The sequence below is a fragment of the Thunnus maccoyii genome, chromosome 8, assembly GCF_910596095.1.
Source record: "Thunnus maccoyii chromosome 8, fThuMac1.1, whole genome shotgun sequence".
Lineage (NCBI taxonomy): Eukaryota > Metazoa > Chordata > Actinopteri > Scombriformes > Scombridae > Thunnus > Thunnus maccoyii.
The window spans coordinates 26,782,912-27,071,269 of record NC_056540.1 but is presented as its reverse complement, the minus strand read 5'-3'; the positions used below and the strand labels follow the sequence as shown (position 1 = coordinate 27,071,269).

Sequence of the window (288,358 nt, the reverse complement as noted above, 5' to 3'; positions counted from 1 at the left end):
TAAGGTGTGGAATTTCCAACAACAGAAAGGGGTCTATTGGACAGATAGGAGCGTAATAAGTTGAGAACAGACCCTTTTAGACCAACCCAAATTTCATTTTACGCTTTAGGAGAATGGGGTGGTCAATTGTATCAAAGGCCGCACTCAGGTCTAGCAGGACCAGGATGGAGCTTTCACCTTTATCTGCAGCAGGGAGTTAGTCACTTGTCACCTTAACTAAAGTAGTCTCAATAGTGTGTAGAGCTCAAAAACCAGACTGATCAAAAATGCTGTTAACATTCATACAGTATAAGCAATCAGTTGAGAGGCAATAACTGTCTCCAACACCTTAGATAAGAAAGATATTTTACAAATAGTTCGATAATTGCTCAGGGTGAGCAGGTCAAGATCAGGTTTCTTTAACATGGGCTGCACAATTGCATGTTTAAAATAAGAAGCAAAAATACCAGTGGCCAAGGAGCAATTAATAATTGATAAAATGCAGGGACTGACAGTGGACAAAATGTCTTTTAAAAGTTAGAGGGTATAATATCAAGCTGAGAAGATGATTTAATATGAGAGACAGTGGTTTCTAGGACTGAGAGGGAAATTGGTTGAAACTGGGTCAGCACTGCACAGTTTGAGGGGGCTGGACAGATTGGACACGCGTGTCTGAAATGATCCTAATATTCTCTACCTTTTTAACAAAATAAGTCAGAAATTCATCCCCTAATTCAGGGCTAAGCTCAGTATTAGAGGTGGAAGAACCTCTCACAACAGAATCAATAACCTTAAATAAAACTTTGGAGTTATGGGAGTTTCTGGAAATCAAACAGGAGAAATACGCTGATCAGCAGTCTGATAGTTGACCATGTGACTTCTTAGGATGTCAAGGGAGACTTGTAACCTATTAGCCTTCCATATATGTTCAGGTTTTTTGCATTGTCTCTTGGGGGCCTGAGTGTGCTCATTGAGCCATGGAGAAGGATTATGCTTTCTCTTTCTGATTTTAAGGGGAGCGATATGATCAAGGATAGAGAGGCAGATAGTGGTGAAAGAATTTGCCAGAGCATCTTGGCATTGTTGCTGCATAAAAGAGCTTGAGGTTAAGGTATTGAAAACAGCTTCACAGAACTTACTGGCAGAATCAAAACACATGACAAGACAGTGACACAAGGCTTACCAGAGGGAGGAGATAAGGGAACATTAAAAACAATGGCTTTATGATCTGAGACATAAAAGTCAACAAGGTTCACATTTATGCGAAGAAAACCAGATCTAAAGTAGGGCACCTTTAACAATTTGGTTTAAATTAAAAGACTCAGTAAGATCCAGGAAATCACAAGAAAGAGGGTTAGTAAGCCAACATATATGGATATTGAAGTCACCAAGGATGAGTACTCTATCATTTTTGAGTATAACAAGACAGAGGAGCTCAGAAAATCCAATTAGCTTTGGAGGTCTATATAAAAGTATACAAAGCAGAGGAACTGGCAATTAGGCAGGCAATTAGCAGTTATAAAATCATGTATAATCATGTGTAAATAAAGGACTAATTGGAAAGGGATCGGGCATTTAACAGGCATCATTTTAGAGGGGCAGGTGACAGAAAAGGGAGTTGGGAAGCAGGCCAACACTTAACATAGTGCAGTGATCTCTTATTATGACCACCCCCTAGACTGGCGAGTTGAAACTGACAAACTGGATCTGGAGTTACAGATAACAGGGATATGAGAAACTGGAGACCAACAGGGGGAATATCATACAATACAGTGGGTGGAAAAGTCTGGTTTCTAGCCTGAGTATGATTCTTATTTATTATGATAGTGGACCGGTAGGGGGAGCTGGAGTAAGGTACAGTGCCTGTGCTGATTGCAAAGTCATGTATTGTATTACTTTTTCAATATCATGTGCAATATTACCTTTCAATATTATATGCAATATTACTTTTATGTTTTACTTTTTAAATTGAGTTCATTTATTTTTACTAAATTTATCATAAATTTAGTAAATTTAGTAAAATAAGTGAACTAACAGAAAAGTAAAATAGAAAAGTAATATTGCACATGATATTGAAAGGTAATTCAATAGGCTGATAACAGCCAAATCGGGTGGTTTATCTTACTTCTATTGTTATCCTATTATATACTATACTTTTATTGTTATTCTATTATATCTGTTATCCTTTAATTGTTATTCTATTAGGCACTGGTGTTAGCATTTACTCTTTATGTACTATACATTTTTTACTATGTTGTTTTTAATCTTATGTTGTTGTAAATTTTGAGCAATCTCTTGCACAAGAATTTCTTCGAGATTCATAAAGCTCTATCTTATTGTATTGTGAGCAAAGAAGAGATTATGACTGGTGTACTAGAGTATGATGACAGTCACACAGCTGGGTTAATCAGAGTGTTGTGAAGAATATTGGCAGACAGCATGCAAGAAGCCAGTCAGTTTGGATGTAAACCATCCCTTTTAAAAAGTGAAGCTCGCTTCCAGAACAAACTAAAATTGTCAATTAACCAGCGTTCTGCACCCTGCAGTGAAGTTGGAGCCAAGAATGGAGCGTAAGGAGTCTGGTGAAACAACCTACTCTGCTGCCCAGAGAGGGGATAGGGCCGGGGAAGAACACGTCTTTCCCATTGAGTTCAAGGAGCTTAGAAAATCTGATGAAGTCTTGTTTGAGCACTTCAGATTGCTGCCGGGGAGTATCATTAGTGCCAATGTGTATGACTATCTTATTTATATCTGAATATTGTGAGAGTAGGTGGGGGATTTTGACCATTAAATCTGGGACCATAGCAACTGGGAAGGAAGGAGTCTTTGCCAACTTGAGTGTGACATCTCTGATAACGGAGTCACTGATTATCAGCATCTTAAGTGAAGGACATGCACCCCCGAAGCTGGACCATGGGCCATGATTGGGGTGAAAGAGGCAGTGTGCACCATCTTGTGGCTAAGGGCAGCAAAGAGCAGGAGGCAGAGCTGCACCCCACCCTTGGTGGATGGCCTGAGAGCAGCCCGGCATTGGGTGTTGAGGCAACAGAGAGAAGCCGGCATGGGCTGCCTGGGTGCAAGAAACTGACAGGCCAATAGGGTGAAATCTTGTAAATCTAGGATGTTGAATTGAGGTTGTCCTTCTGACTGAGTTCAGCCTCCAGACGAGTGAAATTGTTCTTCAACTTCAAGAAGGCAAGATGGCAAGACTCACTCACAGTCATCATGTTAGCAGTTAATGTTCCCTTACTCTCAGTCACTTCAGTGGAGAGTAAGACCAGTCCAGAGTGTTATATGTAGTTAAAAGGTAACCACCAGGAATAAAAGCAGCCTAGCCCAACCAGCATTAGAGGGCTGATCAGACGCCAAAGTCAGAGCGGCCAGTCAACATGCACTCTGATAGCTAAAAAGTCTCCAGCAAGTGAAATGTGGGAATTAAAAATGACAATAAACAGACTGAGTAAAAGTAGGCACAAATAATAATAAAACAAAGCAGTCTTACCGCAAAAACTGACACATTCAAATCTTGGTACATATGTGCTTACAGCCTTAAGGTGGAAAACAAACCAGTGTCAGATTCAACTGGACTAAAAAGCACAGGTCTGAAAACACCCTTAGGCTGAAGGTAAAGCCAACCAAGAAGTAGATTCCTCTCTGTAGTGCTGCTGCTGACATCAATAGCTAATACTAATTGACATGTAGTTGTTCACTAATAAGTGGCTAACTAATAACTTAAGTCTCAGGAGCTTTTGCCTTATGTCAGTTTTGGCTTTTTAATGAAACAGGGTTTCCAGGACTGAACAGTATCACCACATTCAAGGCTGTACTTGCTGAAATTTCCTGACTGTCTTAATTAAGGCTTGTGAGGTTCCTTGACATCTGTCTTTGAGGGATTTTCTGCTCAAACTGCCCACGGGGCCAAAACACATTTAAGGCAAACATGCATGTAATAAGTTTGATGAGAGGACCTTCATGAAACCCAATGACTCTTGGGCCGTGGTTACACTTGTGAATAATAATATCTTCTCAATAATTTATAAGAACACATACAACTGAGGCATGTAACAACCTGCTATTTTTTAGCTGAAATAGATTGTAGGTTTCCATGATTCTTTTCAAGGGAGTAACTATTGATCTGTACATTCATCCATCCATCAAGCACACTATGGGCCCTATTTTAACGATCTAAAGCGCACGGTCTGAAACGCATGGCACAGGTGCATTTAGGCTGTGTCCAAATCCACTTTTGCTATTTTAACGGCGGAAAAAATAGTCGATGCACCAGGTGCATGGTTCATAGGGGTTGTCAATAGTCTCCTAACTAATCATGGGTGTGTTTTCGGCATAACATGCAATAAACAAATTTGAGTGTCATCTCCCATTCCTTTCAAGAGCCAGGTGTGCTTTCACCTTGGCGGATTGCTATTATGATGGCGCATTTGCCAAGAAGTAAGAAGGAGCACTTCTCTGCTGAGGATACAGATCTGCAAAGTTAGAGCACACGATCCATAACGAGCACACTAGCCCCTGATGCTCCTGAACCCTCCTGTGGCGCCAGACCACTAGTTTAAGATCCTGTTCATTAATTTGTTGTGAATATATTTTCATTTGGTTTTTGAAAAGGTTTATTTTTTTAATTACAGCTTTGGTTTCTTGAAAATCGTTTTGTTCAGTCATGGAGTAACAGGTCAAATCAATGGGGTTTTAATTGCTGAAAGTATGGAAACCTGATCACTGTACTGTCAAAAATGTTAAAGAATATTTTTCAAAAATGAAATCATTAATTTTAATCATGTAAAAAATCATCATACACAGTTGTCAGGACCTGATCAGCTCTCCAAGGTTCTGATCCTGCTGCTGGCAGCAGCCAGGGGCTGTCCAGAGTTATTTCCTTCTTTAGTTTAATCATTGTTATCACCTCATTTATTTCCTCATGTGTTCCTCATGTCATCATGTATTGGTGCTGCAGGAAAATCGATCTGTGTTTGATCCGTTGTTGTCCGTCTGTCTACGTGTATTGCCATGATTTGGTCAAATAATTAGATGATTTTATCCGTCATTACTGCGATTAGTGAATTCTGGTAAATATTATGACTAAGCATTATGACATGTATTTTTTAAAATATGTTAATGTACACAAAATAATCTTTCATATTGTAATCCTTTTATTTGTAATCTTTTGAATGTATATATGTAGCAGCATATTACTATCTGGACGGGAGAATGACAACTGCGTCAGTCTTAAACTAACAAAGACACTTGCATCGCACTTGGCACCACTTTGTGCTGGGCGTAAGATAGAGCCCATTATCTAACACCACTGATCAGATTTTGACCAAACTATGTGGTATAAATGGATCCTTTCCAGTATTTTTAAGGTTCCTTGAATAAAACAAAAACAATTTTAGGGGAATATCATTCAATTTTGATTAAATACCATGATGGTTTTACAAGGGGTGCTATGATTGTTTCATTGTTACCAATTGGTTCAAGGAGTATCTTGGTCAGACAGAGGGGATGAGATGTTTACTGTAACCTTGTTTGTGTGGGAGAATATTGGTATTTATGTCCACTATTGGTCCATGTATCTGCAGTAGGAAGTCTTCATATTACTAAACTACTGAACTGTCTGCCAGCCTAAAATACTAACAAGAAAGATCTAACGGGGGAGTTTTTATAAAACTGAATGTGTGATTTTTGCATGTCTGATGATGAGCATCGAACAAGCTGCCAATTAGTATTTAGGTATGAATACATTCATGAAGGAGACACTGTGTCCCTGTGTCTTTGCCCTCTGATTGGCTGGCATAAGTTTTACATGTCATATTACTGGTGCATCTGGGGAACTAGCAGCGCCAGGACACTGCCAACAAATTATCGTAAACAGATCTCTGAGCCAGAATGAGACAACTGCATACAACACGCAGATCGGTTTATTTTTTGTGGATCAATAAGGATCAATGGGCATTAAAAACACAGACCATACATGTGTGTATGCAGACACTCACCCAGTAAGTATGATTTTTCATATTTTGAAACAAGTAAATGGGATCATGAATCTTGTCAGGATATCCTTTTTTAGAAGGAAAAACAAATAAACATTGATGCCACGGGGTAAAAGTTTTACTTAATTATGTTAGGGTTGGGGTTAGAGTTAGGGTTAGAGTTAGGGTAAGTGTAATATGTCAAATTTCCAAACAAGTAAATGGGATCATGAATTTTGTCAGGATATCCTTTTTTAGAAGGAACAAATAAACATTGATGCCAGGGGGTATAAGTTTTACTTAATTATATTAGGGTCCATTTTCATTTTTGTTTATCTTCTGAAATGTGTAGGAGTTGATAAGTGCAGTTGTCTGAAAGAGGACAGCATATATAAATTGCTATTACAAACAGGGTGGGGGGTGAGGGATGGGGTGCTGGGTGCTTAAAATAAAAGAATGTTACACTTTGCCTAAAAAAGGAGAGCTAAAATGATTAATTGGTTTATTTGAAAAACGAATCCTTCATTTTAATAAGCGATTAATCTTTTAACTCATTTATCAAGGAAATCACCAATTCCAGCCTAAAGGTGAGGATTTGCTGCTGCTTTTCTTTGTTTTATATCATTGTAATTTGTATATTTTGGGGTTTCTGACTGTTGGTTGGCAAGAGAAGCAAATTCAAGACATCCTCCTGGGCTCTGGGAACATGTGACAGGTTCAATTAATAGTTATGTTTTTTTTACAGATTTATTGATGACGAAAATTATCATCAATTACAGCCCTAAAACAGAGTATTTACTAGTTTAGTGTATTTTACCATCTAATCTGACCACTGACCACCAATCTGTTTTAGCGGTGTTGAGAGAATAATAGCTATGCGAGCACTCAGTAATAGATGTTTTCACAAGTTCAAAAGTTGGGGCCTGATCCAAAATAGACCTGTTGAAAAACTAACACCAACCTGATGTGCATAAAGTAAATTTGGTCTGAAAGAGAACAGAGGACAGTCAACCTGAACAGACAAAAACAGAGAGAGAACTCAAACACCGACAGCAGTATAATGTGCTACCTATTAGCCAGCAGCAGTGGCAGAAACAACTAGCAGTACATGTCATTTTCTTGCACCTCAGAGTTCATGTTATCAGAACTGACAGGGAGTCCAATCAAATTGGGTATAACACACACTGACACATGAACCTGAGACTGGCAGCAGTTACAACCATTAGATTAGGCTACTCAATTAGACAGAGTATTTTTTGGTCTATGTCCCGCTTGGGTCCCAGGTTGGGTCTCAGATACAACAAGCCGACTCTACCTGAAAGGAATCTTCAGGAGTGTTGACACTTTCCAAAGTAGAGAAACATCAAAAATAAATGGCTTGTGGGAAGGAGGAAAACAAAATCTTAATCATAAACTGAGCAGATGACAACAGGGATCGTCTAATTTGGAAGAAAATCCCTCCTAACCTTTTTTGCTAGTGCATACTACTGGCTTAGCAGGAATGTACAGCGGGCATATCCTGTAGGGATTAGGTCCATGTTAAGTGGGTCCCCAGGAGCCTTGGAAAGTCCCCGGGCAGTGATTGCTTCAGTTAGACAGTGGAATGAGTTACAGCTTCCACTGACCAGAGGCGACAGCAAAAATCATCACAACTGCAGCTGGACTGTGACTCTTTTTGATGACAATCACCCCAAACCCTTCATCACGCACTCCCACACATGCACACACCTACACACCACACCATTTACCTTCCAGCTCTTGGCTGTTTAGACAGCGGACCGGTGGTTCCTGAATCTTATTACCTGAGAGGAGAACTGAGCAGCTGGCAGCGTCTCGAATTCATAAAATCTCAATATCTGTTGTTTTTTTGTCTGTGACACAGGGCAGCGATGGCTTGGATATTAGCCACAGTTGAATATATAATAACAGCTTGGACAATAAAAAACATAAATACTCCTTTGTTATTATACAGCTAGTTATGCAGTACATGACACATATTTTTACTCTTCTCTGTTGCTAATTATATATTATTTTATGTGACTAAATAATTGTTTTTCCACAAAGAAACACATTTTTTGTGGCATTTTTTGCCTTTATTTGACAGTCGAAAGTGTAGTGAAAGTGTAGTGTTGTGCTTAAGTGGTGTGAGTCTTAACCTGAGGCTTATGGCAGCACCCCTGTGGTTTCACATTTTAACACATACCACTCTACACCTCCCAGACAAAATGTTTTTCCACAGTACATAAACTGGCAAGTCGTTTTCATCATGAACCATTGTGATTAGTCCAGCTTTTTTCCAAGTTATGAGATGTGAGACAATTACTCACACCCTCCTCATTTCAGGATATTACACTTTGCCCAACTGCAAACTGCATACCAATCAGCATACCTGCAGGCTACTTACACTTTTAAGGGTGAAAATATAGAAATGTATGGACATGTTTACATACATACATACAGCACCCTGCACTGGTCGTGTACACACTCTACCCAGGTGATTAGTTAATAGAGACCAGTCGGGGTTGGTGAATTCATCCTATAAATATAACTGTGAGAGGTACAGATCATGTTGCCATATTCACAATTAATGTGTTTATGAATTAAAAATGAAAGCGAATAGAAGGATCCTAATGAACAACAACTGAAGAGTTTGTGAGCTTAAATGTGGTAATGAAATTGAGGTCAAAGAAGAGCCAATTAGTCAATTAATCGATTAGTTGATCAACAGAAAATGAATCAGCAACTATTTTGATAATCAAATCATTATTAGTCATTTTTTAATCAAAGACACATAGACACATTTCGTTTGTGGTTAAGTAATGGAGAGGTGTGCAAACCTCATTCTGTTGTTTGTTTTGTTTTTTTTTTAATTTCTGTTTTGTTTTAATTGGTAAAGTGAGAAAATCTCTCAAAAACTAGAAATGCAGTCCAATTTGAGACAACACCTATTTAAAAGCTCAATGTAATTTAATTTTTGAAAAACATGAATCTACTTCACCAACAGACACTTCTCAAACTATAATTTGGTAAAGTAACAAACACCTCAAAGACTTTGAAGCTTGTTTTGGAAAATAGGGAATAATGATGTGTCTTACATTTCTTAGTTTTTTGGTGATGTATTCTTATTTCTGTTGTTAATTAGCCAAATTTAGACAATATGATATGATACATCACAACCACAAAAATCATATAGCAAAGGGAACTTTTTTTTATTTTTGTGCCACCAATAAGCATCATACAGGGACAAATTCATCATAGGACATTTTTCCACCAACAGTAGCTTCAGTGGACCAGAATGTAATAAGGTCATGATGTATTTCACGAGAGAAATGTCAATACCACTTTTTTTTCTGACCAGGAAACCTGTCTCTTGTTCTTGTCTATGCTGTGGATAAGTGACTTGCTTTCTCCAGCTACATGATTAAGCTGAATGCAGCAGCTTCAGGTTTGCACTCTGGTTTGCCTTAGAACCTTTTAGGCCATACAAGAAGTCACTAAATGAAATATGTTGTGGTAAAATGATCATTTGATCATCATCATCAAAAAAAAGAATGCACTTAACAACACACATTGATAATATGTCTTGTGTGAATATCAGAGGATGACATTGTCCTTTAAGGCTGAACACAATGCTACGATCAGCTTTGTGTTTTGGCTGACTAATGGTTCATTTTCTACCCAGCATCGCTGGCTGCTGCCCAAGATAATGACAAGAATGTTTTGATGTTGCTTCTTCTTCTTCTTTCTAAGATTAGATTTTCTACTCACAGTGAAAAAACATGTTTGTCACACAGCATAGAGAAGGGACGTATCTGTCATGTCACTGACAAGATCACAGACCTCTTCATTTGTCCAAGCGCGAGTCTCTTACTGCCTGAACCCTGTGTATGAAGAGTTTTGTTCCAAACGAGATATACACCATTTACCAAAAATTGCACCAACTGTTATTTCTGTGATTAAATTGAGGCAGAAAATGTGAATTTTTGGATTGAAACCCTTACCTTCTGATTAAAACCGCCTGTCTAAACAAAGATAAGGTGCAAAAGGGTCATACTGATTGTAATGATGCTTGACCTTAATACCCTGAATTTCCGCACATTGTTTGAGTGTGCTTCCAATTGTTTAGTCTACAATCCTGACTGTGCTCTAGTTGCTACTTAGTCAGAAATAAGCTAGAAAAAAACACTCATGTAGTTGAAGCTGAAAAAAAAAAAAGCTTTAAACCTCTAATGGCTAGTGTGATGAATCTCACAGTCATCACTAACTGTGTTGCTTGAAAATGAGACAGCGAGGCTTTAATTCTGTGAAGTGAAGGGAAAATTATGACATGCCTCATGAAATGAGGGATGGTGTTTTTAAGAAAGCTGTACACTTGCTTTAGTTCATCTTAGTGAACAGTGAAAGAGAGACTGTGTGTGTGTGTGTGTGAGTAACTAATGGGGTGGATTTGAGCTATTGGTGTGCACAGTATTGGTATGCAAAAAAATTAACCAACAAGGCCTAATTAACAGTCCTTGGCCTTTGTCATGGCCCTTCAGGTTTTTTTGTATCCACTAGTATGTGTTGACATTCATTCAGTCCAGAAAGAGCACTGTGCCAAGTGCTTGTGTATGGAAGCCCAGTTCTGTCGCTAAACTATCACCTGTTCTTAATTAAAAAGTGTTTTTTTTTCTTACAGTGTTCTTATGTAAAAAAGTCTGAGAGCTATAAACCCTAATTACAATAAAGGCCACAAAGTTGAGCTGGGATTATTGACTTTCAGGGGACTCATATTGCAATGACATGAAAATTATTATTGTTTTAGGTTGGTGAATAGTTGTGTCTCATCCAATACATAACAGTGGGACGTAGTTCATTGCATTATACATTGATTCCATTATTTTAAGTGACGTTGCATAGATTTCTGTAATATATACTGTTATTGGAAAAGTGTTCTTTTTTAAGTGTTTTTTTGGCCCTTTTATACCTCTCTTAGATAATCGACAACAGGGAGAGACAGGAAATGAGGGAGAGAGAGATGGGGAAAGACATCCAAGAACATAACTGGGGACGTTACGATTCAGGGTCAGCGCCTTAAAACCCCAGGCTACCAGGGTCCTGTGGAAAAATACAATTTTAACATTGTGATATTGGTATTAATAGTGTGATATTTCTACCTACCATATTCCAATCAGCCCTAAAACAAAGTGGCAATTTTGAGATTTCAGGTCAGCATTGACATTGTCTAATATCTCATAATAATAATTTTGAGAAACTCACCATTTTCGTCTCCTAATTATGAAAAAATTATAAGTTTGAATGTCTCAAACTTGAGACATCTCATAATTATGAGAAACCTCATTATTAATGACTTAGTATCTCATAACTATGGCTTATCTCATAATTTTGAGAATCATAATAAAGATGACTTATCTCATTCATAATGTTGACATTACTCAACTTCCTTCTCCACAGCATTGCTTGTTTTGTCCCTATTGTGCCCACCGTCTCTAGACAATGTGCCCTTCAGCAATGCACATGACTCCAAAACTATTACCACAGCCTTTCTCACATCAGTTTTCCAATGGAAAATAAGAAATGTGTGTACTAATAAGCACTTAATTCCTCAAATGGAAGCTTAGTCATAAAACAAGAAGCACTACTCATATCACCAAAATTATCTAAATTTGAAAAGCAACATATTTAATCCATCAAATCAATGACCGGAAGCATGAGAGGTGCTAAAAGGTCTGAGATCATTACATTTTCATTTCATTTCATTTTTATTTCTCCAGGATAACCAACTTGTAAAGTAATGATACTGCTTCCCAGGTAGCACAAGGAAAATGTATGAAAACAAAAAGAGACATAATAAAAATAAATGGAAATGTGCAAGTTTAGATTGTTCTGTCAGATTTTAAACAGTAATTCAAAAATACCAAAAAACCTTATACCAAAAACTACAGCATTTTTGACAGAAATTTCCAGAAAACCTCTAATAAACCTAATTCAAAATGGAAATCTGCCATTATTTTACAGATATAATTTTCTTTTTGTCAGCAAAAAGAAAACTAACCTGTGTGTAGGTGGGTTTCTATCCACCCTTTTTAATGTGCTTTTTCAATTTATGTATAAAAAACGTGATTGGAAACGGTGGAAATTTGAACAAAGTTGAATATTGAAATTTTTAAGCTTGGATGAGGTGGAAAAGTTGATGTATCGATAAAAATAAAATGCAACAAAGTGCAATAGAAACAGATTTAGCAAATAAATCATGAAGTACAGGATGCATGTGACTTAAATGTCCCTGCAGCTTCTGCCCCGCCAGAGAGATGAAAAATGGCTGCAGACATTTTCCACTGTAAACTCTCTTCTTTGTCTCTGGGCAGCGTTCAAATATGTGTATATACAACTGATACAGTGCTATTATCAAAATGCTTTCAATAGCAAGAAACTGTGATGTTAACTGTTCTCTCCATTTCCGCTGTCCATTATGTTCTCCATCACCAGGATTTGTATTAAGTTTTAAATCACTTCAGCTTTGACTGTCGCTCTTTTAATTATGTCATGGTGTTGAGCCATCTTCTTCTTTTTGTGGTTACTGCACTCGATAGGAGAATCAGCGGCACCAACTGTCTACTTTGATGTGCTCAACTAATAATATTTGCAAAACAGTAGTGGATGGAAACGTACATTAATTTGCATTTTCTTTTATCAATTTTCTGAAATTTTGGTTAAAATTTGCCTAACTTCTGTCACAAGGCCATTTGTTCCTTGCATAATGTAATTCATTGTTTAAATTTGAACAAAAGTAATTAATCAAAGTAAAAAGTGCAGCTATTAGGGACTATTTTCCATTGCAGATTAACACACATTTGGTGTGCTAGCAGGTTTTTACTGCAGCAGGACAATATATGTGGGATTGACTCAACACTAACTCCAGTGCCCGTGTTCATTATAATGATGCAATATGTCACCCAGTGCAATGGTCGATGCACAATGACAGAATTCAAAGGATTAAGATATTTTTTGGCTACACAGAAAATGCTTGAAAGTAATATCAGTTCATTGCTGGTTTTGGTCTTTTCATGATTTGTTGATGATAAGAGGAATACAAAAAATAAACAGCCTTGTTCTTTAAGGTTGAGGTTGAGTATCAAAAACAGGAGCACTGGATGCTGACATTGAATGTCTGGTAATCTTTTGTACTTCATTGATCAGATAGCACCAACTCTTGATTTTTTTTTTTTTTGCAAGGTTCTTGCATTGTCGCTTGCTTTTTTACAACATTTAATGTTTTATAACTTTGTTATCTTTAGAAAAAGCAGTTTGTAGAGAAATTCCTGCTCATAATTCTCAAAGTAAGACTTCAAAAATAGTATTGATCTGGTATAGATAATGAAACTAGCTTGTCATTTCAGCCCTACTGTATTATTGTTACAGTATTATTGTCATATATAGTATTGTTATTTGTATGCCATTTTGTATTCTCTCATTGATTTCTTACAGGTTAAATGCAGGGTAAACACAGTCAGTTCATATTTTATAAATTACATAAACAAAGAAATGTTCTATGAATTGTTAGTGGTACCGAACACACCTCACATTATAACACAATCCAATACAATAACACTATAAATCTGGACTTAAACATTATCATATGAGTTAAATCAACATCAACATCTACATCACTGATGTCGTCTCAACAAAAATATCGCATTTCACAAAGGTATTATTTATTTCAAGGACACTGTATGGGATTGCAATTCAATGTACAGGTGTTTTTATTGTGTCCACTCTCAATATATTTTATACAGTATATTCTTTATCCAGTTAAAGCCCCCAAGGGCAAGCTGAAAATGTAATCTGTGTGCAGCACCCTAAACAAAATTGTATTAAAGTATGCAGTATTTGATGGAAATGCTGTAGAAAAAAAGACAATAGAAGCAGCTGAAAAGGACAAAGAAGCAAAAGGTTTTGAATAAACTCATCTGCAAGGCCCATCCCAAATCCTCAGTGCGTACAGTGAATAGGCCAAGTATGAATAGGAAAAGCAAAAGCAAGCATATCTTAATCTGCATAGATGCTATGAGACTTTTCAATCTGATGCAAGCTCACAATGAGTGCAGTCTTTTCTGAAGTATGGTGATGTGTGGCAGAAAGATTGAATGCAAAAGATTGAGACAGTAAGTAACCGTAAATGGCGTGTTTAAGTTGCAGGTAAAGATAATTATTTGTGGTTACTGAGGTGACACTTGTAACTGAATTATCTTGACTGGGTTAACAGACATCTTGAGAAATAATTCTAACATACTACAACTTAAATCTAAATCATTTTCATGATAATTAAATATGTCCTTTTGTACTTATTTCTTATTTCTCCAGTGACCACAATACTGTAAGGAAGTAATTACATTTATTCTCCAGCTGTTAAAAACCGTTTAATCTCACCACTAAATCTGTGCATGGTTCCATCATTTTCTTCTTTTTGTTCATAAAGCAAAACTATTTTGTTATCTTCTCTCTTTTGTTGTGATCAAATCATGTAATATTTTCTCTACTAGATTAGGTTTCTGGCAACATTAGCAAACCTCACTGCCATTTTAAACACTTTCTGTCTTAACAGTACAGTGTTACCACTTCCATCACATTAAAATACAAATTACCGTGATGCACATTCAGGTAGTCACAAGCACTTATCAATAGCAGTTTAACCCATCAATATTGCTCCTCACCGTAGCCAAATTAACAGAGAGGAGAATGAAACTGGAGCTCCTGCTGTGACAATGCCATTGGAGTGATGGAACGGACTGCTGGTAAACAGTAATAAATCAGGCAATATTATACACAGCACTGAAAATTCAGGCGTAGTGGACCGCCATGAGTGAAAGAATATAGCAGAAATACTGAACTAGTTAAGGCCTGCACAGAGAAATCAAGTTCTGCATTGCTATGAATCAGGGATTGTTGAATGGGTCAGCAGGACATCAGTTGAGCAGTCTGTCCTTAACGACAACCAATGCTCAAGCCTTGTGCAGACTACATGACTTATGCCTGTCCCAGAAAATGTTTTAAGATTTGAGACAAAAACTCTCTAAGTCTACATGGAATCCGTGGTGGTGCCCATTACAATGGGTCATCATCGCCTTGTGAGCAGTCCCATGAGCTACAACTCTTCAAATATGGTTGATTTCATAGTAACCGAAAACAAGATGCAGTTGTAGTTGGAGAGTCTTAGAAATGAGTCTGAGACAGGAGATGGGCAGTATTCAGTGGTGGAGAAAAAAGGAATCAATTAGTCGATCATCAGAAAAGTAATCGTCAGCTTTTGGTAATCAATTTATTGTTTCAAGTGATTTTTTTAAGTAACAATGCCAAAAATCTCTGGTTCTAGCTTCTTAAATATGAAATATTTTCTGGTTTCTTTACCTCTCAGTGACTACATTTATATGCACAAAATATTCCTGTTTTTGCCCTTATTCCAAAAAAGACAATATTCCAGCTAAGCTGTTTACATGGCTAATGAATATGAATATTCCACTAATATTCCCATTTACATGCAGAGGATTTTCAGGGTTCCCCTCTGCTCCAGTGGGAATGAGAACCACAAGATTTCCTCTGGCAGTGAAGTAAACCAGTGAGGTGAAAAACATTAGTGAGCTGCTGCCTGGTATTTATAAGTGATATTGATATGACTGATTATAAATTTATAGTCACAGGCACATCCGGTACCTCGGTTGTCCCATGATGTTTACTTCACTGCTGAGTGTTTTTGGCGCATCAAACCAAGTCATCACCATCAGTCCATGGCTGCATGTCAGGATAATAACCAATCCCCTCCATTCCCATCGTGGAGAAGGCGCACTCTGCTTTTCCACCCTGAACAGGTCTCCACTCTTCTCTCATTCCTCTCCTCTGTCTGCCTTCCTGCTCCAGTATATGTCATTTTGCCTATGCAGGCAAGAAGCCATGTGTTGCAAACTGCGTATTACGAATGCACTGTATACATGTCCAACAATGCTCCTAAAACCCAAATAATACCGGCATATCCCACATGTATTAATTGGAAAATGCTACATTTGGAATAAGGCCCAATTCGGAATATCCAAATGGAATATGCTGTTTACATGACCCGTATCAACTATGAATATTGTCATAGTCAGAATAATAGTGGAATATTAGTATGCATGTAAACATAGTCAATGGTAGTAAACTGAATGTCTTTGGGTTGTGGACTGGTCATCTTAGGTTGCTTAGGTTGGGCTTTGGGAAACAGTGATCAACATTTATCACTATTTTCTGACATTCTATAGACCACACTAATCAATTAATCAAGAAAATAATCTACAGATTAATCAATAAGAAAAAGAATCGTTAATTGGAGCCCTATTGCATACAATGACTTCTTGTGTGTTTTTGTTGATTATTGCAAACATTCAAACCAATCATGCATCTCCACAACTGGAATCATGTAGTCTTAAAATAAGTGCACCTTTTCTGAGCTCAGTTGTGTAGGTTGTGCATCCCCAATTATTATTTTCTCAATTAATCAACCTTTTTGTCTAATGAATGTAATGTAAAAAAAATAGTGAAGAACCGTCAACCTTCACAGTTTCTTAGAGCCCAAGGTGATATCTTCTTCTTATTTGTCTGACGGACAATCCAAAGCCCAACAATAACCAATTTACAGTGACAGTAAAAGCAGCAAATCTTCATATTGAAGAAGCTGGGACAGGCAAATGTTTGGCATTTTTCCTTAAAAAATACAGATTAAAATATAACAAAACAACGGGGTAATGCAATGCAGGAGTGAATTTTGCTGCACTGCAAACTAATGCTTTTGAAAGCATTTAGTTTTTATACCACTATCATTATGCAAACTGTTCTGATTTATTATAATTTTTCTTTATGCACTCATACAATTGACCTTGAAGGCATTAGCATAAGTTAATATGGTACCCAGAACATTTCTAGGCTTTAAAAATGTCTGAAAAAGTATGAAGGAACAAGGAAGTGTCTTCTATCACAATTTGTTCAGCTTTAGCCTGAGTTAACCGATATGTAAATAAATCTCACTGTACAAAGTATGTAAATATTTCCTGCCCTTACAGCTTTAAAGGTCTGAGCTTGTGCTGAAAACTAAGTGTTTATTTCCAATCTTCCAACTTTTACAAGAATTTGTTGTTACTTATGGAACAGCATGTAAAATTAATTATGAATTTGACCTCTTTCATAATTTTTATTGTAACCACACTGACAGTTTCACATTAAGTTATTTGTGAGAGCATACTGAGGAGGAATTTCAAAAATGTTTGAAAGTGGTCAATGACTTTCTGACCACCAGTCAGTACAGTATGTCCAGTGGGTAAAAATGACAATCTCGCCCAAATTGTTATGTAGTGATTTAACAGGAATCTAGGTGCAAGGAATGAGTTGTGCTGATAGCAGTAAGCTAGGTGAGGTGTAGGTGTTTGGAAGATGGGAATGTAAACCCAGTGGCCCAGGGACCTGATGGTGGTTCTACAGTTTATTGACTATATTCCTGCTCTGGTTTAAAATACCCACAGAGATCTGCTGGGCAGGGGGACCAGGAAGGAACTAATCTGAAAGTTAAAGGTGTTGCAGTGGTTGAGGGGTGCTCATAAAACAATAGATGGAGCCTCTTTTAGGGTGTTAAGACTAAAAAATTTGGATAATGGGTTCCTGAATTATAACTGATTGTGGGCATTAGGCTCTTATTCAATGCACAATTTAGAGAGGTCTCCTACAACTTGAAGGGGATAAAGGGGGTGCTTCCTGCACATTATCCCACTTGTAAATAGTTCTTTTCAAGTATTAAATATCCACTGTTAGTGTGTTAATATGACACAATAAGGTTCTATTTTTATATAATTGATATATGATATATAATATATAATTAAATATGCCTGACAGCAGCAATTTTAATAATTGATCAATTCTTTAAGTCACTTCAGTATTAAGAAAATAAGAAGAGTGTACAGCCACACTAGCAGCTCTGTGAACTTAAGCAGAGTGATGCTTTGAGCTAAATGCCAACAATGATGGTGTTAACATGCTAATTTTAGCAAGCATATTTTTTACTAGTTTTACCATCTAGTTCAGAGTGTTAGAATGCTAACATTTAGCACAGATAAGTCTGATGTGAATTAGTTTTGCATATATTTGGTCATAAACCGCATTAGCAGGCAGATTAAAATAATGACCTGAAGATGGCGCTAGACGAAAAGTCCGGCGATCACCAAAGTAATTAAAATTCATCATGACGGGGACATGAGTGTACCATATACCATGGCAATCCACCTAATTGTTGTCAAGTGATTTTACTGAAAACCACATGCCAATCTGACCCTTGAAGAAAAGTGAGAGAATTGACAAAGTCAGTAGCACAGCTCATAAAAAGACACTTTGATGATGCAAAAAGAGGATTCCCTGCTTTTCAGTGTAATATGATTTTTAATTGAATATCTTTTGAACTGCTTGTCAGAAGAAAACAAGCAATTTGAAGACCTTGTGCTGTAGGAAACTGTCAAGGACAATTTCACCTATTTTCTGCCACTTTCTAGACTAAACAATGAATGGAGGTAGAAGAAAAGTCATTCTGCTCAACCAAAGACAAAAAAGAGAGCTAGGGTGCACGTAACCACAGTCAGAATCCAAAAAACATCAGATCGTTCCAGTTATTCAGTTCTCAATGTCAAAATTCAGCACAGGAAAATATTTTGGATGTATCTATGTATGCTATGCTCTCTATAGTGTGCAATATTCCTTCAGCAATTAATGGATACATCAGAAAAAAAGATGGATTAATAAAATAAACACACACAGACAGTTATACAAAAGGAAACTCTGTAGCTGTAAGTCTCATTTCCTGCAGGTGGCGCAATTTTTTTGCCGCAGCTACTTCTTTGTCTGTAGGTGCTAATATCAACATATCAGTATCAGCATGTCAATATCAACATCTGCAGGTGTAGACCACTGCTGCTTTTACTTGTACTTTGTGCAACTTGTCTAAAAATGAATGCACAGCTCCCTTAAGTGGGGAATCTGCAGCCTTCTACATGTGAATTTGTGAGTTTGTGAATCTGTGAGAGAGTTACACACCAGTTCCATGAGCATATTTATATTCAAGTCCTTAGCTGGTGGTCTCGCTTATCTCCCATGCTGGTGTAAGCAAATTTCACACCGTGCCATTTCAAATTCATCATGCAAAGTTGAGTTTCCTCACTTTAACTAGATTGCATCCACAAATTAGCTCTGTAATTGGATTATTAGCTTACATTTGTTAGGGCACAGAGAGGCAAAGGGAGACATGCAATTCATTGTAGTCTTTGGTTCCTTTGTGGAAGGTGGCAGGTGGTGAACAACAGCTGGGTTCCCAGGCTGCTCTGCTCCGGTCAGATCTGTCCTGATCCAAAAACTCCCAGCTGCCCTGTCGGTCTGTCCAGCCACCAGTCTTTCCTCCCTGCATCTCTCTATCTCTCTGTTTCCCCAACACAAACTAACTCTGCATTTGCCTTGTTGTTGATTTTTTTTCTCTCAGTCCCTTTCGCTCTCTCTATTTCTTTTCCTTAACACGTGCATACAAAACACCTTTGACATAACATTAGAGAAAGAAAGAGAATGCGGGTGTGTGGGCTGTACAATAACCATCAACTCTAGAGTTTATTAAGTGCTGTAAATTGTATAGTTTCAATGTCAGCCCCTCCATTGTTAAAATATCAGAGCCCTGACAGAGTGAGATCAATACATTCAAGTCCCTGGTCTCAAATCACATCTCCAGCTAGACACAGCCTCCGCCAAAAGCAAACAAAATACAAGCAGAATTCAAAAATCTAATAGGTCACTGGGATTGTTGTAATGCCTCCATTCAGTCTGGCTATTCTGACATCATTAAAGTACTTCCTGTTGACATACTTAGTTGATATTCCACACACCACGGAGCAGCCAAATGAAGCTGGGACAGAATGTGCGAAAGCCTGAATGGATTGATCAGTTGCTCATTACACAGACGGGGGCTGTGTCCACGGCTGTAGGTAATGTTTTTGCTGGGAGAGTGCTTTAGTCAGTGGCAGTCCCGGCATTTTCTGCACCCCAGGCAGCATCATATGTAGACATCCCTTGAAGGCATCCTCCAAGGCAATTTCAAAGTGAATCTAATTCCCGGTTTATTACAGCCACACGCAGGATCACTAAAGATCTGACTCCAGGTCCTCTACCCAGCTGTATATAATCTCACCTCACCTGTCTGACAGACCTCCTCGACTGTGGCTGCCTGTAAAAATATTCCCCTTTTTCACCTTTCTAGCAGGGCACCTAGTTAATGCTATGATCTGTTCATCTGTTGTGGCAGAGCATAGAGGAGCTGGGGAGCAGTCATGTCTGCTCCCTGGAATTATTTTGAACTGAAGGCTGAAAGTGCTTAAACGTTTTAATTGTCACTCATATTCAAGATAATTTGTTTATACAGCCTTTCATCACAGGCATGTATCAAAAGGCTTTAAAGACAAAGCTCACCAAGATCAAGAATAATTGGATAAATTGACATAATACATCGTGAATAGGGCTGGGTGATCACTGTTATTGTCTTTTAACTTGCAGGGAAATCTTATCATTTTGTATTATTGTTTTACAAAGTCTGAAAATACTGTATTATTCCAAGCAAACTGAAGACCAACAAATTGAGTAGAAGGAACCGTAACCTAGAGTTTGACAAGAACATTTAATGTTTTCAATGTGTGTCACAAAGTGGAAGCATCTGGAAGTTACTGCACCACTGCTAATTTCATCATGCACTTTACAAAACACCTTTGAAAGAATGAAACAAATCCTCAAGTGAAAGCTTAGAAAACGTCTGCATCTTTGCGGCAGACTTGAAATTTGGACCCAGTCTGAAACAGACCAGCGGAAAACATACCCAAAAACCAGTGTGCGTTCATTAAAAAAAGAGAACTCATCATACTAGATCAGAGGATAATTAGACTGGATCCAAAATGAAGTTGACCCGAGCTGGCCCAAATAGACAGAAAACACCCTGCAGTTTACAGTTCACACACTCAAAAAACAAATTTTTCTCCTGTGACAATTAAAAGGCACCATGTGATCAGAACTGATAGCAAGTCCTCTCAGATTCATTTGGATATTCGACTAGTTCAGTATCTGTACAAATGAATATTTAACACAGAATCTTCAAAGTGAACTGACTTGACTGAATCACCATTGTCACAAACCAAAGCAGTTGCTTTTATAGCCGTGGAGTTCTCCTCACTGTCTGTGACTGAGAGCACTGTTGTCAGCTCAGCTGTGATACACAGTACATTACAAGCCGTAGACATGATTATGATTTGATAACTTGGTTGCAAATAGGTGGCTGCTCTAATCTTGAACTAGACTGAACATGACAGCTTGAAGAGGCAACATACTGAACATAGTGGAAACAGTCAGAATCAGCACTGAACGTCACAGCGATATGACCAATGATGCGTTCACTTACTGATGTACATACTGAATGATGGTGCGATCTCTGCAATTCAGTGACTATGAATCTCTGAAGTGAACTGAATGAAACTGTTCGAGTCAGCAAAGTGATTTGTAATTTTCTCCGATATATTTGACATATTGACACACACACACCTGAGACTCACGACAGTACAACAGGACCTTACTCGACCCACTCAGACTGATTATAATTTGGATTCCACCCAAGTCAGGTCTCAGGATTCCTGGGACCAAGTGGACCCCTGTAGACCTCCACAACAAACATTAGAGCAATTTATACAATAATAAAATACCAGATTGGTTGTTTTACATCCGACAAAATTCAAGCTTTAATAACCTCAATTGTTTTTAGTGAATAGACTGAGACATGTCTGCCCATGACCATATATGATCCAGCCATAAAAACATGACTTGTTTTCTGTAACCTTGGCTATCAGTATCATGAGATGGATCATAGTCCTTGTGTTGGACTGGCATGTTTGGGTGCTGAATTGGTATTCAAGCTTTGCTTCAAACCAGACAAAAACAACATAGCTTCATGAGCCATGGGCCACCTCAGCCCTCCTCAATAAATCAGCTTCTTTTCACCAGTTAAAGCTACATATAAACTGATGTTAGCCAGTATTTTTGTCACTCTGAAAATGAGTGTGTACCGTCCTTGTTGTTTTAGAGTCAAGTTAAGATGATGGAGCAGTCCCGCTTCCTGCAATTGAGACACATAAAAAATCAATCAGTTTTTATACACTTCAGATGCAGAGAAGAGAGGAAGAATTTTATTTAACCTTGTTTGGGCCACTGTGACTTCCTCTATGGCAGTGTTAGTTTCTTTCACTACAGAGTCTATAATGCTGATTTCAATGTGTGTCTGTAAAACTTACTTCTAGTTCACTGGCTGTTCTGAAAAGACTTTATTAGCAGTGTAAACAAGATCAGCTGAGACCCTGAAGTTGATTAATCTCTCAATACCAGAGTATTCAACCAAACCAAGTTAATTATCTTTACTTTGTTTTGCTACTGTAGTATTTTCTGCACTGTGTCAAGGTCGGACACTACTATCATCTGGTTAGTCTATCCCCACAGAGTCCAGTGCAGAGAATATAAATGAATACAATTATGATCACGATGAGATGAATATTGATACTAATTTTCATGCACTATTAAACCAAGAGATGATACAGTCCACTTGCTAACAAAAATGTCAGACACAACAAATGCCTTGATCATTTGACTTCTGGTGGCAGCAATTTCCTGGGAACATAAACATTTCCCAAGTATTACAGCTATTTAATACGTTTAAAGTCACATTATGTTTTGCAAAAATGTCTGTAGCAGGTCCACAATGAAATAAGTGCAAGGTTTAATATAGTAGTGGCACTTCATACAGCCTGATATGTAAATAAAGAAAACCAATTTGTTGTCACATTTCATCTCCAATTTGAATTTATTGCAATATTCAAACAAAACAATATTTGCAAGTTGCGTAACTACTGAAACATTCAAAGTGTCTCAATCACGATGAGAGCATCTTAAGTTTCTTCTAAAAGCCCTCCAACGTATCCTCTTCAAACTGTCTGTATCAGAAGCCAGAGTGTGGTCAGCTGGGTGTCCATGCCTTCAATTGCACCACTCATCGATTATAGAAGGTCGCTTCACTAATGAGCGAAGGTCAGCCCCTCTCTTCATCCATCACTGTCTTCCTCTCCATCCTTTCTTTCCTCTCAGTTTCTATTCCTCTCTGCTCCCCTCCCATTGTCTGGCATGCAGCAGAATGTGGTGCGAGAGGAGGACATGTCAATGTTATCAGCATGCAACAGACGACAGCTTTGAGGGAGACCATGACTTTCAGCTGTTGCCCCAGTGGCTAATTACCCACACTCCTCATCGGGTGGACCCCTGCACGCCACTTTGCAAAAACAAACCACCAGGCTATGGACGGCCATTTTGCATGCTGGAGTCAACACCTATACTAGCTTTTTTGTGACACTCTTAATGTTGGACATTACTAATGCCAGGGAGCTCACTAGCAGTGGTTCACAGAAGATGCCCCCATTTAGACCACATGGACAAAAAGCCCACTTTCATTTCTTACTTCCAAATAAAATTACCATGTGTTGTATGAAGTCTTTTGTTGTTTTGTTTCAAACTATTGTGAAACATTTCTTTAGCATCTCTGTCCTGTAATTTCTTGTTATTTATATATTGGAAACTAATATCGGCCGATGTGTTGCTCTAGTTCTAATAGTTACAACTTCAAATTGTATACAACAACAGAAAATATACTTGAAATGTATGTAAACAAACTAGTCATTCATTAGTTGAACAATTTTTGATATTCGCGACTGATTATTCCTTTAACTCTTTTCAGCAAATTGCCAAAAATTCGGTTTCCATCTTCTTAAATTTAAATATTTTCGTTTTTCTACATTTTCTAGGACAAAAGGCAAATATTTATAGATTTAATATTGGTTTTTGGGCTGACTAGCAAACAGCAGATTTAAAGAGTTACCTTGTCTCTCTCCCGAAAACATACACAATAATTTAAATGTATAGCTGAAAGCATAAAAAATTACCAAAAAAAAGAGTCATAGAAAAAAATATAAATTCGCACCAAAAGAACCAAGTGAATCGAATATGATATGGTTTGATTATGCACTGTATTGTTTTATTTTAATAACAACATTAAACATAACATTAAATAGATTATTATAAACAAATAGACACAGGAAATGCACACTTCTATTGTAGTTCTGACTAAAAACCATTGGAATTCAATACATATTTTATTCAATTTTGGGCATTTAAAGTCTCAAATGAACAGATTTTCATTCCATTTTTTCCAATGGGCAATAAGTTATTTATTGCACAAACTATACCTGCAGGGGGGCTGCTGATCAATACTAATAATTCTCACTTTACCAGGTGAGATTTCACTTCCTGACCCAGGTGGCTTTTTTCAAAACAAAAACTCCCCGTTCACTGGAATATTAAACTAATCCTTTGCAATTATTGTCAGTTACAGGCCATAATAATGCATAAAAAGACAATGAGTGGAGACATTTTGTCAATTCTGTGATTCCTGGTTGGTAAAAGAAGTTGATTACAATCATATATCACCTAATGCCTGTTTGAAAATGTAGTGCAGTATATTTAGTGTTCCTTTTCAAATGAAAATTAAACAGCATACACTAACACAAGCTAATAAAACTTAATAACCGCATAAAACTGAAATTCCACAGATGTTTAATTTGAAGAAACAACCCTTGACATTGATTTTGTTGCTCATTTAACAGCCACTTCAGACCGACCTTGACTTGTATCTAAAACTACAGCTTTCAGTTAGCTGTCCTCAACTGAGATCTGCACACAGCTTGAAACTCCATTAATTGACAACTGATACTGATGAACATCAATCCAAAGGCACATCTCAGATTTCTATGGATGTCTTTGTGGTCTTTTAGGGCAGTTGCTTTGTAAAATGGAAGAAAGAGTCTGGATCAATTGCAATTTAATCTATATGGGGACAACAAATGGGTTTGCTCTAGAACTGATGTGGCAGTAAAGTTTTATTCTATAGTTATTGTTTAAAGCAGCAACATGGTGGAGTTATTTCTAACCTTGATTAGCAAATGATTTTTTGTGCCACAAACCATAACCGTAAACCTGTGTTTTATAAAATGGTCTACAGGTAAAGTCAAACAGAACATCTACTGAGCTATAGCATCAAAAACTTTCAAAAAGACTTTCAGGTTAAATGCTTGTTTGTCTGATATTTGAATGCAAGCCTAATTTATGTGGGAATACTACTGTAAGTATGGTGCACCAGCCCGTTCTCGCTCCCAACTCGTCACATACCGAAGCTTGGTCAGGACCCCGTGGCGTCACTTTTTAACGCACTGGATACCCCTTCAGCGTCATTTTTCAACGTGCAGGGTAGTCCAATAGACTTCTGTTGAACTCCCACAACGTCTGAAATAGACGCCATGAGATCGATGACGTCTATATAAGGTGACAAATTTCAACCTGGTCACCAGAATGAAATGTTGGCATAGTACGTTTCTGCAAACCACAGATACGTTGAATATCTACATTTCAACACCTGTAATACGGAGCATATCAACATTTAAACAATACATATCATATCAACATTTCCGAAGTGACGTACTTCACATGACATCTATATAAGCTGACTTTATTATTAGGAGGTGAAGGGGTTGGTGGATGGTTTAGGGTTATGGTTAGCTTGCAACATTGTTGGAGAGAAAGTTGGAAATCAGCACAGAGCATGGTTCGAGACCGCCTCTGCGTTTTTATTTTATTTCTTATTTTAACCCAAACCATGATCTTTCCCTACCCCTAACCAAGTGTTTTTTCTGCCTAAACCTAACCAGACCTTAACCATCACATTGTCACACCATAAAATATAATTAACAGTGACTGCCATGATACTGCACATTGAAAAATGACCATTGTGTCAGCGTTGACACAAAATGATGATGATTCATAAGTGACCATGATCTCAGTTTATCGCTCACTATAGAGTGAAATGTTCCATGTCTATTGTATATGTATATATAATAGAGAATGAGTGACTGAGGAAGGGATTTCAGATATAATTAGTGTATTTTCCAAAGTACCTTCTTCATCACCTTTTGCAACTAAATGGTTGTGCAATCATGTGATATGTGCAGACTCTGTGAATGCTTCTGAAAAGTTTTATCTGGGAGTTAGGTTTCACTGTAAGCCTTAAATAGGCTAAAGGGGCAACACACACCAACCTATTACATGTGTCAAAAAAACCTGTACTTGTTGGTTTCTATGCAAGCTCATACACTGCAAGTGTCTTGATGCACATTATTGTGAGTTGATGATACGCCACATACAGTCTCATTTCCCAGCAGCAACTCTCTAGAAAAGCAGCAATGTAATACAAACGTGCTCCCCAGAATGGCAGATCCAGTCTACTGTACCTTGACTACTGTCATACTCGCATCAGTTGATGCACGTCAAATTACATGAAGCTACGCTACACAGCCGATGATGCTGCCAATATTTCAGTTACAGTCAGTAGAGACACTAAATGGCAAAAATTCATTAGGCGTGCAGTGTGCGAGTTGCTTGTTTTAATCAAAATATACAGTAGTGAACTATGATACAGTACATGACTCAAAATGAGAAATTTTGTCAATTCTCACATAGAATTGCATCTTTAAATTTCCTGTTTTCTTAAATAACATGTCTTAACTCAAGGAAGTTTATATATTTGTATAAACTGCATGTTAGAGCTGCAACGATTAGTCTATAAATTGATTATACGACTGACAGAAAATTAATCAATTTTGAACTATTTTGATAATCTACTAATCATTTTGAGTCATTTTTAAGAACAAACTCTCTGGTTCCAGCTTCTTAAATATGAATATTTCTGGTTTCTTTAGTCTTCTATGATAGTAAACTGAATATCTTTGATTTGTGGACTGTCGGTTGGGACAAAACAAGACATTTTAGGTTGCATTTTAACTTTTGTGAAACAGTGATTGACATTTTTCACCATATTCTGTCATTTTATAGACCAAACAGCTAACTGATTAATCAGGAAAACAACAGATTAATAACAGATAACAGATTAATCAATAATAAAAAAAAATATTGTTAGTTGCACCCATACTGCACATGGAAAGCTATCATTGTGTATCTAGGTTAGTGTCATAAGCACTCAGTGCACAGTGTGTACAATAACAGTCAACCTCTTAAAACGGAAAAAGCTGATGATTTGCATTGTTTTCAGCTTTTTGGGCTGCTCTCAGCTACAATGGCAGCACTTTGAATGGACTATGAAGTATGGTGAGAAAGGAACCTGCCATGGGAGTTCTCTTGGCATTCCACTAATGAAGCATGAGTCTTCTCCTGTATCCAGAAAAACAAACAAACTGGAGGAAAACATGCAAGCTATAGCCACGGGGAGCTGTCAGATGGTCAGACTGAGGTAAATGCAAAGAAAACACTTTATAAGAACTAATGGGCTCTTTTACACACTTTCCCTCACTGTGTAATTTACCCCCCCTATAATGGTCACAGCTGACAGCAGCAGTAAAGATTAGATATGCTCTTTTCCACATGCCTGCACCCACACTGGCAGTATGGTGTGTTCTTCTATTGTACATTGTTAGGCTCAGCAGGGGTACAGAATCTGAATTATGCTGGAAAGGCACCAAATCATATTTAGGATTACCTGTCTTTCCAAGGGTGGTTGCTGGATTACATGCTGGCTTCTACATGCTACTGTCTCAAACAAACAGGACCACACTCTGTTGCTATTATGGTACAAGCACAAAGGGTTCTAATCCTGGAAACACTATAATAAATTAGGCTTTGCAAATTCCAGTTGCACTTAATTTCCTCATGAGCCCAAAATGAAAATATTCACATTTAAGAAGCTTTTTTTTTTCTTTTTTTCTTAAAAAAATGACTCTAAATGATGAATCAATTATCAAAATACTTGGTAATTAATGTAATAGTATGCAACGCATCAATTAAACGTTGCAGCTCCACTGCCGATACAGAGTCTGATCCAATACTTATAATTAAATTGCAGCAGATAATATAAATTTTGATTAAATATGCATCTAACACACTGAAATAACAGCTGTAGACCACAAAATCTGTCACACCCTAAATTTCATCAGCTGCTTAATCCAAATACTGAACATCCTGGTTCCAAACTATTAAATTGATCAGCCTAAATTATTGATATTATGAAAGTTTAACTGACAGAATGTGACTCCTGAGCTTGGTGTGATGTGATTTGTTAGATCGTTTTACTAGAGAAGACTTCTCACTCTGCTGCAGTTGTTGGAACAACAGAAACACAGTCCACTTGCGATTTCTTACATAGTAGAGTTTCTTCCCTCACAAATATTCTTTGCCCGAGTACAGACACTGGCTTGCAGAGGGCACACAAACCCAACAACAGCGGAAATCAGTTTTTTACTGTCATCAAGTTAATTGACGTTAACTAGCAATTACTGATATAACATGCCATGAGTGAATATTGGACATTCATCAAGCAGACCAAAATTTGAGCTCAAATGAATGCTAATGTTGCCCCACATCTGTTAGATATTTAATAGTATAGCAACCATAATTTAAAGAAGCGATAATGTGTCAAGACTTTGTGTTTGTCAGATTGTTGCAGAGTTTTCTGCTCCGTGGTGTCTATGTCAAATCAATTTAGCCATTTAAGGTTTTAGTGATATTGCCCACTCTTTGATCAGTTAAAGGTCAAAAACAACACAAATCAACCACATCTACAGTATTTATTTCATTTCAGAGAGGCAAGTTGTAGATTTAGAAACCCAATCAGCTTTTCACAGGCACTGTAGTGCGGAGGAGCTGACCTCCAAAATGCCTGCCAGACAGCTGACTCACAGCGTCTCCTTTGCCCATAAACCCATGACAGTTAGCCGCAAGCAATTCAGGCAAATATTAAGCTACTTAGGGGCCAGTAGCCTTAGGGGGCCGTGACTTCATGAATCAAAAACTGGAAATTATAATACCAGTCATAATACCTGAACCTAAAACAATAATTATGCTATCACCTCTTTTTATGATCACAGCAATAGTTTTTTACTCTTCAAACCATTTTTAATCTATGGATGGAGCAAAGGTCGTACATTTTAATTTGAGCTGCATAACTGTGGTGCGTTAGATCTCTGACTAGTGGCATTGAGTTGGGGTTTATAGAAGCAGCAGACGGTGGTACTGGTAATTTAGACTTTGATTAGGGGCACACAAAAAACTGCATGCTGAGCATTGAAACTTAATATTAGGTCAGTCAAGGACCTATGCTCTTTCAAAGGCCCCCTACCGATAGGAGTTACAAAATCAAAATTCATTTAATGTTCACAAACTGACCTTGAGTTGCAGAAACCAACAGATGCCAAATATTATTCATATTAAAGTTGTAGTTTGAAGAAAAAAAACGACTGGCAAGTCAAGGTCCCCTGGAAACAGTGGTCTGGATTGGTCATGTTCACAGCACTGTTTTCCTCAGAGTAGAGCATCAATCATCCATACAACACTAAAATGATTTCACGTCAGACTGGACTGGGCTTCAGACATGTTTCATCACTCCATTGTTTTTGTTTTTTTTAATCCATTCCATTATTTGATAAGGAATTGAGGAGTCACATCACTTCTGCCAATACAGCCTATTTAAACAGCTGCATCCTTTTGACCATTAATGAGTGAGGCTGGAGAAAAAACATGCTCCTCGCTTCAGTGGATTTATTGATACAGTAAAGAGGCATATGAGAACATTTCAAGGAGAGTTATTTGCTTTTCCTGCAGTTATATATACAGTAAATACTTGATGTATAAGTCTTTACCACAGGTAAAGGGCCTGTTTGGGGTGTCGTTTCATCTGACGCTGTGAATCTTAAACATCCAAAATGTTACATTTGTGTTTAGCCTAGCTGTCGTGCCTTTTTAGCTTATTCAGATAGTTTAAAAACAAGGGTAACAAGGCTTTTATGGTAGCGACAATCACACCAGATTATTCCAGTGTCTACAAACTGACAAAAGCTGACATAACCACCATCTATAGAATCAATCCACTCACCAAAGAGTATGCTGATAATTGACAAGAATGAAGAAATGACGACGAAATCTGCAAGAATTACAATCAGTAATTTTTCTGAAAATTCAATGGCAGTGTTTTTTAATGAATTATTCCTATAAAATACAGTAAGTATTACAGTAAGGTAATGGTATGGTAAAGACAAACTTAAACCATTTGATTAAAGGCCCTTTTACGCTGTGCAATTTTGGGCAATCTGAGACAAAAGTTGACAATCATGTCAAAAATGTGGTTGTGGAAATCTTTGGTTGCCAACCTAAAGCTGTTCTCCTAGTTCGCATTGTGAGAAACGTCCACTGACAGCTGATTTGGAGCTTTGGCAACAGAAGACAGCCTCTGGCAAAATTCTTACAGTGTGACTGCTGGTACCACCCATAACTACAAACAAACCAAACCAATCAGAATATAACATTAAATGACAATAAACTAGCCCCGGGGAAAAACATGTTCTTCATACATGCATACATGGCACACGCAAACCAAAACGATGATGTGCCTCAGCTTTCATATACTTTTTTATATTTACATGGTAGCAATTTGCCCACCAAGCATTCATCATACAGTCTGACACAGACTGCAACCAAGATGTTAAAAAAATGTTTGCTGTTGGTTTGAGAAGGAACGCAAACCCTGATATCTGGTGTTAAGATGCTACATAATCTACACAATCAAAAATCACGTACAGCAGAATTATGAATTACCTTGTGAGGCAGCTGGATTCACGACATCACGACATCACGAGATGACATGAGAATCAGCGTCACAAATCCAGCTGCCTCACAAGGTAAGACGGTGATAGACAGATGGTGCATTAAATCACCTGCCAAGTATTATTTTGAAAGTGCCTGCCCTTTTCCAAACAGTTTCCATGGATGACTTCTCAGATGGTTCTGTGTAACAAACCATCTGGCGCATCAGGTTAGAATATGAATGCAATTCTAATGGAAACTGCTGAGAGTATGATGAGAGAAGAGGGACATTTTTCAGTGATTATGGAGAAATGTGGCATGACTAACATGAACTGACCTCACACTTCAAACTTACCCAAAACATTAAGAACTGCCACGTCCTAACTTGGTATTAGTATGAAGTTTTGTCAGTTGTCTAACTAATCTTTTAATGTTGAATAATTGAACAATCGCTAATTTTTCTACTTTGCATCTTTGCAAAGTGGAAAAATTAGCACCAGCATAATTTGTCCTGAGGATATTTAATCATTGTGTGCTATTTTGCAAGTATTAATATACAATGTTAGACTGAAAAACACTGCAGCTCCATAAACAATTGCGTTGTGTTAAATAATGTTTTCCTCATTATGCTAAGAGCTGCAGGGCGCTCACTGCATCAACAACTAATATAATGCCATTTTGCCTTCCAAATGTTTTGTTTGTTGGGGTTTTTTTTTTTTTTTTTTCTAATTTCTGAGAGCTCTCAGTAGAAGGACTAGTGAAAGAGAGTCACTGAAGTTTCACCTGTTATTGGTTATGATTGCAGCATAACATCGTGGGGTGCTCCAAAAACCTGTATTTTGCCGTGAGGGTGCTCTCACAATGAAACAATAACCACCTCACTCTTCGATTTATCCCCCTGAACAGTCTAAAACATAAAACAGTGTGTTGTGCACAAAACCAAGCATGCTGATTCTTTTCTCTTTCCTATTAAGCATCAAATTTCCAATTTGAGTGACAAAACTTTTCATGTAAAATACTTTTGTTCTGATCTCTTTGTCAGACTCAGAGGTGCTTCAATTATATTTGGATGTAGCGATAAGTGGGAACTGTATGTAGGTACTTAATTTATTTTTGCTAGGGGACATACAGTACATATATTTTATCTCTTCTGTCTCCTCTATTTCGGTCTTCCTTTCTCCTTATCTTAATACATTATCTAATGAGTTTGGGAATAAGTAAAAGTAATGGCAGTATTCTTACAGTCCAAGTTAAACTCCCATTAAACACCTCAGAATCTCACATCAGAAAATCAAACGTAACTAATTCAGATGATCATGCTGTGAATGTGATATTTTCTGAATTTGGCTTAATGTTGTGTGAAAGCGGCAGTCTAGACTCTAATGGCTCAAGATAACTCAAGTGGACACCATTTAAATGCACATGTCGACTCAGATATTTGGTGAGCAGCTGGTGAAAATAACACAAGGCAGGATACAGGAATACTAATATCATGGAGCTGATTGGCTGTTCTCCAGAGACAGCGGAGGGGAAATGGTTGGGTTGTATTCTGGACGCTGTCATCAGCCTTCCACTTCCCCCTGCTGTATGAGAGGTCACATGACATCTGTGTGGGAGTCCCTGTAATTCCGACAAGAGTGCCTGCAGCTATAGATGGCATAGTTGTTTGGGAAATCTGTGAAGTGTGCTCAGACACATATGGAAGCATGAGTAACAGTAACCATACTATTACAGCCAGTACAATAAGACAGCAACATGTGATAATGGTTTGTTCAACACAATATGATTCCTACTAGGTTGTTGAAGCTGTAAAGAGCGAAAGGACACAGCATAGAAAAGTATAGAACAGATGTAGTGCAATATCATCAGAGGACACTATGGATTCAAGTGGAAAGAAATGACTTTGTAGGGCATGCTTAAGAAGCAACAGTAGAAGAGAGACCTACTAAAAAAAATTGTAGTGTGTAAAGTAGGGACTACACAAAACTGATTTAAAAATAGCATAAAAGCATACAACATATATCCTCTCAGCAAATATTATAACAGTATTTCATAGGTTTAGATTTTTATATTTGCATCACTGGCTGTCCAGCATTTGTAAAGCTACTGTAGATTAAATATACTACGTCATGCTGTTTTCATTATCACTTCTGTCATCAGAACATATCTGACTTTAGATTATTCTGTATGCATGACCTCATTTGCTCAGGGGATTTTACAATCAGTACAGCATACTACATCCTCTATCCTCAGACCTTTGATTCAAATAAGGAAACCCCCCACCCCCCCAAAAAAAAACCTTAACAGGGACAAAAAATGGAAGAAACCTCAGGAAGAGCAACAGAGGAGCGATCCCTCTTCCAGGACAGACAGACATATAATAGACATGCACATGTAATCATGTGCATACAAGACTTAAAAACATTTTACACAGAAGTTGAAGGAGAGGAACGCGTATAGGAGAAAGCCATTTCAATGAAAAAAGGTAACGCCTGCATACTACCTCCAAGCCACAAATATTTAATCTGGACAATGTTTCGGTCCTACTTGTCAGGTCAGAATGTTTGTAAAAATGGAAAACACACCCTTATTTATACATCATGCACACCAATAGGCTGACAAGCTCTGTGATGACAGATGTGGTTAACCATCCAACCTGCTCAGGGTGATAAACATCTCAAAGCAATTAATAATTCAATAAAGTACATAGAAGGAAGAAGGAATACAAAGGCCATACTTTAAAGACAATACATCAAAAATATCACAAAGGTTAAAACATACAGTTACATATTACATCACATTCATCATTATGCATATCTGAATCAACAACACATATATTCAAAAAAATATTATAGTATGCTATAAAAAAGGAACCTTAAATTCTTGTATCAAGATCTTAACACCTTTTTATAAAATATACATAAAAACCAGGTGATTTAAGTTAATAAAATATGAATTATTGTCATTGATTACGCTGACCAACAGTATTGTATACAGCAACAGTATTATTATATAAGTGTGATATCTACTACTTAAAAACATGAAATTCACTGTCCCACTCATTTCATTCAGCCACCTCACATAAAACAGATTTATCTGTATGAATTCATATCTCCAGTGTTGATCTTTAGGCTCTGACCTCATCACTCCCCTCACCTGCATAGACAAAGCTCAGCACAGCAGTGACTAGGCAGTCGAGTCCACTATGTGTGAGCATTCCCCTACAAAGCACCTCGCAAAGATGGGAATTATATTAGCTAATAAATCAAGATGGATTAATCTAAACCCAGCAGTCCACCTGATATGCAGCAGGATAAGACACATCAGTTATGCAGAAAATAATATTAATTTCTGCATATAAAATAATCAGAAATACCCATGGCTTTAAAATGTTGTGTAACACGATAAGCAGATGACCATCAGAACTTGATAATGAGTGCAGCAGCAGTTGGAAACTCAGTATTTTAGATGTAATTAAGATATGCAGAATAGTAAAGCAGGTTGCTTTGAGTTGATTTTTTTCAGTAATTTTGAGTTAAATATGAAGCAGTTGGAGAAAATGTGAATATGACTATATGCTATGTATGACAGAGACAGTTTTGGAGACATGTATTAAGCTGATATCACAAAGGAATAATTATGTGAGTGGGCGGTTAGCAAGAAAACCATTTACATCCCAAAAGCCAATATACACCACACCATTATACCAATCCCAGTTTGCAGTAAGTGAACAGCCAACCTCTCAAAACCCCGAAGGCAATAGGCAAAGTCAACTGTGCCCATAACACTCAAATATGAGCATTCATATTTTACTACTATATAAACAAGCAGCTTGAAAGCATCATAATGAACCTGCCAACAGCCACCAGTGAACAACGAGCTTAGCCACAACAGCAAAGTGGGTAATTTATAATTAATACCAATGCAAACATGCATAAGTAACAAAAGCAACACCAGCCAAAGAGCAATTAACACCAAGACTATGACAACAAGAAAATCTGCAGGAAGCACTTAAACAGCACACAGACACAACTGAATAGTGCCAAGACATCAACTGACAATAGCTTGCAAAAACTGCAATGAAGTGAAGCAGTGTTTCCTGGTGTCTCAACAGGAAAGTTGTGGTTTGAAATTGCTGTTGGCAGGACATGAAACTCCAGCTTCCAGCTTTAGGTGAGTCTTTGAGGAACTTTGGCAGTGAAACGCCCTCTTTTATCAGGAGGGAATGCAGCTCAAACACATCCAGAGGTCACATGATTTGACTGTTGACAGGTGGCTGCAGTTGGTTTATCAAATGCTACATGAGCTAGCACACAGTCACAGGCATAGCTAAAGTTCAAATTAAAAGACAATTTACTGTTCTTGAAACGGTTCCATTTTCAGAAAATGGAAATGAGTCCCCCCCTTCCCCAATGCAAACAGGGAAAAAACAAATTTATTCATTATTTTACCTGTTATTGGCAGTGGGTTGCGTTTATAGAGGTTACTAAGTAGCTAAATTTACAATTTACTCAAGTACTAATGTCCTCCTCCACTCACTCTTGTTCCTTTAGTTGGATGTTTGAGCTTCACAGAATGATGTACGTGCAGAGTTTGACACTTGAAGGCTGTTCTTTCTTCTTCTTCTACTTTCATCTGCTGAAACTGGAAAGTTTCTCTGTTCTCACCTTAAATCTGAGTTTACGGGGCGTACCTACACATTTGATTTGTGACATCACACCTAGTTTGGAGCCAATCCAGGGCCAGTATACAATTTACACAAGTGTGTTGTGGAAACCTGAAGCTTCTAGAGCATATGCACTGAGAATGGACTTTACAGTGAAGTAGGAGACATCTTGTGTCCAGCAGTTAAACTTTTGAAATTAAACTTATTTGCATATTCATAGATTCTTGATTTTTAATGATGTAGAAAAAGAAGATGCCATTTTAATGATTTTTAACATGGTAACTGAACATTTTTTGTGAAAAAAAATGTCAGATACAATTTATTATTACAAGCAGAGGATTTTTATTTGTCCTAAAAGATGTCTGTAGTGGATCTGCATGCACATTTTTGAGGTATTTTACTTGATGTCCATTTTATGCTACTTTATACTTCCGTTCCACTACCTTCCACAGGGAAATATTATATTTTCTATTTCACTACATTTATTTGACAGCTTTAGTTTCTTTTCAGCTGAAGATTTAACACAATGGATAATATAACAACCTTTTAAAACACAATGCATGTGGCTTCCAATCTTTTTGGCTTTTGACATCTTACAAAAAGCAGTGTGTAGTCAGGGTCACATTTCAGACGTCTATGAGTTGTTAACAGCTCCACCAAATAGTGATTGTTCCCGCTAGACTTCTCAAATGGTTTAATTTCAATAAATGTTCAAATGATCTAATATTTCACCAGGCCCGACCCCTAGGTTGGGAACCACTGGACTAAACTAGTTAACTATACATAAAGTAGTTCAAACCAGCTCCACCTCCAGCAGCTACAACAGTAACATGCTGCTTACATACTGATGCTTCAGTATTAATCATCTAATGATGTCATATATATAATAATATATCAGTCAGAAGGATCAAACCACTACTTTTACTGCAATACTTTAACTACATTTTGCTGCTAATACTTGTGTACTTTTATTGAAGTAGGATTTTTCGTGCAGGACTTTTACTTGTAATGGAGTATTTTTATATTGTTATATTGTACTTTTATTTAAGTAAAGCATCTGAATACTTCTTCCACAACCAAACTAAACTATCGAACCAGTGGACTTGATGTAGGCTAGGTTGTAGCCTACTGTATGAAAACAAGAAGAGAAAAATGCAGCGTCTCAATCTGTGAAAATAAATTTGTTTGTTTTGCCAACATGTTATCATTACATTTGAAAATCATGAAAATACCTTGCAAGATTAAACCCACTGGATAACAGGTAAAAAATAATGTTTAATTTCCTGCACACACATCCTAGATTTTCTTTTATTATCATTTAGTCTATCCAATGTCAAAAATTTATTAAAAATGCTCATTACAAGTTCATTAATCCATCCAAATAGTTCAAAATCTAAAAATATTCTATTAAAAAAAAAACAGAAAAAACAGAAAAACTAGAAAAGATGAACCCAGCTAATTTTTGGCATTTTTGCTCGATAAATAACTTGAAGGAATACTTACACATTACACATTTGTAAATATTCTTATTCGCTTTCATGCAGAGAGTTGGACAAGAAGACTGATACCGCTCTCATGTTGTACGATAAATGTGAAGCTACAGCCAGTTAAAGCCTGGAAAGAGGTGAGAAAGATAGTCTGGCTCTGTCCAAAAGTAACAACACCTCTAAAAAAATTAACAATATAGTTATATCTGGTTTGTTTAATCTGTACAAGATACAAATGATGTGTTGAATATATCTTGGCCAGGCAAGACAAGACTCCAATCTTTGTGCTCAGCTAACTCTCAACCAAATAAGCAAAATTTCCCAAAATGTTGAACTATTCCCTTTAAAAAACAAAGAATTAGTTCAGCACTTGCCTTTATTTAACTCCCTTCTTTTATGTCGAGGCTGCATGTGGCCTTTTCAGCAGGAACCACAATCCAGTAACAGTTTGGTTTTTATTACACAAGACCAGTTATAGCACTCTGTCTTAGATTTTGTAATGCTGAAGCAGAGGCTGGAGATGGTCTGTGGCTCTCAGCCCACCACAGAGGGGGTGGGAGATGTTGCTTAAGATGGAGTTCAGTTTAGTCCTCCCCTCTGCTGCTGCCTCCAGGCTGTCCAGAGCTTTTTTACACCGGTTTGTTTATCCTGCCTGCCTCCCCCGCTGTGGCGCTGCCTCCCCAACACAACACTGTACACAACAGACAGCGGCTGGTGCATACCGCAAAGAGAGGATTGAGAACGTCAGTCAAACTGAAGAAAGAGATGTATGAATGACGTTCTTAACCTAATTATCACTCCACATGATGCACGTAAGCATCATAGTCTTTTGGATTTTGTAGAAGTTTGTCACGACAGAGATGTAGAAACAACTTCTGGTTTGGGTAGAACATGTATGCACATCCTGATACACAGGTTGATACTAATTGCTTAAATTGCCAGCAGGCAGTGTAAGATGTTCAGTCAACCATATATGCTGCTCTCCAGGTGTACTGCAACACAAAAAAAAGTCTTTTAACATTCACCTCGCTATGCATACCAAACCAGATGAAGCCCTCTGACCTTTTAAGCAAACTTTTACCCTGTTTATTGTGCAACGAGTCTGCACTTTTTAAAATTTATGTGCATTATATAAATTTGATAAGTATATGAAATTCAGATGTGCTCTGTCACCGCTCACACTGCTAATGATGAATTATTGACCATCTGTATGAGGAGCTTTTGAAGTATAAAATTGGTGTATGATGAGAATTTGGTTCAGAGGCAGTTTCAGCTCCACCTCACCCTTACATGATTACATGTTGAATATTGATTATGCAAAGCCTTTTAAATGACATAACAGATTAAATCTGTTTGCTTTTGCAAAAAAAATAAAGCTTAACCTAGACTTGTCTGTTCCGCTCATTGACACAAAGTTGTTCTGCCATTTTTACTGTGCGGTTTAAATGTTTTCATGAGTTTCATGAATTAAAAAAACAGATGTCGCATTTGAAATCACTTTAACTTTAATTCTGCTGCAAGTGACTTTACTAGAAGAATGTTACTAGAACAGCATCACCAAAGTATTAGGCAGAAATATCTTTAAAAGTAGGTCATACATTTTTAATTATCAAACCATCGACGGGTTAAACATATTTTATGTGAAGTGATTCATAATTTCACTCATTAGTTGGTACATTTATTTGTCCCCAACCTACTATTTTTCACCTCAAAGGACTACTCAGATAATAAGGCTGTAATTAAACCTGGCTGCAATGGTTTTTAGTGTCCACAGAGAGGAACAGAAATAGTAGCAGAACTAATGCCAGTTTTATGTTGCGCAGAAAGAACCCCAGATTAATACGGTTGGTTGTAAGAAGCAGTGACAGCCGAGCCTCAGTAATGTCCCTCTTTGTGGACCAATCTCTCTTTCTAAGCACTGGTGGACATGAAAGAGCCGTCTGATGTTCTGACCTCTGAGTTTACCTTTTGTTCATCCTGAACTTTGTGCTTGTGTGCGGCGCATCCTGCATTTTAGATCTGGGCTTTCAGTGAATCCGACCATGAAAAACTACTCCATCACCATCTAGCCATCGTTTGATTTCCTCTTGTTTTGATCTATATTTGTAACCTTTGTTTTCTATGAGACACCGAGCGAAAACCTGTTTATTTAAAGTGCTTAAGAAATAAATGTGATTTGACAGCAACCACACACCAGCCACCATATTATCATACATGCCTGTAGCATCATATATTGAAACACTTGTGTGTCAGTGTCAATGCAATAATATAAAGTTCTGGTTAATTAATCTAATTAAATTATTAATTAATCTGTCCATTATTTTTTAGATTCACTGATTATTCATTTAGTCACAATTGGAAATCACAGTTTCCAAGGTGACATTTTCTAATTCCTTGTTTTATCTGATCAACAGTTCAAAACCCAAACTTATTTAGTTTACAAAGATATAAAACAAAAAAAAGTAGCAAATCCTCAACATTTTCGATGCTTTAACGAGGAAATGTTTGGCATTTTTTGCTTGATGAACAACTGAAACAATTAATTGATCAACACGTTTGTTGATTCATTTTCTATTGACTCACAAATCCACTGGTCACTTTGTCACTTTAGTCTTAACTTTACATACAGTGCAGCCACAGAGAAACAGAAAAACATAAACACACCAGAGGTTTGACAGGTTTTCCCACTTATCCTCAAATGATTTGTGTTCCCAATATTGACCAGCCCTGAGTGACCCCTCTTATGTGGCCACTTGCCCGAACAGCATGACACCGTGGAGGTGAGCCGACCTATCAGAGGTCAGACGTGATGTGAGAAGGAAATGTCTGTGGCCCTTCAAACCCAGTTAAGCCTAATAGCCAATTAGTGGTTCAGAAGGGAGGTGAATGTCAGCTCATGGTTTTGATGACTGTCACACCAGCTGGCTAATACAGTATCCTCGCCTGGGGGACGAGCACTGAATTCTTCCTCTCAGATACAGTATCACATCAGGCACCAATGCTAACTGACTGATATTGATCACTCTTTCTTAAAAATTTCATTGTAAAAAAAAAAAAAGGACTATAAAATAGCATCAAGCCCCGCACTGACTTGAGATGGCGCTGTTGACCGAGATGTAAAAATGTTTGAGTGTGTCGTTTCATCTTTATCTTTGAAATCTTTGTAAATTGCTCCATAGCCATTCGGATAGGGCTGCAACTAACAATTAATTTCATGATCGATGAATCTACAGATTATTTTCTCAATTAATCAATATATAAAACATCAGAAAACAGTCAAAAATGTGTCATAGCACAAAGTGATGTGTTCAAACGTCTTATTTTATCTGACATGCTATCCAAACCCCAGAAATATTCAGTGAAAAGAGTTTATTTCAGTGAAAGCTGAAAATTGATGAGCAGTTGCAGCAGTGTTAAGCTAAAATGAAAAACCTGCTTACTTTAAGGTCATACACATAAATCACATCTTCTTTACTGCCAAACACTTTCCCAAAGCATTGCTGTAACTGATGATTATTTTCATTATAACTTAACTGTCCGATTATTTTCTAGACTAATCATTATTTGTCTGTCTATAAACATTTGTAAAATGGAGAAAAGTGCCCGTTATTATTCCTTAGAGCCCAAAGTAACTTTACAAATAAATCTGGAACCATCAAATGTCTGGCACTTTAACTTAAAATGGCTTAAAGTTGCAGATTAATTTTCTTTTGATTGACTAATCAATTAATCAACCAATAATTGCAGCTGTACATTATGAATTTTAACAGAAAAAATATTAAATCACCCACGCCACAGCTGTCTAAAGCGAATGTGTTGCTAATACACCATTCTAAGTCTTGTGTATATGTTTAGTAGAAATTAGCGTGTTGTACCTCCTATGGGGAATGAAAGGAATAGTTCAACATTTTGGAAATACTCTTGTGCCAAGAGTTAGATGAGAATATGTTTGGCTGTTAAACGTAACGCTACAGCCAGCAGCTGGTTAGCTTAGCTTAACATAATGACTGGAACCAAGAGGAAAAGTCTATCCTGGTTCTGTCCAAAGATAACAGAATCTGCCTACAAGCACCTCTAAAACTCACAGTTTAACGTGTTTTATCTTGTTTGTTTAATCCTTAATCCTTAACTAAAAGTTAATTATTGATGAATCTGGCTTTCTTTCTCTATTAATCAATTAATCGTTAGGTCTGTAGAATGTCAGAAAATAGTGAAAGATGCCCGTTATCAAGAGCTTGTGTTGACATCTTCAGATCAAAAGATATTCAGTTCCGATCATGTATGACACGGAAAATCCTCATATTTAAGAAGCTGCAACCAGCAATTTTTCAGCATTATAGTTAAAAAACAATAAAACAATTACTAAAACAATTATTCAGTTATTAAAATAGTTTCCTATTAATTTTCTGTTGATCGACTAATCGATTAATCGACTAACTGTTGCAGACTCCTTATGGGTTGTACAAGGGTTATGTACTAAGCTAACCAGCTGCTGGCACTAGCTTTGTGTTTAATCTAACTGTACAGACATGTGAGTGGTATCATCTTCTCATGTGGCTAAATCTCCATTTCCCAAAATGTCAAACTATTACTTTAATATTGATCTCTCACTGGTGATTGTCTGTTTGTCACTAGCATGAGGGACAATGTAAGTAAACTGACTACTAGTCTATAATTTAATTTTCTAGTTACAGCTAATAAATATTTTGAAATACCTTTTGGTCTAACTCTACATACTCTACTATAGTATCTCAACTTTTTCAGATTTTCTATAATCACTATTGTTAAATTTGTTGTCCAATAGTGTTTCAAAGGCCAACAGCTGTCTTCATCTGTGTGTTTAGCTGCGTAGCATGTACACCTACACAGATAGTTAATAAGAAGTAATATTAGTATGTAGCAGTATAGAGGAATCCCAATATGGAAAATATCAGGTTAGTATTAAATATTGTGAGAAATTTCCATTAAAACGTTAAAGGAAGCAAGCAGTGATTGAGATTGATTGCGGTTAGCCAATTCTTGTTTTAAATTAATATGGACCCTTTGATGTCCACCAAGTAGTTTAGTTTTAGTTTCTAGTGCTCAACAATCACCTGTAATGAATCAGGCTGCTCAGGGGTCATTAATTTAATAATAGGAACATTATTTATGAACTGCTACTCAGATTAGCATAACCGTGGACAATGGCGGTGCAGCTAGGAATATATTTCATTAACATATTTTATACGAATCCAGTTCAGAGCAAATAAAAAGACCTGAATGTCATTATTTGTGATTAAGTGAAACATTGAATTGCTGGCACATAAAAAAAAAAAACAATAGTTTCATACATTCACAACACACAGCATTTCAGTAAAATGTCAGACAGCATAACCCAATATAAAATCTGCCAAATTTTGTTTTCCATAAACCTCACCTTTTTGAAATGGCTCCCTGATGTAAATGTCACCATGGATTATCATTGACCATATTAATAAATTAAAGATCGTTGCTTACACTGCAGTAACATTATACGAGCAGATTAATACAACTTTAATGATCCCTGTGAAGAAATTAGATATTATGACATTAACAGTTTTACTTTTGACATTTTCAACAATGATCCCTTTTTCCTGAATATGATTTACCAGTAATGAAATACCCATATATTTGAAACAGTGCTAAAATATATAGAAAATGATCTGTAGAGACTACGTGCCCAGTAATAAATCAAGGCTTATTACCTCATAATGGACTGCCTAAACTATTTTTTGTGATTTAAAATATCACCCCTCAGTAGGCTGTGACCTTTTAATCACATGCTAACACACTCAGCAAATGCAGGCCATTGAAATGGAGGGCCAGCCTCTCCTCTCTGCATGCCAACTAGCTTATTGTGAGTCAAGTTTGTAAGTGAATCCATGGGTGGTTGTTCCCTTAAAAGAACCATTTGAATTCGGAGCATCTCAAAGCATGGCTCTCAGCTATATTTACAGCTTGGATAGCGATCAAATGGGATCCTCCAGGGTCGATGAAAAGGAGCAGAACACAGCATGTGAAAAGACACAAGGGAATGAGTCACTTTTTGAGTTTCATGCTTCCTACACATTTTCCATCACAAGAAAATTGTTTACATTTCCAGCATTTAATTTTTTGACCAGATGTAAGGCCTTTGTGTTGATATGGAATATATTACAGTAAGCTGGGAATTATTGTACAGTATATGACTGTAGTTGAGGATAATGTTTTAGAACTGCATATTGTAACGTGATGTAACAGTAGCTCTATAATCCAGATGAATCTAACTTTACCTTCAAAAGATCTCAAATCCAATCTGGGAGTGGTTAACAGCAGGAAACATTCTGTTATTCCTTATAATCTAAAATCATACAGTCATCAAAGGAATAGTTTCCAAAATATGTATCATATTTATACCATAAGAAATATTCCGGTATGTAACTCATAAACGAATCCGGGTTGCAGATGGAAGTAGCCCGGTCGGCACTGCTGCAGTGGCGCCTGACTTGTATATACACTTAATTTATGTAAAAGTATTTCACTGTTTGGGCATTTTTGCTGAGAAATATGTCCTGGCAATCCAGTAAAAGCAGTTATATGTTGAAAATATAGTCATCATATGCCATTACCTACACGTTATTATCTACTAGGCTTCATTTTTCAGTGTAATTTTACCGCTAGTCCAGTTTTTTTTTTTTTTACAGATGGCTCTTTATTGTGCTTTGAGCTGTTCTGTTATCAGCTGCTCTAACAATAAACTGAGACTTTGGAAAAACATACAAATCACAAGCCTCTGCTGCATGACATCAATTTTAATTTCGTATATCTCCATTAAATCCTTGTGTTTCAATCGCATTCTGACCAACCAGATACCGATAAAGACGTGCAAGGGGCCAATGGTGAGCTGCCACCCCACCTGCTTGTTAGCTTGGTACCACGGTATGTTTGTTGGCTGAAATTCCACTTTTACAGTATCATATTTCCAGTTTTTTATTATCTTAAATTATGCTTTTATTCTGATTAAAATGGAAGAAGTCATGGAGTTTGATTAATTAAATCATAAGCACGTTCACATCCAGATTGTGGAGGTCAGACAGAATCACTACATTCATGTTATTTTTTCACAAAGTTAAGAAACTGAATAACTTCCACATTCACACAGACGACCTTTATCTGTCGACTGTGACTAACCCGAACATCTCTGCTTCCACTGTCAGTGTGAATATGTTCAGTCACACTCTGCCAGTGCAGTACCAAACCACAACTTGTCATTTTTACAGTTTGGTTTTTGTACAATTTTGTTATCTCTTGATGGAGCTGTGTTTGCTGTTTCCCCAAACTAAGCTAAGCTAAGCTAATCATATTTCTCATACAGACGTGAGAGTGGTATCAATCTTCTCGTCTAACTCTCGGCAAGCAAGCAAATAAGCGTATTATTTACTATTTAAATTCATTTTTAATTGTTTTACTATGCTGTCGGACTAAATCTGTGAACCTTTAGTGCTCGGCTCTGATGGTAGTGAATCCAGGCTTTTAATCTACTCCGCAGCAGATGCTGAGAGGATGTTTTCCCGCTCTGTGATTTCTTCTGCTGGCACCATGAATGACAAAAGAGTCATTACTGCATGAGGCGACATGTTTCACAGAGTCACTTCTCAGAGGCAACAGGGAGCAGGAAGGCACAGATTTATTTATTGGACTAGTAGGAGCTGTGGGAGTTAGATAGATAGATAGATAGATAGATAGATAGATAGATAGATAGATAGATAGATAGATAGATAGATAGATAAGACATCTCATCTGCATTACTTACAAGTAACAAGACTGACAATATTATTTATTACAGTGGCAGAACAATGCAGAAATACAGAGAGTCCTGAGAGTGATATAGGTGCTATAGTGTGCATGGATGGCTTTGTTCCCTGTTTATAGGGTGGGTCCCTCTTCTTATCTTTGCACATTTGCAGGTGCTCCGTCAGAGGCAGACTTCACTATCTGCTAATCTACCAGAGTGGGGACTTGAGAGCTGGAGCAGCAGAGTCGAGGGAACAGCACCAAGAGCAAGAACAGAAGAAAATTGTTCCTCTGTCACAAATAACCAAACAGTCGATGTGAGATAATAACACATCCGAATCATTTTGAGTCGCTTATCTAAAAATAAGTGTCGAGCCAATTTGTGGTATCGATTTTATTAAGGTGTCATAAGATATCGAAATACACTGATGTAGCTCAAAATGTTGGGGTTTTTACAATGACTCTTGCCTCTTGTAAATTTGTTATTGGAGGGTGAGAGTAATGTTTGAAAAGCTGAAAGGATAGGCAATAGCTCAGAGAAAACGATTTATTCTCTTATTGTGTGAAGAATGGGCTTTTATCCAATAGAGGAAAATATTTCATGGTCTTGTATTGACATCAAAAATACCTCAAGGATAGTTGTTACCAATTAGATATAAAATATCAGAGAAAATTGTAAAACGTTATAATGCAGTAAAAGCACCTAAGGTAGTTAAAGAACCTCATGCGGATATTACATTACTGGCTCTCTGCAAGAGTGTTTGGGAGTGATGGAAACAGCACCAGTCCCTTTATGAATCATGTGGAATGTGGAACATTTTTCTCAATCAAAACAGATAAAAGATCGAAATGTTCTCTAAACTGCTCTTCACCCCTCTCTCAGCCCCCCCCCCAAACCTTCATTGTATTTTACCACAGCAAATTGTGCAGGAAAGCACCTGGACAGAGGAGCGTACAGCTTTTATTAATCTTTCTTTTTCTCAATTCTTTGACTCTGACAGCTTTTAACTGAATTGTCTGCTCGAGCCTGTGTAGGCCTGTGGAGTCCAGACACAGGCCGGTGAACGCTGTGACATCTCCACTCCCCTCAGCTCTAGTGCTGCTGCCTTCATCCAATTTACCATGAAAGGAATCCAGACAGTCCCATAATATGACCCACGGCTGCCTCGATTGAACACGGTCGACAACTCTGGGCCTGGGCTTTACACAAATAACCACCCGGCTATCTACAGAGGACCATTGACTGCCTGCTACCCCTTGATAAGGTCCATTGCCCAGGGACAGAGTGGACAGGTCCACCTGGAGGCATTTCATAGTGAAGAGTGCCCCCTGGTGTCTCAGAGGGTGCAGCACAGTTATAGTGCCAAGTCAGTGGAAAAACAAGTCGCGTCTAACTGTAGCATGGGGGTGGTTTCACTGTCGGACACAGATTACAGCAGTGTTTCTTCTGTAATTTCATGCAGCATCCGTGCTTGGGGAATTTTTTGTTGTTTTGGTTCCACATTGATCCTCACGTCAGTCACAGTTATCTTTCTAATGCAGGCGACTGCAGTGAGAATATTTTTTCCTCAGATACTTTATCACAATGAAAACATGATTTGTCAGTGTTAGGGCTGTACCTGTATTGATTTTGAGGGGAAATTAGAAAAAGGCAGCTATTTTAACATCACTTTTTGTCACTTTTTTGCTTGCAGTGGTTTGTTTTTTTTGGGGGTTGGGGGGTTGGGGAGGTGATGCCACACCTCGTGAATAATGACTCTCTGGCTGCACTGAGTGAGCTCAGGAACTGGTTTGTTGGACAAAAACTGCAGCTGTACTGATATTGATTTTAGCCCTCAAAGCCTGTAAGCCTGTAACCGCCCGCAGGCAACACAAACAGATAATGTCAGACCTGGACCTGGTAACACTTAGTCATCCTTTTACACACACCTGAATAACATCTGCTGATTTTCTGTTGGTTCAATGACGCAACAACAGATAACAACACAAGACTTTTGTAAAACTGCTAATCAAATATTACTTGATTTGATATTTGTACAGTCCCATGATCTAAAAGCTGCTGCTGAGTTTATTCTATCATTCAAAGATTGATACAAAATTCAAAAAAATAATGAATATTGACACAATTTTCCTGCAGCTTCAATCCCAAAATACTGTTATCTGCACACTCCTCATGTGTGTTTTTCTCTCTGTGTGAATGTGAGAAACTGAAAATAGAAACAAAAATGGAGCCAGAGACAGTGAAACTGATATTTTGCCTTTATTTACTAGGCTGAAAGTTTGTGTGTGTGTGAGTGTGTGTGTCTGTGTGTGTCAGGGCAGCTTCTCATTTCTCGCGGTAGGAGAGTGTATCATTTTTTTAGAGAGTGTGACAAATTGGGGCCCTCGGCTCCGTGATAGAGGGAACCAGGACCATCTCGCCTGTATTATTCATGAGGACTGGGAATGTCGAGCTGAGATATGATGTATACTACCATAACAAAACTACAGTCAGAATCTCAAACTGTACGAGCACTTGCATCTCCACATCTGAACCCACACTCCTCCATAAACAGAAAGTCGGATCATTAACTAATAATTAAGTTAACAGCATCATAAGAGGAATGTTTTCTTGGATATTATCAGTTTAAGGAACTTATTGGGTTTTTTAAAATTTATTTTATCATGAATGAACACAGGCAGTGATAATAATAGTGTACTGGTAGCCCAATTATAATTATAACACACACAACTGGTGTATATTTTAATATACAGACGAGTGACAAATTAAAGGAAAAAGCAACATGAAGTGTCTTAGTAAGGTGTTGGGCCACCAGAACAGCTTCAATGCTCCTTGGCATTGATTCTCCAAGTCTCTGAGCTCTACTGGAGGGATGAACATCATTCTTCCTAAAGATATTCCCTCATTTGGTGTTTTGATGATGATGGTGGGGAGTGCCATCTGACACGTCGGTCCAAAATCTCCCATTGGTGTTTAATTAGGTTGAGATCTGGTGACTGGATGGGGGCATCCTGGAAGTCCCACCACTCCCATCAGGATAGAAATGTTTCATCATAGGATAAAGGTGATCACTCAGAACAACTTTGTATTGATTTGCAGTGACCCAAGGAGACAAGTGGACCCAAACCATACCAGCAAAATGCCCCCAAAGCCTAACAGAGCCACTGGATCTCCTCACTGTAGGGGTCAAGCATTCAGGTCTATAGTGTTCTCTGGTGTACGCCACACATGCACTCGACCACTTGTCGAGAATATGGTGATGATGACTCATCTGACTATATCACTTTTTGTCTAGACCTATTGCACCACTCAACTCTCAAATGTGCATTCATCTTTGTATTGAGGGTTTATGCACTGCGACCATACGATAACATCCCTCTCTATGTAATCACCGATGGACTGTTCTTGCTGTCACAGTCTGATCACGTCCTGCACTGACATTCTCAGTCACCTAACGAAGAGTTGCTCTTTTGTATCTTCCTTATGTATTGCACTAATGTTTATTTGTAGGGTTTCACTTGTATGTGTCATGGCAGTAGTTCAGATGTTGATTATTAGAGGAAGAGTGCCCTCTTGTGGCATGCAAGATGTTTTTAACATGCAGGTCCCTCAAGTAAAACTACTTATCTATGTAGAATAGAAGAATTAAGATATACAGTCATTTTTTAACAAACAATAAAGCTACTAAATCATTTTATTTCAGTTTAACAGCTGTTCTTATGATTTTTTTTTAAAAATGATGGAAAGTTTCCTCTTATGATTTATTCATAGTATATTAATTTAAATACAAGTAAATCTCAGCAATTATGTTGAAAAATGAGACACAAATTTAATGTTTTACTTGCGGGAGAAATAACTAAAATGTCATGTATCCCCCAAACACTGGCCACAAGGAATACGTCTGATATCATTTCATTTCTCATTACGCCTGTTTGGTGCGCTGCAAGTGGGAGATATGCAGTTTTTATTATAAAATCTAAGCTTATGTAAGCAACAAATGAGAAATGAAATGAATTTGAACAGTAAATTAGAGTTGGGACTTGCACTATCCTCACAGCTCTGGATAACAAGACAATACAAGTAAATAAAAGCAAAGGGAGACTTCAATATCTCTTTTTTATTAAGTCTGACACGCTGTGGTCAGATAGAAAAGTATGAGAGTTACACTTTTCAAGTTGCTTCCATGACTTGTGCAAACACTAGACGGTATCTGGGGAAAAACCTCTGAAGGAAAAAAGGAATATGAAAAGAAAGACATCAAAATGCAGAAGAAATGAATAAGTGCATTTAAACCTAGGTGTTGATTCTTTATGCAGTATTTATTGATTCCCAGCTTCATATAAACTGGATGTTGAGGCATAAACATAGTACATTTGAACAAAAATATAACCAATATTTACAATTATTGTATTAAAAATACAAAAACAACTGATACATACTCCACCAATTGTCTTTTTAAAAGACATACAGGTCAAAGTAGTACAAGAAAGAATGGAGAAAAGAAGGTCATCACCAGCTAAATGTACATTTCTCACTGACATCACACATCAAACGGAGTAGCAGTTCTACCTACTACACTTATCTTTACGCTTGTACATTTTTGTGCAACTTTTTGTTTTTCGAAATAGGACACGGCCCGCTAATATGCACATTATCTTCAGAGTTGAATGAAAGTGAATGATGCATGTCACCACTGTATTACAAACAAATTATCAACAATCTATCTGCAGCCATTACAAAAAATTACAATAACAAAAAAGAAAAAAAAAAAAAAAAACCCAGGAAATTATTAGCGTGTAGTCACAGAACACAGTGGAAAACACTGCACTCATTCATCTTTTTCTCAGTCTGTAGTTTTCAAGACTGATCAATGTGATCAGTGCGACTCAGTGATAGAAGAAGAAAAAAAAAAAAAAGTTACTTTTCACAAATGGGTTTCTAATTGTTCCGATTGGCAGCCTTTTCTTCATTTGCCAACTTCTCCACCAAAAAAAAAAAAAAAAAAAAATCAAAACATGTTCTTCAGTCACTTCCATTGATGGCAAGATATGGTGAAAAAACTGGATGCAAGCGTTATATTCACACAGCATCCACTGAGCTGATGTCTGTAACAGGTGAGAAGAGTTTCTGAGGATGAATCTAGTAGCACGACAGCAGAGGAAGAGGTGCACGCTCGGCCTGTGTGTAGACGAAGAGATGAATCTACTACACTGTAATATTTGACGGCCGCAGCCAAAAGTCTGATGGTGCAGTCTGAAAACAAAGAAAATGCTTGATTTCATCTTGTACTGAGTCTTAATGTATTAAAATATGTGGGGAAGTATCTTGAATAAGGCATTTCACTCCACTATTGCTTGATTCAAGATGGTTCTTGAAGCAAGGTGATTCGTGACTGGACCAACCATGCAAAAAAAAAAAAAAAAAAGAAAAAGTATGCAATCATGGCATCGTAAGGCGCTTTGGACATTCACAAAATGTGGCATATGTTCAAGTTGGGGGAACAAAAAAAAAAAAAAAGCCAAATCTAAATTTATGGGTACTTTTATTTTGAAGGTTAACGTGTGTGTTTTAAGACTCTGTACAAGATCATCTGTAAAAGGTAGATAGTTAAGAGGTACACTCACAAGTTACACATTAGCAGAGCGAACGGAAGCGGCAGGAAACTCAAAAACATGATCATAAATCTGCTGATGTGTATAAATCTGGTCAGTGTGTGTTTGCGTGTCCCATCGTATCAGAAGAAGAGACGAGCAGCATTTCTAACGTCAGTGAGTCCAGATTTCTCCGGACGGAGCGCTCACTCGTCGCTGATTAGAAAAACAGTTTGTGTGTCTTGATTCCCAAACTCCGATGTGAATGTGAGATTTCCCGCCAACATCCGTTAGATTTTTAATTTTGGGCAAAAAACAGTGAAATCTACAGGTTTCGATCCTCTCTGCTGCGACTGCAATGTGTGATTTTTAGTTATCTTGTGTACCTCTGATGTACTGTAGAGGCCAACATGACGGCCTCCGACATGTTTGCTCAGTTTTCAGTGGGTGGTCAGTCACCTCTGTGCTTCTTGATATCACCTAAAGTCCAGTAAAAAAAAAAAAAAAATGCTCTCGATGTAACAGCAAGCAACGGAATAATGAAAAGACTGATATAACCAGACAAGCACAGAGGTGGGATGACAGTAAGATATGGTTCACTCATACCCTGGTATCCAGGCCAAAATGTCTGGTAACATCTAGGATTGTGCTGAAAGTGCTATTTTTTAGAAATTGTTTTTTTTTTTTGTGTATGTGGTGCACAAAATGGATTGTGTGTGTATGTGTGTGTGCGTGTGCGTCAGTACACTGTGCATGTTGGTTCTCCCTACTGAGCTCCCCCCCTTTAGCTTTGATTTGAACCAACACTTGATAAGCTTTCACATGTGAAACATGAGATAATACTGGATTTATAGTTCAAAACACTCAAGAACAGATGGGTTGTTTCAGTCCAGGCAGAGAAATGGGCTGACTTGGTTTCTCCTTTCGGCCCCCAGAGTGCAATCAGTCAGAGAAAAATAAAACAAAAAAAAAAAAAAAAGAAATCTAGTGGTGAGTTGAAAATAAAGAGTCAAGTCAATTGTTGTTTCTGTCTTCAAACGATAGTCTGTTTTGTTGTTGTTTTTATTTTGTTCTGTTTTTTTTAGAAGGTAGAAAATGAGAAAGTGCAGATGAAGCTCAACACATCATGATGCTGTTGTGTCAACAGGTGGGTTTGGGGGTTTTTTGTCACTGGGTGGAGGCCGGGGCCGGTCTTAAGGAGCCGGGCCCGTTTCTAACAGCAACATCAATGTGGTTTTGTGAATATGTGGCCAGGTCGACCCCCCCGGCGCCAGTTAGGTTTTTTTTGAAGTCTTTTTTTTTTTTTTTTTTTTTCCAAAGTGCCAGGCATTTTGTCATCGTCTTTGACCTTCTCTCCGTCTCTTCTTCTTCACAGTATTTTTTGCATGCAGGGTCATTCAACCCCCCATGATGCTTTAAGGCAGGGGAGGGAGACGAGCAGAGGAATCCACCAATCAGGAGGGAGAGCCAAGTGGAGGAGGCAGGCACGTACGTAACTGATGATGAATCTATTGGTCTGTCTATCTGTCAGTCTCTTTAATCCTGCCCACCCCGAACGAGGGGGACTTCAAGTTACTGCAAAAGGACGTCCGCTGTTGTCCCTCAGACTGCTGACACCTGTTCATCCTCTGTGAAAAGAAAAGGGACAAAAACAGTCAGAGGTTACAATGAATGTAGACATATGGCCTAGTTTATAAAATTCAAAACGTAGTGAAGAATTTACTAATGAGACCAGCTGCAGCAGTATTCAGTTACAATGAAAAACCTGCTTTCTTTAGAGTCAAACACACATGAATCACGTGTACTTTACTGCCAAACATTTTCCCAAAGTGTGTAGGGCTGAAACTATTATCTGATTATTTGTTGGTCTATAAACATTCAGAAAATGGTGAAAGTGCCCTTTACTATTTCCTAGAGCCCAAAGTAATATTATTAAATATCTATATAATGTAAATCTTGTTTTGTCTGACCAACAGTCCAAAATCCAAAGGGAATCAATTTACTATAAAGTAAGGAAAATATAAAGAAAGGCATTTTCACATGAAAGAACCTGAAACCATCAAATGTTTGGCATTTTTGCTTGAAAAATGACTCAAGCAATTAATGGTCAAAATAGTTGCTGATTGATTAACTAAGGGACTAAACGTTGCAGCTCTAAAAGCATGCCGTCATGTTTCAAACCGCCTTCTATTCATTTCAGTAGGATATGAACATCAACTTGCAGAGACTTGACAAACTTGACAGTAGACACGTTGATTTTTTTCTTAAGGTATGTTACTGACACATGGTGATGTAATTGTGAGTGGCAGCCATTTTTTTTTTTAAAACTCCCTGTTGGTTGACAAAAAGACCAATCATCAGATGTGTTACTCTGGATGTCCACCGGATGCAACAGCGTCACCGGAAGCGTTTCAGCAGAGACGCGTCTACTCTTTAGCCGCCAAATCTGCGATATAGTTTCAAGCTGTTGTTGTTTGAAATGCAGATAGAACGGTGGCGAATCGTCCGTAGCCAAAGTGATGGAGCCGGAAAGCGACGGCCACATCCAGTGGACATTAAGGGTCTGAGTTGGCTGTACGATGTTTTTAAGGCAAGAAATAGCACTTTTATTTTGACAAAATCTATGTCCGCTTAGTGTTTGTAACTTTTTTACAAAACATAAGGGTGGAAAAATGTTCTCTGTGATGATTTTTCCATCTCAAGCAAGTTTCAAGTCAGTCATCTGATCTTCATAGCGTACTGAAATGAAGAGAAATCAATGGCTTCTAAAAACTCATGCTTTAGACAATGGTTAATCGTTCTGCCTGCTTGTATCATATTTCAATTAATATTTTATTTTTATGTACTATTTCAATCTATCAATGGACTGCAGATGAAAACTCACATTTACAGTAAAGTTTATTCATGTGGAAACCAAAGGCTGCCTTCTAAAAATGAATTTTAAAGCGCAAACATCAGCCTTGATTTCTGTCTTTCTGTCCAATACTGGACAACTACACGTATAAAAGCGCTGCTACAATAATACAGAATTCATCCAGAGTGACTGTGGGCGAGTCGGGTGCGTGCTGGTGCAGGAGGATGGAGGTGCATGTTTTCAGGCATTGAGAGTTTGATTGCATGGGTGAGAGCGCTGTGCCCGCTGATGGATGCTAAAGGGGCAACAGCGTGTGAGACAGTGAGAGAGAGAGAGAGGAGATCAGAAATGTGTGGTGGCAGAGAAGTGGTGAGTTTCTGGTCCAACCAGTATGACTCATGCATGATGACGTATTGTGGGTTAAAGGTGAGGGTCCCACTCCAAATGAAGAATTCACAGATTCTATATATTAAAAAGGTCTAATGTTTAATTTTTCTTTTCAAATATCGATATAGAATTGTCATTTGGAATGGGACCGATCCTACTGGTGCTGTAGGAAGTTGTGTGAAGTAATGTCTCAGTCCAAGTGTGTGTTCCTTTTCACATGCAGGTTCATTGGAGTGGAGGAGGGGGGTGGGGGGGGGGGCAACCTGATAAATTAGTTTTTACCTGCCTTGGGGAGAGGGGCCCTGCCTTTTAACCCCCGTACACACACTCTCATGGTCTGGGAGTCTCAGGTGTATGCTGTGCCACTGGCTTTGGCTTCCTCAGAGCGACTAGTTTGGAAGACAAGGACTCACCCTCCTCTTCCTCCTCGGGCTCTTGTTCCTCAGCCGGTGAGCGAGTGCGGTGGAGGCCGCCTGCCCGCTGTTTGGCCCCCTGGTGGGCCTGGTGGGAGTCAGGCGATTGGGTGACCATGCGCGAGCGCTGCAGAGCCGTGGTGTAGTCTGGTGGCCGGCGGCCTGAGTGGGTCGCCGTGGACGTGGGAACAGACGGGGCTGGGTGCTGTCCTTCGGCGAGGTCAGAGATGGTCAGGGCAGTGTAGCCGGGTGGTGTTGGGGGAGGCTCACGGTAACGGCTCTCTTTCCGTGCTTCGGGGACACAACAGAGATGAAGATGAAGGTACCTGGGAATACTATCTATCATAGGTGTGTATTTTCTATCGCTCTACTGCACAAAACAACCTGGGTTTTTAAAATCTCACTTTCTCGCTGCCAGCCTCAGTCTGTCTGTGTTATGATTAAAATCTTCTGCCAAAAGTATGACTAAAGATGTTTGCTATAAAAACTTGACGAATCAGCAATTAAACTTGCAAGCTAATTATTTTTATCGCTTAGAGGCATCAGAAACAAGCTGTGAAGTTGATATGGCAACAGTATTGTAAACAGTTACTTATTTCCAGGAGGTACAGAGCAACTTGCATTCATTTGGAGTTATGTTTCTCTCCACTCAATGAATGTAAATTTAATATCCACCAACTCCTGAGAAAAATATCTGTCTCTTTAGCTGATAAATGCCCCACTATGTTCACCAGCTAACGTTGTTTGTCTGCTGCTTTTTGGTGCTGGGCTAGTGGCATACAGTGAGTTTTTAGAACTTTTTCTCTGAAAACGACACTGACAAGGTTTATGAGAGTCAATTAACGCTACAGTTAAGGGCCAGAAAACCAAAACAATGAGCTGAAAGATGCTGAAACGATCTTAAGAGCTGAGAGGAACTGCAGAGTCGGATGATAATTCTCTGAAGTCTTGTCACTATGAGCCACTGTTTTCATACAAATACTCATGTGATCCATTGTTTATGTTAAAATACTGATTATAGCCACTTTAAAGAACCAGGAGTGTGCGTTGCAGTCACTCACTGATGAGGCCTTTACCCCCAGCGGTGATCGGTGACGGGGAGGGCCGGCCGAGCTGCTTGGCCTCTTCTGACCCGGTGGATGTGATGCTACTTGTTTCTGGGTCAGCGTTGACGTCCTTCCCTCCTCTCCTCTTAATGGTGCCGGTGTCACCTTCAGAGTCCTCTCCCCAGTACGCAGCTGAGGAGGAGGAGGAGCTGGCAGATGCCCAGCTCCCCCTGGCCTGGGCTGCCCACAGTGCAGCAGGTCCCCCTAATAAGGCCTCTGGTCCACCAGGAGGGAGCCCTCCAATGCCTCCGCCTCCACCTCCGCCAAAGGCCAGAGTCTCCCAGCTACGTCCCTGCTGCATGGTCTGGATGTTGTCGTGGGAACCGGAGGAGCAGGAAGTCCAGGAGCCGCGGCCGCTGTCCGCAGCATCGAGAGAAACACGATCGCCCTGATCCTGAGTCAGCTCCTCTGAACTGGGTGAGGAGAGCACCGTAGGGCAGCCGGCGTAAATGCCCCGACAGTCCTGCATTGATGAATATGACCTATAATACCACAAAAAGAAAGAAAACATATTAAAGTTGATGATCGGATGAATTAAACAGATCGAAAGTAACCAATTCCATCACAAAAGAAACATCAAAAGTGTTCCTACCCCAGACTGTACTGGTCAGGATCAGTGGTGGCTCTTCGCTCCAGCCGCGGTCCCCCAATGTGGGATTCCCCGACCCCTCCGGAGTGACGGAGTCTCCTCTCTTCCTGGGCCATGTCGAAAGACGAGTTACTGACAAGACTTGAGCGAGAGGAGATCTCACTGTGACCGGAGTCTGAGTAGGCGTCTCCCATCCTGTTGTAACCTGGAGGGGAGAGGAAGAGGAGGCAGACGGTTACATTAGCATACAAAAAATAAACCTGATAGACTAAATTCAAATCATTCAAATCTTGTGAGAGAATACACAATACTACATTAATGCCTGTCCTCAAAAGAAAAGGAGGAAAAAGCCCTTAAAATGGCCCCGTTTATGCTTAGTGGGTCTCAGTTGTGTGTTGATCCGAGGGAGAAACATCAAAATAACTTATGGTGGTGAACATTTTTTTAAAACTTGAATCATCTCTAATTCGTGTATCTTATCTCAGTCAATCTTTTTAAACAAGGCATCACACACAGCTTGCAGGGATAATTGTAGAGTGCCGTTTCCAAGTTCACCAACCAGCTCAGCTCTGATGAGTGCATTAGATTCTTACTGAAACTGCAATTTACTACGACACTCTGGGTTTCAAAGCGGCGCTGAAGTGTGTGGAAAAGTTTCGATAATAAGTGCGGAAGGGGGGATTGTGAAATGCACAACAAAGTCTGAGAAAGTCTAGAGAAATCACTGGTGCTGACTGCTGACACATGTAAACACATATTTTATAGTTATAGGAGACTGACACTGCAGCGCTTGCTGAAGCTCAGCGATAGTGTTTAATAGACTGGTGGTGATATTTCTCAGCCATTATCAGCATAAATCACCCCGATAACCTCTCCACTTTTAAAGTACTTTGAAATCTGGACAAAGAAGAAGCTGATGAAATGAACATTTCTAGGAAGCTTTGATACATAATGTTTGAGTGGAGCGAGCAGGAGCAGGAGGAAGTGATAAGGACAAGCCACTACTAGATGATATGACAATAAAGCTCCGGCCAAAGGGGAGACACATCAACTCACAGGACCCTCGAGGTTCCAGTAATGACAACAAACAATTTCACCAGATTTTAGCTCAAATATCTGAAGTGCAAAGACAGAAAACATCTTGGTACTGTAGACAGTAGAGCTGCAACTACCTCTTATTATCATTATCAATTCATTTGTTGATTATTTCCTTAATCATTTAGTCTATGAAATGTTACAAACATGTGAAAAAATGCCATTCACGGTTTCTTAGAGCATCTCTGTGATGCATTCAGTTTGCTTATTATGTCTGACCAACAGTCCAAAATCTAAAGATAGTCAACTACTGTCATGTATGACACATTCAAGAAGCTGAAACCAGCAATTTTTTAAATAATTTTTGATTAAAAATGACGGCAAATCCTCACATCTAAGAAGTTAGAACCAGAGAATGTTTGGCATTTTTGCTTGATTAAGGATGTTTAACTTTTTTTGATAGCAGAGAATAATATCAAATGTATCAATTAGCTTTCTGTACATGAGATAGTTTGATACAATACTATATGTCTTTCCAGGGAACACTGTCTCTGACATTTAAGTGATGCAATTTTATGTTTCTGAGTAGCAACACACCTGTGCTAGGAATAACAAAATAAAGGAACTGTTCGTGTATAACCACCAATAGCCATCATCATAAACCTAAACAACAAATTACTAGTATTTAAACAAAAACTATAAAACTATATTAAACATAAACGAAACATAATGCAATGCATAATGGCAACCACCAGGTGGCATTTGTGTCACATCATGACAGAGTGAAGCAGTCTGGAGAGTGGTGTGGGAGGGAGGATTATTGGCTTACCCTTCTTGGGCGAGCTCTGGGGGGAGGTGGGAGGGGAGGAGAGCTGGGAGGAGGCGTTGGACACAGTGTCCTCTGGCTGCCTTCGGTGCCTTTCGTTCCCCTCCTCTGACAGAGACAGGATCTTCTTCAGAGACTGGGGGGAACTGGTGCCTGTGGACATTTGCAAGAAAATGAGTAGAATTAGCATGAGGGACACTGCCATTCCCCGAGGGTGTTGGGATGCTAAACTGCATTGTCTGGGATTTTGTAGTTTCTTGTTGCCAGACGGCCTCTAGGTGGCAGCTCTGTCATAGAGAAGCTGGCAAAGGGCTGGTTCTTCTATTGTCTGCAAATAACAGGATGAGGAAGGGAAAACAAGGCAATGGTGGCGCCTAGAAGGACGAGTGAAAACAGGACGTTTATAAAGGCTTCTTCTCACTCCATACACAAAAAAGGATTATATGACTTTTTAATGTAGCTACAGATCAATTAAGGTGACAGTTGGATCACAGTAATATGACGTCCTTGTAGAAAAAAAACATTAGTACAGCCTTAACACTAGTGGACTGTACAGTTCAGTTGCATTTAAGGTTGGTGGGACATATTGCAGTATTGGATCCAATCATTCTGATCTTTCAAATATTAATACTAAAGAATTTGCACATGCCAATACCTTTCAATGAAAAGAAACCTTTAGTTGTCATTCTGAAATATCTTTTTCAATACCATAAAAGTGAATTAGGTTACTCAAAAGTGGTGGTGGTTGGTATACATAGCTTTTATTTATAAGCCTCTATCTTTATCTTACCAAAAGGTGGCAGATCTTTGACTGGCACTTTCTTTCGGGATGGGTAAAGGGCCACAGCAGGGACCTGCAGGGCCTGGTTTCCTTTAGCCAGCTGGCCCCTCTGTTGGCTGGCGGCTCTGGACACGACTGGTGAGGTGTCTGGTCGTTTCCCACTGGCGTTCTTGGGTACTGAGTAGGAAGAGAAAGAGTGAGCAAGTTGCAATTTTCAAGTTAGATTTAGATTTTAGGCTTTCAACTGACAAATGTATGTAGAGGGAGATTAAGAAAACTACTGCTGATGGACAGTCAGAGCTGTTGCAGGGATCCAAGCTGTCAGTTTGCCAGCCTGAGGCGATCTCTGTGACCACTTGTACTCCCCTGCTGTCCGTCAACACATCAGCAGCGAGTAGTGAATGGATTAAGTTGGCATTAACAATGGGAAACTGGCCTAGTGGTTCAGTCATGTTCAATTCCTGCCACTGAGTCTTAAAGCAAGTCTGAGTGTCTAGTTACTCCAGTGGTCCCACCCTGTCTGCCTGCGGGCTCTGAATCCTGCGAACATGTATGTGTCTCACGAGAAATACAGAAATAAACTAAATTAGTAACTCTATGCTTTCCTCTAAATATTTCATTGAAGCTTATTGGATTTCTAAGAAAGCCTAAATCTTACTTATGTCTTCGAGTGTGTGCAAAGCTATGTCACCGACTCACGTGTACTTATGGAGGGTTCACACTGTAGCGAGAGCGTCTGCAGACTCTCCTCGTTTGTTTCCAGGCTGAGATTGGACAGATACTGTTTGACCTTCCTGGCCATCTGGGCGTCCTCATAAAGCTTTTTGGCGTTCAGGAAGGAGCTGCGTCGCACCCGCTTCTTGTGCCCGCCTGTCTGGGTGACGTCGAGCACTGCCGCATTGGCGCTACCCTGGCTTAGAGACCTTGTTGTGCACACAGGCACCCACATAGAAACATGCACATAAACACACAGAGGAATGCACATTTGCAGGCACAAACAGAGACGAAGACACACAAAGAAATAGAGAGGGTAGACAAAAAAACATATTAATATATTGGTTTAGTACGTAAATAAGCCTATACTCAACTATGACTTTACAGGTGGTACTACTGGGCTACACGGGGCGTATTATATTTATTCAAACATGCAAAGAGCAGCTTTAGGTATTCCTGGTAACTCCAGAACATTCCAGACATTCCAGACAGCAGAGGGGGGGAGTGAGGGAATGATGGCTGTAGTCGAACAACAGGGGAGTAGAAAGGGGGAGTTCTAGTACTGTAACACACTCATAGTTTACATTTCTGTGGCTTGAGTCAGAACTGGTAGTAGTTGTGAAAGCTTTACTTGCACATGGTCTTAGCCAGTTTCTGCAGGACACAGACAATGGGCTTACAGTGTGTACGGTGTTAGTCACTGGGAAGTCACGTTTGTGCTAGTCAGTGGAAAGATATTTATCAGGAATCATTTCCATGTTGTGCTTGTGCTCATCAGAGCGAAATGTACAATTTCTGTTATGTTTTTATGGAAGTGTCATCACAGACGTAATTCTGACTTCAGTATCTTATAAATATAACTTAGCATCTCATATTTCCAAGATTAAGATCTCATAATTACGAGATACAGATCTCGTAATTACAAGATACTGTAGTTAAGTCTCCTAATTATAAGATGCACTCATAATTACGAGATACAGAAGTGACAATGTTCCCTTTCCTCTTCGGGTGAATGTAATGTGCTTTCCGTATGTTTCCTATTAAATGTTCTGTGTATGCTGTCCCATTTGACCCACAAGAATGTAAAGCATGATAAAAAAAAAGTGTTGCTTCATGAATGTCTGGTTGTTTTGAGCTTTGATATACAGATAAAACCTCAGAGACGGGTGAAATTCTGACACTAAAACTGCATGCATATTGTTAGATAAAACAACGTATCAGAAAAGGTCATGTTGCTAATGCAAGGCTGGATTCCTTAATCGATAATAATTTATTGCATGTTTAGCATATACAGTATGTACTAGTTTTGAAATGAGAAAGAAGTAATATTCTAATCCTATGTGTGTCAAATTTATGTTGTAAATATCTGTTTTTTCCTGTTGAAGAACATTTGTTTTCAAAATGTAAAACAGTCCAGCATTACCTAATGTAAGCAAAGTGACCTTTGTTTCATTCAATGTACTCTGATACGGATCAGGCAGCGTTAGTAGCAGGATTCAACTCAAACTGGTTAATGGAAACAGGGTTTCTGAGAAGAAGGAAAGAAGCACGCAAATTGGCAGAAAAAAAGGGGGTTGCAGTGCAGGGAGGGCAAAAAGTTGTAGGGTCACCAAACTTACCCTAAACTTCTCCATTTCTTCTTCCTAGAGGGTGGGTGCCATGAACAGAGAAGCATGGGGCAAAGGGTGGATGAGTAGAGAGAGAAAGAGACAAAGCTTAGGACAGGAAAGACCACCACGATCACCAAAGAGAAGCAATTTCACCAAAGACCCACGTGAAAGTCAGAGGAGAGAAAATCAAATGGTAACACCACTAAGAGGAGACATCATTAGACGGAGACACACTTTCACAGCAGCACTGTGCACATCTTATGCCAACAATGTGTATAGGGAAACAGTTGCCAGAAGAAACAGTTGCCAGGGGGAACAGCTGCTTGACAGAAAAGCGTGATGCAGAAATTTGACTGAATCTATGTGAACCCACTAACCCCAAAGAGTTTGGTAGTGCTGGAGTGCTGACTGGTCCTACAGGGAGGGGGAAGAATAATTAATCTGAAATATGGCTTTGTTTCTGGAAGGTTCCTTACCTGGTCCGAAACATGAGGGCTGGGTCCATGTTGACGGAGGCCATGCGACCGACATGGCGAATTTCTTTGGCAATCATCCTCAGCTTCTCAAAGTTCACCAAACCATCCACTTTAGAGTCATTGCCTAAGAAATACAAAAGAAAAAAGTGAATATCAATAACCCATAATTAACACAGCTCATATTAATATCATATTTTAACTAGTGGCACAAAGGCCACCGGGCTAAATACATACACTGCCCCATAAACTGCCCCCAAAATTATGTTGAGGACGATAATTTGACTTTTTGATAGATTTTTTTTTTTTTTTTTTTTACATTTTACTGTATAAAAATGACTGCATAGAATCTTGTAATAAAAAAACAGCATGTATAGTTTGCAATAATTATAAAAGACAGTTAACTGGACACCTAATGCAAGAAAATTATGTTAACACTAAAGCTAGCTGGTGATGAGAGCCATATCTACCCTTAGCTAAATTTTCCTACTTTTTTCTACTGTTACCTATAAAAGAAAAAATCATTTTGAGGATTTGAAATGTTAGTAATTTCTTTGTTATGCAACATAAATAAAGCAGTAGGAAGATGGAAAAACACACCAGCTAAACTAGTCTTACTACAAGGGTAACAAGCCTAGCTTGGCAAAGGAGCAATGCCATCTTAGCTTCTAGCTAAACAGTGGAATTCACATAATGTGGTGTGTATTTGCTACCTTTAAATCATATATTCAAATATATTAAATTATAAATACATTTATTATACATGTTCATTGGTAGAAATGGGCAAGCAAGGTTTAAGACTGTTTAGATGCTGTGTTTTCACTTAATATTGTCTAAAAGCAACAGACGTTAGGCTATTATGTAGCATTTTTTTATGCAAAGGATTTTTAGGAACCATCTTTCTCAAGCCTCAAAACCTCAGGGGGAAGTGTGGTCATATACACAGTGAACAAATTGGTATGTGTACCATTACCAACAATACATTAAGAGTTTAATTCTCAAAACTGATTCACACTAAAAACATACAGGATATTGATTGGCTACAAATGACAGTCAACTATTAAATAGCATTTCAGTTGCTAGATGACCTACTGTAAGCTCTATAAAATATTAACATATCGGAGGTGGAATAAACTGTATATATTTTACATAGAGACATGAATTTAATGCTATTTACCTTCATGTAGGAAGGTGAGGTCCTTCTTGATGACGGGGAACAGGGGGATGATTGGTGGCTGGAGGTTCTGATTGTTGAGGACATTCCTGTACTTGGCCATATTTCTGGAGGGGTCAAAGAGGTCTTGCAGGTCTCCAAACAGCTTCTCATACTTGCTAGGTAGCTTCTCCCATGTTCCCCTCAGTCTGGAGACTGGAGCCAGGTTTAGACCACTGTGGGGGAAAAAAAGACACATTTACCATCGTAAAAGGGAGAATAGCTTCAATCTATGATAGATCTGGCTTGGTTAAAAGTTTATTTCATTAGTTTACTTATATAACAGCTAAAATAAGGTATAAATCAATCATTTATGCAGATGTGACAACACCTAAGGGACTTGTTCTCATCTCCAAACAAATACATGATTGCTAAGTAAAGACGAAAAGCGAAATCATGACTGAATAAAATCAAGATGTCCAATCTGTATCCACAATGTGACCCAACTGCACAGTTCACTGCACATTTATTATTCCCTGTCTCACCTGATAATTGCAAACATTGAGTTGAAGTTCTTGCACTCGCGGCAGTGCAAGGCGATCTTGATGAAGTGCTTGATGGTCTTCATGCGTTTGAGCTGGTTGGGCTCCCGCGTCACCTCCGTGGCCACCCAGAAGGTCTCGTGGTTGATGGCCTCCTCGAAGCGTTTCAGGCTGGCCGAGCCCGTCTTGGAGCGCAGCTTGAACAGGTCGTCAATGTATTCTGTGGGCTCGATGGCGCAGAACAGTTCAAAGGCCCGCATGGAGAGCTGTGTGGCCACCTCTACCGTACTGAGCTGTAACAGGGAGATCTGGCCTTCTCGGAGGAGGTCCTGGGCGTCCTCATCTGAACATAACGTCTCTGTCTCCATGTTGCTCTTAAGGTAGTATCTGATGATAGAGATTTTTTTTGCATATATTAATACATGTCTTCCCCTCTCACAAAAAATGATAGATAATCCTAACAACACAAGATGGTGATTAACACATTAAACTAAAGAAGTCATTACCTGCCGCTTAGTTGAATCCTGTCTGCTAGTTTAGAGAGCTGGTCAGGTAACCGCCTCTGTTTGATGACGCCCTCGGGTGTGACAGAGACCTCGCACAGCGAATAAGCCTCCGGTGCTGCAGTCAGGGCAAACTCCCTGATAGCTTGAGCCACCACTTCCTTAGCCGTGGTGTCCTTCCCGATCATGATGTACCGGGACTGCTGATCGGCCTTGAAGACTCGTAATACCTGGTCTGACATATCTGGGGATGCAAAACCAGAACATATCATTAGAATAAATACTTACTTAACTGCATTTTACTGAGATGTGAGCTGTTTGAATCTCATTATGTGAGTAACAGCAATCATTTTTAGTTCTTTGTTTTTTTTTACAAAGAGCCATTCCATCAGCCAGCATCGGAGCAAAACACACCAGCATCTTTGTGATTTCATCCACAAACCTCATTTCCCAGCATTCATTAGTGTGATCAGAAACACACAGTGTAGCTCCCTTTACAGATCATATGACCCCAAAAATCTTCATAGCAAACTCAACCCCCATGTGCCCACAGAAAATTGAAAGGTCAGCGGTCAGTGCAATGCTGTTAAGCCTTACTCAATTAGTGTTCCCAAGCATGAATGCAGATATATTGAGTTTATGTTACGTCTGTAAACTGCAGCATAGCAGCTGATCAATGTTCGTATGTCTGACATGGAGGCTGACAGCATTGACAAAGATGTGACTGTGCTAGGAGAAGTAGGATCACGGGGAGAGAAAGGTACTCACTCAGTATCACTGGGACTGGAAGAACATAAACACATTGTGATGGATAGGAGTTAATGAGGATAGAAATAAAGAGACTAGATTTACATATTTCTATTCCTGGCTCTACGTGGCTGGTAGAGAAACAAAATAGATAGGAGGGTTGGGCAATGTGATGATACATGCTGTGAAATTTGTCTTCGGCTGTTTTTAGGTAGCTAACACTATAAAATTCCTGATCATTTTGCATCCAGGTAATGATTTACCTTGCTTGGTAAGATATTTACTTTGCTGGATTAACCAAAACAGATACTATCATCTGGTTATTTTGTCTAAAAACAGCATATGATTCATGTATTTTTCTTTACTTTAACAATTTAGTGACCTGATGTTGTGGTACATATGAAAGCATCTGCATCTTTAGGTTTCTCCACGTACGTATATGATTAGTTTTTCCATTAATTTGTCATCCGTCCGTATATCAGTATCGCAATATAAAACTACATAAACTGCAATATATAATTTCCATCTATATTGCCCAGCCCAGTGTTGTTCAAGCTTAAAAAGACAAAGTGAAAAGCCTGAGATGGTTTCAACTGGCTCTAATGAAAATTAGCCATAAAAATACATTTCGTTTAGATCAGTTATGTTATTATAATAGAAAAGGAATAATCTTTGATATCAATGATACCAAATGTGTCAAGGAAATGTAAATGAAAGTGTATTGTTGCCATAAACTTCTCACATTATGTCACAGTAGTTAAATACACACCAGGCTGGTTGCTGAAGTCGAGGATGCGGTGGTGAGACTGCAGAAGGTCTGGGTTTGACGACGAGAGGTTGCCGCTGACAGGCAGAGCTGGTGGGATCTGTTTGGACTGCTTCATCCCCACAATGCTGTCGTCCTGCGATTGGCCAACGCAAACGTCACTATGGAAACAAGAAAGAGAGTATGGGAGGGGTGACGGGGCAGTTCTGTCTACAAAAGGCAGAGGGCGATATTTGTGTTGGCAAGAGTTGGGAGGCTGTGGAAACGTCTGGCAGTGCAATCTAGAGAATATATTCTGCAAGAAATATACCTAATATCATCTCCAAAAAAAAGTTAAAATATTTTTTTTCCTCAGCAACTTAAATCACAAATCTTAAAATCTTATTGAGACTATAGTAAAATGCTAAAAGGTCTTGTTACTTGTATGGTTTAGGAGGCAGGATGCTGGTGAGTGTCTTGTCGAAGATCTTCTTCAGCTTGTTGCGTCCTCCCACTGTGTTGGTCTTTGCTTTCTTGCTGACCTTCTCCAGGCCCATCACCTGCTCCACATCCACTGCCAGGTCAGGGATAGAGTAGCGGCTGGCCTTCTTGATGTCCCCAATCTTTGGAAGGTGGGGTGCCCCGTTCTTTCTGTCGTGCTCTTCCTCACCATCCAAGTCATGGTCGTGTTCTGGCCTGGTTAGCAGCTCTTTAAACACTGAGTAGGGAAAAATGTGGATGGATGAGCCATATTGTTTGTAAAAAAATGAAAATTGTTTTTGAGCACTTCTACTTCTTTGGTTTCAAATTTGATTTAATGGGCATTAACGCTTATATATACACAACAATAGGCAAACAGCTGATAAATTTGACTTTACCTAAAAGATTTGTTTTCACAGTTATGGACAAGTGGGTGTTGTTCTTCAGAATCTCATTGGCTTTGCTGAGCTGGACATTCTCAAAGTTCTGCCCATTGACCTCCAAGATCTGCAGAAAGAAGAAGGGAGAAATCCATCAGGTGCATTTTACCAAACTGTGCATAATATAAATCTCATATTTTATGAACATTAGAATCAATCACCTCTGATTAGAATTAATCAGAGGTGCGTATAACTGTGCTTTCCAACCTTTTTGGCTTCTGACCCATGAAAACAAAGCTAGCAGGTGTGACCGGTTAATCAAAGAGCAATTTTCCTTCTCAAATTGATTTATTTGAATCATTTTTAGATTTCTGAAAAAGTAAAATTACCCATTAATTTGCAAGAGAAAATGCAAAGAAAAGGGAAAAGTCAAAGACATAATTTTGTGTTGCACAAATATATATGTTTTTTTCTGATTTCTTATCCTGTTGATCATCTGGGAACACCTGAGATTTCTTTTGCAACCCTTTGGGGGGAGACTCGGGGTTAAGTTAACAAATCTTACCAAGTCTGTGCCTTCTGTTCACACACACGTGCATCTCTTTGTCTCATTATTGTGAAATACTAACACGAGTGGCCTCTATAATAAAAAATAAATCCAATCTTAATCTACAGCTTTCTGCACTGATGCGCAAGGAAAACCTGCCAGTTAACTACTTAATGACTCCGCTGCCTCACTGCTCACCGTGTCATGTCAAATTACAGGCCATATCGGATCTGTGCGGAAAACGGATTAAATTTGAAATAAAGAAAATCAGCCAGGTAATAAATTTAACTACATGTTTTATACAGTGAACAAAGAAGCATAGCACCGTAACACAAACATGTGAGCCCCCACCACGTCCCCCGCCACCCCAACCAACCCTGAGTGGGCCCTTCTCCTGCAGCACTGAGCAGGCGACATTTAACATCCTTCATAGTGAGGATACTTATCAACGCACAACGAAATTTAATAGGCCACTTTAAAACACTGGACACAGATTATGGAGTTGATTGTATTAAGTCAATTTTAAACTGCTGGAGCTTTTTAACATAGACTATAAAGTGTCACAATCGTTGTCAAGGTGATGATCCTGCGACACCCGTGAACGCGGGAGCTGTCCAGGGTACTCTGTATTTGACTCCTCACCGATCACTCGTTGTCGCAGAGTGCAGGATTTCATCATCAAAGTTATTGCAAAAAGCCCACCTGCCCACTCACATCAGATTGGTGCTCGGATTGTACGCACCAGGCTCTCCCTCACCTGAAGCTGAAGCTGTCGGGGCACACAGTGGCCTCTCTCTCATCTGATGCAAACACTATGTGGCCCACTGTGATGTCTCCCTTATCTGTCATGTATTCTTCCTGTCGATCAATGTCTTTACAATCAGATACCCCTCTCTCATCCTCATCGGCCACACAGTTTCCTTTTAAATCTTCCTCACTGGCTCTGTGTGGCTATAACACTTCAGAAAAGGTTATATTAACATGCCGGTTAAAAATCTATATTTTTATTGCATCCAGCTTTTTTATTCTTGAAATATTCTATATCGATGCCTCTTTTGTGGTAGCCTATTTTTCTCTGTGTAATATTTTAAGTCGCCTATTTTGTACCATATTACAAAGAAAAATGTCCTGTAGGTTATGTGAAAACCCAATAAAGTAAAAAAACATTTATGATTCTGAAGAAAACCTCAGCATATACAGGCTAACTAACTTCATATGGCTAACTTATATAAAATAGTATATTGGAGAAATAACTTAAACACAAATAACTGTTGATCTTGCCAACACTGTCAGTAGCTGTCTAAACTATAGCAGGGGTATACTTTACGGCCCAGAAGAGGCAACAAAATCCCACTCTATGGCATGTTGCACATCATGATATTTAGTAGGTCTTGACATTAATATGAACTGGGTCACCTTCAGATTGTCTTCTCTTTTGTCTTAACAGTTTGACGTTCCCACAGGGGCCGGATATTTGCATTCTAACACAATCTGTTAAGCAGCCTTCATCATTTCCTCCTTGGTGGATGAGGAAGTCACCTTTGACTGTAATGTAAGTACAGGCCATCCTCAGCTGCCAGTTAGGGCTGACTAACACGACCGAATGTCTGTTTTGTGATCAGTGGTGATTGGTGAGACAATGGTTGGAGTTCACTGATGACAAGACTAACACTAAAGCTCTGAAATGATGGGTCTTGAGGGAATCATGGTAGTAAGTGAAGTTGTTAAAAAATGGACGGTGTGAATGGGTAGGAGAGAGTGAATGCTTCCAAGGATGTCAGCTTCTATACTTCCTTTTGGGGGAAACAGCTGCAAGGGATGTTTGGAGTCAAGAGGGCTTAACTCGCATCCAGACACACTCAAGATGGTTTCAAGGATTAAGGGACTTTGCTCAAAGCCCAGAGGACTGCAGAGTGTGAAAATGGTTGAGAAGTCAAGTTGCGCGGAGAAAGCCAACACATGGTGCCAACAGCTACTGGCAAGTTCAATTTAAGACTTTTTTAAAAAACCCTTTTAATGCTAGTTAGAAGAAAATATAAAACCAATTTCACAACAAAAATGAACTTCAACGGGCGAAAAAGATCATTTCAAGTACTGGTCTGTGTGACTGGAGTGATTTCTTTCCACAATTGTAGCCTACAGACAAAAGAGCATTTCTGAGACTGCTAACAGTATGTGCAGCTGCATTTACAGGATTCATCCCTAATATTTACCAGTACTAATCATACTGTACTGTGCAATACTGTACAGAGTGACATAAGGGTGGTGAAAAAGAGAGTGTTATGGAGCTTGGTGGAAGTTTCCTTGGATAAGACACCAAACCACCAATATCTACATGTACTATTAACTATCTCTTACTAATAGGAAAAAAAAATGCAAAGACTGACCTGATCTCCACGCTTAAGGCCAGCTTCTGCTGCCTTGCTCCCGGCCTCCACGGTATCAATAAAGATGCGGAAACCTTTCTCTTGACCTCCGAGAAGGCTGAAGGCCAGTGGAGCCTCCCTGGACGGCTTGGTCAGTGTCACCAGCCGCGGCTTGGCTTTAGCAGCACATGCTATATTTAACAGTCTGAGGTGCCCACACATTTTCTGGGGAAAAAAAAACCACACACACAGATATAAGGAAGGTGAATCTTTTTTTTGCATGTTTGAGGGCTCTGTGAATGTATTAAACTTACTTCTTTCTCCAGATTGTTTTCAAACTCCTCCAGAAAGTGAGTCATGGCAGGGTCACCCTCAAAGTCATTGAAGTGATTGTTTACCCACAGCAAGACTACCCGTGTAACCTGCAGCGGTAACATGAACAGTATAGGTCAACACACAGTTTACTGGTTGACTAGTTAGGTTACATGTATTTGTAATATACTTCACATCCTCGTGCAAAAATGTCCAAGAGTTTGTGGACAATCTAGTAGAAGTCTTTTCTTTTAGTGTATACATACTAAATCTTCAAGGTAAAAGGTATTTGTGTTTTACAGGTTGAATTTATTACTGTATAACATTGTATTATATGCAAGTATTAATCAACACAAGTGGAGCAAGGTTAAATTCTGTCTCTGGTTACCATGCTGCAAAATCCAACATGTCTAATCTTGTGACCCACAAAACCTTAAAAAGTTTCCTATCTGTGTTTGATTTCATGAGGTCGTCCTTTTTCAGGAGTACTAAGCAGGTAAAGAGAGGTTTTCTGGTGGAGAACATGGAGCTTTTACCTTGTCCCTGAGACTGGGGTCGTGGAACCACTCCAGGAGCTTCTTTCCCACGACCATGGGGCTGGAGAGGAAGGTCCTGTAGGTTAACAGGAAGTCCTCAATGTAGGTGGGGTCCACCACTGAGTGTTCCTCCACTAGGTGCATGGTGAGACGTTCCGGTGTGCCCTGAGGGTTCAACATTGTGGTGTTATTGGATTGAAATAACCTTTTATGCAAGATAATTGGCTTGCAAAGAGTTTTTCCAGTATCTACATGTAACGTTGGCTGTTGATTGACACTAGTTTCTTTTGAGCACTCCTGATATTTCTTTTTGCATTTAAGGGAAATGTAAATGACTGAATGTAGATTTGTCACCTTAATGACGATGTGTCCTTTCCTGGTCCCGGTGCGGTCCAGTTCACGGTGCTCCTTCACCATGACGATCTCCCCTTCCTCTTCGACCTTCTGCATGTTCTTCTCGACCTGGTTGAGGATGCAGCAGTAGTCCTGCTGGGCTATACACACAAACTGGACAAAACAGGGTAAACAGGAGTTAAGGACAGATTTGATACATTTTGACACAAATATACCTATATTTTACAATACTGCAATATAATACATTTTAAAAAGAAGTGATTTTTCTGTTACTGGATCCTCTTATGCCTGAATATGTTAATGCCATCACTTGAGAAGAAATTTCTGGAATTAAAACAAATGGCAGACTGAGAGATGAATACAACAGCTGATAAAAAAAAATCAGTATAACAACTAAACAATATTTGCACTGGTAAGTTATGAAAGAGGGCTTCAACTGATTAGGAACAGAGATTTTCACATACTTTTCTTACAAGGGAATCATAAAGTAGAGTAGTTTAGTGTCTAGTATGCAACATTCCCAGCCTACTGAGACACTGAGTGATGACTTAAAGGCTGCAAAACATTTCAGTTTCTTTACTCTCAGTTTTTTGCACTTCATTCCCATAGAACATATGATGAAATCTGATCATCTGATTGTCCTTTAAAATGGTTATTTCACATATTTATATACAAATAAGTGGGTGCTATTGCCAAGCATCTTTCAGCGTCCTGAGTTCAAACACTTCCAGCACGAGTGGATCACAGTGGGATTAAATACGATCAGGTGACAGGCTCTGTGACATGCTTTTCACACTGTCATGAAGAGGAAACAGACTTGTTAATCCTACTGTAGCAGAGGAACATTTACGAAGATCTTACCTGGCAGTCGTCCACCTTGGTCTTCATGACACCCTTCATGTATTCCTTCTCCATGGTTGGTGATACCCCGAAGCTGTTTCCCATACAAAGGGTCTCTGTCCGGCTGTCGGGATACGTCACCTCCACCGAACCGTTCAGAATCACCGACCATGAGTCAAGCTGGAGCGGTAACACATGATCACAGTAGTAAGACGTTTGAAGAAGAAAAAAGGATACAAACAAGGAATATGAACAAAAAAATGCAAGAAGGAGAAATAGAAGAAATTCTACAAAGATTTTGTAGATCAGATTAAGTTCAATCTACCAGTAGTTCCCAACAGCTGTTGTCCCCTAATGAGTCAAAGTTATTTGTCAAAAAGAACCATATGCAGTAACTATAAAGGCGCCGCTGCAATAACAGATGGTTTCTTTCTTTCCTCAGAAGGATAGAACAATAGCACAAGATTATTAGAGCTGCTTAGCAAAACAACTAAAAATGAGAAGCTGGAAAACATTAAAAGCTTTGTTGGAGGAATACGTGCTTGCTTGATTGAAGTTAAGAAAAATCAATGTATCGTGTTTTGAGGAAATTAGAAAAAATATAGGATGTTTTCTAGAATTCCTGAAAAGCAAACATCTTGGAGACACCCTTCAGCCCGACAGCAGCAATATGCTCAATGAACCTTGAATTCTCTACAAGCAGACACTTACTAAAGTGAACAGGCCTTAGAGGCAAGTTCTGCTCTCTATAGTTTTGGTGCATCATAGCAAAAAAACCAACCAAATTTTATTCATTGAAACTCATGTCGTGTCTTTACTGGAGAGAGAGAGAGAATAAGTGATGCCTGCTTTAGTTGCCTGAGGGATCCTAGAGAGGACCAGTGATAAGGGATGTTCGCCATTCGGGTTTAATAGAGCAGAAAAAAACATCAAATGGAAGAAGAAAGTTTCATTGGTGCGAGGGGTGAGACTAAGGTTCCCCCGAGAGACACACACACACACATATAAAATACAATTATAGGAAAGACAATGTCACATGACTGGGCTTCTGCGTGCATGAATATGCACAAACACGCACCTCCTCTCCATCATTGAGAACGATGGTGCCGGCACGTTCGACTACAGCAAAAACCATGACGGCGCAGAGTTCCCTCCTCACTGACATGGTCATGTTGGCAAATGCTGGCAGTTGATGCATGAACTCCAGTAATTGCTCTGTGAGAAGTACAGAGGAGAGACAGCAGAGGAAGTAGAGGAGGTTGAGAAAAAGGGCAAACAGAGTCTTGACACCCAAAGGAGAGAGAGAGAGAGAGAGAGAGAAAGAGGACAAGCAACGCTCCTGGCAAGCTTGCCCTCACTTCCAGCCAAGAAGGCACGAGCTGGAGGATGAGCATCAAAATGGATCATCACCACAATGAAAAGCCAACAGAGGAATCATTATCTGGAGAACCTAAAGCCAAATATCAATTCCTTTGACGCTAGCTTTCATGGCCAGCCAGGAATAACTGCTGACACTTCACTCAATGACCTCTGTGTGCATTAAATAGAAATTCATTGCAGACATTAAACCACCTCTAAAATCATATTAAAAGGTTCTTTTTTTTTTTTTTTTAATTTTTCAAGTCAGGCTCTAATATGAACATTGACGCAGGTTGTTCTTGCTATAATCATTCCATTCATTTTTGCACAAACGGAGGACTGTGGATTTTGTACCCCATCACATCTTTTAATGGTCTGGATAAACGGGAGGAATTATAACAGCAAGAAAAACATGTCAGTGTTCGTTTGGGCACCTCGTTTTAGGACAGATTTAAAATATGGTGAACGTATCCTTTTAGCATCCTGTCAACCATCACCTAAATTACCAAAAAACATATTTTCTCACTTATCTATAGTGGTATCTAGTGCAATGGGTTTCCTTTGTGCTGCTAAACTAATTTAGAAAATGGTAGTTAAAAAAAACTCCAAAGCAATTTGCCTTTTAAGAAACAATTTACTGCACTGGAAACATTTTTATGGGGACTATTTTTTCAGTAGCACATAGTTACATAGCAGGTAAAATAAAGCTATCTGCAGTGAGATGTGTGGATCATGAATAGAAACCAGAAAATTGTTTTTTCTTTCTATTCAAATGTACTTTTTCATTATTATCAACAGCACATACAGAATTCTATTCATCTCTGCTGTACTGAGGTGCTGGCATCTCAGAGGAGGATATCTCAAAAACTGGACACATTAAGCCAAATATCTGCATGGCTAGTTGAAGTAAGTGAGAAAATGTACTGTTTTGCAATTTGGGTGAACAAAGTGGGTGTTTTAATAATGGGTATATATAAATGGGAGATGCTATATATAATCCAGGACCCAGGACATTTTGCAGTACCCTACACCGGGGTCCAAAGTAGGAAAATACCCCTTTTTCTTCAGCTACTAACTACCGTTCCTCCTCTGGCTACCCAGCAGCAGTCTGGCGTTCTGGCTGACCTGTGCTTGGCATGGCAAAAGCGTCGTGTGTGAAGCTGCGGAAGCACTGAAAGTTTAATGTGCTGTGAGAGGTGAGGCGAGAGGATGTGCTGGAGTGACCTAGAAAAGCCTGCCGGCAGAGGGAGGGGTGTGCGGCAGGGAGATCAACGATGGAGGAAGAGGAGGAGGGGGTTGGCACTCGCTCTTACTCTCTCTACATCCAATACATCATCCTCCCTCAGTCCACATCTGTAGCTAAGCTCTGAGAGTGTGTACTTATTTTTTTTAAACATGGCTATCATTATCATGGCAGTTGAGTCATAGCTTTAAGGGATATGATACTGCGAGCCTGATGTGGCTTTGAGAATTACTCGAAAGCCTACGTTGTAAATGAGAGCAGTAAAGCATAAAAGGCTTCAGACAAATGTAAATTTTAATGTGACCGATTTAAATTTGGGTGTGGCTTTTACAGAGCAATAATTTAATCTAAAATTGGGACAAGAAGCCCTGTCCCAGCAGGGAACAACACTGCTTGTGTTCTTTAAAAGACATCTTGCAAAGATGGTGCTCAGCATTCACAAAAACTAGATTAGATATGTTTAAAATAAACACCAAATGAGTTTATTTACAATAGTGGTATTCCTACACTGCATTGAGACTGTTTAACACTGTGGCTTGATAGGTTTTTTATAGCACTAACAAAAAAGACAATGATACCCTCGACCAGTTGCTCACCTATGTCATCGTCAGTTCTGTCCATCGGGTCCTTCTCCAGGCAGTCCCGGACGATGTCCCGGCTCATGAGGGGGTCTGAAGCTCGCTCGATGTCCTCCTCATCGTCGTCCTCCTCGGAGTCGACTGCAGTCTCTGGCAGGCCACTCAGGTCCATGTCACCCGGTTCGTTCTCAGTGGCCTACAAACAGTGAACAGAAGAGAAATGTGTCAGCCATCTGTGATTACTGATAAAAAAATGTGAAGGATTCAGCGTGTCCATCCCGACGTCAGCAACTGGCGACCTACAGCTGGCTGTAACCATAAGGTCACAGTTTCAGATCTCCGCCATGACCAGTGTGTCACATCTATAGCCACGTCTGCGCCCAGTACAAACAATACTCAGCTCAAACTCAATAACAGCTAAATAAAGCAGATAAATAAAGCTCACGTTTGACTGTTAAACTTCAGTCAAAGTCTTTTTTTTAAACAGCCAGTGTAAAAAAAAATCAGCATAATAAAGATACAGTGGTGCAGATTGCAACAGCACGCACGCACTGCTGAAATCATTTTACAGTACCAACATCAGCTACGACACAGTACATTCCCCAACCGACAGAAAAATAAAAAAAGCCTCTGTAAACTTGCTGAGCAGATTTGATTCATTTCGTGAAATGGATTAGAAGTATTCAGTACAGTATGAGAAAGACAGGCGTCAACACTGCATACCAAACTGTCTGCTATGCATAGTAACAAGCTAATTAACTCCCAACTTTCCTCTCCTCTCCTCTCCTCTCCCCCTCAGCAAACTCCACCGCCTGCCTCGCAGCCAGATCCTGTTCTTTGAAAGCACAAAGATGAAATATGTGTGGAACTGGGAAAATGAACTAAGATGAGGAGCGAAAGTAATGCAATTACTTGTGCATGAGCTAGACCAAATGCTATCATCAAAGAAAATATTTCTGTAAATGACAGAGAGGCCATATTGCCTGGTTCACGCTCACCCGACATGAAACCCTCTCACAGAACAAACCAAAGCATTCAGAGAAGGACTACAAAGCAACCAGCCCTGCTACCTCGCCCCGGTGTAGCAACAAACCTCTTACCTCGATATGGTACCCCACCTCGAGCTTCTTAATAGAAAGAGAAGAAAAGGTCGTCTTTGCAAACTGTCCACAAAATTCCAGAGCCAGACGCATCTTCACCTCCCAGACCGTCAGTCTGCTTTTAATTTTTCAAGGCTCAAGAGTCCCAGTACCCGATCCCTCATCGAAACCCAATGTCATTTCTCCTCAAATGCCATGTGCAAAAGGCTCATCAATGATTCAGGCCAGTGTCTGAGAGGCCATTTGGGCGTCACCGGCGCACACCCTGGCGGGCGGGGCCGAGGCGGGGTCTGTTCATAAGATGCGGGTATAATATGTGTGAGGTTTTGATAGTGGAGCTTGGCAGGTTTAGAAAGGAGCGGTATACAATACAACGTTAGAGGTTACATATGTTCCAGAGCATCTGGTAATGGAGGAATAATATTGAGTACTCTTTGTCCTGAAACCGCAGACAGTTGCATATTGTCTGTTTTGTACAAAGAGACACAACAGCGAGGTAGTTCTGTGCGTAGAATATATAAGGAAACAAACATAAAACAGCAAAAGAGAACTAAAGATGTAAACAACGCACATTCCTTAGTAAATGCAACAGTCACTTTATTTGATTTCGACAAGGTGCAAACATTCGACACGCAACACAAAATCTGAGAGCCGACATATTTAAACAAAAGGTTGCCTTTGTGCTTTTGAGTTTGTGCATAGGTTCGTTTTCATGTCATGTGTGCATCAAAAATCCATAAATGTGCAGTAAGCATTAAGAGTCAGTGGGCAAGTCAGGTGTTGTTAATATTTCATCAGGGCTATTCTTGGATCAATGCTTTCAAAGTCCTTCTGAAGGACCAATTTCATGATTTATTCAGACACAAAACAGTACGCCATGTTGCCGGTGACGTGAGAATGATGTGGGACTCTTCAAAGGGTGCTTCAGTTGTAGAGGTGAGAGGAGGCGGAGAGCGGCGGCGGTGGAGGAGGAGGAGTGGACCGGCACTTAAACTATTCATCAAAAATCTGTACCTCTATCTGCTCAGCAGTTCTTCATAACAGCATCAGCTAAATGTTGAAAATGTAATGTAGACTCGAATTAAAATTTAAGACCGCCGTGTTTCTTGGTACCATCAACTTCCTGTGATCTCGAGTGTAAAGAACCAGGCCTCCTCTGATCTGATTATTCAAAAACACCCCCAGTGAGGGCCACAAACATCGCTAGTGATCTACTACGGCGCGTTATTAATTCTGAAAACGCTGCAGGGTGCAACTTTAGTTAACGATAAAAAGTAATGTTGCATAAAACAAACAGTTTGAAGAGTCATGCCGAGTACCCTAGGATAGTAAGACGTTCGTTTTAGTCTTTTTCTCCATTTTTAATGTTGTACATTTTAATTTTTTGCGCTGAATGGAAGCGGTAAAATAGTGAGAGAAGGGGGGGGGCTTGGGATGAGAAGTAGTTAAGACCTGCGGACTGGCTGATAAAAGTAAATGACAGCTTCTATTCTTTATCTAACAACAACTGCCACTTAATCCCCTTCAGAGTGTTAATGCAGCGGTAACCCCCCCCCCCCCAGGACTCATGAGATACATCTGAAGGGTCAGAGGATGATTAAGACGAGAGGAAAGAAGAAAAAAATCACATTTCTGACACATAATAATGTTTTTTAGACCCTTCTCTTTCTTTGAATTACTAGATAATTTCACCTCTTCAAGCCTCTATAAAAGGAAAAGTATCACTCTCACAAGTAGACGTTCTGTTGATTTAATTGGTCACAAGCCAAAAAGGTCGGGCATGACTGCTCCTGGCAGATTAACAATGAACTAGGGCTGCAACTAATGATTATTTTCATTATTGATTTATCTGCCAATTATTTTCCTCAATTAACCAATTAATCGTTTTGTCTGTAAAATGTTTAGTTTAAAATGTTTAGTTTAAAACGCCCAAGAGCCCAAAGCGGCATATTAAATTTGCTTGTTTTGTCCGACCAACAGTTCAAAACCCCCGAAAAGATTCAGTTCATTATCATATGAGACAACGAAAAGCAGTAAATCCTCACATTTGAGAAGCTGAAACCAGCAAATGTAGGCATTTTTTTCTTGGGAAAAAAAAGATCCAAACAATTAATCGATAATCAAAACGGTTTCATTTTCTGCCGACTGACTAAATCGATTTACTGGACATGTATTCAGGTGAGACTGTGAAACCAAAAACAGCTTGTGTACTTGACAAAACCTTTCCACAGACAGAGGTAAGCACGAGCACACAAATAAGTAGATCACCAGTGAGCTGAGCGGTGACGTCTGAGCACATGTGAGTGATCGGTTACAATCGGGAAAGATAAAAGAGATCGCACGAAACAGGAGGTGAGGTAAGGTGTTTAAACAGTGTGCAGAGACAGAAGAGCTGTTGCTACAGGTAGGTTAAAAGCTGTTTGAGTAAAGAAGTAAGATTAAGCAAAAGAGGATAGAGATTGAAGCAAGAAACCAGTACAGTGTTTGTATGTGTGTGTGTGTATGCGTGTGTGTGTGTGTTACAGAGAGACAGAAATCAAGAGAGCTGCTAGCAGATGGCTGTAAGACCAGGATCACAGACTGGGGACAGTAGAGCCTGTTCAACCAACCCCAGCCAGCCACAGCATGGCCAAACACACACACACATACACACAACTCTGCGATAACACACACACACACACACACACTCATACTATACAGGCTTCGCACGCAATTATAAAGCTGTATTTAAACAATTGGAGCCGACACACAAACGCGAGTCTGTAGAAAACAAAGTGATTCTGACTGATGCTCCCGAGCACCGTCGCAAGCACACTTACAAACACACACTCACGAATAAGCACACAGCAGGTGACAGTATTAGGAGCCAATGGGGTGGGTGCGCTATGTTAAGAGGATTAGTTGCAGGGTTTGGGGGCACAGTCACGAGATTTTGTGTGTGTTCTTTTGAGCTGAATGGTGTTTTATTTACCTCTGGGAGGTTAAGGTTGCTGGGCTGGGTTCTAATTTCACTTTTTCTTTATTCTTTCTTTCTTTAATCAGTGTTATTTACTCGTTACCTTAGTCACACCGGAAAACATATTCTGTTAAGTCTACTGTTAATGTCTGTAATATTTTAGCATTAAAAAAAAAGGCATATTTTTTTGTGTTTAAGCCCCCTGTCACATGAGATTTTACGTCACAGCTCCCTGGGAGTTCTGTACTTCTGCTTTGAGGTGATGAGAGGCAGAGCTGGAGTCAGGATGTAGGCTGGACCACCTGCTCGCTGTCACCAGCCTGTCTGCTCGTCTCCTGCTGAGCGGTGTCACTGTCCTATTTGTGTCTTGTAGTCTATTTAACCGCCAAGCCTTTTACATTCTTTCCAAAAATGTTTTGCCCTACTTAATGAGAATAACCTGCATTCCCAGAGGTACAATTGTGCCTTCGACTTAGCTGTCTCGCTAAAAGAAACCATACTTCCAGTTACTTACACAGACTTATCATAAGGTCTGATCAATAACATTAGCTCATGATTCATTTGATTAACATGTTAGTTAACACTAATTAGTATGCTGTAAAAAAACACTATTGTCAAAGCATGTTAACCCCAAATAATTAAAGGTATCCTGTGGAGTTTTTTCAGTTTGTTGAAATTAAAATTGTTTACATCCATGTTGCATGTTCGTCCTTGCCGTCGCAATACGTCTTCGCCCGTTACCACCACCAACCGTCATGTCGATCGGTGATATTGCGTGATATGATTGGCAGGTGCTTTGTGTGTATCACATCACCCTTGTACATGGATGCCCTTGTTGGTTGCACAAACAAACAAACTCCACAGGGTACCTTTAAGTTCTGACATTTGTTTCCACTATTTAAACTGTACTCATTTGGTTATACACCCGTCTGATGTTTATAGTAGCTTAAAGGGCAAAAGTCAAACTACTCTTTTATTGTTTGCACTAGAGTCGACAAAGAAATAGATGCAAATTAGCACCAGAACGTGGTCCCTAGCTAGACTGATTTACCTACTTTGGAGAGTTTTAAATCTCACGTGACCAACTTACTAGTCAACAAACTATCACACCTACTTAATCATCGAGTGCAATCCAAGCTGGGGGTCCAGCGCCAGGTGGGGAGGCCTTACCTGGTAAATGTCTGACAGGCTGCTGCTTCCAGAGTCGCTGGTGATACTACATCCTGAGTGGCTGGAGGAGACGTGGGTCACCTGTGGGTGCAAGCCGTCGGCCAGGTGAAGTCTGCTGAAGTCTGCGGGGAGCTGCACATACACACACACAACATACACACAGATGGTCAGTATCAGCCGGCTCAGCCGCCACTGGTCACTCGCACTAACACGCATGCTGACTGCCAGGCGTTTGGTAACATACTTAGAGGCATGTTGGTCTAAACACATAACGTAGAGGAAAAGTCTTCTTTTTTTTTTTTTCCTTTCTTTCCATTTATTTGTTTCATTTTTCATCATTTTATAGTTGTTGCCTTTATCACTACTGGATAAGAGAGATTTCTGGTGAACTCAACAGTTGGCTGTGCGAGACAAGAGTCTTTCATGTGATTTATATGCCAACTATAAAAAATATGGCCCCTTTAGTCGTAATTGGACAACAGCTTATAAATACTCAAACTCTTTTTGTAATCATGAATAAAAGGGATTTATCTTTGTCTTTATTCCACTGCTGTGATTAAACAATATTAACGGAACAAAATATATGAATTAGTCCCACTGCAAGAGCTCAAACTAACAGATAATTTATTATCAAAGCGAGGAAAAAGCAGAAAAGGGAAGATGTTGATTAATTCATCTGACTTCATGGAATCAGTCAGAAACACTTCATGATAGGTTTATGGGACTGAATAAAGAAGTTCCCTCCGTCAATGTGCACTAAATCTGCTGTCCTGTTAATCCAGGAATAAAAAAAAAAAAAAAAAATCAGAAAAAGGAAGTCTAAAAGGTCTCATTAATCACAGGAGCTTAGTGTTAAAGTGACAAAAGAAAAATGCTAAAACTTAAGTCGCATATTTTCTGCAGATATATCAGCCGTGTTAGTCGTTAACTGCGCTGGAAGTCCTTTCATGAACTGAGCAAACATACAAGAAGCGCTGCATACATCAAGGAAATACCCTAATTAAAAGCACACAACACACATAAGCTAAATGAAAAGCAGACTGTAATGGGGGAAGCCCCTCTGAGTAATTCATACAGTATAATATACCAGAAAACCCCGCTGTAATTAGCCATACTGTAAATGAACCAACCCAGTTTTTCTATGGAGATGACCCCGAAATGCAAAATACATAAGAAACCCCCCGCTGAAATTTTTAGAAGGGAGATGAATAAAACAAAAAAACAAGTATAGCAGCAGTAGTGCAGCAGTTTATTTGAAGAACGTGCTGTGTGTATGTGTGGAATATTTTATATATTAAGGCTTTGGTTTCAAACGGCGGTATATATAGCACTACTTTGACAAGATAATTCCTGGTGTGAGTAAACCCCAGTCATTCGATATCTCGACCCCTTTACACACAAATTATTAACATTCTCTTAATTTACAATGTGTATTTTGTAGATGCTGAACAAATATCTGATTTTAACTGTGTTTTTTTAAATTAAATGTACAGAATATATTGTATCATATTGATAAAACTCATATCTGACCAGAATGCCGGAGGGAGAATTATGAATTTAATCAAACTGCATAAACTGGTTCACGGGGTCTATAGATGTGAATATTTCATGGCTAAATGTTTTATTTACCAATATATATTTGATACTCAGCAGGGAAACAGCTTTGAGCTGCTTGCGACTCCACTTCTGGCTGTGGCAGATCATCAATATTAAATTTTTACACCTAAAAGTCAAATGTAGCTGATTTAACTAGGTTGCTGCATTCGTCATGTGATACTAAGAGCTACATCTAAACATCTTTAGAGTGGGTTCACTTACAGCTACTTATAAGCTGTATGATGTTAAATCTCGATGGTAAACAACATTTGGAACTTCTTTTAATGTATGATGGTTTTAAATGTTTGCTCTGTGCAGTTAAAACCAATCTGAGTGAGTAATGGTCACCGACTGTAAGTGCCAGTAAAGGAAGGTCAGACTGTGAATTTCAGAGAAGAAACTTTGCTCCGATAAATCCTGATGTAGGTGTGACATTGGACATATTGTGAAGACACTTTTCAGGCTTTTAGCTCTTCTTATCTGAGCTGTAAAAGGTCAAAAATGGTCTCTGATGTACAGTATGCTGAGTGTCAGTGTCACTCGCCTCAAAATGCACTTTAAACAACAACACTGCCCTAAAAACATTTTTTTTGGAAATCTGGCTCAACAGTGACAACACTATGAAGTCTCACTTGGATGACAAATGGAAAAGATTAGATAGAATTACAACTTGGGAGGTTCATTTGCAACTAAATGGGTTTGGGCTGTCATCTGTTCTCCAACGTACTCTAAGAAAACGTCTGTCGTCACAGCTCCAGAAGCTATCATCTGCTTTACAGCTTAATTAAAGAGTTTTGGAAATGGGAGGAAATGTGTTTTGCTGCCAGATTGAACACTGTTGAATACTGGAAACTAGTTTTGACTAAAAGATTTCTCAATATTCTGTATTATTGGATAGAGCTGCTGTAAAATTGCAGAGCTTGAAAGTGTTGTGGCACTGAATTGATTTTGCAGAAGGTGTGGAGGGTTATTTGGACACCTCCTTTCTGATCTGATGAAGATTTCCAGTATTTATAAAGGGGAAAATTAGAATATGAGATACATCTATTCACAGAGCGCCTTTATGTGTCAGTGACAAGAGAGTGAGAGCCAGACAGTTACAGCTCCTGTGGCACTGAGGTGTGATGTGATTACACTGTGTCAAAGATTGCCATCACGTTTAATTATCTGGATGGCTGCACTAACCAAAATGGTCGACTGGAGGGGCCAGTCAGTCACTAACCCCCCTCAGGCTGCTATTTCCCATCCCCTTGTCTGGTAGACTTCATTCTGAACGCCTCCAGCTGACTTCCACGTTATTATTACTGGCTGGACACTATTGTGTTAGTGTGATGAATCTCTTTGTCTGTATGTAACTGCAGCGATAAAATCCTCATCACTTTTGATGACTTTTGGGACAAAATGAGATTGTTTCAATATATCACACGAACCTCAAAATTGACATTATGGTGAACCATTTATATTTATTGTTGGATATCTGTTGTCAGAGTGTGTTATGGTTTTAACGCCCCTCTCCAACTTCAACTTTATTGTAATCCCAAAGGAAATTTAGTTTATACCCAGGGATTAAACACATAGATCACAAGAAAGCACCAATTGTAACAAACACCAACTATCTCTAGTCAAAAACGTACAATATTAAACATAAAACATACAAATATTACAGGATAAGTCTTTTCCTCAGTCTGTCTGTGCAGCCGAAGCCTGATAAAAACATTTTCTTCCTTGTGCCATAAAGTGTCATTGTCGCCCAAAAATTAAAAACATATAAATAAGCACTGGGTGACACATTTCTTCATTGCAATGAAGACAAACACTGTAGCTTAACTTAAGTCAATCCCACATACACTCTCCTGGTGCCAAAAACACTACAACTAGTGCACCAAATCTGCAAAAAAATAGTCCCCATCAAATGCACTTTCAACTCCTGTTTGAATAATATTTGCTAAAAACTACAGTGCCCAGCATTTCAAGAGATTTATTTAGCCTTTGTGAATGTGAATATATATGTGTGACTTGTTTTTAAAGATAAACATCTTTTAGCTGCAGATAGGGGAGAAAAAAAGTCATGAAGTATTTAGCAATGCACTAAGATGTTGTTGTTTTGATCTTTTCATAACACAGAATATCACTAGCTTTGTCCTTTGAGAATATAGAAATATATACTTTAAAAAAGAAATACTATACATAAAGATACTACTGCCATTTAAAAATCAAAGCACAATCTGACATCATGTAAATGTTAAAATATTTTTGATTTACAAGTTGAAATGCAGCAGGTATAAATTAATTGAATATTCTCATTATTGAGAGTGCAAGACTGGTCATATGGATTTTGTCAATATGGTCTTCCAACCAGGCAACAGAGTGGTCGACATGTCAATATTAATATCCCCACTGGTTTCCACAACCAATTAGAAAGGTCCCACCTCCTCCCAACAACCCCCCCTCCCCCTTACATACACAAGCCCCTCCCCCTGGAAAGAGGGAGAGATAACGGGAGGGGAGGAAAGAGGGATAAAGGGAGAGGATAATAAACACTAAATCCTTTCTCTACAGTCATTTAGGTCATCCGTCTGTCGGTCAATAAGCCAGGGTCCATTCAGTCCATAAGCATGTGGTCCATTGACCTCTTCGGCCCAATGGCATGCACGAGACTGGGCCAAGATGGATGCCAGCACAACAATAATGACACGCACTCATTAAGCTTTTCCAATCAGTAGCACGATGACACGGCAATACATATACAGTGCTGTTAACCTCAATCGAACTGCAGAGTCTATATTAGCATGCTATTGTTTAAATTTGTTGCCGATGTGCTCGACATCAACCGTAGCATGAAAATTGTGATTCGTCTCCTACCTTAAAAGTATGTAGGCCTCTCTGTACGCCTGTGCTCCACATTCAACGCTCTCTCGAAAACAAATGAAGTGAGCTCTGCAGAACTCGGAGCCAAAAATACGTACAATCAGCTGTCACAGGAGGATTAGGCACTGCTCTAATGCTCAAGCCACAACACTCAGTTCTGACTACATGTGAGCAGATGTGGTGCTGCTTAAATTACACTGTAGACCTAATGACCTAGATTGCTGGGTGGAAGCCCTGGGTGGAAGCGCTGGCTGGCTCTCAGTCTCTTTACCGCCTTTATATGCTGGGGGTGAATCTGTGCTACTAGACTAGATGTCCATTACTGAGGGTGGCCAAGCTCTGAAATGCAACCCTCCATGGTGTACAAAAGGATGCAAGAGTGTCAAAAACAAGCCTCATAGATTCACTTAAGACATTCAAATTCAAATAGCAGGTTTAATAGGTTTAAATTATGAAGCAAAACACAACAACAAAATGAATTTTCCTCCTGAATTCAAGCAGCTAAAAACTGCCCGAAGCTGCACTGTTCCTTTCAAACATTTCACATGTGGTTTTAACTTTGTCTGCTTATTAAAGAATGGAGAACTGCCAATGTTGGAAGGCTAAGAGACAGCAGGCACATCCCAGAGTTTCCCCTGACCATGGTGGCAGCTTCTCGCTTTCCTGAGCCCGGCGGATCAAGAGATTAAAACCCTTTCGGCGGGGAGTCCGATTAAATGGGCCTGATATGCTCACTGGGCTTTCCCCTCCCTAGTTACAGCTCCACCAGTCAGTACCTCACAAGTCAGCAGTTTGTTTACAATTTTCATATTACTGACAGTTTTTAACAAGATTATACGGGACATAGTTGATGAAATGCATCTATGCATGCCATAAGTTCAGGTATATTAAAAAAAAGTTACATTTGTGGTACAGAAAAGTATATCAATGTAAGTCCCAACTCACAGTTTCTATCTGATTTATTATCCAAGCTAAGCACAGCTACATTTGGGCACTGATCTTCAGTGTGTGGCCATCAATTCCATAAAATGTTCAAAGATAAGGAGACAGCATTCATGGCTAAGCTATCACCAAAAGATGGCTCCATAAAAGGTCCATGAAAACCTAATAAATCAACACGGATTATACTGAAGTCGATGTATGTCTTGTTGGAGTAAATATAAAATAAAAAAAAGGTCTACAGAGGGAAGATAAGCAATCTTATAACAGCCAATTGTCATGAGCCTATGATGGTGATGTCATTACTGTAATAAGATCTGGTGGCTGGTATTTACTCTACCCATGTTGTGTTTCCTGCTGGGCTAATTGAATATTTACACAAGTCACCATTAACATGCTAAAAACTTAACACAACAATGAAATGAAGTAAGAGGGAGAGAAAATAAAGAAATACAAGAGAGTCAGAGAGCGAACGATAAACATAGTGACAACATAAACTAAACTGACAAATTTTTCTCCTATCTTCACTGACAGCAGGATATGAAGCTAACTTCCACATGCTGAAAGACAGCCAATTGAAAAACAAGCCAAACTAGGATTATTGCACTCCTGTTTGTCTATGTTTTACATAATTGCCATTTGTGTTAACTTGCTGGCTTGTCTGCTTGTTTAGTCTAAATTGAGGTGCATGTGTGTTGTTAATCAAGTTCTGGCTGTGGAAACAATTATATCCTGCCAACTCTTCTTGAACTAGAAAGATGTGCTATTTGAAGACACATGTGCTGTTTTCCCTTTCCTTGAGAAAAATAGTAACCTTATAATAAATGTTATGGTGATATTTTAAGTGTGTGGCTACCGCTCACTTGGCCCACTTTTGCTTGATTCCTGGAAATCCAGTCAAATCAATGCCGAAAGATCTATTTCAGTGAGGGTATTACTCAAATGAAACAGCACATAGAGTCTATGGATTATTACAGACACACCACATTAGCATGAAAATGCCATGAAATATGGTATCAAGGTACGATTAACAAACCATTAGATGCTACACTGTAGTATGCATTTAAGTCCCTATAGCCTAGTAAAATCACAGAGTACATATATAGAGTGCATTACTATACACACTTGTGGAGAATTGCTTTTGGCTCTATATGGTATATAAAAGACATAAAAGAGATAATGAAATCCACTCAAGATGATAAAATCAGAAAACATGAGTAATTAACCAATCACTGTCCAAAAACGTGCAAATATATCATTTTAAAAATCAGAATGTTTACTGCACTTGATACAGAGACCCACAAGAAAGATAATTGGTATATATAGGATATATAGGCCTCCCTGAGGGACGCTGCACAAACTGTGGGGAGGGTGGATGAGATATGTCATCAACAGTGACACATCTATGACTATTATAGGAATATTAAGGTGATTTTTCGTTTGGCATCCGTGCTCTTCAATCCAGGAACCGTCCATCAGTGTGATTTACAGCGCTGCCTGTGTGCGTGCGTGTGTGTCTGTGTGTACGTATACGTGTGGTCCTGGTGTGTGAGTGATGCCAGCGGCGCTGACAGCCGATCAATCCGTTTACCGTTCAAGTGCAGATCAGTTCAGGCCTCCAAGTGTCTGCTGGAGCTGCTGGCTGCTTCCAGCACCACGGACAGCGCCACCAGCAGCGGTAAATAAACCGGTGGGTCAACTAGTCCAACAGCTGGTGATCACAATGAGTCAAAATCCCCCCCAATTACTACCGAAAAATCATCTATATTCTTGTCAAGGTGTCGATCTAGTCACTTTAAAACAACCAATTTCAGTTGCCATAACGCTATTAGGGCTGTAATAGCTCCTCCAGGCTAAAAGGTGGGATAACTGAATTTAGGGCAGCTTCATCTTTGCACACATGACACCACCTCCCATCAAACCACCCTCATCTATTGCTTGTACTGAATTTCTTTTCCTCTCCAACGTAAATGACAGCTGGCGTGGTTAATTTCATGGGCATATCTTATAGAGCTACGATCACCTCAGTACGTCGTAAAACATAATGAGGGCAGAGACGTCGGTCGTTAAACACACGCGCATCTGCACCGCTGGATGTGTGTGTGCTTAATAAAAAGGGAAAAAAAATCACTATAATATCTCTACAGGCCTCGATAATGCATCTTTGAATTTTTATTGGCCACATATTGTTTATATGGTCCCACTTCTTCTAAAATGTACTCCGATATGTTTTTATAACATTTATTTTACTAGAACATACTAGGCCTATAAGATCAATAGTCTCCTTAAAATTCACGCAAGTGTGCGTGTGTCTGCGCGCGTGAGTGACAGCAAGCACATGGCGGCCGTTTCTAGTACAACACACTGACACACATCGGAGGCTCGACAGGGCAATAATCAGCCTCTGATCAACCCGTTCGGGTTTCTGTCGCGTCCTTGGCCTGCCCTGCGTTCATTCATCTTGTACAGGCTCGATAGAAATCCGATGCACATCCATTATAAGGCCGGTAATCATATCTGGTCGGTCATAAATGAGGTGGGGGGGCTGAGGAGGAGGGGGGGATGAAGAGAAAACGTTGCACGTCGATAGGCTACTTACCGGGGTTTTATCTTGCTGGCTCGGGACTCCATTGCTGTCTGATGCTGCTAATGGTTTCATAATGAAAAAATGTTCGCCGGGCTAAAATCTAACATCCCGGACCTGCTCTATGCCACAGCATAGACCCCCATTTTCATCCAAGCCGCCTGCCCTCTCCCCTCCCTCGGCTGCACCGTCTCTCTGGAAGGAGGCGGCGGCTTGACAGTTTTGGGAGTATCCGCTGTTCCTTGGCCTGATTAGACTCTCCAAACCAACACCAGCTTCTGCGTTTATTCCAGCCTCCCCGCTGCTTCCCGGAGAAATATCTTAAAACCACAGAGGAGGAGGAGAAGGAGGAGGAGGAGGAGAGGGAGAGGAAAAAAAAAATCCTTTTATCCAAGCCGAGGACGAGCCAGCTTCTTCTCTCCCCGCGTTTGACAATCACATCTCCAGCAGGAGAACACCGGCGCGCCGATAATAAAGCAGAAAACAGGAGGAAAAAAAAAAAGATGAGAAAAATGGCTGACAACACTTTCACTCACGTTTGCTCCCTCCGCCTTCCCTCTCTCTATCTCTCTTCCTCCCCTCCCTCTTCCGAAAGTAAAGCTACACACACGCAAACACACACACGCAGACGCCTTTATGCACCATTAGATTATTTGAAGACCGAGACGCCTGCAGCCTCCACCGAGGTACTGTACGTTAAACCCAGCGGTTTGTTTGTAACGGGAGCAGGGGGATGTGTGTATGTGTGTCAGGGGTGGAGGAGGGGATGGGGGGGAGATGGTGGTGGTGAAGTGGGGTGGGGTGTGTGTGGGGGGGGGGGGGGGGGGGGGTAAGGACCTCCTCCCTGCCTGACAGTGATGCTGTAAGAGCAGCCACTATGGCTGTGCTGCTCTGGAGGGCTTACAACACCCCCAGCAGCAGCAGACAGAGAGATGGAAAGAGGAGAAGGGCGGATGAGTAAATGAAAGTGAGGAGGAGAGATGAGACGGAGAGATGAAATGAGATGACATACAAAGCAAAGCGCCAGGCGAGAGCTGATACACAGTCGAGTGGTGGCAGGAAGAAGAAGAAGAAGAAGGAGAAAAAAAAAAGCAGAATCAAACGGTAGCAAGATAGATGGATAGATGATAGGGGTGATAGAGAGATGGAGAGGAGAACAGTGCGAGTAATGCCATTATCACGCTCACTTCGGCACAAGACCGCGCGGCTGGAGCCGGTTGGCATAGTAACGGAATGAAGGAAAGCCATTTCCTGGGCGGAGAGACAGAAACAGAGAGACAGCAGCACTTCCTCTTGAGAGGGTGAGTAAAAGAGACAGACTAGGGGGAGAAAGAGTAGCATCACTTCTTGAGAGACTGAGAAAGAGAAGAAGAAGAAGGAGACAGGACTTGAAGATGCAGGCAGAGGAGCAAAAAAAAAAAAAACAGTTCAAAATGGGCCAACAGCAGCAAAACATTGAGACTGGCAGCAATGATGTCACTGTCACTGTCACTCAGCTGGAATAGCCATGGCAACTGGGTGAGCACCCGCACCCAGCCATCCAGCCTTCCCCCCACCCCCCCCACCACCACACACACCCTCCAGGGCCTTCAGTTGCTGTGGCGACGGAAGCAGCGAGACATGGTGAAATAGAGGAGGGAGGGGAAAGGAGTGTGTGTGTGTGTGTGTGTGTGTTTGTGTGTGTGTAAACGAGAAAGAGACAGGAGAAAAAGTGGCGATGGCACTTCACCCTCACTCAGCTGTACTACAATGAGCAGCAGCGTCACCGACACAGCTTTGAATGAAAAAAATAAACAACACGCTTACACCTCTCTGCTTTGTGAGAGGAAGAGCAAGACTAAGAGTGTGCGTGTGTGTGTGTGTGTGTGTGAGGGCAATAATCCTCCAGAGACTCTGGATATTGGAGACATAGATGGTCCCATATTTGAAGGAGGTCTCCTGACAAAGATATGAGGAGGACGGGACGTCACAGGGAACAATGGGGGGGGTTAAAGGCCAACCGAGACAATAAACAGCAGACCTGCAGCGGTTCATTTCAGCAGCTCAAAACACAAAATAATACAGACCGGGGGCTGTCATTATTTACACGTTGATTCTATAGAAGATGAAGCAGCACGTCACCATGAAGTGTCACAGTTCAAAGAGTAGATATGACATTTATTTTTTATTTCCGTTACTTGTCATTTTGTTGTCATACCATTTTTTTTTTCTGCAATTTTGACAGTGTCAATCATTTTCTGCAATCTTGTTCCATTGCTGCTATTTGCTATTTGTCATTCTGATGTTAAGAAAAATTAGAGACAGAACTGTTTTCATATTACAAAATATTAACACCTAAAACACCATTTAAGTGTTAAAATGATTAGTTAGTATCATGTAGTCTACTGACAGAAAATTAATATACAACAATTTTTATAACCAATTATTATTAAAGCTATATATCAAGAGATATTAAGATAATTTGGCCTTTTTTTTAAAGCTTTAAGATTAAAGCTTTTTATTTTGTAAACTGTATGTTTTGGGGTTTTGGACTGTTGGTTGAAGATGATGTCCCTTTGGGCTCTGGGTAGAGATGCACTGATAAAGATACTGATAGTATCATATCAGCACGATATTGACTCAAATAGCTGGATCAGGTATCGGTGGCAATGGGCTGATCTGGTATTGGATACCATTATTTTTAAAAATAGCAATTCAGTACATTTATATCTATTTAATTGTTGCATTTTATTTTACAAAGTTAGGAGAGCAATGTTTAAGTCAAGCCTGATGTTGTCTTACACATGAAATAATGATCCCAGTGTCTTCCACACACTGAGGCGTACAGTTTATTAATTTAACACGGGTATCGGGTACTCGGTATGGTCCGATAACAAAAGCCCAGGAATCAGTATCGGGACTAAAAAAAATCAGATCGGCGCGTCCGCAGCTCTTGTGATGGCCTTTTATAGAACCATTTTATAGATTAAACAATAATAAAAGTCCATCAATAATGAAAAAATAATTAATAGCAGCTCTGCATTATTTATATTCATGATACTAAAAATGAGCTTCGATGTACAAACACCCACATACAAAGACTCTCAAATACAATAATAGTTACTGATGATGATTAATGAACATTTGAAAATTAACAAATAATCAAAACCAATAAAAAAACACTTGATGCATTTATTTTTTTTGTTGTGTATCCAGACAGCTGAGGCTGGAGCTTTTTTGTCACGGTGAATAAAGAGCCTGGTCGATCTGCCTCAGACAATGCCTTGAAAGCGGCGTTGTACGAGCTGGTTTTGGAGCTGCTCCAGTCAAAGCAACGGGGGAGGTGAGTGGGAGGCAGTGAGGGGGGGGGGGGGGGGGGGGAGGGAGGTGGAGACCCGGTATGACATCACCTCCTCCTGCCTTGAGCAATGATGTAATGTATCAAAACAACAAAAAAGCTCAGGTGTTTTGCTGTGCAGCCCGGGTTATTAATGTCTCCGACAATCGCCGGGGGGGGGGAGGACAACGACGACCAGGGCATCATTACATCACCGCGGCAACGGGGTCGCGTCTGGGAAATATCAGACCTACATCCCAGCCCAACCCCCCTCATGTTTAAAGCTTTCTAGGAACAAACAAGCCTATTAATCTTTTTTTTTTTTTTTACTGACTAATCACAAGCTAAATGTAAAGTGAGAGAGGCGGGGGGAGCATTGATCTTGGAGGATTGTGACAGTGACGTGAAAAACGCCACTTGAGAATAACATTAATGCACTCACGCTCAATTGCGGTGTGTGCTAAATGCATGAGGGGTGTGTGTGTGTGTGTGTGTGTGTAGAGAGAGAGGGGGTGGTGCCTCATCTGCCATTCGTAAACAGTCTGTGAACCCGGTGTGGCTGTAACTGTTCCATGCATTACAGCAGAGGCCATGTGATTGTGTTTTGCTTGCTGATGCGTAGCATTAGAGCTGTAAAAACCCCATTACTGTGCTGGATGACACACACACACACACGCGCACACACACACACACACTGTTTCACAGGGTTCAATGTAGAAAATTCAAACAGAAATACTGAGAAGGAAAAAAACGGATTATTACGTGACGTCTTTGAAAGTCATCCATCTTCTTTAACTCCGTAATTCAACTTCAAGCTCAGAAAAACAAAGTTCAAGCATTTTTTCGGCGATTTTATGCAAAATAAAACAACAGAGCGAGATCAGATCTTTCTGCATTGCAATCATACACCAGTTGAGATAAAAAAAAAAAAAACAGTCCTTCAGCACAATAAAGTACAAGATAAATCACCTCGCTGCATTTACAGTCAGATGCGAACACACAAGCACACAGCAGAATTTCCATGAGGACGAGCCGTTTCATGTTAAATAACCGACTATGGCGAACTTTGTCATATCTGCAGTGGCTCAGTTCCTCATCCGCAGTATTTCACTTCCTCACCTGAAATTCTTAGTTCTGGGGAACTTCACCATTTCTTTTAACCAATGCCGATTTGATAGCAAGAAAGTGGACACGAGGGTTAAGATGATAGCACAGCTCACACTAACCAGAGCTCTGTCCACTCAGAGCTGATATCGCTGTTAAGGAATGTGATTGGGTGATGGGTGTTTGAATAATGGTGATTTTTTTACACTGTCAGAGTTAAAGGATAAGGCATCTTTTTCTTACAGTCAACAAATCCAATGTGAAAACCAAACCAACCGATGCATTTGTCTGTCGCTCTGTACTTTCAGACTTCTTTACCCTGTTTGTGGCAGTCTTAAACAACCGGTCACAGATACACAAACACGTGCATGTGCATTTGTTGGGGACTTTTTTTCAGATGTGGATTAATACCCCTGCACCGGTCGGTGAGTTAACAGCAAAACAAGACGAGGATATCAAGAAAGCGAGGAGGAGGAGACAAAAAAACATCTGACAGCAAACACAGGATCAGTCAGTGAGAATGTAAAGAAACAAAACTCCATCATCATTCATCACCAGATGCTGAAAGTTGAGTTCCCACATCTTACTTGACTTTCAATGAGTGAGAAGGCTAGTTTAAACTTCAGGACAAATGGCTTCTCATGGACACACACACACAGGCTATTATGGGATCAAAGTCGACATACTCAGATGTATTGATCTGCGTCTAACCTTGTTCAGTGAATCTGTTTGCGAGCCAACAGAAGGCCGCACGTAGAGAAAACACAGCGCTCCTGACTGCCAGCTCGGTGCATTAATCCTTGACGTCAGTCCCATTACAACAGCTCTAAATAGCATTGTTAGAACCAGAAAGATGATCTAATAAAGAGACTGTGTTTTCATAGCCGCCACAGCCCAAAGGCTTATTTCATTTATCAAGCCGTTGTCACCTGCACGCTGCTCTGAAAATAATTTGGCAGAAACACAGGCAGCCAGGCACGTTTAAAAGATTACACTTGTAGGTTCACGGGGGCAAACATCTGTCATGCCCCTGCAGCTGTTACAAGGTGCATAAATCATAAAGAACCAAATGAATAGAAGAGAGATGCTTTTAGAGAGTGACTGGCGACGTTCTTGGGAGTTGTGTTTGAGGTTGATCAGTAACTAGAAGTTTCCGGATCGAGTTATAGACTAACTGTGGAAGGTTACGAACTGGAAGTCTTTTACTTAACAATGATGGAGGGGGAAGGGGCTGGAGACGAGTGGTCTTAGTATGTCAGGTAAGCTAAAGGTACAGTGCATAACAAGAGTCTACAGCCGCACACCTACCAATGACAATCTCAACATGTTGACGTTTTCTATGTGTTTGGTCAGAAACCAAAGTGTTGGGATTTTTTTTTATTTTGACCTGTCAATGGCACAAGAGGAAAACAGTATCACTACAATCAGTAGTAGATCGCCACCTCTGGGCACCATGAATGTCTGTTAAACATTTCATGGTAATCCATCCAAATGTTGATGAGCTATTCAGTCAGTCAGGACCCTAGACCCTAAGTTTTGATAAAAAGTGTTAACTCAGTGCGTTTGAATTTAGGCAACATCACCATAAAGTACATCTGAACTCAACTGTTCATGTTAGTTGTACCTTCCCAAGAAACTACAAGCCTTCGCTGAAAAATTGCTCCTATTTATATGTTTTTTTCTTTTTGGAGATAAACTGACCAAACCGACGTTATCATTTGACATTTCTAGCACAACTCTGCCTTTCAAAAGCCATACGGGATAAAATCCATCACAGAAGAGGCAGAGAAACCAATTTTCCCAACAGACAGTACCTTCAATTCAGTTTTTTTTTTTGAAACTCCTTCTACTAGTTATTTTTATATACAGCTATGAGGGCACAAAACAACTTGTCAGAGATAATGACAAACTGTTGAGTAAGAGGGAAGAGTCAGGGGTGACTATTTCCTTGATGAGACGGAGTCATTACGGACGATTTAAAACTGCTTTTACTGTGTAATTTGTTGGAAAATGTGTCAAGTCAGATACAAATGGATCTGCGTGTTAATTGATATCATTATTTTTAACAGTTCATCACATTGTGCAACTTTATGTAAGAAGATATTAACTCTAGTCATTTTTATTCTCTATTATCTCTTTTTTTCACATCTAATGTTCACAACTGTTGTTTTGAATTGAACGCCGCAAACACCAGACCGCTGAAATCACTCTGTCATCATCTTCCTATCTGGTGTTATGTTACTGTCTATTCTCAACATTAATACGCAATTAAGGCGCTGTGCACCCAACATGAAGCGAGACAGTTGTACAAATTTTATTTTTAGACTCACGCACAACATATCTTAACCCTTATTTAGCCAGACATGTAGAGAACACATTGTTATTAACACCTCGAGTATCTCCTGCTGCATCTAACATTGTCTAACACCGGCCCGACATTGAACAGATCAAACTATTGTGTTATCAATTGTTCGGAGAGATTTTGATCAAATTTTAAGTAACAAAAAAAAACAACAACAAAAACAGCATACTCTATTATCTTCACTATGAAGGCTCATTACCATCCCAATAAATGTCATCTGTCAAGCCTTTTGAAAACACTCAACTTTCAAAAAGGTCTTTGAATGTCAAAACTGACATGAAAAAGCACATCAAATGTCAGTAAGCATGTTCTATAATACTGGTTGAGAAATGAAGCAGAGCCGGTAAACGAGTAGCTGGTTCTTCTTCAGTTGCACGAGGCACAATTGCACTTGCATTATGGAGTATGCACTCTCCTAAAAATATCTGTTCTATTTCCATCACCGCATAATGTTTGATATTTAGCTATAAATAACTACAAACTCGGTTTTGTTTCTGGTGTCTGTGCTCGGAGAGAGATGCTTATGTGCGCGATTGAACGAAACAAAAGACTGAATATGAAAATGCATATTTGCTGTGTTATATACTATAGGAAATATATAAACTGTGTCCCCTTTCAGCGTTCACCATCACCATGTTTGACTCATCATCATCGTCTTTACTAGTTTAAAAATAATATTAAGGCTTCTTTGCATAATTTCAAGCCCAAATACCTCAAGATGAAGGAATGCAAGAGGTGTGAAAGTGAGAAAAAAAGTGTACAATAAATCGTTTTTCTTTCTCCGCTGCAGTTCCAACACAATGTCTATTCAAAAACTGAGGCTTTTGTATCTGTGCACAGCTGAAGCAGAGCAGGTTGTCACAAAGGACAGCTCTAAAAATAGGAGCTCAGCTTTTCCGCCGACGAGAGTGGCAGGTTTGTTCTCTCCGCTCTCGCGTTTCTCAGCAGGTCTGACTGTTCAACACCTTGAGCTCTGATCCTTTCAACCTCTTCCTCTCGGTCCGTTCCTGCTCAGACACCGCAGCGCTCCGTGATCAAATACTGAGATATGATATATATGATGGCTCCGCGGCTAACGGGTAATGGTGATACAGTGTTTATGTGCTTTATAACTCCAATCCACATGAACAAATGGTCTTTAGACAGCTATGTTATGCTTGGATACGTACAGTATGTTTCAAAGCCGTCACAATGAGCGCGTTTACAGCACTGTCGGTAGATCATCCGGCGCTTAACGCCGAGACAAGACCCAACAGAACCACACCCACACAGCAGGGATAATAATAATCCAAAGAGCCTAAAGACAGTCAATACCATTATCAAGCACATCAGAGAGATACTATGCACCTCAATCAGCTATACTATTGCCATTATCTTGGTTTACGGGCCTATAAGCTGTACCTGAGTGATCTTTATCATTTCTCTGTCATCACCCAGTAACTTGATAAAGTCCGTTCTCAAACAAACATGCTTATTTTTCCAAGCTAACCACAGATGAAAAACCAGGATAATATATATGGAAGCGCTAGATGAAGCATTTTGTCAGCGCTGTTTTAAAAAGAAAATCTAATTCATGTTTCTGTTGATGTTGCGGTAATAGAATTGTAGTGCGGCGCAGGCTTTTCCCTCTTCGTCTTTATCAGCCTCTTCGCCGGCAAATGGAAGGTATTTATTAAGGAAGTCTACCAGTAGCTAAAGATACGACAAATGGGGAACAGACACAGATAAAACCACCAGCAAAAGCACGAAAACAGACAGCTAGAGGACGCGGAAAGCAGAACACGCACGGACACACGGACACACACACACACAGACAGACACACATAACAAACAATATTGTTAATAGATACGGTACCTGAGGTTTATTGCATTCCTGGGAGCCAAGTTAAGGGGAGAGCCATGAAAAGAAGCAGAGGAAATGAAAGTTATCAAACATGCCACTTGCCAGTCGAGGATGTGAGAAACTGCGTGTGAAGCTTCGCTGACATGTTAAAATGCAGCGTTCTTCACCAAACTGAGAAAAAAAAAAAGTCCATGTTAGGAAGACACTGAATGTAGTTGTGTGTGACTGCATCCTAAAATCTGAAAAAAGTTTAACTGTTCACCCAGTGAGAGTTGAGTTTTTTTTTATTAGTTTTGTTTTTGATGCTTCCTCTTTCTCCTGTAGCACGTATGTCTTTAAAAACAAGTGACACTATCCTTCCTGTGTCGAGGCAGACAGTCCCACTCATTCCAATGTTCAAGAAACATCTTAATAACAAGAATATTTGTATTGAAAACAAAGATTGCTGGCAAAAAATCTTCTTTCATTGTTTTAGGACCCAGCAGATGATTCATTTTCAAGGTGAAAATTCAACTTTCACAGTGATGTTAGCCAAGGACAGGTAGGGAACACACAGATACATGCATTATTATTCCGGCTTGCACTACACATCCTTCCGTTGTAGCATGCCTGCAGATTACTGAACAGATCACTTCAACTTCTGAACCTCCTCATTATCACTGTAGGACATTTTCAACCTCGAAACAGACAATAACGGTCCAATTAAACTGTTCTATGTGTAGCGTTTTTAAAAATCACTACATCTTTGCCAAATTAACTTGCTATAATTACCTCTTACACATGAGAGCATGGTGGAGAAAGCTTAAAGCCTCATTAAAACTGTTCTGTTGAGCCTACAAACTCAGTTGATTTCTGTTGCAGAAGATACCATTTATCCCCTGTCTCAGATTTAGGGAAAATAATTGCAATCTGTGTCACCAGTGTTGAACCAGCAATTTAAATGGCACTACTTCTACAGTTCAGGCCTGTATTGGTGGTCCTGAAATGTAGTACCAAACGAAAAGTCAATGCAATGTAAAGACAGTAGGCCTACATTATCTTACTTTAGCACATTAGCACACTTTAGCTACTTGAGATAAATTTGCCTTAATAAAAAAAAAAAAAAAAAAGTATTGTGTTATTTGTGTTCTTGCCACAGAGGATTGATACCAGCAGCATGTCAGCCTGAAGCTGGTTAGCGTAGCCTAGCATGAAAGGCTATAAACAAAGACAAACAGCTTGCTAGGCCTGATAAAACCACAAGTAGTTTGCTTTTTCACCTTGTTTTTTTGCAAAGGGGAAACAAACAAAACATATAGTTATGGTGAGCTTTAGAGGTGCTGCTGGGTGGATTTTTTTTTTTTTTTTTTAGCATTTGGACGGAGCCATGCTAGCTGGTTCCCTTTGTTTCAAGTCCTTGTGCTAAGCTAAGCTAACCGATGGTGGCTATAGCTTCATATTGAACAGTCTGATATGAGAGTGGTAGATAATAATCCTCTAATTCTTGGTAAAAAAAAGCAAGTATCCATATTTCCCAAAATGTGAAACCATTCCTCTTTAAAAAAAATGTCAGCTGTCAATAAAATTCCTGCACTTGTGGATTTGAAATTACAGTTTTATGCGAAAACCAATCTTTCAGCCCTTCTTCACATCTTCACATTTGTTTATAGGCCCTCACACTCTAACATACAGGACCCCTCAAACAAAAATATCTGTCATTAAAGAAATAGATATGTGCAATCATACAGAGTATATCTTAACGTAATTTTAAGTAGTCAGTAGATAAGTGAGCAATGTCGTTGTCAAGGACAACTCCAACAGAGCACATGATTGCTGATGGACACGTTGACTGTTGTGGGGATTAAACCTGTGACCTTCTGATTACAGGGCAGCCTCACTAACCACCAGGCCACCCGGGCGGAGGAAAGAGTAAAAGGAGTATTGATTGTCTGCCTCATGCTGCTTGTATAATTATAGAACAGCTGTTTGGGCATTTGGACGCCCTACTGGCCACTGAGTAAACCCAGAGGAGGAATATTACTCATCTGCTTAGAGAGTTTAGGGTGTCAGGAGGTCTGGAGGCGTGCAAGAGAGGAGAGTTTAAGAGAAAGGAGAGGAGAAAAGGAGGACAGTGGGTGAAGGTTATAATTTGTTATTGATAAAATCAGGAATTTGGCATTCAGCAAACATGAGGTCTTGACGGCAGCCACATCAACATTTCATTTCAAAAAAGAGTGACAGACAGAATCTGCACAAAGACCTTAAGTGAGTGGTTGAGTGAGAGATCAGAGAGAAAATCTGTGTGTGTGTGTGTGTGTGTGTGTGTGTGTGTGTGTGTGTGTGTGTGTGTGTGTGTCAGGTCACCAGCACAAATGGCTGTTGATATTAGACAAAGAGATAGCGTGTGTGAGATAAAGTGCTAAATGGAGAGAGACTGAGAAATGGAGATTACGAGCCTTTTCAAGGGAGAACGTAGAGCGGTTCAGTGTGTGTCTGTATGTGTGTGTGTGTGTGTGAGAGACAGAGAGAGAGAGTGAAGGGAGGCAGAAAGAGAGATGCTACAAATAACCAGTCTCCATTCTGAACAAGGCACCCAAGTGTTAACCCACTAATCTGAGCGCACAGACGACACGGGTCGCATCCTGAACACTGCCCTCTTTCACTGCCCTGATTTATCCGGGACGCATCTATGAAAACAGAAATGCATTTTCACGTATCTATCATAATCCATGGTCGTTTTACATTCCTGGATCTATGCCGCTAATGGCAGAAAACTATAAATTTTAACTTAAACCGGAGCTGTGTTTCATTTCAGGCGCTTTAAATGAAAATGTAAATGTCAAACGTGACATAGCGTTTCCCGTATCAAGCTAATTTAAGCCGGACAAGAAGCATAACTTCCTTTAGATACATGGGGATAAAACTAAGCTCATGGTTATCAGAGATGGAGGGGGTGGAAAAATAAAGAGGAGGAATGTCTTACATCATACCTGAACTTAAAAGTCATAAATGTTACCCAGCAAGGTAAAAAAAACTAGGTGTGGTATATGACTCGAACAATAAATCTGAACAGCGTGTTAGAAGTGAAGCCAAAACTGCCATCTTTCAGCTGAGAAATATTGCAAAGGTCAGTCCATTTCTGTCTCTGGAGGAGACTCCTGAAAGACTAATGCATGGGTCTGATCACAAGAAGCCTCTGCACTATTGAAACTCACTATTATCTGAACTACAAAAAAGCTCAGGTACGGCTTGTTCAGAGTGCTGCTGTTAAGTGCGTTTAATCAAACCTCAATGGCTACTTTTTTTCAAGGCGCATCTTTTTTTTATTTGCACCAGACCGTGTTCAGAAAATACTTCATTATACATTCCAGACAGGTCACTCATGTCCTCTGATGACCTGAGCTTTATGCTTCCCAAAGACTCAAAGAGAAAACTTCATGCTGGAGCAAGTTTTAAGCTTCTAATCAGCTCTGAAACAGAATCACAAAGGATCAATATCCAAAAAAACATTAGATTTCAATGTCTCACTGTACTTAATCTCTGATGTTACATAATTTGGGATTTTTAATTATTTCCATTTAATTGTGAAGCACATTACATTTCCTTCTATGAATGGTGCCGTAGAATCAATATTGATCGGTTGACAGGCTGACTGATTAAAAAACGTCATCAGCTAATGGAAAAATCTATGTGTCCGACGACTCCGCCACATTATTTCTCCCTCACATTAATCCTTCAAGTGATTTCCAACCATAGTATTTGTCCGCAGTTTTAAATGAAGCCATTAATTTACATGTATATTGTTCTAAAGCGAGACTCTGTATTAACTTGTTCATGCAATAATTCGCAATATGTTTGAACCCTGAGAGCCAAATAATCCTCATTTCACAGAGATAATAGCTCTGCTTCAGATGGTGGTAGAGGGTGGGGGTTGGGGGTAGCTGTGTATATATATGTGTGTGTGTGTGTGTGTGTGTCTATGTGTGTCAGCACTCCCAGTGGGAGTTCCACTACTAGGTTAGCATTACATTTATATTTTAGGTATTAAGCTGGCACTCTCATGAGTAACTTACAATGACTGAGCATGTGTGTTGCTCGGGGACAACAGCAGCACACACACACAGCTGTTCACAGAAACTCTGCCCACTGCGGGGATTGAACCTGTGACCTTTGCAGTCATGGTACAGTCTCGTTAACTGAGGGACGCTCTGCTATTGTCAAAGCATTACCTATTTCTGGATAATGATTTAATACAGAGCTGACTGGCGCTGGTACGTCATGACTTACCAAGCTTGTTCAGAGACCAAGTTTAGATATAAAGTTCAAAGTGAAGAGTCAACAATAAAAATAATCTAATCTGAAATAATATCATTCTTAAATAGCCAACCACGTAAAGTTGTTTACTTAATTCTTGTGGCAACAATGAGATGAGAGCAGGACTTTTCCAAAGTGATAAATGTGTCAAACTCTTCAAATGCAGCGTTATTCTCAGTGATAAAAGTAAATAAGTACATTTAATCAACTACTGCACTTAAGTGTAATTTTGAGGTACAAGCACTTTACTTGAGAATTTCCATTTTACAATTCTGAATGTAGGACTTTTACTTGTAATGGATTTTTATATATGTGAAAAAATGGGAGTGGGAGATATTTTTGAAACGTCAGCCGGCATATATAGACTATGGAGCCTATTAGACTGTTTCTTGCAGCTGTTATATGTTAAATGCTAATTTAACATGCCAGCATTAAATCCCCCAACGCTCCTCTCAGTACTATGGATAGCGCCGCTCGGCCAGATGGGCCAATACACTTAATGTCATTCTTGAAAGTCACTGTGTAATTCAGCTCTATGTGCAGCTCGCAGTAAACTTTAAATTTGAATGGAAAATAACCACAACACACAACGTGTTGTCATCATACGCCTACTTGTCTGACTAAGACAACAGTCTGCTTTGATGATGGACTTCTGTCTTGTTTTTATGCTTTCCTTTAGAGGGGTCAACTGCGGCGAGTCGTCCCTCTTTTACCCACATCTCTTTACTGCATCATCACGTAGCCTCAACGCCGTGTCATCTCTATTATCACGCGAGCGCTGACAGTTAAAGTCTATTTCTGGTTTTATTGTTTGAACTATAGACTGTCCTCAGGTTGCAGCGCTTTACTTAGGCTGTTAAAAAAAAAAAGTCTATTTTTATTTTAGATGTTTTATATGGTCTATGGGTGAAGCAGCATAAATCACTAGGAGGGGGATACACTTTTGTCCCTGCTGGGGATAAAAATAACTCAGCAGAGGCAGGAATACGTAGACCAGAGGGGGGGAAATCCCAACATCCCCCCTGGCAAAGTGCACCCTGGTTATTCTGGTTATTTATAGTTTTACTTAGGTAAAGGATCTAAATGCTTCCTCTACCACTCTTTGTTAGTAAAGGTAAAGTATTCTGCCAGTATTGTCCTGTAACTTCAATTAAGGTAAAATCCTGTTTGAGATATTGCCTACAATAAATAAAACTAACAACATAAAATGATAAGTAGATTAATTGTTCTACAGAAAGAAATCAGCAATAATTTGAATGACTGATTTATCGCTAAGCCGCCCATCAAGCAAAAACATTAACTTGCTCCAGCTGCTAAAATGTAAGAATTTACAACTTTTCTCCACTTTCTACTCCTGTAAGCTGAATATCTTCAGCTTTTAAACTGCTGGTCAGACAAACCAAGTCATCTGAAGACATCATCTTAGGTTATGGGATATTTTTCCACAGTTTTCTGACATTTTAGACTAAGGGATTAATCAATCCAAAAAAAAAAAAAAATTAATGAATAATTGCTGCGGCTCTAAATAAAACAGATTTGTCTACAGTATTCCTCATCTACAGTAAGTAAGAGCTTTTCAGTCTTCAAATAAGTGAGTTCTCTGATGTTTTTCGTACCTGGCCTCACAGTTGCCTTCACAGGAGTGACTAAGCTGAATAAAAACCTTGCCTGCAGGAGAGATTTCCTTTCTTCAATCCCAAGTTTCTCTTCGGCGCATTTCTCACCTCCTAAATATGCCTCGGGGTAGGAGGGAAGAAAATCTGAGCGGTGCCTGGCATTCTAAATGCTGGAGATTAGCTTGCTATGTCAGCTTAGCATCCGCCCAGATTCAGCTTCTGTGTCGCTCTGCTCCCCCTCCACCCCTCTGTCTCCTCAGCAGCAGCAGCAGCAGCAGCGGCGGCGTACTGCACTCTTGTTAAGTTAGCTCCCTTTCCCTACTGTACTTCTAAGTGCACTCGAGCAGAGCCCATTTGGGACTGCTGGTTGCCATGGCGCCCGTTCCATCCTTCCCACAGGAATGGTACTAGAGCGAGGAGAGTTGAGTGTGTGACGGGAGATGTCAGGCCATGAGAAAGTTCAGTGCAGTTCTTTTGAATCAAAAACACAGCCGAGTCTAAATTTAGGAAAAAAGGGTGGGGCTGGACGGAGGCGGGAGGAAGTTGACGTTTGCCGCATTTTCCCTTTTTAAGCGTGATTATTTCACTGTGTTCCAAGAAGAACTGGGTACACTGACAAACCCCCCCCCCCCCGAGGGATCGTCAGGAATGAAGGGAATGCGGTGAAATTGTGCAGAACAGGAAAAACTGTTTGCAGCAACTGCATGCTGGGTATTTGCATCATTAGTGTGAAAACGCTTCGCTTCCTATTCCCAGGAAAAGAAAGTACAGAGGGGTGAAGGCCTGGTGCAGCTCGACGGGAAACTAACTCTTCCTCTGCTGGAGTCGAATCCCCTCACATGGTTAAAGTCAATAGTCAGAGCCACAGATCACATGTTGGTTCTCATTATACACTGCTTGTTGTCAGCATCATCTAAACTTCTCTCCAAAGTTTGCTGATTGGTCCGACCTCTCGTTTGATTAAGTTTTTAAAAGAATACTTTGAAAAAATGTTACTGTTGAAGTTGTAAATGGGTGTGCCAGTCAAAAGCCAGAAATGAAGATGGTACTGAATTTTCCAATGTTACATACATACATAATGAATGAAATGTAAAATATCCGTCTATCTAGTGAGATAATGTTGACCTTTTTAAATGCAGCTCATTCCACAGATTTCCTTTAAGTAAGTTACACCTTTATTACACTGGAACGACAAAACTTGTTTAAAGATAGTGTCACTTTTTCCCCCTCAAGTAAACCTCTGAAACAACTGAAGATACACTGGAGATTCATTCCTTTATGCATATTCATGAGTACTTTTGTTGATTCTAACTTGTTAAATATCCTTCTGTAGAGTGCAAGAGTTGACCAGCAGATCACAGCGCTCCATAAACAACCATGTCGGTGCTATTACATCATTACTTCTGTAGTTTCAATGATCATCAAACAGCAACATGCAGTATAGTATTTCAGAAAGGTTGGATTTGCACGGCAGACTTCACCTGTAAAGTCAAGAAAACTTCCAGTTTGTTTAGGATCGTGGTGACATTTTAATAAAGCTTATTTGGTATCAAACAGTTGCTAAAGTGATGCGTTCAAGTGTCATCAAGTGCTGTAAAAGTGCATGAAACATGAATAAAACCTCACACTGATGGACTTTTCTGACAACCACAAGCGGCACAGACACACAAGCTTTCAAGGAGGCAGGCAAACTATTCGGGATACTCGACAAACTACAAAACACTTATTAGAGAGAGGGTAGAGCATCAGTAGGGTGACACACTAAAGCCAGGGAAGCTATAAACATTACACAAATGCATAGCAACGGTAATCTGGCGAGGAAGGGTAAAACAACAATTAAACACTACAGCTAGAAGTAGACAGATTAGGAACAACGGGCTTGAAGCGCACCCTGCGGGGGACGAGGGTGCGCTTCCCCTGGACACCAAACATAACAACACAACAAACTACGACCGAGGGGCCAGATGAGGGCACCGAACACAGAGAGAGAGAAAAGTTGATGTAACAGGGAACACACATTTTCAGCTACTGCCGGAAGCGAGACTGCACAACAGGTTTTTGAAGAAGAAAGCGTGACACACAAACAGAGCACGACACGGCAACAGAGCAACACCGAGCCGCCTCTGGAGCACACAGAGATTCCACCGCAGTGAGGGTAAACACAAAACCGTAGCGCAGGATGCAACTCACCGTGTGGTATCCCCGGGCTATGGGCGGCTTTCCGGTAGGATACGGATCCACGGTGTCGATGATTGTCTGCCTCTCCCCTTTCTGGTTGATCTTCCGGAAGCGCCGGCGGGACTGTCTGTGCGAGGCTTGTCGCTGAAAGTACTCCTCATTTTCATCCATATAGTCCACCTGGAAACGATAGGGAGGGAGGGAAGGAGGGAGGGAGACAGAGAGAGAGGGGGGGGAGTGACTGTCTTCCTCTTCATTCGTGCCCTTCCCCGCTACCCCCCGCCCCCTCCCCACCCACCACCCCCCAAAAACACTCACACACTCAATCCCATCAACCCCACCTTTTCTATACTCAATCTCCCGATTCCTCCGCCTCCTCCCTGCCTACCGCCCCTCTCATTGCGTAAAAATAGAAGCGCGTGTGGGCTGCACACCTACGTCAAAAGGGTGCTCACAATACAAAAAGAGAGAGAGACGCGGAGAGAAAGAAACAGAAGGGGCTGAGCGAGGAATTCGGTGGGAAGGAGGGAGAGATAGAAAGAAGAGCCATGGGGAATAGATTGACTGACAGATAAAGATAAACAGAGACGGAGCCTGATGTAGTAAAAGACAAGCAGATGGAGACGGAAACTCAACTCTCTCTCTGTTAAACGTATTAACTGCAATGAAATTACAAGTTAAAACAAGATAAAAATCCATGTTTCCATTTTAATGAACTGGGAGGAAAGAGAAGAAAAAAAAAACATTTTCCACGTGGAAACTGGCACATACTGTAATGCCACTTCAGCAGAGCAGTGAGTGAAGTCATATTATACAGTTTTTCTGAAGTATTTCTGGCTAAATACTACTTAAATGGTACCACTCTGTTGCCTAGTGGCTTTGGGTCATGATGGAATGACATATTTAAGTTTTTTTTTTTTCTTTTCATTTTCTTCCTTCTCTTCTCTCTCGCTCACTACTTTCGCTGTGGCTTCACATTTCACAGCGCTCAGCCTTTGGGATTACACCACTAAAATCTCTCTCTCTCTCTCTGCCGTACCAACTGCTGCCATGACAACGGTGGCGGAGCGGTGTGTGTGAGTGAGAGCATAAGTGTGATTGTGTGTCTAATTGCAAATCTCTAAGCGATGTGTGCATGTGTGTGTGTGTACAGTACAGACATGTGAGCAGCTTATTTTTCCTGTTTTTTTTTTTTTGACATGTTAAGTTTTCTGTTCTTGTACATATAACTGCAGGTCTGTATGTTTCTGTGTGTTCCCCAAACTTACAGCAAGTGAGAGTTGTATCATGCATCTATATTCCTGCAGCACAGAATCCTCCTCAGTAATTATAGGGCAGGTTGGCACCTATAATACTAAAAGGGGGGTAAGACCAGAGAGTGTCTGCAGCAGAGAGGGTGTTATTACTGGGGGGGGGGGGTTTGCATGTAGCTGATAGAGGCTTGGTTAACTGAAGCCCCCCCCCCCCACCCCATCGAGGACGCACATTCATGGAGACGCAGCAATTACAGCATGTGGAAAGGAGATTACTGAGATATGCTGTGACTGCAGCGGTGCCAGCCGGTTGCTATTTCTTCCTGACAAGATGTGGGATATGTTTGATGTCTTCCTTTAAAAGATGGCAAAGGGTTGGGGGGGGGGGGGCAGGGGGGTGTAATGATTCACCGTTATGAATCGTAAACTGGTTCGGACCCTGGATCCATCTAAATGTAGCGTGAACCGGTCGACAGTCCGATTCTAAAGTTACAATTCGGTTGACTGAAGCTTTGCTGCTAATTCTACTTTAGACTCACTGATCCGACATTACGAGTCATGTTACTTTCAAAATAATAATGGCCGCCTCTCATTCGCTAATAAATCCACACAGCGTCTCGTGTTGACCTTTTACCTTTCCTTACCTTACCTTACCTTTGTGCCATTAGTGAAAATGTAATATTCATTTTGTTTTCGGTGTTAGAGGGGCTTTGCAAAGTTCATGAATTGCAATGTGCTGTAGAGCTAAGACTTCTGTGTTTTTGATCATATTTTTTCATATTTCCTCCACCTACTTAGGATTAGAATTGGCTTATTTTAATTTATAATGGAAAATGAATGTCTACATTAAACAAATGTTAAGAACTGTATCATATTGCATTGAATCTCACTGAATTGTTCCGTATTAAAATGTGTCGTCCCTGAATAGTATTGCAACCCATGTATCTGGATATGTATCGGGTCGTCTTATGATGGAGAGATGCACACCCCTACAAAGGATGGATTTGTGCGTGCCAGAGTGTGTGCAGGTGCATGCATGTGTGTGATTTTAAAACCAATTCAAAACTGGCATCTTAGCGCTAGCTAAATGGACATATTGGCTTCATTTGCCACAGAGTGTGCAGTTTTGTTGGCTGGAGTTGTGGTAGTCAAAATATTTGCACAGCTTTGTTCTCTGCCCCCTCAACACACAACGCCACGTATGTGAACGGTGTGATGTGAGTCTCCCCTGTGTGCGTGTGTAGTCTGTCCTCCTGCCAGGTCTCCATGGTGATGGACGTCCCGTGGCTCAGGTCCTATTCTGTTCTGGTGGCATCTGGAAGCTGCTTGGCGTCCTTTTCATCACATTCTTCATATATATATATATATATATATATTATAAATCCATTAACATTTTGTTATCCTGTCCAATGCTGTATTCTGTAATTTGTGCTCTACTCTGTACACATCTCTTGCACGTCTGTCCATGCAGGGAGAGGGATCCCTGCTTTGCTGCTCTTACTGAGGTTTCTTCCATTTTCATTTCCAGTTTTCGAATCAAGGATCTAAAGACAGAGGATGTTGTGTTGCTGTGCAGACTGTAAAACCCCCTGAGGCAAATTTATGATTTGTTATGTCGGGCTATACAAACACAATTGACTTGACTTGATTTCTGCAACTGGTCAACAACAAAATGTCAATTATGTTTTTGCGTGCGTGCCGTGCCCTGCGTTCTGTGTTTCCCCAGTTCCTACTTTTCATACCCATGTTCCTCTTTCAAGAGAAATCTGCAATAGATACTGTTTACTTAAAGGGTATTTTTATATTTATTTTTTTTACATATCAAAATCTGTCTACTCATCATGATGGTGAAAATGCGTGTGTTACAAAACCGGACGTGTGTTGTTTTAAAGATATGTAGCATCTACCAAGCAGGGAAGGGTCAAATAAAATATGCTGTTAAGTTGCATTGGAGTTGCAGTGAGTATACTCTACACTAATTTTCTTGCAGGATTATTATTATTATTATTAACAGCTGTTTGAGTTTGCATGAGGTCGATTCTGTTGCACAGTAGAAAATTGTCGCCCGTTAGAGCAAAACTGCGTCCGTTCTGATCGGCGGGCCTTCTGCTCCTGTGCCCCACTGAGATGGGAATGATTTGTTTTCAACGACTTCTTCTGCAACCCAACATTTGATTTGCTATAAAACTGGGTCAGAGTTTCTACCAGCCTTGGACACAAACAACTAAACAAACACTGGAAGGATTCTGTGCTTTAAAGCTGTGATGAAATAACATTTGGAAGCACTTAAACAGATTAATAGAAAACATCACAAGCCAACTCTCTGGGACATTATTGCAAATTATATCCATACTCTGATGTAGGTTATGTACATTTGGTGATCTACATGAGTGTAGCTCCCTAATAATACATGATGTAATTAAAAAAATCCAATATTGGTGATACTTTTCCAGTATGTTCATAGAAACAACTGATTAAGTCTTTGGGACCTAAAGGACTGTTGGCTTCCCTTGACGCCTTAATGGGGGATTTGCTTCTTATAGATCTGCAGTGACAGGTGGATGAAACGTAGTACTTGGTATGATAGAAAAGAACCAGTTTGAAAGCACAACACTGAATGGAGGAGAATATGATATAAATTATGGCAGGCTAACAAAAATATAAGATTTGGTTCGTAAGTGACAGAAAATTTTGATTTGGTCGGGAAAACTTGAGTATGTTGTTTTCTTCCACTTCTCCATTTGGGTACAAGATTCGAAATTAAAAATTAAAATTGTACTCTTTGCATGTTTGAGATTGTGCACTTGAGGTAATAACGCCTTTAACACTTGAGTGCTATAAGTGTTAAAAAACAGGACTCACCACAATCATCTCTGAGGGTTCCAGGACGATGCACTCACATCCACGACGCAGGCTGCCTGCCGACCGCTTCCCAAAACTACAAGAAAAGGAAAGAAAAAAGACAAATAAACTGATGAGAAAATAAAGAATTAAGGATTCAACGTAGTTTATGTTGTTTGCCTCAATCAGTGTCTGTATGATCTGTGAGTCTTAGCACTGCGGTATATTTGACTCTCACTGACAGCCGAGCAGCACGTGGATCTATAGGAGCCTCTCTGCCCCACATTTGAAATATTCAGTATGGAATATCTGTATAAAACGTGAAACAAGAGCAGCATTGAATGGACAGTTCCTCCTTTCAGCCATGTCCACTCCCACCTGCAGGGAAACACCCGCCTCTGGAAAAGTCCACTTTCATGACGTCACAATTTGTACAGTATGCTTGGTTCCTAATGAAGGAGGGGGGGGGGGGGGGACCAGGGAATATTAAAAGCAGCAGAGACCGAAATGTCTCAAAGAAAAAGGCAGCAGCCATGGAAATTCTGAGCATGAGGAGATCCAACTTGTGGGTTTTAGTTAAAGAATGCCTCCTTTGTCCGGCGTCCGACCTCAATGTAGACACAAGGACTTCCTTGTTTGTTATTTTTACCGTCTTGCGATTCAGAATGTGACCCGCATCTTGTTGGTTTGCTGATTGTTTTGGAAGATAAATTCAAGTGACTCCAGAAGTGCAGACTTTGCTGTCGAGTCGGTGTGTGCGTCTCTGGTGTTTGTGCGTTGTTGTTCTGCATTATTTAAAGTGACAGGCAGGGATTTTATACCAGGAAGTGAGAAACTTGTCTTTAAATTTTCATTAAAGCCAAGATGACCTGAGAGTCCACGAGAATTTTTGTTAGTTGCAGTCCTAATTATTTATCATTTTATGTATTCAGATTTGATTTTAATTTGCTAATTTTAGTATCTTTTTATTTCTTCTTATTTTTCTCTATCTTGATTTTTTCTTAATTTATTTTGTGTTGTTTTTTTCTTTAATATTTCATATTTTTTTAATATAATTTGATTTCTTTTAGAGCTGCAACGATCAATATATTTACCAAACATTTGCTGGTTCGAGGATTTTCAGCTGGTCTTTGTAATATGTTGGTAAACTAAATATCTTTTTTGGATTTTGGACTATTAGTCGGACAAAACAAACAATTTAAAAACATCACTTTAGGCTCTGGGAAGTTGTGATTGGTGTTTTTCACTACTTTTTGACATTTCATAAACTAAATAATGAATCGATTAATCAAGAAAATCGTTCAGATTAACGGACAAGGCAGGCGATTGTTAGTCGCAACCTATTTTTAGCATCAGCTCATAATTCTTTGTTCTCTCATATTTCATAAACCGGACCTGCTGCGGGCATTAAGCCGATTCTTCTCCATCCACACACGTGTGACTGAGACGAAGCGATTAACTCCTGATCTAGAAAGTTCTCCTCTGCACCCGCAGATGTAGTGAGCGGTGGTGAGTAGTAGTAGCGGTGGTGGTGGTGGTAGTCTACCTGCGCTGAGGCTGTGGATGTGGCAGCTTTCATCAATCACTCCAACAGGTGCTGACGTCTGGCGCAGCGTGGTCTAAATGCTTCAGAGCTCCGGGCTTGCGGCTACATGTTGTGTGTACAGCTCGGTCAGGGTGGAAAATAATTACCAGCCACCTGCAAAGAGCTGGTAAAATTTTTTGGCTGAAGCTTGTGAGATACTCTACCTGCCACTTTGGCAAAAGAGCAAATAATGATTTCCATGGTGCCTTTTATTTTCTAAAAGTCGATTCAGCTGGCTTTGCTTTTCTCTTTCTGCCTTCCTTTCACACACGAGCTTTTGTTGGGGTTTTGTGTTTTTTACTCTTTTGTCAGCTGTTCTGTTGTTTCTGTGCCGGTGCTGCTGATTTTTTTTTACGTGACTAATTTGTTTCTGATAGCTCTTGTTTTGCTAATAACTCCGCCTGATTCCCGGTTAAACGCTGAGAAGCAAAAAAAAAAAAAACCGGAATCAAAGACAACATGAGTGACTGGCCGGACAACGGCGGAGCTGAGAGAATAAAGGCGGTGAAGGGGTTAATGCTGATGGTTGCTCTTTGCTTTGCTTGAGCTTCGGTTTAATGCGTTTTAGGCTCTGCTTGTATCCCCGATGTACACAAGGCCTGGATTCCACCACAGGGCCTAAACACAGCTACTGTATAGAGAGCTTACTCAGTGTTTTCACTCACGTTTCTCACAAGAAGACAAGTGCTAGTTCTTTTTTTTGCAACTTATTTCCAGGCACAAGATGATTTGTCAGCTGGGCAGCGGCTTCAGAGAAATGAATGAGCTCTTTTGATCTGGTTTTACAGACATTTGGAGTCGGTACCGACTCCTGATCCTGTTGAGCTTCTCTTGGCGTGCCGTACTGTGCAAAAAAAAAAGGGAGTAGTGATTCCACCCATTACGCATAACAAAACACGTTAGGCCACCGAATGCAAACACACCGAAGTGACATGTTCAATCATGTTCCTCCATTACATTCCTGACATTAGTAATCCAATCCTCCATTTTGCAGGGAGGCAAACGCCACTGGCAATGTGAGATATTAAAGAAGGGATTATGGAAGTGGTGAGTGAGGGGGCGGCGGAGGTTTTTCTAACACAAAAAGTGTCTTGTTTGGAGATTAAAGCCTCCACTGCTCTGTGACTATTCCTGAGCAAATATAAAAAAAAAGTAGCAGAGCTGATGTGTGGGTGAATGTATATCAGACAACAAGTCAACAAGTTTAAAACAAACATCTTATTCTCCCTGTGGATGCTTGCTTGGGTTGAGGTCTGTCATATAGAATACACTGCAAAGTTTGACCCGTGCAAATATTTAATTTTTATTAGCTCTACTAATGATGTCATGATGTGTGCACAATCTACTCGCTATGAATAATGCAGCGATGGAATAATTCAGGTCTACAATTTGATGTAAATGGACTTCGTTTATAGAGCTGCATTTATATTTCTAGTCTTATCGAGCACTCGAAGCGCTTTACAGTACATGCCAGCGTTCATCAATTCACACACACACACGTTCGTACACTAATGGCTGCCGTGCAAGGTGCCAACCTGCTCATCAGGACTGATACAGAGCTTCCTGTCCATCTATGCTCATCCATTCACACATAAACTCAGCCATCGGGAGCAATTTACGGTTCAGTATCTTGCCCAAGGACGCTTCCACATGCGGACCGGAGCAGCTGGGAGTCAAACCGACGACCTTCTGATTAGTGGATGACCAGCTCTACCTCCTGAGCCGCAGCATCACAGCTGTGCTTTCTTTCCTGAGAACTACAGTGTGTGTGTGTTGGTTGGAAGACTTACAAAACCATATAAGAGGATAAAAGAGATAAAAAAATGCGCCAGATGCCTGAGCAGGCACATAACTCTTTTATAACAGAGCGAAGCACTGAGCAAAGATCACCGCTTGTCGTACTTTGTACACTAACGTACTGCTACGTTAGCTGTGTTCAGCTGCACAATTTTATAAACCATTGTTGAAAAAAAAGGACCAGGACAAGGCACAAGACCTGCAGCACCCTCCTCCAGGCCTGGGGGGCTCCTCAAAGCAAGATCTCCCTAAAACTGAAAACTTTAATTAAACTAACAAAGACAGGGGGGGCGTCCTTGACACGCCCCGCCTGTCTCCTGCTGGGACTTCCAGTTGTGTTGCTGGGGGACCCGGATAATTAAAATATTATCATATTATGTAATTATTATTATTATTATCATAGTGATATAGCTGTTACATCATCTATTTATTATCACTATAACATTAACACTATGTCTTTTTCTTTCTCTCCGTCACACATGCCATACTGTTTACTCCACACAGCAACCTGTTCAGGATCACTAAACACAGATGCATATCACTGATTCTCATCCAAACATACACACATTACCCACACATACTTGACTTAATCTAATCTAATCTCTATTCCCAGACTCTTATCGTATCATCACATACATCTACATAGCTGCTTTGTTTTTCCATTATGTCTTATTTGTCATCAATGTCACTTGCTATTTCACTAATAAAAAAAAAAAAAAAATTGGAAAATCATTATCTTCACTTCTCTTTATTGTCCCTTCGAGGGGAATTCGCCTTTGCAGAAACCCTTTAAAATACAACAGAATACTCAAATGTATAAAAGGAGAAGCATCTCGGCTGAAATAATCCCCTGAAACACACAAAAACAACTCACAAACAGATGTGAAATTTCATATTGGGAACATTTCAAATTAGAAAATACAATGGGAATTTTTGTAACTGTTGCCGTTTTATCTTTGGCGGCTTATTGCTATGATAAAGTTATTAACTTGTAATTATTTTTCTGAGGGCTCCATCTATTCAACTCAGCGCTTCATGCTACAAAAGTGGCTGAAATCCAAACAAACAGGATGTCACACGTTCAGCTCAAGTCTGTCGTTTGAGGTAGTGAAACCAAAATTGGATGAATATCGTGCTACACAATCATACAAACGGGTTGAGTTGTCAGCTGACTTAAGCACTTGAAAGTCGTAAACATAAACATCTTTCCCATCTCTAACGTCCGTCTCATATGACTTCTTCGAGTCAAAGGTTGATTTTGACTGTCCGTTCTACACCTGACTTGGCGAAGCACTTGATGCTCGAGGAGGCCGTGGAAATGTTCAAAGCTTCAAAGCAAGAGAAAACTAATAACACCAATTCATAATGGATGATTTAGAGTAAACGGTGGTGGAGGATGAAGTCTCCGTTGGCCTCTTTATAGAGCTCGACTTAGTGTTGGAATCTAAATGTTGTGTGTTACCACAGTTGTTGAGCTGGTGTCAGACAGGCAGCCGGTATCTCTTTTTAAAACGAAACCCTAAAAATTCTCTCTCACTTGACTGCCTGACATCTCTCCTCTGCCTCGGCAGCCTCACATCCCCCCCCCGACCCCCCCGCCACCCCCCCCCGTTATACAACAAGCTTGGGTGTCTGGAATGTCATTCCACATGCATCACCAGCCTTTCACTCTGTGAGCCCGGCAGCCCACCAACCACCAAAGCCTCAGATCCATTCTGCCGTCTGACTGAACCAGTGCACTCCCTAATCTGCACCCCTGGTCTGAGCTGGAAGAAGGTGGAGGTGAGGCGGCGGGGGTGTGGAGGGTTGGTGGGTGGAGGGGGGGGTCTCCTCTCTCTCTCTCTCTCTGTTAAGCCGTTTAACTGAGAAAATGGTGAGAGGGCACACTGGCTTTTTTAACCCAGCAGACCCTTAAGAAGGACAAAGATTAAACTCCCTGGTTATGCAAGACTTTAGACCCAGCAGAGAGAAGGAGGAGGTCAGAGGAGGAGGAGGAGGAGAGTCTCAGGAGTGATTGGCCGTGACTGTTAAGTCAATGAAAACAGCATCCAGGCTTGAAGGGGGTTTACCAACATCCTCTCAGAGCCGCAGCTGACCATCTAACAACCTCTCACCTTGCAAACATAAACAGAATTCCTCAGAGTAACGGCGCGCACACACACATAAGCCGAACCTTTGCCCCGCCACTTCTGAAATAGAAGCTGACACTGCAGCCAAGAATGTGCGATTGACTCGTGACTTTTGCTTCCCAAAATACAACTTCACTGACATTGTAATGGCAAAGAGAAAAGGGCACTGAAGTAGAGAGCTTAGGAAGAAAAAAAAAAAAAAAAAGACTGGGCTAACTGTTCCAAACTTTTCCAAGAAGTGTCAATCAATCATCGCCGCATCTATCATCCATCTCTAAACACATTCTCCCCACAGCAGGGACTCCATCTTTGTTTTGGTTTCAAAGTTGCCAAACTCGTGTCTAACCCCCCCCCCCCCCAAATATGGAGAACACACACCCCTTTTTACTGGCAGCACACACTGCGCACTGACAAATCCAAAATAACATCAAAGTCGAGTTTCAAATTCCAGACTTGAAGGTTTTACTGCAACCAGCTCCCGGCTTGGAGACGAGTCAGATTTTAAAAATTACAACCAAAAAACACTGAAGTTTTCTAGGCAGAGCTTTAGTGAGTCATATTACAGGAGATAAGTGCTGCGGTAGTCTGGAAACTTACCCCCGGCGCTCCGAACTCCACCCGGAGCGACACACCACCACCACCGCCGCCTGATAAAATAAAGAGGATCCTCCTTCTAAAATATCTGCCCCACGTTATTCCGGAGTAACTCCAAAAAGCGAGTCCCGAGACTTCGGTGTGACTGCGGCATATCGTCCTGCACGCACTCCGGCGCTGCTGTGTGAGCTTTGTGTGTGGGAATGGGAGTGTGTGTGGCTCTGAAAAGTGTGTGTGTGTGTGTGTGTGTGTGTGTGTGTGGATCAGCCTCTGCCCAGTGGCTCTGCCCCTTTCTCTCCCTCTCTCTCTCTCTCTCCCTCTCTCTCTCTCTCTCTCTGTGTAATGTGGTGCGTTGACTACAGCCAGCATTCCAGCGTACGACTCACTTCCTGCTACAGGGTTACAAGTGAGTGAGAGGGCGGAGGGTGTGTTCGTGTGTGTGTGCATGTGCGTGTGTAGGCGTGTAGGTTTGTGTAGGTGTGTGTGTGTGTGTAGGTGCGGACCGGTTTTTTGTAGAAGTTACTCATGAACTCGGTGACAACGCTGTAAAAACTTCACAATAAATGTAATTAAATCATCTCATCTTTTACCAGCGTGATTAGATACATCTGTCAGTTTCAATCACGGTACATCAAATTCAAGAAAAACAGATCATTGAGACCTAAATCTTTTCTGTTCTTCCGAATGATTTAGAGATACGGACGATGACGTAGGAAGCAGAAAGAAAGGATAAATGCACTTGGTGCTACAGGAGAACGCTTAGCTGGAGAAGATTTATGTCAAATGATAAGGTTTTGGAAACTGGTAGGAGACAACAGGTGTTTTATGACGAAGACTGCGGGGACCAGAGGAAGGCTGGTGATGATGGGTTTTGGAAGGGATGATTGTAGGGAATCGAGGAGTTGGAAGGCGACGCGTGATGTGGTTCAATGACATGAAGAGATGGAGCGGAGAAAGAAGACATGAACGACTCAAGAGAAACAGTTGGAGAACAATGATAGTCAACCTTCGGATGGAAGACGGCACAAATGATTGATCGATCGGTCGGTTTCAAGGCGATTCAACTTTAACTTTCTAGTAACTTCAATCATGAGTAGACTAAATGTCCAACTGACCCACAACTCATGAACAAACTAGTTCCAACTCCACATTTAAAGGCAGCCTGGTCACTCATAATATCATGAAGAGAACAATTGAAGGTTTTGATCAGTGCTTCAGAGGCGGTTGTGTGATCTGTGAATGGTTTTATTACTGTGGTACCGACGCTCATGTGAACCGCTGTTGGCCGAAGCCCAGGAGTTATTTTTAAATGGTGTTCCTCTACAAAAGAGGAAAACAATTCTCTTTGCTTCCATCGCGACGGGACTGAAAAAAAATCAGCTTTTAAAGGATATTAGTGTCCGTCAACTTCAACAGAAGATATACGAGCGCTGCTAGGAGGAGATGAGTAAGATTTATATTCCCACAATTAGAGAGTAAATCATCTACAGTTATGTCATTTACAGTCACAGATGAGTCTGCCTGGGCGGCTGCTGGCTATGCAGTAAGGATTTGAACTCTTATGACTTTTTTTTTTTTTTTCCTGCAGTTCCCACGTACGAAAGCGATGATGCCGACATTCCTCTGCTTACTTAAACCCCCCCCGGTTGCTGATATGAGCTGATTCGGTTATGTGTTGTGGTTTTGGATACTCAATATGAGGACTGATAGGAAGCCATTCTGTGAATGACCGGAGGTAAAGTCCTGTAGCCAGCGGACTATCCAGATAATGAAAACAAGCAGCGCCGTCGAGGACAGGAAGTGAAACCAGTAGAAGGTTAATAAATTATATATCATGTTGTAAGTTAAGAGTTTCATACAATACTGAAACTGTAACTGAAATATTCTCATTACATAACATTTTAAAATGAGGATGCTTCCAAAACGCTTCATATATATAAAAAATATATTGTCATTCCTCACCAAATGTGAGTGTTCTGTCCATTTCTTTAAAAAAAAAAAGTTGCCGACTAGCAGAAAAGTTGAGTTGCAGCATTGACTCATGATTTGTTTTAGAAATAACTTCCCTCCCTCTGCCAAGTCTGTGTCAAATGTCAGAGGATCTTAAAACCAGACAAACGAACTTCTGTCACAGATCAAATAGGAACGGACGCATCGACTTTAATTAAACGTTTTCGCGCGGCGCGTCGTTACGTGTTTTAAATCTGTGTCACCCGCTTATTAAGATGTATTTATCTGGCTTGTATTCGATTTCACGCCGGCCTCTGGGTTAAACAAGGCGCAGGGCTCAAGCTTCTTAATGACTGAGTCATTCATCTTCCTCTGGATCACATCTCACTACAGCTACCGGAGAGGAGAGGAGGGGAGGGGAGGGGGAGCAGAGAGAGAGAGGAAGAGAGAGAGCAGCACTGAGAGAGAGAGAGAATGATGGAGGCGTATCAGGTTTTCAACCTTGCTGCCAGTGTAGATATGAACAGCCATTTCTGGGTAGGGCTTGTCTGAAACCCAATTCCACCACATCTTTAAAAGCTTCAGGAAGTCCCGCTGGACTCCGTTCAGTTCCTCATGTCACAACCAATTTCCCCTCCGAGCCATTTTGCGCTCACTATTTCTCCTCTTTATAGACTAGGTGATGCAGTGTGGATGTGTTGTTTTTTTTCTTTGTCACAATACCCATTAAAAAAAATGTAATGAAAGAAAAGAATATTCCTAGTTTGAAGGAAGCAAATGTTGAATAAATACTGTAAATTGAAATTGACATAATAAAATAATAATTTTGAAAAGATACAATAATGGTTCAGGCCTCAATACCAAACATTAAATCTTAAAATCTGAGTAAAGAAATAAATACACAGAAATCAGAACATCAACGTCTCTTTTCATGATAATTCTGAAAAGCCCGACACTTCTGTATCTTGACATCAGACTTCTAGTTAAACTGACAACGTTATCTGTTAAGCGCCTCACAGCTGATTTCATATTTATTACCGTAAGTATGAATTTATCTGGACGTGTTACTTAGAATACATTGAGAAACAGTTTTGCTGCTCTCTTTTTCATCCTCCGGTTAAACATTCAAGTGCTGAGTGAGTTTCATGACCCAGAACTCCTTGAAACCTTGAGTCATAATGTGTCACTTTGAATGTACCGTTTCAAAAAATGTCTTCTTGTCATTAAGGGAATTGGTTTTGCTTCATTGCCCGCAATTTTCTTTTTTTTTTTCTTTTCAAACAGTCAAAGCTCGCTGCGGTGAGTTGAATAATATGACGTAAAGCTGAACGATAAACCACATTTATCCAAATTCGATTACGATTTTCAATAAATACGTTTTGTGACTGGACTGCGGTTAACCTGTCAATGATATTAAAAGGGAAACTTTGCTGATTTTCAACCAGCAATGTATCATTACAATGTGAGTAGAAATGTTACAAAGTGCAAATGAATAATGTTTAATTTCCCTCCATGTCGCCATGTTACAAACTATGTTTCTGCATTTTCTGTAGTGGTGCCTTCAAGGACAGTAAAAAACCCAAAAAACTACCTAACATGTTATGCTAGCGATAGGGAAAAGCAGACACTAGAATATCATACAACTATATACTTTAAAACATCAGAATATTTGGATGAAAACTAGTTTCATGATACAAGGCCAAGTACTGTGCTGTTGAATCAGACACAACAGAGTCTGGCAGAGGAAGCGACGTTACAACTGCAGCCTGACACACAAACTCCAGCTGCTGAGTTTCTCCACCGATGTGACAGATCCAGACTCGATGAGGAAAAACATTTTGTAAATGAAAATAAGCCTCAGTAAAGAAATATAATGCTCACTAACTTTGTCTCTGGTGCTCTGCTGGCTGTGAACGCACAGTATCAGTAGAGTCAGTTTGATTGAACAGGATGCACGCAATGCATTCTGGTTGTTGTAGGATTCCCCCTTAAGAGCGGCAAAAATAAATGCACATTTCTACTACAAAGCTTTTAAGAAATCCTCATATCCGCAGTGGTGAAATTTCCAAGAAACAAGACAGGCTTGTACTGTGTTGTTGACATCACACTAAAACTGAACTAATTATCAACCCTATAACCCACACAGAGGACCGGATCCCTCCCCAGGCTTCCTTTGCAACATATGCTTAGTAAACATTTTCAGAGCCCTCTCCTCCCCTGTGACTGCGGTCGGGCATTAACTTTAATCTGCCAATATCTGCAAATCCCCCTCCGGCATCCCACACATACTTTCACCTTGGCAAAACTGAAAAGGTTATATTTAAGAGGGAAGCAGGTTTTTTTTTGGCACATTTCCGATAGTCTTGCGTGTTCTAAATGCCTCCCACGTTCAATGTGAATCTGGAGGATGACCGCTGCCGACCCGCTCTCGCACCGCTGGGGCGGTTCCGCTCCGCAGGCTAAAGCGGCGGCCCGGAGCTACGAGTGGCCGTAGGTATGTTACGCAAGCCTAATGGATGAAAAAGATCATTGTTTTCCGAGACGCCCACGGAGACGGTTCATGTAACAGATCCACTTGTGAAATCACAGCTTTTTAACATTTGGGTCTTGGCTTCAGAGGTGGTGATCGCTGCTGCTGTGAGCTGATGGCTGAGAGCTGGAGAGAGAGGAACATGAATCTTAAGAGCTCTGAAGCCGTCGTAGATAATTATTATCCATCACGGAGGAGGGACCTGATGACAAACTCCCTCTCTCTACCGCTCTCCGGTCTTCCAATACTCAAATATTTGTTTCTGGTGCGACCTGACTTATGAGAAAAGGGGACAGAATTATATTCATTTCATTAAAACATTAGTGTGCATTTCAGCGTCTCTCTTTTTTCGTTCTGGACTTTCCCTCCGGAAGGCACACGGAGCGTTTATGTAATATAAATGATGTGAATGTTTTCTCTACAATTGCATGCTGATGTCATGTCTGGTGCCCTGCAATAAGCCTCAGAAAGTGCGGTTCTTGTGGAGTTAGATCCGATTAAATACAGAACAGCACCCTTTTTTTTTAAGCAGATAGAAGCGACTACAGTGTGTATGTGACGTACCGGGGTATCAGGACTTTTTAGATTAGACTAGCGAGTGACACGAAGCTGCATTAGCTGCGGCGGTTCGCTGCTGAATATTTCATATGTGGACACATTGTCTAACGGTTTGGAACAATAGGATGCGTTTGTTGCTTCTCGGAAACAAGAGTTAGTTTGCAGCGACGGTTTCTTCAGTGATGGAGAACATCTATTTTTCTGATAGAGAAGTTGATTATCAGGTAAAAGCTTCTGAGAAATCAATCAATCAACAGTTTTGGTAAAAGGAATCACTAGTGTTTAGTCTTCTGGATAAGACAAGGCTGAAAAGAGGAGAGAAATCAAACTTTTTTTTTTTTTTGAGATAGAATAAATCAAACTTGGCTCTCTCTCTTTTGCCGGTCCAGGATTAGCCTTTTATCTTCCTTTGTGACTGTTCTAAACAGGCTTTGAAGAGAGGACGCCGCTCGCATGTTAGTGCCAAGATCGAGCCTTCAAATGGCGCCCTGAATCAAAATGGCTGATGATCTTTACCTGCTTCTGGGCAGGAACATGGACTCCTTGATGAAGACGGAGCCAGATAACAGGATGTACCAGCAGCTTCCGATGTCATCAGGGCTGCAAGACAAAAAGAGAGAGACAATAGCCACAAATTAGCATCGAATACATGAATACATTCTGTTAGTAGATGACCAAAACATGATTATCATAAATATTGAATTAAGTTAATGATAAGTTGACTTTTTAATGTCATATACTGTATGTTTGGCAATTTAAAGTGATGATATTTTTAATCAAACCTATAAAGAAATCTAGTACTTTTTACAGTAACAGGTTATTAAATGGTCAACTCATACTGTATAATGACATTCTGTAGATAGACAATGAGCACCAGTCAGTAAAAAAGATGACAAAGTCCTTTCTTTTATGTTTACATATTTGCTTTGTCGTTTGTCTTATCTACATGGCGGCGCACTGTCGCTGCAATTTAACGCTTCAGCGATGTAAGACTGCTGTGCCAAATACAGATCGCCCGATTTTTTAAAAAAGAAACAAGAGAGGGAGACAACATGAGAGAGTGTTAGAGAGACAGAGACAGAGAGAGAGAGAACTATGAATGAACTGAGGAATCATTTCTCATCCACCCACACCCATGGCCCCGCTGAAACACACGGAGAAGGAAATTGGACATCACAGACGAAGTAAACTCAAACTGACCCCTGGATGATGCAGCTGGCTGGCACATTGTTACGACATGACTGGTAAACAAAAAATACACAACAAGTATACAAATCTACACACTAGCGCCGGACTTATGAGACACATTTTTTTTTGTAGATTTTAATTACAGAGGAGTTTTTTTTTAGGTTTAAAGTATTATGTGGCGGCTCTAGTGAACCGCAGCCCTTATTAAGGGGACATCAAAGAGAATTTGTCTTTAGATAAACAACTTGCTAAGTATAGATTTCCATCCGTATTAATAAAGCACGCTAAAGGATAACAGATTTTGTTTCCTTGTTCATCTCACTCATCTCGGGGCTTTCACAGGGATTGCAAAGAGATAATCTCACAAGACCGAGATACGCTGAATCTTCTAGGACCATTACATGCTGGATTATCAGAGAACCTACAGAGAATGTAAACAAATGCTACGGAGATGGATAAGAAAGTTAATGCGTGCTTTCATTTTATATACGAAAGCCCACAGGGCAAATATAACATATGCAGCCGCCGTGCAGGTCGGTTCAAATATCACGGAGAAGACTGCTGTTGCACCATCTTGGTTTGTTTACTGTTGAATATAATTTTCACCTCCATTTTTTCGGGTGTATACAGCATAGGGTTGCTTGTGCTTCAAAGTTAGTTTTGCCGGAGCTGAAACAAAGCAGCGGTGTGTGTTTTTACTTTCAGTCGAGATCTATTGTGATTTTAAGAAATTCCTTGTTTGACAGCTCGAGATCAAAACACGTCACCTTCCAGCCCTCTGACAGTAAAGAGGAAGCAGAAACCTTACAAGGAAGTATTCTCATGACACGTAACGCTGATACCATCTTTCTCCAGTGCTGGGAATCTGACAGGAAGTTTTGGTAATGGTGCACGAAAATAGGCATGTCAGCAATAGTGGTGTAAGGGTGCACAAAATTCACGGTTCTAGTGTGCCTCGGTTTTGGGGTCATGATTCACGGTACAGCAGGGGAAAAAAAAGAAAACGTAGAAAATAACATTTTGGTCCTTTATTTTGAAAAATGTATATATCCAACAATGGCTCATTTGCCAAAATAATAATGTTGCACTTGGTCAGTGTCATGGGTCTCTCATTTGTCATTCTGACGGCAGTTACACTACAGGGTAACCAGGGTAACCAGGCTACATTGGCTAAGCTGGCTAGCTATACATTCATCCTACAGCTGAGTGGAGCGCTGCCAAAACGTTCCGGGTGGGAATTATTGTTCCACATGTCAGTAAGTGGATTATTAAACTATTTTGGCAGTAATTGTTTGGGTCACGGAGTGTATTCTTTATATGACTGGATGCACCGAACCGTAACATCCTTATCGTGATGGTTCGTTCGGGACGAATACTCATACCGTTTAATGCTGCTTTTACTAAAGCTGCATTATGACTGAAAATTTACTGAAATAATCATATTTTTCTAGATATTGCTATTTTCTTTCTTAAATTGGTGCCTTTAATTCTCATTCGAGTAAACATTAAACACAACAGACACATTTCTTTCACACTAAAATTGTGAAATAGAACTGTGCCTCCCAAATCAAGGAGGCTTTACTTATTTCATGTCTTACGAAAGCTTTTAAAAGGACATTACTCCTTAAAACAGTGGGGGAAGAGTTATGATATCACTTCTGAAACAATTGTGACATTTACTTGATTATTATCAGCCTGCATCAGTGCAGCTTCTGCAGTTAGGCTTCACCTAAAGGTGCAAAACCTATAATTAACTTGATACATATTAAGGGGCTTCTCCTGATATAATACATTTCTACAGATAATGCACATCAGCCAAATTGGAAATTCAAATGGATGTTTCTTCGTGTGAAGCCTCTGACTGTCTGTTTACCACTCGCTGCCTTGAAACGCCACCTCATCACGGTAAACGAACGTCTACTCATCAAGCTGAACGCATCTCTTGTACTTAAAAGGTGCTCTGGTGTTAATAAGGCAGCAGTTTGTGTGATTATCGCTGAGCAGTTCACCTGGTCTGAGTGAGAGTTTTTAATTGAACTAAAGGGAAAAGAAAAAAGAAAATCAATGGCCAGTCAGACACGAGCGAGGTGGGACTGGTTTTTGCTTACGGAAAGGTAAAGGACGGATGCATTTTATACACCCGCCCCCACACACACATATATATTCACACCCAGCATCACTGTGCTGACTGAGTTTTTTTTTTTTTTTTTTAAATCACTGAGAACAAAGTCTCGCCCCACCTTCCTCCTCCTCTCCACTCTTTCCTTGCAGAACTAATGAGGCTGTAGACAGCACACCCTACTGACACAGGGCAAAATCTCCCTCGCTGCCATCCATTCTCTCTCTTTTTTTTTTCTGTTCCCTCTACTGATCTCCATCCCGGCTCCCTCCAGACTCGTTCCGTCCTTTTATGGTTCTTCCACGCATTCGAGACGACACAAATGAAACGCTCAATTATTAATTGCTGGCACAGAGATGTACCGAGCGAAGGGAGCACCTCACATGGCAGAGAAAGGAGGAGGAGGAGGAGGAAGAAAAGACACCAAAAAAGTAGGAGATAGGAGACTCTTATGTGCCACGACAGCTTGACTGAACTGGGTCATGCGTACTGGAAGCAATTGTCAAATACTAAACATCACCCAGCCCCCCCCCCCCCCACGGGAAGCCTTTAGCAGTGGGGAATCGGGTTATAGGAGTGCCATGGTGGCGGTGGAAGGGGGATGCAGGGGCGAGGGAAGGGTGATTATATGATTATTATTTGTATTATAGCAGGTTTGACGCTTGACGAGATGAAGAATATCATTCAAGAGTGAAATGTCACCTTTTGAAATGATGAAACTGAGGAAAAAATGATAAGGTAGGCTTATAAACATGATTCTGAACTGATGACAATGACCCGTCACATCTGTTTGGTATCACAGTCATAAAACATGAATTTTAGGGCTGCAACTAATTATTGTTGTCATTATCGATTAATCAATTAATCATTCGGTCTACAAAAATCATGACAAGTCCGTCATAATATCCTACGTCTTTTTTTTTATTTAACTCACAGTACAAAACCCAAGTATATTCAGTTTATGACAATATAAGACCAAGGAAAGCAGCAAATTCTCACATTTGAGAACCTGGAACCATACAATTTTTGCTTGAATAATTACTTAAACGATGATTCAATTATCAGAGTAGCTGCTGGTTCATTTTCTTTCAATTGGGAAATTAATGAATCACTGCAGCTCCAATAGATAGATACCCCTCCCAAATCCCAAATAAGTCTATTTATTTATCTCTAGTTTTATAACATTTTTGTCCATTTACAAGCAGTTTGTGGTCTAACTGACGCCAAAGTAAAGACAACATCTTTGTCTGTGAATTAATTTGGCAAACAAAGTATTTATATATTTGTTTAATGCAATATAACCCATAAAACACAACATATTACACCTTATTTAGTGTAATAACAATGATTTATGGTCATTTGTGTATTTTGTCACCTTCATCAAATGTGAACGCTCAAGTTGTGCCAATGGTACCACTTGGATACGTTTTTAGATATTAGCTTTTAATGAGGCCAAAAGAAAAGAACAAAATACAGGCCATATCTGAAGGGAAAATGGTTGATTTTTTAGTTATTATATTTATTTGTATGTATGTATGAGAACAGGGTCTGTGGGACCAGGAACAATCAGGAAGTAGACCCAATGTCAACAAAGCACAAGGGTTAAAATGGGTGCAGAGTTTGGACACAGGATGGTGAGATGTCAGGAGTTTTAAAACACAAGAGCCACATCTACGTACGATATGAACAAGGAGCTAAAAATATGACGATTTTAAGTTGTTATTGTTATGATGCTTTCGCCATGAAACTCTCAAGAGCCTCTAAATGCCACAATGGTGCGGTGACATTGTGAAACTGAGCATTCGTACCACAATTGCCCAACAAACAAAAACTTAAAATAGCGATGGGAGACAATTATGGGTTTAATGTTTAATGTTCAGGAATTGGGAAGAATAAGTTTAAATATTTCTCACCGGCAGATTGGGGATTTAGAACAGCAAAAGAAAAAAAAATGTTTGGGAAGCTGTCAGAAACTTTCTTCACATACACTAGAGATACTTGTGAAATGACTAGTGTCTCCATGTCAGTGCTGTACATACTGTATTTACTAGAATGTATAATTATAGATGCTAACTGGTGGGATGTGATGAGTTTTTCAGTTCCATCTTCCACTGAGTTTCCTCGTCTACCCTGCTGTGATATTGTCTTGAGCTTCACAGCATCACAGGGAACAGGAGAGCTGGTAGAGGGGGACGAATTTCCGACAGCTGCACCGGGGGGTGTTGCTCCCCCTGAACCTCAGCCAAGGGTTAAAATATCACAGTGAGCAAACTGCTCTTCTTAAGTATTGTTATGTTGTATTAATACCTTACTAATGCTATTTTATTTATATTTAATGTTCTGTTTATCTCTCCTGGCAACAGCTTGGTCGACCAGTTTTGGTGAACTCTGGTTCAAATATGGATATCAGCTGTTTGACACTGACCGATGCAGTCCACTGCCAAGAGACGAATCCTCCTTCCTCTTTTTAATTATTTTCTATCAACACGTATAGCTCTCTGACTGTGACGGTGAAATGGGATTTCAGCATGAAGGTCACGCCGGGTGGCAAAAAAAATCAGCCGTGTATAGAATTAAAATGTGAGTTATCGTGACAAGAAAGCTACCGATAAATAAACAGAGGAAAGGGCAACTGTCTTCACCTTCAGTTGTTTCCATGATACGAGATAATGAGTAGACTGAATATTATATCGTGTATCGTGTTCCAGCTCCTAAAATACGAAGATTTGCTGTTTTTTCTCTGTTTTATATCATTGTAAATTTATTGTAGACAATACTAACGATCAATTAGTTGAGAAAATAATCAGGGGATTAATCAATAATGAAAATAACTGTTGCAGCTTTTGGCATTTCTGTTTAAATAATGACTTAAATGATTAATCTACTATCAAAATGGTTACAGATTTAATGTTTAGAGCAACACCCATGGTTTATCAAAGTCTACAAAACAAATTATACTCCCAAACAAACTAATTGTATAACTGCATAAGCATTTGGACCACACAAAACCAGTGAAGGTCAAAGGTCGAGGGTTGCATTGAAAGAGCTGACATGGAGGAGGTAACCAGAAGATACTAACCCTCTTCACCAGCCGCTGTAAAATGTGCCAGGTCAGCCTCCATCTCAGAAGGGCTTTAGCGCTATAATCTCTGGATGGTAAATCCTGAGAGGTTCAAGCTTTTTTTTTTTGCAGTATGGGGATGTTTTCATGAGATACTGTGTGTGACTGTGCATGTGTATGCATGCATGTAGCGTTAGCACTCTGGCAATCTATGCAGAGCCCCAGGCAGGAAAAACGAGTACTTTTACAAACTATTACCCTTATCGTGCTATCATCACTCCAGAACCGCCAACCGCCGTGGATACTGATAGCAGCGAGATTGTGGGTGAACGGGTCATTAACGAGGTCATTAGTTGGAATCTAGGAGTGTTTTTATTCAACAGGGGTGTTTGTATAAAAAAGGAAAGAGAAAAAAAAATGCTGTCTATGAGTCCATTTGGTTCCATATAAAATGTTTCTCTGGATGAGGAAGGAATGCCAATAAGAAAGATGGCTGCCAGACAAATTGAAATTTGGTTCCAATTTATATGAAGCAAGGGCAGTTATCTCTACAGCTATGCAAAACATTGATACATCAATGTCTTAACATCATTTTCAACATCATCTGTGATTTGTTTTTTTTTCATAAAAATCCAAATATGCATCAAATGTCTTTTTCAGGTTTTTAAGGCTGCTTTAAATGATTTTTTTGATCTTATTTGAGTGTAAAGCTCAATACAATGAACAGTGAATCATTGTATCAAGTTTGGTTTTCAAAGAGTGTTCCCTAACGTGATCCCTGCACTATTTTGTTATAAACTGATATCAAGGTATTTGTTTTAAAATAATCACAATAATTGAGTTTGTTAATATCACTCAGTGTTAATTATCATCTGGTTTTTCAAATGAATTTCCATGTGCTGTATCACAATATCACCCTTGTAATACTGTAGTGACATAAAGTGAAAGAAATTCTTATCCATATTTCCCATCCATCATTGGATAAAGTGGATAAAGAGTGTCCCACAATTCAAAGTTTGGTCAAATGTAAATGTCATTTCAATTTAAAACATAAAGTTAATGTTTGTAAATGTTTTTTTTTAATGATTGTTGATGCAAAATGACATCTCTGGAAAGAGGCACTTACTTCTTGGTTTCAAGGGACTCAAACCAGAAAAAAGACATTTAACACTGATGCATCAACATATTAGCTTAACTATAAATATCTTTGATTTTTGCGGTGGCGTGTTCCTTTAAGGAAATGTACTATTTTTACATCACAGCTGTCTTTGCTACATCTCAATGTATAAGCCATACAATTTTTTTTACAACTTAATAGAGATACTATCTCAATTAAATTCGCCAATTGACTTTTAGAGCCCTCATTTCCCAGCAGATTATTGCTTTGTTATAAACAGACGAAGACATGAAGACGGGCTGTTGAGAGCGTGTGTTTTCAGAGGAGAAGGCTGATTAACATCCTGCGGAGGAACAAACTCGATCGGATCTGCTGCTGTTTAACATCCAGCTCTTATCAGGGAGAGCCGTGGCCACATTTTACGAGTTCACACATGAATGCAACATGTACACAATTACATGCAAACAAGCAGCTGCATAAAAAGACACAACTAGTAACTATGACGAGAATGTACACACAAATGCTAATTAAATGAAGCAATAAACCAAAGAGAAAATAACCTGCTGTGTTTCGGTGCTTTAGCCCAGACGTAAACTAAGCAAAAGTACAGACAGTTTCCCTCTTTGACTGTGTCCAAACTCAGCCAGCTAAATCTGAAAATACCGTTTACATGTGAAAATGACATGCTAGCGCTTTCAGGTCATTTTCAGAAATAAATAAAATCTGTTGTTTTTTTTCTTTTTCCTTGAAGTTGGTGAACTAAAAAAAAAAAGTGTGTATCACAGGGAACATCTAAGAACTAAGAGATACACAGTCTGTTTTTTTTCTGCTGAGGTTCAGCTAGTTAAACCTCTGCTCTGTTTCTTGTCTTTCTGTTTTTTTTTTTTTTCTGTTGACAGCTGAAGGAGCAGAAAATAGAGATTTGATCCCGACTTATAAATACTACCTGTTAACCAGGCCAACAGTTTTTTTTTTTCCTGTGCTGCTGCTGCTGCGAGGAGATGACGATCGACTCGACTTTTTATGGTCACAAAGTTGTGGGACAAAATTAACACAAATACACGCTAATGATAACAGCTGTGTTGTGTGATCGGCTATATTGACGTTAGAGATGAGTAATTATAGAACGGGACTGAGGTGAGAGGAAGTGTTCTTTACGTTACCGCTTACGGTATCAGAGCGGACTTACACTGACTTACCCGTCCAGACTAAAGCCCAAGATTTAGATTTCTTTTTTTTTTTTTTTAAAACAAGCTCTGTAGAAAATGCAAGCTCAGTGTAGACGGAGAGAATTTGCATTTTCAGATTTAGCCAGCTTAGCGTGGATGTACTTTTCGCATATTAGTATGGATCTGCATAGTCTACATTTTTGACTGGAATATCCAGGAATAACAATACTACTAAACTTGCAAAGCAGGCTAGGGTGTGTGTGTGTGTGTGTGTGTGTGTGTGTGTGTGTGTGTGTGTGTGTGTGTGTGTGTGTGTTGTGACTGGTGTGGTGGACCTCAGGGAATCTTGCTGAAACTGGAGTCTATTATTCGACCACCGCTTAATCTGCATTCCTATTGTTTAATCAGCTCCCACACCGCCAAGTGGGCTTCTAATGAGGTGTTGACTCTTTCCCATCATCCCCCACCACACTCACACATGCATACATATACACACATATACACACAGATACACACACACACAGGATCAAGAGGCAAAGAAGGGACAACACACACTCTCTAGCCCCTCGAGATGCTGATAGAGTTAATTAACTGTCTTAATTCTCACTATGGGTGTTGGGAAGACGCTAACGTGTGACAGCAGTCGAACGTCGTGTGTGCTCACTGTTTACTGAAGTTGCGGCAGCCTTTCAAAATGAGTCCAGAATACACTGAGAAGCTGTCAATATGGATTTCAAACCATACTAACCCTCTACAGCACCTACCTGAGAGGAGCGTTGCCGCTAGCTACTAGCTAGCTTTCTCCCCGTTGAAGGAAATGCTTTTAGAAGCTGTCGTTGCTAGTTATTCTTTGTCGATTCAACACACAGTGACTTATTAAATCAAGCTGAAATTAGACTGGAAATCCCTTCTATCCCATGTTTTAAAGTGCTTTGTTGTGGCATTGAAACACACACACACACACACACACACTTTCATAAAGGCATGGTCTTACTGCATCGGTGCTTTATGGACATTTGCTTTCATTTAAGTCACCCGGGTCGCTCCGCCGTGTACACCCGGTACGCTCCGGCTCATCGATAACTCTGAGTTACAGCCGGGCCCGAAATGTGTTTCTGAGCACTTAGAAATGAAATATTGTTACATTGGCTGCCGTTTTTTTTGTTTTTTATGTGCTTATACACTAGTAGAGATGCGTGTATTTGTCCAAATACCATCAATATCTATTCACAACACGCTGGCATCCACCCCAAAAGAGTTCCAGACAGAGTGGTACTTACTAGTATAGCACTTCGTTGGCCTCGTGTCTCTCATAACGCACCGTCTCACACATTATCCTGCAGGGACAGAGAGGAGAGGGAAGGGAAAAGAGCCAGTCAGACAATAAAAAGGATGAAATAATACATTTATTTCAATAGAAGACTTGTAAATAATATTACAAAACAGACAAAAATTAATGGACTGAGCTTTTATAGGGTCATTACTTAAAATGCAGAATCCAGTAAATGCCGTATTTTATTGTCTGGCACGGTTAGATACCATCAATCTGTGATCCCAGGACTTTATTTTCAGATGAAATATATTGTCATTTACTCTGTTGGTTCCTGCATTGCTCAGAATTACCTTCAGCTGCTATCAGCGACAGATACTTGTAGCTGATAATTTATATGATTTAGGATTTAGTGGCGTCTAGTAGTGAAGTTACAGATTACGACCAACTGAATACCCCTCGCCCCTCCCCTTCCAGGCGTGTAGGAGAACCTACGGTGGCCACGATACTCAAGAAAAACAGGAAAGGCCCTCTCTAGAGCCAGTGTTTGGCCCTAGACTGTAGAAACATGGTGGTGAAACATGGCGGGCTCCTCGGAACAGGACCCGCTCCCTATGTAGATATGAAGGGCTCATTCTAAGGTCATGAAAACACGAAATGCATCTTCTACAAATAAAAACCTTACAGTTGAATGATCTGATGTGATTGAAAAGCTCTGAAAATCTTGTTTTTGCTGACCTCCAGTGGTTTAACTTCTTACATTAATGCAGTAGGCTAATGTACAGGTGCAGGTGTACACTAGGACACCGTGACATCACTATCGGGTGTGGTTACAGGCGCAACAGATCATACTTCAGACCACATCCAATCACAAAGGCTTTTCAACCAGAGAGGGCAGTATTCAGCTTATTAGTGTAATATAGCTACATTAAACCTAGTGCAACACTCTCATAGCTACTGAGCACAATCCAAGTCTTGTATATGTGGTCAATGATGGTTTAATGCTTCGTTTAAGGGCAGTAAAACAGCAAAACAGCATGTGCCTCTGCCCCAAAAAACAAGTGTCAAGTAAATTAGGTATTAATTATTCCCTCTCTTCCTATATTAGGCATAGATTGGTGTTATACTCCCGTTGCGTCCATGAAGGAGCCAGAGTGAACTTCAACTTGATTTGTTTTCATGTGATTAATTCCAAACTGCTGCCATTATTCAACCAATTTAACACAACATTTGGCATAACATAATTTCTTAGATTGTTTTGTATTCAGTCGTTTCATAAGGGTCATGTGTTTCCAATCAAAGGCCCTTTTTCCCCTCATATATGTGTAAAAAAAAAACACTCATGTACATCAGGCTTTCCCATGACGCCTCTAGAGAAGACAAGTGCGCTTCACCATACAGACAGGCAACTATAGTAAACAGTAGCTAATCAAAACACAAAAGGCTTCAAAAATAGCTGGGGGCGGCTGTCGTGTTGTAGCCCCCCCACCCCCCCCCCCGTTACACAAGCACTGAAAAACAATCCCAGCTCTAAAAAACAAGTCGCTGTGAAAATGAACCGCAGAAGAAAAACAACACATTCCTCCCAGATGAAAAAAAAAAAAAGAACTATAACATAATCCCATAGTTAGTGGGATGTCTGGCTGGCTTTTTTTTTTTTTAAAGTTAGGGAAACCAAAGTTGGCTGGATGGTGGTAGGTTGGACTCTGGGACCATGGGGACATTCCTCAGCATCCAAACAGAGGGGAGGGAGAGAGAGAGAGAGAGAGGTTACTGTGGGGTGGGAGGCCTCCGAGGGGTCACACAGTGGAATGTTCCAGCTCGCGGGTCATGTACTGCTACATTGTTCCCTCGCCAGTATAATCCACATGTATGCACACAAGGCATGCTGGGAACGGACTTCTGACATGCACTGTTTGGAGAGTCTATGGCAGACAGAAGGATGGGCAGGGGCTAATGCGGTGACAGGAAGTGCAAAAGGCAAAGTTATGGGATGAACTAAGTGTTCGCATCAGTTTAGGTTAGGACATTAGGTCGAGTTTGAAGATTGTTATGTAATAATGCACTTGTCTTTTCTGCCTGAATCATGAAAGTTTGCTTCGACGGACAGAAATGTCTCTTTTTATTGTCTGTAATTAGATATGGACTCTGATTCCGACAGACAAAATGCCAGAGCGGAAATTATACCGGTAATGATTATTGTCATTATCAGTTGGTTAAGTCTATAAAATGTCTGATAATAAAAAAAACTAGCAATCACAATCTCCAGAAGCCCAAAGTGGCATCTTCAAACTTCTTGTTTTGCAGCACTAGCTAAATATTAATTGTACAATCATTGTAAAATCATAGAAAACTAAGAATCCAGCAAATAATCACGTATGAGGAGCTTTTGGTAAATTTTGGCTTAAAAAAATGACTTGAGTGATCAATCCAGTATCAAAATTGCTGTTGATTCATTTTTTCAATCAGTAAATCGTTTCAGTTGTAGCTGAACTACAACAAATTCCTAGACTATAATATTCAAACGCTAATTCTGAGAAAACTCAATATAGTCAAGTCTTTGTCTTTTTTGTCCATTTTGCAAAGAGATCAGCCTTGTCTGTAAACATATATGAGGTTCAATGTGTCACTATATGGTTTCTGGGTATTGAAGTTCAAACTGTTTTGCACTGTTTTCCATAAACTTACCACAGTAGCTGATTTATTTTCACTATACGAGTCATTGTCAGATTGTCTGTTTGGGAAAGTTGCAGCTTTCTGAAAGAGGGTTTCAGATCAATCTTGGTCTGAGAGTAGCTTATAGGCTACATGTAGTTCCCTGAACAGTAGAGCTCTCTGAAAACTCTTCACAAAATTAAAACTACTTTGTCAAAGTTAATCCATCAAATACAAATGAAACCTGCTTTCAGCAGTCAGAAAAATGTGAGTTCAGATTGTGACTCAGATATCAGATATAGTTAAACACTTAAAGCCAAAATCTTGTTTCAGAGGTTTAAAGTTGTTGACATCTAATATCAGGTTAATGTGTACACACCAACAAGAACCAACAGATCGTATCACTTTCTTATCTAGAACAGTGATAAGTTTTACACTAATCTATAACTTTAATATTTATTCTGCTGTGTGTTGTGTCTACATAACAACCCAATCAAGAAAATGTACTTTTTTAAGTGCCAGTCACATTCAGAGATGGATTTCTGTCACTCTCAGCAGCCAGATTTGCTTTTTAGAGAGTAAAATAATTCCAGCCAACGAGTAGTTGGAGGGCAGAGCGACTGCATGATTAGAAAGCCAGACGACGTTCACCAGCATCTGGCTGGCGGCTCGGTGTTAATTTTCCACCCCTGACTAAAACTGTTATGGAGCAGACGCTGAGGAGTTGTCACAGTGTTTAAATTTGCATTTGAAATTCATGTGATTGGAATATCAAGCTCTAAGTTATGTTAATTAAGTAGCAGGAATGTGAGGAGAGACACTCACCTCAGCTGGTGCTCTCGTAGGTTGGACAAGGCCTCCATGCCGTGGAGGTAAGAGTAGACGATCTCCAGGTCCTGAGGAAGAAGAGGAAAGCTGTTGTCAGACACGGGACCTTTTTTTTTCAAAGTAACATTGAAATGAATGTATGTCATTATGATGTAATGGTAGAAAACTGTTATCAATCCTCAACAGGGCTACAACTAAGAATGAACTCATTTTCTATCATTCCCTTGGATTTTTTTTTTATTATTTCATCGCTACAATATCTGATAATAGTGAAAAATGTTCCCAGAGCTCAAGCTGATGTCTTTAGAGAATTTATTTGGTCTGACCACCAGTCCAAAAACCAAAAATATTCAATATGAAATTACAAAAGCAGCAAATTCTCTCATTTGAACAGCTGAAACCTGTGAACATTTGGTGTTTTTCCTTAATAAATGATCATCAGAGTCGTTGAATAGCTTTCAGTCAATCAATTTATCACTTCAACAGCCGACTGTGTCCACGAGAAGCATCAACAAAAGCACATTCAATCATTATGTATTCGCACCGACGCTCGCAATACTGATCTTTCATTCTGCAGCGGACAAACTGGCTACTCATATAACAAAAAAAAACATTTTACAAGGACAGTGACACTGATTTGTGCGACTGAGCATTGGAATAGAAAGCAATAAAGCACCTCGCGGAGAAAAAAAAAAAATAATAAAGCAACTACACTGCACAACTATAAACTCCCCATTCAATTACTTCATCAAGTGACCCAGTGAGCGACTCTCGGATTGTTTGGCGTGAATCCAAGTCAGAGGTGAAACAAAGTGGCCCTCTCTGAGCACTGGCAGCCGACACAGCTACTCCACTGTCTATCGGTACACACTGGGGCACTGAATGTGTGTTTGTGTGTGTGTGTGTGGGGTGCAGTGCCGGTCGCAGCTACTGGGATGTCTTTGTCGGCGGCGACTGGAGGTAGATGTGGCGACAGCGTAGCGGACGGACAACGGAGACTCTGTGTTCGGACCCCCACCAGACACACGAACGCGGACGTGAAACCGCACAGAATGGCCACCCTGTTCTCGGGTTATGTTTCTGACTTGCAGTAATCATAAGCTTATTGAAAATTTTTATGAAATTTTGACCACAAAAGCTAAATAACACTTTGTGCTGATTTGGCATCCTTCTGAAAGTCTGTCTCAGAAGAAGAGGAGAGAGAGAGCCAGAATCTCTCCGGTGTTGAAAGCCTGTCTATGATTAGTTCAAGCTGATTTGAGAAATCATCCATAAAAATAACACAAGTATATCACGAGAAAATTGATTTTTTTTTTTTTTTTTTTTTTAATGTTGTGCAAAAACAAACACAACTTATTTCTGATGTGATTTCAAATGTATGCATGTTTCCAATAAAAGACCTAAAGCCGGGGGCCAGTCAGAGTCCAAGTCTGACAGAAGTGATTATTATTAGTAGTGTTTTTTTTTTTATGCAAATCAAACCTTACAAAAAGGATGAAACACAGCTGCACATGGGCCCTGGATTAACAAAATAAAGAACATTCTAACAACCAGCCAGAAAATTAGAGAACCACAATGAAAACATGCCCAGCCTAAGGTTCAACTCGGATGTTCCTAATACAATCAACAAAGTGAAAAAGTAGCATACTAAATATTTAGAGAACGTGTAGTAAAGTCTGTACTCTTTACATATATGAATAAATAAACATGTAATACATAGATATATATACACAGATATTACTACAGACTATGATTTTATATCAAAATTGTCTTATAAAACTAGACGACTGGGTGTTGGTCTCTTAAAACTCTTAAAGCTTTTTTTTTTCTTCCTCCGTTCGGCCATTTGGCCTTGATGAAGTGGACACAGAAAGGAGACTCGTATTGTCCTGAGGGTTGCCAGGCCCTGTTACATCACACAATGATATCCTCACTAACCAGATCCTTATGTTCAAAGTGTCTGAGGTCAGGAAAACGCTGTGATGGGGAGCAGAGGCGATGTTCAGACGTCTCCTGACACCTACAGGCGGGACTGAGGAACTACAGCCTTCATTGACATTTTGTACTTTTAGGGCACAAATGCACAATGACAACAGATGTGTTTTTTGCTCAACTGCAAGTGAAAAATGAAGAATGTACTCTTCATTTTATGCAGGATAGAAAATTCAAATGTGTGGTCAGTGCACTATTATTTGAATATAAAGGTGGGAATTCAGATTTAAAGATAGTATGGTATGAATAGTATCAGTGCAGTGTACAAAACTTACAGCAGAAGTGTTTTCATCTAGTTTAGAGGTCCACTTCATTTACAAGTCTTTCTGAGTGCCAACTTTTGCATAACAGTGACATCAGTTCTTCCCATTTTAGTATTTTAATTAATACAATTCTCAGTGCTAACTTTCACCACTAAATGCTTTCAAACCCACTGATGGCTTTCATTAATCTCAGTGAAAGACTTCGATTCTACTGCTGCATTTTAACTGAAATGTGATTCTTGTGAGTAGGAGATATTATATGTTTACATTTATGAGAAAAGACAATCTATGTTAACCAATGACCATGTAGGTGGTTGGTCCTTTGTTGCATGTTATCCCTGTATCCACTTCTGTGCTCTGCAATACAGGAAAAAAGAAAAAAAAACTTATTTTTAAAAGAACCTCAAGTTTTCATCTAAAATCTCATAAATCATAGATTTGATTTGGGATTTGTGCAGAGAATAAAAACAAAGGGCCGGAGTAGGAGTGTCATTAAAAGCAACGTTCACTGACCTACAACACGCAGGTCACTTGAGATTTTGTTGACTGTGGAAAGAAATGAACTTCTGTAACATCTAGTATCCAATGAATCCAGACAAAAAGTCACCACTAGGTGGCAGTCTTGCAGGTTTCTTTTTTTTTTTTCTCCCATTCCACAGTGACATCACAGTGAATAAAACAGCGCCACTCAAACGCAGCCTCACAGGGAGAAATATGCAAAACCATCAATTGTGGCTTCAGTCTCAAATATTTCAGATTGACTGTATGGAAAGAATGTAAAGGACACCATCTTTTCCACTCCCTAGGCCCTACATTTTCCGGTCTGATTTTCTTTCTTTTTCTCTTTCTGGTCTCCTTTTAGACCGAGCCAAACACAATCACCACAAAGTGCACAGACAGAAGATTTGCTAAGTTTTGTCTTGTAAGGATACATGAATGTTTTAGGGATACAGACGTGAGCATCGAACCCGAAGCGAGCTTTACGGTTTCAAAAAGAGGGCTGTGGCGCATTTCCCATGTGCAAACAAACAAAAGACCTTGCATGGACCTTAATTATTCTAACAGCTGATTTTTTTATGCTTTAGCTTCCCCAGTACGGAGATCAAAAGAAGACAGTGTTTGATCTATGCTTTTAACATCACTTGGCCTGCTTTGTGTTCATTCACATCTTTAAAGCAGCACCAACAGTCTCTCTTCTAAGAGCTCGAGCTCACAGAGAAGACATAGGAAGGAAAGAGATCAGATCAGCGGTAGTGGGTAGCTGAAACTAGGACATGCTGATGAAGGCTGCATCCAGCCAAAATTCTGCTCATTGTCTGCGCTGCATAAAGACAAAGCTTGTTCTTTTTTTTTTTTTTTTTTTATAAACGACTGGCTTTTGTGGGTTTTGGGGTAGCTCAAACTCCCACACCATCTAATCCCTCCCCCTTCCTATTCCACACTAATCCTTCCAGGAATACAGGTGGTCCCCACCGGAGGAAAAACATACCGAGATGCTGTTCTTGATAAAACACATAGGGGATACTTCAAAGTTGTTTGCGCAAAAAACTACCCGTGGCATTCTTCACATACCGGTTACATACTGTCGATCTCACCTCTTTGTAAACTTCCCTCGGTCGTTTCCTTGATGCAACACAATGTGTCATTGCTTTACACCTTCATTTGTAAGACAGATGGTAGCAGAGCAATGCAGCCAAACGAGTGAAGGCATTTCCTCTTGAGGATACATATTAAACAATAGCAGGCCTTGTCTTCCCTCTTTGGGGCCCAACAACAACACACACACACACACACACACACACACACATATACACACACAGAGACCAAGGCGTCCTCCATTTCCCACCCATTATGTAAGGACCCAGAGGGAAAGGGTGCAGTGTCGGGCCCGGTGCCAGCCTGTTGAGTGGCAAAGCATTCAGTGGGCAAAGGGAGGTCAAGGAAGTTTAGATTCTTTTTTTCTTGTCCTTCATTGTGTTCATTGAGACTTAGGAGAATATAAAAGAAGCAATGGCTGCAATGAAAACAAATACAGTTTCGCATGAAAAGTAACACAGTAACACAAGCGGACAGAGATTCTTTTGGGGTTGAAAAATCCAAACTGCGCATTGGAGCAGAGATGCTAATGCTTGGGATTAGCTTGGCATGAATGTAAATAAAACAAACACTGACTGAATAAACCTTGTCTGACATGTAACATGATTACGAATCAAGGGATTCAAACACCAGAACACCCGGTTTTGGTTGTTGCCTAAACCAACCACTCCTATAAGACAAGAAAAAAAAAAGATGCAAATGCTGAACCGCAACACTGCTGCAGTCAATACTGTATTTTCAGTATTTGTTTCAGAGTAATCCTAAACTGTGGCTCAGAGAATGACCCTGCTTTTCTTATCTCCTTAACACCACAGTGTCTGTTTGCCAGATAGGGAAAGCTTTCCTCTGGTCGGGGCCCTTTCACTGTGGCACAAATGGTCAATCCATTTATTCATCTGGCTCTGGCTGAGTACAGATAGCAGAGCTCTGCATGCATCTATCACACACTGTAGACAAACATCAAAGAAAGGGCTCTAACCTTTTCAAAAAAAACACAATGGGGCAGTGTGGGAGAGCTAAACAAAGAGTCTCAGGTAGGTAGGTGAAGGACATCTCTGATGACCTAAGCAGACCCTGCATCTGATTGATATTCAGATGCTTATTTGTCCATGAAAGCATGATTCTAGTTTCAACTAAAAATCACACATGAATGATTTAAAATGTTACACAGAGTAGCGAACCGAAGGCGGTGATGTTTATATGTTTTATACGGTGTAGGAATGACTCATAAAATCCGACACATGACGGCTGCTCCGGTGATACACTGCCCTCACCGAGTCACCCCGCAGAGTAAATCAATGATCTTGTCTCCTTTGTTGACAACAAACCGTTCGCTCTTATCTAACCGCTGTCGAGGAAATCCTCCTATCAAGTAATCTCCATTACAGGTTTGTTACTTTCTGGCCGAGCCGCGACACACGTTGTGACTTTCACCTGAGGTATTTAACATGGATGGAGGCGTTTCTTTTATTTCCGTCCGGAGCGGAAGTGAGCGTTGTAATGGTTCAAAGGGGACTTTATGCTTTTTGCATTTAGTGATGTTTTTGTGGTCAAGGTGCAAGAATGTTCTGGTACATTTTGTGGCTTTGATAGCTTCATTGACATGCATGTTGTGGTGATGTTTCAGGTGTTGGAGTATATAGTGTTTACGGTGTCACCCGGTGGAAGGAAACATCGCTCATCATTGAATCCAAAAAAAGTGACACAGGATATGATCTTTATTTTGCAACAACAACAACAACACATTTTAATAGAAGAATATATTTATCCTTCCTCACCATCAACATCAGAGGTTCTTTGATTTGAACTTTAGACTTTTGTTCATGTTTTTGTCGTTCGTCCAAAACTTTTCACTGTGTTATGTTACTCCTCCGTCTCTCTCATACGTTACACTTGCTGCTGTTTTGGCCCAGTCTGCCTGTGTGCCATTTGTCAGATGATGTAACGCAGTCTTGTTGTTTGTAGATGCAACTTAGGGAGAAATTAGGAGCACATGGCTTTATGATACAGAAGTCCCTGCTAACGTAAAGACGGCAGAATTGCTGCGTTCGCGACGGTGTTTGAAATCCTGGTTTTAATACAATTAATCTGCCTTTAATCTTCTTTTTACTTTGACGTTTTCAAAAACGGCCCTCTCTGATACATTTTTCTTTGTCTGCCGGCTCTAAATGAACAAACAGCTATTCTTAATGAGCTCACAGAAAAGGGAGTAGAACAGAGGAAAGCAGAATGAGAGAGAGAGAGAGAGCAACCAGGGTGGCCACCTGCTGTGAGGCATATGTACTTCTGATAGCACTGCCAGGCGACTTGTAAAGAACTTGTCTGAATGAGTTTTCACACTGAGTAACATCTCACGGGCGAATCGTGGAACTTGGCACACTTGAGATGGCTCCTTCTGTCCACGGTGGCAGTCGGAGGAGCGGTTCTGTGTCGGCGTGCAGCCCGAAATTTTTGTGACCGTGCAGACTGTGCACACGGCGAACACGTCGACTGCACATGTGCAGCAGAAGCAAACAGGAATGTCGGTCTCATCTACTGTATGTACTGTATTCCTCGTTAAGCTTTTCTTTTTTTTTCAACTTTTTCTTATTGTTCAGCAACACACAGGAAGTCCTCGGCTGCGTTCAGAGTGAAAACAGCCCTGTGTGAAACAATACACGGGGCTGCGTTGGTGTGGGAGTGTTGTTTAAAGCGCCGGTGAGACGATGAAATCCCACCCAGAGTGACAGATTATTGCATTTAAAGGCTGATCAGGAAAAACGGTTTGTAATCCTCACAGACTTGGATTTACCAACTCTGTGGAAAGTTATCACGCTGCAGCCCTGTTTACTAGCGGGCACATGTGGAACACTGAAGTATGAATGGAACTACGTGCTGCGTCCACAAGACCACAGATGTCCGCAGAACACGGAAAGCATGAATCGGCCTTCTGGGGTTGTTGATTTAAAATCTGACAAACTATAAAAGCACTGCACACTCTTCCTCATCAGCTATAAAAACAAAAGCTTTCCTGATTGTGTAACTGCATGAGTGTGTAATAATGAAATTAAATATGACATTCAAACCGCAGCATCCACTGCTGCAGCATCCAGTTTGCAGGAGGCTGCGTCTTTCTACCCGTCTGCTCTTGACACCGTCCCCCGTCTAAGATGCTTACGACCTTGATCCCCGGCAGTCAAAGAAGGAATCGCCGTTCTAATCGCGGCGCTTTGTGCAGGGGAGGATTTGTTGTTGTTCTGTTTCGGAAAATAGCTGCGAAAAGCACAAATTAATCCCCCGCAACTTGGGAGCGAGGACGACCTAGTTTTATAACAATTGCTCACTTGTCACAGCGGGTTGAGCCTTTCACTCCGTACCTTCACCCTCTGAACTTTACTTTCAGGCCGTTTAAAGGCTGGAATCAAGTGACGAGGACGTGGTATGCAAAAAAAAAAACACATCTCATTAGAGCTACAGAGGCATGACAAAAGATATTTATGTTTGAAGAGCAAAATTTGCATTTTCTATATTATTTTCTTTTTCAATGATTAGCAAAAATGAGACACTAATGCAGCTGCCTGGGAATTTTTCATTTTAAGAACTGCAGCACCTTTCTGTATCCAGTAATTTGAAAAAAATACATCAAATGTATTTATTTATTCATTCATTTTCGTGCAGCTCCACACCACGTCAGTATCCAGAGAATTCCTTTGAAGTTTTGACCTTTTCCAGATTTGCCTTTCTATGCCAACCGACCCTCATTTAGTGATGAGTCGGTATTCCTGGATCTTGTTACCGTGACAGAGAAGGGGCCGTCTTGTGTGTCATCTTGTGTGGGTGAGGCTTGCATTCCTCAGATGACACTGGCTAGATAATGTCTCAGTGTCCACAACCGCTAACAGACACACACACGGACACACACATGAAGACTAAAGAGGTCACCTCAGCCGTGCCTCTCACCCCCCACCCCCTACTGCTCGCTGACCTATGGAAGGTGCTGTATGGCATACCGAGAGGAGCCATCTGGGTCGACTGTTAGGACCTCGCATCTGGGGCATTTAAACTGACTCCCTTTTGCTCAATATTTCTTTATAGACACTGATTTTTCAGCAGTTGAGTAGTGCACTCCATCATGTATAACTGCAGATGGGTATTAATTGTCATCTGGTATTTGCAGTCATCACTATTACAGTTCACATGAGAGCTCAAACGATTAGTCGCAAATTATAATATGCATGTTTCAGTATTTTGTGACATCTTATAGACCAAATAGTTAATCAGAAGATTAAAAGACTATGATAATAATTGTTAGTTGCAGCCTGAGGCCGCATCAGAGACTGAATAACGATTTCAAGTGAGTGTTGGAGTATAATGAGGTGGACAGAGCGGCTGTACGAGGAAATAACAGCCTGTAGCTGTGTAACGAGGTAAACAGACCGCTGGGAGTCAGACAGCCAGTGTTGAAGGTTGGAAGGTCATGTTGCCTACGGTGCAGTATCTGCTAATGGCAATATATTGCACTATATTGTCTGCTCAGCACATACGCCACAGCATGTCTGTGTCAGTGTGCCAAGTGGGACTGAGGAGGACCACCCCCCCCCCCCCCCCCCCCACCCCCCCGAAGCAGCAGACAAAACAGCAGCGACGGCAGTTTATTCCAAAATGTGCACAACGTTCGTCATACACCTCGGGGGCAGCGGTATGATGCTCCAGTGGGTGCCACTGTGTGTATGTCTGTCTCTGTTTGTGTTAATATGTGCGTGTGTGCATTCCCCTTGCCTTTGTTTGTACATTCCCTGTGTTAACAGGGTGGCCGGCAGCTGTCCTTGAATCTCTATTGACAGAGAGTGTGGGATCTGCTGGGTATTTTTATCCATTAGCCCGTGTGAGAGAGCAGGTGGAGGCTTTGTGGGCTACAACAAGGTCACACGGTGACAAGCGGCGTTACGTCGCTATCTGTGGCTTTTCTGGCCGAACGTCGAGGTCTGAGTGGCTGTTTTGCAAAGACGCGGCGTACGATGATTGCAACGGGCGTCACAGGGAGAACGTAGGAGTTTTTGTTGTTTTTAAACAGGACATTCATTCCTTGGGGAAAAAAATGTATGCTGAAGTTCATCCTGGCAAAGTATAAGTGTAAATAAACCTAGAATTAAGTTGCTCACTGCAATTTTATATTGAAGGAGGGCATCAATAAACACAAAGTGTGGATCAAAAGAAAACTCTTCAAATATCCTTCATGTTCTGCCACCCAGACTACATTAAAACCATGTGCCCCCTGAATGAAGTTGGCACATACTACACAAAGCTAATTAGCGGTCTTATTAACATTAAGCACTTGGTGTTAACTCAACAGGTTAAGCTAGCAGAGCACATGGCCCTCTCTCCCTCTTCTTCCTCCTCCTTCGCTTCTGATGCTGAAATAAGCGCTGGACAAACAATTACACCTTCCACCTGTTCAGTGAAGCTTAAGAAGAAGACGGGCCTCTTCTTTTGTCTACGAGAAGGCGTCTAATACTTCCAGTCATCAGCCGCTTTCGCTTTAACGCCGGCTCGCTGGCGTTTATTGAATAGAAATGAAACCTGGGAGTGATAGTTGGGTTACTGGAGTGGCTGGTGGAGCGGAACAAGTAAGCAGTCACGGACGCAGTTTAAAAAGCACTTGGGGAGCTGCTGTTTATTTCCCACCATGGTCAGGCAGCTGGTGGACATGGTGACTGGCTGGAACAGGAATCAGGGAGGCATGTGAATGAGCTTAACAGCACCTACTTGAGCTGCCAGTATAAAACCCTCAAGAACTAAAATGCACTCAAGTCTCTTGAGGCATGCAAATTGGATGCACGCTGACCTGCAAAAGTAGCAGTTGTTACATGTTTTTTATTATTATTATTATGCAATAATGCAAGAAGATGTTCCAAACAATAATGTCACAGCAGTAAGAAAAATAAAGGCTAATGGCTAACTGACCTCTCCAACTCATCTGCTTTGATCAGTACTGCAGCCAGCTAACACAGATGTTGGTTTGGAAGTGTATGCGCGTATGTGTGTCTTCAGCCGAGCACTTCCAAAAATAGATATTGTGCAGCCAAACCTCCAGCAACCTCTTCTAAAGATAAAAAAGAGTCAGCTTGGGTGTCATTGCGGTATGTCAAAATATATCTCCCTTATTGCTGCAGCTTACTATCTTCCTCTGATAGCAGCATGATAGCGAACCGGCACAAGATAGTAAAAAAAAAAACAACTTTTTCAGGTGAAAAATGATGTGATGCATTATCTTTTTTTCTTTAATTGCTTTCAGCAAAACCAAATGAAAAAAAGGCTGAAATATTCTTCATTCTAATATTTAGTTTCACAACAAATATCAACCGTCCGTGGCGATTCTTTCCACTGATATGACTGTTCAGAAACCACAGACAACAACCACGACTTCCACGTAATTTTCTATAAATGATAATGTGAAGAAACCTGCAAAATTCATGGAAAGGATCTATACTTAGACAGAAAAACACTCTTCATTCTTCATTTTTTTCAGCCAGGCTGAAACCTTGGAGAGTGAAGAACTGCTCCAAGTTACAAGGTAAGAAAGGAAATAATTTATGAGCAAAATGAGGAAGGAGCTTGTGGTCAGCATTTGGGGAATAACTGCATAGTTCACCGTACACATGGAGAAATATCAGCACAGGTTTCATTTGTGCAAAAAGAAACTGAGTTAAGATGAGAAAGGAGAATTACAGATCCTGCAGTGAGTAACGTCAAGGATACTGTTGCGCCTTAGGGCATAAAAACAAGCCACGTTGTCTATGATAAGTAAATATTATCTTTCCTGTATCAATCTAGTGCTCTTTCAGTTTTATCCATACAGCATTAGTCAGGCCACACTCATACAGACACTCACAGATATCTAATTAGTGCTGAATGTTATCTGCTGACTCAGTCACACCCCTTCATACCAGAATATCGTCACGCATATGTCAAAGTTATCAGTAACATCGCAAGTTAAAATAAAGATCCTGGACTATACAAATAAAACTGTATAACGAGGAAAGCTGAGTCAAACATCTGCTCGGTTACAAATGGTCTTGAACTGCACAGACTTGCAGCTTGAAGTGGTTTCAGCTGGTCAAATATTAGCAGTAATGCTAAATATTCTTCCAAAACTATGCAGATTTGAGACACTTTTTTTTGAGAACAACGGTCCGTATTAAAAATCAACACCAGAATCCTGAGATCCACCTTGAGGAAATGAAAAGATTAAAAAAGTTCTGCTATTACGTTTCCTCTCTCGACATATCCGTTTTCATATCCCTAAACAGAAAGACATCATGTTCAACCATTTTCTCCAGCTGCTTTTACGGTAACTAATGTGTTGTCAAGATTTCCTCTCTCTCTCTCTCTCTCTGCTTTCACACGGCCTCTTCTCAGACTTGATGAAAATGATATATTTAATCCTTCTGAGCTGAGTGAGAGATTTTAATACCGGGGACCGTCTTCATCACCGATGCAGACTCTTTGTAAAAGCAAACAACCTTCAGTCTGCAGCCTCTTCGTACAATTTGTGACCAAAGTGTTGCACCATAATAACCACCGCTCTGACCACAGACTCGTTCAGAGTCAACCGCTGTATCCTATAAAAACAGCCTCAGCGCACACACTGCTGCATCTGCTGTAGGTCTGCACAATTAATAACGTGTAATCGTGTGTTGGAGTCCGAGTTTAAAAAAGTGAAACAATAACTTGATGCAGATTTTTTTTTTCACCATGTTGAAGGACCACACATAACAGCTGCGTATGTGCTTTCCTGTGTTCTGTAGAACTGAAACAATTAGTCGATCAATCAAAAAAAATATACATCTAAAAATACATTTGGGTTTTAGACTGTGACTTAAAGATTGGGCTTTAGAAATAGCAATACTAAAAATATGATGTTTCATTATTTTCTGACATTATAAAGCAATTAACTGATTAATCAAGATAATAATCTGCAGATTAGATGGTAATGAAACATAATTGTTAGCTGCAGCTCTACTATTATGTAAGTCATGTTTTGCATAATCAATTTCAATTTTCAAATCGTTGAATTGTGGCGTAACAGCATCGGAATAGTCGTTCCTTTCAGTTAGATAAGAAACAGAAGATGTTTATTTCTACTGAATACTAATAATCATGATATCTTGGATGAAAACTAGACTTATTTAGCCATAAACATGTGGAGTGAACCACAACAATGGCTCAATGTGGATTCACCGGTGGACTCTGACCAATACTGGACACAAAGGGATCTCTCAGCTCTGTCATTGAACCTCATCGTAGCAGGTCCGTACCCGGGAACAAAGCCAACTGTCCGGCCAAATGAAACTCGCTCCATCTCGCTCAAACAAAGACCTCAAAGAGGTGCAGCGCAATCATCACAAAGTTACGCAACATCATATAAAGATCAATTCATGAGCTCAAAGCGAAAACAAGGAGGAAAAGGGTAGGGGTGGATAAAATGGAACCGGGGATGTGCTTTAATCTTCCTGGGGCAAATGGCTTTCCTGGTGGCCTAAATGATCCAAAAATGTTTGGTTCCAGCTTTCGCCCCCTCCCTCCCCTTTCTTCTGTCCAATTAACTTGACACAGATAGAAGCCAAAGACTGGAGGGGAGTTACTAATGAAAACCCCAGAGTTCCACAATGGGAGAAAAATAACACTGATTCCCAGCTCCGCCTGGGTTCAATACTTTGCTGTGACTGCATCCATTTGGTCCGTTTCCTAAACTGAAGAGCCATTAATCCCAAACGTCCCCCCTGGTGTATTTGAAATATTTATGGAATTCAATAATCAATCTTTTAAATCTCTGCTGCGTCTCCTATGGCCGTCCGCATAAAGTAATTCCAGCATTACAATGCTACTCTGGCTGCTGGTTGCTAGGGAACAACCAGAGAAACTCTTTCACTACTGCTTTCACACAAGCCAGATTTTCTCTTTTTGGGCCCCAAGGCCACAAACACTCCCTCGCTCACCAGAGGGACGGTGTTGTTTGTTGGTTAAGAAATCTCATGTAAAAATCTCATGCTCTGATGTCTAAAGAGCATGAGTCTTGTTGGGTTTTTGTTGGTGCATGTTAACAGAACTGCTGATGGTGACTATTCGTGTAATATTTTTTGAATTGGTTGCTCTGTTTTCATTCAGAGTTTTTGAACCCAAACATGAGATACAAGAAAAAAAGCCACAGATATCTTTAAGCGAATTACCTCAAATTACAAAAAAGGAATTACCTAACCTTGCCAAATATGAAAGCTCAATCATATTTCATTACGGATCCAATACCTGCAATTAACATTTACAGGAAGTGTCAAATGGCAGAAAAAAGAAATACTATCAGTTTAAAAAACAGAAGAGACTGCAGCTGAAATATTACTTTAATAAATATGACTTACAGATTTTAATCTGGCAATTTGGCGCACTAAAATTCCTAAATTAATTTTAATGCAACCTTGGCACCGAGAGTGGTCTCATGTTTGGAGTGTTTCCAGAGGGTCTCGGGGATGCAGGACTATCAGCACATGAACAGCATGTTCCCTCTGAGCTGGGAGCAAGCCAGCAGCATTGCCTTTGTTAGTAACTAGACAACATTGTCATCTATGCTCTTTCATGCTATGCCATCACAATGGAGCGAGGTCTCACGCCTGTCAGTGTTAGGTGTGACTCCTCACCTTTTTTTTTATCTCAAAGGGTGTGATTGTCACACTGTAAAACCTTCCATACAAAAGCAGACAATGCTGCTGTTGTTTCCAGAAGCCAGAAAAAAAAACCACTCACATTATCACTGGTTAATGTGAGATGATGACGTATCTGGTGTGGTGAGCCAGTTAAGGTAACAACAGCTACAAATAGATAGCGGTGCTGTGAGAGCTACTTAAGCATACAGGTTGTATGGCTGAGAATCATATGTAATCACTCTAATCTTAAACTATACAATATGAACTTCACTGTGAGAGATTCGTGCTAATGGGAGTGTCATTACTTAGTACACGACTTAAGTGAAAACATCCTTTTTAATTTCCTTGAGTTTCTTCTTTTGCACCGTATTGGAGCGCCCATGCAGCTTGCTTAGTCTTCAATGGAAGTTTCCTGTTTACAGAGTTGCATTATGATCCCACCCAAGGCCTTTCACTCCACTCAGACTAAAATAGGCCCCAGCACCAGACGGACGGGGATTTCAGGCTATATCCTGAGGATGTTTTACAAAAGAAACATGGTGAACCATGTTTGGCCATTGTGATGTTATTGGACTTCAGTCGCGAGTTAAGGTTTTCCCTTTCCTTTGCATTACTTAGGCTAGTCAAAGCAAACTAATGATTACTGCTAATTTCTATCCAGTTTATAATTCTATTTCCTTGGGATCTTATGGAGTTCAATGGTACATTTATTGCATTTTCTATTTTTTACATATGTATTTTTTATTGCGCTGTATGTTTTTTTTAATAAAAAGAAAGAACAAGCTTTGATATTAGCCTAAAACTGCTCTAAGACATGGTATTTGTCTCTGTGAATTGAAAAAGGCTCCATGAAATGATTATTGGTTCTCTTATTGCAATGACTGACCACCTTTTCATGTACTATTCCATAAAATTAAGCCATATTGTAACCCATGTGGTATTTGGCAATAATGCAAGTCTTTGTTTAAGTCAGCTTGGCATGTCTACAACTGCAGTTGGTACGATTTAGCTAAAACTGCTATCCCAGTGCAGCGACGATATAATTGGTGTGATTTAAGTGTTTTTGACAAGCAGAAGCTGGTTGTAACAGGGAGTCATTGTGTTGGGTCCACACCACACTTGCTGGTGGATTCAAAGCACCCAAGCCTATATGGAAGCATGCATGAATGGCCTGCATCTTTCCCTCCAATTATAATCAAATACAGTCTTCATTTAGCCCAATAATAACACAGCCGCGGGCAGTCCGACCTACACAGGCGGGCAGTACGACAAAGCTGTCACATGAGAACACTGCCCCGATGTGAGTCGCATATTTCATGACACTCAGAAACCATTACTACAAGTACTTGCGGTGCATGTATAAATATACTCTAGGGCATGGCACTATGGACACAGTCGCATTGTAATCACAAATTAATCTTTTCAAGTGATATTTATGTTGGAAATTAGTCAAACTTTTCTCAACAAAGGCTTGTATATCTCAGTCAAGCTTACTTGTGAGATTCCATAAATGCTTGAGAGAAAACACAATTAGCTTATAAAACAAATATGTACCAGGAATAACAACCTATTCAAGACTTGTCGGGTCATTGTGATGGGCTTTAAACACTGTCTGCAAACTAATTATTTTTCCTGTACGAGGAGGATTTTAAGTAAATTACATAGTTCTGTGAGCGTCTGTGAGAGATTTTTTTAAAAAGTTGACATCTCAAATGATTCTTTATTATTCCACATTAGTAAAAACTTTCAGAACAGTCTTTATTTTAGGCCACTACACGCCCATTGTCCATTCACACACTTTATGTGTAAGGGTGGGAAAATGTACAGCTTTGCCAGCATAGCTACATTCCTCTTCAACCTGAGCAGCGGTCTAATCAGCAAGGATGTTTGAACACACCTGTGTGGTTGTGCAAGGCTTTTATTTTTGTTTAAATACCAGTAAATACCATTGCAAATAATATAAAGGACCTGTTATTGGTGAATTTAGCATTTGTCACGGACAAAGGAATCATTTTCATTTGTGTTACATCACATATGTCCATTTTTCTTTCAAGTGGTAGAAATATCTACCCAGCAGTGTCATCTTGAGTTTTCACTTCACACGAATGCAGAAATGCAGCAATGGTGTACAACTATTTACTCTTGACACAGCATCACATTAAAAGTATGTATGATGCAGTTGAGGTTTTACAGTAAATAAACTAACAGGACAATCAGGGTTCTGTCATTTTGAACGATGTTGCACAACTCTTTTGTTACTGTGATTAATTCCTGCCCATTGTGTGGGGTTGTGTAGTTCTGAATGGAGTTCCTTTTCTCAACAATGTTTCCCCTCAGAGTCTAATGTACAGCCTTTTCCTGTGAGTGTTTGCTTACAAACAGAACAGTGAGGTTAACCATATTACTCAATCACATATAAGCAAATGCTGCTGCCTTAAGACGACTGTACGAGCATTAACCTCTCAAAAGAACTGCTAATAAAGCATTATGCAATCCTGTTTTTGATACTTGGTCTTAGCTCCGTCGAGGCTACATAACACATAAGGAGATCAGCGTACTAATCGAGGCAAGAATGATTAATGAAAAGAGTTTGGGCTCAGCAGGAATGCTTTAAGTGCGAAGGAAATATAGGGCCATATGGGAAAACGTCTGGCAGAGGATGGCTGTTTGAGGTCAACCGAGGCAAGTGTCAATTAGCCCGGTCGAGGTCGGAGGCGCCGGTGAGCTAATGCCATTTAATAAATAATGCTCAGCTGTAACTGACGTTAAAGCATTTAGTGAAAAAATATTACCAGAATGGTGCGAGAATTGCATACCACAGTGTCACCAGAATGAAATCAATGTCGACTGGGCTGCAAAGGGGAATGTTGCATCACAGCAATAAATGTGTTTCCACAAACTTGTCCCAGAGGTAAAATCCTAAAAATTCTGGGCTCACACAAGCCCTCCAGTTTGAGTAGGAGAGAGTCCTGATAATCTCAAGACTGGCACCCGAGCAACCTGGACTCGGAGAACGTTAGAAAGAGACTGTAATCTGTGGTTCAGTTCGAGCAAGCTAAGATAATTATCCCCCTTCTTCCCAAAAGCAGGAAGCAGGGAGAAGCTGTCAAACATTCCACTAAGAATCAGATTACGTCGAGGCCTTGGTAATGAACGGACATTTTCCTTGATGGGCAACGGAGGGACAGAGGACTGCGGAGTAGGAAACGTGACCAGCCACAGGTTAGACAAACCCTCAGGGACCAATTACAAAGATAAGGTTTCAACAAGACAGATATCGTACACCAATCCGCTCCACTGCACGCAGGAAGTGGAACAACAGTATTCCTAATCACGGATTTATAAATGGGGAAAACAATGCTGTGTGGGGTTGATTTTTTCCCCTTGTTCTTGTTTTGCTTTATTTTTAGGCTGTTAGGCTGCGCTACAGTTTTCACTTTTTGACAACAGCATCCATTACCAGAAACAGCTGTTTTTGCTTATACTAGCATTGTAATGAATCACCCCCTTTTTAGCTCACATGGCAAGTAATCACCTGCCTACAAGCACAGCTGTTAATAAACCACAGCTTGCATGAGGCATGACAGGCCACATTAGGATCAAAGGAAGATCCAGCAAACAGTGTTATGACTCAACAGAACAGCTTGACACTGACTAGAAGGACTTCACAAAAAAATATGTAAAATTAACCATTAGGTCAATGACGTCTCAGCTGAATAATAGTGTCACAGAAACGTTTTTCTCTTCACTTTTCCAATCGTCCGTCATCTCATGCTTTCACTTAAGTCCTCTAACCCTCTTGTACTCTGCAGTGCGTGTTTGTTTACACTGGAAAGGGCTGGACTTCCTTTGCACACGAACACACAATTGGCTGGTGGAAGGAGATTACCTTCATTACTCCCATTCAACTAGGTCAGAAAAAAAGCAGTGAAATTGTGCTGTATACTTTACCCAGAAATTATCAAGATTATTATATTTCATCATCTAGAAAGAGATAATTATCGTCATCACCGCCCAGCATCATAAGAAAGGATCCAAGAGTGGCAAAAAGACATAGCAGGTTGCCAAGGCTACAATGCAGATAAAACAACAAGTAAAAACTGACTACTATACTGTGTGGACTGACTTAAATAGATCTGTGAATGCATCAAGCTCCTAAAATGCTCATTAGCAAGGAGACTCATAAAGACTACCAAAACATTTCAGAAAACTTTCAGTGCGGTGAGAGAAGCTGCAGGTGTCTCACTGTTGAATATTTGAAAGCTTTAACTTAAGCAGGTGAGCAATTCACTAGAGGCCTGGTGTTAATGACACTGGCTCCAGCTGCTGCAAACGGACAGACACATAGAGCCGTAATGCTAAATCGACTTGGTCGTGGTTTCACACCAGAGTAGCAGGATAGAGAGACGAAGTGCCAGCGACTTTACTTACCACGCTGATTTTAATCTCGTGTTCTGCCAACTACCAGGCCCTATAAGTAGGGAGTATGTGAGAGAAAATCTTGGAACTTGAACCTACACTAAATGTTCTAATTAAAATCTCCAAAAACAATAGCATTATATCTGTGTTTATATGCAGCGCTGCCAAAAAACATGAGTCCTGATTTGAACAATGCAACAGCCACCATCTTTAAATACCATTGTTACAAATACTGTAAACAAGCATGAGCTGCATGGTGAACCCGTATTCTGAGATTTAGATCTCTAATCACGCAAATTAATCAGCTCTCCATCTGATCCACGTCATGTCTGAGCGGTTCACCGAGAGGAGGGATTATACAGCAGATTATACACCCAAGTGAGCCGCTGGTGTGTGGGACTGAGGCTAAAAAAAGCAGATTCACTGTAACTTTTCTGGTAGTTGTTTACATTTAATGACATTAGAACTGCTACCGCTAGAGAACTGACAGAATAATTTATGAGATCATCTTTAGCTTCAGTATCTTTAAGTGTCGCTACAACGCAGGGATCTTGTCTGTCGGATTGAGAGATTGGTCTACTGTACTTTTAAAAAGTACCAAAATTTGTTTCATTTGTGCTGTCAATTTTCTCTGTAACGTAGATGTCACTTTTTCCGAATGTTGAAATTTCCAAAATCTCATTTAGGAATGAAGCTCTTAATGACACCCACAGCTAGTAGTTGTAATTCAATAGCAGTCATGTAAATATTGCACGTCAGGAATGGTTTATTCTCTAAGCTCTCCATGCAGCCAAGTGGGTCTCGGGCTAAGTTATGTAAAGATTGTGGTTGCTCAGTGGCATGAGGTCTATTGCCTTCTGCTGTGAAGGCCGATGGAATTTCTGGAGCCTTGACTCCAGAGTTGTTTTTCTTTGCTTTAAAAATATCTCCAGGAATGTGAACATAAGGAACTGAAACATGTCTTTGACATTATAATGTGTGATTCAGTCATAGCAAACGTACAGCATGACCCTGAAGGCAACATCCCAGTTCATCTGACGAGATAAAAGGGTCGCAGTGCGCCGAGCGTTGAAATTTCCAATCAGAGAGTCAGAATAGAGGGGCTGAGGGGTTCACTGTGCGCTACGGCTTCAGACCGATGCATGAAATCTGTGGAAACAGAAGGCGGAGTTTTTCTTTTGTAAGTTTTGCAAAGTAATACAAAAAAGAAAGGTGCAACCAAACAGATCAAAGCAACCACCGTATGAATGATATAACCTGGGGGGTAAGCCCTCGATATAACTGCGTTCAAGAACAGAATATGAAAGAACAGCAGAGAGAGAAGACTGCAAAGAAAGTACTCAGAAGTCAGCATGAGGTCTCCTGATAAACATTTTACAAACTGTGTTACTTCCTCTCCTCTCTATTGTTATAAAAGGAACACTGATATGATTATGCTGAAGGACATCCAGGGTTCAGGCTTATGGACCTCCCGTCGTCCCGGGGTCGATAAAAATAGGATCGGGGGAGGATGTAAATTAATTTTGGGACGAGAGTTGAAGAAAAAAAAAACCCTGCTAACGTTACAAAGAACGACAATGAAACTGACTGCATGTTATGTGTAGCACACACAGTTCTTATTAAACCTCCTTAACAACATACACACACACACACAAACATTACTAAGTAACGTTAGCTAGAACCGAGACGTAGCTACAAGTCTCACTCACGTTTCCCACTGCTTTTCTTGGTAAGACACGGGCTACTTTGCCTCTGATTGGCTTATCCTGATACTCTTAACCTAACCGATCTCACTCCCCATGCCTGAACCTAACCAACCCAACCAACGAAGGCAACAAGTACTAACAAATCAGAGGCAGAGTATTGTTTAAGTAAGCTAAGAAAGTTAAAGCTACATCAGTATGATGAAACAGTACGTGAGATTTAAATGACTAAAGAGAGAGACATTTATAGTCTTTAGACAGACCATTAAAATGTTTTATCAGGATCTATTTTATATATTTATATCATCTAATCAAGTGTATGATGTTTTATTTATATTATATATATACGGTCATTTTGGACGATTTTAACTTATAACGTAAAAAAACCCCAAAGATTTTAAATTCAGGACAGTCCACATTCATTTCGGGACGGCTTAGATTGTATTACCGGACGGTTCCAGGAGGACGGTGAGAAAAGTTAATTAAGAGCCCTGACATCTAAGACACTTCTGTAAAATTGGCAAAATGGAAAAACTTTTCGAGCACCTACCATACAATCTACCATACACACTGAAAAAAAGACTTACGTGGTGTTTTTTTCCAAATAATTTAGTGATTTCTACCACAGGTTCAGAGGTGTTTAATGGAATAAAATTGCACGGCTATCTTAAGATAGCTATCTTCATTCAAACTGCTTGTCAGATGGTCGACCAGCATCTGACACCTTATTGACAATTAAATTGTAGATAGGGGATGGGGGGGCTGACACATTTTGTAACTTTTTGTGACTGACCAGATGTAAGGATTTGAAAGAGGTGGCAAAAGTTTGACCTCTCCCTAAAGCTCAGTTTTCATTCTTAACATAACAACTTCTGCCATTTTTTTGGTATGTACAAATTAAGTGCAACACAATGAATGTGTTTGAGAAAAGACTGTCTGAAAGTGTGTGTCATTATCCCCCCGTCCGAATGATCATTTTGTCTCTATGACGACAGGCTTTTCATCCCGACTTCCAGTGTTTCCGTTTCAGAACGGGTCGCCTATCTCTAAACGCTCTTGGTTGGATGAAACGTTGAAAGGTTTAGTTTGTTTCAAGCGTGCCCTGGCCTGCACATACATACATACACAGAAATCTGTAGTAGAGGAAGCACAAATTTCTCAGTAGCCTCAATAGACCCACATGCAACACAGATCTGTTATTAGCTTAAAATTATACATAATCATTGACTTTACCTCTCAAGTTTCTTTGACTGGAGAAACCCTCAAATTGTGCACTATATCTCAAACCAATGTAGACAAAACTGGTTAAGGGCACACGAAGTAAATGACTGAACACGACGTAACTCCTAGAATGCATCATTCTCAGACCTATAGCAGACCTTCTTGAAGAGTTTTAAATTTACATATGTAACTGAAACCACCTACCTCACCCACAGGTAAAGTATATATATCACTGCAACCAAAAACGTAGAAATACACAAATATTAGCTGACATTTACGAGCTGTAGCTTGGTTTTGTGCTCCACTAGTATAAGCCACTGTGTGTTTGAGTTCCTTCAATCTCAGTGGTGCATTTAAAACACGAGCCACTCTGGATTGGTCTTTTCATTATTAGATTTGAGGGAGCAACAGGCGCACAAAGGGCTACACAAACATCCTGGTGTATTCCAGAAAGGAACAACGTCTGGAATGCAAATGTTCTCTGGCTTGTAGTCAACCATGATATCAGATATTTATCTGTTCAATTAAGACTGTAAAGCAACCATAAACGTCGTCGTCATGCGGCGAGGAGGTTACATGTGTGATTTAAGATTGAACCTTTTAATCAGTTGCCCCCCCTGTACGGTCATAACACTGAAAAATCGATACTTTTAATGTGATAATCAATACCTTTTATGAGTCCACTAGCCGCTAGTCAGTACTGTGTTTTATTGCCATCACACAATCATGAAAAAAAGGCTGATGTAGATTTAAAAGCATGATTTAAATGAGCCAATCAGAAAGCTGTGCTGTTCTTCTGTGTAGGCATCGGACGTTGGTGCATTTGTTTCTTTTTTCCTCTTCCTGAAATCATCCCCTGTATTTAAACTGGGAGGAATACGTCACTGTGGCCGGTGTGTGTGTGTGTGTAACCGCTTCAGCCTACACTCAGCCTCCGCTTTCAACACAAGAATAACATGTGACATCACTTTACTTCTACAGGGTTTTGCACTGCAGAGCTCAAGGAAAACGCCAAGGCAAGAGGCGCCTAAATTCATAGGATGGATGGGAGCTGTGGAGAACTCGAAAACCCCGTGTTGCCTGTGAAGATTACGCCATTATGACTCCAGTAGAAAAAAAAAAAAAACTTGCTACGAAAGTCCTTCCTACTTTTTGAGCTGCTGCTGATCTGGAGGGTTTTTAAATAGTCGTTCACATGCTCCTGACGCCATGACAAAAATAGGAAAGGCAGTCGCAGAACAACACCCAGCTTCAGAAAATAAAAACACAGCTTCTGAGGCAAAAGGGGGGGTTCTGTTGTCAAGCCGGTCTTCCTGCTTAAGTTCAAAAAGCATCCTGACGCTTTTCCTCTTCCTGCTTATACTGAGCAGGATGCTGAGAGACGGGGCCGGCTTTGTGCTCATCAGTTATTTCACAAACTGTGGCAACTGCTTCCTGTACAGATTTACTGGTATCTATAACTTCATTTGTTCCGGCTGTTGGCTAAAATTGACAGTATTCACAATAGAATTTCTACTTTATTCAGCTATAATCATAATGAAGGTGTGGTGCAGAAATATTGTCAGTATGCTGATATTTCAAATGTAATATACTATTACACAAAGGTTTGCATTATATGTATAAATATTAATGTATAAATTTAACTTTAATTTCCTGAAAATCATAGGGATGAATGCATTAAGCACACAGCTCTGTACCATTTAGGTCTAAACTAATATCCAGTTTAAATTAAATACTGTTCTTCTTTATTATTATTATTTTAAAAAACAAAGCAAGTCCTGTTACGCAATAACCACGTTGGCCTGCCAGCTATTTCCTTGGCCCTTTTATTTCTTAACTTAGCACTTCTCTATCATGTTATTATCACTACAAGAATGAAGGAGTGTTTGCTATTTGGAATATTTGTCATTCTGGCCGGACTATTAAACTTCTAACTGCTGGTTATTTTGAGTAATGAGCCACTAATCGCCTCAGAACTGAGATTTATTTTACTCACTGCGAGACACAAGGAGGTCAAGAGCTAAATGTACTAAATGCATTTAATTTCTCCCTGGTCTCTCCGAGTATAGTCGCTGCAAGCCAGCGCGGGCCCTCCTCTCTAAGTCTAGAATATGTGGAAACAATGTAAAGTAGGCAGCTTGTCCTTCCAGCTCTGTGGCTGTGAAGCGGGGTCATTACAGCCGAGGACTGTTGTTGTCGGTGGCCTTTAACTTTGCCACCTGGCTAAACAAGAGCAGCTAGAGGTCTGTCCTGAGTACGGCTACGTCCTGCAGAAAGACAGCAAGGTAAAAGCAGAAGCAGTTCACTGTGCACGACAGAAAGCCGAGCGTATGCAGGTTTTTTTTTCTTCCTGAGACTACAGAAAGTGATTTGGCTCATTAGTTCCAGGTTCAATGGTGCAGTCCTGGGTTTTGTACTCTTTTCCCTTTCATGACACATAGTTGAATGATGAGATAAGGAGATGAATGCTGAATCAAAATCAACCAGTTAATCAGTCAGAATTAACTGCCTTCATGGTCTACAGGAAAGAAATGAATATTGCAGCAAGGAGTAAAAATACACAACAGCCTAAACAAGCAATCAGTATACACATATCAGTTATAATTCCATGTTCAAAGCCGTTTGAACACTGAAGACTTTTTGCATGAAAATGGCTCAAGATAGAGGATAAAAAAGCTTATTCTGTCTGACTTTGTCCAAACTCAAAAGGTATTCCGATGACTTTTTGAATGAAGAAGAAAAACAGGAAGTAACTGCTCAAATTTGATGAATTGTAACATCAGCAGTATTTCTACTAAATCATGCCTTGACAAGTCAATATTTTTTATAGCGTAGTGTTCTGCAAAATCATATTTGATTTAGGTATGACTGCATGAGTAGTCAAATATGGGCCCGTACAAGAATCCTGCTCCCGAGGCAGGCTTGCCGTCATCGTGACGTCTGCAAATCTGATAAGGTGTCTGTCTGTTCTGTTATGGTCCCCTGCAGTCATTTGTACAGGAGAAGAAGAAGAAGAAAAAAAAAAAAGACGTCCCTAAGGAGAGACAGCGGAGGAAAAGCCCTTATTTGATTACATCAGTGTGATGAAATCCATCAGCCACAGGACACAGGATTGATAGTTGTCAAAAACATTATAAAAATAGAGGGATGTAAATTCAAACCCTGCAAAAGATCCAGCTCAACCGTCTGATAAAACACCACATATCCACTGCTTTTCCAAAACAAATGTACTCAGGTGCTATTTAGAAACACGTTGCATGTTTGAGAAATACTTCAGCTTCATTCAAAGGGATTTAATTTCTCCCTAATACTGTACATTATTGAATTTGAACATTAAAAAAAAGAAATTAGAGATCAAATAGCCATGTCGTGTAATCTTAATTCTTATCACTACTGCAATAATATGCAGGAAAATCGTCTCCCCCTCCCTCTGCGTCTTTGTCCGCCCTAAAATCTCGACGCACTCGCCGCCACAGTCCCAAATCATGCGAAGGACAAACCGACAAAGCCGGTGTGAAGACTAGCTGTCAAGTGGTCACTTATTTAAACCTGCCATGTGACAACAGGGTGAAGGCAGAGGGTCAAATCCCACTGTGGTCAGTCTTGAGCGATAAAGACAGATCCCTCTAACCGTTAGCTAATCCTGACAGAGAGGCCTTGCCAACACCATTAGGATAAACTCTGTCAGCCACCGCGGTCGCTAGACAGTTGAAAGGAACGCTAGGAAAGGTGCTGCTATTCCAAAACAAAAAGAAGAGTAAAGCAAAGGGATCTTATAGTCAGATGATATTCTGTACCGTGAAGATACATGTTGAAAAAGGGCTTCTTATTTATTACCGACGTGTCTACTTGCTTCCTGCAGAATGACTGTGAGCTTTCTAATGGCTTTTAATCCTGTGAGAAGGTGGTGGATTTGTCTATGATGCAACTACTAAGTGCTATGGATGCAGTGTTTGTAAAGTTCACCTCTACGTTCCTTTTTCTTCTTTTCAAATAGCACCTGAATGCAACGTTCACAGAATGGGTTCACACCATGGCTCTGGAGTGTTAGCTAAGAAACTTAATAAAGTTCACAATGTTTTACTGAATCTCCTCGTAGGACATTTTGTCCGAGCCTCAGTCGGTATCTTTTAATCTGACCGTTTTTCCTGCTCAAACTCAAAGTACTTCATTTCCCCTCACATATTATCAGCTTGGGAAAACCTCAGATAACAGCGTTAAGATTTTAATATGACACTGAGAGCCACGCTGATGTAAAGATTCAGATGGGTTCGCGGGACGAGACAGGTTTTATCATCAGGTGTTACAGGCTGCCAGTTTTGTGTCACACTCTCACTTCCCCACATCGACCCTGCGGAGCAATTTCCGGTTATCAAATCCTCAAATCGGCTATTTTCTACTGAGAAAATCCCGTTTAATGGAGAAGCGAGCACAAATTGGAGGAGCAAAGCTAAAAATACAACACAGGCAATTTGGCTTAATGATTGACAATTTAAAATCAATCCAATAAAACAGCAGCTGAAAAAACTGCTTGACTAGTAGGGTAGTAAATCGCAGAAAATGAAGTGGGAACTGTTTTAATAAAAGATTAATAATTCATATACAAGCATACCAAACATAATCGAACAAAACAAGCAATCTGAAGATGTCACTATGGGCTCTGAGAACTTCTGACAGGCATTTCTAAGATTTTTTTTTTTCAATTCTTATACAAAAAATCAGGAAAACAACTGAATAATCAATAATGAGAATATGAATTTGCTGTAGCCCTAATTCAAAATACTAATGCTTAGTCCCATTTTGAATGAGCATAGCTCCTAGTTCAGTTAACAAGCCATCAATGACACCATAATTGTTTCCTCAATGTCAGATAGACTATGAGACGGCCGTGCCACCAACTGTAGCCCACCGGTTTAAGTGGTGGCCTATTGATTGTCCATTGTGTGTAAAGCCTTTGCTACAGCAGCATCCATTTGCAGTGGAAGCAGTGCGCAAATGAAACGATACCATCTTCACAGCCAGACCGAATTTATTATGTTTATGATTTATCTGCAGAGCATAGCTGCTAATGTCTGCAGCCATGCAAACTTGTGTATGTCTATGTGGCTCAAGGGTAATAACCACAACCCACACGATTTGCATGTTTAGAGGCCATTCAATTGGCACTCCAAACTTCCCACAGGATACTGGCATGGATCGGATGATACTGAGGTAGTATTGTGCATTGGATTTGAGAAATGACACAACAAAACACTATTAGGCCACAGGGTTATGTCCAGTGAAGCTGTAAATCCCAACAAAAAGAGAAAAGCTAGACATGAGTATCAATAGTACAGGCCTAAAGGAAGTAATAATCTTTAAATTGGGTCCCGGTCTACTAAAACTGGCTGGGGTTTACGTCTGTTTTGATAGGCTAGTGTACTGGCTAGCATAGGATTAGCCCCGGTCTGTGCCTCTCATGTAACAACCTTTGCAACCTTTTAGATGTTTGGTTTGTTGTTGTTGTTGTTTTTTTTCCCCTGCAAAATGCACACGTCAATTTGCCTAAGACGACTTTTAAAAAAATGCAAAAGCCTAAAAAATGTGGAAACAAGAAGCACAGACTAAGTTAGTTAGGATCCCACCGTGGTTGCAGCTCCTGTTATGTTAAGTAGCCTTGATTATCTCTGCTGATAGAGGGCTTAGCGGGATGTAGCCACACTGGAGCAAGCTGAATGGCAACAGTTGCACACAGAAACACCGATACACTGGTGCAGTTTGGGACATAACAGTGTAGTGAGTATTGTAACAAAACAGCAGAAACAACCACTTCTGAATGTGGATGATAATAGTAGCTAAACATGATAAATCATTTCATCTGACCTGTTGCGTCCTATCAGCCGGATTCATCATCACAGCCTGCCGAAAGCTGTTATCCACATAAGACGCCATTGTTTTGGAAGACGCCGTCTGGAGGATATTGAATTCCTATCTCCTAAAAAGAAAATAGTTTATAAATCTCCAGGGGCACGGATATAAACAAAAGAAGTCCCCCCTGCTGCCTTGCTTTGTGCTTGTCGCCTGTGCTCCCGATGCTAGCGGATAAGCTGGGAGTGCCCGGAGCCAGGCCACGACTGGAGCCAGACAGGCGAGCAGTCTCCTCGGGGTGTCTGTCTTTCTGTTGCCCGCTGCCCACCACCGCCGCCGCCGCCACCACCACCACCACCGAGAGGGAAAACTTCTTATAAAAGCGCGGCTCAAACAGTCTCTTCCAGTTATTTTCTTAACGTGAAAAATGTCCCTTTCTTATTCAAGCCAGCGTTCATCAAAGCCATTCCTTGTGTCTTCAGCATTTCTGCTAGCGACGGAAAGAAATCCCATGTAGGATGATCCGCTAAACAAAAAAAAAAGTGAGCTAAGAGCTAACGCTTATCCCGTCAACAACAACCTGGCGTCCATACTGAGAGGTAGACCCGGGTTCACTCACTGACAAAACACATTATATTGTCATTTTTAACGGGTCTAAAAGTGGAGATGGGTCCGCCGCCGCTGCGCTCTGTTGTATGCCACCATGGTGACTGACACGCCAGTCAAGACAGCCGCACACACAAACGGCACTTCCTCCAAAGGCTTTCAAAATACCTGCTTTTGTTAACGGTCGTGAAAAGTGGTTAATACAAAGAGGCAATGAATGAATGATAACGGCGTGTTTTAGGGAGGAGTCTGTCTGCAGTAAATTGATGCACCGTTGACGTGTTTATTCCCTGAAATCTCGTTTTCACTGCATTTAGACTATCAATTAAGAACCATATTCAAAATGACACAGCGAATAGGGCTATGTTAAAGGACCAGTGCGTAAGATTTAGGGGGTGTCTATTGGCAGAAATTGAATATAATATTCATAAGTGTGTTTTCATTAATGTACAATTACCTGAAAATAAGAATTGTTGTGTTTTCATTATCGTAGAATAAGCCCTTTACATCTACAAACCTGCATTCTCTCTAATGGCCAGCAGGGGGCGACTCCATTGGCTCAAAAAAGAAGTCCAATTGTATGAAAGTCTATAAGAAAATGACCCTACTTCTCACTTGATTTATCACCTCAGTAAACAGTTTCTTAATGAGTTTATGGTCTCAATCGCTAGTATAAAGTCTTCTTCGATGCAGCATGATGTTCATTTTGTAAATTATGGACCCGTTTAGAGTAAAATAGACATTAAAGCAAGGTATGCTTTAGGGTGTGGCTATGTTGTGATTGACTACCACAGTGCCAACGCTGGTTAGGTAAACATGGCGTAACCCCAGATTCACAGAGTATAGGTGTAGTTGTAGCCATAGCTGTCACTATTTCAGTGCGTTTTCAGGTTGCCTAAAAAAGTCTTGTTCAGCATTTTGTTGTACTAAAAGACCCTTTAAGGAGTCGGATGTTCAGTTTTTCCGTTAAGTACATTTTGTTTTAATGGTATTAAGCCTGTTTTACTCTAGTGAAAATTTGCATTAGCATTATCACAGTTAACCATAGACTGTAAGTGCACCGTGCCACCCAAGCTAGCAGCTAGCGTTAGGGTCAGCTCTCAGACACTGGTCTTTTAAATTCACAAAAACCCCATATTTTTTAAAGTATGCACAAGACTGATTGCCTCAAAATAGTCTAATTATCCCAAAAGAGGAATTTGAATTGTCCATTTCATGTTAAGCAATGTACCGTACCATAGTACATCATGCAACATTGTATTTTCAGTAGCTGCATTATTTTTAGTCTGACAGGCCATTTAATCCAATTAGTGTATTTGATTCAGCGCCCTGCAATGCTTTAATCTTGTTAGATTTGCATACAATTATGCTTTTTTTGTGTCTGACCAAATGTATAGTCTTACTTTGAAGGCAAATTTTGTTGCGTTTCCGGTTTGATTGTTGCTGTCTGCGTGTGACTTGACAGAGATTTAGTCACAAGGGGCGGCTCATGGGCGAGTCCATTTAACAAAAAAAAAGGGATTGGGAAGGGAGGGAGTGCAACATGGAAAAGTGATGCTTTGGTACCACCTAGCGACGATATAGAGGATTACACATTTAGATGGATACCAAAAATTCAAGATGTGGTATTACAACAATCTAGTTATTAGTTATCAGGATGGAGACATATGAAATATGTAATATATATTCCTGTAGATTAAGGGAAATAATATAGTAAAGTTATTGTTAATTTATTATTGTATCCCACAGACACACAAAGTTCCCAATAAAGATACAACAATGATAAAATAACATTTGGGGCATCTCTGAATTCATTTGCATTTATTTCATTAAATGATCTGGGATTAACTAAGATAAAATGCAATATGAAGTGGACATGGTTGAATAGCCGAAGCATCCCTTGTTTTTCAAAATGTAACTAGGCCACAAGCACTGACGCCATGACAACCAGTGGCTGCATGACAACCAACCATGACCCCATGGACAGAGCAGACCGCTTGGCTCATGTTATCACCCAAGGGTGCCCATTATATAGTTGTAGATAGCCTTCAGCTGATCCAAACATAACAGTCATTAAAAAAAAAGAGATGCAAAACAGTGAAGCAGCTGCAGAAGGGCCACATCATGGACAAAGGATGATTTTTACAGGTAGGAGAAGCTTGGAGAGAATGTGCTTTTATTGTGTTCTTCAACTGAATCCAATTCTCTGAAGTTTTTTTTTTCCTTCAAAAAAGCTGAATTTCAAATTCCAGTTGAAGCAGCGTCTCTGTAGTTTTATCTACAGAATGCTGGTGTTGTTATCACTACAGAGAGAGCTGAAAACTGGTGGGAAAGTTTGTATCGTCAAACTGCATTAACCCAGTTTCCTGTGATTATGCTACAGACCCCAAAGCATTGCACAACAATTATATGATGTCTAAGCATAATAGGGCCTGTGTCAAAGCAAATATAACTGTAATAATTTGACACATGATGGCACTGTAACCAGGGCCAAAAGTAAGTTGACATATTGCATGTGTGCCTGAGTGTGCATGTCACTGTAGAGTGTGTCATTTTGTATGCATTGGCATGTGTCCCACATACACACTAATTCTAAGCAGGTTTTGAGTATGCATGTGATGAAACAACTCCAGGAACACCTCAGCAGTAGCACTCTGAAGTTGAAGTTTGATTGCCTTTGCACAGCACACATATTGCAACATTACCTGCTAGTGTAAAACAATGTAGTATGTTGATTCCTTGTATACTAACAGCACAAAATAGTACATTATAAGTATATAGTATATACTGTATTATGTGGTATGGAATTGAGATGCAGCTATACTAGATCTGTACTTTATGCACTATATAGCTTACAGTGTGCTGTGTTATTGTCTATCTCTGTGGTCTATTATATCACAAGGAACACTTGAATATTTCCCAAAGATTAATTATATATGTGTCCTTTGTGCAGCTTTTACTAATAAGAATAAACAATGAAATAAAAAAAAGAAACATCAAAGAGTGCATATTCTGAAAAACAGTGATCCTTTGTTCTTAAACGTCTCCAAAAAAGATAATTAGTTGCAACAAATCACCCAAAGCTAAATGCTGAATGGATGCACTTTTTCTTTTTTCTTTATTTTTAACTTTACGTAAACTATCTTTAACTCATTCTGTGGCTCTCAGTTAGTTCAGTTGAATTCAGCTCAATGGCCGCTGACAACATCATATGGAGATTAAATCAACGATATTTCATATATGATAATATTTGTGTTTTTGTTATTAATTTCTACATGCCTCTGTGTCTATAGAATTTTAGTTGTAAGTAAATGGTTTAGTTTCATTTATTTCTCCTGTATTATTTGGTCTCTACCTTCTTTTCTGAACACTGACTCTAACAAGGCCCAGATGGAATTGGTGACTACAGGCCAAGATCCAATTATTTCCCCCAGTACATCGGTGTGGGTGCCTCATCACCTGAGGCCACAGGTGACCTCAGTTTCTTGTGCCGGGCTGCACCAAATGCCCCTCCACCTATACCCAGGCAGAGCTTTGTGGGGGAGGTTGGCTGGGGCTGGCAGTACAACCAGCTGTTGAACAGCGGGACACTGCTCAGCAATATGCAAATTAAGGTACTGGTAAAATCCACCATGTGCAGCGTATGCAAAATGTGTGTGTACAAGCAGTCATACTTCAGTAAATTTGCCACAAAGTTACACTGATTTGACTTTGAGAGATAGTTGGATGTGATGCAAAATGTTTGGATAAAGTAGTACAGCAGAGACTAAGGTTTGATTTATTGATTTTTTTTTTTATTGATCTTAAATTTTTAGTATTTTGTCCAGTAAACCCATATTCATTCATTTTGTTATGATGGATAACTTATGTATTGGATTTGATAGATAATAAGTGTTGACTCATGACATTCTTGATCAGGCATGTAGATTTTCACTCACTTCTCGGATGAACCACTTATCACAATATAACATGTTGTATAAATTAAAGAAAACAGCGTTTCAGGGATAAATCGACCTGATCCGAGTCCTTCTTTTCTGACAGAAAACTGAGTTACGAACAGCGCTGGAGGACAGAGTGACTCACAGGTTCCAGGACAAACAGTAAGACAACTTTTGCAACCCCTGTTTTGGACATGTTGGATGTCATTTGTTTCTATCGCTCAGAATCATATTACATGTGTGTGTGTGTGTGTGTGCTGTTTCAAATGGATAAGTCAGAAACATCTCAGGTTTGCACAGTGTTGAGTGACCGCATTGTAGGTTATCTGCATCCTCATTCATAATGCAACGCTTCCACTTTTGCAGGAGCACACACCGCCTAAACCTGTAGATAAGAAACGAAGCAGACAGACATGGACTCAGTCGCATTATGGACAAATAATACAGACATACTGTGAGCAAATACTCTGAAAAGTTCATCATCTGACATATTAAGGTTTTTATAAAATCAACTACATTACCTCCACTTCCTAAACAGAGTGTTAAAGTCTATATTTCCTTCCTATCTTTCTACATTTCTTCCTATATTTGCCAAACACTTTAAGAATATTTCTGCAATAGAAAATGAATGGGAGACTCTGTTTAGCTTTGACTGTTCACTGTGTGTTTACCTTTAGATTCTTAAAAGCTGAAACCCTTCTGATGTAGGTTACAACATAGCCTTATAGGGGAAAGTTTGGATCTATCATCATCATCAAAACATCAGATTATCTTTGAAAGTTTTTCATATCTCAAGCAGATCTCCACAGATGTGTAAAATCTATACCAGCACTTCACAATGACACTTTGTTTGTGTTTCATTTAATTTATCACCCATGTCTGTGTATCCTTGCGATTTTGTTTTCTGGTCTCTTGTTTTCAATTTTGTGTATCCCAATATCACAAATTTGCCTCATAAGACTTTACAATCTGTAAAGCAATACAGCATCCTCTGTCCTGAGAACCTTGATTCGAAAAACTCCCTAAAAGGAAATAACCCTGTTTTCAGCCTCATGGGACCACCACTGTGCCAGTAGACTTTTAGTGGTTGCATGGACAATGCACATTAATCTGTTAGTGCCAGTGTTAGCCCATTTTCAACAGTTCCTCCTGAAATAACCTGTACGACAAACAAACATCAAATGACAAAATAACACAATATAGAAAGTAATGATGAGGCACACAAACAAACATGCTGTATTTCACAAGACAAAAGCTTTAGCTGACAAGACAGTAATGCAAGCAATGAAACAGTGCTGTGGACGTACAAAAATATTATGACAGGCCATGTACAAGGACACATCTGGATACATTTGAGACAGGTTTTATGATCGAATAAGGAACTGTTTGTATGTAATGGAAAGTCGTTCCAAGTTTGGCAGGTTTTCACAAAGAATATGACATGTGATTGTGAGTCTGTCATTACATTGGTTTGTTATCAGGCCCACAATCCCTCAGAAGTGTTGAACGACAGGTTTCCTCAATCAGTACATACAATACAATAACATAAATAGGTGAATCAATACTGAACATTTGTCTAAAGGATGAGGACACAGTGTGAACTTCTGACAAACACTAGAAAGTAGAATTTCTTAAAGGTACAGATCAGACTTACAGAGTAAAATAAGTGGTTGTATTTTATGTAGAATCAGGTAGATTTAATAAACTCAATAACTGCACATTATTTAAATGGAAAAAAAATCTGACAAATAATAACAAGAGATAATGCAAAGGTAACGTGTTATAATGCTCAGAGAGATATGATCTGATGGATTAGGGAAGAAAACAAGGAGAAAGCCCATTTACCAGAAGAATTTAATGCTATTGCTGTGCAAACTCAGCAAGCAGTAAGCACACAGATATAGTGAGGAGAGAGGAATTCAGTACAGTCTGCCCCAGCTTTGAGTCCCTTCTGCAAAAACAGGGACATGCATCAAAGTTTCATAGATATTTGTTTCAGGACGCACTTACTATCTAGAGAACAGGGATATGGGCTGCTTCAAACATCAGTCAGCACTTGAAAAGATTGTTAGAATAATGTTTTTCTTAAAACTGGCATTCTGGGAAGGAGCAGTAGTCCATTTCTATTTTGACACAGATCCATCAGCTGGGTCACAAATAATACAGGAAATACTGTGAGTGACCTTCACTAAATTCCCAGGCTCTCAAGCTTCCCAGCCATTAAAATGTACAGCAGTTACTGTTGTTTGATAACTGTGTCTTTATACTGCAATGAAGTAGAAGTAGCAGTACAGTCTTCACAAACTCCACATCGAAAAACTTCTTTCCTCCACAATAATCTTATGTGTTTGTTTTTGCTTTTATTTGTTTCCTGATTTTAATCATGAAAACTGAATATATGACCTTTTAAAACTATAAAGAGTGAAGTCCCCCTGCTGCCTAGACATATTCAATCTCATTATCTCCCAGTAATTCTCAAATCAAATAAATAGGTTTGTTATAACTTTGGGATTTATGAGATATTATGAAGGTAATAAATAAATGACTTTCTGAAAAGTGACTCTTTAATATGTGGGAGAACATACCCTTTAGAAATGCATGTAGGTCAGTGATGTCAATTGAACCCTGCCTCATTTAGTTCTCTCACTGTCTTCTGGCGTCCTTTAATGGCTTTTTATTTGTTTCCTCTTAGAGCGAACATGATGGATGACTCACAAGTCAACACCAAGTTTCACAGAAACAGACAGAGCTAACAGCAGATGGCATTCTGCCACCTACGGCGGCCAGAGGACCTGGTTGTTAATGAGATGTGTCGAGTTTGATTAAGCATCTTTTAATCTCCGTAACATGTTGACTTTTCTACAGTTTCATTTTTCACACCCTCCAGCCTGAATAATTCAAGCATAATTCACATGCATTTTTTTTTTTTTTGGTGTCAAGCAGACTGACATTTCTATCTACCTGTGAAAAAGTTCAAGCCAAGTTTATGACTCCACTTTTTCAGTTGTAATCATTGTGCTTCACTATGGTATTCTGATGCAGTCTTTGACAATATAAACAGAGAAAAACAGTGCTCATTGTCAAAGTTTTCACAATCTGTCATATATGGTATTGATTTCTCAAACTGAAGATTGTCTTTTCAAGGAAAACAGCCAATATTGACTTTTATCAGAGGTCCCTCCCCCCTCTCACAGTGTCAAAGATGTGGACTGTGATTCCTGTAAGGCACCTGGTAATCCATCCCTTGGGGTAAAGCAATCACATCCACTTACGTCCGGTGTAGATAACTGTACAGATTGTTCACCACAAGTAGAATCACCAATTTTCCTATAACAAGCCATACAGACATCTATTTCTTGGGGTCAGTTGCAATTTGCTGGTAAAACCATCACTGCAATTGTCTGCTCGTCTGTCTGATATGCACCTTAAGGCATGTTGTGGTTGAATTTTGTTGAGACAGAACATTGTGTGCATTTACAAGGCAATCTGAGTGCAATCTATGTGCTCAATGGTTGCTTACCTTTTTGGCTTATGACCCTTGAAACAAAGTCATTTTCTACTTGAGAGTCATCTTTTCAATATAACTACGTGGCCAAGGAGTGATTTTTTTCACCTGCAGAGGTAAAATTATCCAGTATTTCAACAGCAGAAAAGCGTTGGTTAGAGGAATATCTAAAGAAATAAATATAATATTGTGTAGAGAAGATATTTTTTATCATTTTAATCATTTTACAACCCCTCAGATTTATCAATCACAAAATAAATCTGGTCTTTTGGTCCAGCTTTAGACTATACCTTCAGACAATGCAACATTAAAACCATCTCACATCGGGTCGCTTGGGACAAAATGTTTTCAAATGAGGCCCCATGGTAAAATGGGCTCACAATTTAAAGGCCATGACTGAGAAATTTCTGGAGTAGCCTAGTATAGAGCAAAAAAAGTAATGGAAACTACTAGTAATTATTGCATAATTGGCATTAACAGAGATGTATGATATAAGAATTCAGACTCTCAATATTTATCATACTTATACTCAGGGTTGGATGATATGATGTTATACAGTATAAACTATCATGAGATGATGCAGATTTGACAAATGAGAGACTTTGCTGTACTGTTTATACTGCGATAGCTATATGCCTAATGGGTATCTAAGGTCACTGTTGGTGACAACATTGCAAATCAATAAGCAGTTCTGCTTTTATGACAATATCCTTATATGATTATGGCATCAGTGTGATAAATGATCTTTATTAGCCATGTATTAAATTTTATGGAGAGCCAAACACAAACTTTTTCTATCCGGTTATTTAATCCACAAACTGTTTCTCAAGTAACCTCAGTAATTCTACAATAAATTCAATGTATTGATATGTATTGACAAATGTGGAAGAAGTATTCAGATCCTTTACCCAAGTAAAAATACCAATTTAGTAATGTAAAAATACTCCATTACAAGTAAAAATCCTGCATGAAAAATCCTACTGAAGTAAAAGTACATAAGTGTTAGCTGCAAAATGTACTTAAAGTATTAAAGTAAAATGACCTGTTTCATCCCTCTGACTGATATGTTATAAGGGATCATCACATTATTAGTACAGTCAGCTTCTTGAGGAATGTTATTTTCAGAATTAGAATCATCTTTATTCGCCAAGTATGTTTATGCATACAAGGAATTTGACTCTGGTTAAGTGGCTCTCAATGTGTTCACACACAACACAACAGTCTTCAGAAAGATATACAAGGAATGATTGTATACAGGTGAAACTGTTTCTGTGAACTGTAAACAGGATATAAATAGTGCACAGAAATGAAGAGTGCAAGGAGCACTGAGATTAATACTAAATGGTAAAAAAAGTAAAAAAGAGCAGTACTTTATATTCAAATAATAGGTGGTTATGTACAGTACATACAGCATGATTGCAATTTATTGCACTTATTTATGTTTTAGACTAAAATAAATATATTCATATATGTATCCTAATTTGTAGGTGCAGTTGGTATTATAGTGTTACAGGCTTATTGCACAGTGCCTGAGTTAACTGTTTTTGGGGTATAGTGTTCTGTAGCGCCCACCAGAGGGGAGAAGTTGGAACAGGTTATCTTCAGGGTGTGAGGGGCAGTGATTTTCCCTGCCCGTTTCCTGATTCTGGAGGTATACAGATCCTGGATGGTGGGCAGGTCGGTACCAATGATCTTTTCTACAGACCTGACTGTCCGTTGTAGTCTGTTCCTGTCCTGTTTGGTGGCTGATCCAAACCAGACAGTGATGTGTAGAGAACAGACTTGATGACTGCGGTGACTGGATCAGCAGCTCCTGAGGCAGGTTGAACTTCCTGAGCTGATGCAGGAAATAAATCCTCTGCTGGTCCTTTTGATGCTCGACTCCCACATCAGGTCCTTGGAGATTGTAGATCCCAGAAACCTCGAGGATTCCACAGCCGACATAGTGCTGTTGATTATGGTGAAGGGGGACAGTGAAGGGCTCCTCCTGAAGTCCACTGTCATCTCCACAGTTTTGATTGGGTTCAGCTCCAGGTTGTTGTGACCGCACCACAGGGCCAGCTGTTCAATCTCACGTCTGTATGCAGACTCCTCTCCGTCTCTGATGTGGCCGATGACTGTTGTGTTGTCTGCAAATTTCAGGAGGTGAACAGCGGGCCTCCTGAGGTGCAGTCCACCACTGTACATTGATATTGTCATATAAAAGTAAAAGAACTGTGATAAAGGATTTTTATCCACTTTGCACATTCCTGCTTACAGTATTGACTAGTAAATGTGTGCTGTGAAAAAAAAACACTCTCTTTCACTTTATTAATTCAATTCAATTCAAGTCAATAGGCTTTACATTTGACATGTGTTGCCAAAGCACAATTATGATTATGAAAGACCTTGTTAAGGAATGAAATTAACAAAAAAATATGTGAAAAACAAAACAATATTAGTTAATAGAATAAAATAGATAATGAAAGAAATTAATGACAGTTGTGTGGCTCTTCTACACTTTCAAAACATTAATAGACCGAATGGATCAAATTCTGATAGTGAAATGAGCCATTTTGTGGGGGTTGTGATGCTCCAAAAAAGTCTCTCTTTTTCCCCATGAAAAAAATGAGAAAAAAATGCTTTTTGGGACCCTCTCAGACCCGGAAGTTGTAATTCCAAGGTTTGGCCACGATGTCAAATTGGCTTCAAAGCCTGGTGCTGTTCCTGGGCAAGTATATCCAGCTGCAGCCGCAGCTGCAACACGTACGTGCAGTATCTACATTACACACCCACTTCACTACACTTTACTACACCCACTTGATTTAGCTTTAGGCATGAGGAGAGGGATGGCTAGGGTTAGGGGTCAGAGGGTGTGTGTTATGTAACATGCTGGTGGTCACTTGCAGTATTGCAGCGAAAAATCCCCCTGCAGCCCAAAAAGCATTTTCTTCATAGACTACCATTGTAAAAGAGTCTGTAAAACTGTTGACAGGACACCTCAAACTGCAGACAAGGTCTGTCTTTCTATTATGAAGTTTGATCCATGGAGGTTTATATTTGTAAGAATTGCCTCTAGCTGAGAAAAGTGATTTAAAAATCTGTAATGTCATCACGATGTAAAGTCTATGGGCTGAGCGGGAACTCATACTGCATTTGGTCCACATACTCAGAATCTAGAAACTTTTTTTGCATGCACCAGCTGAGCAATTGTTATTGGACTGAATGGCTGCCATTTTTCAGTGCAGTATCCAGCTCTTATAATACATCTATGGTGACAATAGGGTTAAGGTGAGTCTGCAAGACTGCAGCTAGACCCCTCTCTTCCTGGGGGGCTGAAGGCAGGGGTATTCATTTGGTTGTAATCTGCAAACTCATCACTAGATGCCACTAAATTCTACATACTGGTCCTTTAATGTGAATTTTATTTTGCAAATCATGACCGGAAGCTTCAAATGAACGTTTAGCGAAAAAAACCCAACACTAATGTATTATTTATTTCTAGTCTGTTGAAATTTCAATTAATATATTTATATATATATGTATATTTAACCGTTATATTTATATCGTTAACTTGTAATATAACGTTCTTATCGATAGTTTTACTTTGAAGTTTCTGACCGGAACTTCTGTCATTCCCATTTTTAGCCGTTGAACCTGCTCTAGTTGCCGGCGGCCGGGTTTAGCTAGCTTAGCTAAAACAAGTGTCTTAAATCGCCTTGTCCTTAAAATGTCTCACCCAACACCGTCTGACAAGCCTTCAAATCCTAAAAACCCTCGTGTCTTCCTTGATGTAGACATTGATGGAGGAAGAGGTCAGGACATTTTTTTTATTTAAATGCCAGCTAACATCTATTTAACCTAAGGGCCAGTTTAACCGTTAGCCTGGTTAGCTTAGCACCACCCTGGTTCACTAGAAACTGGTTCATTCACCAGCTTCCAGAGATTTTATCATTTAGAAATAAGCCAGTTTGGTAAAATATCGGTGTTTGTGTTTGTAGTAGCTTGCTAATGTTTTTTGTGAGCCCGATTTGAGCTGGGTAAATGCTAATTTACCCAGAGCTTGTCTCTAATCTTGACAGTACAGGAACCACGTGTGGTTGTTTTGTCTTGTAAGCTGTATTAATTTAACATTAGCCGTCCGTAACTTTGTGGTTATACCACTGTTATCTAGCTTTTATAGTCAGTGACAGTGGTTGGTTGTTAATCAGATGTGTGGGGCTCTTAATATCAGTTCATGTAACGTTAATCTTGTTCGTTAAATCCCTTTAATTGTTCGCAGCTAACAAAATTAAATCCTCACAGTCAAGGCATCACGGTAATTTATTGTGGTTTGACAAGACCTGTTTGAATTGGATTATATTAAACTCTATCAGGTTATTCACAATGTTTTCAGAATACCTAAATATCCTGTTCCTCATAATGAGAATTCCCTACACAATTTTCAAGTCTGTCTTAAAACAGCAGTCAGGTGTCCATATGAACACTGATCATTCCTCCTGTTCATATCTATTAAAAGATCCCCTTAAAATGTGCTTTCAATGTAAATGATGGGGACTAAAATCTTGTGTGAGTCCTGTGTCCACACATTTAAAAGTTTATATGAGGCTTCAGCAGTCTGAGTTAGTCATATCAAGTGGATATCTGCCACATTTACAGTCTTTTTAACATCAAATTCCCTCTTTCTGTTTCCTTGGACAGTGTTTCTCTGATGTGCTGCGGTGGAAGTATCGTCAAAAAAAGAGGGACTTTAGCACTAAAAGCGCTGTAATGTTGAAAGATATCCACTTTATTTGACTCATTTCGATGGCTGAAGCTTCAGATAATCTTTTAAATACATTTTTGCAAAAAATAACTGGACACACCAGATTTTGGCCCCATCACTTGCATTTTAAGTGCGTTATGAGGGGATCTTCTAATGATGATAGCAAGAAAAACCTTTTTTTTGTCTTAATTTGGGCACCAGACTGTTGTTTTAAGACAGACTTTAAAAATAGTCCTTTAACATAATTAATATTGTTTATGTTGAAAGTAAACACATCTGTTCTCAGGAAGACTACAAGGTGTTTTAAATCTGTGACTGAACATGCAGTAAACCAAACTGTTGTCTGTCCACAGCTGGCCGAATAGTTCTGGAGCTGTTTGCTGATATCACTCCTAAGACTGCTGAAAACTTCCGGGCCCTCTGCACTGGAGAGAAAGGCATTGGCCAATCGACTGGGAAACCGCTGCACTTCAAAGGATGCCCGTTCCACAGAAGTAAATAGTGCTGACGTCTGCATATAACGTGATATTTCAGTTTGGAAGGACAGTTTTAGTACACACACACGTACACACCTGTGTTGAAATTACTGACAGGACAACAAATACAGTGAGCGAGTCCACCAACAGTAGATTTGAAAGGCTTTGAATATAAAATGTATTTGAACAGTTAGTCCCAAATCATTAGCAAATAAAACTGAAATTGCTTGTATGGCTAAATTTTACACAAATGTCTTTGTGGTTTAAGCAAACTAACCCGGACTTTGCCAATAGGTTCCCTTCACCAACTATTTTGTAAGTTGGAGGTCTGCAGGCTGCAAACAGAAGGACTGAGCTGCACCTGAACATACACATGGAAGAATATTAGCTGATATTTAAAACGTCAGTTTGATAGATTATTGCACTGTAATGGAAATTGGGTGTTTATTCATGTTAACATAATACACAGTAACAACAACTTAAAGACTGTTACAGCACATGAACATAGGACTGAACAGACCAGACTGCAAAATATGATTTTCAACACTCAGACAGAATTTAATTTAAAATGCAAAGTAAGTAACTTGATTTTAACAGGTTAATCAAGCCTTTTGAGTTCAGGGAGCCTAAAGCGATACTAATATTCATTCTGGTTGATCTGGAAAAGTAATTTGGCTATTCATTTGTTTTCGGCAGTTATCAAAAAGTTCATGATCCAAGGAGGTGACTTCTCCAACCATAATGGCACCGGGGGCGAGAGCATCTACGGGGAGAAGTTTGAAGATGAAAACTTCCACTACAAGGTGAACCATTTACAACAACAATCTGCTTATCTTGTCCCGCAGCTAGAAAATGTTACAACTAGAACATTGCTTGCTTTCTTCATCCATCATGTAAGCCATTGCTTGTAGTCTAAACTAAGGGGGACCAGATATGTAATCAAAAACATATAGTTCCTCCAGAATGTCCTGTAGTGGCTCATTTTGCTTAAGAGTATACTGGAACCCTTGTGGCATTATCCATCTCTCTTTCCCAGTACTTCCAGACTCCCTCTAATCTAATAAAGGCAGAGGGGAGAAGATTTTTTTATTATATTGAAATGTTAAATTAACCTGTTCACTTCTTTTGTATTTTCTTTCTTATTCATTTGCACCACCTCTGCCATTCATTCTCTGTTGTAATGATTCCTTTTCTTTCCTTTGTAGCATGACAAAGTGGGTCTGCTAAGTATGGCCAACGCCGGGCCAGACACCAACGGCTCACAGTTCTTCATCACTACTGTTCCCACGCCGCACTTAGACGGCAAACACGTGGTCTTTGGACAAGTATTGAAGGGGATGGGTGTAGTAAAAATGCTGGAGTCCATTGATACTACGGATGACACTCCTGAAAAGGTAAAAGTCTTCAAAAACAAGAGTTTTATTCCCAAATAAGACATTTACAATTTAAGAAAGCTGTCTCACAGTCTTACCAAAAATATGTTAAATAGCCTTTGAAATTAGTCTTCAATTGTTCATCTTTTAGCTAGAAACTTATAGACGTTCTTATGGTTATGTGAGAAAATGATCTTTTATTGTAAAACAAATAAACAATAGGATTCATAAATGAAAAAAAAACATGAAAAACTAATGTGGTAGAAATCATAACCCAGACAACACATCATAATTACACACTTGCCATGATATATTCATGAAAAATTGCGGCATTTGACGTACAAAAGTTCTTGGACCAATGCATTTTATTTCTGCTCATGTCTACCTTTTCAGCCATGTGTCATAGCAGACTGCGGTGAGCATAAGGACGGGGACAGCTGGGGTGTTGCACCAAGCGACGGGTCAGGAGACACCCACCCAGACTTCCCCGAGGACTCCGACATCGACTTTAAAGATGTAAGTATCAGTGAAGTCTTTGATCTTCAAGGACGCGGCTGAACTCCGGCAGATAACATCAGTTACCATGCTCTGCGGGCCTCGGCTAAAGGAATACTCTTCCGTTTTGGGAAATGGGCTTGTTTGTCGTCTCAACCAAAGTCAGACGAGAATATTAATAACAATTTCAATATCAAGATCTGGGACGTGTTCAGCCTGGCAAACACTGGAGGAAGGAGGAAACAGCTGTCCCCTAAATGTATAACAAACATTTCGGGTGTAGTCGCACTCCATTTCACTTTGTAATGAAGTTGTTTAGATAATCTGACTAGACTTCTTGTTTGTTTACAACCTGTCTGAATGATTAACTTTCTTGCCCAGTAGACTTTATTTTAGCAGGGTCTCTACTGTGAGTACAGTGATATCATAACCCATAGAAATGATGGTCAAAACTACGAAAATTAGAAAAAGAAACTTAATTAGTTTTTTTATTTTTCATGCCAGCAGTCATGTTTTCAATATAAAGGAAATGGACTTGACATTTTCATCTGTACTTGCTTTCAGGTTGACAAAGTTCTGTCTGTGGCTGAGGATGTGAAGAATATCGGGAACAACCTTTTTAAGAGTCAAGACTGGAAAACTGCAGTCAAAAAATATAGCAAAGCCCTCAGGTAAGGTATAACAGCACCGTGTCTGTGTGGTTTACTTCTACAATCAATCATTTTTATAAATATTACACTCGTCTGTGGTGGATCAGCCTCATCTTCGGCCATTTAAAGTTCAAAATGATTTTATTTTGATTTAATTGTAACTTTTGTGTAATAAATATAACACACTTGTCCAAATGTTTGGGAAAAGCACTTTAAGCCCTGTTCAGAAATACATCGCAGAAATGATTTTAACAGTAATAAATAGGTAAGTACACTAGCTTTTGTGCCAGATTCTCTGTTGAATGAAGCGTTTCTCTCAGTAGGGAATTCAAAAGACACTTATTGGAAAAACCATCTTGACGCAAAGTTCACTTAATTACTTTTTCTGAAGCTTTTCAACCATATAACATGGATTTCATCAGCAGATGCTTGGCTGTGTCAGAACACTTGTATTATAGATTAAGTTCATAAAGAAAGAAACTGGAGAAAAAGTTAAAAAAAAAAAAGACTTTTTTTACTAGCCGGTGTACAATGTCTGTAAAGAAGGCAACCAACAGATATCTACAGTAACAGTGAGTGTTGCAGATGACCTTCATTTGGCACTTAGAGACACGTCTGTAAGTCTTCAGCAGCAGCTCGATGGAGTGACATTATCACAAGACTTCAGGCACAATAATCCTTACAGGACTCAAGTTATTCAGTTCAGATTTAATAGCACATGGCCACATTTTTTTCAGTGGCATCAATCACTGCTCATCAGAATCCAATTCCATCACTAACTACGGGCCCGGTGGATGAATGTTTACTTATTTGTCTCTTCTATTTCTTCTTACACAAATCCTACATTGGATTCGTGAAAATGAAAATATGAATCCAGCTAACATATCAGAGCAGCTCTGCACTGTGAGAGAAATAAAGAGGGAATGATTTGACGTGAAGTTAGATGCTAAAAAAATGTCTTTCTAAAGCAAAGCGCTCCGTGATGGGAGGCGGTCATGTGACAGTCACAGAGATATTAGAGGAGAATATTAACTGTCAGCTGCAGATGATACTGGACACAGACCTGCAGAGAGACGGAGGTAGCTGATGCAGTGAGAGAAGTTTCTTACTGAAATGTAGAAGTTGCTGCGCCAAAATATGGCCATAAAAATCATATAATCTAAAAAAATCCTTTCAGTAAATTGGCAGCCATGATGATGAAAATATGGTAAACAGACTATACGTTTTGCATTAAGTTTGTTTGTTTTTATATATTATATTTTTGTTCATTTCAGTATCATATTTAAAGTCAAAATGAATTCAGATTAGGACATTATAATTGTAAGTCAAACAAGTTCTCCTCAGTGAAGAAGGGCAGAGATGATCTATTCTTGACTCTCGTAAATTTCATTCTTACCAAAGAGAAAATTCATGCATTTTAAGAAGGAATCTGTTTGCACCAGCGCTTCTTGCGTGAGGCCCGATGAGTCTGATTCGTACGTTTGTAGGTATTTGGCGGAGAGCGGAGATCAGCTGGAGGAGGATGTGCAGAAGAAGCTGGAGCCCACTGCCATCAGCTGCTTCCTCAACACAGCAGCGTGCAATCTGAAGATGCAGCTGTGGCAGGAAGCTGTGGACAGCTGCAACGAGGTAAAGTTTGACCACAACTAACAGTTATTTTCATTATTGATTCGTCCGTCGATTGTTTTCTAGATTAATTGATTAATTGTTTGGTCTATAAAATCTCAGAAAATGTCGAAAAAATGTCGATCGCTGTTTCCCAAAGCCCAAGACACACCCTGTAATCTTTTGTTTTCATCATTTGAATTAAAGGAACAGTTTGGTATTTTTGGGAAATATGTTTATTTGCTTTATCGCTGAGAATTTACTACAGCTTAAAAAAACATATTTGTATTTCTGTTTTGTTTGACAGGCTCTGGAGCTGGACCAAGCCAACACCAAGGCTCTTTTCCGGAGGGCCCAGGCCTGGCAGGGGTTAAAGGAATACAGCAAAGCCATGGTAACGTCCACAAAAGCATCACCGTCTTTTAAGTGACTGTTTAGATGTGAAAATATCAAAGACCTTCTGTGTCAGATACTGTACAACACCACAACAGTTCAAAATGCACACATGTATTATCTTTAGATTTCATTGAACATTAAGAGGACAAAATCCAGGTGCATTCATTTAGTATTTTTAATAGTCTGAGGTACGTTCGACTCATCATATTGTTTTTATTTTTACAGACCGATCTGAAGAAAGCTCAGGGAGTAGCTCCAGAAGACAAAGGTGAGCCTTCTTCTCCTCTTCTCTGTTTTTACTGAGTCTTGCTATTAATTGTTACCACGCCGAGAACAAAATGTTTTCTGTCTTCTCCCGCATTTGCATATTTAGCACGTCATTGCATATTTACATACGCATATTCACATATGCATATTCACATGTATTATTTAGACTTGTCACGCAAGCTTGTGAAGAAAAATGCAGGAAAAAGTGGTCGGCATTCTTCTCTATAATATTTGTTGTTCCTCCTAATTGAACTTTATGGAGGAAATTGAGTAACAATCAGTTTAGTTATTCATGAAAGGTCAAACGCAGGACAATAATGACTCAGTCAGGGTGTAGTCACATAATCTGCCTTGGGAGACAGTGTGACCTTAACATCAAGAGTGTGATGACACTCATTTTGTTAACCACTCTGTTACATTAACCATGCAATGATGTTAAATCAATACTTAAGATATGATTACCTATTCATAAATAGCACCGCCAGGTCTCAACAGGTTATTGGAACGAAGGGTTATGAATGACAGACTGCTGGTGTTCTACTCATTGTCAGAGTGGGTGAAAATACTCTTAAAGGTTAAAGCCTGGTGATTTTCTATTCTTATCATGTTCAGAGCCAAACCAACAGTTAATTGATCTACCTAAGTGTGGTGTATGTATCCAATGCCTGATGTATCTTTATTCCCCTGCTGTTGTTGTCCAAACACAATTTAAAAAAAAAAAAAAAAAAATGTCAGTGAGCCTTCACTAGAGAAATTTATAATGTCGCACAAAGTCAAGAGGTCGTGTTAAGTAGCACAACAAGCAAACAGAACCGTGTTCCTGTGCATGCACAGCGACGTCTGCTGTACAAGGAACTGAAAATGTGATCGCTGTTATTAGTCTTTGGAGCCGTTTCTAAACCAACCACTGTAACCAGTGCAGCAGTGTGGGTCATTGACATGTTTTTAAGAGAGGTATACAGCACAGAGGAGTAAGATATATCAGGCTGATTTGGATGGATACACACACTACTTGTAGGTAGATCAGTTCATTGGTTTTGGCTTTGCACATGAGCTTTGTTGAAGATAATAAAAATACAGAAAATCACCAGCCAAATCCTTTATTATAACATTCTGCAATGAACAAACATTACTTTACAGACTCAAAACTGCACTCATATATGAATAGCATAGAGCCAAAATATCACTTTCCAAGATATCTTAAAATGCAAATTAATCAACTCTGAATCTAATATTTAAGAATATCAGACTAAAACAACCAGACCGACTTTCTAAACACTGATGATTATGGAAACAACAAACACACGGTAACAGCACTGCTCTGTATGCTCTGTTAATTTAACACTTTCAGCGACCAGTAGCTGAAATCCCATATAGCTGACTGAAAAAGATATTGTAGTAAATTATTCTGTCCCAATTTTTTTTTTCTCTTCCACGGAGCCTGCCATGTTTCTACAGTAGCCCAGAACGGACAAACCAAACACTGACTCTAGAGAGGGCCTTTCACGGCCACCGTAGGTTCTCTTCCATGCTTGGAAGGGAAGGGTTGAGGGGAGGGGGTATTCAGTCGGTCGCAATCTGCAACCTCAATGCTAGATGCCACCAAATTCTACACACTGGTCCTTTAACTATTGGTAAGTCTGCTTGCCAGTTGTTGAGATTACGCCTCCACTGGATGTTAAGACGAACCATTTGAAGTCAGTGCATCCCTCCCATACATGAAAGCTGGAGTGTACTGGGTGGGAATCGGGCTCTCGGCAAATCTGGAGCACCTCTCTGCTTTTTTTGACAGTGTTGCACTGCTCTTTTGATTTTTAAGCTGCAGTTTATTGGCTGCCGGCTAAGAGATAAGAGCTGTCAGTATGCTTCATGCTCTTCTCCAGCAGGAGGCTGTTTTTAAAGTGAATTTAACAGTGAGCAGAAGGACAGACAAAATGTAATGTATGAGTGGACACATTAGCACCTGACATGATGTATGTGAAGATTTATTTAGTGCAAACTGTAACTATAACCAAATGTGTTCAATTGATCTACTTATTGAGCTTTTTATTGAAACTGTTTTCTTTTCACAGCTATCAGCAACGAGATGAAGAGAGTCCAGCTTAAAGTCCAGGAGGAGAAGGAGAAAGAGAAGAAAATCTATGCCAAAATGTTCGCGTGAACATTTCACCTGAGGATGCATTGAATCGTTAGTGTCATTTATCAATATATGAAGTCATCTCTACATGGGAAGCTGCACTTAAAATCAGATTTGGAGTCTGTACCCAGGTGAAAATTGTACTGTGTTTTTGGTGTTTTTGCAGGTTCTTTCATGTTTTCCACCTGGAACATTTCTCACTTTTATGTATTCTTTACAAGGGAATAACGGTTGTAAGCTTTCGGCCTGTCTTCATTCTGACAAGAGTCTTCACCCAAAATGAATAGTTTTAAGTGTTGAAATACTGGGTTAACACTGGTCTTTGTTCTGGGATTTTGACGCCGTTCAGAAAAAAACAAAGTTGTGTATGTTGTACCACTTCATGTTGATACATTGCCCTCGAACACATTTAGTACATCCGTTTGTTTTTATGTTTTTGTTTTTTTTTTTTTTTTACAGGGGTCAATAAATTGAAAAGGATAACAGTCATGTGTTCTTTATTCATTGTTGTGATATTATGTACAATACTGTGTGGATCAAAGGCTGTCATATACCTGCAATAATGCTGAAATAAACCTTAATTTAAGAACAGCTGACTTGCTTGTTCAATTACAATTTTTGAAGGAAATATATTAAGTATTACAGTTGGTCAAGTAGTTATTTTTAAAACAGATAGAGCCGCTTTACTCAAACTATGTTCAATGCCCATATTAAATATATTATAGCAGTGAAGCAAAGGCTACAAATCTGTGAAATTTGACTTCTACTTTATGTCAGTTTTTTTATGGTCCAGTATTTTACATGGGGTTCATAATTCCTGTATAGCATTTTAACCTGATTGTAAGAAATCACTTCTATGAGAAAAGCCAGATTTGTTTTCAGTTTTGAAAACCTACTTTTGCAGATAATTTTTTTTAATACCCCAAAAACAGCTCTATGGGTAGGCACATTTGCCGGTCACTGGCCAAGTAACCCTGAATATGTCTTTACGGTGATCTTTCAAGACAAAAGGTAGAAAAAGGCAGACACGTTCACATCCCGTTGTAAGCTGGTCCACCGCCACCCTCAGGCACGACCCAGTTGATGTTCTGGCTCGGGTCTTTGATGTCGCAGGTCTTACAGTGGACACAGTTCTGAGCGTTAATCTGCAACCGCATCCCATCTCCTGTTTCCACGGGAACGTACTCGTACACACCTGGGAGGGACGATGTTGAGAAAAAAAAGGAGTTAAGAAACAGAAAACCAGGAGATATGAGATATTTCTATAAACTTTGTGCCAGATTTTGTGTTGTGATAAGATATGAAAAGAAGAACATGTAAGAGAGTTTACCACTGGGGGATGGGACAATTAATCAATGCAGAAATATTTCATCATAGGCTCTTGTATGATACCTTATTTATCCGTCTGGCACAGAGGGGACAAAGCTAGTCTGGCTTTACATTTCAACTATGTTGCTGTTTGTTAAAAAGGCTTCAACTTTACTCAGATACACAAGTTTACAGAATTTATGTGAAACAAATCACCTCATAATTCAAAAAAATACATATTGTGTAATCAGTTCTTTACTTACTGCAAAGCAATTCTGTCATTTCAGGGCTATATTTTCTCTAAAGATAGTATGATGTGTCAGATAACTGTGTGCAATGTATTGGCTTTTGCAGAACTACCTGTATTGCAACATTTTATGATGACACTGTGAGATACCCTGAAACTTCAATGGCCATTTCTTTTTCTCTGTACAGTAAAAGTAAATAAAATTAGAATCACAGTGTAGTCAGACATTTCTGTCTGTTCAGCTGAACAAAAGCTTTCTGTCAGGTTTTGCTGGTTTTCTGTTACAATTGATCTGATTGACTAAACTTCTTTTGCAGCATCTTCTGACTACACTGTGAGCTTTCTGGTTTTTAAAAGCCGCATTGCATTTTGTTTTAAAACTGAGATGTAGACTTGATGGATATTGCTCACAGCAACCAGAGATGGTGGAGTTGTTGTGGAAGTTTTTAGAAAATCCAATATGCCTCCCTCCTGAAAAGACATGTTTGGACTAATCATGTTCGGTAATCAGAGGGAGCTTTTGGTGATTTGTAAGGTTTTAGATTATGTAACTGTTCTTTAAACGGCATTTCGATGACAATAGTTCAAGATGTAGCTGGTTTTATAGGATCTAGTGGACATATTTCACAGCAAAAGCTATGACGCACTATTAGCAGTTATAAATGACAGTTTTAAAAAGGTCAGGGTTGAAAAACTGAACTATTCCTTAAGACTGAAAAGGAAATGTTATATCCTCTGAAGTTTAGAGACTATAACAGGTTTCAGTCTGCTGCTTTTGTCTGCAATCACATTTACAAATTCCTGGAAAAACTGTTGATTCAGTTCAGCAAAAATCAGTCAAAATCTAATGTAATGCTTTTGTTTGGAGTGGTTAATTAAAAAACTGGGGTGTTTACTCCTCAAGTTGTGTTTCACTGGGGTTGAGAACAAAACAAAACCTGTCAGAAATGATTCTGAGAAACAATCATTGCTGCTTGATAATCAGACTAAATTACTATTTCATTTTCTCTCAATCACTGTCTTCAAAAGACTTCAATCAGTCTTTTGTCTGACTGTTGGACAAAAGAAGCAAAATGCAGATTTCTTTTCATTTTTAGGGACCAAACGATTAATTGGAAAAATAATTGACAGAGAAAAGGTGTCGTTGTTAATTGAGGCCCTATTTACTGGAACCTAATTCATATTCTGGTATGAATATGAATTAATATGAATATGAATACCAGTAGGTATGAACACCAGAATATGAATTTCAGCAACAAGCTCAGACAACATTATCAAGTGTAACTTAAATGACAGTGATTAGATTAGATTTAGGGCTGCAACTATACTGCATATTTCCATTACATGTGGTCTTTTAAGGCATCAGAAAATGGTGAAAAATGCTTTGCAGTACAAGTCGATGTATTCAGATTACTTGTTTTGTCCAATGAACAGTCCAAAAAACAAAATATATCAGTTTACTATCATGAAAAACAAAAAAATGCTGGAAATCTTCACACAGATACTGTTCGACATTTTTGTTTGAAAAATGACTTTAAAGGTGAATCGATTATCAAAGTTGTTGCAGATTAATTTTCCGTTCATTGAGTAACTGACCAATCATATCAACTCTACTTAGATTAGATTTGATTTCACGCTGCAGAACTCTTAAATATTGCAGGATACTGAGTTAAACTGATTTTACACAACTCCTGAGTGCATGAGACCACTGATTATAAGCCCTAACTGACTAGTAACTACATTTATGGTGTGAAACTATGAACACAATTCAACTGTAAGGAGAAAAAATGATTATTGCTACTGGGGGATTTTAACAGATGCGACATCACCACACATTTGCCTAATCTGGAGCGATATACATCAACTCGAATGCAGAATATACTGGACTTGTGTTACGCCAACATTCCTGATGCATTTAACTCAAAACCCCGTCCTCCTCTTGGTCGTTCTGACCCTGATGTCATTCTGTGAGTTTGGCCACTGATAATATCATCCCTAAAAAGACATACACTAAGGACCTGAACGACTACAGGCCAGTTGCCTTGACACCGATGCTGTGTAAATGCATGGATAGAGTAGTGTGTGAACACCTCTCCAGCATGGTGGCAGAGAGACTGGATCCACTCCAGTTTGCCTACAAGGCAAAACGCAGGGTGGAGGATGCAAGTCTAACCCTTTCAGACACTGTGGCCAGACACCTGTACTCAACACAACCCCACACTAGGATTTTATTCATGGACTTCTCTTCTGCTTTTAATACCGTACACACAAACACCCTACTGCACTGCCTAGTGGAGCTTCGGGTCAACCCGACAGTGCTTGTGTCGGAGCCAGGTGCTTTAAATGGTTTTAAATCCAGTACGTTTATTTTAAACACAGGGCTCCCCCAAGGCTGCGTTTTATCCCTCATTCTCTTCTCTGTTTACACCAACAACATCTCCTGCAGCAGTGAAGGAATGACTGACTGACAGGCACCAATGCTTTGTCTGAATACCATTGGGAAGTAAACAACCTGGTCCAGACATTTTGGGAAAGCTCCCTCAAGCTGAACATCACTTAGACCAAGGAGAAACCAGACTTACAACAACCACCTCTTTTCCAACCCCTTAGTACTGAAGGCCAGCTGGTAGAACAAGTACAATCATTTAAATACCTTGGGGACAGAGATAGACACCTCCTTGTCCTTTTCCCAGAAAAATGACTCTGTGTACAAGAAAGCCCAGCAGCGCCTCCACCTGCTGAGGAAGCTCAGGACTTTTAATGTCAGCAAGGACATTTTAACCCTGGTTTACTGGACACTAATTTAATGTATAATCACCTTCAACATTTCATCCTGGTACAACGCCCTTACCAACAAATACAAAGAAAACTCTCCCTCATATCTGATCAGGCTGGCAAAATAATTGGTTCACCCCAAACTCTCCTATCTGAACTGTCCACCCGGTCAGTGATCAGGAAAGCCACTCTGATCAAGCAGGATCCCTTTCACCCCCTCCACAAATCCTTCCAGTTGTTGCCTTCAGGTTGATGCTACAAAGTCCCTCTGGCCTGGAAAAACATACAAACTACAAAAATCTTTTATTCTCTCTGCGATTATCACTCACTGTACACTGTACCTGTTTAATGCTATTCTTGTAAATTGTAGTTTTAAAAGGTTTTGGTCCTATTTTACATGTGTGCCTGTGTTTTTAAATGTGCTTTTAAATTTGCATTATTTGTTTGTTTATGAGCCTTGTCAAAGAAGAATTTCTGTTGCTTCTTAACTGTTATCTACACCCTGAGAGATTGTTTGGGGGGGATGTTCTTCAGAAGAGCTGATGGCATTACCTGCAGGGCAGAAGCGTTGCTCAGGACCATCGTATATGGCCAGGTTCCTATCGACCGGGATGCTGTCATTCTTTAGGGTTAGATGGGCAGGCTGGTCCCCCTCGTGGTTGGTGCCGCTCAGAGCCACAGAGGAGAGCAGGTCGAAGCTTATCTTGCCGTCAGGCTTTGGATACTCAATCGGTGTGCAATCTTTAGCTGGTTTGAGCTGGTCTGAATCAAGGCCTGGGACAGATTGAGCACAGCTGGTTACGAAATGTTGATTTTCTCTGCTGAGATAAGATGACCTCATACTTCACCTAAAGGGAAACCGCTGGCGTTGTGCTGTTACTCTATCTGCAGCAGCACAGCTAACCACAATGACACTGTACACTGTACATGTCATATTTTTTCTACATTCAGCTGAGATAATGGGCACCACACTGATTTCTCCTAATGCAATATTCTTATTCTTTTTATACTGCATGACTGTCTTTGTTAGTGTGAACACTATCAATATGTGAAATCAGGGTCTTTGCAATGAAGTTGAAAAAAATACAGAAAAGGACACATTTCAGCATGCAAAAAAACTTCTATCCTTCACTTCACTGCCTCTTTACTCTCATTAACAGTGAGCCTATCAAACAAGGAGCTTAGTAGTAATGCATGATTACTTTTTTTCCATCTTTGCTTTGATTATTGCACAGCAAGCTGTAAGATAATTCTGCTCCCTGATACTCACCACAGTGTTTGAGCGTCCATGGCTCCTTTCCTCTGAAGACCCAGTAGAAGATCCCAGTATAGACCATGCCACCGTACAGGCCAAAGTAATTGTGGAAGGATGGCCTGATGTTTCTCACCGAGTGCAGCTCTTTCCACACCCACGACTCCTTCAACATCTCAGCATACTCAGGTATGTGGAGTCCTGGGAGGATTAATGTTTGATATTGTAATTTCTCCTCAGCTCTGCTGTTGTCATGTTTACTTTTGTGCTCATGTTAAGCAAACAGCCTGATTAAATCTGACCTTGCTAAATAAAGAATAAAACAAAAGACTGACGTCAACAAAATCTTTCTACCAGAGTAGTGATCCCTATAAAAATAGTTCAGTTAGGTCAGTGGACTATCCCTTTTATAACTAGGACTTTGTTTCTAGTGAGACACAGTGTTGAGTTTTTCAAATTTAATTTTTATATTTTTTGTTCAACACAGATTTAATTGCACTGACCTCAATCAAATTGGGATGGTGGCACAAGTTTTGGATAATTTCAAACCCTGGAGTTGAGCTGAAACTATCTGCACTGTACAATACCATGAGTGAGTAATTTAAACGCACTGACCCTTTCAGAATTTACTATTAGTATGTATTTCATGTCAGTCGTAGAGACAATTTGCATTTAAATATTACATTCTTATTAAAAGTGCTGTAAACACCTAAATGAAAAAGTACTTGTGCTACAAAAGGTGGATCATATTCTGATGACAACTGGATGTATTTGTCAATCCTTGGCACTGTATTGTGTGCTTCAGCTCAATATCATGTCCCTTTTAATTAGGTTCAACTTGTGCCTGCTACTTCTCAAAACAGCCTCTCTCTCCCAAAAGCTTTGGCATGATTCTCAAGACTATTCCCACTGACATTTTTATTGACTCCTTTTGGTTTATGCATCTACAGTCTGAGCACAAAGTGTGTGTCTCCTTTGCACCTTTCAAAACTCTTAACTCGTATTATCTGACCTTTTATGGCCGATAAACGTTGCCACATGACATTCAACCTGATAGGACCCAAATTTGTCTCACTGTTTGTGATTATGTGCCTTCAGAGTTAAAATCATTTCCCCATGAAAAGTTAATATTATTCTGTCTACACTCTATTCATCGTGGTTTCTGAACTTTAATGAGATATGAACCGTCCTGGAGTAACTGATATACAAACCAGCTACTGTCATCGTTATTATGGGTCTGAAATTCTGTACCTGCCGTCTCTGAATCCAGGCTCTCTGCTGTGACTTTGGGAAAAATGGCCTCAGCAGCCAGCATGCCACTCTTCATAGCTGTGTGGGTGCCTTTGATCTTTGGGACGTTCATGAAACCAGGACTGCAGCCAATCAGCAGCCCTCCAGGGAAAGTCAACTTTGGGATAGACTGGAGAGAAAGAGAGTTCATGGAGAGAGTTCATGCATGTTCTAACTTCTCAGACCTTCAACTTCTGACTGGATATCAAAACTTTCATCACTGTTCAGTGTGATGTATGTCCAGTATGTCCATAAATCCACTATTTCTGGATATTATAACAATTACCACATTATATCATAAGGCGCATTATATATTCATTTAAATAAATAAATAAAAAAACATGTGGTGAGTGTGTATCAACAAAAACTGTTATATGCATGACTCATGAAAAAGGAGTTATAGCATTTCATTAGTGTGTTAAAATGTATTATATAGTTAAAACAGTCTATACTGCCTGGCTGTGAATTTTGTCATTTGAAGAAAGTACTGCTAAAGAGGTGATATGGCGTATCTGACAGATTAAAGGATGTTATCTATTCTTGTGATAGTATAATTTTCTGTATAAAAACGCACTCTTAAAAAAAAAAGGCAGACTTAGAAAACACCAGAACACAAAACAGTTTAGAAAAATCTAACCCACCACTTCACAGGCTCACAAACATATTTGATGTATCCAATAAATAAACCAAATACACATTAACGTATCAGTAGTACTGAAAACATTTAAATGAAGTTGATTAGTTGCTCATTTCTGTTGTCATTCTGATGTAACAACTTTGATTTGTTGCTGAATTAATTAGATTCTAAAATTTAAATTCTGCTAATGGCTTTAATTAAACATGAGAGTTAGAATAAATTTAAACAATCTCTGTAGGGACATTGGGTAGTTTAATAGAGTCAGGCATAGACTGAAGTAGATCTTGTGATATCCCCTGTGACACAGCGGCACTCACACTCAATCTTTTGACATTTACATAAATACATCAAAAGCTTTTCACTGCTTGCAGTTTTATCTTGTAAATTGTGTTTGATAACTTTGCTTTACAATTATACAATTGTCTTCACTGATGATGAAAATGTGTACTGTACACATACCTGCATTCCTCCCTCGTTCAGGGCCCTGGCTCCATAAGCAATCCTGTTGCCTCCCTCCAAAGTAGGTGCGACAAAGGGATGATGCTTCCAGCGCTGGAACTCTCTGAAGGGGCTCAGGTAAGGGTTGGTGTAGTCTAGACCAACCTGAGGTGGAATAAGTTTTTGCTGGTTAAATCTGAATTGTTCCAGACAAGTTCAAGACGGAAAAAGAAAAGTGTTGTGTAGTCAAGATGGCGTAGAAGATTAAAAAAAAAACAGGTATTTATTCATCTCATATCGTGCGTAACTTAAGTGGATCATAACATATCAGGTATGGAATTAATCTGCAGATGCTCCAGTTCAAGATGACACCAAACTTTTCTGTGGATGTCAGTTTTTGAGCCACGACAAAAGGCCAAAATGTGGCCAGCAACAGACTAGATTAGCCTCGCTTTTAGCCTAGCCGATTGCCGGGAATGCCTTTTGCTATGTCGTAACACATATCATAAAATGGCGAGTACTGCTGAAAAAACGAAACTCTAAGCTTTACGATAGGCTCATGAGGAATCTTATCAATATTTATTCACAACACAACCCATTCTCAAGGTACCGAAATTTGGCACTGACTGTTCTAACTTGGCAACAAGGCATGATTGACTGTCCCTAGCAGAAAAAAGGTTCCAAACTGAAGCAGTTGTTGATAACATGTGGCCCCTACCGGCTGGTTAAGAGGAGTGAAGAGAAAGCAGTCAATGTCGGCATAAAATAGGATTTTCAAAAATTGTAAATCACCGCAACAATGAGAAGTCCTTGAGCGTATAGTCATAAATGTCCATTAAAAAAATACTACTGGACTGATGGGTCCAGTAGTATGCGAGATTAGCTGCAGAAAGATTACGCTTACGCCTGGAAGAGACAATAAACTGCCCAAGGCTTGACTATTTATTCAGAAGCTCAGAAATTATCCTAAGGCTATTTACTGCATGCGTCACATCCAGCAGCGGTAACATCTGTTTGTATCAGTGTCACAATGTATATGAAGCCACTCACCACAAAGCCCAAGGCCACCAGCGGCTCTCCTTCATTCAGGTGATACAGGAAGGAGCCACCGTATGTGTTCCTGTTCAGGGGCCAGCCCACAGAATGCTCCACTCTGCCTGGTCTCCACTTCTTCTCATCAATCGTCCACAGCTAAAAAAAAAGGGGGACAAAAGTTATTAACGAGCAGCGGATTTCTTTAATTCCAGTCATTTGTGGTAGGAAAATGCAAGTATGTGTTTCTATCACGGATGAGAAGTTTGTTTTGCAGAAACTTAACATGTATTTAATCAAGATACTTCTATTTTGCATTTGTTTTGAATGTAATGCAATTTTTTCAATTACAAATGGTAATATCAGCTTAACAATTTGAGTGAAAAGTCTTTGAAAAATGTACATGAATTTCAGAATATCTTAGTATTTGGTATGTCCCCCTTTGGCTTTAATGACTCAAGCCATGCCGGCTCGAGTGCATGATGACTCAACCTGATGACTCATGTTATCCCAGCATAATCCAACAATGTTCCAAAGAGATTCTTAGGATGCAGCAGCACACTTGGCTTTCTCAGTCATCAACTGCCCCCATAATGTTCAATGGGGTGGAGGTCAGGTGACTATAGAGGAAAATCCAAGACAGTCAGGACTCCATGGTCTTCTTTGGTCTTTAAGCAGTTGTTGCAAAGCTTTGAGGTGTGTTTTGGACATTATCCTGCTGCAGTATGAATCCTTCTCTACAACCACCATGTTTCACTGTTAGTTTAATACACTGCGTTATCATTCTCTCTCCTATTCGTCTCCTTACATACATCCTTCTGTTACTGCCATAAATCTCGAACTTGGGTTCACCAGTAATTTTTTCCAGTCATCCACTGTGAATTGCTAGTATTTCTGAGCCCACCACAAGCATTTAGCCTCATTTCCCCTTCTGAGAAGTGTTTTAGAAACTACTACTTGTCCTCTGAGACCACTACAAGACTGCCTTCTTTTGACAGTGCTTTTGCTGATTGAAATCTTGCGTTCTTTATTTAGCAAATTCTGTATCTGTGATTGAATTGCTTTTCTACCTCTCAGGGAACTAAGCTTGATGTATTGATCTTCTGATGGTATGGTCATGTTTGGTCTGCTTGATCGTGCTTCGGATACAACTGATCCAGTTTCTGCAAAGTGTTTTTGAGTTCCATGCATTCCCCTCTTAGAAACCTTTGGTCTAACCATGATTTGATACTGAGAAAGCCCCTCTTTGCTTAGAGGCACAATTTGACTTCTGACACTTTCACTTAGTCCTGATGCCATGTTTCATATCGATCAAATCCCATAGATCAAATCCACCTGAGTGTCATCTGAACATGTGCTTCAATGGAGGAGTTCCACTCAAGGAAATCTTACCTTTTGTTCAAAGGAGTTAAGTTGGTCAATGCCACAAATTTGCTTAAATTTGATTGCTGACCTAGAAATAGTGCAGAATCTTGTTTAATATTTCTTGTGTTTTTAAATGTTTCTGAATCCTTAAACTTTCTGTTTATTTCCAGGTTTACATGAAAATATAGGTGGTCTCAGACTTTTGGACCCCAAAGTATATGGTTGATGACGTGTATTGAACTACCGCTATAGACTCAAGTCTCTGAACAGTGTGGGCCAGCGACTAACCTCAGGCAGCTGGGTAAACACAGATTTAACTGAGAGTTGCTTTAAGGTTACTACAGGGTTACTATGGTAACCCTATACACCATGTTTTAGTAGATTTTGCTGGCAGCTTTCAGACCTTTTGCCATAAACCCTGTTTGTCTTAATCACGAAGATAAACATGATTGTAGAGTGCGAGTAATTGCATTTGTGTTTCCTATTGTGATTAAAATTACGTTGTTTAACTGCGTCCACAATATTGAACCCCCAGTGCAGACACATCATTAAAGCAACCACTTTTATCAGTCTCCACAGAATGGACTTTACTCATTAGGAATGATCAGTCAAACCAGATTAAGGGAGGAACAAAATTTAGGCCACATACAGAGTCTCTCTCCAGCATTAGCTACATGTGGGCGGTACATGTTATCTACCTCCTTCAGGCCAATGGCGTAGGTCTGGGGTTCACAGTTCTCACGCAGGTTGAACTGCTTGTAAAGCTGCTTGGCCAAATGGCCATGACAGCCCTCTCCAAACAATGTGACTTTAGCATGGAGCTCCATTCCCCTCTCGAAAACATCCTGAAGCAAGAGAGGAAAAGAGGACACATGAATATACTGTAATAGTTCATGAATAATAAGCAACTGAATATAATGCACAGACCTACAACATGCACTGTAATATGATTCATCATTGTACGATAATATACACATTTTCTTAAAAGCTGAGCCTTGAACGGATAATGAAAACCTTTCAAATCTGATACAATACATATATCTGTGTATTATGTATAAAAGAGGTCAGTTAATAGAAATTAGATGGTAATTGTGATGCCTTGACAAAGGGCTAATGTGCCTATCGGTTTCTTTCTCATGTATATTCTATCAAAAATGTATTCAGTCTATTCATGTCTATCTTACATACTGTATAAAACATATTGTATTTCAAATTTCCATTAAATAGGTGCAAAAGTACTACAGTTGGGCATTATTATTATATGAATGTTTAACTGTACCTTCGGCGAACCATCCTTAGCGATGCCTACATCATTGGTGGCAATTCCTTTGACACTTCCATCTTCATGGAACAAAACCTTCATGAAACAAAAGTAATACGAGTAAAGGTGAATACTTGAAGCTGAGTGGGAACTGTACACGTTAAATTAAATTGACTGAACAAGTACAAAATGTGGCACTGTAATTATGATTACTGGGTTATATAATTTTTTGGCATAAAAATCCACATGTCCAATGATACAGGTATGACTATGATCAGCCAACATCAGCCAATAATAATGGATCAAATACATTGATCAGCTGTTCAAGTAATATGTATGTGAACTGAAAATTAGGCAGTTACATGTCTATTGAAAATAATGTATGGTGTCTGAAAAATAATCATCATATGGAAAACCTGTAGGTTAAGAAAACAAGTTTTCTGTTTTGGGAAAGTATTTTGTTCATCACATTGTTTTTCAGACACTGTAAGACAGAAATATTAGGTTAAAAACAAATAACATGTCTTCCCATTATTCTTCCTGGGTTCCTCTAACTCAGACCAGTGGTGTAAGCAGTGCAGTAATGTTCAGAAATGGGACATTCAGTGCAATTTTTAGAAACAACAGCACAAATCCTAAAGATTTTAACCTCCCAGGCTATGCAAAAATCAAACCTGTGGCATTTGAGACACTGTGTTTCATGCACATGGTCGAGCCACGGTCATCCTACCAACTTAATTTCATTGCATGGGGGGCAAAACACATGAAACAAGTTGTCGAACAGCACAGCACATGAAAGAAATTTGAAGGTGGTCTTACCTCAGATGCAGCGTAACCAGGGTACAGCTCTACTCCAAGCTCCTCCGCCTGCTCCCCCAGCCAGCGCACAAAGTTCCCCAGCCTCACAATGTAGTTACCATGGTTATTCATGGGTAGACCTGATCAGGTGAAGTCAAGTCAACTTTAAATGAACCAAAATCCTAAATTTTTTTCAGAAGACTACAAGCAGTGAGAAACATTTACTTTAACATTTAAGAAACAATCTTTCAACTGGATGACAAAACCCACAAACTAATGTTATGCCAAGAAAAAGGCATTACAACTTTTTGTCAAGATAGTATGTGCCTAAAACAATAAACATTTTAACCTCATTGTCAGTAATCATCTCTTACTAATGGGAAGTCATGCTTAAAAATACAATTAATGCAAATATAATGCACATATGTACATACTGCTGTTTCTAGCCATTGATAATGTCAGCAAACCCAAAACAGTATAGTTGTGGTCAAGTGTTTGTCAAAAAATTGTCAATCAACTGGAACCAATGGCAAATTTCCTACATTTGGAGTTTTGGTGGCATTGTGACATTTCCTTAAACTTACAAGCTTGTTTTTAATTCAAAACACGTTCTCTAGTAAAAGATCAGATACACACTGCTCATTATATAGCGTACACAGCTTAACATCCACAGGAAGGAGGGTAAATCCTTTGTGTCAGTTTTAATTCCCCCCACACTCTAACCTGCTTTGAGCTACTTCCCTCCCAATCGTAAACATCACATAGTAATGGTTGGAGATACACTTCAAATCTCTGACTGAAACCATGGATATATTAAACAGCACTATGACACCCAGTATTATATTGCTCTGGGGCAGCATCTGTTATCAACCTATCAGGCCGATAGTGTTGCTTATAAAGTGACGGAGCATGATATCATTTTTACTCAAATAGAATAAAAAAGAGGCTTTTACCTGGCAACATGGGGACAGGAATTCTGTGTTTCTTTGTTAAAATGCTGAATATATCTTCAGTCACCGGGGTGTTCAGAGGTGCCTGAGGTAAGAGCACAAAGAGTGTTTTTATTCTGCTGTGGAGAGTTTGACTTCATGGGGATTTGTGTTTGTGAATGAATAAATTAACATTCAAATCTACATTTTCTAATATTAACATAAATACATGCATATTCATACAAATACCCAGTCCAGTGTAGGTGTATGCAAATGTTGATGAATAAACTGTATAATAAAACACTATGTACAGTATGTGTATCTGTTATAAATAGGGGTGTCTCGATTCTCTAAATCCACGATTCGATTTGACTTTCGATTTTAAGGTCGCAATTCGATTTAAACTTTTTTTCAGCACTGACGGCTATGCCATTGTTAGACTACTGAGTCTTGATTTGTAAAGATCAACAGATCGTTGGTTTTATGCCCTGACAACTCTCATTTACATTTTTAAATTCTTCTTTAAAAAGCTAGGCTACCTGTGATTTAACAGCCGTATTGTTTTTTTTTGGAAAGTAGCACATTAAGGCCATATGGTCAAATATAAATACATTTATTTAAAATATAATAATAACAATAACATGTGAAGTTTGTTCCCAATTGAGTGGTGAAATCACACTATCGAAAAAAAGGAGACAATTCTAATTCTGGTGACTTTTTTCAGGTGAGGAAACTGTTGTTGTAAAATACCTTTCTGCCATCTAGTGGCTCTTCTTTTAACTGCAATGTGCACTCTTCATATCAAACAACAGCAGCTGCCAGTCAAAGCTCTTGATAGTAAGAAAACCTTGTAGAGGATACTGGCATGCTTAACAAAGCACTGTAATATATAAATGGACTTTGATAGAATAATGTGTTTAAGAGACTTAAGAATCGCCATATTTTTCAAATTCTTTGAACAGTTAAGAGCTTTAACTAATGTCTAATGACTGAATAATAAATGTACGACGCTATTAACTATTTTGACTTTTTATTATGCACGGACAATTGCCATTTACATTTTTGTCAACAACACGTTCGTTTTTTATATAGCTCACGGGGAAGGCAAAATGTTGCCACACCAGTGACTTGAGGGAGGGAGGAGGATTTTTCATTTCTGTTTCTCCATCATCTCCGACTCTGGCAGTGACCACGGTGTCTCTAAAAGTAATGCAGGCTACTGGTAAGCTCGCCAACTAGCTACGCTGTGTCTTCTTTGAAATGTTTTTTTTCTTTCTTCGAACGTGCTCAAGATGGCGGGGGTGGAGAGAAAAAAAAAATACTGGGAAAATGGTGAACCTGCTTGTGATATCGAGTGCTCGCTTCAATTGATTTTAGAATTAAGTCTCTCACCCCTCGTTCCTTCCAATCGGGAAATAGTTCATTGAGGGCGCTGGGCTCCAGACAGGCTCCTGACAGGGTGTGCGCTCCGATCTGAGAAGCCTTCTCCACCAGGCACACTCGCAGCTCCTTCTCCTGTTCGTTGGCTAGCTGCTTCAGACGAATGGCTGCTGAGAGGCCGGCAGGGCCCCCACCAACTATTACCACATCTGCCTCATCTGCAAACCTCTCCATTTCGATCCCTGGGAAAGGATCAAAAGATAAGGAAGAAATATTTAGGGAGACATACATGATGCATGAAAGAGAGGAGCACCACATTCAGATCAGATCACCGTAGAGCCACGCAAACGATAACTATGTGATCTGTTTTTCTCCTCACAACCTGAATTTCACAGCAGAATTCAACAGACAGAGATAACACTTTGATAAACTGAAATGTTACCCAAAAGTCTACCATAAAGTAAGCAACAATAACATCTATTTGATAGCAGAGAAAAAACTCAATAGGGTTTGAAACGATAGAAAAAAAGATTATAGCCACAGAAGCAGCCCTGTGACTTTGGCATCTTTCTCATTCTGGGGTTTAAAAGATTGTATCAACTCTGTCCAATTTTCCTGCCGTAACAGATCTGCATTAACAATCTTCTTTCTACTATGATTGTGCAAAATACTATAGAACACTACAAAATAAAGGACATCAGCAAAGGAAATCAGTGATGCAGGATATAAGCTCTTAATGAAGACCTATTCAGCTGTCAACCATATCTAAATTGCTTTACTATTTTTAATGCAGACCTACTGCAGTGTAAGCTGTACTAAAGTATACAACAAAAGTGAGTACACTTCTAGTCAGTATCACTAAAATGTTAAGTGATTACGAATCCTGTCCATTTATTACAATTGTATTTGTTTTTAGACAAAACCGAAGAAGAATTAAGCCAATTAACATAAAAAAACAGAATGTTTGACTAATTAAACTGTTATGAAAGGTCCATATTTAAGAACAAACTGCAACAAAAGTAAATACAGCCTTAATTACTGAGACTCCATTCTTTTATTTTTCAATATTTGGTATAACCTAATGCCTTTATTTGTGATGATAGATTGGATCCTCCTGGTCATGGATGATACCAGTCTTGTGGAGAAATGTTCTGCCATTCTTCACACATGATTCTTTTCAGCTGCTCTTTGCTGGAGGGATTTTGTTGCTCTATTTTCCGCTTTCAAATACTCGAAAGGTATTCTATTGGATTCAAGTCAGGGGACATACTAGGCCAGGTCATAGTTTTCACTTTTTCCTTCTTTAAAAACTCTTGTGTGATTTTGCTGTGTATTTGGGATTGTCATATTGGAAAATTCCTCTTAAGCCAACCTTCTTGAGACTGTGAGTATTATTTTCATATCTGGAAGACCTCCTAGTCCCAGAATGAAGGCTTATCTGTGGTTCCTAGAGTCTCCAAAAGTAGAATGGTAGGCAGAGCCTTAAGCTATCAGGCTCCTCTCCTGTGGAACCATCTTTCAGATTTGGTCTGGGGGGCAGACACCCTCTCTACGTTTAAGAGTAGGCTTAAAACTTTTCTTTTTGGTAACGCTTATAGTTAGGGCTCAGGTTAAAGCTTGCCTTGGACCAGCCCCTAGTTATGCCCCTAGTTATGCCGGGGACTTCCCATGACGCGCTGAGCTCCTCTCTCCTCCTCCCCCTCTCCATCTGTATTTTTATACAGTCTATGATCTGTGCACATTCATTTACCACTAATGCATGTTACTACTTTCTTGTCTCATAGGTTCCTTTGGATCAGGGTCATGGACCCCCTAGTTACGGACAGCGGGCTTCTGTGGACCGTGGCTGCGGGGATGCTGTGCTGACGTGGTCCTGCTTGACGCCCATGCCTGTCATTGTTATTATTAAATCATATTTCTATTATTATTATTGTTGTTGTGCTTCTCTGTGTCTTCTCTCCCTTCTTTCTCTCTCAACCCAACCAGTCAAGGCAGACGGCCGCCCACCCAGAGCCCGGTTCTGCTTGAGGTTTCTTCCCATTAAAGGGGAGTTTTTCCTTGCCACTGGTGTCGAATGCTTGCTCACGGGGAATATTGGGTCTCTGTAAAATAAAGAGAACAGTCTAGACCTGTTCTATGTGAAAAGGGCCCTGAGATAACTTCTGTTTTGATTTAGTGCTATATAAATAAAATAAACTGAATTGAATTAAATCTTTTCATTCAGTATTTGGGTATACAAACTTGCATTCATAGTGCCATCTATTAATGTCATCTCTCTTACACCTTTGGCAATCATGCAGCCCTATATCAGCACACGCCCACTTCCAAGTTTCACCATCAGCACTGTGCAGTCACTGGGATAGTCCTGACCAGGTCCACGCCAAACACGCTGGACTCCATCTAATCCAAACAAATTGATGGTGGTGGTGCCAGTATTCATCAGGCTTCTTTGCTACTTTTCTTTTCAATGCAAGGCTGTGTAAATAGCAATTTGTGTGTACCATCAAGGCCGGCCAGTGTGTCTTCTGATATTGGTAGTATGGGTCTTCCAGTAACTCCTAACCATTGCTGCAACTGTGTTTTGGCTTATGTTCAGTAGCCTGATCATGATGATCCCATCTTTGGAAGTCACAGGTGTAATCATTTTTGTTTCAGTGGTCACAGGTGTACTCACTTTTGTTGGCATGAGGTAGTACATTAGGGAAAAAAATCTGAATTTAAATAAATAGTGGATAAAAAAACGTCATAAGCACATTCCCAAGTCTGATACAGATATCACCTGTAAATCAGTACAGAAGTTAAACAATGAAAGTGTGAAATACACTCCTGCACAGACAGTCAGGACAGCTTGGACAATGTTAAAATCACACTGGTGTATTGAGTCCATGTAATCACATCCCACATATGGACAGAAACATGGTAACACTCATAATAGCCACATATGTACACATACTCACTGACACTGAGCAGATGTTGAGTGAAGTTGGAAAAAGGTGATTAAATTTAAAACACCATTAAGTTATTTGACTATCAATAGTTAAATCTCCAGGTTTAGAGCATCAAAATTGCGTCTGGATCAAGGTTGATACAATATTTACAGGAACTCTGGATAAATCTTAGCCTTACCTTCCCATCTTGGATCTTTATCCCGAGGGTGGATGGTATAGTGTGTTGTGATACGAGGTGTTGACCCAGAAGAGCATGTTCGTCTGTGTAGTGTTGTGTACAGCTGAGGGGCAGCATGCTCTGTCTGTACCGTCTTCAGTGCCCTGATACACCTATGGGCTGCAAAAGAGAACAGCTCCCAGTCAAGACCAGTTCAAACGTGTGGGCATTTGACTGTTTCCCATTTGGACAATGTGCCCTAGTTTATTTGAGCCTGATCTCATTTCCAAATAGCAAAACGCGGACTAAATGAGCTGAAATTATGACCAATAAAACCTTGCAGATTTCGACAGGTGGCAAATACGACAAAAGGACTTCTGAAAACGTCACACACGTCTCATAACAGAGATAGTCAAAAGCTCTTCTAATGACTACTGTGGAGGAAATACCAAGCAGCTGTGACACTGAAAGTTGCAGCAGTAGCAACATGCTAACTAGCAGAGTTGTATGTGTACAGCAGAGCTAAATTCAAAGTTCAAGGCTGCGAATAACATCCTTTCAATTTAACAAAACCGCGTAGGTAACTTTCATAATGACACGTTACTTACAACATCAGTACATTTCTGAAAAGGCGTAAATTGAATATAACCCAGTACAAGGACACAGTTCAAGTGACCTATATATTGGTTCAACTTTAACCTACATTTTAGCTTTATGCTACCATAAATGAACCTGCCGGACCGTTAGCATTCATAGAAACCCTACAAACAAAGTTAGGCACAAGAAAAAATATTCCGCATTTGACTCTTTCTAACAGGCTGAAAAAAATCATTCACGTCGTGTAGCGACAACTGACAACACTGTTGGTAGAGTGAGCACAGCAAACTCTCGATAGATTAGCTAACTAGCATTTAGCCGACGTACCTTTACTTGAGTATCTGCTAGCTGGAAACATTATGTGTCAGCTAATGCAAGCTGACTAGCAGACAGTGTATTCTATTCTTTAAAACCAGCCGAAGTGAAGCTGTGACGCCCTCAGTTATTTGCCCGAGCACAGCTTGTGTAACCCACCCGCTCGGCAAACAAATGTAGAGCCGAGGTACCTTACAAAATACGTCTCATAACATCGACATTGGCGAGCGTCAAAAGCTGCGCAGCTGCTGCGGCGGCGTAACTGCGCAAGTGTAATAATGATAATAACAACAATAAACTTTATTTATATAGAACTTTTCTTAACAATGTTACAAAGTGCTTTACTGAAAGGAAATAAAATCAGGCAAGGCAGATAATAAAATGAATCATATAAATAAAGACTATCAGACATTTCTAAAGGCTTTCACGAAGAGAAAAGTTTTAAGAGGAGAAGATGCCAGAGACAGTGTGTCTGAGTTCAGTAGGCAGAGAATTGCATAGCGTGGGAGCATAGCAAAAGCCCGATCACCCTTATTCATAAACCAGCAGGGCTCCATCCGCGGATTTAAATGGCTGAGAAATCATATATAAGGTCAATAAATCAGATATGTATTTAGGCGCAAGGCCGATTAAGGCCTTAAACATAAGCAATAAGATTTTAAAATCAATGCGGAATCTAACAGGGAGCCAGTGTAGGGATGCAAGCACAGGGGTAATGTGATTATGCCTCTTTGTCCCAGTAATCAGTCGAGTAGCAGCGTTTTGTACCAGTTTGAGACGGTGGTGGGGCCCATATGGCTGATACCAGAGTAAAGTGCGTTGCAATATGTTTTCTAAAAAATGAAACTGAGTGATGGTGATTCATTGCTTGATGAACTTAGAGCAGATCAAAGTCTCTACCTCATTGTTTACCAATGGTGGAGTGTAACTCAGTACATTTAAGTCATGTACAAGAAGTTCAGGCTTAGTTAAGTACAGTTTTGAGCTTACATATTTCAATTTCCTGCTAATATAAGGCATACAGTATATAGGCTTATATATATTTATCTGATCAATAGTAACTTGTTGCTTTGCTTAGGATTATAAATACAAAACCTATTGACAGTTTATAAAAGGTGATTAAACTACCAGCAATAGCACAGACCTATATCAAGTTAATATTTAGGTCCCTCTCAACCAGACCAAAATTAAAATATTTTTTCTTATGTTAATTCGAAATAATATTACAATAATAGATAATAAAACACTAGCAGAGGCCACTGTGCTTTTGAAACTTTAAACCCACATTATTCAGCAGACTGGGTTTACGTTGAACATGTTGCTAGTGGCAACGCCTACAGGCACAGCTCCATTGCAGTTGTGTGACCTAGCCAACATCATGTAAGTTCAGGGACCCAGCAGACACTGACAAGCATCTTTATCAGTTCATCATATGTCCTTTTTGGACAGGAACTCTTTTTATTGTTTTATAATTGTTTTTTATAATGTGGGATGCTAATTTAGCTTTTCTGCTATCTGTGTATTACTGCTAATCAAGCAAGCCATTATCCTACCTGTCTGAGTTGCAAATACAACATATTACATAGCATTAACTGTAAATTTACTGTTGGACCAACTGTTTATGTCAGGCTACTTTTACTCTTGTGGACTCTATATGTTAATAGATTAATCAGTGTGTAATGTAACTAAATTGACTGTCAGAACCCTTGGTAATCCAATTATATTGTTACTGTACTAACTATTTTTTCAAAAAACCTTTGGCCTAACTCGTTTTTATGGAATTTATGATTTTTTAAAATTATTTTAAATATTTTGTCATGTGTTGGCCAATACTGTTTCCACAGTTTCACAGCTGCTTTGACTTCAAAGGCCAGCTTCTGTCTTCAACTTAATTGGAAGTTTTCTTAGCTGTGAATCTCACACATAGTGACAGCAGAAGATGCACTTTGCTGACTATTTATGCCTGATTTACTTTTAAGTTTAGAGTATTTTTACATAGTAGTATTGCTATTACATAAGTAGAGGATCTGAATTCCACCACTGTATTATTCTTAATATGTATTATAGGTTTTATAAACATATAAAACACAGTTTACAGTGCTTTGTTAACTAATAGTGTTTGTTTCAGTAATGCCAAAAAAAATTACATAAACAACTAATGTAAACCAAATAGTAAATAAGAAGATAAGCAGGCGTGAGGCATATGCACATTTATTTATTGTACATTTCACTCAAGAAAAGCAAAATCTCAGAAACTACTTCAGTAAGTAATTTTATTGTATGACAGTTAATACAATAACTTAAATGAGAACACATGTTTTAAAAGAAAATCCCATCAACATTAAATGCAAGCCTGCAGATATTATGAGTATATCTCAAGCAACTGCTAGATTATCTTTTCAGCATGTACAGGAATATACTGTAAACACAAACTGGCACATACAATATGTTCACAGATCATAATCATAATAACTTATTCTCCTGTGTTATAGCACATTTGCTATACATTCATACATTTACAATGTCAATTGAAAAAGTCAATTTCCACAGGAATCAGTACTTCATTTAACAAAGTATGCACAGAAGAGATTATGATCATTGCACAAATGTCTTGACTGTACAGATCATGGTGTAAAAATGTATAGTGTGATGTGTTGTGTTGGTGAGGCGAGGTTGTGTCTAACTTCAAACCCCCAGACCAGCTGGGAAATTTAAGACAGGGTGTATGAAAGACTGTAACACCCCCCTCCCCTAAGAAATTGCTGCCTGTATAGCTGCAACCCTCACCAAATGTTCTGTCTATATGTGCCCTAATTAAATACATTCATTGTTGAACCTTCATCATATATAACATAAACATATCTCTACAACATGTTTTTTTTGGTAGCAGATGCACAACAATGCCTTTTGGTGACTTGAGACCAATAAAAAATAAAAAAGTATGCCTCCTTAGCAGACGGGATGAATGTTGAATCTAGAAGGTGATCTTGATTTAAAAAATGTGTTCTTTACACAAAATATGATTGCATGTAATTTATAAGACATTAAACTGGCAAAATTCAGAATGAAATAAATTCTGATGAGTCTATTCACTCTTGAAAACATAAAAGAACAAAATTGGGTTGATTCACCTTAGAAACGTCTTCAGTAGAACTGTCCAATCACAAAGTGTACAAAAAAGAAACTTGAATCTAATCTTCAAGTCCAAAATATGTATGATGCAGATGATTTAAAGGTGGTTTCTGGTTTTGATTTTAAAGTAAAAACATCCCTATTTTTGTTTAGTTTTTGAACTAAACTAAAACAATAAACAACATCTTTGGTGGTTGTTATGGGCTTACTGCACCTCCCATTATCTCATTACCAGAATTTTAACTGGTAAATTATCGTCTAGACATGGTAATATAAACACTGAAGTGTATCAAACATGTTTTATGAAAATATGTAACAACACTTTTACAGCATATGTATTACAGTCATTAGCCACGACAAAATATGCAACCGATAATTTTGACTCAAGAAAAGAAGTGCTTACAGTAAACAGGTAACAGCTACAACTAAACATAGACATTGTCCCAACAGAATGACATTTCTCAGTGTAGAATGCAGTAAATAAACAATAGTGAAACCGGTCAATTTGAAAGAAGAATTCATTTTAGGATTCATGCCTTTCTGTGAGCAATCAAGTTGTTTATTTGTAGATGCAAAGCCTCTCAGGGTACAGGTTGCAGATTCTCCATATGGGGAAGCTGTTATATTAGCAGACCAGTTCTAAGCACGCCGACCCCCAACACCTACAGATGTAGACATATTTACATCACCTCCTACAGAAAAAAAATCAGTAGTTGTTGGAATTATAACACTTGCACCACCTGCAGCCAATGAAAGGTACAGCCTCAGTCACGTTCTTTTTCGTAACTACTTTTTTTGTGTGTGATATTTTACATTTCACATTTTTTGTTTGTACTTAGCTAAACACAATGATCAACAGAAATAAGTCACACTAACTTCCAGTGGATATTATATATATACACCCTCCCTTTTTAATTCTTTGGATAAATAAAGTTTATTTAGGATCACCCCTAATTTGTACTCTTCCCAGTATTAAGCAGAAAATTTGCTTTGGTAAAAAAAGCATGTACATTTTGCGGGGCTGAAATGTAAAATGTATACCTGAAAACACACAGTTATAAAAAACAAACAAACAAATAACAAAAAAAGAAACCATATGTATTGTCTGCAGATAGTGCAAATTTCAAAATCGCAGCAGTTGTTGCTGTTATTATACTTTTCTTGCTGATAGGTGGTGAGGGACTGGGGCTGCTGTCATTGTGGTGGTGTAATAAGATGGTTTTGGCTGTGCCTGATTTTACTGTTTCTTCTCTGTGTCCGCTAAGCCAAGTTTCTACTCTGTGCATAATTTTTACTCTGTTTATTACCAACAGGCTGAGTTAGCTGCTGCTAGAAGCATGAAAAACACTGTTCCAAGAGGATTTTTCACACTTTTTTTCACATGAATGAGGCAACTCCTCATCAGTAATTGCAATAACAAATGTGAGATCTGCAAGGATTTGAGTCTAGGCTGAGTCACTATGGTGAAGCGATAGCAACAAAATGTGCATAAATAAAAAATGTATGTATTATCACTTCACATCCAACTGTGCATCATAGACCCACTTGTGGACCTTGACCAACATCATTATCATTGCTGCATTAATAAACTACATATGAATAGAAGCTTTGGCACAAACAGTACGTACTTGCAATAATCATCTTTGTTGCCCCAAAGCAAAAACAAAGTCGTGTTTACATGCTTGTCACATCCCCATGCAGTCCAACAGATGTCAACACTGCTAACAAGAAAGGTCTCTACAGCAACTGTGGGCCTGACATACAACAATCATCAAATACTCACATCAATCAAGTTTAATTCCTATACATCCCACTAACTGGGGCCCAAGATGTAAGTGTGTGACCTTATAATGCTCCATGTGTCAGTAAATGCTCCCCTATGCTATTACAGTAGATACAAATTCTCTCAGACAGTTTTCACTTAACTCATTTGAAAGCCTGGCATTCCTCTATTTGATTGATTTATTTAGGAACATGAAACACAGTGTTCACCATTTGCATTTACTTTCAGTGTGTCTTATGGGTTTTGCACACATGAGAGCTTCATATCATATTCAGTAAACATGTTTAATAGTAAAACTGGCAATTTTTTTTGGTTTTTTTTTGGATTGCAAATGTACAAACAGATTTATTTGTTTCAAGAGACTTGTAAAAAATTGATAATTAGTGGCAATGTTGTCAAAAATTTGATAATTATAGATAATTTTAGAAACAGTGGATTATCATAAAGGATGAAACAGGCAGAACTCCCACAGAGTTTGTTCATCTACAAATGAATCTTTTGCTGATGTGATTTGTTATTTTACACTTGGGGAACGTAGTTCCGAACAAAATGTTTGTCCACTGAAATTACTTTTTCTGCCTTAACTGGTTAACTAATTTTGCATCACTTGAAAATTAGCAGTGCAATCACACCAAAGCGTAAATGCAAATAGGAAAACATCTCAATTTAAACCAAAGTAAGTGAACAATAAAACATGTACACTATTTTTACACTGCAATTTAAAGTCCCCCAATTTAGATTTTATTTCACTCGTGGCACAATTTTTATTTATTTATTTTTAAATTAGTGCCATTACACTCGCATTTTCCAGTTGTTTTTGGATATGCATTACAACACTGGATCTCAAAGCATGCAACCTACTGTAACTTTCCTAAATTGAATTGTCAGCATTGCAGGGGAAATAAATAAATGTTACATCATTCACCTGAGACAACTTTCAGATTTTATGTGCCCACTAAAGCTTGGCTCTGCCAGCATTTGCATGGAGGACCAGAAGACACAAATTAAAAAAGAGCCAAATAGCTATTTTAATTGGTGTTCCAAGAGACGCTTCACCATAGTCTAAACTAAAAAGCACATACCACGCCTGAATTGTAAAACAAATGGGAGAAGCCTTGGAACCAAAACAAAGGTTTTGTCTTGTTATCATTACTCTTTTTCAGTACAGACTGGTTGCATCCTAGAATCAGATCTTAAATCATAAAAAAAGAAGAATCAAAGGAGGGTAATTGTATTTCTTCTCTAGTAGCATGACGCATCTACACACACAGTATCAGTGCTGCCACTGCGATCAATGAAAGCTGCTCCAACCAGAGGCTACAGCAGGGATGAGATTCTACTTCTGGGCCACTGGTCTATTATAACACACACACACAAAAACAGTGAACACATATAAACGATTTTGTAAAGTGTAAACATACACTTCTCCATTGTGTGTCAGAACCCCAAAGAGGAAAATGTGAGCCTATGAAACTTGCACAGTAGTAATTGGGAGCCAATTCAAATGGGATGAGTTACCTCTGGCTGATGTAACACTTGTCCTAGCTGTAGTCAATGTAGTCCAGTCCCTGTTGTTCCTTAATTGGTATACATGTTCCTGTGCTGGGTCTCTTGGGGTTGAAGGTACAGCAATCCCTGAGGGAAAATGGTTCATAAACACAGAATAATGGGGATCTGATTTCAGTTTAGAAAAGAGTGTTACACTGTCATCGTCCTGGGTCGAGGGCTCAGCTGAAGTAAATCTCAAAAGAAGGCAGATAGTGAGGAGATGCAATAAGCTAGATGAACCAGAACACCCAGGGGAACAGTCACAAAGACTGTAGAACAACATGGGACATGGAGTGTGTGACACCAACCATTCATTTCTTAAAGGACATTTTGAAGCTATGTTTTCTTCATCTATCTTTGAGCCAGAAAACCTAAATTTGGTTTAAGGAGAGAAAGTTTTGGGTGGAGGTAAATGATAAGGCTGGTGAGATTCTATACTTCTGATATTTTCAACAAATCCCATGAAAAGACCAAAACCAATAATGTGTTAGTCAATACTTTCCAACTTCCCAACCCGACTGATGCTTTCAGAGTCCGTTTATTCCAACTGAAAAGATACATCAATATCAATTTTATATCATATATTATTTACTCCAACAGGAGTAAACAGTGCATTTGTTGCACTACTATTTTCAAGAGCAGATTTGGTGCTCAATTGTGAGTATTTACCGCAGCAGGAGGGTTTATGTGGGATTGATTCAAAATAAACTAGTGTTCACAGAAATGAAGGAACATGTTATCTTGTCCATTGGTGCAGCTCATTGGTCAACAATGGAGCTCCATGGCACAAAGCTATATCAGGCTTTGGCTACACAGACGGTACTTGTCAGAGGGATCAATTCACTGTTGGTTTTAGACTTCTCGTGGGGTTTTACTGACAACTGAATGAGATAAGCTGAGACACATGTAAGTCAAGAAAATATGTTCCAAAATATACTTTCATTTAACCCATAACACCTCCCTAAAAGTGCAATGCTCCAAACAACGCCAACAAAGATACACATTAGAGAAATTTATATTTGGACTATTAGAGATCTCTTTCTCTCGTACAGATCTCTTTTTATGCCAACTCCATTAGTCTCAACCGGACAATGTATTACTCCATAGATTGGTCTTTCTAAAAAGTTGAGACCTGACACTCAGTTTTTGTCCACATTAAGCTAGTAAAATTGGATCTCCTATAAAACAAACAAACAAAAAAAGTCCTCTGTGATAATTCAGTTACATAGTCTTAGCCACACAAGCATGGTCAAAAGACTAACGGTTGCTGTAGTTAATCAATTCTGATAAAATAATAAACCTTTGTTTAAATGATTAGGTGTCCAGTTTCGATTGCAGTCGTAGATACATATTCTTCTACTTCTGATTCATGAGCAATGAAAGCTATTGGACCAAATGCTACTGCTAAAGGTGTTAACTGGACATTCCACTGTAACTAGTCCTTTAATGTAGTGTAGTAGTTAGTACTTTAATATACTAATTACTGTAGATATTTATTTGGAATATATTTTTTAAATATTTTTTGGAACCAGCATGCAGTCTTTCTTCACCATTTCCCATAACAGCTGCTGTGTGGGCAAGATCAGTGGACAGATGTGAGGTTTCCAAAATCAAAATGACATTATTTAATAAATGTTTTTAACCACAAGGAGAAATCTGATCACAAATCAAGGATTATTCATTTAAAATGTGCGTTCTTAATAGGTTAAACGCTCTTAATTGCTGAGATGAATGAACCTGAATCATATTTTGGTTGATGACATTACAAACAGATCCATGGAGCTCTGCTCTGCTGTGTCTGTTAGACACCTAGATGAGTTCATTCATTTGTTTGTATGTGTGTGTGTGAGAGAGTGAATGTGGCATTGTTTGTTTCTGTGAGCATACAGATAGGACTGTATGTTGTTTCTGTTGTTGCTGTGTTTGCATGGTAATGTCATTGTACCCCTCATTGGTATTTTCCACAGGGGTGAGCTTCGCTAGCATGCCTGTCATTTCTAGTGGGTTGCCCTGGTTGAAGCTGTGGCTGCTCTCCTGCAGAGGCCATGTTTCCTGCCAGGAGAGTGATGGATGATGAGCTGGATGACCGCTGAGCAGAGGCCTCCTCTGCCTGTAGTTAGCCCACACCTGTAGGATGGTCTCTTTGAAAGGCCGTGTGGTCAGCGTGTAAAGGATGGGGTTAAGGGCGCTGTTGATAGGGAGAATAAAAATAACCACCCAGGAGCTGATGGTACCTGCCGAAAAAGAGAAAAGTGAGAAATAAATAAAACAAAAAGCTGGTATGTATATAGACTTTGCTTAAATGACTGGTGTGTTTAGTGGCATCTAGTGGTGAGGTTGCTGATTGCAACCGACTAAATATCCCTCCCCTCACCCTCTCCTTCAAATGTGCAAGAGAACCTACGGTGGCCCTGAAAAACGCAAAAGGCTCTCTAGAACCAGTGTTTGGTTTGTCTGTTCTGGGCTACTGTAGAAACATGGTGGTGCAACATGCTGGGCTCCGTGGAGGAAGACCTGCGCCCTATGTAGATATAAAGGGCTCATTCTAAGGTAACAAAAACATGATTCTTATTTTCATGGGATTATGCACTGGTTGAAACATATCTATAAATATTTTATTCAATTTCTGTTCCACTAGATGCCACTAAATCTTACACATTGGCCCTTTAAAGATTGTTTGATGTTTCAACAGGTGTTATGAGAATAATTCAACAGTAAAGCCAAAGCAACTTATACAATAAATGATTCCCTTTCATCCCTATAGGGAGCCTATTTATGGAGCCACAGCTCACCAAGTCACCATGTAATGGATTTTGCACAACACTAAAGGGCCATCTGAGGATATAGTGCAAAATCCACTAGGGTGGTTAAAATTGTATGCTCTTTATACAGTAATAGAAATCTTATATGTTTTAATATTTAGCAGAACTTAGACTACTTTAAAATTTAAAAACACAATAAATTAAATACTTAAGGGAATACTTCAACTGAATATCTATCTTTTGGGTACACACCTCCTTGTGTGCTTGACAGGTGGCTCTAAAGTTGCAGCAGCTGTAGTCAGCTTCAATTCACAACAGTTACAGTACAAAGCCTTCCAATGGCAGCAGAGTCAAAGCAAAAAGCACACTGAAACATGTCAAAGCGTCCACAGAAACTTCTCAAACCCCATCTGTACGGTAATCAAATTCCCTGTCATTGATTTGTATGTTCTAAACACTCAGTGTGTGTCCAGAAGAGATACTACTTCTGTGTCCTGAAATCACCTTCTAATAGCTCTGAAGCTAAAGCTCTATGGGCATAATTTTTGCCATGACTCTGGGCCAACACCGGAATCAATGCTGTAAATCCAAGCTGACAACAGCTGCACAAATCAGCAGGCTACAAACCTTACAGAGCCACATTGCAAGCCTACAAGGGGTAAGCATTTATACTCAAAAGTCAGATTTTCAGTGGAGTGTTCCTTTAAATGGTTAGAGCACTTCTACTATACCGGGAATCTCCACCTGCAGCAGTGACAGGATCTTGAGGATGAAAATTGGGATCCAGCAAAGGGAGTCTGTTATGACGATAGAGAAGAACCTTTTGGCGATGGTCACCTCCTTCTTGATGTGGTTGCTGTATTTAGTGGTCTGAGTGCCAGTTCTCTGAATGTTATAGAACATGCTCGCATAGGATAGGACAATGATGAGAAATGCCACCAAGTTCAGACCTGCAGAGAGATATGAGGTTAGTTTCTGGATTGCCATATTTGAGAATAAGTGAATAAAGAAAAAAAATTGCAAGGTCAAATCCCTACCCAGGAAAATGACAATAGAGTAAACATGAGCCCACAGCGTCTCTGGTTGCTCAGAGTGCAGCGGAAAGCAAACACCATTGGTCCCATAGAAGTTTCGAAACAGCCCCTTGCAGGCAAGAGGCAGGAAAGCAACAATAAAACCAAACACCCATATCCCGAGAAGGATGGTTACAGTTCGTCGCCAGCCAGGTGTCAAGTACTGGAAGGGATAGACGATGCAGATGTATTTCTCCAGAGTGAGGTAAGTCAGGAGCAGAACAGATACTTCAGTGGACAGCATGGCCAGGGAGCCGATGACCTGACACTGACTGCTGTCCATCCAGGCCTGAGCGTGCCGGTTGTACTCGCCTCGGAACTTCAGATCATACGCACCAATCATGAAGAGGTAGATGCCCATCAGTCCGTCTGCACCTGCAAGACAGGAGAGCTCTATTTTACAGCTTATTTGGGGGATCCGTATACTTTAGCGATACCTGGAGTATACAATTAAACACCAGCATTCAAACACAATATTCTATGAGTGGTTGGAGTATTTACTCCTTGACTTTTGTTCATTGAGACATGAACACAATGTCAGCTGAATTTCTTTGAACACTAATAAGCCTCGTTGATTAAAAAAAAAGGCCTTTTTAAAGCATTTCTCTTCCAAGAGAACTGCAGTGTGATTTCATAGAAGTGCAAATAGAATAAAAGCAAATACAGAAATGGCCCTACATGAAAGGCTTTACATCTATGATATGGAAAATGGATGATGACAAGCCACAGACAGCAGCCACTCAACCCTTTGAAACTGATGCATAAGAAAAGCAACCAAGGACAAACTAAGCACTAGATGCAAACATCAAGCTATAGCTTCATGTGTTCTGAACTGTTATGGTCAATAGAGTAGGAAAATTACACCTCTGTTGTCAAGAAAAAAAGAAACACACTCATTGCATAAGGTCTAAAAATAATTCCATATAGCATTGCCTGTATATTGAACATAGATGTATATAAATTGTATGTCAACATCAATACCCTCTTTGTTATTCAACACAGTGTTTGCAAAGAGCACACATGACATTTGATCTGATTCCTGCAGAACCTCAATCCTGCAACTCATACATGTAGAACTGTAATATATATATATATATATATATATATATATGTAACTGTAATATGTATTGTTATGAGTGAGCTGAGCTGAATGTCATAGCAATGTGGCAAAGATAAGCAGAAGAAAAGGGGAGTTTTGGGGAACATTTTATTTCCTTTTTTTTCGAACACAAAAAGTCCAAATAGTGTCTCAATTAAGTTTTGTGTGATAATATTTAATAAATGTGTGTTAAAGTACTAGTTTGAGATTCAGCGTTCTTGCCAAAAGAAGATCAATATCACTCTCATTTATGTCCATTTAATATGAAGCTGGAGCTGAAGAGACAGTTGCCTGGCTCTGTCCAAAGGTAACAAAATCTACCTACCAACACCTCTTAAAATCAAATATTTACAGATATCTTGTTTGTTCAATCCATACAAAAACCAAAGTATAAAAATTACAATTCGCTTTTTTTTTTTTTACTATTTCTTGGCCTGGAGCATTGACTTCCTGGCAAGTCATCTAGCTCTCGAGTCTCGACAAGAAAGCTAATAACTGCATTTCCCAAAATCTTGAATTAGTCCTTTAAAATGATAATTCTATTCTGGTGTGAATTAATATCATCAACATCAAACATTAATGTAGCAAAGACACACACTGGATAATAACTTCGGCCTCCTGTTCTCCTATCATCAGTCAAAAGCAGCTTTGGCACTGTTTCAAGATGTTGTCATGCCAGAAGGAGAGAAGATTAGGTCTGGCCAATCTCTAAACCAGGTTAAAAGGGAGTTGTCAGCATCTATTTATGGTTATTTATGGATAATTGTGGACTAGGCATTAATCATGTGCACATAATGACGTAATTGTAAATGAGGGCTTTGCCCTCAATGATGTTCAAGTTTAAATAAAAACAAATAATTTCACAATTACTGTCATGGAAGACATAAAACAATACTCTATATCGGGGTTCTTAAATCTGGTGGAATGACTGTATATGCTTGTTTCTGCTTTCATGCATATACAAACTGTCAGTCTTTAATCTACACAGATGTTTATGCATCTGGCCCCCAGCCAGTTTACTCTGAGTAAACCTTTTCATTCTTAAAACTCTTGCCTTGAAAACAAACAAACAAAAAAACCCTGAAAAACAAATTAAAATGATAAACAAATCCCAACCCAACATATTTTCTTTAATAGCTACTTTCTCTGCCCTTGGCAAATTGATCACAGATTGAATTCACTGAATGTCCACATAAAAGTTCATTTAATAACTTTAAAAATAATAAACCACAATACCAGTGACTGACCGTGTCAGTCTCTACTTTGTTTGACTTTAATTTTCTTTCTTTCCAGACTCAGAACTGTTCCAACATGCAGGCACATCCTGCTAACATGAGAGACATCCATTGTTGCTAAAAAGAAGCAAGGAATGAATTAATATCTACACAATTTAACTTGTCTTAATTACCTTAAGCTCTGTTTTTGTTTAGTATCAGTCACCAGAAATTAGTCTGCTACTGAAAACTGACATTCTAGTGATAAACTTTTAAAGGTCGACAGATTAAATGAGCTGCCATCCTCCTCATTGCTTTCATTGTGGATACAGTGGGAAAGAGGGAAAGAGAGCAGATATCCGCCATAAAATAGAATTTCTGCATTGCATATTGTGAGCTCTTTGATCTCAGCAGCTCTGACACTTATAGTAGGTCCATATAGGGTCCTTTATAGTTGACTTATAGATGTGAAATGCCAGCACAAGCATATAGTTTTATGTTGTTACAAATATTTATATCTTACATATATTTTGTGCTTTTAAGTGTTCTCTCTGTGCAGTCACCACTCTCTTGGGAATGATAGACCTGAACCTAGTGTTCACTACCCTGTTTTATACCTGCTTGCAGTATCTTAATGAATATGAAGTAAAAGGACATTTTATTGACTTCCTACATCTGGAAGTTCCTTTAAAATGGAGTTTGTTTTATATTCTATTCAACAACATTATGTCTTGAAATCATTTTCCTCCTCTGAGGCAAAAGGGGGTATATCATGCACATTTTCAGGTCTATATTTTTTTATTCTGGGGCTCTACTGGAATATCTTTGCATGATTTACAGTTCAAAAACTCCACAGGGCCTTTATGCAGCCCTTCATTTCTGCCTCTGTCTGAAACAGGCTGCTTTAGCTCTTGTTTCTTGAAGTCCCCCCTTCCAATGAGCCCACTCTATTCTGATTGGTTAGTTTCCAGAAGTTGCACCTAGACTGACTTCTGGCAATTTCAGAGGCTACGTAAACAAACAATAGTAGTAGGATTTCACTTATTTTTGTTGTTCTTTACTGGAAATGGAAACTTTTCAAATACATCCGTACATTTTCAAGCCCAAATACGATCCGAAATATGTGACTGGACAAAGTGGATAACACGAACAGCTAAGGCTGTTCACATTGTGAAAAGGATGGCTGTTTTTGGACGTGTGCAAACAATCTGACATGATCACAAGGAGGAAGTAGAGGTAACTTTGCAAACAAAGTGTTCAGAGCAAGTTGAAGCCTGGACTTTTGACTTGCAGGGAGCATTTTTCAATATCTTCACCTCAAATTTTGAACCTTTGACCATGTTTAACATAGATATCCAACATTATAACAGTATAAAAATAACAGATAATCACAAAAAAGCATGATATATCCCTTTATAATTGCATAGTGGGATCCACATGTCATTCAGAACCATACCACAGGCCAAAATGTGAAGAAAAATGCACTACAAGATTTTTAGGCACAAGTGGCTCCAGCTCATATCAAACATTAATCTGTGTGGCGCCAGAGCTATCTCTCATCTTTAGATAATTTCCTGTCTTTCCATGAGAATACACACATCTTGTTGATCACAAACACTACCATACCCCTATCTTTACCAACATAAAATTTAATTCTCTTACATTTCCTAACAAAGTTTCTCCCTGCAAATAAATTCTCTTTGCTGTAGAAGAAGAAGCCCTGCAACAAACTCTCACAGCCCTTATATCTGAATACCATCACATACAGTATCTAAGACATAGATAAGGATGGATATTCAAATACCAAGCTGAAACATTCCCACTATAAGCCAATTTTTCATGTGAATGCATCTTTGCAACTAGGTTTTGCATGGATTGTACAAAAATAACTTACATTAGTTAAATTAGTATACATTGTAAATGTATAGTGTAAAAAGACACAAAAGACATAAAAATACTGTACAAATTATCTGTCGTATATAATTTACCATCTGACTAGTTGGTCTAGTCAGTGAAAGTGCTAATATTAAATCAACAATAACCTTAAAGGGACAGTTCGGATTTTTTGAAGTGGGGTTATATGAGGTACTTATCCATAGTCAGTGTATTACCTGCAGTAGATTTGGGTCGGCACGCCTCCAAATTGCAGAAGGAGACAGGAGTATCGACATGAAAGCCAAGCAATGTACTGCTGTGGACAGGGCCAGCAGCTAAACGTACTTCTGTATTCCTACACTTAAACTGATATTGATTTTGTTAGGTGGGCCTTTTTTAGGTGACTAAAATACATTATGCTGCTGGCCCTGTCCAGAGCAGTATATTGCTTAGCTTCTGTGCCGGTACTCCTGTCTGCTTCTCCAAACTGGGAGTGTGCTGACCCAGATCTACTGCAGGTAATACACAGACTATGAATAAGTACCTCATACAACCGCACATAAAAAAAATCTGAACTATCCCTTTAACTTGGCGGATATCCTTGAGCAATTACCATAATTTGCTTCAATTTTATGCAGTGAATCATTTTATAGATTATGTGAATATTTTTACTCAGGTGGCAGATCCAGCATTTCAGAATGAGATCTCATTAGTTTTACATTTAGCTGTAATCATGAGTGATGTCTAACAGTGTGTGCAGAATGAAATCAGCGTTAATGACACACAGTGACAAGCACCGTGAGAACTAATTTCAAATTTCCTATTGAGTTTTTAGGCCTGTTTACCTCTCAAGCAGGAGAGGTTTTCAGACTTTGTCATCTCCACTTCTGCAGTACGAAAGTCAATTGTATACCATAAACAAGTATAAATGTTGGTAAATTATAAATTCAGACAACAGCAAACAAATAGCTGCAAATATATTTATGCTTATACTCTCAGACATGCAGAGTAAAAATCATTCAATCTATCTCCATATGGTACATAAAAAATCAGAAAGATTCAAGTCTTAAAAAAAAAAAAATGAAAGTTTGGGTGTCGTTCTGTACATTTCTTTGAATGCAGTATGACTTACAGCAGAGGGAGATGATGCACATTGCATGGAGTTTGTTCTCGGAGCGGATGTATGAGCGCATGCAGATGACGAAGATGTTGCCAAAGCAGGTGGTGGCAGAGACCACCCAGACGAAGACCCTCAGCACAATGTTGGCCAGCAGGTCCTCGAAGGATGAGATGCCGTCAGTGTTGGGCTTGCAGCTGCGCACATGAGGAGCGTAGCCGCAGTACTGGAACTTCTTGAAGTAGCTGTGATAACAGATTACAGCAAAGTATGAAGTTATGCAAAAGATAATTACTGTATTATAATATCTACAGCTACAAAGTTTTGAATTTTCCTTTGCAGTTTACACACTTTTAAATATCTTTTCGTTTTTATGAATTGACACAGCTGAAAAGTTGAAATGATGATGGAATAAAGAAAACAGAAGAGGAAAATCTGCTGATTTTTGCTCAGGATTTGATTAAGATTCCAACAAATGCAGAATCGTGTGGTGTAACTCTTAGAGATTACAAACCTGTTTGAACAAAGATTGATGCCTCTGCTCTCTCAAAAGTCCTCTAAATCTTTTTGAGCTGTCCAAAGAAGGAGTGTAACAAAGGTTTTCCAGTGATCCACTATCCAAAATCAAAATGAAAGGCTTAGTGCACCCAGATTATCCATTGGGCTATCTAGCCATAGAAACAGTTTTATTTGTCCAGGTCTCAAGATATTAGAGCAAAACAAAGTATCTTACTGGAACTTGACTAAAGGTCTACAATAAGAAGAGCCTTGAAGAGCTTTTCACGATTGTATCCAAAGCTGAAAGGGCATTTATTTTCTCTCTGTTGCATCCTTTCGAGGACCTGCATGGGTGTATCTTTTACCCACAGAGAAGATTACACTAAGACTGACTTCATCATCTCCCAGTTGGAAAAGAAGTATGACATGTCTTGGTAAGGCTAGTGCAGGACTCTTCACTAGAAATATAAAGTGTGAAAGGCTATAGTCTACGTGATAATCCAGACCAAATGATGAGGATTAACAGTATAAAAATAGAGCATGACAATGGAGTACTTACATATGAGTCAAGTATTTAAGAGGTTCAAACATCCGGCATTGTATGTTTCCAATTTCTATCCCCTCTATGCTCCTGGAGAATATAAAGACATATTATTTTGTCTTGGTGAGATGCCACACGAACACATAGACACACTTCAGTATATTGATTTATTAGCTGTAAACCATTACAAGGGTCTTCAAAAGGTTTTCAGAAAATGTTCACCTCACCTTGCCTTTCAAGGACTAAATGAGAAGCATTTTTACTTGCCCATATTCATTTTCTCTCATTTGTTGATACAGATTTTGACTTTTGTGTGAGCTCATGCCTCATGCCTCAAAAGAAAGAACACATTAACTACATAATGTCCACACAACACATAAAAACCATCATGCAGCAAACGCTGTATCAAGGCTGCCAACTCTCCATATATTGACCGTGAGACTCACACAATTCACATTCTTCACACGCTCACACACCATACGTCCATATTCTCATGCAGTAAAAAAACAAATTCATATCTGATAATGTCATGACATGAAAAGGGGACACTGATAGCGCACGGACAGATAAGACAGAGCAGCACAGTGCAACAACAGCACCATGCAGCAGCAAGTTATTCAGAGAAAAAAGTATGGTTTCTTTGAGTTTGAGTTTTTTCTCTATGCAACAGGCAGGTTGTTAATTACTTACATGAGTCATTTATTATGCTACTGAGTGCGATGAGACAAATAAGGTACGTATACTTACAGTGATTTCAGTTTATGCAACTTGTCAAAGTGGTCAACTTGGAGCTCCACGATGGGATTGTATGATATATTCCTAGAAAAAGGGGCCATAGAGAAGGTCAGTGGTGAAAATCAATAGGCCAACATGGTAAATATTTCCATTTATCATTTATATAACACCACAGTACATATTATGCTTACTAGGGCAAGAACAAGGAGCAATTTTCAATGCTCCAGTTCCTTGAAAACAGATGTAACATGGGTGACATTTCTGCGTGTCTACATATAAACTCATATTTTTTTCTGCAGGTTTTACAGTTTCTTTCAACTCCCACAAGTTCACCTTTATGTCGGTTTCTTGAAGATGTGTCCTTGCATTATTCCTCTTTGCATGACATCCTGTTATCTACCCACTTTTCTTTGCTGTTAGAGAGCACAGTGCACTGAATATCTATTATGACACTAATTCACAGATAACTCACAAAGAGTGCATATCCGGTGCACCCAAATGGATTGGGTTTTGTATTTACTAATTTCATCAAAATTATCTCTTGAAAAACCTTAAATAGCTGGTTATCTGCAAAATGATCAATGCTATTTGTCATTCCCTGACAGCATAAAAAGATAAGCACTATTAAATGTTCGTGGGATAGGTATGCTTGCATGCGGTACTGTAGATCTGAGTGTATTTGTGTAAATATAACTCACAGTTGGAGCAAATCCCCCAGTAAGACAAAGAGATTGGGAGGGATTGCCACCAGTCTGTTGTTGGATAGATCCCTGCGTGGTGAGACAAATCCACACCAGTTCCCCAAAAAGACAAGACAACAAACAAATATTGATATACAACAGTGGGTATGTGATGATGTGCGTACAGATTGTTAAAGAAAAAAAAAAACCTTATGTAACTCTTTTCAGTGTACAGGGGGCAGATTGCATAACAGGCACACTGAAAACAACAACCATGCAATAAATACTGCCTCTGTGAGGTTTATAATGTAATTCACATTTATGATGCACCCATATGTTTCATCAGTCCCAATAGCCTGTGCATGAACTTGCTTGCATTCAACTGTGAAATAGATGTGTGAATGGGGACAATGTGGTGATAATGATCATACTGTAGCTGCTAGAAAGTGTGATTTGACAACAGTACAGTGTTTGTTAGGGACACAGTTAAAGCATTGACTGTCTTGCCGGGTAAACTAAACTGTGTGTGAGACTCTAAGATATTGACTGATATTAAAATGGTAGATAGAAGTTAAATCTTACAGTTAATGTGATTTTTATTGACTACCCTAAATCCCCTAATGTTTGTCCTTCAGAAATCCACTGAGGCAAAAGGTGACAATCAATAATGTCCCTTTGGAGACAAGTTGTTGAGGCTCATGGGGCTTTTGTAAGTGTTTGTAAAGACTCTAAGGAATTGTATTAGCCAACAGTAAACCACTCAGTGTTCAAATGGGAAAAGCAGAGCAGACATTCTGCAAAGATCATATCAAGAGCACAGTGTGAAATACTCTGGAGTGCGACAATGACATCAAAGGTAGGACATTACTGTAAGGTCTGCAGGCCTCTCTTACAATTCTTAACCTCTACAAGTCAGTAATAGGAAAATTACTGAAGAGGGTTGGTGTTCATTGAAGTACACCACAAAGGAAGGCACAAATCCCCAACACTGATAATAGCTCAGGTTTATATGACAATTGTGTGTTTCACGCTGATACTGTAGCAATTCTGTGGCACGCAATATATCCCAATAACAAGAAGGAAAACAAAGGGAGATTATGACCCGACTCTAGAAATAACACCAGGGCGTTGCCAAAATCATTATCAATCATCCTCTGGGGAGCATGAATATCCCCACAATCCAGCCAGATGCTCAGATATACAGCATGTTGCTTTGGAACTGACAAACCCACTGGCATACCAACAACCCAAACCACCCCAATGACCGTCCTCAGGCTTTGAACAACAACATGGTCTTCATTAACAAAATGTATTTGCTCAATGGAGCCTAAACTCTTTGACTCACTTCCTTGAGTCTTGTTAATCATTGCTTGCAACTATATTTAAAGTTTTAACTGCTAAGACAGGAAGTTAGTGAATCTTAAAGATCCCCTCCAGCCATTGTTTAACACATAAAAATACTCCACTTTGAATAATAATTTGTGTCTGTTGTGTTTTTTCCATAGTTAAAAATAATCTTGAGAAATCCAGAATCTATCAATATGCAAATATCGATCATTTCAGAGGTTTAACTGCTGGACACAAAATGTTTCCTATTTCACTAAAAAGTCAATTCTCAGTGCAAGTACACCGGAGGCTTCAACCTCTATATCACACTCGTGCAAGAGGCATAGTGGACCACTACTGGCCTCCAAAATGGTTGCCATATCACAAAATTATATTGTACACAAACATTTTTAATCCGGATATTCAGAGAAACTTCAGCAGCTGAATGTGGAAACAGCCTTCTAGGTTCAAACTCTGCATACACATCATTCTGCCCAGTTCAGCTCAAACATATGAGCAAAGTAACAATAAAACACATTTCTGTCTGGAGGGGGACTTTAAGGCTTGCATAATGTTTCAAGCTTAGACTGTGAATGTTAACACGATGCCTTCAAGTTCATGTTTTTTGGAGAGATTACAACAAATATCACGTTTTATTAAACGGTCCACAAACCTTTCTCACAATAGTGCATTGACTGTATTTTCAAAGCAGTTTGTCCCTGTTCTTTCTGCTGGCTAAACATCACCACAATGATCCTCATCACTTTAGCTGCACTTTGGCACAATCCTGAAAGTTGTGATATTTTTCCATACAGGTTGTTTGCACAATCAAACAAAATGAACTCACAGTTCTCCAAGCTTTTGAAGGACTGAGAAAGCCTGTTCATGTATATGGCTGATCCTGTTCCGCTGTAGAACCCTGTAGAAAGGCAATAAATACATAAATATAAGAAAAACCAAATCATACTACTGTCATACTACATCATACTACAACTGTTTGACCTCCTTAATCCCATTTAATGAATTGTCAGCATGGATTGCATGAATTAGCGAGTCCCCGCAAATCAAATTTTGAGAAACTGAGGCTGATTTGCAAGCTTCTCACAAAAATCAGGCAAAAATGAAATTTTAAAAGCAAAATGTGTGCCTTTATCATGGATTAATTTATGTAAATCTACACTTACAGAACTGTCAGCACGCTGCATGAGCAGAACGAGGCATTTCCAATGGTTTCAATGAGATTTCCCTCCAAATCCCTGCAAGGACATGTTACGAAACACACACACACACACACACAAACAAAGAATAAACTCATCAAAAGACATGTCACTCTTGTGACAAAACAGCTTTTGATTTCTTGGCACCCAACTTACAGCCAGTTCAGTCTTGGCATTTCCCGACAGACGTCATCCAGCTTTGTCAAAGAGTTGTTCAACAAAACCCTGTCAATCAGTGAGACACAATGTAACAAGGTGTAGTGCCTTCCCTTCAGAGTTCAAAGGAAGAACACTCATTCAATCTAAACTGATCAACAAAGGCTCTTAATAACAGGATTTTCAATGATTTGAGAGGACATCACATCAAAGTAAAAAAAGTCTGACTGCTGTAGAATAGAGTAGAAATATAAACTCACAGTAAAACAAGGGAGTTCAGCCCTGAAAAGGTCATGGAGGATATTTGATGGATATTGTTATTTTCTAGGATCCTACAAACAAACAAACAAACAAACACAATATAGTTTTCATTTGCAGAATATTCATTCAGAAGAAACAGCATCAGTAGATTAGTGTGTGATGTATTGCCTGTATGCAGTAAAAAGAAAAAACAAAACAAAATATGAAATAAAAAAACAAAACCAAAATGGCGTATTTGTGAATGTCAGTGTGAATTATTCATCACGTAAATGAACTTCTCTGCCTATGGCAAACCATTATTGATAGAAAGTAAAATATCCTAATATACTATGCATGCCACATTTTATATTCTTTTGATGTAGAACTTTATTTCAGTGGAAAATAAACATACAACCACTCCAGCTTGTGCAGGTCCTTGAACACTCCCGGCATCAGGACAGATATCTTGTTGTAGCTCAGATATCTGAGAGGACAAAAATGAGTTCAAACATGTCAAACAAACTAATAAAGAGATGAGAAAACTTGGCACCTGTTGTTCTTAAAACGTAGCTAATGACCACAGAGTTTTAAACAAGCACTCTGATAGCATTTAGTATTCATGCTTATCTCTCATTAGGTTACTGCTGCATTTGCTCTCCATCTTCTTATGTTTGTGCATATAATCGAGCTTGGATAATGTCAGAAAACAGGATACATTACATTGCCAAAAGTATGTGGACACCAAAATATTACATTGTTACACCTATCCTGAATGTAATACATATTTTTCATACAGCGCTTTTAAAGGCACTCAGAGACGCTTTACACAGACAGATAGATAAACAAATTGGCGAAAAGAAGTTACACAAAACAACAACAACAGAGCAGCAGGAAAGACATTGTTAAAAGTAGAAAACAAATGCAGTAAACTGAATAAAAGACAAAAAAAGACAGTCTAATTTAAAAGTATTGGACTAAGAGATGAGCATTAGTTAAAAGCGGCTTTAAAAAGGTGCGTTTTGGCAGCTTTTTTAAAACTAGGGAGCTTTTAAAGTCAATTAGGAGAGAGTTCCAGATAGTGGGGACGGCGATGGAGAACGCTCTGTCACCCCAGGTTCAGTGTTTGGTCCCCTGGGGGGAAAGGAAGGAGGTAAGAATCGGCTGAGCGGAGGTTTTGTACAGAGGTGTGATGATGGAGGAGGTTGATGAGGTAGGAGGGAGCCATGTTGTGGATGTTTTATAAGTAATGAGGAGGATTTTGACTTGGATATGCTGGTAGAAGGGGGGGCAGTGGAGGTCACGCAGAGTGGGGGTGATGTGGTCTCGAGAACGAGACGTGAGAGACGGGAGAGTGAGGAGACGGGCGGGTGGCGGAGTTTTGGACAGATTGGAGATTACTGAGAAGCTTTGAGGGTGTGCCGAAGAGGATACTGCTTCAGTAGTCGAGCCTGGATGTAAAAATATGTATGCGATTGATGAACCTGTCAGTGGGCATTAATATCAAGCTATAACATCCTCTGCTGCTCTTCTGTAAAGACATTCCAGGGCTGATTACAGGCCAGTCAAGTTATTCCCACTCAAACTTTAAAACCAATTTCTTTATGGACGTAACTTTGTGCATGGGGGCATTATTGTGTTGAAACAGGAAACAACCCTGAAACAAAAGTCCACAAAAGATCTGTGGTGACAGGGGTGTCCACATATATTTTTACTTTTACTTGTAAATCTCTGTACTTCTTTACAGTATGTGTGTGTTATTTGTGTTACAAAATGCTGAATACCGAACATAAATGAGCAAACTTACAGCCTTGTTAGATTGTACAGCCCTCTGAATGCATCAGGACTCACATCATGAATTCTGTTGTGCTGGAGATATCTACATGAACAAACACAAAGAGAGATTGTGAATTACTATATAAAAGAACAATGAGAGAAAAATTAAATAACCATTGAACCTGTTGATTTAATGAAAAAAAACACAACTGAGAAATTAAACTTTGTTCACCAGAAGAATGATTCTTAAATTAAGGATATTAGCTCAGCTGAGAGAAATTAGTGATTGATATCAAACAATCATTGTCTGTTTAATACCTGGCCTTTGTATTTGACTCCACACATTGTCAGCTCAACAAACCTCCACAGACAGCTGCGTCTTGACTCTTTATGTATTTTACACACCTGGTAGGTCATTATGATCTGAATTAGTTTAATCTCAGGGAAGTTTTTATTCCAGTCAAAACCTTCAGAGCAGCGGCACGAGGCTGACAGTCTAACAAAGCCAAATGATTCCTGGAGGAGGATCTGATCTATTTTCCTGCCGCTATAGTCAGTGGCACTGTGTGAGGTTGATAAATAACATAAGTCGGTGATGAATGGATCAGTACGCAGAAGAGAACAATCGCTTCTGTCGGCTTTCCCAGAAGCCCTCTTAGCCTTACGCATATCAGCTTTGTAGTTGTGAAACTGGTTTTTTGTATCTGTCACTCAAAGGCTGCTATTATTTTGGCTCTTTGGCATCATGAAAGCATTAGCTTAATGAATTGTAGGCTCCCATGCGTGCTAATAATACTCAGTGCTTTTCAGACAAAGAAAAAGCACAAGATCAATAAAAACTACAGAAGAGTAATAAAAACATGATAAAATGTCATAATGTAAAATAAAATAAAACTAAATAATACATATCTAAATCATATGCAATCCATACTCACAGTTTCTGTAGGTTCTGGTACTTAACAAATGTGTTTGCTCTCAGTTTCTGAAGCCGGTTCCTCTGTAGGGACCTGAGGTTTAGGAGGAGAATATAAGATGAGGTTTACACCATGCACAATCTTCATTGTGACTCAGTACTGCAGCATTTTAACAGCTGACCCCCTCAGATATTCAAGTTTGTTATTTTAACATCAGGGTTTACAATATAAAATATAATGTGTTTTTTTTTTTTTTTTTAAATTAATGGGGATTTTTTCTACCTATTCAAAATTTAAATGACCATGTCAACTTTCAATATGCAATCAGTTGATAGTTAAAACTAATGTAGTCTGGTAGACCAGCCCTGCAGTAACATCATACCCTTACAGAATGTATAACGTCCAGCTTTGTTGATTTCTTAAGGTGTTAATTCAACTTTACAGTCTTTTTGGAGGCTGAAGTTTGTGGTGCTGTCATATTGTATTCCTTTATTACTGACAGACGCTTCTTACATCAATAAGTTGAAAACACCTGTCAGTATATAACAGAACAGTTCAACAGCATCACAAACTACAGCCTCCAAATTAACTGTTAAGTTGAATCACACCTCTGTAAAACAAAACCTTTATAATTGTAAGATTGATGAAGGGTAAGATTTATAGCAGGGCTGTTGTATTACACTGCATTAGTTTTAGCATCATCAATACAGCAGTAGAATAATGAATACTATCTTAATTTTTTACTGTGTTTGTGGGAACACTGAAAAAAAGCTAAAAACAAGCAGTGAATCTTATTCCTAAAATGTATTATGACTTTTGTCCTCATTTCTATTGTTTCCTATGTTTAAAACTTAACAAAAGCAGTTTTACTGTGATGTTTTACTGTTTCTACTTTTCTATTGTTACGTTTGTCTACCTTTGTCTTTGATTGAGCCGTGTTAAACAGGAATTTCTGTTACTATGAGACAGACAAAGTTTCTTGAATCTTCAAGTTTTTTGGTGTAATGAAAGATTCTCAGTCTGTTGAAACTCTTTTTGGGCTCATCATTCTTTAAGACTACATCTCAAGGTGCTGTACTTTGTGGCCACTTGACTGTTTTGACTCTTTGCGGTCCATTTCTGTGGTAACATTAAAGGCACACTGTCACGTTGTAAACAAGAGCAGAATTTGTAGTTTCGTTCACATTTATTTTCACGTTTCTCATCAAACCACATTGTGTGTGTATGCTTACAGCCAAACTTGTGTTGAATGCATTTCCTACCTCATATAACATAAGCAGAGCAAACTTTTTCAGTACATTGGAACCTGCATTGTGAACAAGCTAGTCTTCTTCTACTCTTTTAATGGTACATCACTGCCTTTTATGGAGCATTACAACCACATGTTGAAATGGGGAACTGAATGAAACTGAGGGACGTCATACAGCAGATGTTTCATTTGTACAGTAGACATGGTATGAGTTTTAAGAGGGCCTAAACACCTGTTCTGTTTAATAAACACATAAAGAAATATTCCCTAGAGGACACACGATGGACAGATAGCAACTAATTAGATATCGACATTATGGCTGTAAACAACCCCCAATACAAAACTCTACGCTTGTAGCTGACACCTGCTTCATTCAAACAAAACATATACTGTTGTGAATATGCTATGAATATGTCCTTATTTTATGACATCCATTTTTAAAACATAATTTCCAATTTCCAAACATAATATATTTCATATTTTTTCTCCTGTTTTGGCCAATACAGTTATTATAATTTAGACATTTCCCTACAACTGAGTTCATTCCACCTCAGTCAGGATGCAGACTCCATTTAGCTATAAGGTCACACAGATAACCTCCACTTTATCAAAAGCCTGCATATTAAATGGATGACAACAATGGGGAGATGAATACTGACACCACATGGAATAGACACGTTTGCATGCTGAAAACTATACTCTGATAGCAAACTGTGCCTGCGGGACAATGCTGCTGTGTGTAAACAAAAAGAGTGCATTGTGGAGCAGATGAATAGCTTCCTGGGAACTAACTGGCATAAACAAACACCCACTAAATGTTTATTATTACTGTAGTTTGTATTATCATATTCAAATAACACAATAATCTAACTAATTAATTTCATTTTGTGTTGTTCCAGACACTCACTCTTTCTAAATCCCCTAACACAGTAATGTGCAGTAATGTGTTTTACATGTCCAGCATACAGCATTACTTAATGCAAACAGTAGAAGATATTTCACAGTCCTGGGAATGCTAATTTAGAAGCAATCTCGGGGAAGTGCAGAGAAGAATTACCCCAGCATTAACCATATACCACTCAGTAGTCATTTTTTTTCCACACAAGGCTCAGGTCTCAACAAGTAATTTAGAATTCCCCCTTGTGTTAGCTTTGCTCTCCTGTTATCTGCAGATGTTACTGAAGATGATCTCCTTCCATCTGTCAGTTTGTTTTTCAGTAATTAATTTCACAGAAATGTATACTGGAGGTTGGCATGGACATTCATGCTTCCAATGAGTTTATTGGTGGCCACCAGCAGGCCAAACTTTCAAATTTAAAATGTCTCCTGACCAGTTACTCATGAAGTCATAACACTTGCTGTGGTTGTTCATGCTCCAAATAGGAGGAAAACTATTGATTTTGAATATCACCGTTTTTCTCGGACCACCAGACCAAATTTTAGCCACCTTTATACAGCCATTCTGTTATTCACCCACTGCATTGACCGTGAAAGAAACATCTAACTAGGGAGATGTTAAGGCTTTGGTAGAGGTCTGCGGCCTACTGAGTACTTTCTTGTTGTAAATTGAATTTTAGATGCATTACAAAAGCCTCTCAGCTGTATTTTAACCTCACAGAAAGGCAAGCTCTTTGAAAAGTATTTGATCCAGAAGGAAGGAAACAGTGAGCCGACTACACAATATTATACAATCAAAATATGTCGTGAAGAAAATGATACCAATGACAAAGCTAATACTCCATAAAAACTGCCGAAAATGATTTATAAAGACCGAAAAAGGGTAATGTACTTTGATCAAATATTGAAACATTTTGTAATAACCACAAGATGATATATCTTTGTCATATACTGTGAAGAAGACATAGTATTTTGTACTAATGTCTCAAAAGAGTTAAATATTGAACTATACACTTTTAACAAAAGACTCCTCAGACGTAACAAGCCAAGTGTGTTATGCTGGCTTTTGCAAGACTTTCAAGGACATACACCACTCATCGGCTGAATATGAAGGGGTTGTATTAGTCACCATTCCCACCAGAGATTTGTCTTTAATTCTGGCTTCAAGTAAGTTACTCACTCATCTCGTGGCAATGACAGTTTTGCAAGGGGAACTGATACTACACGTCTCACATGCTGCTGACAGTCACAGCTGGGGATGGAAGCTTCCTGTGGGTTTCTAGAGAAAATAGGGGTTTATTTTCTACTCACATAATGGTGACATTCATAGCCACCACTGGGATGTCTTGAAGCTGTGCGCCGTCACAGCCCAGCTCAAGGTCTAGGCACTGGCAGAGCTCAGGAACGACACCCAGCACTGGAGAGATGGAGTGCAGAAAGAAGAGACATCAGAGGATACGTCAATTATCTGGCCATTCTGCCAAAATGCCAAAGTGTCAAGACCGGAGCTGTTTGGAAGAATGGCGACCTAGTCCTGCTGAAAGAGAACATAAGCCCTGAGGTTACAGCAGAAAAGAAAAAAATAAAAGCAGAATTTTTTAAGAGTGACTTCTGGATAAACACAGGTCGGCAATAGTTAATAACAGACCACGGTCTCTCAAGCAGCTTTGATTATTTTTGATTAAATGCCAGTTTGGACATGCAAATATGTGATGAAACTGAGCAGATAGTTTAACCAGGCCTCCCTGGCTCCAATGAAAGCAAATTATATTTGAGGAGTAGCCACAAGGGGCAGTTAATGAATGGCTTTGACAGGTAAACACATTTTCATTTACAAAGATAATTAAACATTTGAGACAAGTCCTGTTTAAACTGAATTAACGTTTTCAGAGATACTATTGATTGAGGTCAGTAATTTAAAAAGTACAATATATATCTGATTAGTTGGAATGTCCTGAACCAGTCCGTGGGTTTATGATAGCAGAGATTCAGGTGTTTTTGATTGGCCACATAAAGCCCAGTTCATTACTAATGCTGTTTTTATTTGCTCCATGTATGCCGGCTGTTGAATACATCCCATTTGCACTTTGTTAAAACACTGCAGTCTCTTAACTTACAGAGTTTTAAGTGGATTGACAATAAGTGAACTGCAGAGTGCACAAAGTAAATAAACTCAATCCAGCAGATTCAGTCACTCATAAAGTATGTCTGTGTGGCACTCACCAATGTAAGATGATTGGGGAAAAAAATAAAACTAAAAGCTAATTTTGTGTCCATTTCTGCAAAATCTGCACGCGCAAAAAACCTCTAATGTTATGCTGTTGGTTGAAAGGTGGATATTAACTTCAATATTGTGTCAATGAAAAGACTTTTTGCTTAAAATATACTAAAAATGTATACCAATACCCAAATATGTTCATTTGAGTTCTTAATATATCAACATGGCACTTCCCATAAAACATATTATAAAACACTTCCATATTGTTATGCTTTAGGACAGGATGCTTTTAACTGAAAGGTCATTTGCTTTTGGGAGGTCATAGGTCAGAGAATATGAGACAAACTGCATCTGTGTGTTGTGTATCTGCTCATGTGAGAACTGCTTTGCTATTCTAAATCTGAATGAGTGCATGAAAATAAAATATGCTATTTAGTCAACACTTATTTCTACATAACTTCTATTTCATGGTCGACCACGGTAGAAATACATCCTTAACTCGCAGCTTTACTGTAATAAAGAACCACACAAAAGCATCCGTGTGCCGATGCTAATGGAAGATGACCGATCTGAGATGTCTTTGTGATCACATTATGTTACAGTTGTCAGTTTGAAGTCATTTGAAAAGCTGCAAAGGAATTTCCATGGAACTAAATCATTAATGAATGTCACTGACACTGCCATTATTATTTTCTGGCTTATTTTCAGGCTTTCATACAGTTGTCAAGCATGAAACTGCCATCTTTTTGCGCCTCTACTCAAACATAGCTTCCTTTGCATGGCTCAAAATTACCAAAAAAGGTGTGGAAAGCATTTCAAGGTTATTTAAATAGACACATGTCTTTGTACAAATGTTTGTATTGCCATGAAAATACAACTCTACAGTATGCACATATTCATGGAGCCTCAAGCTTGATAAAGGCTGAAACACAGAAAAAAGTAAAACAACAGGACACAGTATAATGATTACAGAGCCTCACCAAAAGAATAGGGTCACAGATATAATTTCCACATCGACCAGTTTGGCAATCAACATGCCTAAAGACTATAAAGACTATAACGCTAGTGTTTTTCATAGATTTTTTTCATCCCATTTTTAGTAAATGGTGACCACTGTGAATGTGTTCTGAATACGATGCTATTTCAATTAAGGTCCACATTGAGCCTTGATTGGATTTTAAATTAACAAAACACTGGCTACCATAGTGGAATGATGTTTACTCAATAACAGTTACATCAACAAAGCTGATTACACCTGCACAGTGCAACATAATAGAAGGTCTGTTTGGAAATGGCAGCCCAATGGGGACATCTCTTTATTTTCAAACCTTAAGTCGAATAAAGGCAATGGACTGCAAAAGGACATTTGACTTTTTGAAGATTTCTCTGAGGCTTGAACACCAGGATAAATAAGATTTTTTATTTCAGTTAAACAGAAAAAGAACTCCAGGTTGACATAGAGGAGAGTACAGAGGTCTCTGCTAAGGCCGACTTTTGTTGTTTGACCTATTGCCATCTTTAGTGTAAGGAGAAAAGACACTGAGGAAAACATTATTCAGAAATCACCACCATGAAATAGTGACATTATGGTGGTGGGGGACTTCACATGTATCTGTGACCCTGGGAGCTGTATTAGAGGAATAAAAGCTCCTGGTAGGGGCTCCTCCCCTGGTGTTCAGTTAGATAAGACGAGGTAAGCAGTGGGTTGAGCTTGAAGACAGAGCTCTCAAGATACAACATGATCTGCATTCCAACTATCTGTGTTTTTCAGTGTTTGTTACAATATGAAAAGAACAATTCCTAGGAAGTCTTCCTGTTTTGGTATCTTTAAAGGTCCTGCACATTTTTTGTCAAGTTCTACCCAGAGATACAGATTGGGCTGCCAAGAGCAACACAGATAATAGAATAAAACAAGTTTATACTGCAATGTTTTTTTCTATAGTAGCAAGCAAAACACATTTAACATTGATACACAGGTGAAAAGCAAGTAAAACTAATTTAAAGGGGATATATCATGCTGTTTGTGATTTTTTTTTTGTTATTTTTATACTGTTACAGCGTCCAATGTCTATGTTAAACATGGTCAAAGCTCCAAAACTTTAGGAGAATGTATGAAAAAAGCTAAAATGGCCTGTTTCAGACAGAGGCTGAAATTAGGGCTGCGTAAGATAAATGAGCACATTTGAATTGTAAATCATGCAAAGACAGTCTATAACAGTAGACCCCCAGAATATAAACATAAACCTGAAAATGCACATGATACATCCCCTTTAAGATCTATTCAGAGGTAAAGGCTCCACATATAGGAGCTCAAAGAAAGAAATTCTGTCCACACCTATGACATGACACCACGGGAAGATGACTGATGGTTCATGGATTGAGTTTTTCACTGACATGATTGCTAAACAAGACCGTAACATACTGCCTCAAATAGTTCTGAAGGAAAGCATTTGTAAAAGCAAAGAGCTCTGTTCCTAAAATGTGGACCATTTATGAGTCCACATCAAACATAATTTCAATCCCATCGCTTCTTGGAGTTGACAATTGCTTTCCTGGAGAGTCCGATTAATAGTATTAAGTTATTAAGTGCAGGTAATTGTGGTTGGAGTGTGTTTAATTACTGTAATGACATGACATATAACATTAAAAAAAAAACAAGTGCCCCAAAGCTGTCTTTGGTTGTCATGTTCCCATCATCTGGACGGACACAGACCTTTCATCATCTTTCCCATGTAGTAAATTATGCAAAACCTGCTGGGCTTTATTTTTAGAGATACAAAGTTGGGTATATTTTTTATTGTGCACTTTTCAGTGGATGGCATGGATTCTCAGCATGGATGTTGGATCTCAAACTGCTGTCACAAGTGGGAGAGTCAAGGAGCATGAGCCGACAGAAAATTAACTGTGAGGAGAAAATTCACAAAACTTGATGGGTATAGCCAAAAAAAAAAACCTGACAGTTTGATTTCCTCTGACTGGTTTTGGTTTTAACATTTAGGACTTTGCAATTTAGTATACATGGCAAATTTAAGCTATAATTATGTCAACAATTAGGCCATGCATGCCCTTTTTATCTTTATATAAATCAAGTCTGACAAACCAACGGCCAGCTAAATTCATAGCTGTCCAAATAAAATACTTTTGATTCAAAGTCCCTGACAAAATGCATTTAATATAATGTAAAGTGATCTGATTCCTAATACAACTTTAATTTAATTTGTACACCTGATGGAGTTCGTGGGATAAACTGCATAGAAAATACTTCAGATGAAAAAAGAAAAAGAAAAAACTGCACAGCACTACAACAGTTACTCATGGCACACATGCTACTGGTATTTATGAAGTATGTATGTATGTAAGCTACAGTATCTTGCAAAAACATCAAATAAACATAAGAGATTTAATCAAAACTCATAATTCATGCAAGTATACTCACCTTTTATTTGTGCTGTATATACACATTGTGTTGGGTTTAACATGAATTTGACAATGTTGATGTGATGGCATTTCTCCAGTGTCTTCAGTACTTACATTTCTCCCAAACCCTGGATTATTCAGTGTCATGTGAACATAATCATAATCTACACATTACAGCCTCTGCAAAATTGTACATCAAATTGAAAACAGCTAAACTCAACATACAATGTGATTTTGGAGAGGTCTGTGTTTCCACCCCTGCCTGCTAAAACCACACAAATTGTAGCTTTTATACACTCTCTGTAATGTTTATGGACCAAACTTAGAGTCAGATTGTCCTGTGTGCAGAGGCAGACTACTTAACCCATACAATTACTGTTTATTTTTCATTAAGGAGTGGCATGAATTAATAATAAGTGTGCATGAACAACTAAATTTAGAGCACCAGTTATTATTATTTTCTCTCCCTGGGCTCTATACCAGTGGAGCAGGACTAAATAGTCTGTCTAAATATTTTCTCTTTTGGAAACAGTGATGGCATTTAATTATTAATGTAATGCATTTTTCATCACTTTTTACTCTTTTTAAACTGAGTTTTTATTATATTATATTCAGTGCACTATTTATTATATTTTCTATCCTTTTTAAGCTCATGAATTGGCAGATGAATCATTTTACCTTCAGAAACAAACACAGCTTCATTACCTCTTCTGTTCTCTTGTGTGAAGGACTGTGGCGGCGCAGCACAGCAGGTAAACTTTAGCAAGTCAGCAGGAGGCATGACTGAAGGTTTTGCTCATTTTCTCATTTTCTTTCCTCATGTTCTCTTACATTTCAACATCACTCCAGATACTCAACAAGGCTTTCGCTATTTTTCTTTTGTCGTGGTGCTACTATATGTAGCTGCTGTCAGTGTCTGTGTCAGTGTCTGACTTTAATGTTTTAATATGCAGGAAAAAAAAATTAATTAGATAATTAGTGAAGCTAAAATTTCAGCTTTAGCTTTGTTTTCTTTACAAGCAAAAGCATATAATTTTCTAAAGTTTATAACATGATATTATTGTGGTACACCTCTGATGAAAAATGTGATTGTTGAGAGGGAATATGCCTGAGAGGTTTACTTAAATTGTGAATTAATAGTATAAAGAGAAGAATGCTAATTTCCCAATCACACTGTAATTGCCCATTCGATAGCATTTGTTTTTACATGTTGGTTACAAAACTAAATGTGTACCCTGCTGGATGCCAGTCTTGAACACCCACATCCAGAATTATTAGTGCTGAAGAATTGGTGAATATAGTTGGCTGTATTTTATAAACTTTTTGTTGCTTCTTTTGTTTGTCATGGGGAAGCTTCACTATTATGCATTCAGTAGTGCATCCTCCCCTGACCTCACCTCCTCCACAAACACATCCCAATCAACTAGTAGGAGTCAGTCAGTCATGACCCCTCACTTGTTTCCCGCCAGCAAACACTGACAACTGTATTTGATTATGCATAATCTGTTGCTGTGTGGAGTGTTTTTACACTACCTGCACCAGTTTCTTTTAATAAATATGAAATAATGATTTTTTTTACAAATGTCAACTGTTGACTATGCTACTATTAATGCTATAAACTCTGTTTGCTGCCCTAAATACTAAATGCTGGGAGAATCTGTACAGGGAAAATCCCCTGGTGCACAGGAAGCTATGTAAAGTGTTTTGTACTATTTACATCATATAGGGACTATTGCATGAAGCAGTGATTGCCACCATGACTTAAAATACAAACAAAGGGAAGGAGAAAATCCATATCACTGTCTATCCAATGACACCCATATGTTATCTTCAAGAGTAGTTATAAAATGTTGTATTTATGAGCAACAATTCAGCAAAAATTATCCTTAAACTTGCAGTTCACAGTTTATTTGCAGAACAGTACTTACGGCAAACATTGGACTTGGTCCCAGTGTTATAGTTGGGCATTCCAAAATACTTGTCAAAAAGATGGGGCCATCCATTATTATCCCCTGGAAAAAGAAAACAAGACAGACGGAAACACAGATTACAACCAATTTGTCCTTCAAACCAAACATCTTTTATAAGGAGGTAGTTCAAATGTTCCATTTTGTCAGACAACAGGACAGACAGGTCCTCTCACTCTTGTACATGCAGTAATACTAGAAGTTGTGGATGACATCCAAAATAGTACACACTCATTGTTGCATTAAAGGGCCAAAGACTAACGTGCTGTACAGGAAAGGATTTTTTTGTGATTTTGGACAAGTTTGTGGGTGCAGCTCAGACAGCCAAAGCCATGAAGTTGCTCTTTGCGCTTGTGTTTTTCACTTGTGCGCCAAAGTGGCTGGTGGATTCTAAATTTTACCAGCCACCATTTTGTAATCACACTTTTTTGTGTAACTAACTTTTGTTTAACTTTTGTCAAAAACAAAACAACTAATACACATTTTTCCCATAAAAAGTATTACTTTAATATTTACTCACTTATGGTTATCCATTTTTAATTCTCTGTCCCTCACACACACACACACAAACACTGCAGCCGTTTTCTCCGGGGGGACTTTCCTTGTATGATGCAGATCATCTCCTTGTGGCATTTGGAGGCTTTGTTGTCCTTGATAGCCACCGATCGAAAACGGACGGTTTTCAGCTGATCGGCCATGACCGGTGACTGGCTCCCATCAGTCTCATATATCTGAATTTGTCTGTGAAATTTACATACGTGTAGCAAATAGCTGAACGTTGGCTCATGTCGCACACACAGGGGCACAGACAATAACATCTCAGTCACACACATGCTAAAACTAAATGATATGAACTGTTGCAGAGACTGGTAACGTTACAGCACGTAATTGTGGCTGGTAGGTTCACAAATTCACTGGCATTTGGCCGGTGTTAATTTCCATCCCTGCATTACAATAATTGTTGGTGTATCATCTGACGTCCACGCTGCTCAGCCTGCTGTGACATGGGAAACATCAGCTCATCACTGGCTGCCAGGTCAACTGGCGCAAACACAAATAGAAATAATAATAGTGTTGATCACATGCACAACTGATGTATACAGCTGCCAAGTTAGTGCCAGATTCTAAAAATGCAGAAAAATGACGAGTCTTGCAACAAGTAAACAAGGACAAACAGTGACCTGACTTCCGACAAAACAATTATTGCACTGCACTGATAGAGCAACTTACAAAGTTTAAATGAAATACCATCCACCCACATACGAACTGAGCAGTTATAGCCACAGAAAGCCCTCCTGCTAATGCACACTAACAAGAGAAAAGAATTAGACATACTGTCTATAAACAATACTCTAAACTCCTTAATGGGCCACATTCATTAAATTGCAGTATTTTAACTATTTTACATTTGGCAGTTTGTTGCCTGTTGTGTAAATGTAGAGGAGGCGTGTAGGCTTATGTTTAAGCTCTATTTTTATGGTATGGCTGTAGGGATAGTAATGGTCTGTTTTTTGGTCCGCAAATTTCACTTTAGTTCAGGTTTATATGCTAGCTGGAGCTGCAACGATTAGTCGATTAATTGCCGACTATTAAATTAATTGCCAGCTATTTCGATAATTGATTTGTCATTTTCAGTCATTTTTTAATTAAAAAATGTCCAAATTATCTGATTCCAGCTTCTCAAATGTGAATATTTTCTGGTTTCTTTAGTCTTCTATGACAGTAAACTGAATATTTTTGGGTTGTGGACAAAACAAGACATTTAAAAGACATAACCTTGGGCTCTGGGAAACAGTGATTGACAATTTTTCACCAAACAACTAATCGATTAACCAAGAAAATAATTGACAGATTAACGAATAATTATAATGAAAATAAACAAAAATTGCAGCCCTAAAACTAGCTTTTTTCCAGAGCTTTCAAATGTATTTCATTGTCTTCCATCTTTGAAAGCTTTTAAGTAGGTAGCTCCAAGGTCACTAATGAAATTTCACTTTTCTTGTTTTGTCTGATCAACAGTCCAAATCCCAAAGATATTCAGTCAAATCTTCACATTAGAGGAACTCAAATTATAGTTATTACATTGAACAATGTCAGACAATTACTTAAATTAATTAACAACCACTTTCCTAAATGTCAGATCATTGTTAGATCCAAATTGTATAATAACTATGCAGATGTTCCAACATCCTGCAGAGAATAACAATTTCAGATTTGAGGTGTGCTACTCCTGGGACTGTTAGGAAGGAACTCAGCATCCACTTCAGTTCTTACAGTGTGAGGCTTTGATGCAGTGTTTTAGGAGGTCAGACCAAAAACCCTTTATCCTGTTCCGGCAGGCTCACTCGCCACAGATCCAACTGTTTTCCTGTTACTGTTTCTCAGGTAGTGGTTATTTCGTCTTTTCTACCAGCCTTTTGTGTTTAAAAATCAATCGATAAAGCTCCATTTCAACCAAAAGTTCCAGGTATATTGGAACCAGAGGAACTAATCCCAGGAACTATTAGTGCTTTCTTTTCAATGTAGGGACCTCTGCTACTGCTTCAAAGAACACACACAGACAACTTCTTCCTGATGACATTTATTCATAGCTAAATGTCTATCAATAACTGAATAAATGAAGCATTAATAAGGAGCACATAATGAAGAAAAGACTGAAAGAAATGAATAAAAGATCTTTAAATAGTGAGATAAACCTTCACTCAATGGGCGATAGTGAAGTGAAGTACTGTATGTGACTCAGAGTTATCAGAAAACAGCGGGACATTAGAAGAAATAGTCAGTTCTCTACGGGAATTATTTCTTATTTGACATCAACTCTGAATCACAGAAAGATGTGGATTATGCCTACTTGTAATTAAGTGTCGTGCAGCAATTAGTCGGATTTATCTTGTTCTGAAGTTGGTATGCAGGGTTGAGTCTGCTGGTGCAGCCTACCAGCGAGGTGCAAGCCTGTTAGCCTGCAGGGCTACACCATGAAGGTGCCTCTGGGGCCGGCTACGCTCCCAGGCAACTAAGCAGATGTGGTGGTTCGCTGAGCAACAAGGGCCCAACAGCTGGCCCCCCACGCTGTCCCTGAGGCAGTTAGATGTGGGTCGGCAGTCAGATGTGGGCTGCCTGTACGGTCTCTGTGATTTCTGGTGATTTGTGGCGAATAGATCTTTCTGTTACACTAACTTTCTGAACTAATTCTGTTGGCCAGATGATAAAAACTTCAAAAATACTATTAAAATGCAAGATGCATTACAGTACAAATTTATAAAAAGACAAAAAGAAGCAGTTTCTTCAGTTGATACTGAAGTGCACAGAGGCTTGTTTCAGAAAAAGCTTAAAATGCACGTACACTTTAGGTGAGGAAACAAAACAATCTCGTGACTCTTAGGGAATAAATTTTTGAGTTTTACACACAAACGTACTTCACCCATCACTCAACGACTCAATCAGTCGTGATTCTAACATAAATTGTAGGTAATAGCGTGTTACATAAAATATTCAGAAAACACATGGTTTGGCAGCAGTTCTTATTCCAGCTTGCGATTCATGACTAATTACCTGTTAAGATGATTTCAAATACTGCTAATAGATGCAAAGACTTAGACAACACTAAGTTGATTACATAATACAAATAAAAGAAAAACAAATGCAGTCTTACATACACAACATACTAACATGCAATATCAACTGCCCTCAGACATTATACATTAGAGTCCCTGGGCTTTTACAGTCTCTTTGAGCTTTTTGATCTGATTCTAATGGCAGGGGTCCAGCTGTGTGCTGCATTGGTGTGTGTGTTTGTTTGTTTGTGCGTGTGTGTGTGTGTGTGTAGGCAGAGACATGGGGGGGGGGGGGGGGGGGGGGGGAAGAGAAGAGGGGTGTGTGTATTCAGCTCATCTCCAGCTCAAGTCATTTTAGTGTCTTAGCATCCTGTTATTAATTCTTTATCTTTATCAGGCCATCTGTCTCCTAAAGGGTTTTTGGAGCCCAGTGTTTGGTCTGGCCAGCGTCAACGCTTTCTATTCTATGAGACTGTAAGAGATGAATGGGCCGATCTGAAAGTCTAGAAAAATACTCAACTTGTCTCTTTGTGGAATTAAAGAAAGGATTTTGCCCTTTGGAATTCAAAAATAAACAAAACTGTCCTCCCTACACCACCACATCTGAGGAACCAGGTAAATCATGCAAATTAGACCCATGAGGGAGCAGCTGTGCATGAAACATAGCATTCATACATAAGGAAAAAAACAACACAGATCCATCCTGTTGTTCTTTGTATTTACTGATGGGAGAAATGCAGAAGAGGAAACTGAATCTGAGACTAAGAGTGTCTGTCTCCACAGTAAATCATCTGCTGAGTGTTTGATAGTTATTTATTTCTGCTTTAGAACATAACTGCCATGAAACAATCAGAAAATAACGTTTAATTTCTCTCATTCAATTCTCTTGCTTTTGATCTAGCTACTGCCACTCCCTCTCTTCATTTACTCTCTTGCACCCTCGACTACCGTGGCTCTCTCTCTCTCTGTGTCACTTGTGCTCTCAGCTTAGTGTCTCTGTCTCTTACACTACACAAGTAGAAGCAGCTACGGTGTCTGTATTTGACCATTCAGCTATGGTCACTCCTGCAAACCATGCACCCCCCCCCACAAACATAAAACATTCACTAGATTCGTGCTCATGGTGGGTGACATACAAAGAAATCACCCCCTGAAAACACCCCCCTGCAACAAAGCACAATCAGGCAGTATTGATTTAAGGCACAGCCCTTGGACAAAACTCCATTCCTCTATAGGCATATAGAGTCCACATGATCCGCATGCCAATTGTGCCATTGTGCCCACATAGTGAAGTTCACATGTCGAAATGCTTTCTGTTTACAATGGAGTGTAATTGGAATGTGGCTCATGTGGACTCTTCAATTATGTGACCTTAGAGTAGAAAGTTCTGTCTACACCAGCTACAGACAGGGCCTTTAAAATCAATAGTGAGTGTCTTTTGGCTGAATGAACATTCGACATGTTGTCATTTGAAATTTGTACTATTATATCCAGTATGTGGTAGGTGAAACCTCAATAACACGTGAAATGTGGTGATTTTTTTTTCTTTTAATCTTCTTATTTTGCATGAGGGTTTTGTGGTTTAAGTGAAGTGGAGCACAAAGTGTATAAGAATATTTGAATATGAAATACCTAATAAGGAACAGTAGGAGCCCTGACGTCCCCTGAAACTTTCCAAGTGCTTTGGTTTGACTTCAGCATGAATTTAATAGCTCTTGAATATACAAACCAGACTTGGGGTCACACTACAGGCTCTGTGTATTAAGGGCTGAGGTCTGAATGCTAACTTGCTCACTATGGCAATGCTAAAATGCTGATGTTTGGCAGCTATAATGTTTACCATGTTCACCCTCTTAGTTTAGCATGCTAACATTTGCTAATTAGCACAAAACACCGAGCAAAGCTGAGGCTGATGGGAATGGCATTAGTTTTGCAAGTATTTGGTCATGAAGCAGTATTGGACAAATTAAAATTGTGACGCGATGATGGTTTTAGATGGAAAGTAAAGGGATCACCAAAGTAATTAGAATCAATCAATGGGGGCGTTAATAGAAAACAGAGATAGCAGGATTCTTATTTTTGCCGACTGCTGGTTTAAACGACAGACATCACTGGTTGCAGATTAGATCAGCGGCGGCTAATTAATTCTGTAACAGCTAAAATGAAAAAGGTTTGTCTGTTCTCTAGTAAAGTTATCTTAGACAAAGATTGTGAATGAGAAGTCACATAAATCTCTACCAGAGTTGATTGCAGCCTCACAGAGTGGTGACTGATGTTCTAGCTGATCACCTCATGTCAATTTAAGAACCTCCCAGTGAAACTTTTATTTCTATCATATCAGCATTTTAATCTGATCAGTTTAATAGTTCTGAATCAAGACTCAGTATTCAAAGTAAGTGGCTAGGTGAAGCACAGAGGGCTATAGCTGCTGATAAAATGTGACAGATACATATAAATAACATTTAATAATGTATATTAAGCTGCTCATCTAATTTTCAGGTTGTAGATACAGGTTGTAACCATTAATTAGGCTGCCACTAAAACTGTTGTGTTTCTGTCAATAAAAGATGATTAGTTATTTTATACTTTGGTTACTTGCAAATTCTGAAAGGTAAATCTAAAAGATGCAATAAGGGATTTAATACTGGATTTAAATATGATGAAATGGTATCAAACTCCATCCCTACGGTGAACCAAATTTTATGACAATCCATCCAATAGTTGAGATGTTGAGATATTTAAGCCTCATTTGATTCTTGTTTTTGAAGATTCTGGGCAGATTCTACATGCAGAAACTCAGGAAAAAATAGAGTCATGGCAACAAAATTAGGACACAAGTTGACGAGATGTCATTGACCTGAATTCTATGTCTGGCTCTGCACCCAACTAAGTAAGACTGTGTTGTTTTTGAACTAAATAGGGCCAGGCTTTTTAGTACATGTGACATACAAATTTATTAGTAAGTTATGTTGAAGCTTTGTGTCTGATTTGTTGGATACATCACCATAGACCGGATATAAACAATATCACTCGCACTTTACAGGTTCACTGTAAACACAAAACAGGAACATCCTTCTCCTCTCAGTGAATATTTATCATCAGCAACATGGGAATTTAGTAATCCCAAACCCCGCATATTATTGTGTGGGGATTTATGCTCCATTTAAGCTTCCACCTTGCAGCACAGCTCAGTGTGTTTAGTGGTGGTTACTGTAGCGTATGTAGCACTGCCTGCAGCATAATGCCTTTTTAACCTGAATTCATAGTGTTCATAGTGTTTCATAGTACATCTTTAAAACTTTTTTTTTGCAAAGATTCTAACTGTATACTCTTAAAACATGATTTGCCACCCATAACTGTGTGTATAGTATATTCATTAAGCTGCTGTAGAATTACCATGGAACCTCAGGTGAATTAAGGATTCAGTCCCCAAATCTGTGCAATGCCCTACATTTGTACAAAATAAACAAAGTCTGTTTCAGTGAAATTTAACGACTTACTAATTGGAGCTTGGTCCTTCCTCAAATGGGTCTCCATGTGGAGTGGCTGGATGAGCCTCTTGAATTTGCAGCCATAATGCTATTGAAGCTTTTAATTATTTGCACTGCAGCCCCGTTAAAAATACAAAAACAGACCCCAAATTAGTGAGATGCTGATTAACACCGGGGTAATTTTATCTGAAGCCATCTTTGTGTTTGGATTTTTTCCAGGGGAATTTCTATTCATTGGAGAGTGGACAAATTGGCCCGAGGATTAACAACACAGATGAATTCTGTGATTATTAAAAATCACAGCAGGTCTCAAGGTCACATTAACACCATCCGACCAGAGCTAAAAGTAGGCTGAATTACACAGTACTGCAACTGTGATGAGTGGGTCACTGTATTGTTTCTATCAGGCGTTTAAGAAACACATACAAGGATGCATGTCACAAGCTCGAGGCAAAGAGGGTGGTAACAGTTGGTGGCGGTAAAAAGATAGCAATTAACCAATAAAAGAGGAGAAAGACAAGACCAGCGCTGATCAAAACAAACAAAAAGGCTTTTCTAATGTTTTGTAAAAAGGTACAAATCACATTAGATGTGTTTGTTTGGCCTTAAGGATGCACAGATGTGTTTTGGAGAGACACACTGAATGTTAATAAAGCTGTTTGTTTATAATAAAAACTTCACAGAGTACCTTTAAAGCATGCACATGCATAAAATGTTGGGTTGGGAATATGTACCCCTGTCAAAAAACAAGAGATCTTCTATGTTTATGTTATGCATCCTAGTTCATTTTGCTATTATTAGTAGTACAGTAGTTTGTTTATAATGAAAACTCCATAGTGTACCTTTAAAGCTCTCAGATGTACGTCACTATGGATAAAAGCATCTGCTGTATGAAACTGTGCATGCATAAAATGTCAGGTTGGGAATTTGGATCCCCGTGAAAAAACAAGCGATCTGCTATGTTTATTGACTGTTTATGTTATGCATCCTAGTTTATTGTGTTATTATTAGCAGTCCATGTCTCTTATATTATTGATAAAAAACTGCTGAACATTGGTTAAACTCCAGTTTGCTTTTTAAAAACCATCTTAGTGACTCGTCTGCGATTCTCAGTCATCTATGGTCAAGTGTAGCTGGACTTGTGGTAGAGGCTCGAAAGAAGAAGAATCTACAAGTCCAGGCTTTTAGATACATCTTAGAGATTTAGTTACTTCAAAGATGTCAAAGAAGTCTTTTCATGGGGTGTTTCTATAACTCTATCCAGCCTTTGTATGCACAGAAGAAGACCAATCTGTGAATCTGTTCACTGTACAGTATTAACTGTAGAAACATACTAATAATGTGTAGCAGCGCTAACAATTTGCTGAAGTTTTTGATCAAAGCCATTGCAGTAAAAGTGCTGGGGCAGTGAAACCTTGCCCTCCCTCTGTCATTTAGATTTATGTTTAGCATTTTACTCTTCGGTTGGTAGCAGTACTTCAAAGGCGGTGGGAAGTCTCTCACACATTTGCCGCAGTTTGGGTGTGAAATGTAAATCTCAAAAAAAAAAGTGCAGTTGCTGGGATTCCATCAGCTGTGATAAAAGCAGCTATGATAAAAAACCTAGTGCTCCTGGCACTAATTGATAAGCTTCCCATCAATGTGAGTGTGTTCCGAGACATACAGGACACACAAGTTTCAAACGCTGAGCAAATTGAGAGATACCCAGGGAACACTTTATCACAGAGGCCGAAAATTAAAAATGCAAAAGCCTCATTTTCAGATACAGGTTTCAGCCACTGTATTATCTGTTCAAAGTGCTACTTCCAAAAGCACAATATTGTATGAACAACATTTGGAGATAATACCTTGCTGGGACTGCACTGTGAAATTGGTCTTTTTTTAATTGTCATGCTAAGACAGTGTTTTGTTTACTTGATGATAATCTGCTTTAACACACTTGCACAGAGGAGGAAACTAGATGAGTAGACTGTTGCGGCTACCTACAGTAAGACATTCTTCTGTTTAGTCTGCATCACATTAAGTAAGCTGAATTAGAATTAGGCAAATTAATTGTGTTTTCACACATATGTTGAACCCTTTGTCAGTGTGTGCAAATAGATTCTCCTACAAATGCAAAATAGCTGGAAGGAAGAAATAAGAAGAAATAACATTTTGAAAGTGGCAGTTAAAATTTGGATGAAGTATCACTTTCAAAAAGCTTTCTAAAGCTGACCACTTAGGATCTTTCCCAGTGCTGGAATCCAAACTTATCTATGTCTACTGTAGGGTATTGGATTGTCACACACGGACTGATTCAGGAATCAAATCTGTGACCTTCTGGTTACATATTTCTTACCTACACACAGTTATCATTGGACCTTTTGACATTTTCTCACACGGGGAATGGGTCAAATATGAGATATACTGCTGAAACGAAATGATGATACATCTATTCATCAATCAAACAAATTAATTGCCATCAATTTAGATAATTGATTAATAATTTAAGTAATTTATTGAGTGTCAAAACCCTTGTGAAGATTCGCTGCTTTTCTCTGTGTATATGATTATAAATATCTTTCAGATTTTGGACTGTTGGTTGGACAAAACATGCAATTTTCATGTTGGGCTATGGGAAATTGTGAGGGGCATTTTTCATTGTGTTCTGACATTTCAGAGACTAAACAATTCATAGATAACAAATATAGTTAAAACATTAATTAAAATAATTAGTTGCAGCTCTAACGCTACCGAACATTTATCAAGTCTATCAACCAATCTGTTATTATTATTGCAACCAATCTATTATTAAATTAGAATATTGAGACTGATATATACTCCATCAGGACTGCTTGCCAGATGGTTGAATAGCTTAAGAAACCTCCTACTTCTGATGTCAGACACAGGAATGGGGCTGTGTCCGACAATTTCTGTAACTTTCTGAGTCCAAAAATCCGACATTCACACACACTCATATGGTCATTGGCCAGACGTGCAAAGGTGAGAAAGGAGTCACTCTTCATGTGAACAACCGGGTGTAACATTATGAATGCCTTCCAGGAGAGACGATCTGAAAATGTACATCGTTATCCTCATATTTAAACGACATCACGTCTTCCCCTTCTCTATGACAGCAGGCTTTCACTCTGACTCCAGTGTGGCTCTTCAGAACATCTATATATAACACATTTTATTTTGGTTGGACAACATGTCCTACTTCTTTTTGAGCATAAACCAGCCCCTACAGTAGATCACCCTCAGTTGGGTGATTATAACAGGCTGAATTTGGCCATTTGGTCTCATTTAGAGCTGCAACAATTAGTTTTAGTTTAGTTAGATTAGTCGATGGGCAGAAAATAAATCGGCAACTATTTTGACAATGGATTAATCATTTGAAGTAATTTTTAAGAAAAAATGTCAAAATTCTCTGATTCCAACTTCTCATTTTTTAATTTAGTCTTCTATGATAATAAACAAAATATCTTTGCTATTATGGACTGTTGGTCTGGACAAAAGACAACATTTGAGGACGTCACATTGGGTAGAAAACAGTGAACATCAGGGCTCCAGAGTGTGACCAAAAATCTGTCTAGTGCAACTAAACGTTTTCATTGGTCGCACCGGTGCGCCTGAAATTTCTCTACAGTGTTCAGCTACAGTGACCTGCTCGATGAAGAGCTGCAGACAACAGGCTCTTATTGCATCTTCAGCAAACAGCGCATCTCAGGTAACAGCTTATTTCACCTTGCCATGCTGTGGAAAAACACTTGCAGCGTGCCAACTCAGCTCAACTAACCATGGCTCAGTGCGACTACCCCTAAAATCACAGAAAAACCCTACAAGTTTAGACTTTGATACATATGGCACAGGGAAAAAAGTTTGTCACCGAATAGAAACAGATTATCTCGGACTACAGTGGATGTTATCTTATGTATAAAGACGCATTTCCTCTGCAGTTGACTTAAAGATTATTCCATTGTGAACTACTGCAATTTGTCAGCAAATAGACGTCATATTAGAAATGTGTGTCTTCAGGATGTTTAGACTGCACAGCCATCTGTTCTTCAGAGTCCCTGGAGGAGTTTACAGTCCGGTGACATTATATACAGGGCCACAGGGTGCGACAATTTTGTCTGAGGGGCATGGGCCAGCAGAGGGGGATATTCTGTAAGGAACCGGGGGCAGAGCACACTTTTGTTTGAGTTATTTGAGTTGGATTTATTTCTTTAAGTTTGTCAGGCACTTTATCTGCACATTTATTCCTGTTTACAATCATTTACATAATGTGTTAAGAAATTACCAATGTTTATGGGAACTGACAAATAAAGGTAACCCTTAAAATGTATTATTGCAGGGTCAAAAGGCATGGTGAAAAATTTGGGGTGCACCTAAATGATGTTTCAACCTACAACTCATACTACATTTTTCTCCACTTTTCGATCTTCAGAGGAACAATACGAACACCAACTTTTAAAAACACACTAACTTGCATGTAAGGATTACTTCTTCAAAAGCAGTCAATGCTCCATCTGTCTGTTTAAACCTCAGAGCAATTTTACTACAATGATTAATAATTCCCTGTATAATTAAACATGTTCTGAACGAGCACAGCGGCCCCGAAGTTATGAGTATCTGGCTTGAGATTAGGTTTATGAGTGCATTTCCCACTTGTACTGGAGTTTGGCACTTGACATTATGAAGCTCTTGCAGAAAATTGATGCTCCAGCATATCACTAGCTTGTCTGGCAAACTGAAAGACCCTCTAATTACAAAGAGCGTAGACAGACAGCATGCAGCACTTGGAAGCTTGGCCTGCACATTCATGAGCACAGTGCAATGATGCCGATATTATGTAGATTTGCTACAAGTAGAGATTGTTCATTCTTTAAAGGAGTGAGCATGTAATTTGTGATAAGCTGTGACCTACACTATTTCGGCTCTATGAAACTGAAAGTCTGACATGAGGAAAAGCCTGGGACTCAGGCTTGAGCGTACTACAGATTGGGGATGTCATTTAACTCTTTTCGATTCCCTTGTCCTCCCCTGATGGTTTTTGATCACGCATGATTTTAGAGCACTGTCACGGCTAATTGGATTCAAGTATTTCCTGGTGATTGATGATGCCTTTGAAGCACCTCTCCCTTTAATGATTATCGCTCGTTTGATCATGATATGTCAGCTTCCTGGACTGAGTATTGATTTTCATATTGGTTGGTTTTGTCATTAATGACTCTTCATCTATCTCTGTGTCTTGGTTATAAAGTTGTTTAAAAGAACACTTTATGGAAACTACTATGCATGCCAAAATGATAAATAGATCGTCATATTTAAATTTAGGGCAATGTGTATATATTGAGAGCTGGGTGCATTATTGAAGCTGATGGTAGGTTTCACAGAGCCACATTTTGTAACAAATTACATGTTTGTGGGATGATGCATTTTTATTTTGTTCCAAAAACACCTTAGATGCAATCCAATTCAGCACCACAACAAAGTAGCGTACTATTGTATACAGAGATTAAACAGTATCCCCAAGAGTAAAAAATAAATGTTGAAGAGGTAGGGCAAAGAATATTTTTTGACATATTTCACAACAGTTTTAAATTTTCATTATGGGATTGAAATATTTTAAATATTCATGTAGTGTTACATAATATTATTCTGTGTGTGTGACCAAAAATTAGACAATATTTAAAATGCATATATGCAAGTTATAATGAAAAAAAGCACATTTTTGGGTGTTTCATGTTACAATGCTCAAATTTTTTGAATTTTCCAAAACAAATGGTAGTAAATAGTAATGCACCTCAACTTTAGGAGTGATGTTTTTTATTCTCTTTTACCAAAAAAGTTGAATATTTAATTACACATTTGTTAGGTGTTGGTCTAACCGACTGAAAGCAGCATTGGGCATGAGTCCAGGGATGCATGATACATGACTAGTCAGTGAGTTGTTGAACTTTTAAAAAAAGACATCAGTCATTGACTTGTATTTTGTCTGTGTTATCCTGGTTCTGTCAGAAGTTTGGAAAATAAAGTTAGGATTCAGTGTCCATGAGGATTTTCAGTCATCCAGGTCATCTTTAGAAGAGATAAATCCGTAAAGAGTAGACTGTTAGGGGGGTTCCATTAAATCCTCTGTGGGTTGTTTATACCTTTGTGTCACGCATAAGCTCACCTGTGAGTTACTGATGATCTCATGAGATGGGAACATTTTTTTTACCTTAATGTGATATATTTCCTGTTAAAACAGGACAGAGAATAATCAATCTTAAGTGTAAAACCAGTGTTTACACCTTGAAGAGAGAAAGGAAGTTTGATTTGATAGGACAGATAGAGAGGGGGGATGACTTTGATGGATGGACTTATTTAGATCCACTGGAGCAGCATGAGGTCACCAGTTTTGCAGTGTTTTGGTCACAGGGCTTGATACTTTCCAGATATACATAGCACCATCAAAGTGCAAACTATCATGGAACACATTAACTCAACACACGCTAAAATCAAATTAAATTATCAAGACGACACAAAAGACAATAGGCTTGTTTTTTGGAGTGCACACCAGAGAGGATGGAAGCCTGGCTACTGAAATGTACAGGAATATGACTCACACCAATCAGTATTTCCTTTTTTGACTCTCACCACCCACTAAACAACAAGCTGAGGGTTACTGGAACCCTTTTACTATCTTCCCTAAAGCTTGAGGGAGTCCAAACAAGGCAGACTGAGGAGAAAAACAGAGAAGATAACCCTAACCCTTAACCCCAGCCCTAAACGCATCCACTCTAAAGACATCCAACCCCCTAAAAATACACACTAATATAACAGGAGTGCACAGAACTAATCTTTATGGAGATAAAACAACCTGAAGTGACCTGAACCTGAACCTGAAGTGCAAGTGAATGGCCCTGAACTGTACCTGTCATACTTCTTGTATCTCAGTTCCTTTAATCAGTAACACAACAGCTACATTACTTCAACTGGCAGAAAAAATACACATATTCCTATACAATGTTGCTATGGTTGTCACTTTATTATGAAATGCATGAAGCGTAACTTTCACCATCAAGTCAATAATTTCATTGGAGAAGGCAAAAGACAAACTATGGCCAAAGTTTTAATTTTGTTTTTTTGGTGTCATTTTTCAATCTGTTTCTGAATCTTAAACTTTCCATTTCTGCCAGTCACACATGATTAAGACCTCACACTTCTCAAAACTAGCCACATCCAAGGGAGGATTTAGCTTTTCACAATTAGTCATTGTTGACACTCCATCTAGTGATTATTTTCAGACAGCATTAATGAGATGGGCAGAAAACCTTGGATGTGATTCCACGGTTTGATAAACCGTGGAAGTGAAATTATCACAATTTCACTGAGTCACTTTGAACTCTGCCTTCAAAGGCAGATTAATGTGCGACTCATTATATTATTGTGATGATAGACATAAGTTAAATAGCACAAACAGACTGATGCTCAATCAGACGAATAACCGAAAAACTGAATGAATCATTGCAGTTCAGAGATCAACAACCACAGTGATACAAAAGGAGGAAGAAGGGGCAAACACTGTGGGAACACTGTGATGTAACCTGCACACTATTTGAAGTCAAACTCAAAGAGTTAACATCACACGCCTACAGATACACAGTCAGGACTTAGAGGAAAAAACTAATTTCACTTCTTACTGATAACAATCCCCCTTTCAACCATCTGTTGGTGCCTTAAATGAGGTAGAATTAGGCTACATGCTCCTCTGTGGACTGGAGCACTTTGTTGTGAATATGGTAAAATGAACACACTCCAGATCTATCAAAATAATACAAAAATATGATTTCAAACAATAGGTGTGACCTCCATTGCTTTTGGCAACATCTCAAACAGACCTGAATTACAATTACACAGCAATCCTCAATCCTCAATCCAGGTTCTCATGACCTGGCGCCCCTGCTGGTTTTCATTCTAGTTATTTAATCAGGTACTACATGAGATGCCAAGTAAATATAATTAAGTAGCTGGTTGGACAGAACAGCAGCGGTACTATGTATCCCACGGGCTACGACTGACAACCACTTCTTATCATAATTGCACCATCTTAACATTTCTAGGATACTAAGAACAGTTGTCTCAAGGGACGCCACCACAACACAAACAGATGATACGTCCAGCTTTATAGTGTAGTCAGGTTTAAACAGGCACGGAGCTACTCTATATGCACAATGCTCTGTAGAAGAAATGAGCCATAGAGAACGTAACTCACAGTGCAGGGGATTTAAACAACTTTCTGCCAGGGGCGAGTGGGAGCCTTTACATCTTTGATAACCCAAGACACTTCAAACTTTATCTAGGAAGAGCCTTTGCCTCTCCGTGCTCTATAATGTTAAATGCAAACTGATGTTACTGCCTGCAGGAGAAAGCATTTGTGATTGTTACACTGGCACAAAGTGACCTGAAACAGTTGGGTGCATCAATTCTCATAAAATATGTCATCCACTTTAATGCAAATGTGGTCCTTTGATTTTCATTTCAAAATTACAAGAACTGCACAATGGGCAACTGTGTGGAACCATGGAAACTAATGCACAATAGACCTCAGAATGGCTTTCCTCACACTTCACCGAACCTGATCTTCTCTAGGAGGATTAGCCTGCTAAGACCGGTGTCACACTGGTGAACTGAGCCACTGGCATTAAGGTTTAGTTAAAAAAAGAATCAAATTCATTTTCAGCCTGGAACAATGAGCAGTGTGTATCTACTAAGATTGACTTAAAAAGCCTAGGTTTTTGCACTTAAGCCCTTTTCACAGATGCAGCTTGATCCACAAATGTTCCTGAAATATGTGTCAGTGTGAGTTATGTTTACTCTATAGAACTGATGTGCCACAAAATGCTCTCTTAAAACGCCCCCTCCCTATAATCGTGATGCATTTGTGAGAAAAATATTTGAAACTCCTGGCACTCTAAAGTTGAGTGGCAAATTTCATTTTGCACAGATTTTGTTTGGTGCAGTACGTTTTCCAAAATGTCTAGAAAGTGGAAAGACTCAAGGAAGGAGTTAACTGATGACCATTCAAGCAGACAATGAAATAATTAGTCGGCACATTAAACACAAAATCTGGCCTCAGCTCACTTGTTTAGGACTGTCATGTCGTGTGTGAGCACATTCTTCACTAACTGTGATTGTATTAGGCAGCATTCAGGTGTGTAAATGTGTGTTAGAGTGTGAGTGTGAAGCAGGACATTCCTTTAAAAGAGAGCATTGACCTCCACAAATCTGTCCTGGTCTATACCTAATAGAATAAACAAACAACAATAGACTAGATACTAATTACAGTAATTCAACTTCACATTAATTTAAGTGAATATCCAATGTTTGGTATGTTTTTCCTAGAAAACAAATCCTCTGTAATACAGGAAGGAATTCATTCTTTGTTTTATTCATTCTGATGATTTGAGTCTTTTGAAACAGCATAGTTTGAAACAAGCAGAAGAACTTGGTAGAGAAAGTTGGGCAGTTGTGTGGATTAAGCCAGATTTTAAACCCCAAATTGGTCGCCCCCCCTGACTAATTTTAGAGTCGGCCCCAGTTGTCTTTTGACGTGTTGTTTGAGGGGAGTCACAACACCTGATTGATTTCCTGAACAATCAACAATCTGGCTCTTGGACAATCAGTTGGATTTCTGGATTCTTATAAATTTTGGTCAGCTGTCTTGCAGTTTGAGTAGTTTCTAACTGATATATCCACATGGCTGCTGTCAAAATATCTGTTATAAACTGTAGCGATTGTTTTAATATCATTGGAGTAATATTTTACATGTTGTGGCTAAAACTGTTGTGACTTCTGCAATGGAAAACTGAACTTCACAGCAGAACAGAAAGATCATGTTCTGCATCTTCCAACCATCTATGGCTTTTTCTTTTTTTCCTTCCTACTTTCTGCTCATTGTAGAATTGCACAAAGTAATGCTGCCTTTCTCTCTTTTGTTGACATTGTTGAGGACACAGTCGTCTTGTCTGAATAGATTTTATTAGACAAAATTGGTCACTGGACAAAACCGACTACGGGTTCCATGTTACCTTCAGAGTGAGTGCCCACGTCGTAGCTGGTTAACTGACCCGTACAGTATGAGCATAAAATGTGCAGGTTCTGGCTGTGCAGCAAGGCCGAATAAAATGATTAAGATTAATATGAATAGAAACACATATGTCTGCTCAGTTGACCAATAAAAGCCACAATGGCTGACAGACATACAGAAACTCAAAATGTATCAACATCATCAACAGAAAACCCAAGAAGGAGGAACTTAAGTGGCAACAGAAACTGAAAACACACACTGGCAACACACACTGGCTTCATTGGGGCTCTCTGCTTAAACACCACAGGAGTGAGTGCTATCTATCAGGTTTTTCCATGGTTTTTGGGGTAGTTGCAAAATTTGCTAGCACACTGCAAGTGTTTTTTTTGCACACCATGGAAAGATAAAAGTTGTTGTTTACCTGCTGGAGGTATGCTGTTTGCAGAAAATACACTGATACCCTGTAGCTCTCACTGTGGCTGTTTCTGCTTGTACTATTCCTCCTTGCAGTATTTATAACTGATTCACTGACCAAATAGCTCCAAACGTTTCCATATCTTGTTATGTAGACCTATTTTTAGAAGCTCTGCTAAGTCAGTGATAGACATGTTTCATTTCCTATATCTTCTTGACAATAACAGGCTACCTTTAGTTTGTCAGTGGAATGCTTTTAATATGAAGCAGTGGGAGCAGGAAACGTTGGGTTTTCATCAGTAGTAACTTAAAACAGGTCTGATACACCTGAAAGCGTTCAAATAAACCAGATATCTGAAAGTACAAACAGGAACACAGGAGATAAAAAAAACTAAAATTCACTTAGAAGCCATAAAAGTACTGAGAGCTGAACACAGAGACTCCTTCAAAAACATAGTTCTGGTCTCCAGCACCAGAGAGAAACAACAGATACTCCAAGGTGTGATTTTGGAGAATGTTTGTAATGTCATCATGTTTTTCTCAGTTCTGATTAATAATTAGGTTTGCTGGTTGGTTTATGGTAGTTTTAGGGTCTGTTCTATCAATGGGGATAGACTTTGCCTGTGTGCATGTCATGGTTGGATAACTAATGCTTAGTGAGAGCATCATATAAACCTTATTTTTCTTAATATTTACAGTTGGCTCAGTAGTTTTTAATAACACTGGATAGAATAAGAACAGTGGCTGTCCTGCACTGTTGCAGTGTTTCTTTATCCAAATTGAATTTCTAAGTATAGCTGCTGTTTTACAGATTATAAAAAGATGAAATGTGCTTTTGGAATATAGAAATACAACCAGCTTGATTTGAGTTGAGTATGCGTGTGTGGGACAGAGAAAGAGAAGTGATATGGAGTTTGATTTTGGCTTCATACTTAAGGTAGCATTTAGACCAAAAAATGAATTTAGATGTCAGGCCAGCACAAACATTTGTGCTTAGAAAACCTAACCTGACACAGTAAATATAGTTTAAAGAAAAAACATAAAAACAAAACAGGCTTACCTGCTAATAATTCTCATATTTTACAAGATATTTAAACACAAATCCTGTAAATATGGTTGTTTGATGATTACATTAAAAGTCCAAAACTGCCAAGACACTGTAATAAACATTAAAAAATCATTGTGAAAGGTCTTAATCAGTATTATAACGTAATGTATATACAGTACTGTACTGCTAATAGAGTAAATGACCCTGTCCTAGCTTAACAAGCTTAACAACTAAACCTAACATGATGTTTACAACAATCACTTCTGCTACAAGTGACACTGTGTTTCAGGGCAGTAATGACTGAGGGGGATATTTTTCAGGGTGTTTCATGTTGGAGTAAAACATTTTATCATTTATCAGTCAGTGGGTTTACATTAACCATTACATTTACATTAACATCTCATAGCAACTGAACATTAGATCACACTGGGCCAAAGTCGTTATTTAGAGACTGACTGTAAAAGGTTCCCATGAAGTGCAATTACAGACTTCACATTCCTATTTACATGGGGTTTTATGAAAACCAAGGACCAAATTCAGAGGCTGTTTTTCTTTGCATCATTGACTTTTCATTGTTTTGCAATATTAGAACAAAAGCACACTTAATTAAACAACAAGAGAAGTGACTTCAGTTAGAATATTATTTCAACCTTTGTGATGTGACACTCTAGGGGGAATGCCTCTCTGTGGCTCTAGCGTTAAGCCGACACATGCAACTGAAACTAAGCAGGGCCCAAAAGGGACTGGAGCACACTGATTAATTCACAGCCTTTAATTGTGCAAACAGAGTAACGCTTCGACACTACTGTGTCTTCATCAGAGTCAGTGGACAAAAACATGAGGCAAACAGCAGCATGCATGTTGTTTATATGCTGAAATGGCCCTGTGCTCTGGTGTATGTTGGACAAACAAAAAGAGCTTTAAAGACTTGAATATCTGAACATAAGACTGCAATACGTACACAAAACATGGACTATACTATCGCTCAACATTATGCACGGGCTAACCACAGCTCTGCAGTATCATTTAAGTTCTGGGGAATAGAAAAAAAAAAATTCACTCTCTTCTAGAAGTGGCGACGTCATTAACTCGCTGCTCCGCAGAGAGGCAGGTTGGGTTCACACTCTGAACACGACGGAGCCCTTTGGCATATATGAGGAAATGAATTTGTCATGTTTCCTCTGAGTTGTCATAGTTGATGGATGTTTGTATCTGTACTTTATGTATTTTTATCTTTGTAACTTTTAGAAAGGTATTTGTTTCTGACATAGTGTTAGCCCTTTGGCATTGATGAAGAACTAAATATGTCATGTTTCCTATAATTTGTCACATTTGACGGATATTTGTACTTGGATTTTTTTGGACTCTTATCTTTGTAACATTAAGAGAAGTTTTTGTTCTTTTGTTTCTGACATGATGTTAGGGTGACTTGGGCACTGACTATGGCAACTCCCACCCTTTTTCAGATTCATTATCCAATAGATTTGAAACCAATTACCTAATGACAACTGCACACCTGGTCTAGGTTGATTACATATGATGTTTGCCTCATGTTTTTGTCCACTCTGATTCTGAAGACAAAGGCTACAGTCGAATAGTCTTTTTTGCTTAGGAAGGTTCCTAACTAAGTGTAATGATCTGAAAGTATCTAAGTGGCAGCCATGATGAGAGCTGGTCAAAAGGAAAGGAGATAATTCCGGCCCACAATTCCTTGCGGCAGCAATATCTAAGGTGACCGAGGGACGCACCATTCACAAACTCAAACAATTAAACCCACATTACATATCCACAGCGTCTGCGTACCCTCCGTCCAAAGCTGTGTTAAACTTGTTTGATAACAGGATAAACAAATATACAATGCAATACACATTTTTTTGTGTGAAGTAATGAACAGAAATTCACACGCTTTTCCTGTTTTCATCTTCAAATCGACAATTGGAATAGAAATTAAACCAAAACTAGAAAACAACCTGTTTTTCGCTTTTATCTATATTTTATCTATATTATCTGCTCCTACTGCATCTCTACAAAACCAGTCATTGACTATGCTTGCTATTAGATAGATAGATCGATAGATAGATAGATAGATGCTGTGCCTCATGCATAAATGTGCACAGCGTCTCTCTTAATGGGGAAACGCACTTATCATTTCTGCTGCAGGGTGGTGGGTGATCGCTGCAGGTATTCAATAATCCTTCCACTGTAGCTCAACCAGGAAACACTGTCAATTCACATTAATTAACATTAGATCCTAACCAGTGCTCTCATCATGTCTGGATATTTAAATAATCAATAAAGTGTCAAAACGTTAGTCTGTTTGCACAATTAAAGGCTGTACATTAATCGGTGTTCTCCAGTCTCCTTTGTTCGCTGGAAGTCTGCTGTCCCTTGCTGGAAGATGCGTGGAGAACCCTGTTTCAAGCAGGGCCCTTCAACTGATCAGCACCTTCACAACAGCTGGTAATTCAACCTTCAAGTAGAAATTAATTTGTTTAATAAATTTAGCGTATGCGCATCTGATATGAAAATTTGTTTCCCCTCATATGCTTTTGTGTGAATTTTTTCATTGATGGAGAGAATGCATTCAGGATCAAACCTGTGATTTTCAAGAGTGGTCTCTTGAGACACACTGTTATGTGTTATGTTGTATATATAGTGTGTTTTCCTGATAGTGGTAGCAAGTGGATGAGGTTCAGTGTCTGTCTTAAGGACACTTGAACTAGACACATTGTGCTTGCTGCTATCAAATCTGGAGGCTTTGTTGACAAGACATTCTCTCCAACATCATCCTCCCAGCACTTTACTCAACAACGTTTTCCTCTCAGTGGCAATATATAAAAAAAACACAATGGAACTGTGTTTTATTCTTCTTACTTTGATCTGATATGAAGTACCCTTTGCTCATCGCTTCCCTGGGTGAAAACAGAAGCTCAGCTTTCAGATGAATCTTTCGGCTTTGATGTCCAGCAAAACTCTGACAAACAGCCACGGCTGATAAAATGTTGAGAAATCCTTCACATCCAGGGCCAAAATGGAAATTGAGAGTATATATGTTGTGTCAACCATAGCTGCTAACTGCGGATTTGTGAAAACTGGACTGAAATATCTTTCCTGATATCAAAAGAAACATTTTGAAACTTGTTTTGAGATCATGCGGTTAATATTCTGCACACATTGGAACAGACATCAAACCCAAATGTCATGTAAACCCACAGGGCTGGACATGGCTGCCTCATACTGTATGATGCTGTCATTCAGTGTTTGACGGTGCTTGTATGATTAATTCATGTTTTCTCAAAACTTAATAACTTCTTCTAAAGCAATTTGTTTCAGGGCATACATGGTTATTTCCTATGTTTTCATTACTTTGGTTCGAGGCTTGAGCAGAAATAGATATCTCATTACAGACCACACATAAATCATGAACAATAGGTTATTTTAGGAAAGGCACCATAACCTCAAGCCAAAAAAGCACAAAAGGTCTGTGGAAATATAACACATTAATCAAAATTGGGATTGTAATATGATTGACCTCATAAGGCCAGTATATGAATTTATACAAAAAGGTAATAGAGTAGTTGTATTGTACTAGAAGTAACCAAAGAAACAGTTGAAGTGGTGTTATGAGAGGTGAGGAAAAACACAGAGTAACCACACTAAAATACATACATTTATAACATTTTAACACTTGAATGCCACACTGAACAGATGGATCAGGAACAACTTCAGCGTGTTGCTGCAGAACTTCATCACACAAGCAACAAATAACTCTGCAGACATTCATAATAACGTCACCATTGCTCAAGTTCAGACAGTTCATGTCGCTTGCATCAGTTTGTTGCAGGAAAATGCTAAACTTACTTCGGGAAAGTCTGCTGAAGAGAGGAATTAAATACTGAAAATAACCTCGCCTGTGGGTGTATGACAAGGTACTAACACACAGATACAGATTTGCCAAATTGATGAGAATAACCTTCAGAATTCACAACAGGTATCTATTCTTCTTTTTAAATGTCTTACAAAAGGTTAAAGGACAACACTGATTTTATTAACAATTCTCATGAAGAGACCAAAACAAGCAATGAATTATAAGTATCGACTGTGCAGCCACAACCTGATAGAGCTTCTGTTTTGTGCAAGAGACCTTGTCCAAAATCTATTTAAAACACTGCGCTACATATGCCTTCACAAATAAAATATAAAATTGAGACAAATTTAATACAAAATGAATATGACACCGTATCATCATCATCCTGGCTGCCAAATAACTGAGCACTTTTTAAGATTTTATCATTTCTACTGGTTTATTTTGGCACAGCAACTTATATATTTCAGTAGTTGCTGGAGCAATTCTCAGCTGCCTCAGGGTGTTTCTGAAGGTCTGTGTCCAGTATCATTCTCTGTAGCACCTGACAGTGTAACATCATTTTCCTCAGGTTACAATAGTCTCTCCTGTAATATCTCTGTGACTGTTACATCACCTTGACCACCACTCATATTAGACATGGACCGCTTTGGTTTAGAAAGACAACAACTTCTGTCAAACCATTTTCTCTTTATTTATGTCACAGTACAGCTCTTCTCTAATGACAGCAAAAACCCATTATATTTGTTTTCTGTGCTAAAATATCCCTAACAATACTGATAAATTGCTTTTTTTTCTGTATGCTGATTTCCAAAAGGGGGACATGAAGCTGAGTCGTGTAAAAGTTGTGTTTTCAAACTCTGGTAACATTTTAGTGAATGAAACATGCCCACAGATGGAGAAGAAAAGGCAGCCTTACAGTATACTGTATGGCAATTTTAGGGGTGTTGAGTATGATAAGGATGCTTAACTACTACTCATGAGCAGGTGTTATTCATCAGGCTGAAAGAAGCAATTTACTACAAGGTTGTGCAGTTTAGAGCATTTGCTGAATCCCACTTGGAACAATTGTGTTTATCCTTGAGGACTGACAAATGTGTTGAATGATTTCTTTTCTCATAAAACATCTGCAAAGGTGATTTGTTGAATATTAATTGCACTGAATATTATTATAACTAAATCCTGGATTGTTTAAACCCATGTTTGCGATCTTGTTTTCTTTTCCTTGCCATCATTGCTTTGTGTCATTGTGCATCACTGTCGCCAACACTTGGTCTGCAAGAATAGCGTGAAACCAGCGGCAGGACTGTGTCATATCACCCATATGCTCGCATGAATGCATCCTCCTGCAGGTGTGTGAAAACATTGCTCCATAGCTGCAAACTGTCAACTCCACAGGATACCTTTATAACCCTGCTTTAGCAATGTACTTATTATAATAAAGTGACTGTGCACATTATTTTACCAGTTTAAAAAAAAAAGAAAAAAAAAATCACAAAAGGGGAGGGACTACTTTTCTCAGATGGCTTAATCCAGGTTGCTCAATATATGCAAAGCAGGATCTCGGTTCTTCTCCCTTCATTAAAATAGTGATGCTTATTCTCATGTAATTAGATAAAACAGTGTTGCAGCCCCTTCTGTAGGAATTGCTCTAATTAAAATACTGCTGACAGGCGTGCAATTAGTCTATCATCTTAAAAGCTTTGCATTTTACAAGCCACATTTTCTTAATCCTTGTCTTGATTTATGCTATTTGGGAAATGCTTTCACACAAACTAGCGTTCGGTGCATATGGCTAGCTGGAAAGGGAATTAAACCAATAACAATAGCCAATGCTGAGCTTCACAAGCTCATTGTGATTTTGTTGGACATTGTATAGTGCATATAGAGGAAACTGAATTTTGATCAATTACGGCATTTTCCCTAAGAATGTTGTCTATTAAGGGTGTTCTTGCTGCCTAATTTTCAAGATCACTTTATAGTATTTTGCTGAAATACAGCATATAATTTCCATGCAGTTTTTGTTTGCTGTGGTATTGCTAAGGACGTATCAGAGCCAAGAATTAGAAAAAGATCTCCAGCGTATTGAACAGATAATGATGGATGTGGAGAGATGGAGAAGATGCCAACAGGTATTGGCTGTATTTCAAGCCATCTGAGAGATCGGGTCAGATAGTGGCATATTATTTGACCTGTGTGGTCACACTCATGAGGTTTTTATTGAAGACTCCTTTGGAGATTGTGCTTACCCAGAAACAGGGTACATTGTACAATTTTTAAAGTATTTAACAGGAAGAAAAAGTTACGTCCAGGCGGTAAAACTGTGTCCATATCTGGAGAATAGAGTGTGATTGTCTGTAAAGGTTCATGTCTAACCCTGCAGTCACCTAGTTTCTGTATTTAGTTGATTCATTTCAGCTGGTATCTCTTTTGACAGTTCATCAGCTATGTTCGATTGCCACTAGCCTCCAGGGTTAGAACTGACTGTGCCAATGCAAGTGGAAGGACAGGGAGTTCACCAGTCAGGGAGCGAAATTCAGAAGATAACAAATGTGAAATATTGTTCACAAAATATAGTAAATAGTCCACTGAGTATGATTGTGCTACAGCTCATCTGAAACTGCCTGGCTGCTGAAGCTCAGCAACATAATGGGAGGCAACAGCAGGAGCATACGGCTGAAAGCTTTAATCACCCACAAGTATTTTGATCTATTTTCAAGCATGAGAATGCCAGGAATAATCTCTGATTTGTTGACTTTTGGAGATGAGGAATGGGAAGTTTTTTCACCATGGTGATGGAAAGAAAGCGATTCAGACAAATTATTAATTCTCTCTGCTTAAATGAAAAAAAAAAACAACAACAACTCTGGGCTTGCACATCAACCAAGCAACAGCTCTGCACTGATATTCATGGAATAGGAGAGAATATTGCCAGAAACTCCTGCAAGTAATTTCATTCAACAAACCTGATGACAACATCACGGTGACTGAACATCTGCTACCTTTTAAATTATGGTCACCAAATGCATCAGGAAAACCTGATAATTTGGAATAAGGTTCTGACTGGCAGCAAAGGAAGAGACCAAGGCCAATCTTGTGAAACATGACACCAATCTACTGCCAACAACACATAAGGGAGAGCTGCTATGCTTGACGAAGCCTTGGATGGAAAGAAGCAAAAAAAGCATCTTGGGAGAAATACTATCTGGTGGAAGCTGTGAAAAAGAAGAAAAATACGATGGAAATTCATGTTCAGCACCAAGATGCTTTCTGTCAGCGTGGCTCTGCGGTGGAAGAAAGCTTAACAATCGGTTGTCAGAGTGTCAATCTGTGGAGGTCAGAGGGCAGGGAGGAGGAAGATTAAGCCAGAGACAGTCACATATTAGAGTTTCACAATGGGGACTGGGGGTTGGTTTGGCAATCTGTGCACTGATCATTGTTTTTGTAGGACCCTGCTGGGATTTCAAGATTAGCTTCAATTCAAGCTTTACATATTACAATCTATTGCATACGTCTGACAAGACTAATATATGTTTTATGCTGCAGTTATTTCCTTTTTTAAATGTAGAGCTCTGGACAGTAGATATTGTCTTGTTGGAATAATTATTATTTATTAATTATTCTCCACAGTTGGAGCTGCAGTCATTTGTACTAATAGTTTATCCTTGAGCAAGATATTTGAAATTCTAATACGCTTTGTGAAAAGATTTTAGTTGCTCAAAGCTCACAGAAAGTTGCAGAGGAAGGATGTTGCCTACACAAAAATGTTATTTCCTTTGCCAAACTCCACTTTAATAGCATCATGACCACCAGACTGGAGGGTTCCTATTGATAAACAGCTTTGAGGAGCAATACAAACCAAAATGGGTAACACAAGTCACACTGATGCCCTTAACAATCTTCAGCTGGACTTAACTATAATATAAAATGTTCTGTTTTTATTTTAAGCAGCTACTTATGTGAGCACAACAGTCCATCAACACGCCTCTCTGCAGCCTCCCCACTTCTCACTCGACCTGCTTTCAGCGTCGCTGTCCACAGAAGCAGCCGTCTGTAAGCTGCGGCTCCTGGGAGCTGAGAGTACAGCGGCCAAACTGCCTTCACCAGGCTGACTGACAGCAGAAATTTACTGAACCAAAATAGTTTGCACGTTGGCTCCACAGGAAGAAATCGATAGAGTTTGTATTTATTGATTCATTGATACAGTTAATATGTTCAAAACACATATACAGCGGGATATTTTTGTGATTTAAACAGCTGCCTGCTCAGATTAAGCTTCACTTAAGGCGACAGAAACAGAGTGCAGCGCATACACACAAAACAGACAGTCAGCGGACCGTGAGGAGATATTCGCTGAATTTGACAAAAAGTGTATTGATCAATCTTACTCCAGAATCACTTAAGTGCTGGTGTAATTCTGGAAGGCAAAAGGCCAGATAAGCATGAGATGTTGCTGGTGAGAATCTACTTCATTTATTTTTCCACTGAGGTTACTTAGAAAAAAAAACAACTTAACTGTTCAATACTTGCTGCAGTACATGTTTATGGTGCTTAAACCGACAAACAATATAACTTTTCCCTCATTTTATTTACAACCTCAGCTCTTTCTGACTCTTCCTGCTTGTCCACAAACTTCCAGGTCGCTTACCTTTCAGTTAATTAGCAGTTAAAAGCCTGCCAAATATTACAGTACATACAGCAGGAGTCAAGGTAATCCAAGGACAGTTGTTGATGAAAAAAAACAGATACTACTAGTGATATGCTTTTAAAGCTGTTCCACAGAAGTACAGTATAGGAGTTATTTCAATGAAAGCAATTTAGATTTGATGCAGAAAGGTGGGAGTGTTTTGATGTGTATTAAAGTAGATGAGTCATTACTTTGTTTCTTTTTCCTTTTGCTTGGTGAAGTTGTAGATACAGTGGTAAGCCAGGATTGCTGCTCACTCCTCAGCTGTGATAACATCTGACTCAGTTGCTTGTCAGCCTAATTGGCAATGCGAATACATTAACTTTTTGGTTTATAAAGCCACTGTAATAGGAGGCAATGTATCAGGTTTTAGTTTGAAGAGCTTGGCAACCTAATGTTATATATATACTACATTTATGCTGATATCCCTGGTATCAAGTAATACTCTTCATACTCCAATATGAAGAACTGCTGCCAAGATACTGTATTAGATGACATTTTGTAACACTAGTAAGTAAGTAGCTTTACTTTTATGGCACCTTTCAAGAGTAGAGACATCACAAGGTGCTTCGAGAGATAATAAAGCATAAACATACATAGAGACAATTCCACCTTTAGCCACTGCTGTGTTAAAATTATACCAGCTTGTCTTCTTGCTTATCCACAGGTAGGAGGAAGAAAATAAGGTAGAGAAAGACGTGAGATGGTTATATTTAATATCATAACTGGAGTGCTGCTTTCAAATGCTTTCAGTTTTTTTGTCATAAGTCTGAAAATGTGTAGTATACAACTCTATGAATTGTCAGATTAACAGATATTGCAAGTTATTTGTTCCAATGCAGGATGAATGATGAACATTTATGGACTAGAGCCCCTTGTGGCTGCTGCATCCGCTGGCTTATTTTTTCCACAGTAATTTAATTAAAAGTTTAATTATCATATTATATAATTATATATTTTTTCCAACTCATTCTCTTAAAAATGTATCATTATTGAGGGGCCTTGCTGCTCAAACCAGAGTAAAACTGAGGTCCTAATCTTAGGCTCTGCAGACAACTCTGCAACCACATTAAGTGCCATCAGGCCTGTTATTGAATGTGAGGTCCAACGCAAGAAATCTTGGTGTTATTTTTCATTCTGGTTTAGAATTTGATAAACAGAGATTGTTTAATTTCTTTTTAAAGCACGGCATGGATTAGCACCAGGCTACATCTCTGAACTGCTCATCCCCCATTTCACCTCCAGACCCCTCAGATCTTCTGACCAATCACTGCTCTCCATTCCACGCATCCAGTTAAAAACTAAAGGTGATCGAGCATTCTCAGTTGTTGGCCCTAAATTGTGGAATAATTTGCCAGTAATTATTAGATCTTCCCCCTCCATTGATATCTTTAAAACCCATCTGTATACCTATCTTTTCTCTTTAGCCCCATAATTATCTTCATGAAGTCATGCATGACCACATTCTGGCTTTTAATTGTTTGTATTTTATTTGTTGTTTGTGCAATGCTGTTTGTGTTGTAATTTTATCTGATTTTCTATCTTATTTATGACTGTGTTTTTTTTTATCCTGTGTTTTTATTTGATTGTAACCATCAATCAAATTACTTTTAATCTGTCTGTACTCTGGTCAACTTCTGTTGTTTTTAAATGTGCTCTATCAATAATTTGACTTGACTTGACTCATGATCACATAAATATTTGGCTTTTGCCATTGCTGGTCCATTTTACCAATCATGAGAGCCAAGCTACGTAAACCAAGCTTTGCATTTTGGTCATGATAACTGGGAGTTAGGATTTCCCCAACTCTCCATGTTGTAAGCAAAGAGCTCTGCTTCACTGCTCAGTGGGCAGGAATTGCATCAACACCGATCCGCGATTACTACTTAACAAATTAATTGTTTCCTTTGATTTGATCTTGATTATTTTCAACCCTGTTAGATGTTAGACATGACTTCTGTCTTTTCAATTTGTATTTTTTTCAATTATCAGGGGAGATATCTTAAGATGCTATGTTAATCTTGATGATTAAAAAAGTGAAACTTGCATTGCTGATAGACAAGAAATATATTTTCACATCTTCTATCTTGAAACACAAAACAGCCTCAAGCATTTCACATGAGCATTTTATGGGTATAACAGTAATGACAGGAAAACCTTACAATATATAAAAAAATAGTTGAATGAAAACCTTCTAAATAGAAATGTACCATGTGCAAGCTCCACAAAGGTAGCAAGCATTTCAGGGCCACAGTATTGATTTGTATTCTATTGTAAGGGAATGCTGTTACTGTGACTACCTCTTTTATATATTAAGGTTACCAGGAAGAGTCATGGTTTCACTTTAAGCTTATTCTTAATGTTGCATACAGTCATTTTAGTCACAAAACACTACTACAGCTACTCTCAAAGTCAGAGTACAAATTAATGTGAATGAATACACCAGTGGGAGGATTTACCAAGCCTTGAATTTGCCAACATTTGTCTGTTCTGTCATTTCTGTCAATATGAATATGCCCTGGTGCTCAACACATAAAACATATTTTTCTGAGTACTTCTTCTAATTGTTAACCTGTTAGCATCCATCCACATCTTAAAATAGATTAAAAAAAAGTGAAACCTGAACTTCCAGAAATTGGTTGAGAAATAAAAAATTTCATACAAAATCACAATGATATTTGTAATAACTCAGTTTATTAAAAATCCAGCATGACAATATATCCTTGCTTAATACTATACCATGCAGTTCACTCCATTTGCCTGTGTGGAAACACAAATCATGGTGAGTTACAACTAAAAAGTTGGAAAAATTACAGTAGCGTGCATGGGTGGATTTGTCTTAGGTTAAGAGGCTCAGCTGGCTATCTGCTGAGATTGTTTGGTGGTGAATAAGAACTGGATCTCTGCTATTTCAATGTGCATATGACAGAATCAGTAACTTCTGGAGCAACATTTTGTGCAACTTTGATTCTTGTTTCTTAAAATTGTATATCCTAAAAAAAAGAGAGTTTTTAATTATTTTCAGAACAATATCACAAAAAACGGGAAACCAACAATTACAACAACGTATTATGTATGCTGCCATGCCCGTAAAACCTTAAGGGAGTTGTAGCTTTTTTTTAACTGCTAAAAAATTTATTATTTTTTAGCTTAATTAAAATCCCAAAAGGTTTAAGTTCAAATAGGAAGTGCTGTACTATACTCATTTATCTTAAAATAAGGATAGTAAACTGCAGGATTTTACCTCAGGATATTTCAGGAAGATACGCTGAAGAGACAGTATTGAGTTACAAAAGTTAGTAGAGCCACAGCTAGCCTGGAAGTAGCATCAGGACATTGCTGTCGACTGCTGTTCAACTGCTGTTCTCTGTATACTTACTACAGTGTGGACTGGAAGTGCCATCAGACCACCTGAATATCAAATCCTCCCCCCAGCTAAGGCAATGTTGGACTGAACACTGAAGGAGAAACAAAATGCCAGTTCAGTCTGAACATCAAGCTATCCCATTGTACTCATGGTGCTTGTGCTTGTTCTGTTTTGACACAATTGTCACAGCTACAAGGCCCCTGGCATCGGAGTCATCCTCCGTCTCCCCAGCCTGATAAAAGCACAGCACATCCAGTTGTCTGTGTACAAAATACAGCAAGCTCTGACTGATATCTCCTGGGTCCTGGCTGCAAGGCTGATGGCACTAATAACTCTTCCCAGGACAAGCCGGGGCCCAGTGTGCCAGTAGCTTCCTCAATTCTTGTCTTGATAGGTAAGAAAGAATGATGAATCTGCTAAGAAACAGGAAGCACCCCACCGATTCTGCAAACTTGTCAAATTTAGTATCCATTCCTCGTCAGCCACAGCCTGTCCCAAAAAATTGGGCAGATAATGCTTTTAACACACTAAATCTAGCTTTATTAAACGTCAGGTCTTTGGCAGGAAAACATTTTAATTAATGATTCGTCAAGCACAATCTTGATTTTATGTTTTTAACTCGGATTTGTTTAGACAAACATAACAGTGCAGCTGTTCTTTTCAAGTCAGCCCCTCTCAACTTCAGTTTTATGAGCGAAGCCAGAGTGCTTTTTTGATGACTTTGCTGAACTGCAGTCTATAATCTGTATTGACTGACTGTGTAGTCATTGTTGGTGATATTAACACCCATGTTGACAACCCCAAGGACAAGCACTAATGAACAATTATAGGCCCATAAGAACATCCTATTTTTAAGTAAAGTCATTGAAAAAGCAGTTTTTCAACAGCTGAGCACATTCTTGGCACTACACAGCTGTTTTGATGTCTTCCAGTCAGGATTTTGACTACACCACAGCAGTGAGACTGATCTTGTTAAGGTCTTCATTGACATCCACTTAAATACAGACAGTGGCAGAATTTCAGTCTTAGTATTATTGGATCTCAGTGCTGCATTTGACACAGTCAACCACAACATTTTACTAGACCGACTGGAAAACTGGGTAGGACTTTCTGGCACAGTACTAAACTGGTTTGAATCCTACTTAAAGAACAGGAACTACTTTGTGTCTATAGGTAATTACACATCTGAGCAGACAAAAATGACATGCAGAGTTCCCCAAGGCTCCATTCTGGGGCCTCTTCTGTTCAACATCTACATGCTCCCACTGGTTCAGAATATGGAGGACAACAAAATATGTTACCATAACTATGCAAACAACACACAAATTTACATAACCATATTACAAGGGGACTATGGTCCAATATGGTCCAATCACTGACTAAGTGCATTGAACAAGTCAATGATTGGATGTGCCAGAATTTTCTTCAATTAAATAAAGACAAAACTAAAGTAAATGTCTTTGGAGCCAAGGAAGGACGATTAAAAGTCAGCACTCAGCTGTAATCAGTCATGTTAAAAACCACAAACCAAGCCAGAAATCTTGGTGTAGTCATGGACTCAGACCTGAATTTCAACAGTCACATTAAGACAATTACAAAGTCAGCCTACTATCACTTGAAGAATATGTCAAGGACTTATGACTCAACAGGATTTTAAAAAACTTAACCATGCCTTTATCTTAAGTAGACTCAACTGGTCTGCCTAAAAAAAAAATATCAGAAAGCTGCAGCTGATTCAGAACGCTGCTATTCAAGTCCTCACTAAGACCAAGACAGAAGATCATATCACTCCAGCTCTCATATCTTTACACTGGCTTCCTGTCTGTCAAAAATTGATTTCAAAATACTACCGTTGGTTTGTAAAGCACTGAATAGTTTAGGGCCAAAATACATTTCTGATCTTCAGCTACGTTATGAACCATCTAGACCTCTCAGGTCATCTGGGACAGGTCTGCTTCTGTCCCCACAGTCAAAACTAAACATAAAGACGCAGCTTTCAGTTTTTATGCTCCACATATCTGGAACAAACTCCCAGAAAACTGCAGGTCTGCTACAACTCTTAGTTCTTTTAAATCAAGGCTGAAGACTTTTCTGTTCGCCACTGCCTTTGATTAAATCAAATAATTATTGATTTCTTATACTGCACTGTAACTTTTATTCTTGTATTTTATACCTGTCTAATTCTATTTTAGCTTATTTTTGTGTCTCAGCTCTTTAATGACTGTGTTTAATTGTATTTAAGTGTCCTTTTATGGTGTGTTTCTTTTGCACTTTGTCTTGTAGCTTTTAATGTTTTATGTAGAGCACTTTGAATTGCCTTGTTGCTGAAATGTGCTCTGTAAATAAACTTGCCTTGCCTAAAGTCTTCACCAAATGCATGCTGCTGATCACAGTCCTCAAGTGGGACAAGCGTTTTTTTGCTTTTCACACCCTTGAGGCAGGCAGCTATTTTCAGCAGGAGTTTATGGCTTAGAAGTTTGCACTATTTAAATATTTGAAACACCCTGAAAATAGTGGAATCAAGAGACCATTAAACTCTTCTGTGGAAAGCCCATAATCACAGAATAATGTCCTTCCTGTTCAAATCTGCTGGCTCAATCAGACACTAAAATGTAGTTTGATGGATTTGCCTGAGAGGATACAGATCAGTGACAAGCTCCAATGTGACTAATGTGTTCCTCAAACATAATATCCAAAAGGTCTGGAGTTACAATTCATTGAGAATTTCCTCTTTGCTAGCGTGGAAAATGTTTAAAATGTAACTTTGTTGCTTAATACCTACTGTACATACATCACCATTCAATCACTCTTTTATGAAACCCGGCCCGTTTTTGGTTTTTGCCAATTCGTTTTATCATTATTCCTTTTTGGATTGAATATCGAACAGGTCTGCGGACATTCAGCTGATTCGTTTTTGCTTTTTAAACCAAGAACGGAAGTCACATGGTTTTTTCCTTTTTTCATTTTAAACCAAAAACAAAAAACGAAATCACGTGATCTATTCCTTTTTTGTTTCCCAACGAGAATCCAGAAAACCAAATTCAAAAGACCGTGCAATTGTGGTTTAGAAATCAAGTATTTTTGTCAGTTTTGTACAATAGCGGAAGCGACTACATTAGCCTACCCATGATCCTCAGCGATCGTTGCTATGGTGAATGTCCGCAGACCTGTTCGATATTCATTCCAAAAAGGAATAACGATAAAACGAATCGGCAAAAACCAAAAACGGGCCAGGTTTGATTGGTTTTTTGTTATTTTATTCTGACACCAAAAACGTTTTTTTGTTTTGAAACAAATAACAGATTAACCGCTTTTGGGTTTTTGAATTACAATGAATTACGAATTATCCGATGATGGGATCAGGCATTCAGGCCTGTACCGTTTTTTCTTTAATTTGTCACCCATCTGTATTTGATATACTCTGTCATATTTCTCAGATGAATAAGCTGTTAAACATTGTAAGCATTTCACTTTTTAAAAAAGCAGTCTGTAACTGTTCATAAATGTTTGAGAGTGAAAACAGAAGTATATCTCAAGTTTTCATGTGCTGAGTGCAGGACATGCTCTGAGGTGGAAACCAGTACAGCCTCATTCAAAAAGGAACTACCAAAACAGTATTATTGATATTATGATTAAAGCATTTTTATTGTGAGACATTACCTCTTTCCTGGATATTGAAAGTTCAAAATTAGGCTAGGCATATTTTACAAAAATGTGACTTAAATGGTTATGTCTGTAATCCTGCATAATTGATATTTTGGCACCAGACACATGGCAGCACAACAAGCTGTGAACACAACACTGTCATATTATCAACTTATAAAACTGATATGGTGAACAGCTTATTGACACATCCAGCTGATCCAGAGCAACATCAGCATTCATATGTGGTTGTATTTGTGTCCAACTAATGAATGCAAGTCCACTGGTGGAAGGAGGATGCAGATCCAAGTAAATGTGGCTATACCACAATGTAAAAATATTCAGTCGCAAGTAAAACTTCTGCATTCAAAATTCTACTCGAGTAAGAGAACATAAATATTAAAAAATAAGTATTACAATTTTCTGGTCACTACATCTCCAGCAAAATGTACTCAAAGTAAAAGTAAGATAAATTCAGGAAATCAGTTATGCATAAGCTGTTTTCACAAACTAGAACTGTGGATCAGTAGAGGTGAGGTGTCCTCAAGTTACCTTTTCTAAGTGTCATCATATCAGTACCTGGTTTCTTGTGTGAAATTGTTTTCTACTTTGTTGTTAATAACGCTATTATTAGACCCTTTGAATCTCTGTGAGTTTTGCACACCTGTACATCTAATTATGTAATGGTGATACCTTTTTGGATACCCCTCATAAAAATGATCCAGTATCTATACTGAATAATTTATTTCAACAATTCGGTATTCAGAGAGACAATAAAGTCCTGAACAGGATTGGGTATTCAGGTACTGTGACCCAAAAAAAAGTGTTTGTGTGTTTGTAACGGGTGAAAATATGTATCTTGACAGGAAAAAAAAGCCCTCTTTTACATTCATCAACCATCACAATTTTTTTTTTTTTTTTAATCAATTCTTATGGTCAATGACACAAATGTTTTCTGGTCACTACATCTCCAAAATGGCGTTTGGAGGTTATCTTAATTTAAAAATGTGCCACTATAGTATAGGTTACCCCAAATGATCTCTTGGTGGAAAACTGGATTTTTTTAACAGCTTTTAGAGCAGCTCATCCGTGTGTAAAGAAGGTCCTGTTAAATTATGGTGCTGTGTCAAAAGAGTTAAATAATTAATGAAGGTGTCAACGCTGTGCCAGCTATGCATAACATAAGCGGGATTTTTAAGTCTGCCTACACTAGCAGCCATCAACTCTGAGCCTATTTCATTATGGGTGTGGGTCAGGTCCAAGCGGCAACTACCAAGTCGGCCCTCTAATGAGTGTGCTGGTGGTCATTTTGGAAATTAATAGATTTAATAATAAGATTTAAAGACTTGGGAAATAACAGTGACATGTTGATCGGTTCAACCTGATCAAGTGTTTAACCCATTCAACAGCTGTGATGCACCTTTACAGGTCTATATTTTAATCTGGGGCTCTCCTGGAATGTGTTTGCATGATTAACAGTTAAAAAAAAAAACTCAGTTTTTAACTCATATTGACCCTTCAGACAGCCCCTCAAGTCAGCCTCTGTCTGAAACAGACTGTTTTAGCTCCTGTCTCTTTAAAGCCCCTCCTCCCAAGGAGCCCACTCTGTTCTGATTGGCCAACTTTCGGAAGCTGCCCCTTGGGAGACTTCCGCTGGCTCTGGAGGCTACTTCAACAAACCATGCAACAAACTATAGCAGTAGAATTTCACTACTTTTTCATGTTCTTTACTCTCGCTTCTCAAACACATCCGTACATGTTCAAGCCTAGATCTGATTGAAACAGACGGCAAAATGTTGCAAACCAAGCCTTGAGGGCAGGTTGAATCCTGGGCTTTTGACTTGCAGGGAGCATTTTTCTAAATACATTAACCTCAAGTTTTTGAACATTGACCAGGTTTAACATAGACATCTGACATCATAACAGTATATAAATAACAGAAAATCACAAAAAGCATGATATGTCCCCTTTAATGTTACTTGATTATGGTACCTGCCCTGTTAGTACAATTTAGCTAAAGTAGCTAATGTTAGTCCAAGTGTGTTCCCAGTAAGCTAGCGTTCACTTTGGTCCGAAGTAGCGGACCACAATGAGATTTCTAAGTGCATATTGTAGAACTGAGCAGGAAGCATGCAGTATAAAACTGCATCAGAAGCACCAATTTTTTCAAATATGTTCTTTTATTTGGTGTTATATGTTGTCTTGTTGAGGGTGAATACATTTTGTGTTATTAGATATGGGAATATCTGAATATATGGGAATTTTGGTGTTTGGAATTTTGGTGTTTGGCATGTGGAAAGTGTAGCAAGTGTCAACTATAAGTAAATGATAAGTATTATATGTAAATTAATGCATAGCCATTATAACATCTGTTCAAGTAGAAACAATGACTCACCACAGTTCTCCTCATCTGCTTGATTTCCACAGTCATCAATGCCATTGCAGTGCAGGAGCTGAGGGAGGCACAGGGTTAGGTTGCCACAAGGGAAATATCCAAGGGGACATATTCCCTTTTCCTCTGTGATATTGAGTGCTGTAAATAAAGAAGAAAATTCAAGGATATAATTATGAGTGTACAATTTCGGCCACTCGTCCTTATCTGAGACATATTGTCTTGACAAAGGTCTCACTAAACATGTGCAGTCTATGCATCTCATTAAGAAAGCCTTTGTCTGCATTTGTCCGAACCCACATCATCAATGGGCTCCATCAGTGCTTCGGGGAACTGCTGATGTGTCAAATCAAGTCAAGCAAATTTTGTTTGTATAACCCAATATCGCAAATCACGAATTTGCCTAAGGGGCTTTACAGTCCGTACAGCAATACAACATCTGTCCTTAGACCCTCGATTTGAATAAGAAAAAACTCCCTAAAAAAAACAAAAAGAAAACCTTAAACGGGGGGAAAAAATGTAAAAAAAAACCCAGAAAGAGCAACAGAGGAAGGATCCCTCTCCCACAGACAGATAGATGTGCAATAGATGTTTTGTGTACAGAATAGAACACAAATTACAAAAATATAAAACTGTAATGGATTTGTTATATATATATATATGAAGAATGTGATGAAGAGGACACCAAGCAGCTTCCAGGTGCCACCAGAACAAAATAGGACCTGAGCCATGTGATCTCCATTGCCATGGAGACCTGGCGGGAGGACAGACTATACACATGCACACAGTGGAGACTCACATCACACCAGTCACATACACAGGAGAAGAGACAAGAAAAGATATTATTCACAGGGGAGAGAGATAAAGACATCATTCAGAGAGAGTGACATGAGGTGAGGCTGAACTCCTGCAGGATGTGGAACCACATCCAAAACCTCAGGAAATGGCACCGAAAGCCAGAGAAGCACAGCACTTCCAGGATGGATACTGGTCCAGCAAGAGATGTCTGAGAGACAAGAGAGGACAGGAGGAGAAAATAGGGAGAGAGGGGGAGAGAAGAGAGAGGGGCACACAGCTTGGATGCTCATGAGCTTGTGGAACAAACAACCAGAAGGTTAGAGAGATGCAATGGTTATCAGAACAGTTGCAATAATCAATAATCGTGTCAGCAGGACAGCACTTGGTAAATTCATTTAGACAGAAACCGACCCGATAGTAAAAGGCCCTGCTGCTTGCTTACTTCTTTGTGCGATACAGGTTGAGTTGCTGTATTTCCTTAATCAACAGTCTAATAGGACTACTGTGGTATTTTACCTCAAGAGTCTAAATTATGCAGAGACATAGAACAAACACCACAGGCGGACAAATGTAAAACAGACTTCATATGCCAGGCAGGCTGAAAGAGAAAATGACTCATTCCCTTATCTCCTCCTGCCATGATTAGTGAAATTCCTAATTCTTGTGCCACAGGGAGTCTGCCTTATCATGGCTCTGGTTCTAAATACAATAGACAGGCCGGTGACAAGACAGCTGCAGATTACACATTAGACATATACTGGCATCCAATTAAGAAAAGGACAGAATTTATGATTCTCCTCATCATCTACAAGACACATAATAGTCTAGCTCCACGCAAATCATTGATTTATCATGCAATTATGTCCCAATGAGGCCTCTCAGATTTCCTTCCCTCCTTTCCCTGCTAATTGAGAACTAAAGGTAACTGTGTCTTAACCTCTCATGTAGTTTTTGTACTGTATTCTGCATCTTTACCTGTGAAGTTCTTTGTAACCACAGTTTTGATAAGCAATATGTGATTTGATTTATTGAACAAGACAGTGTGCAGTATTAAGCATAAATGATGCACTGCACCAGAGTTAGCTTGAAGCTAATTTGCATCTGTAGTCCATTACAATCGAAACATATAACAGCACAACAACAAACAGTACAAAGCAAAAAATAAAAAAAAACAAACAAACAAACCCCCCCCCCACAAAGAACACACCATACAAAATACAAAGCTACACACAACAGCACATCACATACACCCACAATGTAAATTAAAAATTAATAATGTAAACTAGGCTCAGTGGTCACATAGCTGATTCGTCTTTAGTTGATTTTTTAATTTGGCCTTGAATGTATTGATAGAACTATAGTTCTTCATATAGTCAGGTATGAGTGGTGGCTTTCACACAGAAAGCTGACTGCCCAAATGCAGTACGACGAAATGGTATGGTACAATCTTGTATAGAGGTGTAATATATATATATATATATATATATATATATATATATATATATATATATATATATATATATATATATATATATATATATATATATATATATATATATATTACAATTATTTTGTGGGAAATAAACTAAATAGCCTGTTACACAGATGCATCTGGCTTTCAAACTACAAGAGGTGGTCTCAAGAGTCGGGCATAAAGAACTTGGTATGCATGATATTGCTTCAGTACATGCAGAGCAAGTTACTGAAGTTGATAACATTAAAACAGTAATTTGAATATCTCATATTATTTTATGAGTATCAGTCTGTAATTAGAAGGTGTAAACCTTCTGTCTGTAGTAAAACACAAGATGAACATGGTACAGTGAAAATGCTTGCTGGTTTATTCATTTTTAACTTGACTCTTAGTGTTTTGCAAAATAAATATTCTCTTTATACATTTATTCAGAGTTCATAAACTATTCATCATCCAGCCGTGAAAGATTGCATGACCTGTTCTTGACCTGAAAGACTCAACGACAGCTGATAGCTGGATTTGATCTCTGTGTGTGACACTTCTTTCCAGGGAAGATCCCGGTAAATCTTCTTGAAAATGGAAGTTTAGGGTCCAATTTAATCAAAGATACCTCTCCTTTACAGTTCACTGTCCCTGGGCAAAGTGTTCTGCTGTGTATAAGTACATACATTCTGTATATGTCAAAAACCTGTATTTTTATACCAAAATCCAACCCATAACGTCCGCAAAATTATAAAATTTCCTCACCAGTGAATCTTGCACTCAGGTGCATTCACACAAATTCTGTGCAATAAAAATCACAGATTCAGTGGCATCTACCAGGACCTCCAGTCCTAATATCCTGTTTACTGCCAAAACACATCAAATATTGTCAAAGAAGTTAAGCCTCACTGTTTTTGTTTTTTTTGTTTGTTTGTTTTTAAAGCTTTTAGTGATTCCTGGGTGCATTTTGTTATTCCTGAGAATAACTGGTGATGTAATACCATGTCGTGATATAATTTCAGTGATACCAATAAAATTTACTAAGACTACAGTTTTTATTGGGTAGGACATCAAAAACAGTCCCTGGGTCATGGGTCAAGCGAGGAGTCCTTGGTCCCTTAGAGTCAGAGACTAGGGCTCCTCACATGACCCACCATTTTACAGGAACAGTGATTGAAGTAGAAATCAATCACAGAGGAGGGCGAAACACCTCCAGCAGCCATAATAATACATAATGTGGTGGAGCCACGTGGCATTTTTACCACAGTCATTTAAGATGATTCACGTTACCATGTGGTGAACAGCACAGGGTAATCACTTCAGGTAATTTCGACTCATGTCTCAGGAGGAAGCTAATGAAAATCTAAATGCTGTTGAGGTATCACCTAATTAACACTCGACATGACCAGCCATGCCTTGAGGCACCATTGATCACAAACTGAAGAAAGGAAAAACTATGTCAACTTTATCATGACACTGCTTTTGTATCCTCCCAGGTGTCCATGGATGCAGTGACGCATTCGCTTAAGATTTAGAACTATTCTTTTACTTAATTTATCATTAGTTGGGGAAATACTGAACTTCAATTTACTGCCAACCTACAGTAGGTGGTACAGTATTTATAGGTGGTGTGATTAAAAAAAAACTGCAAGCAGCAAGAATGAGTCACTAAGTCACATTTACAAATAAAAAAAACACAGCATCAGCCCCTACAGCCACAGTCTGTAGTTTTTTATGTTGCATTTCATACAAGGAACATGACTGCATGTCTTCCTTGACCTTTGACTGACAGCAAAAGTGAACACTTTTGCTTTCTCCACTTATTAAAAACTGTGAACTGTGGACACTTCATTAATGTATGTGTGATTGAATACTGGAGGAGAATTTTACAATTTACAGCCACTTGTGTCAGTCCCTGAGAAAACATTTTTCTTGTTTAACAATAAATTGAATTTCCAGTTCTCATCTTCCACAGACCAAAAACCTGCAGTTTAAGTTGATTGGCAACTCTAAATTTGTCCATTGTTGTGAATCTGAGCACGAATGGTTGTCTGTCTGCTTTTCAACTGTGATGATTTGCTGCTTTCCTTTGTCTTTTTTGATATTATATTGAAGATCTTTTTTTGATACTATACTGAATAATAACTTTGGGTTTTGGACTATTGAGCTTACACAAAACAAGCAATTTGTCACCTTGGGTTCTGGAAAATTGCAATCACCATTTTACAAATTTTGCAGTTTTAAAGACAAACCACTTAATGCATTGGCGGTGAAAATAACTGGCAGATTCAGAAGTGAAAATAATCATTAGTTGGAGCACTACAGAAAAATACAGAAATGTCTAACAATCTTCAACTGTTCTGGCCAGATATGAACCAAAGCTAAATGGCAAAAGTTCACTCCCACTCTTGACATTATGTGAAATGCAGAAAAGCACTTTGAAGAAAGACAGGAAACAAAAAGCAACTAGAGTAGAGGTATGATGACACCTTTTAACATATGTCACAAAGGTTAAAAATTACCTGTAAAATAATAAATTAAGTATATTTTTTACAGCAAGTTGTTATTTTACTATAAGTGCAGACTACTTGATGCTCTGATATGCGGTCCATTCTTCTAAAACAATAATGGTGTTAATTTTAAACACAGGGGATCTTCATCCATTATAGGCTTTGCTTGAGTTTTGTGTCACATTTACAATGGGGAGGTTTTTGAGTGCTGGCACTTAACTGTGAAATTCCCACCTGACAGGAGTCCTACTAATGAATAAAACCAAGGCAATTCCGTCTCCAAGCCTGATGGGAGGATGTTTTAAGATGTCTGTATTCTAAAACAATTACCATCCCCTGGAGTATAACTAGTAAATTCCTGGCAAATATTTATTATTTAAAAAAAGAGACATCCTCTAATACCTACTGTGCATCGCATCGCAGCAGATAATAGTTCTGTGATTACATAATAAACAAACACCAGACAGGGTCTCATATTTTTTAAGGGTATGAGTATTGAGATCCAACAACTATAACTTCATTATAAATCTTCACAAATATGTAGCCCACCAGCAGTCCTACTGTATGGTGCATCCAGATGAATTCATTTTTTCTTTAGGTAACACTGCATGCGTGTTATGAATTATTCTCATGCCTGTGGATCATAAAGTCTCCTGGCTGATAAAGATTTTCAAAGTATACCCTTTTCAGCAGGAAAGTAGCCTAACAAGACCACAAAAGGAATCCACTTTTGTACAGCAATTGCGAATTGTCCGATGTAAGGGGGACTATGAAGTGACCATATGGTTATAAAGACTATAAATACAAAAATTTAAACAAAATGTCATGGATCACTGTATCACTGTTCAGCAGTGGATGTTTCACTGTAAATGCATTACAAAATTAGTTTTAAAAACATGTGCTACCTGTACCCATACCTGTGCAGCATATCCACATGATATGGTATGGTGTGTTAATATTTCTTGTATTTCTATCTTTGATTATTTGTTACACTGCATTTTCAATTGATTGATTCTATGTTTGAGTGCAAAGCATTTCCACACAGTTCATGTAATGACCTCAATAGACCTCAATATGCAATTTGCAGGAAGGCAGTCAATAAAATTGCAATCAGTAGTAATAGAGAAAGACTCAGAAAAAAATGTGTAATTGATATTTCTAATAAACGACTAAACTCGGAAGTGTCATTTTGCTCTATTTATGGGCCCTAACAGACCAAGCTGACTGCTGTCGGGCACCGTTGGGCACCAGCTTTGTGTTTGAGGGCCGACTGGGTCGATTAGTGTCAGACAGACAAATCAAATGCTTTGCATGTTTTGTTAAAAGTTGCGCTTGATTACACTGCAAAGACTACAGCTGGTGGCCAGCTGATTGCTGATATTAATGTATGTTGTGTGCGTGTGTATCTGTATTCCTCATCCAAAACATCATGGAAAGACAAACAAAACAAACTGTTCCGATATGCATCATTGTCCTCATCGGAAAATTTTATTGGCCTGAAAGTTAGCCATGAATATTAAACATTTTTACACCACTGGTTATGTGTCTTGCTTGGAATATGATATAAGAATACATCTGACAAACAGCTCAAACTGGCACTGTAAAGTTTGTTTTCACTGGTATTGTTAGTCCATCAACTGACTAGTGCCAACGGTTCCACACACATCACAAAAACCAAGGTCAATGTTTGGACACTCAACAATGGCTCAACGCTGCCCGACAGCAGAATGTTGTTGCCGTGTGTCCCACAAGAGATCTTTAGGGCATTGCTCTGTGATAGAGGTGCTGAATTGTAGCTTATCATCTGTAAGACTGTGGCGACATGAAAAAATAGAATTTTTATGGGTTGCTTCCTCCTGCAGGAATTAAATTTTTCACAAGGACACACGAAGTACAGTCCTTGATTTTTTTTTATTCTTAACAGATCTTGGATGCATGACTCTACTGTGGCTGGAATGCAAGCAAAGTAAACAGCAATGTAACATATCCCTGTCTTGACCATTGCCATTCAGTATCATGGCTGCATATGAATGTGCTGAACTTTGACAACAGCTAAATTAAACTGATCTTACAATTATTATTCAAGATGTCTTGGGTAAACAGATTCCAATGATTCAAACATTTTCTGGTCAACTGTGAATTTGCAGTGGCTCTGCTTAGCATCTGAACTAATGTCTTTAACATCATATGCTCGCAAAGTTAAACATTATGCATGACCATATGTTTTTTTACTGCTACAAAAGATGTACACGCTCAAAATAAAAGCTCCCTTTCATGATATATGAGCTACATACAAAGCAAATTACTGTCTTTTTAGTCAATAAAATGTTGCCTTTGCCACAGGATGTGCACAGACCTACTGGACAGTGACTGTTAACAGCTCACACATTTACTGTTATAGTAGTAAAGGGGGCAGAATTTATGCTCATGTAATGCAGAGAGCTTCAAGGGAAGAAGATATAATTCATAATTCAGAGAACAAGTGAAATACAAGGGGCAAAAAAAAGACATTCAGTCCTTTATGCACATGAGTTTAGAATGAAAAGGAATGATGCCCATTTTTCACAGAACTGTATAGATTCAGTTATAGATTCTAACTGTGAAAACAGATTTTCACAGTTAGAATCTATAACTGAAGATATCTCAGAACGGATTAACACATCCTGTGAGGTACCTCCCACTGACAATCTGTTTTACTAGCAGACAATTTTACAATATTCGGCAGTTATTACACAGTGGGTGGCGTGAGAATTACCTTCAAAACATTAATACAGCTCCCTGGTGTTTGCAAACCCGTAGGCTACACCGAATATATTTTTAAAACTATATTTAGCCTGATATTAGAGATATTCCCCTTATACCATCCTCTTCGGCACAAACCATCTAAAATGTCCCACATCCTAAAATGTATCCTCTGAATTAACCTCTTTTTCTTCTTCTTAGTCATCGGTGCAGATTTCAAAGATAAGCTCCTGGAATCACCTCAGGGATATTAAAAAAATAAATAAATAAAATGAAGCGACTGTTTAAAAGATTTTGTACAATCAGTGTAGATTTGATTGATAAAACCAGCGTGCGCAAGAATGAGCGTTTTAAAGGCAACAAGTCCACCAATATGCCAAAAAAACAGAAGTTGCTGAACTTACCCGACACTCCATAAGCGAAGATGACAGCCACATAAACTTGCATGGTACTTTTGAAGTTTCTGTGAAAATCGCGCGGGTGGTGTGTGAATAAGGCGCAGCGATGTTCTCGACTGCTTGTCCAAAAAATGGGAACGTGTGCGTAAAAATGATGACAAAAGTTTGTTCCCGTGCTGCTGTTGTGTGAAAAGACAGCGGGGACCGTGCAAGACGGCTGCAGGAGGAGGACCGGTAGCCGCTTCGTGTGGTCGACTTGCTCTGCTGCCAGTTCGGGAAGCGAGAGCTGTCTAAAGGATCATTTGCCATCATCTGACGCACGAGCAGCAGGAGCAACACAGGTGCAGCGCGCAGAAAGGGGAGGAGAGGAGATGAGAGGAGGTGGGGTTATCCACATGAGGCGCTGAAGAAGAAGAAAATACCAACTCCAACGCAAAAAGATGCATCAAATGCTGTGATTTTCCCATTCATTGGGTGCTTACTGCAGGCAGATGCAATGTGTCAACGCTGCAGATGCTATAAAAAACACCTCTCTCCGTGTGTGTGTGTGTGTTTTGATGGGGCCAAATCACTGAGGCATTTAAGAGCATTGCAAAGAGTCTCTCCAATTGCTGGTTAGCCTGGGGCAGCTTTTCCTCCATGGGAAGCAATCAGAACAATCCAGGCACAATTACCTGAGAGAAGTCTCCCCTTTTTCTATACATTTTAAATCTTCAAAGTAATCAGCAGCAGAGTAATTCCAGGGGATGCTGTCAGATTGGTTTGATCCTTTGCTAATGTTTATGTATGTGTCCTGATAAAGTGCTCCCTCACAAGCAGTAGCTTTTGGTTTGACAGGCAGGGTGATCCATGCCTGAAATATGATTCCCAGTGTTTATTGGCTTATCTTATCTTTTCCCACCCTCACACAATATCTCTCTCCGCAGTTTTCTTGCCTGCCTTCTAGCTTCTGATATCTACCTAAAGTTCATTTTTACAGATGCTCTTATTCAGTCTGTTAAAGGGGACATAACATGTTTTTTTGTGATTTTCTGTCATTTATATAGACTAATGTTATAATGTTGGATGTATACATTATGTTAAACTTAGTAAAAGTTCGAAAACATGAGCCAGGGCTTCAGCCTGAATGCTCTGTTTGTAAAGTTAACTCTATTTCTCCATCGAGCTGACGTCAGATTGTCCACAGCCCACAGACAGCCGTACAAGTTCTGTAGTTTTTGTTGCTAAGGTTGTTTCGAGTGCTATTTGCGTCGTCCACTATTGAATCAGATTTCATCCACAGATGCACTTGAGAATTTTATGTTTCAAATAAAGAATGGGAAAAAGAAGTGAAATACAACTACTGTTGTTTGTTTACGTCAGACCTGAAAATGTGTATGTTATGTCCTCTTTAAAGCAAGTGTGGGAAAATTATATGTGAGAATGCTTGAAGATTTAAAGCTGCACCAATCAATATTGTTATATTAACAACAGATCAAATGACTACTTGTGAAAGGGGTAATTCATGGTGAAGAACTAATAGACACTTATCACCTGACATGGCAGTTTCCCTCAGCTCTACAGTAGCATCTTTTACCTTATCGTTTTGGTTTTACAGCCGCAGGTTCAGTCATGGCTCTCATCAACCCCATTATCAGAGAACGAAAAAGCTCACCTGCCTAATGTAATGTATGTGTAAAATACAATGTAGATATAGAAATCAAATCATTTGAGAATTAGCTTGGTTTAAAGAGTAAATACAGGCTTTTTTTACACCTCTACATGCAAAAATATCATTCAGTTCTGTATAAAATACTTAACTGGAAATCCCTGTACAGGTGTGGGTGATCAGGTATAAACAAAAACACGTGCAAAGAAAACAAAAAGCAAACTAACATGCAAAGTAAAACTACATAAACAGAAGATAATTTAAAATACATGCAAAACAACAAAAGATCAATCCAAAATCAATACACAAATATCAACTCAAAATCTCTCCCATGTGACATTTACAATGAGAGGCTTATGCACAGAGACACTGCATGTCCTTCAGGGAGTCAGACGGTAAAATATCCTAGAAATATTTCAAGAGTATAACAACTTGTTCAGGTTGTTGAAGAAAATGCTACAAAACTTGGTTTTTAAAACGTTAAATATGTTTGTTTCTCGCAGTTTAGAGTCTAGATGACAAGAATCAGATTGTCACATCATTAGATACAAACAAGCCCTGTGGGTGCTTGGCAAGCTACAGTAGCTTGTAATGTTTTGACAGTCAATTATTTACTTGAATTACACCACAGAAGGCATTCTCTAACTGTTAGAGGATGAAGATGTGTTAAAGTCTAACACATCTTCAAATATTTTCTTTGTTTTGCATATAAATATGCAAATATTGTTTATCTCTTTGTTGCTCTAGTATGCAAATATTCCTACGGCTCTTTTTAGCAGATGCAATTTTATCTGGTTTTCAAATCAGGTGGAAAAATAAGGAGAAAATACAACCATGACCAGGCAGTGTGTAGGGTGACGTCATGTAGATTCTCAGAGCTTTGATAAGTGCTGAGATTAAATAATTTCCAATCAGCCTTACTGGCTAAAATGAATTTGTGGGAGAGTTTACATTTAAAAAATATACATGGTGGTATTTTCAAGAATGATTCCAGTATATTTGGGCTCAATATACATAAATTTATCTTTGCCAACAGTGAATAATCAATTAATGGACTAGGGTATTACTTAATTAATAGCTAGTATTAACAAGGTATTAATACCAGTGCTGATACAATATCTATACTTTGGGGATTGTAAGGTATTGTACATCTTTCTTGTTTGGCATTGAAATTGTTGTCTTCTCCTCCTTGATTAACACAACCTTATGGCTAACGAGGTTGTTTGAAAGTAAATGAAATCTTTTAGTGTGATTCATGTAACGATTTTATGTACACATGTTAACAAAGGCATCCTGGCAGAGTTTGACACTGAATTAGAGGGACACACATTCTCCCATCAGCTGAAAAAGTTACTGCTTGGCTTTCAAAGCTTTTAATGATACGGAGAATATTCAAGAGCTGTCAGATGATTAAAAAAAACAAAAGTTAGAAATAATAAATTAGAAAGCTGTTCAAGCTGGCTGAAGTTGAAGTTGTCATTCTCACCAAAAATTTAGTTATTAAAGTCGTTTTACCAGTTTGTTGCATATAAACTGCAGGAGAAAGAGGTGCTTGTCAGACCTAAAATTGAATTACTGATTGGGGAGGGAATAATATTCAAAACCCAACAGCATAATTGGATCAAGTTGTTTGTTGTCAGTATTGCTAATAAATTATACACTTTGTGTTATTGCTTCCTGAAAACCTATGAATTTGAAATTTGGCTTACTGGTATAGCTATTGTTAGCTAGTTTTATTGAGAATTGGAGGTTGTGTGACTCGTGCAGCTGAGGTCAGGACTTCTGGAGTGCAGTGTGCAGTCACTGAAGCTACGCTAACGCTAGCTGTCGGATGGTCAGTAAATCCTTCCAAACTGTATCCTGCCTGCTTGCTAATCCACAAACATCTCATTTTCTGTTTCTACATGTGTTAAATACAAAAGATGCAACATGTGGGTATGGATGAATTCGAGTTGTTTAAAGGCAACTTTGACAGAGCTGACGACTGAGTAACGAAAGTAAAGTAACAAGTAATGTAATGCATTAGTTTTGCTACTAAGTAATGAGTAAAGTAATGTAATTACTTTTACAATGAGTAACGTGTAATCAGTAATTACAATTTTCAAGTAACTTGTCCAACACTGGCCTTAACTGTCCTTTAATTCACATCTAATTGACAGGTTAGAGCATAATTTGATTCATGCACATATCTGATGTTGAAATGCTAATGTTAAAGAAACTGAGACAGCTAAAGTTCAAGAGAAATGTCTAATTAAAAATGAGAGCCATCAACCTGGGTTGGCTCAAACTGGGTTACTGCAGACTGCCACAGTGCTGTTGGTCTCCTCTCAAGTAGCTGGCCGTTAAAAGAACCCTTTGAAGAAAATATTTTATTTTCTATAAAAATCTAAAATCAAACCCTGGCAAAAAGTTGGCAGATGGTGGGCGGTAGAACCCTTTATATGAGATAACGTGTTGATTCCCATATTATATAACAGAACAACAACAGAAATTCTAACTGTCAGTCTCAAAAAACAACATTGTGAATGAAGCTTGACAGGGCTCCAGCTGGCTGCCACATCTAATCTGAATAACCTGCTGAAAAACAAAATCATCACAGGTATTGATCAGGACCTGTTGCAGTTCAGTCACACTCATGTTTTCTAGATGGCTGTCCATGGATCAGCACTGACAGTAGCAGTACCACAGTTAGGATTTACCATCCATGTGGAGATACAGATTCTTGAAGGTCACCCAAATGACTGTATTACGTAGGGCAACTCAGGAATGTATTCTCTAAGCGTTTTGGGTGGCATTAATGTATAAAGCTGCAGATTTTGAGCTGCTAATCTGTACAACCTTTGCACAAGTGCTTTGTACTGTATATGGAAATGATTCTTGGCAGGATACATTTAGCATCCTTTGCCTAACTAATATAAATTGAGAAACGGAAACATTAGAATGCAAAAATGGAGAGGCAGATTATTGAGCTGGATGAATCTCATGAATTACTTAACCAAATCATGCCATAGAGGATCCTAACTTCAATCACAGCAGTGTACAATTGAAAGAAACAAGACAAGACATACATTTGTGCATTTATATTTATATGAGCTTACTCTTGTTCTTATTCAGCAAGCTGTGAGAAGGAATTACCCCCTCAGGGATATTCATAACAAATAAGAGAAAAGGAAAGATTCATTGAGGATTCACATCTTCCTTCTGTGGAGACAAAATGGCTACTACTTATGCAAATTAACTGAACACAAAATACTCCAAATTGCACAATTGCAAGTCATCACTGCCCTGTGCATGTGATATTTACATGCACACAAAATTGCCAATATAGCTTTTAAATCAGATGTCTGATTAATCTTTTTAGATGACGGCATGATGTGAAAACAGCTTACAATCATGTCTTTTATACAACTGAAGATCTTCATCAGTACTGGAGTACTGATTATCCATAGATAATCTAGTGGAAACCAGCCAACCCACAATAGAAAAATGCTCATTTGGGTTTGTTCTCTCTTTCTTTCTTTCTTTTCAATTTCACCCGTCTGATTCATGTTGATGTGTCAACAGGATGCTGCAGAAGTGATTTATTTAATCATCTTACGAGTACAGGAGGGTGACATTGCATAAAAATAATACCACAATATTGTAGGTAGTTTTGTGATGACATGATAAAAATACTGAAAATACTTTTAATATTAATTGCAGGATACAGTTAATGTTAATTGCAGAAATGGACAAAGTCTTAACATAAACTTTTCATCTTCTTCTTACAATGCTTACGTCAGGGGTCAGCAATTATTTTCAGCTATGAGCCAGTTTTTTCTGCACTGTTTATTGGGGAGTTTATTTTACAGACATGGTGAAAACACAGCTCAGTATGTTTTTAATATGTTAATATGTTTTGTTTGGCTTCCTTCCTTATAAAACAGTCTGAGGGCAGATGTCATAATTCCCATCTGTATGTGAGGGCAAACAGATTTACATCAGCTTATGTTAATACTCATCTGACAAGAAAATGACTCATAAACATGAATATATCTTCTGTGTTACACTACAAGGTTAGACATGTAATTAATAGCTTGCTCACACACAATCAGTAGCCTGCTTCATTCATGGTTGAAACTAATTAAGTGTTATTTACACAAATCTGTTCGGGTCAGATTATGTTATGTACTGTTGTTATTCACCTTGTAAATATTTATGTCTTAAGTTCCCATTTCCTGGTATTTACATGAGCCTTGTTTGCATTCTTATCTACTGTAGATTTATGAGGAGTCATGTAAAAGGTTTATGTAATCTTTAAAAGGGAAAACTTCTGTTAGGGTGCCAAATATTTTTGTTGGAGAGCCACATTTGGCCCACATGCCACTATTTTCCTCCCATTGGCTTACATGTGTACTGCAGTTTTTATATCCAAACCACTTCCACACTTTCCAAGTCGCTCCCTGTTTCTGGATCTAACTCCTCCGCAGTACAGCTGGCAGTAACGTTGCCTTTTTGAGCCACGCTTGTTGCAGCTTTATGCGGTCGTGACTTAAATACACTGACATGTCTCAACCTTGTTGTTATGATATGAAAGATGTTTATCACGTTCTGAAGATATTGAAATTATCTTGATGTGATATAGTATGGAATATCTCTACTTACAAGCGGCATGCTAAAATGCTTGGAGGATTGGGAGAGATAAGTCATAGGTATTCCACAAAAACCTTGAGCGTCAGTGTCAAAATGACAAGTACTGTAATATCTAATATCCAAGAGGGGGTCTTTGATGTGAAAACCTCTATTTTTCACTTTTTCCATCACATTCCCCTCTCTTTTCTTTTCTTTTTCTGTTTGCCTCTTTATGCTTTTTTATTGTAATCTCTGACACCTGCTTCATCATCAGACCTCGCATGGTGACAATCAAATAGAATAATCAAAATGAGTGATTTTTTGGTTATGTAAGACACTTCAAAAAGCTGCAGAAAAAAAGGTAGATACACATGATGGACAAGACAGTGATGAAGAACAAGCTGAAAGCAATGAAGTCTCCTGTGGTCAACCTCAATATTAGTCTTAGTCATGTTGGAACTTTTGGAAAACTGCAGACATTTGTTCCGATGTGACCAACATCTCTGTTCACTCATCATCAAAAACCAAAACCTTTTTTCCTATTTGATGAAAGAATTTAGGATCAGGTGATGGAGACTGCATTTTCACTCTCCTTTAAATTGCCTCAATACATTTTACGTGAGTAAGTTAACCATTTTGAGCAGCCCCAGGCCCAGAGGTGATCTTGTTGCATTCATCTGCGGGTTATAAGTCTGAGAAGACATGATTCAGCCTTCGCTCAAAGTGGAAAATGTCTGGTGGTGGAAATACATTCTGGACATTAAACCTGATGTTTATTCCTGACATTTTAGATGGCTCAGATTGTATGGGCTGTGTGAAAATACCTTTATATATTGTCATATTATCGGTGTGACAATACATCAAGAAAAGAAAACATAAACCAGACAACATAATGGCCCCAGACACGGACCAAACAGCTGTTAAATATTTCAGGGTGAATTTTTCCAATGAGGCTGTTGTAGTCGATAATACATGTAGGTCATGAAGGTATAACTTGTCCCCACTCACCCTAAGCAAAAAAAAAAAACTGTTTCCATCAGTGTCTCGGCTAAAACTCTCAACCACTCAACAATTTCAAAGCAAAGATGTCAGTGTCTTGGGAATCACGCCTCTCTCTCTCTCACACACACACAACAAACTCAGAAGACAAGATTGTCTATCGTTTCCTTATTTTTCATTTGAAGACATACTTATTTCACCCACTTAAAAACTGGTGAATAATTACATTTTGCTAATGTATGTGCTAGACTTACGCATCAATAACCCTTCGCTTCAGGTTTTAGTTTTTATTACATAAACATTCCTCATAGGGAAGACAGCTCTGTCTGTAGAAATAATCTCATCAAGTAAAATCTCAAACTCAGGTCTTTAGGTTTTCCTTCATAACATATAAATTACATTAGAGAGAAAAAAAAACAACAACTTTGAAACTTTGATTGCTGAAAGAGGATTTTAGATGCAGAGTCACATGCAGTGTATTCATAGCATCTGCAAGGTTAATTTAAAATGTCCTCACATGAGAAACTCTGATGCAGTGAAGCAAAGAACAGTTTTGGCTGATAAGCTTTGGCCAAAATGCATGGAAATATGAAACAGAACAGTTAGAGTGAAAAATACAGAACAAGATGAAGAGCGGCAACAAACAGCGGGGTACCATGAAGAGTCAGAGGTCGTCTATCAACTGGAAGACTGAAGCCCGTGTGGTAATGTCATTCCCAGCAGAAGTGTCCTTGAATAAGAAACTAATAAAAACAGTGACGGTGCTCTGAAGCTGACACATGACCTCACAGTTGTGGGGCTAAGTAGAAGTTGGCAAGGTTCTCATTCAGGGATTAACATACAGTATATAAAAAAGAGACATCTGTTCGGAAAACCAAAGGCACTAAAATAACCAGATTAGGGGTACAAGATTAAAGAAGTCTGGTTTACACAACTAGATTTCTGCTGGAGAAACCATATTCCTTGGCCATGAATACAGTACAAGTAAGATGGTTTCTACCAGAGTTTTTACAATAATGTATGTGCATGACTGAGACTTTAAACTGTAAAAAAGTAAAGTGGGATGAAAGGTAAGATTATTATAAAAGATCCATTTTAGTTAAACTAATCTAAAAAACTAACTAAGTTAAATTAAAACTGAAACTGACATACATAAACATAACACAAAAATATACTATAAGTACAAATAACTTGCGTTCTACATCTAAACAATAGACTTTTTGTAAAAAAAAAAAAAAAAAAAGTGTTCACTCTCTCTACAGAGCCTGTTCTCTCTGTATCAGTCCTGAACAAATGCCTTCAAAAAGCACTGTTTAACTGCACATTAATAATAAATTAAAATAAGCAAACATTCACCCATGTTGTAGAGAATATCCAAGATTCAGATAAATCTGGAAAAATAACCAGCTGCATGAAAATACAGGTTTTTACAGTGACCAGGTTACTGCAGTGTGTGAAAAGATTTCCTGCTTTTATGAATGTAAACAAAGAAATCAAAGCTTACAAGCTGAATGAAAATCTGACCATGCACACTATTCAAGTATAAAGGTGGATGATAAGGAATTACTCAGCCATGATCAAAATAGCATAGGCCTGGATCACCATGTGTGCAGTAGCCTATCTATAGAGGTATTATGTAAAAATGTTCACATATCTCTTCCATTAAAAGGGGAAGGAAGAATTTGAGCCTGGAAGGGAAAATCTTCACACAAAATAAACAACAACACCAAGAAAAATCCCTGCAAACTATTCCATTCACCATAATAATTCCACATAATTCCACACCCAAAAGCATCATCTACATCGGGAAAGAAAAAGCGTAAGAGGGTCAAAACAAGAATCTTGACTGACACTCCTGAAAAACTTGCCATAGAGAAAGCATACCAAGAGAGAGCACAAAAGAAGGCTCCAAAAAAAAACAACAAAGAAGCAATTTGTTAAAGGGAGGAAGAAAACAGGCAGAAAGCAAATGATTGAAGAGGAAAGCAGCTCAAATGCTAATGACATGACTGATGTCCTAAATGACTGTACAGATGATGAAAATCCAGAAGAATCCAGTGATGATGATTTGACAAACTCTTGCTGTAAGGGATTTTGATTTGGTCAAATTTGCTGATAGGACTAAATCCAAAATATACCATTACATTGGGTTACTTGAGGAAGTTTAAGATGAGCTCGAGGCAAGATTCTTGAAGAGAGGCAGAGTGTGCCCCATGCTCGACAAGCCAACTTTCACATTCAAATCAATGGATGAACGAACCAGTCCAAGAGAGGATGTTGTGAAAATGTTGCCAAGACTAATCACAGTTCTTGGAACAGCTAGACGGGAAAAAGAGGCGCCTTTCCATGCACCCTTGATAAGGGGGAATGTGGAGGCACAGAGGTGCTGTGCTGAGCCACACTGAGAGTGGTCAGTCATCGTTCACTGCACACATACACATACACACACACACACACACACACACACACTTTCCGTGTGTCACTGTTACAAGTTCATGTTAATGTTTGATCACTGTTACAAGCGTTACGATCTTGATGTATTAAAGACCTAATTGTTGACAAATGATAAGTTAAATGTGCACATTTACACATACATTCTTTCTGTAGTTAACACACAAAGATCACAGTTTAATCTTGTTAATGTTTAGGCAGGTTTAGGTAACATGTTGAACAACAGGACAGGATGGTTTTACTTAAAAGTATTAGTTTTTGCCTCTGTTAAATTGATGGCATTAATAAAGTTCAAAATTGTCTCAAAATTGTTTGATTTTGTATCATTTTTTTCAGTTTACCACTAGAAGGCTCAGTTTATCCCGTCCCCATGCTCATTCTACCCCTACCTTGGGGCAAGTTACTACCTTACGAGGCAGGTGGATTTGCGAGATCACGACATTACAAGATCATGTGAGAAGTCACTTGATGTCATTTTGGAAATTATTATTCTGTTAATAATATTTGAAGACTAATAGGAGGCTTTGATGCCTGCCGTGTGGGTGTGATCGACAGTGTGCTCACCTGCTGCTCCCCCTGGCTCTGGGACTTGCACGGTCTGACTAATGTTGTTCGCTTTGGTCTGAGGTAGTGGGGCATGTTTCCAGAGCATGAAAGGCAACACCACACGCTCTTTATTTGAAAGATCCTGGCTCCAAATCGAAAAGATAGTGCTGACTACAAGTTGCAACTCCGGGCTTCAAACAGGCTCCAATGCAAACCAATGGGTGAGGTCACATCTCACAATGTCTGTATTTATACATAGTTTATGGTTCAATTATGTGCTGAAAGTGATTTTGAGTGATAACATGTAGCTATTATAACCATTGCACACACACACACACACACACACACACACACACACACACACACACACACACACACACAAAAGAAAAGCCTGTATGATGTAATGTAATGCAACAAAACAGCCCTGCAACAAACACAACACTTTTGAAGCTTTTAATGTTCAGATTTTGTTGACCGTGTGTCAGAGATGTGTTGATTCAATACCATGTTACGTTTTGAGGCACTTACAATACAATCTTACAATATACACACCTACACCATAAAGTATATAGCCTCAAATTCTAAAATAGGAGCTGAATCACCTTCTCTCTCATTACGATGTCTGCATCCTTCCCCTCTTCAGCCTCAATTAGCTTTCAGCTATTCCCTTTAGCCAGTGACCTGCCAACTGATCAAAGTCCACCATAATAAAGGAAGTTCCAACCCCTTAGGAGGAGCGAGGACAGAGAGGGTCTCCAAAGCTTTGAGAAAGGAAACACAGGTGCAATTATGCTGAAGTCATTTATTCTATTTACCATTTATTTAGTGGTTTTTCAGTGCAGTTCATGAAAATAGTTTTGCAGCTTTGGCTTAGGCTACTCGTCTTCTTTCTTTCTTCTTCTACTCCTCCTCCTTCTTTTTCTTCATCTTGGCTCATTCAGGTAAAGTTAAGGATTAAATTCAGTGTATAATTACTATACGTAGTCATATATTTAACTTGAAAAGAACATATTCGATTTTAGCTGATTTTGTTGCTTTGAATCTGTTCTTTTAGTAATAAATACTGTTTATTATCTTTGTTTTAATTTTCATATAGTCACAGTCCATGATGCCTTTAATATTATTCATAATCATCTTGCACGAGTGGGCATGATCAGTGTGTGTCACTAAACTACTTTAAAAATAATTTCAATAGATGATAATGTTTATTTGTCACAATGTTGCCATGCTCCTGCAGCTTTCCAGTCATGCTAGCCTCTTATCAACCTAAAAGCCATTTCCTGTTTGATTACCTGTTGCTGATGTCCTGCTGATCCATTGAACTGATTCTGCCTGCCTGCCTCCTGTTGCTGAATGTAGCCTGATCAATTTACCTGCTGTGTTTACAGTGTCTGAATTTAAATACTGTTTTTTGTTGCCAGTCATGTTGAACTACATTATGTTTAATAAAGGTAGTAGTTATTATGGCAAGGTTGTATTGGATTGCATTGCAGTATCCATGGCTTTCTGCTGAGACTGTTCTCCCAAGAAAAATGACAGTATTAGTGTCTTAAGCAGGGACCTCATTTAGGATCCTAGTGGCCTGAGGATAGAAGCTCCTCCTGAGCTTCTCAGTGTTGGCCTGGTGTATCTAGTACCTTCTTCCTGACCACAGCAGGTAGAGAAGGCTGTTATCCGGGAGGTTGGGATCCTCAATGATACTCCTAGCCTTAAGGCCCAAACGCACTGAAAGCAATTATTGATGCGCCTCATTTGACGTGGGTAAATTGAATCTCCTATAGCGCACTGCAGGAATCAGATTTGAAATACTAACACCGCAGAACCAACACAGATTTGTCCTGTTGTTCTTTCATTAACTGCTGCATTAGTTGGATGTAATGAATGAATGAAAAGGAAAAATGCAGAGGAGGAAAATTAAACTAAGAGCATCTGTTTATACAGTAAATCATCTGTTGAGTGTCCTCTACTTCCTTCAGGTAGGCATTTCATTGTTTTCTGTAATCTGTCCCACCACAGCTGTGTCATCAGCAAACTTGATGATGGTGTCAAAAGTGTCTACACAGTCATGTGTGTACATGGACTACAGCAGGGGGCTCAACACGCAGCTCTGGGGTGCTTGGGTGTTAAGGATGAGGGTAGAAGAGGTGTGTCCGCCTACCCTCACCACCTGGGGTCTGCCTGTCAGGAAGTCAAGGATCCACATGCACAGTGAGGTGTTTAATCCCAGGTCCTTGAGCTATGTGATGAGCCAG

General features: G+C 39.1%; 5 protein-coding genes across 11 annotated transcripts; 2 read left to right on the top strand and 3 right to left on the bottom strand.

Moving 5' to 3' along the window:
- Positions 1–49,027: 49,027 nt before the first annotated feature.
- rapgef2b (Rap guanine nucleotide exchange factor 2b) lies at positions 49,028–159,839 on the bottom strand. 3 transcript variants are annotated; one of them, XM_042418596.1, is made up of 31 exons: positions 159,094–159,839; positions 132,358–132,428; positions 128,888–128,944; positions 119,470–119,553; positions 107,832–107,907; positions 103,729–103,896; positions 95,642–95,659; positions 79,018–79,149; positions 73,810–73,987; positions 71,690–71,826; positions 70,633–70,791; positions 69,772–69,924; positions 69,418–69,582; positions 68,884–68,991; positions 68,591–68,794; positions 65,675–65,783; positions 65,238–65,514; positions 64,821–64,978; positions 64,073–64,087; positions 63,308–63,548; positions 62,805–63,188; positions 62,284–62,495; positions 61,110–61,233; positions 60,643–60,666; positions 59,009–59,232; positions 58,319–58,486; positions 57,532–57,681; positions 55,671–55,872; positions 55,034–55,560; positions 53,973–54,263; positions 49,028–51,946 (listed from the first exon to the last, which is right to left on the bottom strand). In XM_042418596.1, the coding sequence occupies exons 1-31, from the start codon at positions 159,160–159,162 to the stop codon at positions 51,921–51,923; spliced, it is 4,911 nt and encodes a 1,636-aa protein (XP_042274530.1). In that variant the 5' UTR covers positions 159,163–159,839; the 3' UTR covers positions 49,028–51,920. The 3 variants fall into 3 exon arrangements, with proteins under 3 accessions (XP_042274530.1, XP_042274528.1, XP_042274529.1); XM_042418594.1 differs by lacking the exon at positions 64,073–64,087 and having other exon boundaries at positions 53,842–54,263; XM_042418595.1 differs by lacking the exons at positions 64,073–64,087; positions 95,642–95,659 and having other exon boundaries at positions 53,842–54,263.
- LOC121901685 (uncharacterized protein C4orf45) lies at positions 158,010–166,855 on the top strand. Of its 2 annotated transcripts, none has more exons than XM_042418598.1 (5): positions 158,010–158,442; positions 161,607–161,832; positions 163,069–163,298; positions 163,726–163,784; positions 166,315–166,855. In XM_042418598.1, the coding sequence occupies exons 2-5, from the start codon at positions 161,772–161,774 to the stop codon at positions 166,373–166,375; spliced, it is 411 nt and encodes a 136-aa protein (XP_042274532.1). In that variant the 5' UTR covers positions 158,010–158,442; positions 161,607–161,771; the 3' UTR covers positions 166,376–166,855. The 2 variants fall into 2 exon arrangements, with proteins under 2 accessions (XP_042274532.1, XP_042274531.1); XM_042418597.1 differs by lacking the exon at positions 158,010–158,442 and adding an exon at positions 158,449–159,006.
- Positions 166,856–170,739: 3,884 nt separating this feature from the next.
- ppid (peptidylprolyl isomerase D) lies at positions 170,740–179,861 on the top strand. Its single transcript, XM_042418560.1, has 10 exons — positions 170,740–170,921; positions 172,225–172,365; positions 173,044–173,150; positions 173,553–173,741; positions 174,114–174,236; positions 174,780–174,886; positions 176,353–176,494; positions 176,778–176,864; positions 177,092–177,134; positions 179,206–179,861. Exons 1-10 carry the CDS (start codon positions 170,837–170,839, stop codon positions 179,292–179,294), a joined length of 1,113 nt encoding a protein of 370 aa, XP_042274494.1. The 5' UTR covers positions 170,740–170,836; the 3' UTR covers positions 179,295–179,861.
- Positions 179,751–198,244, bottom strand: etfdh (electron transfer flavoprotein dehydrogenase). The gene is made up of 13 exons (XM_042418558.1): positions 198,012–198,244; positions 197,109–197,267; positions 193,995–194,224; positions 192,627–192,708; positions 191,695–191,813; positions 190,894–190,971; positions 190,313–190,459; positions 188,268–188,408; positions 187,239–187,382; positions 186,104–186,272; positions 184,871–185,053; positions 184,153–184,374; positions 179,751–180,465 (listed from the first exon to the last, which is right to left on the bottom strand). The coding sequence occupies exons 1-13, from the start codon at positions 198,040–198,042 to the stop codon at positions 180,302–180,304; spliced, it is 1,869 nt and encodes a 622-aa protein (XP_042274492.1). The 5' UTR covers positions 198,043–198,244; the 3' UTR covers positions 179,751–180,301.
- Positions 198,245–200,250: 2,006 nt separating this feature from the next.
- On the bottom strand, positions 200,251–277,115 carry rxfp1 (relaxin family peptide receptor 1). Of its 4 annotated transcripts, XR_006097490.1 has the most exons (19): positions 275,858–277,115; positions 267,951–268,088; positions 231,392–231,475; positions 225,140–225,245; positions 221,704–221,775; positions 220,800–220,871; positions 219,408–219,479; positions 219,016–219,087; positions 218,756–218,824; positions 218,567–218,638; positions 218,230–218,301; positions 216,075–216,146; positions 215,389–215,460; positions 214,660–214,731; positions 213,618–213,847; positions 208,262–208,672; positions 207,956–208,174; positions 204,433–206,696; positions 200,251–204,269 (listed from the first exon to the last, which is right to left on the bottom strand). XR_006097490.1 is itself a non-coding variant. In XM_042419450.1 (18 exons), the coding sequence occupies exons 1-18, from the start codon at positions 275,898–275,900 to the stop codon at positions 206,272–206,274; spliced, it is 2,373 nt and encodes a 790-aa protein (XP_042275384.1). In that variant the 5' UTR covers positions 275,901–277,115; the 3' UTR covers positions 200,251–206,271. The 4 variants fall into 4 exon arrangements, 3 of the variants coding, with proteins under 3 accessions (XP_042275384.1, XP_042275386.1, XP_042275387.1); XM_042419450.1 differs by having other exon boundaries at positions 200,251–206,696; XM_042419453.1 differs by lacking the exon at positions 200,251–204,269 and having other exon boundaries at positions 206,533–206,696; positions 207,969–208,174.
- Positions 277,116–288,358: the final 11,243 nt, after the last annotated feature.

What these genes read in the sequence shown, in the direction of transcription:
- rapgef2b (XM_042418594.1), bottom strand. Translation starts at nt 159,162, where the DNA reads ATGGCGTCTTATGTGGATAACAGCTTTCGGCAGGCTGTGATGATGAAT. An exon ending in AGGATTCAACTAAGCGGCAG is followed by an intron (nt 63,189 to 63,307) that starts GTAATGACTTCT and finishes CTCTATCATCAG; the next exon opens with ATACTACCTTAAGAGCAACA. An exon ending in TGGGGGTAAAGGCCTCATCA is followed by an intron (nt 54,264 to 55,033) that starts GTGAGTGACTGC and finishes GTGTCCCCGAAG; the next exon opens with CACGGAAAGAGAGCCGTTAC.
- LOC121901685 (XM_042418598.1), top strand. Translation starts at nt 161,772, where the DNA reads ATGCAAAACAGTGAAGCAGCTGCAGAAGGGCCACATCATGGACAAAGG. An exon ending in ACAAAGGATGATTTTTACAG is followed by an intron (nt 161,833 to 163,068) that starts GTAGGAGAAGCT and finishes GACTCTAACAAG; the next exon opens with GCCCAGATGGAATTGGTGAC. An exon ending in TCAGCAATATGCAAATTAAG is followed by an intron (nt 163,299 to 163,725) that starts GTACTGGTAAAA and finishes CTTTTCTGACAG; the next exon opens with AAAACTGAGTTACGAACAGC.
- ppid (XM_042418560.1), top strand. Translation starts at nt 170,837, where the DNA reads ATGTCTCACCCAACACCGTCTGACAAGCCTTCAAATCCTAAAAACCCT. An exon ending in CCGACATCGACTTTAAAGAT is followed by an intron (nt 174,237 to 174,779) that starts GTAAGTATCAGT and finishes ACTTGCTTTCAG; the next exon opens with GTTGACAAAGTTCTGTCTGT. An exon ending in AAATATAGCAAAGCCCTCAG is followed by an intron (nt 174,887 to 176,352) that starts GTAAGGTATAAC and finishes GTACGTTTGTAG; the next exon opens with GTATTTGGCGGAGAGCGGAG.
- etfdh (XM_042418558.1), bottom strand. Translation starts at nt 198,042, where the DNA reads ATGTTTCCAGCTAGCAGATACTCAAGTAAAG. An exon ending in TAGCAGATACTCAAGTAAAG is followed by an intron (nt 197,268 to 198,011) that starts GTACGTCGGCTA and finishes TCTCTTTTGCAG; the next exon opens with CCCATAGGTGTATCAGGGCA. An exon ending in CTAAGGATGGTTCGCCGAAG is followed by an intron (nt 190,460 to 190,893) that starts GTACAGTTAAAC and finishes CTCTTGCTTCAG; the next exon opens with GATGTTTTCGAGAGGGGAAT.
- rxfp1 (XM_042419450.1), bottom strand. Translation starts at nt 275,900, where the DNA reads ATGCAAGTTTATGTGGCTGTCATCTTCGCTTATGGAGTGTCGG. An exon ending in GCTATGAATGTCACCATTAT is followed by an intron (nt 221,776 to 225,139) that starts GTGAGTAGAAAA and finishes CCTAAACCTCAG; the next exon opens with GTCCCTACAGAGGAACCGGC. An exon ending in ATGCCAAGACTGAACTGGCT is followed by an intron (nt 218,639 to 218,755) that starts GTAAGTTGGGTG and finishes ATGTCCTTGCAG; the next exon opens with GGATTTGGAGGGAAATCTCA.